This window comes from Bos indicus x Bos taurus, chromosome 19, assembly GCF_003369695.1.
Source record: "Bos indicus x Bos taurus breed Angus x Brahman F1 hybrid chromosome 19, Bos_hybrid_MaternalHap_v2.0, whole genome shotgun sequence".
In the NCBI taxonomy this organism is placed as follows: Eukaryota; Metazoa; Chordata; class Mammalia; order Artiodactyla; family Bovidae; genus Bos; species Bos indicus x Bos taurus.
This window is the reverse complement of record NC_040094.1, coordinates 27,641,919-27,921,081: the sequence shown is the minus strand read 5'-3', so window position 1 is coordinate 27,921,081 and position 279,163 is coordinate 27,641,919. Positions and strand designations below refer to the sequence as shown.

The 279,163-nt window shown below is 47.2% G+C and overlaps 15 protein-coding genes, 4 long non-coding RNA genes and 3 pseudogenes across 45 annotated transcripts; 9 read left to right on the top strand and 13 right to left on the bottom strand.

Annotated features, from left to right (window-relative positions):
* Positions 1-2,816: 2,816 nt before the first annotated feature.
* LOC113877496 lies at positions 2,817-5,150 on the bottom strand. The gene is made up of 2 exons (XR_003506751.1): positions 5,000-5,150; positions 2,817-3,927 (listed from the first exon to the last, which is right to left on the bottom strand). It is a non-coding gene; the product is annotated as an uncharacterized LOC113877496 (long non-coding RNA).
* Positions 5,151-15,150: 10,000 nt separating this feature from the next.
* ASGR2 (asialoglycoprotein receptor 2) lies at positions 15,151-25,156 on the top strand. 2 transcript variants are annotated; one of them, XM_027518375.1, is made up of 9 exons: positions 15,151-15,311; positions 15,640-15,789; positions 17,158-17,277; positions 17,468-17,563; positions 18,448-18,519; positions 18,645-18,731; positions 18,835-18,980; positions 24,419-24,525; positions 24,781-25,156. In XM_027518375.1, the coding sequence occupies exons 2-9, from the start codon at positions 15,669-15,671 to the stop codon at positions 24,935-24,937; spliced, it is 906 nt and encodes a 301-aa protein (XP_027374176.1). In that variant the 5' UTR covers positions 15,151-15,311; positions 15,640-15,668; the 3' UTR covers positions 24,938-25,156. The 2 variants fall into 2 exon arrangements, with proteins under 2 accessions (XP_027374176.1, XP_027374175.1); XM_027518374.1 differs by having other exon boundaries at positions 15,515-15,789.
* A 19,367-nt stretch (positions 25,157-44,523) lies between these two features.
* On the top strand, positions 44,524-48,465 carry LOC113878359 (C-type lectin domain family 10 member A-like). Its single transcript, XM_027519372.1, has 10 exons — positions 44,524-44,712; positions 45,561-45,750; positions 46,355-46,468; positions 46,772-46,867; positions 46,957-47,028; positions 47,135-47,206; positions 47,383-47,469; positions 47,561-47,715; positions 47,950-48,056; positions 48,213-48,465. The coding sequence occupies exons 2-10, from the start codon at positions 45,684-45,686 to the stop codon at positions 48,367-48,369; spliced, it is 927 nt and encodes a 308-aa protein (XP_027375173.1). The 5' UTR covers positions 44,524-44,712; positions 45,561-45,683; the 3' UTR covers positions 48,370-48,465.
* Positions 48,466-53,837: 5,372 nt separating this feature from the next.
* SLC16A11 (solute carrier family 16 member 11) lies at positions 53,838-56,223 on the top strand. The gene is given in 6 exon segments (XM_027517517.1): positions 53,838-54,013; positions 54,253-54,460; positions 54,780-54,923; positions 55,089-55,684; positions 55,686-55,857; positions 55,952-56,223. Coding segments are annotated over 5 exon segments (1,344 nt in total). The 5' UTR covers positions 53,838-54,013; positions 54,253-54,258; the 3' UTR covers positions 56,182-56,223.
* A 309-nt stretch (positions 56,224-56,532) lies between these two features.
* SLC16A13 (solute carrier family 16 member 13) lies at positions 56,533-61,552 on the bottom strand. Its single transcript, XM_027517518.1, has 4 exons — positions 59,737-61,552; positions 59,444-59,587; positions 58,067-58,804; positions 56,533-57,388 (listed from the first exon to the last, which is right to left on the bottom strand). The coding sequence occupies exons 1-4, from the start codon at positions 59,933-59,935 to the stop codon at positions 57,189-57,191; spliced, it is 1,281 nt and encodes a 426-aa protein (XP_027373319.1). The 5' UTR covers positions 59,936-61,552; the 3' UTR covers positions 56,533-57,188.
* Positions 61,553-62,577: 1,025 nt separating this feature from the next.
* On the bottom strand, positions 62,578-68,569 carry BCL6B (BCL6B, transcription repressor). 2 transcript variants are annotated; one of them, XM_027518111.1, is made up of 9 exons: positions 68,463-68,569; positions 67,726-67,916; positions 67,268-67,489; positions 66,813-67,157; positions 66,428-66,552; positions 65,507-65,671; positions 65,296-65,426; positions 65,044-65,181; positions 62,578-64,641 (listed from the first exon to the last, which is right to left on the bottom strand). In XM_027518111.1, exons 2-9 carry the CDS (start codon positions 67,902-67,904, stop codon positions 64,525-64,527), a joined length of 1,422 nt encoding a protein of 473 aa, XP_027373912.1. In that variant the 5' UTR covers positions 67,905-67,916; positions 68,463-68,569; the 3' UTR covers positions 62,578-64,524. The 2 variants fall into 2 exon arrangements, with proteins under 2 accessions (XP_027373912.1, XP_027373913.1); XM_027518112.1 differs by lacking the exon at positions 65,507-65,671.
* A 3,609-nt stretch (positions 68,570-72,178) lies between these two features.
* Positions 72,179-76,214, top strand: LOC113878534. Its single transcript, XR_003507017.1, has 2 exons — positions 72,179-72,635; positions 76,030-76,214. It is a non-coding gene; the product is annotated as an uncharacterized LOC113878534 (long non-coding RNA).
* On the bottom strand, positions 74,482-77,382 carry C19H17orf49 (chromosome 19 C17orf49 homolog). 4 transcript variants are annotated; one of them, XM_027519710.1, is made up of 6 exons: positions 77,183-77,382; positions 76,903-76,997; positions 76,157-76,258; positions 75,291-75,481; positions 74,962-75,066; positions 74,482-74,750 (listed from the first exon to the last, which is right to left on the bottom strand). In XM_027519710.1, exons 1-6 carry the CDS (start codon positions 77,201-77,203, stop codon positions 74,746-74,748), a joined length of 519 nt encoding a protein of 172 aa, XP_027375511.1. In that variant the 5' UTR covers positions 77,204-77,382; the 3' UTR covers positions 74,482-74,745. The 4 variants fall into 4 exon arrangements, with proteins under 4 accessions (XP_027375511.1, XP_027375510.1, XP_027375512.1 ...); XM_027519709.1 differs by having other exon boundaries at positions 74,482-74,754; positions 77,183-77,312; XM_027519711.1 differs by lacking the exon at positions 76,157-76,258 and having other exon boundaries at positions 74,482-74,754; positions 77,183-77,314.
* A 145-nt stretch (positions 77,383-77,527) lies between these two features.
* RNASEK (ribonuclease K) lies at positions 77,528-79,319 on the bottom strand. Its single transcript, XM_027519714.1, has 3 exons — positions 79,065-79,319; positions 78,297-78,373; positions 77,528-77,915 (listed from the first exon to the last, which is right to left on the bottom strand). The coding sequence occupies exons 1-3, from the start codon at positions 79,302-79,304 to the stop codon at positions 77,774-77,776; spliced, it is 459 nt and encodes a 152-aa protein (XP_027375515.1). The 5' UTR covers positions 79,305-79,319; the 3' UTR covers positions 77,528-77,773.
* Positions 79,320-79,412: 93 nt separating this feature from the next.
* LOC113878532 lies at positions 79,413-188,994 on the top strand. Of its 6 annotated transcripts, none has more exons than XR_003507014.1 (4): positions 79,413-79,994; positions 82,153-82,233; positions 92,219-92,318; positions 93,710-94,110. It is a non-coding gene; the product is annotated as an uncharacterized LOC113878532 (long non-coding RNA). The 6 variants fall into 6 exon arrangements; XR_003507011.1 differs by lacking the exon at positions 93,710-94,110 and adding an exon at positions 92,411-92,501; XR_003507013.1 differs by lacking the exons at positions 92,219-92,318; positions 93,710-94,110 and adding an exon at positions 188,807-188,994.
* ALOX12 (arachidonate 12-lipoxygenase, 12S type) lies at positions 81,040-95,401 on the bottom strand. 2 transcript variants are annotated; one of them, XM_027519703.1, is made up of 14 exons: positions 94,506-95,399; positions 93,745-93,946; positions 92,385-92,466; positions 92,158-92,280; positions 91,937-92,040; positions 91,519-91,679; positions 90,527-90,670; positions 89,520-89,729; positions 85,612-85,698; positions 85,237-85,406; positions 84,608-84,729; positions 82,458-82,558; positions 82,166-82,336; positions 81,040-82,045 (listed from the first exon to the last, which is right to left on the bottom strand). In XM_027519703.1, exons 1-14 carry the CDS (start codon positions 94,638-94,640, stop codon positions 81,866-81,868), a joined length of 1,992 nt encoding a protein of 663 aa, XP_027375504.1. In that variant the 5' UTR covers positions 94,641-95,399; the 3' UTR covers positions 81,040-81,865. The 2 variants fall into 2 exon arrangements, with proteins under 2 accessions (XP_027375504.1, XP_027375505.1); XM_027519704.1 differs by lacking the exon at positions 82,166-82,336 and having other exon boundaries at positions 81,730-82,045; positions 94,506-95,401.
* LOC113878531 lies at positions 126,245-128,825 on the bottom strand (annotated as a pseudogene).
* LOC113878528 lies at positions 126,702-127,760 on the bottom strand (annotated as a pseudogene). Its single transcript, XR_003507009.1, has one exon. The product of XR_003507009.1 is annotated as a CUE domain-containing protein 2 pseudogene (transcript).
* LOC113878530 lies at positions 126,702-127,780 on the bottom strand (annotated as a pseudogene). The gene has a single exon (XR_003507010.1). The product of XR_003507010.1 is annotated as a CUE domain-containing protein 2 pseudogene (transcript).
* On the bottom strand, positions 145,419-155,427 carry LOC113878524 (arachidonate 12-lipoxygenase, epidermal-type-like). 2 transcript variants are annotated; one of them, XM_027519705.1, is made up of 14 exons: positions 154,216-155,427; positions 153,634-153,835; positions 153,363-153,444; positions 153,156-153,278; positions 152,539-152,642; positions 152,236-152,396; positions 151,267-151,410; positions 150,962-151,171; positions 147,973-148,059; positions 147,344-147,513; positions 147,100-147,222; positions 146,406-146,505; positions 146,131-146,298; positions 145,419-146,038 (listed from the first exon to the last, which is right to left on the bottom strand). In XM_027519705.1, exons 1-14 carry the CDS (start codon positions 154,348-154,350, stop codon positions 145,859-145,861), a joined length of 1,989 nt encoding a protein of 662 aa, XP_027375506.1. In that variant the 5' UTR covers positions 154,351-155,427; the 3' UTR covers positions 145,419-145,858. The 2 variants fall into 2 exon arrangements, with proteins under 2 accessions (XP_027375506.1, XP_027375507.1); XM_027519706.1 differs by lacking the exon at positions 147,973-148,059.
* LOC113878525 (arachidonate 15-lipoxygenase-like) lies at positions 176,044-186,069 on the bottom strand. Its single transcript, XM_027519708.1, is given in 15 exon segments — positions 176,044-177,226; positions 177,334-177,501; positions 177,624-177,724; positions 178,292-178,413; positions 178,589-178,758; positions 178,842-178,928; positions 180,476-180,685; positions 180,845-180,988; positions 181,851-182,011; positions 182,194-182,297; positions 182,455-182,577; positions 182,663-182,744; positions 183,005-183,080; positions 183,083-183,208; positions 184,597-186,069. Coding segments are annotated over 15 exon segments (1,989 nt in total). The 5' UTR covers positions 184,732-186,069; the 3' UTR covers positions 176,044-177,046.
* Positions 188,995-189,031: 37 nt separating the features above from the next.
* Positions 189,032-215,035, top strand: LOC113877706. Of its 3 annotated transcripts, none has more exons than XR_003506788.1 (3): positions 189,032-189,071; positions 210,837-210,975; positions 214,743-215,035. It is a non-coding gene; the product is annotated as an uncharacterized LOC113877706 (long non-coding RNA). The 3 variants fall into 3 exon arrangements; XR_003506787.1 differs by lacking the exon at positions 189,032-189,071 and adding an exon at positions 192,259-193,521 and having other exon boundaries at positions 214,743-215,008; XR_003506789.1 differs by lacking the exon at positions 189,032-189,071 and adding an exon at positions 197,164-197,801 and having other exon boundaries at positions 214,743-215,012.
* On the bottom strand, positions 212,257-260,510 carry PELP1 (proline, glutamate and leucine rich protein 1). Of its 9 annotated transcripts, none has more exons than XM_027518085.1 (18): positions 260,391-260,510; positions 248,891-249,036; positions 225,735-225,799; positions 225,247-225,352; positions 222,161-222,310; positions 221,857-221,928; positions 217,184-217,243; positions 216,716-216,866; positions 216,392-216,521; positions 216,223-216,310; positions 215,716-215,804; positions 215,522-215,638; positions 215,259-215,406; positions 214,995-215,154; positions 214,336-214,391; positions 214,005-214,211; positions 212,501-213,910; positions 212,257-212,403 (listed from the first exon to the last, which is right to left on the bottom strand). In XM_027518085.1, the coding sequence occupies exons 2-18, from the start codon at positions 248,951-248,953 to the stop codon at positions 212,311-212,313; spliced, it is 3,165 nt and encodes a 1,054-aa protein (XP_027373886.1). In that variant the 5' UTR covers positions 248,954-249,036; positions 260,391-260,510; the 3' UTR covers positions 212,257-212,310. The 9 variants fall into 9 exon arrangements, with proteins under 9 accessions (XP_027373886.1, XP_027373884.1, XP_027373885.1 ...); XM_027518083.1 differs by lacking the exon at positions 260,391-260,510 and adding an exon at positions 260,165-260,384 and having other exon boundaries at positions 248,891-249,087; XM_027518084.1 differs by lacking the exon at positions 260,391-260,510 and adding an exon at positions 260,165-260,384.
* On the top strand, positions 238,776-247,527 carry ARRB2 (arrestin beta 2). Of its 2 annotated transcripts, none has more exons than XM_027518092.1 (15): positions 238,776-239,089; positions 242,197-242,227; positions 242,814-242,874; positions 242,989-243,033; positions 243,257-243,453; positions 243,737-243,796; positions 244,160-244,227; positions 244,338-244,473; positions 244,691-244,775; positions 245,061-245,133; positions 245,407-245,544; positions 246,251-246,334; positions 246,436-246,515; positions 246,627-246,681; positions 246,970-247,527. In XM_027518092.1, exons 1-15 carry the CDS (start codon positions 239,067-239,069, stop codon positions 247,061-247,063), a joined length of 1,230 nt encoding a protein of 409 aa, XP_027373893.1. In that variant the 5' UTR covers positions 238,776-239,066; the 3' UTR covers positions 247,064-247,527. The 2 variants fall into 2 exon arrangements, with proteins under 2 accessions (XP_027373893.1, XP_027373892.1); XM_027518091.1 differs by having other exon boundaries at positions 246,594-246,681.
* A 14-nt stretch (positions 260,511-260,524) lies between the features above and the next one.
* Positions 260,525-262,387, top strand: MED11 (mediator complex subunit 11). Of its 2 annotated transcripts, none has more exons than XM_027518094.1 (3): positions 260,525-260,713; positions 260,889-261,019; positions 261,870-262,387. In XM_027518094.1, the coding sequence occupies exons 1-3, from the start codon at positions 260,605-260,607 to the stop codon at positions 262,005-262,007; spliced, it is 378 nt and encodes a 125-aa protein (XP_027373895.1). In that variant the 5' UTR covers positions 260,525-260,604; the 3' UTR covers positions 262,008-262,387. The 2 variants fall into 2 exon arrangements, with proteins under 2 accessions (XP_027373895.1, XP_027373897.1); XM_027518096.1 differs by having other exon boundaries at positions 260,531-260,689.
* A 351-nt stretch (positions 262,388-262,738) lies between these two features.
* CXCL16 (C-X-C motif chemokine ligand 16) lies at positions 262,739-271,162 on the bottom strand. Its single transcript, XM_027518093.1, has 6 exons — positions 271,071-271,162; positions 266,153-266,453; positions 265,672-265,810; positions 265,221-265,303; positions 263,478-263,885; positions 262,739-263,020 (listed from the first exon to the last, which is right to left on the bottom strand). The coding sequence occupies exons 2-6, from the start codon at positions 266,217-266,219 to the stop codon at positions 262,959-262,961; spliced, it is 759 nt and encodes a 252-aa protein (XP_027373894.1). The 5' UTR covers positions 266,220-266,453; positions 271,071-271,162; the 3' UTR covers positions 262,739-262,958.
* Positions 266,326-272,476, top strand: ZMYND15 (zinc finger MYND-type containing 15). The gene is given in 14 exon segments (XM_027518090.1): positions 266,326-267,831; positions 267,834-267,962; positions 268,341-268,575; positions 268,666-268,821; positions 269,077-269,237; positions 269,753-269,905; positions 270,226-270,306; positions 270,443-270,559; positions 270,679-270,767; positions 270,855-270,953; positions 271,131-271,284; positions 271,367-271,425; positions 271,655-271,815; positions 272,176-272,476. Coding segments are annotated over 14 exon segments (2,220 nt in total). The 5' UTR covers positions 266,326-267,377; the 3' UTR covers positions 272,348-272,476.
* Positions 272,477-279,163: the final 6,687 nt, after the last annotated feature.

Sequence of the window (279,163 nt, the reverse complement as noted above, 5' to 3'; positions counted from 1 at the left end):
ACCATTATGACCAAATAGACTTTATTTAGGAAATCCAGCGACGGTTCAGTATTATCGCCCTTCTGCTCATGTTTAATTTCCATACAATAATAACAGTATTACACTTCTACCCAACATGGGACAACTATTTTTCATCCCAGTAAAGATGCCCAAAGAAGAGGAGACAGAAAGTCTTAGCAATCCCCTTTATCTATCATTGGGTGCTAATTTCTGTCCTAGCTCTGTCACAAACACATTGGGATATTATGTGATCTGGAAAATAATATTTAAAGTTAACCACCACCACCACTCTTTATATGAAATGGGAGGAGGGGGTGGGGAGGGGGAAAAGGAAATACTTGGTTAATGTATTGAAATTTGTAACAAGTAAGGAAGAAGAAATACATATCTGCTACAGTCCTTATTTCTGTTGTGGGTACAGAGCTGTAATTCATTTTTATTTATTTTATTTTTATTAAAAAATTTTTTTGGCCACATCAGGCAGCATGCGGGATCCAAGTTCCCCGAATAGGGATTGAGCCCATGCCCCTGGCACTGAAAGCATGGCATCTCAACCACTGGATCACCAGGGAAGTCTCCCATAGTTCATTTTTATAATGTCATTCTTCCACTTACCCATCCCCTATTCCCTTTGCCCTCTGCAAGCGCTGTAGCAGGCAGACAGGGCTCCTTTCTCTGTGGGAAACACAAACCTTCATTCCTGAAGAGTCTGAGTCTCTGGTTTTTCTGCCTTTATTAGATTGTTGTAGTCTTCTAGTAAGTTTTACTACAAGGTATGGATGGACCAAGGGCTGCCCACAAATCCCTTAAATTCTAGATATACTCTTCCCTGCACCCATTGTGTAGCAGCAATCCCATTCTACCTTGAAACCACGATCCATCATTCTGTAAGGCTTTCTGAAAGTCTGGGCATGGATGGTGGTGCTGGCAGAACCACTGTAGGCAGTGAAGGCAAATCTATATGCCGAATAACGACCTGATATATATGTTGCCCCCTCCACGATGTCTAACACCATTAACCTGCTAAAGGGCTACTAGGTGGGTGACTGGCTGGTTTCCAACCAGGGGAAACAGCCCCAGCATGAGGTCCAGCTTTTGTATTCTTTCCTCTGCATGATACCAGGGACACTTGCTGAAGCTGAAGATCCAATACTTTGGCCACCTGATGTGAAGAGTCGATTCATTGGAAAAGACCCTGATGCTGGGAAAGAAGACTGAAGGCAACAGGAGAAGGGGTGACAGACGATTGAGATGGTTAGATAGCATCACCAACTCAATGAACGTGAATTTGAGCAAACTCCAGGAGACAGTGGAGGACAGAGGAGCCTGACTTGCTGCAGTCCATGGGGTTGTAAACAGTCAGACAGGACTTAGTGACTGAACAACAAACAACAAGCTCCACCAGATTTCAATCAACCAAATTGTTAGAGCGGCTCTCAGCTCCTTTGACTAACTCAGTGAAGCCAGAATCTCTCAAAAGTACATTTGTAACAATAAAATACCTGGGATAACTGGTGTTACACAGACCTGTCTCTTTAATCCTATGGCTGGAAATGGGCAATGGTGAAAGTCTCCTCTATGTCACCGACGGCAGCCTGGCCATGTCGTGACCATGGAAGCTTGTGCTTAATCAGATCAGGAACAGCTTCTAGTCAAATCTTCATTGGCTGTGGGTCACCCCAGGGTGCCTCAAGGTGGTCACAGGCAGACCTCCACAGCGGGAGGAGAGCCCTGGACAGGTGGGAAGGGCAGGCAGGCATCTCTCAGGGGGAGTCAGGAGGACTCCTCTGGACTGCAGAGTCCTTCTGTCTCACTCTTGACATTTACGAACAAAGACTTTAGGACTGGCCTCCCTGAGCCCAAGAAACCAAAGGTCAATATTACAACAGTCAGTGAAAGTCAGTTTCTTTTCTTTTTTTTTGGTGGGGGGTAAAGCCACTGCAAGGAGATCCAACCAGTCCATCCTGAAGGAGATCAGCCCTGGGATTTCTTTGGGAGGAATGATGCTAAAGCTGAGACTCCAGTACTTTGGCCACCTCATGCGAAGAGTTGACTCATTGGAAAAGACTCTGATGCTGGGAGGGATTGGGGGCAGGAGGAGAAGGGGATGACAGAGGATGAGATGGCTGGATGGCATCACTGACTCGATGGACGTGAGTCTCAGTGAACTCTGGGAGTTGGTGATGGACAGGGAGGCCTGGTGCTGCGATTCATGGGGTCGCAAAGAGTCAGACACGACTGAGCGACTGAACTGAACTGAAAGCCACAGAAAGAGCTATATTCAGAGGCCATTCCTTACCTGTGTACAAATACAGAAGCAGTCCTCAAATGCAGCCTTTGCTTGTCCAGAAAGCAAATCTTCAAGTTAGCCATCAGAGACTAGGTGCATAAACTTTGTATTATACTCTTACTATGTATGAGCTGTGTCGTGTCCCCCTCATATGCATACAGAAGTCCTAACCTCCAGTACCTCAGAATGTGAATGTATTGAGAGACAGGAACTTTAAATAGATAATTAAGTTAAAGAGAGGTAATTAGGGTGGGTGCTAATCCACATGACATCCTTGTTGTTCAGTCGCTCAGTTCTTTGCCACCCCATGGACTACAACACGGCAGGCTTCCCTGTCCTTCACCATCTCCCGGAATTTGCTCAAATGCACGTCTGTTGAGTGGGTGATGCCATCCATACAACTGAGAAGGGGAGATTTAGACACAGACACACACAGTGAAGATGACATGAAGACAGAGGAGGAGACGGCGGTCTACAAGCCAGGGAAAGAAGCGCTTAGAAGGAATCAACCCTGTCCACACCTTGGTCTCCAACTTTCTTTTTTAAAAATTTATTTATTTGGTTGTGCAGATCTTAGCTGCAGCACGTGGGATCTTCTCTTTTGTGGCGTGAGGGATCTTTAACTGCGGCAAGTGAATCTTAGCAGCATGTGGGGTCGGCTTCTCTGACCAGGGGTCAAACCCCGGGTCCCCTGTCTCTCGGTTGGGAGCAGAGTCTTAGTCACTGGATCACCAGGGAAGTTCCCAGAAAATGACTTTTTGTTGTTTAAAGCCTCCAGTCTGCGGTACTTTGTCACAGCCGCGCTAGCAAACAAAGGCAACTTCCTTCCTGGATGGATGCTTGTAAAATTCAGGCACCTCTGAAAACCTGTGCTGCTACCAAAGAACCAAATCCACCAATAAAAAATCTCTCTCCAAAGCATTTAGGATTATTAAGGAATAAAACCCTACAAGGGAGGAAGGCACTCAGCAAGAGTTGTACTAATGTATTCCTGTTTTGGAATCCCAATTGACTGATGGCATCTCTCCTTTGCATGAAGTCAGTGTGGGCAGAGAAGGCCGACGTGAAAGAATAGCACTGTCTTTTTTTCTTTTTTTTAGGCCATGCTGTAACATATGGGATCTTAGTTCCCTAACCAGGATTGAACCTGCTCCACCTGCTTTGGGAGCATGGAGTCTTGACCACTGGACCACCAGGCAAGTCCCAGGATAGCACTGCTTTGAACACAGATGTACACTGGGAGCTCTATCAAGAGGTTAGCTCCCTGTGGCCTTTTAGGCACATGCCCCCACCTTATCCCCTCTGAGGTTTCTAGGCCATGCAGCAGAGGAAAAGCCTTCTTTCCTCCAATCTAAACCCTCATCGGCATAGCGACTGGCATTCCATCATCCATAAAGCAGAGTAGGGGCTTTGCTATCAAACAAGCCGGCCTTGTATTTTCAGCAGTTTGTTTTGCTGTGGAGAAATTTCTGGAGTGAAAGGAGCAAAAGTTCAACAGGCAGCTTTGAACTTCGGTTTGCATTTTGTCATCCTTCTCAGCCAGCTCCTTCTCTCTCTCCTGCGGTTGGCAGCTTTATTGCGTGGGGAAACCATTCTGCCCTCCCAACCACTCCCGAAGCAGGACTGTGTTTTCTGCTCTTAGGGAGAAAAAGAGAACAACTCACAAACTGAAATACAAAATTAGTTATTTGCAATTCAATTCAACGTATAAATAACACTTTTTGATCTAACAACTCCAGTTCGACAACAACAGTCCAACTGGTATTCTTTGTCTTGGATACTGTTCAGAAACATAATAAAGATATTCTAACCTCCCTTAACAACAGGATGGTGCTCCAACCACAAGGTTTGTGGTTCAAGGGAGAGGCTCAGTCCTTAAACAAACATCGAACTGTATTTTTATTGCAAACAATCAAGGACCTCAAAAAGAAAAAGAGGGTCATGTTCCCATGAGGGAAATAATAACTTAGGTTTGTTTTAGAAACAAGTAAACTCTTTTGTCATCAGCCCTTTCTGGGTTTGGGCTTCCCAGATGGCACTAGCAGTAAAGAACCCGACTGCCAATGCAGGAGACTTAAGAGACACGAGTTTGACCCCTGGGTTGGGGAGATCCCCCGGAGGAGGTCATGGCAACCCACTCCAGTATGCTTGCTTGAATCCCATGGACAGAGGAGCCTGGAGGGCTATGGTCCCCGGGATTGCACAGGGTCGGACCTGACTGAAGTGACTTACATGCAGGGATGCTCTAGGGAGGGCCTAACTGGGTTTTGTTTTTTTTTTAAGTCATTTCCTCAAGTAAAGAAGACTTTTGATCCTGTCATTTTTGACAACAGCAAGGACATCATGCTGAATGAAATAAGACAAAGATAAATATCGCATGATCTCACTCACATGTGGAATTGAAAGGAAAAAAACCTCCCCAAACAGAAATTGAAATCACAGATCCAGAGAACAGACTGGTGTTTGCCAGAGGTAGAGTATACGCAGGGGTGAGTGGAATGTCCCCGCGTCCTCTCAGCAGCCTCTCTGCACCAAGGCCTCTGGACAGGAGTGGTCTTGGCCAAACCTGGGGACAGATCCTGCGTTCCCTCCTCTGGCAGGGTGCTGGGCTCCCGACTTAAACAGTTGAGGAGGGGCTGCAGGTCTTCTAGCAGAGCACCATCCCTTGCAAGGTAATTTGCTGACAGAGGATTTGTTAGCAAGTTTTACCTGTTAGCTTGGGCAAACAGAACAAGCTTCTGTTCCTCTAATCAGACATCGTGTTTCATCATAAACAGTTAATTAAAGGGACTTCCTTGGAGGTTCAGTGGCTAAGTCTTCGCCTTTCAATGCAGGGGGTGTTTGTTCCATCCCTGGTTGGGAAGCTAAGATTCTTCATGGCTCATGGCCAAAAAACCAAAACATAAAAAAGAAATCATATTGTGACAAATTCAATAAAGACTTTAAAAGTGGTCCACATTAAAACAAAACAAAAAGTTAATTAGAAGAAAAGCTATTGCCTAGAAGGGTCACAGGCAGCCAGGTGGCCCTGAACGGGGGCTGGAGGCAGGGGGCTGGACTGGGAGCGTCAGTGGACAGACCCCAGAGGCCTGTGTGGTGTGAAGGCATGGGGAGCAACCTGGGAGATGAATCCAAGCTGGAACCAGGAAGTGTAGAACTCACCTACCGCCACCTGCCGACCAGTTGAAGACCCGGATGGCGGTTTACATTCAGAACCAGCCCAGGAGGAGGCCCAAGACGAGTCTGAGTTGAGCCTGGGCCTGGAGAGGACGGAGGGTACTCTCCGGATGGGGGTGGGGGAACTGAGGGTCCCTAGTGGAGGTAGAGGGTGGTAGAGCAGGGAGTGGGCCACAGATCCCCACCTCCACCCACCCCTCACCCTCACCCCGAGGCCTGGCAGATGCCCTTCATCACGCTTTCTGGACGGAGCTGGTGACAAGGGCACCCCCACCTCCACCTCCAGCACAGACTTTGGGAAACGGCGGGGGGTGGGGGGGGGTAGATTCCAATGTGGGCGAAGGCCGCTGGGTCCCGCTGGCCTCCCAGCACACTGGCCTCCTCAGCCTCTGCTCAGGTGCTCTCAGGCAGATTTGCATATTGCAAAACCACATGGAATTTCCCTGTCAGAAACTTGCCAAGGGGGATGCTAAAAGGATGATGGGTAAAGATATGCTTATGGACATGAGCTTGGGCAAACTGCAGGAGATGGTGAGGGACAGGGAAGCCTGGCGGGTGCAGTCCATGGGGTCTCGAGTTCCGAGACGACTTGGCGACTGAAAAACAGCAACAAAGATATGCTTACGTCTTACCCCAAAGGGAATAGCTCGAGGGTTCCCTGAGGCCGGTTGTCAAGCTGCCAGGCTGCTGAGTCATCTGCAGGGTGATGCTGGCAGAGGTGCCTTGGCCTTGGAGGTGTTTGTTGATCCTGCTTGGCAGGAGTGGCCCATCTTTCTCCCACAAAAGCCAAGAGGCTCTCCTTCCTGGAGAAGGAAGACAGGAGGAGAGTGGAGTTGCTCTGTGTAGGTCCCTCCACTTTCCTAATTTGACTAAGAGACAGAAGGGAAGCAAAGATCTGATAGAAGCTGCCCAGTAATTAAGTCCTTTTGTGGAAAGTGTGGACTGAAAAGATGCACAAGGTGAGAGTTGCAAATTGAGTTTTATTTGGGAGCAAATTGAGGACTGCAGCCCAGGAGACGGCATCTCAGATAGCTCTGAGAAAGAGGTAGTGGGGCAAGGTCAATATATATGATTTGGGTGAAAGGGAGAGTTCAATGCAATCAAGCACTTACTTTACAAAAGATTTTCTGCTAGTCACGAGGAGCTGATGTCACCATGAAGGGATTTCGTGCTTTTCTAGATATGAGGAGATGCAAGGATTGGGATCATGAAATCAGTTCCTGAAAATACCTAACTACCTAAATACCTGTTCCACCCGTTTCCCTGGAGCACAGAGAGCCTCACTCTCCACCCTGGACTTGCTTCAGGGGATGTTGAAGGTCAATAGCTGCAGCAGCACAGGGTTCAGTCTCTACAGAGGCAGATGCCAAATGCCCTTGGCAAGCACGTTTGTAGTTGACAAAAGTAGAACTCAAGAACCCCTCCCCACTCCAGTTCTTGTAAACCTGTGTGTGTGTGATTGTGTGTGTGTGTGTGTGTGGGCGCACATGCTCAGTCGTTAAGTCGTGTCCAACTCTGCAACCCCATGGACTGTAGCCCACCAGGCTCCTCTGTCCATGGGATTCTCCAGGCAATAATACTGCAGTGGATTGCCATTTCCTCATTCAGGGGATCTTCCCTACCCAGAGATTGAAGCTTCATCTTCTATGTCTCCGGCATTGGCAGGCAGATTCTTTGCCACTGAGCCACCTGGGAAGGCCTTTCTTATAAACCTGGGGCTTATAAACTCAGTCATCCTGGTTTCTGAACTTGAGTTCATTGGATCTGGTCATTACACAGAAACTATCATCTTCTCATGCCCCTGCGACACCTTCAGGGTCTTTGCAAACCTTTACTGACTCTAACTCAGAGTAACCAGAAAGTGTATAGGACTGGAACTAAGTGAATGAAAGTTAATAAAAGACAAACTGATCAGAGGAAGAAGTTGCCACATTGCCCCCAGGAATTGATTTGTGGGAAATTTTTAGCTAGCAGAATGATCCCTTTTGCTGTTTCATGTTAGCTTCAGCTATTTGGAGAGAGGTAAGAAGTTAAAATAAACCGTGGAAAATTCTGAAAGAGATGGGAATACCAGACCACCTGACCTGCCTCTTGAGAAACCTATATGCAGGTAAGGAAGAAATAGTTAGAACTGGACATGGAACAAAAGACTGGTTCCAAATAGGAAAAGGAGTACGTCAAGGCTGTATATTGTCACCCTGCTTATTTAACTTATATGCAGAGTACATCATGAGAAACACTGGGCTGGAAGAAGCACAAGCTGGAATCAAGATTGCCGGGAGAAATCTCAATAACCTCAGATATGCAGATGACACCACCCTTATGGCAGAAAGTGAAGAGGAACTCAAAAGCCTCTTGATGAAAGTGAAAGAGGAGAGTGAAAAAGTTGGCTTAAGGCTCAACATTCAGAAAACTAAGATCATGGCATCTGGTCCCATCACTTCATGGGAAATAGATGGGGAAACAGTGGAAACGGTGTCAGACTTTATTTTGGGGGGCTCCAAAATCACTGCAGATGGTGATTGCAGCCATGAAATCAAAAGACACTTACTCCTTGGAAGGAAAGTTATGACCAACCTAGACAGCATATTCAAAAGCAGAGGCATTACTTTGCCAACAAAGGTCCGTCTAGTCAAGGCTTTGGTTTTTCCAGTGGTCATGTATGGATGTGAAAATTGGACTGTGAAGCAAGCTGAGCACCTAAGAATTGATGCTTTTGAACTGTGGTGTTGGAGAAGACTCTTGCGAGTCCCTTGGACTGCAAGGAGATCCAACCAGTCCATTCTAAAGGATATCAGTCCTGGGTGTTCTTTGCAAAGACTGATGCTGAAGCTGAAACTCCAGTACTTTGGCCACCTCATGCAAAGAGTTGACTCATTGGAAAAGACTCTGATGCTGGGAATTTTTCACAGTTTATTGTGATCCACACAGTCAAAGGCTTTGGCATAGTCAATAAAGCAGAAATAGATGTTTTTCTGGAACTCTCTTGCTTTTTCCATGATCCAGCGGATGTTGGCAATTTGATCTCTGGTTGCTCTGCCTTTTCTAAAACCATCTTGAACATCAGGAAGTTCACGGTTCACATATTGCTGAAGCCTGGCTTGGAGACTTTTGAGCATTACTTTACTAGCGTGTGAGATGAGTGCAATTGTGCGGTAGTTTGAGCATTCTTTGGCATTGCCTTTCTTTGGGATTGGAATGAAAACTGACCTTTTCCAGTCCTGTGGCCACTGCTGAGTATTCCAAATTTGCTGGCATATTGAGTGCAGCACTTTCACAGCATCATCTTCCAGGATTTGAAATAGCTCAACTGGAATTCCATCACCTCCACTAGCTTTGTTCGTAGTGATGCTTTCTAAGGCCCACTGGACTTCACATTCCAGGATGTCTGGTTCTAGGTCAGTGATCACACCATTGTGATTATCTGGGTTGTGAAGATCTTTTTTGTACAGTTCTTCTGTGTATTCTTGCCACCTCTTCTTAATATCTTCTGCTTCTGTTAGGTCCATACCATTTCTGTCCTTTATCAAGCCCATCTTTGCATGAAATGTTCCCTTGGTATCTCTAATTTTCTTGAAGAGATCTCTAGTCTTTCCCATTCTGTTGTTTTCCTCTATTTCTTTGCATTGATCACTGAGGAAGGCTTTCATAAACTGTGGAAAATTCTGAAAGAGTTGGGAATACCAGACCACCTGATCTGCCTCTTGAGAAATATGTATGCAGGTCAGGAAGCAACAGTTGGAACTGGACATGGAACAAAAGACTGGTTCCAAATAGGAAAAGGAGTATGTCAAGGCTGTATATTGTCACCCTGCTTATTTATCATCTATGCAGAGTACATCATGAGAAACGCTGGGCTGGAAGAAGCACAAGCTGGAATCAAGATTGCTGGGAGAAATCTCAATAACCTCAGATATGTAGATGACACCACCCTTATGGCAGAAAGTGAAGAGGAACTCAAAAGCCTCTTGATGAAAGTGAAAGTGGAGAGTGAAAAAGTTGGCTTAAAGCTCAACATTCAGAAAACTAAGATCATGGCATCTGGTCCCATCACTTCATGGGAAATAGATGGGGAAACAGTGGAAATAGTGTCAGACTTTATTTTTTTGGGCTCCAAAATCACTGCAGATGGTGATTGCAGCCATGAAATTAAAAGACGTTTACTCCTTGGAAGGAAAGTTATGACCAACCTAGATAGCATGTTCAAAAGCAGAGGCATTACTTTGCCAACAAAGGTCCGTCTACTCAAGGCTATGGTTTTTCCTGTGGTCATGTATGGATGTGAGAGTTGGACTGTGAAGAAGGCTGAGCACCGACGAGTTGATGTTTTTGAACTGTGGTGTTGGAGAAGACTCTTGCGAGTCCCTTGGACTGCAAGGAGACCCAACCAGTCCATTCTGAAGGAGATCAGCCCTGGGATTTCTTTGGAGGGAATGATGCTGAAGCTGAAACTCCAGTACTTTGGCCACCTCATGCGAAGAGTTGACTCATTGGAAAAGACTCTGATGCTGGGAGGGATTGAGGGCAGGAGGAGAAGGGGACGACGCCAGAGGATGAGATGGCTGGATGGCATCACTGACTCGATGGACGTGAGTCTGAGTGAACTCCGGGAGTTGGTGATGGACAGGGAGGCCTGGCGTGCTGCGATTCATGGGGTCGGAAAGAGTCGGACACGACTGAGCGACTGAACTGAACTGAAGAAGTTAAAAGAATATTAAGGCGCAGGTCGCTGGCAGTCTCCCTCCTCGAAGACCCGTGCATCATGCAGGTATGACCACAAGGTGGCGCTACTATCCTGGATGTTAGGAATATAATAGCAAAAAGAAAAACCTAGCTGCTTAAGAAAGAGTAAACCAAAACACGAAGTGACTTTGAAAGCCTGTTATAGTATTTTTTTTTTTTTAAATAAGACTGACCACATTTATTTATTTATTTTGGGCTGTGCTGGGTCTTCGTTGCTGTGTGAGTTTTTCTCTAGTTGCGGCTTGTGGGGGTTACCCTCTAGTTGCGATGCTCCGGCTTCTCATTGGGATGGCTTCCGTCTTTACAGGCCGGGCGCTAGGATGCAAGGGCTTCAGTAGTTGAGGTTCCCCAGCTCTAGAGCACAGGCTCAATAGTGTAGTGCACAGGGCTTAGTTGCATGTAGTATCCTCTCTGACCAGGGATTGAACCCGTGTTTCCTGCATTAGCAGGTGGATTCTTTACCACTAAGCCACCCGGGAAGCCCTCCATCTCTTCCTTAGATCTCTTAAATTTATTATTATGACTTGCATTTTTAAGGCCAGGCTCTCAAATTTCACTAGTTAGCATTCTAAGACAAAAAGTCAACTTGTAGACAGAAATACAGAAAGAGTTTAATAAAATTTTATTTAATAATAACAGAAAGTCCCATACTGAGATATTCTTTTATGTATCTTGTTTCTGGATTATTTCTTCACTTTCTAGGGTACTTGTAAACATAGTAGAAGTATGATATAAATATTCTGAGCCTTGGAATGTCTGAAAGTTCTTTAAGTTTTTAAAAATTGTATTTATTTATTTGGCTGTGCTGGGTCTTAGTTACTACATTCAGGATCTAGTTCCCTGACCAGGGATTCAACCCAGGCCCCCGGCATTGAGAGCATGGAGTCTTAACCACCAGGGAAGTCCTTGAAAACTCTCTTTTTTTCCCCCTATTTTTTCATGTCAATGATCATTTGCACTGACAAATCTAGGTTGAAAAAAATTTCCCTTGCAAATTTGAAGGCATTGTCCTATCTCCTGATGTTGAGTGTAACAACTGGAAAGCAGAATCTGTTCCAGTTCTTGTTTCTTTATAAGAGATTTTTTCCCCCTGCCTCCAGTAGCTTTTAGAATCTTTATTGCTGGTATTCTGAAATTTCACAGTTATGTCCTCTGGTCATTCTTTAATGAAAAGATGGGCAGTTAGTAGGTTATTTAAATTTGGAGCCTCATGCTTTTAATTCTAAGTAACAATCTTGTATTATTTCCTTTTACTTCCTTCTGTATCTTCTAGAACTATTACTTGAATGTTTGGGATCAATTTATCTTTTATATTATTCTTGGAGATTTAACAAGGCTGGTGAAAAAAGAGCGGGGTGCTTTCTTTTCCTCTCAAGTTTGAAACCAATTGAGAACCAAGACACAGTAGACAGATAAATGATGTCTAGTTGCTAGCTTTCTTGCTGATATACAGTTAAGGTGGACTTGGCGTCAAACCTTAAATCAAGTGAAAGTGAAAGTCGCTCAGTCATGTCCGACTCTTTGCGAGACCATGGACTGTAAATTCTCCAGGCCAGAATACTGGAGTGGGTAGCCTTTCCCTTCTCCAGTGGATCTTCCCAACCCAGGAATCGAACTGGGGTCTACTGCGTTGCAGGCAGATTCTTTATCAGCTGAGCTACAGGGAAGCCCCTTAAATCAAAAGGACTTGTTAATATTTCATCCAAGAATTAGACAGACATATTTACCTAGTCACAGGCAGAGCTGGGCAAAGCAGGTTTTCTCTGCAGGGGCGGGCTCAGTGTCACCTGGCAGAACACAGATCACTGGCTGAGCAGAGAGAACCAAAGAGAGCCCACAGGCAAGCTTCCTCTCCTGGGGAGGTGTGGTGGGCATGTTTGAGAAAGGCCTGGAGAGTTCCCTAGCAGGAAGTATACATGGAAACATGAGGCCAGGGGGTAAAAAAATGCCCTCAGTTTAGCTGTTTCCTCATTTAAAAAAACAAAAAACAGCTTTGTCCCTTTTTTGGAACGATTTCCTGATTTTTATCTTCCAGCACTTCTATTAACTGTTTTGGCTTTAAGAACAAAAAAATTGTTTTTAATTTTCAAAAGACCTTTCTTGTTTTCTAAACATGTATCTAGAATATACAAGATATGCCTCCAGTCAGCAAAGTGAATCCAGGAAACCCAATAGAAAAATGGATATAGGATGTGGAAAAGCTGCCCATAGCAGAGGAAATCTGAGCGAATAGAAAATAGATGGAGAAATGTTCAAACCCTCTATTAACCAGAAATGTAGCATAGAAGAGCAGTGAGATGTCATCAGGGTGGTGGGAAGCTGAATAGTATTGAGAAGTGTTGAGGAGGATGACGCAAAAGAGGGAGCCCTCATATGCTGGTGATGGGAGTGTCAACAGGCATGGCCGTTCTGGAAGAGGTATAGCCTGGCTGGACTCGGGTGAAATTAAGCTTGAGAATCCTTTGTGACATGACACTTTCACTCCCGGATATGGTTCACAGGGAAATTCTCACCAAGCTCCACGTGGGAACTTGATGAAGCATTAATAGCAGAGATAAAACAGAAGGCCATTAATATCACAGGAGGGGCAAGGATGGAGGATGCAGTGAGTGGATGAGGAGCATGAGGCAAGTGAGAAATGAAAGGGAATAAAAACTGTACTGCAAAAGAGTATTGTGAATATGATCTCACTGATGGGGAAAAAAATGGTGTGTGTGTATGCATTAAATTAAGTGTGAGAATATTCTGTGACTTGGCAATTTCAGTCTTGGATATAGTCCTGAGAGATAGTTTCACCTAGGTCCTCATGGGGACATGCTGTGTCCATTGCAGTAGTTGGGTGTTCCTCATTTGGGGACTGGGTAAATATTCAATGACGAATACGCACCATTGAATATTGTGCAGAGGTTCATAGCAACAAACCAGATGTAAAAATAGCAACACAGATAGATCTTAAACATTTATTCTTGTGTGAAAAAGTCGGGAACAAATGAGATGTATGAAAGCTTCACTTATCTATCTAAAAAACAGGCACGCAAACTATGCCACATATTTGATAAGGATGCATACTTAAGGGTATATTTTATTTCAGTTACCTATTGATACATAACAGTCTAACCCAAAGCTCCAGTGGCCTAAAATAAACAACTACAGTTGACCCTTGAACACAACGGGTTTGAACTGCACAGTTTCACTTTATAAGCAGATTTTTTTCCACAAAAAATGTGTTACATCATCTGCAGACGTGGATCAGGGGATACAAAGGGTACTGTAAAGTCATACTCAAGTTTTCAACTGCAGGGAGAGGGTCAGTGCCCCTAATCCCTGCACCATTCAAGGGTCAACTGTATTTATTTCTCAAGATTCTCTGGGTCAGGAACCCGTGCAGGGCTAGGCCAGGTAGACCATATGGTCTTGGCTAGGGTCATACACTTGGATGCATTCAGCTGTAGGCTAGACTGGAAGCTCCCAGAAGGCTTTGTTCATGTGTGGGGGGCCTCGGTTCTTCTCTGTGCTCTCTCTGTCTCCATACGGTGTCAGGGAACTGGATCCCACATGCTGCAACTGAAGAGCCCTCATGCCATAATGAAGACCCAGTGCAGCCAAATAACTGATGTGTATATATGTATATAAAATCAGGAATGAAAATTGGGTTTTCTCTCCCAAGCTGTTGTTAGCCCAAGTGTAGATGGTGAAAGTGAAAGTCGCTCAGTCATATCCGACTCTTTGCAACCCCATACAGTCCATGGTATTCTCCAGGTCAGAATACTGGATTGGCTAGATTTTCCCTTCTCCAGGGGATCTTCCCAACCCAGGGATCAAACCCAGGTCTCCCGCACTGCAGGCGGATTCTTTACCAACTGAGCTCTGATTTTTCGGTTCGTGAAGCCCTGTCTTCCTCACAGGACTGTGAAGACCCCCCAGTCTGATGGGATGGCATTTTCCCTCCATCTGTTTTGCCTCCCACTGTCCACCCCCTGCCCCGCCCCGTCCCCTGCTACACAGTAAAGTCACTTAATCTCCTCCAGGTTGTTCCCTCCTCTGTGAAGTGGGATCAGCAGAAGTGAAGTGGGATCAGCAGAAGTGAAGTGATCTGTTGCAACATGTTGTGAGAGTTACCAGAGAGCATGTCTGTGGGTCATTTAGCACCGTGCCTGGATGTGAGGCCCAAGGCTTCTGGAGTAGGGCCACGAGAGGGCCTCTCAGTCGCTCAGTCGTGTCCGACTCTTTGTGACTCCACGGACTGTGGCCCACCAGGCTCCTCTGTCCATGGGATTTCTCAGGCAAGAATACTGGGGTGGATTGCCCTTTCCTCCTCCAAGGGATCTTCCTGACCCGGGGATCATACTTGTGTCTCCTGCATCGCAGGCAGATTGTTTGCCACTGAGCCACCAGGGAAGCCCAACCAGGGCCACAGAAGGGGCTTATTTACAAGGTTGAACCTCTCCTATCCACCGCTTTCTGGATGCTCTTCCCTCTTCTCTGCCCTCCCTGAATTTCCAGTCTCTGAGGGGCTTTACTCCCATGGAGAGTGAAGCCAGTTGGCCCAAAGCTGGGAAGCCTGATGGCTGGGCCTACAGGACGTGGGGCCTTGGCTCAGATGCCAGATTGGGCAAGAGCACAGAAGTGGCCCCTCCAATCCTCATCAGGGTTGTCTGACTAACAATTCCAGGAATCTGAGGCAGGAAGTGAAATGGGAGTGGGATAGAGAGGAAATAGCCAATTGCACCCTGGTTCCTCCTGGCTGGCCCCCCTCCCAAATGTTCCGTGAAGAGTGAGGTGACTAGCTTCCGAGGGTAGAAGGGTCAGGCCAGGAGACCCCTTCTCTGTGAAGGACAGAGACACAGTCCTGCCCTCTGCCCCCACCACATATTGACTGAGTTTCCAACTCAGTTTCCACTCTGTTTACTGTCCAAAGTCCCAGGGGCAGGAGATGCCAAGTTAGAAGCGCTTGGACACTCAGGCACACGGGTTCAGGGCCCTCACCTGAAATGGTGCTCACCCCTTCCCTCCTCTCCTCCAGCACCACCTGGTCCCCAGTTCTCCTGGTTCAAGCCCTCCTGCGTCCTGGGGCCTGGGCGGCCTTCTAGACCTTGAACAGGTAAACTGAGGTCACTGGGGAGGCAGGTGGGCCTGGGGATGTCTGGGATTAGACAGACCCTGGTTCAGAGACAGTGGGGGGGAGTCGATGGGAAGTTGTGGGGTGATTGGCATGTGTGGAGGGGAGGCTCGAGGCCCAAGCGGTCTCCTGAGAGGGGATGGGACCCAGCAGCATTTCAGCTTCCATCTCCCCTCCAACCTCAGATCCAACCCAAGCCATCGCCTAGACCCACTCTGAGCCTACATCCATCAGCCTCCACCTCAATTAGCATCTTAGCACGAGCATCAACCCCAACTCAGTCCCAGCCCTAAAGCAGCCCTGAACCCAGGCAGGGTCCAGCCACACCCAGGACCCAGCATGGCCAGGGACTTCCAGGACATCCAGCAGCTGGACTCCGAGGAGAATGACCACCAGCTCGGCAGAGGCGAGGGCCCAGGCACTTGTGGGCACAGCCCCAGGAGAGAACCATTCTGGAAAGGCAAGTGTCTGGTATCTGGGGCTCTGCTCCACCCTAGTCTAGCTCCCAGTCACTCTCTGTCCCTCTGAGGCCTTTGTCACATTCACCCTATGACCAGGGACTATCCTCTGACCTCACCCCCTTCTCCACCCCCAGGATCCCAGGAAAGGGGTCTCCCCTCTTCCTTCCAACCTGACCAGTATGTGCTGTGTGTGATGGGGGGTAGGGGAAGGGTGTGTTGGAGGGAAAGGACACAGAGAAATTTCCCCTCCAAGCCCCCTGCCTGGATCTTTCTCTAGCAAATCTTGACCAAAGTCCCCAAGTGTCTAGGAGAAAGTTTTCAGGCGAGAAAGAGCTGAGCCATTTCCAAGGTGAAGGGCGGGAGCCGGGATGTGGGAGGGGATGTCAGGTGTGGGTGGTGGTGATGGAGTGAAGCTCTGTGGAGACCAGGAGGGGTTGGGGGTTGAAGCTCAAGGAGGGGGACTGGTTAGCCTGGGCTGGGAAGAGGGACCCCTTCCTGCCTGAGGCTGGAAGAACTGCCCCTGTTGCAGCTGAGGGTGGGAGCTGGGCAGGGGAGAAGGCTGCTGTCCCACCAGGCTTCTCCTTTTCTTGGCAGCAGGTTCACAAGCCTTTTCAACAGGCTGCGTGGGGCAGAGGCCACACCCACCTACACCCCTCTGCCCCTTCAGGTCCCACAAGCTGCCTGGTAGGTAGTGAACACACAAAAGTAACTTTGGATATTGTTGGATCTTCTGAGAATGAGAGGATTCGTGTTTCAGCAGGAGGCTTGGAGAGAGTCCAGCGGTTTTGGATTTCACGGGACAGGGGGCTCGCCTGAAAGAGGCAGGATGGACAGCCTGGCAGAGCGTGCCTGAGGGGTGCAACCATCAGCCAGCCTCTAGCAGCCTCTGCTGCCTGAAAGTGGGTTGACAGCTGGCACCTGCTCACCTGGGAGCAGCTTCCACTCTTCCCAGGCTTTTATAGGCCTAGAGTTTTCAGAAGATTTGGAGATACACTGGCTATTGTTTCCTCAAAAAAAATTTCTTTCTGCCTCTCCAGCTCCCCTTTCCATCAATTATGCATATATTAATGATCCCACAGCTCATTGGTGCTCTTTCTATTTTATGGGGGAGTGTGGGATTCTTTTCTTTCCTGGCGTTTCTTTTTATACAGTTGTTGTTGCTATGCCTCCAAGTTCATTGAGACATATGCCTGTCTCATCTATTAATTTTATCCAGAGTGTTTTTCATTTCGGAATCTACTTTCTCCGCCTGCCCTCACCCAGCAAGGCTGTATTTCTTCAGGCTCTGCTCCTCTGACGCTCCATGAGGTTGGCTCTCTGGCCCCCTGCCTCTGATGCCCCTTGTCCTGACACCCCTTCTCTTGCAGGGATGCCTCCTCCCCAGCCTCTTGTGCTGCAGCGTCTCTGCTCCAAGTTCCGCCTCAGTCTGCTTGTCCTGGTCTTCAACGTCCTGCTGCTGGTGGCTATCTGTGTGACAGGGTCCCAAAGTGAGGGTCGCAGGGGTGGGGCAGCGATGGGGGCGCGGATTCGGGCAGTGCTGGGGCCAGTGAGAGCCACGATAGGGAAGAGATGGAGGCAGTGCTGGGGCGGGGAAGGAGACCATCCCACAGACAGTGATGAGGGCTGTCAGGTGGGACAGAGTGCGATCCACTTTGTCCTGTTTTGTCTCCTGACAAGGAGCACAGCTGCAAGGGGAGCTGCAGACCCTACAGGAAGCTTTCAGCAACTTCTCGTCGGGCACCCTGATGGACATCCTGAATCTCAGCTCCCACGGTGAGTGGGCGAGCCCCAAGGGGAGAGACTGGGATGTGCTGGGTGGTTGAGGGGTTAGTTTAGCAGCGAGGGTTGGCTGGGCCCCTTGCTGGCTTCCCTGGTGGCTCAGACAGTAAAGAGTCTACTTGCAATACATGACAGCTGGGTTCGATCCCTGGTTCAGAAAGATTCCCTGGAGAAGGGGATGGCTACCCACTGTACAGTACCCTTGCCTGGAGAATCCCAAGGATGGAGGAGCCTGGAAGGCTACAGTCCATGGGGTTGCAAAAAGTTGGACATGACTGAGTGACTTAACACACACGCATGCATGCTGGGTCCGATAGGGGAGTGTTTAGGGGTACTGGGAAGGAAGCACAGACTAGGGCGGATAACCCAACCTGAGAAGCCAGGCAAGGGTTCCAAGGATGCTGCTTCCTGAGCCGAGGGTCCATGAAGGATGAGTAAGGGTTAGAGTAGAGGATGGAGGTGGGAACCAGGTAGAGAGCAGAGTCTGATGACCAGGACGTGAGGAAGACCACTGCAGGTCCTAGACTCTCAACATTTCCAGTGTGGCTGGAGGGGTGGGCCAAGGGTGGGCTAGAGAGGTGGGTCAGGGCCAGGCCATGCAGGCAAGCTGTGCTAACTCGTGGGGCTTTACTTTGAGAACATAGGGAGCTACGGGAAGGATTTAACAGGGGAGTGGCCTGAGCAGGTTGTGCTTCAGAACACCACCGTGCAGCCAAGAGAAGAGTGGGTGGGGTTGGGAGCATGCAACAGAGAGCAGAGCATGCAACATCCTAGGTCAAGGTGATGGTGGCCCGGACTGACGTGTCAGTGGCATGAGGATGGAGAAATGTTGGGGAGGCAGAGTGGAAAGGAGACAGGTTAACTTTCCTCTGTTGCAGGAGGCTTCGCCGGTGACAAGGTGAGACTTCTGGAAGCCAAGCTGGGAAAACAGCAGCAAGACCTGAAAGCAGGTCAGAGACTCTGTCCTGAGTGTGCGTGTGTGTGCTAGCGTGTATCTCCCCAGCCAGACGCTGGAGTCCTGGTCAGTGGGCCATGCACATGGCCTACCACACCCTTGCCACACTCTGACCCTTAGATCATGCCACTTTGCGGCTCCATCTGAAGCACTTCCCCATGGATCTGCGCACACTGACTTGTCAGATGGCACACTTCCAGAGCAATGGTAGGGATGTGGTGGGGCGGGGTTGGGGGGTGAGCGTCTCCAGTCCCTCTGCGTGTCCCCTCCAGCTGGATCTTATCTCCTTCTGTCCCTCCAACCCCCTCAGGCACAGAATGCTGCCCAGTGAACTGGGTGGACCATGATGGCAGCTGCTACTGGTTCTCTCGCTCAGGGAAGCCCTGGCTCGAGGCTGAGAAGTACTGCCAGCTGGAGAATGCCCACCTCGTGGTCATCAACTCCAGAGAGGAACAGGTGAAACCACGACCTTCCCAAAGGCAGGAGGAAACCTTGGGAATGCAAACTCTGGGAGGCTGGGTCAGGCTTGTTTTGTTATTTTTTTCTAACCCAAGGAAGAAACTAGAAGCAGAAATCTGTCCACACTCTGGGAGGTTCATGATGGAGCAGCCATTGATTCTAAGAGGTGGGAGATTACATCCAGGAGCCAGGGCAAAGGATAGGAGCCAGGAGACCAGGTGATGAGGATCAGGGCAGGAGACAGAATGAGTGGCAGGATGAACTAAAGGGCCAGGACTTCTGTGGAGAACACTGTGGAGGCGCTGACAGTCCCTGCTTGCTCTGTGCTGGCCTGGGGAACGTGATGGGTCTTTGCGTGAAAGGGACAGAGTGGGTGGGATTCACAGGAACACACCTGGCATGAGTTACTGGGTCCCTCCAAAGCACCCCGAGTCTCCCTGCCCACTGCTGCCACCAGATCACAACTCCAAAGTCCAGAGGGAAGACTCAACCCATTCGAACAAGTGGACATGTTCGGGCAAAGGAGGGTATTAAAGATAACATTTACTGAGCCCTCACTATGTGTCAGGCACTTTCATATATCCATTGCTTTAACCCTCACAACCCTATGGAGCAGGCACTCTTGTTATCCCCACTTTGAGGTGAGGGTAGAGATATATATATGGATATGGATTACGGACATATTTTACTTTACTGATCAGGTTGAAATTGCCAATATTCTATCAGTATTGGCCTATAAAGTTTCATGTGAATCAACCTAAGACTCAGTCTGTGATTTGGCTCACAAGTTCATGCTACCTACAACTTTATGGAGGATGGGATGGTACCTTTATTATTGTGAAATGAACATCAGTGTCCTGATTAATGCTTTTTGCCTTGAATTCATCTTCATGTGATATGAAGGGACTGGTCCTTGATTTCTTTTCACTTACATTTGCTTCGTGTATCTCTGCCCATCCCTCTTATTTCCAACCGTTTTGAGTCTCTGTTTTAGATGAATGATTCTCAGCCATCGCAGTGTATTGTAACCTCTTGAGGAGTTTAAAACATATTGACACTTGATCTTGCACTCAAAGGTTCTGATTTAATTAATCTTGGATTCATCCTGAGTATTGATAATTTTTTAGGCACCCCCACCCCCCATAAATGATACTACTCTATTGTTTAGCCACCCTTAATGGCACCCCACTCCAGTACTCTTGCCTGGAAACTCCCATGGATGGAGGAGCCTGGTGGGCTGCAGTCCATGGGGTCCCTAAGAGTTGGACACGACTGAGCGACTTCACTTTCATGCATTGGAGAAGGAAATGGCAACCCACTCCAGTGTTCTTGCCTGGAGAATCCCAGGGATGGGGAAGCCTGGTGGGCTGCCATCTGTGGGGTCATACAGAGTCGGACACGACTGAAGTGACTTAGCAGCAGCAGCAGCAGCAGTAATTGCAATGTTGAGCATCTTTTCATGTACCTGCTGGCCATCTGTATGTCTTCTTTGGAGAAATGTTTGTTTAGGTCTTCTGCCAATTTTTTTGTTGAGTTGTTTTTTTGATGTTGAGTTGTATGAGTTGTTTTTATATTTTGAATATTAACCCCTTGTTAATTGCATCATTTGCAAATATTTTCTTCCATTCCATAAGTGGTCTTTTTGTTCTGTTGATAGTTTTCTTTGCTGTGCAAAAGCTTTTAAGTTTGATTAGGTCCCATTTGTTTATTTTTGCTTTTATTTCTTTTGCCTTGAGAGACTGGTCTAAGAAATACTGCTGTGATTTATGTCCCAGAATATTTTGCCTATGTTCTCTTCTAGGAGTTTTAGGGTGTCGTGTCTTATATTTAGGTTTTTAAACCATTTTGAGTTTATTTTTGTATATGGTGTGGGGGAGTGTTCTAATTTCATTGATGTACATGTAGCTGTCCAGTTTTCCCAACACCACCGTGTTGAAGAGACTGTCTTTTCTCCATTGTATATTTTTGCCGCCTTTGTCGTAGATTAATTGACCGTAGGTGTGTGGGTTTATTTCTGGGCTCTCGCACTTGCATTTATTTTAAAATACATATCTTTAATCAGTCTAATTCTTTTCTGTTTTATATGCTTCTTTTATTTTCTCCCATTTGCTATGTGAGATGTATTCTTTTTGGTTTCTCCACTGTGTTATTTTGGACTAAATGTGGCTTGTTTTTAGCTACACTAGTAATTACTGTCATAACTTTAAATAATGGGCTGAAACTTCTTGGCTTTAAAAAATAAAAGAATTTATATAACTTTCATGAGAAAGATGAGGAAACCAGTACACTTCTTCTCACACCTCAATCTTTTCTCGGTTTTAAAATTGAGATATCATTGACATGTAACCCTGTAAGTTTGAGGTGCACAACACCCTGGTTTGATATATTTACATATTGCAATATGATGAATAAAGTAGTATTAGCTCTTACCTTTACCATGTCACACAATTATCATTTCTTTTTCACTGAGAACAATTCAGATCTAGTTTCTTAGCAACTTTGAAGTTTATAACGCCTCGTTCATATCTCTCTCACATTCCTTACATGTATGTGCAAATAGTTTTTCTTTGAATTTCATTAATCTCAGATATATTCCAGTGTTGTACATTCTCTGTATTTTTGCTCTGAGGCTAGGAGAGTTCTTTTAACACATAAAGTTAGATTTTCATATGTTTTGGAAATTTTTCTTAAGCCATTTATTTGAATAGTTTTTCTTGCCCATTTGTTCTCTTTTCCTCTGGAGCACACCATTCAAAATGATCTCCATTGTCTACCCTCCATAGCCTTCATCTCGTTACTGTTTAAAAGCATCTGCCTACAATGCGGGAGACCAGGGTTCAATCCGTGGGTTGGGAAGATCTCCTGGAGAAGGGAGCAGCCCACTCCAGTATTCTTGCCTCCCCTGCCCCAAAAAAGGGGCTCAAAGAAATATTGGGCTTCCCTGGTGGCTCAGATGGTAAAGCGTCTGCCTGCAGTGTAGGAGACCTGGGTTCGATCCCTGGGTTAGGAAGATCCCCTGGAGAAGGAAATGGCAACCCACTCCAGTACTCTTGCCTGGAAAATTCCATGGACTGAGGAGCCTGGTAGGCTACAGCCCATGGGATCGCAAAAGAGTTGAACACGACTGAGTGACTTCACTTCACCTTCTTTCTCTCTTTTCCTTAGTTTTCTGGGCTCTTTTTTCATGACTGTCTTTTGTATCTCAGACTTGATTTTTTGTTGAGGTTTCTTTTTTTTAATGTAGCTCAAAATTTTCAGTTTCTTCTCTTTATTTATCATTGTTATCTTTCTTCTTTGATTCTTCTTATTGTAGTTTTATGTCGTTCATCTCCTCTTTAATGTTTCTGAGGATATAAGCTATTCTCCAATAGCTTCTTAGGTTTAGAAACATGCTTTCTTTACAAAGTATATTTTTCACTTCTCTTCTTGATATCACAGTGCTTCTTTCTTCCTCCTCTTCCTTTCCATCCTCTTTATTTTTTCTCAGTTTCCATGATAAAACTCCCCCAGGCTCCTTCTTTGAATGGGCTGAATTCTTTCTTGCCTGTTATTTACTCATGAATAGGGCAGAAGTGTTCTCATGGACTGTCTTTTCTGATCATCTGACACTATTTCATCCCTCCCCTCAGTCTTCACCTGGGTTTCCCAGGTGGCGCAGTGGTAAAGAATCTGCCTGACGATGCAGGAGATGCGGGTTCAGTCCCTGGGTTGGGAAGATCTTCTGGAGTAGGAAATGGCAACCTACTCCAGTACTCTTGCCTGGAAAAGTCCATGGACAGAGGAGCCTAGTGGGCTACAGACCATGAGGTCACCAAGAGTCGGACATGACTGAGCACACACGTGCACACACACTCAGTCTTCAACACAGGGGGCTGGATATTGATGCTTTGTATTGTTCATTCAGTTATTCAACTTCTTGTGGTGATGGGAAGAGGGGACTGGGGCAGTGGGCAGCAGCAAAGAGAATATCTTGCCTCCAGGCATTTTCCCTCCAGCTTCGTTGACCCTCCTGAATTTGGGGAACAGCCCTAGGAGCCCTTGAGAGCTGTCCCTTCACGTACAGGATATTGACTATTTGCAGGAGTCTAGAATTCAAGAATGCTACTGTATCTGCCTTCAGATGAGGTGACTAACTGCAGTTTTAATTAGGTGTCTAGGAAGGGAAAGTGGAATTAGGAAATTTTCCTCCAGATGCAGTTGGAGACCCTTCATATGCTATCAAAGGAAACTGCTACATATGCATGTTGGTGAACCGACCCCCTCTGCTTCCTTCATAAAACAAGGTGACCACACTCTATGCTGCTGCCGTCCCAAGCCAGGGGGCTTAAGGCCTCAGTTCAGTTCAGTTGCTCAGTCGTGTCTGACTCTTTGTGACCCTGTGAATTGCAGCACGCCACACCTCCCTCTTAAGGCCTCAGAAAGAGCCATATCTCTTAAGAGAAAGCCACTTCCTCTTAAGAGGTATGCATGGATCTTGGGAAGCTATCTCAAAAACCACTTTTGTCCCACGCCCACCAGCTGGACAGCTTGGCTGTCCCTCACATATAGGGCATCTTCTTATTTTCAGCCAGACTGCCAGAGCCCCTGTAGCCAAGTCATAACAGAGCTCTGAGCAGTGGGTCCGAGCTTGGAAGCTGTAGGGCCTGGAGAACAACAGACGTGGCAGCTGTATGTAGAAGTGAAGTGAAAGTGAAAGTTGCTCGGTTGCGTCTGACTCTTTGCAACCCTGTGGACTGTAGCCTGTCATACTCCTCTGTCCATGGGATTCTCCAGGCAAGAATACTGAAGTGGGTAGCTGTTGCCTTCTCCAGGGGATGTTTCCAAGACAGGGATTGAACCCAGGTCTCCTGCATTGCAGGCGGATTCTTTACCATCTGAGCCACCAGGTAAACCTGTATGTAGAAGTAGGAGCAGATAAATGTACGTGAGAGGCAAGTGAAACCCAGATCTTTACTGGGTCATTGGGTCACCCTGAGGGTGGCAGGGGTCAGGATCCCAGAGTTTGAGGTTGTGGGCAGAAGACAGGGAAAAGATTAGAATAGGGGTCTAGCAGCCGTGAGTTAGGAATGAAGTGGGAGGCCAGGTCAGGGGACAAGGGTCACCAACTCAGACCCTGGGTTGTTACCCTGGGCTCCACAGATACCCTCAGTTCCTTAATCTCACGTGTAAAGTGTAAACCATTAGGGTGTCCAATTTACAGAGCGTTATGGGGATGAAATAAGATAATCCTTGTAAAGCAATTAGTACAATGTTTAGCCCAGTAAATGTTCACTAAATAATAGATATGGTTGCAGAAGAAAAAGCCAGGAACTTGTATTGGGAGCTGTTGCTTCAAGGTGGGGACAGATCAGACTGGGGGTGGGGTGAGGGCGCCACAGCTAAGGCCTGAATGGAGGCACAAGGGACTAGAAACTTCCCTCCCACCTGTTTTCCAGAAGTTCATTGTACAACACACAAACCCCTTTAGAGTCTGGATAGGTCTCACTGACAGCGATGGCTCCTGGAAATGGGTGGACGGCACAGACTACAAGCACAGCTACAAGTAAGTGGCTTCTCCTTGTCTCTCCCCATTAATTTGTCCTGGGGATGGCCATCTGGTCTCTGCCCCCGGTACACTCCCACTCGTCCCTCAGGGACCAAATTCTCCCACCATCTCCCGCCTCACCCAGATTCTCAGCTCCCAAGACTGCAGTCATGGCTCCCTGAACCCCAAAAAGCCATGCATTTCTGAGGTGGGGGGTGAGGGTTGTTGGGATGAGGGGGCCATCTGGAGCGGAACTTTGTCCTGCCTTCCTAGGAACTGGGATCCCGCTCAGCCCGATGACTGGCGGGGGCACGAGCTGGGGGCCAGCGAGGACTGTGCAGAGATCAGATGGGATGGGCGCTGGAATGACGATTTCTGCCAGCAAGTGAAACGCTGGGTGTGTGAGACAAAGCGGAACATCACCATGTAGCCGCCCACCTCCCCCAGCCTCCAGCAGACCTCTGACCCGCAAACCCTCCTGCCTGGGCATTTTGAAGAAAGGAAGGAGAGGAGAGTCTTTAGAAGCATGGGGAGAGCTTGAAGAGGGATAGACGCGGGGGGCTGAAGAAGCTCTGACCCTGGGGAGACAGCTCCTGCCTTCTTCTGAAATTCACTGTAATTATTACTATTATAATTTTCAGCTTCCTCAGTGGTGTAGTGTGTAACTTGTGCTTAGTCACTTAGTCATGTGCGACTCTTTACGACCCATTGGACAGTAGCCTGGCAGGCTCTTCTGTCCATCGGATTTCTCAGGCAAGAATACTAGAGTGGGTTGCCATTTCCTTCTCCAGGGGGTTCTCCCCAACCCAAGGATCGATCCCACGTTTCCTGTGTCTCCTGCATGGAAGGCAGATTCTTTACCTGCTGAGCCATCAGGGAGTAGGAAAAGGACAAATACTTGAAACTTTGTGTGGACTGGTTATTTGGAACTGGGAAGTGTAGGATTCAAAGAAGAGGGAGGGAGAGGGTCTCAAAGAGAGAGCTCAAGCGTTGGACAGCTGTCCCTGACACTTAATCTTTTTTTTTACGCTCCCCTACCTATGAAGTTTTATATTTTTATTTGCTTATTTGCTTGGTAATTTGCTGTTTTTTTTAATATTTAATTTTTTTATTTTTTGAATTATGGAAGTATGATAACACATTTATAAGAGACTTGGAAAATACAGAACAAAGTTATATATAGTTTTACTATATATTACAAATTATTTTTTTAAGTATTTAAAGATTTTTAATTGGAGTTTCAATATCAAACTCTCAAAAATTAATAAACTGAATAGACAGAAAAGTAAAAGGCTCTAGCAGACCTGAAAAGCACTATGAACCAATTTAACATAATTAATATTTATACAGTTTTCACGCAACAGTAGTATGCAAATTCCATTCAAGTTCCCATAGGCTGTAAACCAGGAGACACTGGAATGTATCCAGGGATATAAAATAAGGCTTGATACCTAGTCTTTTTTTTTTTTTTACCACCATAGCTTTATTTAACACCTCCTTCATGTTAAACAGTTACCATTTATTGCAGTGTGGACATTTAACATTTACTGTCTTAGCAACCTTCAACTACATATATAGTATTATTAACTATAATAATCGTGCTCTACATTAGATTCCCAGAACTTATTCCTCTTAAAACTGGAAGCATGTACCCTTTGATCATCGTTTCCCCCTCCCCTGCCAACCCCTGGTAACCAACGCTCTATGTTTAACACCTAATCTTAAAGCACACAGGCCAGAGATGGGCACAGAGGGGCCCCTGGATAGCACTGGTGGGGCTGGCGTGGGGTGGGGGTGGAGCCAGCATGGCTGGGGCCACAGAGTCTGCCCTGAGGGCTTCACTGCAAAAGAGGTTTCAAAGAACACCCCTGCTCCACTGAACATCCCTGTTCCAAAGAACACCCTGTCAGTCTGGGAACTGTGAACTGGGCTGGCAAAGGCCAGTGAAAAAGTTTGCTAAGAGAAGCAGGATTGAAAAGACCCCAGACTGACCTAGACAGCTCTCCAGTAAAGGGTGTCTCCAACAGCCTCCACAGTGGGTAAACTGCACCTTCCAAGATCACTACGACCAACCTTAAACGAGTCTTGAAGCAATTAGGTTTTTTGGTTTTATTTTTATTTACAAAAGTAGTATAAACTAATAGTAAAAAATGTTTTGCACACACGCACACACACACTGCGTGTCCTCCCCTCACCACTCCTACTTCTACCCAGAGTTAACCATTTCATGGATATTGCATTAGTCAAGGGTCTCCACAGAAACAGAACCAATGGGATCTGTGTGTACCAATAGGAGATATATTGGCTCATGGGAGTACGGATAAGTTCTGCAGATGAGTCGGTGATCTGGAAACCCCCAAAATCCATCAGAGTAAGATGCAGTCTGAGTCTAAAGGCTCCAGACCCAGGAAGAGTCAATGTCTCCACCTGAGTCTGCAGGTAGGAAAACAACCGTTGTCCCAGTTTGGAGAGGGCCAGGCAGGAAGAACTCTCTCTTACCTTAAGAGGACCGGCCTTCTGGATCTATTCAGGGCTTCAATGGTGTGGAGGAGGCCAGCCCATGTTAGGGAGAGCAATCTGCTTTCCCAATTCAAATGTTCATCTCATCCCCAAACACCCTCACAGACACACCCAGAATAATGTTGGACTCACCATCTGTGTCCCAGTCAAGCTGACACATAAAAATGAACCATTTCAGGGTTTCTGTAGGAAGTTTCCTGCGTAGGTGCCCATATGCAATACCGCGTATCATGATGTAGTTAGCTTTTTTCACTTTCCCATGTCCTATGGACATTGATCCAGTCTATGCTGTTCCCTGAGAGGTTTTAATTCATTGAATTTAGCCGGGGTAGAGAATTCCAAAATATAGACGTTCTGCTGCTGCTGCTGCTGCTGCTAAGTCGCTTCAGTCGTGTCTGACCCTGTGCAACCCCATAGACGGCAACCCACCAGGCTCCCCCGTCCCTGGGATTCTCCAGGCAAGAACACTGGAGTGGGTTGCCATTTCCTTCTCCAATGCATGAAAGTGAAAAGTGAAAGTGAAGTCGCTCAGTCGCGTCCGACTCTTAGTGACCCCATGGACTGCAGCCCACCAGGCTCCTGCATCCATGGGATTTTTCAGGCAAGAGTACTGGAGTAGGGTGCCATTGCCTTCTCCGATAGATGTGCCAGATGTTATTAAATCATCCTCTGTGGTGGGCAAGTAGTTGCTGTTTTTGTTTTCACATCTAATACTTCAAGCAATTTTTGCATCTAAGCTTGTTCTGGGTCAAGACTTCCCAATTTTCAGTTGCAAATTTTTCTAGGACTTCTCCTTCAAAATGTATATAATTGGCATTGAATTTAAACACTTATGACACAAATAATACATACAATTTAAAGTCTTATAGGGCTAGAAGCAGTTACCAGACCCTGTTTTTTTCCTTCAGCCATCCCTGCTGTTCTGAGACACCACTTTCAGTATTTTAGCTATTTCCCTTAGACATTTGTACTTTCAAAACACACACACAAATTGATACCTCTTTATTTATCAATTGTAGACATTATTCAGTCACTTTTTATCTTGTAGATGGGTATAATTTTCCAATTTAGTCTGTAACAGTTTTTACTTGAATCCTAATTCAGAATCTGTGTTGGTTAGGGCTGTGGCAATATTGTTAATTGCTGAGCCAAGTAGTATAATATGCTTACATTTCCTTTTTTGAACAACTTTTGTTTCTTCTGAAGTGAATACTTGAAAATTTTGCATCAGATTCTGTGAATCAATTACTAAGTCTTCCTTAACCGTAAAAAGCCTGACAATGTAATATTCTGCACATGTGATCTGGTCACGTCACCAGTACTTCAGTTGTACTCTTTTCCAAGAGCCATCAGGGTGAATCCAAGTTTTACAGGGCATGAAATGTACACGATTTGGGGCGCCCTCCTTAGGAAAAGATGCAAAATTGTGGATACAAAATTAAACATAAAGAAAAGAAGGCCCAAAAGCTGAAAGCTACTACAAACATCACAAAATCCAGACAACTGATATAACATTTTTAATAACCTTCCAATACACCTGTGAAATCCATTCTCCCCGCCTCCTCCGCTTTTTGGCTGCATACTTATTATTTCCTTCTGCCTGTGACAAAGGTATTGTAAGACTTTCAGAAGAGAAAGATCATTGTGGGTATCCTCCAGCATATTTCTTCTTTACTACTGATGCCAGTGCTTGAGGGAGGCTCATGGCCCACCTTCATTCACCCCTAAGGGAGTCTACACGATGGGTGCCAACAGTACCCCCAAAAGCCATGACTGGGTAGGTGGGCCAACCCTAAGGATAAATTGACTGTAAAGCAAATAACAGGGTCCCTCTCCATTCAAGCCAAACCTGTTTTTCCAACCCAATTTCTTGGTTGGATTAAAAAAAATGCCACCTGACACAGAGGAAGATGTGAAGGAGGGGAAACTGAAGTGGAAAGTGATGGTGGTCATCCTAACTGATTATATTATAATAATAATATACATTATTATATATATTATATTGTCCTTTGGACAGCAAGGAGATCAAACCAGTCAATCCTAAAGGAAATCAACCCTGAATCTTCATTGGAAGGATGGATGCTGAAGCTGAAGCTCTAATCCTTTGGCCACCTGATGCGAAGAGCTGACTCACTGGAAAAGACCCTGATGTTGGGAAAGATTGAGGGCAAGAGGTAAAGGGGGCAACAGAGGATGAGATGGTTGGATAGCATCACTGACTCAATGGACATGAGTTTGAGCAAACTCTGGGAGATAATGAAGGACAGGGAAGCCTGGTGTGCTGTAGTCCATGGGGTTGCAAAGAACTGACTATTATATATGTTGTTGTGGTTGTTCAGTGGCTAAGTCAATAGTCAGTTAGTTGTTTTCATAATTATATAAAAAAAAAATTGTGATCATGACCTCAGGGACGTTGTAAGGGGCCTATAGCTGGCCCCTTGAATTCAAGCTCCCATAGACTTCCTGTTGATCCACTTCTGTAACTTTGGCTCCCCCTTCCATTCTCCTCCCCCTACCAGCAGTTTTCTTGGGACTTCCCACTCCTGAGAAATCCCTGGACCACCTCTTTCTTCTGGGCTGGATCCTCTCTTCCCTGGATCCATGTGTTCTTTCTTGGTTTATTCCTTCGTTCTGTTGAAGCATCCCCTCCAGTAGCTTCCTGGGAAAGGAATGGACTCTTTTGGGATAGAAGGATTGATCGTTTGTGGAAATATGGAATTCTAGGTTGAAAATGATCTGTCACCATTTCCCACGTTTTCCATTTGCAATGTGCTGCAGCGAGAGCTGACCCTATTCTAGGCCTGATCTCTTGGACAGGAAATTCCTCCCCAACTTTGTGATGTTCCCTTTATCCCACGGGTCTGAAAATCACCACTGAAGCCTCAGTTGGGGGGCTCACAGTCATTACACTTAGCTCTCTCCAGGCTTCTTTCATCTGGGAGGGAGGAAAGATATGGTGTAAGGGATGCGTGGCTGCCAGCCAGGTGCTTGGTGGTCCTTGGGGCCATCATGAAGGTACTGATGCTATTTGCTCGAGTTCTGCTCTTGTGTCCCATGCTGTGTTCTGCCTTGCCCATTGCCCTTGGGGTTCCTATGGAAATCTCCAGAGAGGTTTGTCCACATCCCCACCTGCATTTGGTTGCTATCACTATTTTTTAATCCCAGCGGTGCCTCCAAAGGTATTAATTGCTTTGAGCTTTCCAGGTGGTGCTAGTGGTAAGGAACCTGTCTGCCAATGCAGGAGATTTAAAAGATGTGGATTCGATCCTGGGGTCTGGAAGATCCCCTGAAGAAGGAAATGGCAACCCAATCCAATATTCTTGCCTGGAGAATCCCATAGACAGAGGAGCCTTATGAGCTACAGTCCATGGGGTCACACAGTCAGACACAACTGAAGTAACTTAGCATGCACACACTATTTTTAAAAAGAATTTTAACCATTCTGATAGGTGTGAGGTAATATATTACTGTGGTTTTAATGTGCAATTCTCTGATGGCTAATTTCATTATAGGGGACTAGAATGCAAAAATAGGAAGTCAAGGAACACCTGGGGTAACAGGCAAATTTGGCCTTGGAATACAGAATGAAGCAGGGCAAAGGCTAATAGAGTTTTGCCAAGAGAATGCACTTGTCATAGCAAACACCCACTTCCAACAACACAAGAGAAGACTCTACACGTGGACATCATGAAATGGTCAACACCGAAATCAGATTGATTATATTCTTTGTAGCCAAAGATGGAGAAGCTCTATTCAGTCAGCAAAAACAAGACCGGGAGCTGACTGTGGCTCAGATCATGAACTCCTTATTGCCAAATTCAGACTTAAATTGAAGAAAGTAGGGAAAACCACTTTCGGTATGACCATTCAGGTATGACCTAAATCAAATTCCTTATGATTATACAGTGGAAGTGAGAAATAGATTTAAGGGCCTAGGTCTGATAGATAGAGTGCCTGATGAACTATGGACTAAGGTTCATGACATTGTACAGGAGACAGGGATCAAGACCATCCCCATGGAAAAGAAATACAAAAAGCAAAATGGCTGTCTGGGGAGGCCTTACAAATAGCTGTGAAAAGAAGAGAAGCGAAAAGCAAAGGAGAAAAGGAAAGATATAAACATCTGAATGCAGAGTTTCAAAGAATAGCAAGAAGAGATAAGAAAGCCTTCTTCAGTGATGAATGCAAAGAAATAGAGGAAAACAACAGAATAGGAAAGACTAGAGATCTTGTCAAGAAAATTAGAGATACCAAGGGAATGTTTCATGCAAAGATGGGCTCGATAAAGGACAGAAATGGTATGGACCTAACAGAAGCAGAAGATATTAAGAAGAGGTGGCAAGAATACACAGAAGAACTGTACAAAAAAATCTTCATGACCCAGATAATCATGCTGGTGTGATCACTCTCCTAGAGCCAGACATCCTGGAATGTGAAGTCAAGTGGGCCTTAGAAAGCATCACTATGAACAAAGCTAGTGGAGGTGATGGAATTCCAGTTGAGCTATTTCAAATCCTGGAAGATGATGCTGTGAAAGTGCTGTACTCAATATGCCAGCAAATTTGGAAAACTCAGCAGTGGCCACAGGACTGGAAAAGGTCAGTTTTCATTCCAATCCCAAAGAAAGACAATGCCAAAGAATGCTCAAACTACCGCACAATTGCACTCATCTCACACGCTAGTAAAGTAATGCTCAAAATTCTCCAAGCCAGGCTTCAGCAATATGTGAACTGTGAACTTCCAAATGTTCAAGCCGGTTTTAGAAAAGGCAGAGGAACCAGGGATCAGATTGCTAACATCCGCTGGATCATGGAAAAAGGAAGTGAGTTCCAGAAAAGCATCTATTTCTGCTTTATTGACTATGCCAAAGCCTGTGACTGTGTGGATTACAATAAACTGTGGAAAACTCTGAAAGAGATGGGAATACCAGACCACCTGACCTGCCTCTTGAAAAACCTATATGCAGGTCAGGAAGCAACAGTTAGAACTGGACATGGAACAAAAGACTGGTTCCAAATAGAAAAAGGAGTATGTCAAGGCTGTATATTGTCACCCTGCTTATTTAACTTATATGCAGAGTACATCATGAGAAACTCTGGGCTGGAAGAAGCACAAGCTGGAATCAAGATTGCCGGGAGAAATCTCAATAACCTCAGATATGCAGATGACACCACCCTTATGGCAGAAAGTGAAGAGGAACTCAAAAGCCTCTTGATGAAAGTGAAAGAGGAGAGTGAAAAAGTTGGCTTAAAGCTCAACATTCAGAAAACTAAGATCATGGCATCTGGTCCCATCACTTCATGGGAAATAGATGGGGAAACAGTGGAAACGGTGTCAGACTTTATTTTTCTGGGCTCCAAAATCACTGCAGATGGTGATTGCAGCCATGAAATCAAAAGACACTTACTCCTTGGAAGGAAAGTTATGACCAACCTAGACAGCATATTCAAAAGCAGAGACATTTCTTTGCCAACTAAGGTCTGTCTAGTCAAGGCTTTGGTTTTTCCAGTGGTTATGTATAGATGTGAAATTTGGACTGTGAAGAGAGCTGAGCGCCGAAGAATTGATGCTTTTGAACTGTGGTGTTGGAGAAGACTCTTGCGAGTCCCTTGGACTGCAAGGAGATCCAACCAGTCCATTCTAAAGGATATCAGTCCTGGGTGTTCTTTGGAAGGACTGATGCTAAAGCTGAAACTCCAATACTTTGGCCACTTCATGCGAAGAGTTGACTCATTGGAAAAGACTCTGATGCTGGGAGGGATTGAGGGAAGGAGGAGAAGGGAACGACAGAGGATGAGATGCCTGGATGGCATCACCGACTAGATGGACAAAGTTTGGGTAAACTCTGGGAGCTGGTGATGGACAGGGAGGCCTGGCATGCTGCAGTTCATGGGGTCGCAAAAAGTCGGACATGACTGAGCGACTGAACTGAACTGAACTGAACTGATGGCTAATATTGTACATCTTTTTATGTGCTTATTGTCCATCTGTATATCCTCTTTGACACAATGTCTCTTCATGTCTTTTGCCCATTTTCCAGTTGGATTTTCTTTCTTTTACTGTTGAGTCTTTAGAATTCTTTATTTATTCTAGATATCAGTCTTTAGTTGAAGATGTGGATTGCAAGAAGTTTCTCCAAATCTGTGGCTTGTTTATCCTTTTAACAAAATCTCACATCTTTTTTTTGGCTGCATAGGGTCTTAGTTGTGGCACGTGGGATCTAGTTCCCTGACCAGAGATCGAACCCAGGCCCCCTGTATTAGGAGTGCAGAGTCTTAGCCACTGGACCACCAGGTAGTTCCCAAAATCTCACTTCTGAAAAGACTAATGGGATAAATAAAAATTTGCCAAGCCCAATTAAGGAAATGAGAGACATGGCAAGGCCATTTGAAATAGGAAGTTAAGTAATGCTTTTCCTGTTTTGATAGAACTTTGGTTGAATTCTGCAAAGTGAGAATGATTGTTGACAAATGCTTCAATTAATACATTTAAAGCCGAGAAGAACTGAGGAATGGGGGAAATGGGGAGATATAGGTCAAAGGGCACAAACTTCCATGATAAGATTCACAAGTTTGGGGAATCTAATGTACAGCATGGCAATCATATCTAATGATATTATATTCATATACCTGAATGTTGCTAATAGAGGAGTTCTTAAATATTCTCACCACCAAAAAAAAAAGAAATGGTAAATATGAAATGAGCTGGAAGTGGTAGGTAATACTGTGGAGACAGTCATTTTACAACTTATAAATATATCAAATCAACACATTGTATGCCTTAAACTTACACAATGTTACATGTCAATTATATCTCCATAAACCTGGAGAAGAAACTCAGAGAGGAGCAGGAGACATGGAGTCAGGACTTACTGCTGCTGCTGCTAAGTTGCTTCAGTCGTGTCCGACTCTGTGCGACCCCATAGACGGCAGCCCAACAGGCTCCCCCGTCCCTGGGATTCTCCAGGCAAGAATACTGGAGTGGGTTGCCATTTCCTTCTCCAATGCATGAAAGTGAAAAGTGAAAGTGAAGTCGCTCTGTTGTGTCCAACTCTTAGCGACCCCATGGACTGCAGCCTACCAGGCTCCTCCATCCATGGGATTTTCCAGGCAAGAGTACTGGAGTGGGGTGCCATTGCCTTCTCCACAGGACATACTAAGAGGTGATAAAAAAGAAACCATTCTCCTTCCCAGACTCTGTAAGTGAAAAGTAGGGAGTCGAGATGATTTCGAGGGAATTCGTGCAAGTAGCCAGACAGTCATAAAGGGGAGAGGACCGCTTCTTCACCTCCTCTTAGCCCAATGTGCTCAGTTGCTTCAGTCATGTCCAACTCTTTGCAACCCCATGGATGGTAGCCTGTCAGGCTCCTTTGTCCATGGGATATTCCTGGCAAGAATACTGGAATGGATTGCCATTTCCTTCTCCAGGGGATCTTCCTAACCCAGAGTCTGAACCCAAGTCTCCTGCGTCTCCTGCACTGCAAACAGGTTCTTTACCACTGAGCCACCTGGGAAGCCCGTAGTTAAGCTGCAAACTTTGCTGGGATCCTGGAGTGCTATTTGAGGGAGGCAAGAAAATTGCAGGGAAGCTGTGGATGTGCTCTTATGAATTTCAAATTTCGGAGTAACAGCTCTGAGAAGTCCCGAGTAACAGCAATCTGGAATCCTAATTGGGAAAAGGTCCCGGGCAGTGCATCCACTCCATGGGTTGAGACTTCAGATTGCAGTTTCAGGGGCTCCCGCTTGTAATCCCAGGCCGCAAACTGATATCATCAGCAGTTTGCGCGCAAAAATGTAGTACTGGTTTCACTTTAACCTTGTTGCAATGCGGTGTGTTTTATCTTGTGAGTCTTAGGATTTCATTAAACCCTGAGCGGCTGGCCAGACTCCAGGAGCCCTAGAATTCCAAGACCCACTCCTTTTCTTATCTCAAGTGCCGTGCTTGAGGGCAGGCATGGAATCCAGGCAGTATTTGGACAGTGTCCAGGCAGATCAGAAGCAAGGTCAAGGGCCTGCTCTCTTGTTTCTGAAGCCTGGACAAGACTTCCTCCCTCTTAATTTGCCTAACATCGCAATATGTAGGGTCTTTAGTTGTGGCTGTCGAACTCTTAATTGTGCCACGTGGGATCTAGTTCCCTGATCAGGAATCATATTCATCCCCCCTGCATTGTGAGCAGAGTCTTAGCCACTGGACTACCAAGGAAGTCCCTATACTTAATCTTTTCTTACTCTAAAAAAATTAACTCCCACCTCAGATCAAAGAAAGAACATTATCTAGATAACTGAAAGTGTAACAAGAGGGAAAGGGGCAGGGCACAACTTTTGAAAGAATGACATAGACCAAGGACACAACATAAACTGATTAGAATCAAATGAGACCAAGATGGCAGATAAGACTAGACCTTGATCCTCAATCAGCAAGTGAAATGACACACTCAGAGGTCCCCTGACAGCTCCAAGCCACTGTTAAAAGACCAAGGAGTGGTCAGTGGCCCAAATCCTGGAAATCTCCACCCCTTCCCCAAAATAGTTGGAATAATCCTCCCACTCATTCAGTTCAATCACTCAGTCGTGTCCGACTCTCTGAGACCCCATGGACTGCAGCACGCCAAGCATCCCTGTCCATCACCAACTACTGGAGTTTACTCAAACTCACGTCCATCAAGTCGGTGATGCCATCCAACCATCTCATCCTCTGTGGTCCCCTTCTCCTCCCACCTTCAATCTTTCCCAGCATCAGGGTCTTTTCCAATGAGTCAGTTCTACGAATCAGGTGGCCAAAGTATTGGGATTTCAGCTTTAGCATCAGTCCTCCCAATGAATAGTCAGGACTGATTTCCTTATTGATTGACGCGGGCGCAGGAGGACCTAGAGGAGCTATCCCACGTAGAAGGTCAGGAAGGGTGCCGGTGAGGAGATACCCCTCGTCCAAGGTAAGGAGCAATGGCTGCGCTTTGCTGGAGCAGCCCTGAAGAGATACCCCACGCCCAAGGTAAGAGAAACCCAAGTAAGACGGTAGGTGTTGCAAGAGGGCATCAGAGGGCAAACACACTGAAACCATACTCACAGAAAACTAGTCAATCTAATCACACTAGGACCACAGCCTTGTCCAACTCAATGAAACTAAGCCATGCCCGTGGGGCAACCCAAGATGGGCGGGTCATGGTGGAGAGATCTGACAGAATGTGGTCCACTGGAGAAGGGAATGGCAAACCACTTCAGTATTCTTGCCTTGAGAACCCCATGAAGAGTATGAAAATCCAAAATGATAGGATACTGAAAGAAACTCCCAAGGTCAGTAGGTGCCCAATATGTTACTGGAGATGAGTGGAGAAATAACTCCAGAAAGAATGAAGGGATGGAGCAAAGCAAAAGAAAGCAAAAAGAATACCCAGCTGTGGATGTGACTGGTGATAGAAGCAAGGTCCGATGCTGTAAAGAGCAATATTGCATAGGAACCTGGAATGTCAGGTCCATGAATCAAGGCAAATTGGAAGTGGTCAAACAAGAGATGGCAAGAGTGAGTGTCGACATTCTAGGAATCAGCGAACTGAAATGGACTGGAATGGGTGAATTTAACTCAGATGACCATTATATCTACTACTGCGGGCAGGAATCCCTCAGAAGAAACGGAGTAGCCATCATGGTCAACAAAAGAGTCCGAAATGCAGAACTTGGATGCAATCTCAAAAATGACAGAATGATCTCTGTTCGTTTCCAAGGCAAACCATTCAGTATCACAGTAATCCAAGTCTATGCCCCAACCAGTAACACTGAAGAAGCTGAAGTTGAATGGTTCTATGAAGACCTACAAGACCTTTTAGAACTAACACCCAAAAAAGATGTCCTTTTCATTATAGGGGACTGGAATGCAAAAGTAGGAAGTCAACAAACACCTGAAGTAACAGGCAAATTTGGCCTTGGAATACGGAATGAAGCAGGGCAGAGACTAATAGAGTTTTGCCAAGAAAATGCACTGGTCATAACAAACACCCTCTTCCAACAACACAAGAGAAGACTCTACACATGGACATCACCAGATGGTCAATACTGAAATCAGATTGATTATTTTCTTTGCAGCCAAAGATGGAGAAGCTCTATATACAGTCAGCAAAAACAAGACCAGGAGCTGACTGTGGCTCAGACCATGAACTCCTTATTGCCAAATTCAGACTTAAATTGAAGAAAGTAGGGAAAACCACTAGACCATTCAGGTATGACCTAAATCAAATCCCTTATGATTCTACAGTGGAAGTGAGAAATAGATTTAAGGGCCTAGGTCTGATAGATAGAGTGCCTGATGAACTATGGACTAAGGTTCGTGACATTGTACAGGAGACAGGGATCAAGACCATCCCCATGGAAAAGAAATGCAAAAAGCAAAATGGCTGTCTGGGGAGGCCTTACAAATAGCTGTGAAAAGAAGAGAAGCGAAAAGCAAAGGAGAAAAGGAAAGATATAAACATCTGAATGCAGAGTTCCAAAGAATAGCAAGAAGAGATAAGAAAGCCTTCCTCAGCGATCAATGCAAAGAAATAGAGGAAAACAACAGAATGGGAAAGACTAGGGATCTCTTCAAGAAAATCAGAGATACCAAAGGCACATTTCATGCAAAGATGGGCTCGATAAAGGACAGAAATGGTATGGACCTAACAGAAGCAGAAGATACTAAGAAGAGGTGGCAAGAATACACAGAAGAACTGTACAAAAAAATCTTCATGACCCAGATAATCATGCTGGTGTGATCACTCTCCTAGAGCCAGACATCCTGGAATGTGAAGTCAAGTGGGCCTTAGAAAGCATCACTACAAACAAAGCTAGTGGAGGTGATGGAATTCCATTTGAGCTATTTCAAATCCTGGAAGATGATGCTGTGAAAGTGCTGCACTCAATATGCCAGCAAATTTGGAATACTCAGCAGTGGCCACAGGACTGGAAAAGGTCAGTTTTCATTCCAATCCCAAAGAAAGGCAATGCCAAAGAATGCTCAAACTACCACACAATTGCACTCATCTCACACGCTAGTAAAGTAATGCTCAAAATTCTCCAAGCCAGGCTTCAGCAATATGTGAACCGTGAACTTCCTGATGTTCAAGCTGGTTTTAGAGAAAGCAGAGGAACCAGAGATCAAATTGCCAACATCCGCTGGATCACGGAAAAAGCAAGAGAGTTCCAGAAAAGCATCTATTTCTGCTTTATTGACTATGCCAAAGCCTTTGACTGTGTGGATCACAATCAACTGTGGAAAATTCTGAAAGAGATGGGAATACCAGACCACCTGATCTGCCTCTTGAGAAATTTGTATGCAGGTCAGGAAGCAACAGTTAGAACTGGACATGGAACAACAGACTGGTTCCAAATAGGAAAAGGAGTACATCAAGGCTGTATATTGTCACCCTGTTTATTTAACTTATATGCAGAGTACATCATGAGAAACGCTGGACTGGAAGAAATACAAGCTGGAATCAAGATTGCCTGGAGAAATCTCAATAACCTCAGACATGCAGATGACACCACCCTTATGGCAGAAAGTGAAGAGGAACTAAAAAGCCTGGAAGTGGAGAGTGAAAAAGTTGGCTTAAAGCTCAACATTCAGAAAACGAAGATCATGGCATCTGGTCCCATCACTTCATGGGAAATAGATGGGGAAACAGTGGAAACAGTGTCAGACTTTATTTTTCTGGGCTCCAAAATCACTGCAGATGGTGATTGCAGCCATGAAATTAAAAGATGCTTACTCCTTGGAAGGAAAGTTATGACCAACCTAGATAGCATATTCAAAAGCAGAGACATTACTTTGCCAACAAAGGTCCATCTAGTCAAGGCTATGGTTTTTCCTGTGGTCATGTATGGATGTGAGAGTTGGACTGTGAAGAAGGCTGAGCACTGACGAGTTGATGTTTTTGAACTGTGGTGTTGGAGAAGACTCTTGCAAGTCCCTTGGACTGCAAGGAGACCCAACCAGTCCATTCTGAAGGAGATCATCCCTGGGATTTCTTTGGAAGGAATGATGCTAAAGCTGAGACTCCAGTACTTTGGCCACCTCATTCGAAGCGCTGACTCATTGGAAAAGACTCTGATGCTGGGAGGGATTGAGGGCAAGAGGAGAAGGGAACGACAGAGGATGAGATGGCTGGATGGCATCACTGACTTGATGGACGTGAGTCTGAGTGAACTCCGGGAGTTGGTGATGGACACGGAGGCCTGGCGTGCTGGGATTCATGGGGTCGCAAAGAGTCGGACACGACTGAGCGACTGATCTGATCTGATCTGATCTAGGATTGGCTCATTAGCATATCAAATTACCCAGCCTATAAAAACTAACCATACTGCATTTCCTCACCGGACTCGCCCTCTGCGATGGCCCGCACTCTGTGGAGTGTGCTTCTCTCTGTATCTGAATAAATCCACTTATTACCTATCACTTTGTCTCTCACTGAATTCTTTCTATGGTGAGACATCAAGAACCCAAGCTTCATTAGGTCCTGAAACCAGGTACCGTGGATTTTGGCTATGTTTGAGTCCAGCCATGTGAGTTCAAGTCTCAAGTAGGGTTTTGGCTGGGCGTGAATCCCAGCCACGTGGGTTTGAGTCCCAGACTGGGTTTTGGCTGGGTTCGAGTCCCTGTCTGAGGTAAACGGTTTCAACAGCATATTTGACTAAGTTCTCATTTGTTGGTTCTTTTGTGTGTGGGTTCCCGGGAGGACAGAGACAAGTGTCTGTTTCAGACCTGTGTCATGATTGATATGTAAACAATACAAGCCTCTGTGTAACAGTTTTTGAGAAAAATTAAATAGCAATGTGGATAATAAATATATTTACAAGGAATGATTTACTTACTCAAGGAATGAGCAGTAAATTAAACTGCTGTGCTGAAACTAAAAAAAAAAAAAAAAATTGTAAGGGAATCAGACTATGGTAGGACAATTTTATCAAGTAAATCACACCACATATCCAAAGAAAAATTCTGCATAATTACCAGATTTAACAAATTTTTATCAGTCTGCTCCTGATGGCAAAACAGAACTTCTCTCAATGATTATCCTATTCACAAAATGTCATGACAGATCTTAAGACATCAGCATCGCATAGCCAGGGGGAAAATTGTTTTTCCTAGAGAGTTAGCAACTTATGGAAAATGTTCAAAGTTTCATTTATTTAGAGGCATAGAAGGAGAACAGTTTCATGTGTGTGTGAGATCCACATACAATTTATCAGCAAAAAATCCCATCAATTCTACCTTCACAATGTGTTCAGAATCAAAATGTTTTTCACCAGCACCATGCACAAACCACCATCATCTCTCACCCAGATATTACAATAGTTTTTTCTTAATTTTATTGCAGTCTAGTTGATTTATGTTGTGTTAGTTTCAGGTGTACAGAGAAGTGATTCAGTTATACATATACTGTATATATATTCATTCTTTTTCAGATTTGTTACCCATATAGGTTATTACAGAATGTTGAGTAGTTTCCTGTGTGATACTGGAAGTTCTTTTTAGTTATCTATTTTATATGTGAAAATGAAAGTCGCTCAGTTGTGTCCAACTCTTTGTGACCCCCATGGTCTATACAGTCCATGGAATTCTCCAGGTCAGAATATCGGAGTGGGTATCCTTTTCCTTCTCCAGGGGATCCTCCCAACCCAGGAATCGAACCCAGGTCTCCCACATTGCAGGCAGATTCTTTACCAGCTGAGCCACTCTGTAGCAGTGTGTATATATGCTTGTCCCAAGCTCCTAATTTCTCTCTCATCCCTCCCCTCCCCACCCGACTCTGGTCCCTTTTCACAAAATTCGCAAGAGTCACATTGTCACAGTTAAAATGTAAATCAGCTCACTCACTCCTCTGCTCTCACCCCCACAAAGCCTGCCCCTCTAAGTCAAATCTGTGACAATACCCTACAGGCCCTGAAGAGTTGGAGCTCCAGGATTCCTAGCCGAGTCTCATCTACTTCTCCCTCACCTCCTTTGGGCTTTTGCTCGGATATCAACTTCTCACTAAGATTATTCTTTTGAAAGAAAAAAATAAATTATGTTTTATTGCATCGGGATGGTTTGTTGCTGCTGGCTTAGCTGCCCCCCAAGGCATGTGGGATCTTAGTTCCCCGACCAGGGATTGAACCCATGTTCCCTGCCTTGGAAGGTGGATTCTTAACCATTGGACCACCAGGGAAGTCCCTCAGTAAGGTTATTCTTGACATCCTAGTCTTGACAGCCTGTTAAAAATTGACCTTATTGTACCCACCTCCTTGCTATATTGTCTTCCTTAGCATTTATCACTGTGTGACATTATATGTGTTTTACTCACTTATTCTGTTTATCTGCTACCCACTAGAATATAAGCTCTGTGACCAGGTCCTTTCTTATCTGTTTGTTTACTTCTGCAGGATGTCTCTTCTGAAGGAGGGGGCCTGGCATATTGTAGACACTGTTGATGAAAATAATCAATAAGCCATAATAAGAATAGAAAAGAATTCTGTTTGAGTCCATCTGAGGACTATAGCCCTGAAGCCAACTTCTCAGATTTCTCTGAGAAATTATCTGGTCCGGAGTTTCAGCACAGTTTTCTATTGTGTTAGAACATTAAATAATTCAGAAATACGTTTCTTCCAGATTTTAAAAACAACCAGACCAAAACATACACAGTAAGAAGCATGGCCTTGGCACCTGGGAAGGGATTCTTATGGTCAAAGGAGGAGCAGCATTGGCATCCCAGGAAGAGGAGAATTTCATCTTTATTTTTGACATGGACATTCTTTACTTTTGGTCAGTGTGTTCTTCCCTGTAAACAATTAAAGTGAATGCACAATGTATTTGATAGTTCACAAACACACTCATAATTTGGCATAAAATTCAAGTTAGCTCATGAAAAAGCCAGAATTACTTTCCCATACCTCCATATGTGACACTTTCTTTTATTAACACCCAATAAATATTTTTAAATGGGTGGGTAAATGCTTGTGAAACCAATTGGTGTCAGGCAGGCTCCAAAGAGCTCCAGTATCGTAGTCCTTTATGTCTTGGTGCAGAGAAGAATTCAGCAACAGCAAAGTGGTAGATAAGCTATTTATTAGACTAGGATACTTAGGGGCCTAGAAGTGGGTGGGCGAGAAATGCTGCACCCTGAAAACTTAGTGGGCTGCAGTTTTTTAATCGAAGGGGAAGTAGTGGAAGGGGAAACCCTTCTTTGTCTTTCTTGAGTAGATGTCATGCTTCCATCATCAGCTCCTCCTCCTGGTTGAGCAGGGGAGTTGCCCTGTCCCTGTGTGGTCAAGCTAGGCCTACAAATTATTGTTTTTTGTACATTCAGAGAACATGTACTAGAGATCATTAACTCACTGAGTTCACTGGGCAATCACTAAGTAGGTCTTATGCAACCATTGTTTTATTGTTTTGGGGCATGTCCCGTGCTTCTGTTGCGTGGTTCTGTTGTTAAGCAAATCTGCTTTCTCGAGTAATCATTAACTTATGGAGGTCTCCCATATTTTTCTATTTACAAACCCCTAGTGGGATTAACTGTTTAATCACCTATTTTGTCACTTCATTCTGTCCCTACCATTTGGATAAATGAATGGAGAAACATACAATGTTCTTTGTAGGAAAGATTCAATAAAGCAAAAATTTGATTATCCCCCAATTAATGTGTGAACGCAAAGCAGTACTGTGGTAGACACAAAGATAAGACAGCCAGACCTCACTTCCACAAAGGACTTGGTGCCCAGTCATGGGGTGTGTGACCTGTACATACAGCCACCTCCCCTGAGGTTCCACCCCTGCTGTGGTAGTCGTATCCGGTAACTGAGCGAGATCAGGTAATAAAGGCCCCATTTCCATGCAGCAATGGGCAGCTCTGATAGCCAATGCAGTTTGAACCCCTAGAAACCCCTGTCAGATGTACTAAAGCTTTGTAGGGTCTTTGTAACTCTTTAACTTCTCCCTCTACCACCACCTTCTTTTCCCTTCCTTTCACAGGTGCTGATTCCTAATAATTAAACTGTACCCCAAATTCAGTCTCCACATTGATTCCAAAAACCCAGCCTGTAACATACTAATCCAAACACCGAATAAATGCAAAGCAAGAAAGCAAAAGAAAACTGGAAACAACCTAAATGTTTATCATAAGAGAAAAAGCTTAGTCAATAAATTATGGCACAGCTTATGAAATGAGATGAAGTTAAAAAGAGATAAAGGACATTTTATGAACTGATGTGGCCAAATATTCTTGATACAATGTTAAATGAGTTTTAAAATGCAATTATCAGAGCACAATCCCATTTAACTAGAAAACAGAATCTGAAATGTATTTGCTTTCCTTCTTCCCCTTTTAAGACACTAAGAATCTTTCCTATGAAAAGGTTGTATGTGTGAATTCAGGGAAAACGCCTTAGAGGGATTTAGAGAGCTGACAGTATTAAACTGAACCCCTTTCATGAAGATAGTATATTCAGACAGCCCAGGCTAGGGTTTGGGGCAGCCCTAGGCTGGAATTCTGGCTCTTATGCTTACCAGGCGAGTGATCTTGGGCAAGTCACAGGATGGTTCTGAGCCTAAGTTCTTCATCCGAAATTCCTCCCAACAATCTTGTGGGAATTGAATGGTTAATGCAAATGTCGGGCACAATCCTCATCACAGATTTGATGCTCAGTAAATTATATTCTTTCTTCTGGATCCTCCCTTCCCATTCCAGCCAGGAGATCCTATTCTCCGCCACCTCTTCCCTCCATTCAAATGAAATGAGGATGTGGCAGAGAAAAGCCAATTCTCACTCCATGTTGGAACTGTTTCTCTGAGTTGGATTTTGTTATTATAATCATACATAAAGACCTGCCTCAGAGCATCTGCCCCTCTGCCTGACTATTAAAGTGTTCAGGACCCTGTCCACCTGTGGATGGAAGGAAGGAAGAAATCAACACATCCCCACCTGAGGTTTGCCATTCTAGGAGATATTTGCAAGACTAATGGCCTTTTTACTTTGTTTCCTCACCCCTTTTCCGACCCCATCTCTGTTCTATAAAAGAAGATGGTTATTTTGAGACATTATTCTGCCATCTTCTGGCAGTCCAGTGCCTGCTTTCTGAATAAAGTCTTTTTCTTTGCCTCAACACCTTGTCTCTGTCATTTAGTGACCAGAGCAAACTTGGACTTGATAACAAGGAGAGCTGGCCAGAACTCAGGGAGCTTGCTGGCTGAGGCCCCAGAGGAAGATGCCAGGGACCCTGGGTCAGGATTGAGCAAGAGCAGAGCAAAGGGCTCCTCTGGACCTGGGTTTGCAATGATGGAGACGTCAATAGTTCCGAGATGTTCACATCAAGGAACTGAAAGGAGCTGTGGTGACAGAGGAAAAGCAACACTCTGGTTCCTTCTGATCCAGTTCCACTGATAAATAGTAAAATTAAGGAAGTCACAGGAAGTCAAAAAGTCCAGCTGCCCCACACACGCCACCTCTGCCTGAGTTTTGATTTCAATTCCTTCTTATTAGTTACTGCCCCAAATTGAGGAAATGGGAGTTTCCGAGTATATAGACTCTTGGTCGTTCAGACACAAAGACCAGTAGGTCTCCACTCAGTTAGGTGACTCTTCCATCAGCCACCTCCATCCCAACTGTCTGGGATTTAGTTTTTTCCAACTCTGGTCATTGCAGCACAAAGAACTCAAGAATCACAGCCTCTTGACTTCTCACAGGTAAGGGGGCTGGGGATGCATGTGAGGCTAAAAGGGCAGGGAGGATGTCAGAGAAAGCAGGGAGGAGGGACCGTGGGTCTTTGGTGGAACTGAATGGTAAGATATATAAGGGGGCAGGTTGGGGATTTAATGACTCAGTGGAGATTTTCGACTCTATTCCCTTCATTGGATTTGGATTAAATTAGGGCAGCTACAACCTTGGTCACAAACTGATGCTCACAGTCAACCCCTTCCCTAGCCCGGTTCTAGCCCTGTCTTCAGCCCCTACTCCAGCCACATCTCAAACCCCATACCAACCCCAGTGGCAGCTTCACCCCCAGAGTTCTTACATCATTTAAAAAAAAACTTGGGGGCAGCCTGGGAGGGCACACAGGATCCCAGGAACTAGGGATGAAACTCCTGCCCTGTGAAGTGGAAGCATGGAGCCTTAACCACTGGACTGCCAGAGAATTCCCAAGTTAACTTGACTCTTAACACCAGCCTGCCCCGCTCCCCCACCCCCCGAAAGCTTGAACCTCAACTCTGTCCTATTTTCAACTTCAGCACCAAGTCTAGGTCCATCGCCATTCATAGCTTCAACATGAGTACTGATCCCAGTATTGACCCCAGGCATGAGTACTGATCCTAGTAGGAGATGCAACCTCGGTTCCAGCCCCAACATCAGACCCAGTCCTAGCAATGCATTTAGCTCCAACTTCACCTCCACCGTCACTCCAAACTCAACCTGACCCTAGCTCAAACCTCATCCCTGACCCCACCTCTCACCTCAGCTGCAAACCCAAGCCCATCCCCATTCCTAGCCTTCACCATGGGTTCCTTTTCAAACATCACTCTTCTCTCATCTCCAGCCCTGCCTGCATCTCCTCCCTGGTCCCCGCGTTCCCCCTTTAATCCAGCTCCTGTCCCAGCCTGCCTACTGGCTCGGCCTCCACTTCTGCTCCAACAGTCTCAGAGACTGTGTTGGTCCAAACATGTCAGTGAAGTACGAAGACCTTCAGTACTTGGAGAGTGAGAAAAAAAGCCAGAGGTTTACAGAAGGTAAGGGAAAGGGGAGACAGTCTTTGCTAAACCTCTTCTTAATATGTTTAGAAGGCTTTCTGCTGTCAAGTATGTCATGTCTGCACCTCTACCATGTGTCCTGGTGGGGTCCCCGACTCTGAAGGGGGTCAGGGCCCAGCCTCCGGGGGAGCCAGTATGAAGAGAATTCAAGATCCATAGTGGGCCTGACTGCCTATGCGCTGAGGAAGAGCAAGAGCGTAAACTGTCTTTCTAACGTGTTTTCACCCTTGAGTGTGAGCTTGCCTTGTGGGCTTGGAGTGTGGGCTGCCCCTCGTTCTCTCTGGGTCCTCCTTCTAGCTCCCCAACTCTGATGAGAGGACCTTACACATCGTGATGGTCCTCTGTCTGTGTGTCTTTGTGTACACGTGTCCCCAGGCCTGTGAGGGGCCCCTGTATCTGAGCACTTGGGCTGATCCATGAGGAGTCAGAGACCTGGACCCCCCTGGCCCCACAGTTCTCATCCGGCCTCCCACCAGCATGACCTGCACCGGCCTCCTCCCTGAGAGGTCCCTGTGGCCCCATCCTCGGCCCCGTCTGTCCCACCACCTGAACCCCCTCCTCCTGACACCCTCTCCTCCTGCAGCGCTGTTTTCTTCCCAGACCTTTCTGAAGCGGCTCCTCTCCAGCCCTTGCCTCCTCCTGCTCTCCCTGGCCCTCAGCCTCCTGCTGGCCAGCATCTGTGTGATGGGATACCAAAGTGAGTGGCACATGGTGGGCAAGGAAGAGAGAAATAATGAGGTGTGGTGGGGATGCTGAATGCAAGAGTGATCGGATGAGGATGACTGCAGATTCTGTCACTTGTTGGCTGGGGAATGTTGTCAAATTATGTCCTCTCTCTGAGCCTTAATTGCCTCACTTACAGTATCAGGTAAAAATAGGGCCTGTCCTTTTGGGTGGGGTCACTGAAGGGACCCACGAGATGATGCATGTTAGGGGCCCAATGTTGGCACAGAGAGGGCCTGATAACCCTGAGCACTGATTGTCCCATCCTCCTGATCAGATTTCAAGTTTCAGAGTGACCTGCAGACCCTGAGAACAAGTTTCAGTAACTTCACTTCAAACAGTATGGCCGAGGTCCAGGCACTGAACTCCCAGGGTGAGCCTGGCATGAAAGGGGCTCTGGACTGAGGTGGGGTGGGGTGGAGCAGGGGTGGAGGCTGACTCCCGAGTCCCTGAGTCCTCCAGGTCGCAACTTTCAAGAAATGATAACATCACTGAAAGCTGAGGTGGAAAGTCACAAGCAAGAACTGCAAGCTGGTAAGAGACCCTCAGGGAGAGGGTGTGGAGAGGTGGGGGCTGGGCTCTCAGACTGGAGGGTGGGGGATGGGAGCAGTCACAGGGTGCTGAGTGCCCTCTCCTCCAGCCCGTAGCTTGAATGACAAGGTGCTTTCTCTGGAGAACAGGCTGGAGAAGCAACTGGAAGAACTCAAAGCAGGTCAGCCCCCTACTGCCTTCTACCTAGGCATGAGGTGTGTGGGAGGGCAAGGGGGTTCCTAGGCTGGGTCCTGGGCATGGACCCCCAGTCTCCAGGGACTCATGGAGCAGAAGCCACACCCAGGGCACTGTACCCACTGCCCATCTGTGTGCATCCTGAAATGCTTCATCCTGAAGGTGATTCTGAAATGCTCCTTCGAGTCCAGCAGCTGGTCAAGAACCTGAACTCCCTGACCTGCAAGATGGATGCTCTCAAGAGCAATGGTAAAAGCTGTGTGGGGCATGCCTGGAGCCAGTTCCTGCCCACATTCCCCTGGGCAGCATCTCAGCCACTCCCCCAACCCCGGCCCTTTAGGCTCTCAAAACACAGCCTGCTGTCCCGCCAACTGGCTGGAGCATGAAGGCCACTGCTACTGGTTCTCCTCCTTGCGGAAGCCCTGGCCAGAAGCTGAGAAAGACTGCCAACTGAAGAATGCCCAACTGGTAGTCATCAACTCCAGAGACGAACAGGTGAGCCCCTCAAGCTCAGGTCCCAAGACTGGTCTCGTTGGCATCATCTGGGGAGTTTTAACAACACTGCAATCTGAGCCAGATCCTCAGAGGTTCCACTGGTTCCAGCATTGGGATCAACACTCTGAATTTCCTCCATGGCTTTAATGAACCCATGAAGTTCAGAACTGCTAGTCCAAGGAGCTGGCCTGGGGGCGGCGGGGGGAAGTCAACACTGCCCTTCTGTTGTCCCAGGATTTTATCCAGGCCAACCTACATCCTTACTTCACCTGGATGGGCCTCAGTGATCCGGATGGAGTCTGGAAATGGGTGGATGGGTCGGACTATGAGACCAACATCAAGTGAGTGCCTTGGCTTTCTGTACCTTCTTCCTCCTTCAGCTCTGCTCCTCCAGTGTCTGGCCCACAGCCCCTTCTCCCCAACCTGGATTCTGTTTCATCTGTTCTTCCTAGCTGGCTGTTTTCCTCTCACACCAACCTCCCCTCCCCCCCAACCAGGAATTGGAAGCCAGGCCAGCCGGATGACTTTCATGGGCATGGGCTGGGTGGGGGTGAGGACTGTGCCCATTTCTACCCTGATGGCGAGTGGAATGACGATGCCTGCCAAAGACTCTACTACTGGATCTGCGAGGCTGGACTGAGCCAAGGCAACTAAGAGAGTGGCCCCCTGCCTAGGAAATGGCAGGGTGGGGAAGGGGGACACTTCTCCTTGTAGGAGAGCAATAAACCCTGGGAGATTAGAGCACTGCCATTGATTTGAGGTTCTTTTTTCCCCCTTAACTTTGAAAAGACTATCTAGAGTTCCTAAAGTATTTTTTAAAAACTTCTACTTTATTGAGGTATAATTGACATATGAAATTGTAAGATATTTAAATGTCAGGATTTGATACATGTATACTTTGTGAGAGAATTCTCACATCTAGTTAATGAACATATCCATAACCTCACGTTTATTATTTTTCCTAGGTGAGAACACTTAAGTTCTACTCTCTTAGCAAATTTCAATTATAAAATAGTGCTATCAACTATGGTCACCATGTTTTATGTTAGATTCTCAGCTATAAGACTTTTATCTTATAGCTGCAAGCTTGTTCCCTTTTACCAAACTCTTCCTATTCCCCTCAACCTCCAGCCACTGGCAACGACTTTTGCACTTTCTATTTTTTTTCCTGACTTTTTTTTTTAATGATTCTGCAGATAAGTGATATCATGCAGTACTGTCTTTCTCTGTCTGGCTTATATTACTTGATATAAATACCCTCTAGTTCAATGCATATTGTTGCAAATGGCAGGATTTCCTTTGTCAAGGCTGAATAATATTCTGTCATTATATATATATAATATTATATATGTATATATGATAGAATATTATATTATTCTTTATCCCTTCATCCAGTGATAGACACTTAGGTTATTTCCATATCTTGATTATGGTGAACGATGCTTCAGTAAACACAGGAGTGCAGATATCTCTTTGATATCCTGTTTTAATTTCCTTTGGATATAAACCCAGAAATGGAATTACTGGATCATATGGTAGTTCTATTTTTCATTTTTTGAGAAACTTCCATATGCTTTCCATACTGGCTGTACCAATTTACATTCCCACCAAGAGTGCATAGGTGTTTCTTTTTCTCTACATCCTCACCAACCTAAGGTTTTTTTTTTTTAACCTGAAAAATCAATTTTACTGAAGTGTAATCCTTACACAATAAAATGCACCACTTAAAGAGTAGAGATGACTTTTGGTGTGACCCAAAAGTATATTGTATATTGGTGTTGATATACAATACAGTGTTATCAACTATCAGATCAGATCAGATCAGTCGCTCAGTCGTGTCCGACTCTTTGCGACCCCATGAATCGCAGCACGCCAGGCCTCCCTGTCCATCACCAACTCCCGGAGTTCACTCAGAATCACGTCCATCAAGTCAGTGATGCCATCCAGCCATCTCATCCTCTGTTGTCCCCTTCTCCTCCTGCCCCCAATCCCTCCCAGCATCAGAGTCTTTTCCAATGAGTCAACTCTTCGCATGAGGTGGCCCAAGTACTGGAGTCTCAGCTTTAGCATCATTCCTTCCAAAGAAATCCCAGGGCTGATCTCCTTCAGAATGGACTGGTTGGATCTCCTTGTTATCAACTATGGTTACCATGTTTTTTAAATGTTAGATTCTCAGACCTTATTCATCTTATAACTGAAAGTTTGTTCCCTTTTACCAACCTCTTCCTATTCCCTTCCAACCCCCAGCCCCTGGCAACCACTTTTCCACTTTCTGTCTTTTTTTAATGATTCTGCAGATAAGTGATAAACCATAGTGTATTGTCTTTCTCTATCTGGCTTATATTACTTGTTATAAATGCTCTTGATTTCCATTCATGTTGTTGCAAATAGCAGGGTTTCCTTCTTTCACAAGGCTGAATAATATGCTGTCATTTTATACATACATTTACGTATATGTTGGATATGGGCTTCCTAGGTGACACTAGTGGTAAAGAACCCACTTGCCAATGCACAAGACGTAAGAGATGCAGGTTCCATCCCTGGGTTGGGAAGATCCCTTGAAGAAGGGCATGGCAATCTACTCCAGTATTCTTGCCTGGAGATTCCCATGGACAGAGGAGCCTGTTGGGCTACAGTCCACAGGGTCTCAAAGAGTCAGACATGACTGAAGCTACTCAGCATGCACAATATATATTGGCTATATGGTAGAATATTATATATAGGTATATATGATGTATAGATCATATATACTATTTTCCAGTAGTCATGTACAAATGTCAGAGTAGGACCATTAAGAAGGCTGAGCACCAAAGAACTGATACTTTCAAACTGTGGTGTTGGAGAAGACTCTTGAAAGTCCCTTGGACCACAAGGAGATCAAACCAGTCAATCCTAAAGAAAATCAATCCTGAATATTTATTGGAAGGACTGATACTGAAGCTGAAGCTCTAATACTTTGGCCACCTGATGTGATGGGTTGAGTTGTTGGAAAAGACCCTGAAACTGGGAAAGATTGAGGGCAGGAGGAGAAGGGGGTGAAAGAAGATGAGATGGTTGGATAGCATCACCAACTCAATGGACAAAATTTTGAGCAAACTCTGGGAGACAGTGAAGGACATGGAAGCCTGACATGCTTCAGTCCATGGGGTCACAAAGAGTTGAACAAGACTTAGCCACTGGACAACAAACTAATGGAGTATTATTCTTTATCCATTCATTAATTGATAGACACTTAGGTTCTTTCCATATCTTGACTATTGTGAATGACGCTCCAATGAACACATAAGTGCAGATATCTCTTTGATAGCCTGTACAGAATCTGCCTGCAATGAAGGAGACCTGGGTTCGATCCCTGGATTGGGAAGATCCCCTGGAGGAGGGCATGGTAACCCACTCTAGTACTCTTGCCTGGAGAATGCCCATGGACAAAACAACCTTCTGGGCTACAGTTCATGTGGTTGCAGAGTCAGACATGATTGAGAGACTAAGCACAGCACAGCATGGCAGTTCTATTTTTAATTTTTTGAGGCACTTCTATATACAGGCTATACCAGTTTACATTTCCATCAACAGTGTTTGCTAAGTGTTTCTTTTTCTCTACATCCTCACCAATCTAAGATTTTTTTTAACCTTAAAAATCAGCTTTATTGAGATGTAATTTTTACACAGTAAAACGTGTGTGCGCGCTCAGTCATTCATTGCGTCTGACTCTTTTCAACGCCATGGACTGTAGCCTGCCAGGTTCCTCTGTCTGTGGGATTCTCCAGGCATGAATAGTGGTGTGGGTTCACAAGTATCTTGTAAAGGTGCTCAGCATCACTTTGTACAACTCCCAGGCCCTAAGGACCCAGTCTCCTCTTTCACCCCCCTGCATTTCTACTTCACCATGGGGAGGGAGTGCTTTGTTTCACTTGGCCTCATTCAGCTTCGAGCAGGGTCCTCACTGGCCATTGCTGGAAGTGGGGTCCCTGCCCTCCCTGGTGCCTGAGGATAGGCTGGTTCTGCCTTCCAGGTGCCTTTCACAATAGCACCCCAGACTAGGGAAACTGATGAGACCACTTTCCTAGGGTGGTACATGGCAAGGCTCCTGTATCCACTCCAGGACATTTCAAGCACAAAGCATGACATATTAAAAAATTTAGGAGTGAGAAAAAGCCTCTTGATGAAAGTGAAAGTGGAGAGTGAAAAAGTTGGCTTAAAGCTCAACATTCAGAAAACGAAGATCATGGCATCCGGTCCCATCACTTCATGGGAAATAATAGTTGGGGAAACAGTGGAAACAGTGTCAGACTTTCTTTTTTTGGGCTCCAAAATCACTGCAGATGGTGACTGCAGCCATGAAATTAAAAGACGCTTACTCCTTGGAAGGAAGGTTATGACCAACCTAGATAGCATATTCAAAAGCAGAGACATTACTTTGCCAACAAAGGTCCATCTAGTCAAGGCTATGGTTTTTCCTGTGGTCATGTATGGATGTGAGAGTTGGACTGTGAAGAAGGCTGAGCGCCGAAGAATTGATGCTTTTGAACTGTGGTGTTGGAGAAGACTCTTGAGAGTCCCTTGGACTGCAAGGAGATCCAACCAGTCCATTCTGAAGGAGATCAGCCCTGGGATTTCTTTGGAAGGAACGATGCTAAAGCTGAAACTCCAATACTTCGGCCACCTCGTGCGAAGAGTTGACTCATTGGAAAAGACTCTGATGCCGGGAGGGATTGGGGGCATGAGGAGAAGGGGACGACAGAGGATGAGATGGCTGGATGGCATCACTGACTCGATGGATGTGAGTCTGAGTGAACTCCGGGAGTTGGTGATGGACAGGGTGGCCTGGCGTGCTGCGATTCATGGAGTCGCAAAGAGTTCGACACGACTGAGCGACTAAACAGAAAGGCTAGAAATGCCTATAGAGCAGATGAGCTGCTGATAGCTGATGGAAGAGTGTAGAAAAGAGGGGAAGGGGGCAGGGATGGAAAGATAGTCTGGGTCTACCTCTGATTGGGAAAGGCTTTTATCCAAAGTAAAGAATTTTGTTTTGTTTCCTCTTATAGGCAATAGAGAGCCCTCGAAGACCATATTGTGTTGTCAGGTTTACAGTTTCACTGATTGTTTTTCTTTATTTGCCGAGAGTTTCTCAACAATTAGGAAACACTGCCACCATGTGGCTGTCGGGTAATGTGGCTGTTGGCCAAACTAATGCAAACTGCCAGCTTTTCTCTGATGTTGTTTAATAATTAAACGAGAGACCACATCCCTTGATTCAAAGTAAATCAATCTTAATGTAAAAAGGAAAGTTTTTCCAAGAAATCAATACCTGGTTTCAATTTTCGGATTTCTTACTTTGTTTTTAAAATTCCCATCTAAATCCTCAGGGATTCTGATCTCAAGAATCCTTTCTAGTCCCAGAAACCCTTAGCACAGAATCAATCTACCATTTCCAGGTCAGTTTGGCATCAGATTGTCTCCAGGCCGTTTCCCTCCGTGGTGGCAGAGTCTATTTCAGTAGTAGGTCTGTTCTTGGATGGTTCCACAGTTGGACAGATCCAAACTCAAATATTTTTCTTTTCTTTTCTTTTTTTAAGGTTGGCGATTTGGGCAAATCACATAACCTCTCTAAGTCTCAGTGACTTCATCTGTAAAATGGGGGGAACACCTTTTCACAGGGTGATTGTGAAGATGCAACATGATGTGTATATGTCCCTGGCCCATCACAACAAGTCCTTTTCCTTTCGCTCTGTCCTGGAGGGCGTATTGTCCTTGAGCACGCAACATGCACTGCATGGAGGTCTGTGATTTAACACCCGAGGTTTACCAGGTTCTCCAGCAACATTGCCTGAGAACGTTGGAGCTACTCATCCCCTCAGGCTTTGGGAGGACCACCCCTATTTCCGTGCGTTGCCTACCAACGTTGGGGAGGCTGGCGATTGCAATCCATGCATCTCCCGGGTGCGCAGCCAGCTGCAGGTGCGTGGGCATGGGCGGGGAGGTGTTCATTCCTCGCCCCTCCCTTCCTTGGGATTGGGGGTGTAAATGGATAATTCAATCCCCGTGGGACTCGGCTCGGTGGATTGGCTGTCTCAGCTCGCCCGGGCCCTGGACACTACCCACCCCCGCCCCACCCCTCGCGCCCCAGGTGGCCCAGGCGCCCTGTGGCGCGCTCTGTTTACCTTGAGAGCCGGTCCAAGTGGGACTCCATCTCTGCATTTCCTCCCCTCTAAGGCCCCGCCCTCCGGGGAAGCGGGGAGAAAACCGGGCCAAGCCTTTCTTCGCCCTTCCCCTCCCCCGGACCGCCCGGAGAGGTCGGGTAAGGGGAACCTGGTGTCTGTGGGAGGGGGAGTCTCAGAACTGGGGGATCGGGCTGTTATCCTGCTCTTGTACGGCGCGGACCTGGAGTTCTAGCCCTAGGCCCGCACACCGCCCCCACCCCCCCTCCGCCTCCCGCCTCCGTCCTGTCGTGCTCAGGGCTGGATCTCAGGTATGCTAAGGTCCCTAAAGGAGACACAGATGTGGCGACTTCTCTGATAGATGTTCCCCCTTCCCCAGGAGACGATGACCCCCAAGCCAACCGGACCCCCGGACGGGGGCTGGGGCTGGGTGGTGGCGGCCGCAGGGTTCGCGGTGAATGGACTCTCCTACGGGGTGTTACGCTCCCTGGGCCTCGCCTTCCCTGACTTCGCGGAGTATTTTGACCGAAACGCTCAGGAGACGGCGTGGGTCAGCGCCCTGGCCCTGGCAGTGCAGCAGGCAGCCAGTGAGGAGGGGCCCCGAGGTGGGAGGCAGGAACTGGGGTGGGAGGAAGTGCCGTGAGAGCAGTGGTAGAGGACACACTTAGTTACCAAACAACCTAAGAAAAGTCGACCCTTAGAGTTCGACCTTCAGACCTAGGTCGAATTTAGAGTTCTAAATTCTAGAATTGAGTGGGTCTTGAGATGAAGCGGGGCGGGGTGGTGGTGGTGGTGTTGCTATAAGGCGGGGGAGAAGTTTAGGCCAGGAAAATAGCCAATGAGAAGGGTTGGAGCGAGTTTGGGGGTCCAGGGGGCGTGCCTTCCCTTGACTCCGCCCCCTTCCAGGCCCAGTGGGCAGTGCCCTGAGCACCCGCTGGGGGGCGCGCCCTGTCGTGATGGTTGGGGGCGTCCTCACCTCGCTCGGCTTCGTCTTCTCGGCTTTCGCCCACAGTCTGCTGCACCTCTACCTTGGCCTGGGCGTCCTTGCTGGTGAGGGAAGAGGGATACCCGGGTTCTTAAGGGGGTGATGATGGAGATAGGAGCTTGTCGGGTACGGAAGCCAAGAGGGCGGGGGCCTCCTGCGAGAAACAGAGCTAGGATGGCAGGGCCTGGTAACCCTGGTTTCTGTCTTTACCCAGTCCTATCCATTCGCAGGCTCCGGCTGGGCCCTGGTGTTCGCCCCTGCCCTGGGGACCGTCTCCCGTTACTTCTCCCGCCGTCGAGTCTTGGCCGTGGGGCTGGCACTCATGGGCAACGGGGCCTCCTCGCTGCTCTTGGCGCCCGCTTTACAGCTCCTCCTTGATAATTTTGGCTGGCGGGGCGCCCTGCTCCTCCTCGGAGCCGTCACCCTTCACCTCACCCCCTGTGGCGCCCTGCTACGACCCCTGGCGCTTCCTGGCGACCCCCTGGCCCTACCCCGAAGCCCTCTAGCTGCCCTTGGCCTCGGTCTCTTCAGACGCCCGGCCTTCCTAGTTTTGACACTAGGCACGGCCTTAGTGGGGGTCGGTTACTTCATCCCCTACGTGCACTTGGCTCCTCACGCTTTAGATCGGGGCCTGGGCGGGTATGGGGCGGCGCTGGTGGTGGCGGCGGCTGCGGTGGGGGATATCGGCGTTCGGCTCCCCTGCGGGTGGCTGGCAGACCAGGGTTGGGTGCCCCTCCCGCGGTTGCTGACGATATTCGGGGCTCTGACAGGCCTGGGGCTGCTGGCGGTGGGATTGGTCCCTGTGGTGGGGAACGAGGACAGCTGGGGGGGGCCCCCTGCTGGCCGCGGCTGGGGTCTACGGCCTGAGCGCCGGAAGTTTCGCCCCGTTGACTTTCTGTGTGCTCCCGGAGCTAGTGGGCATCGGAAATGTGGTACAGGCCACCGGTCTGGTGATGCTGCTGCTGAGCCTCGGGGGGCTTCTAGGCCCTCCCCTGTCAGGTAAGGGCCAGAGCCAGCAGATCCGCTCGCCACCCTCACCCCCAACCTGCATCTGGGGACCCAGGCCTGTAAGTTCCTTTCCCTCTCCTCTCAGGCTTCCTAAAGGATGAGACCGGAGACTTCACCGCCTCCTTCCTCATGTGCGGCTCTTTCGTCCTCTCTGGCAGCTTCATCTATTTGGGGCTGCCCAAGGCGCTGCCCTCTTGCCGTCAGGCCTCACGTCCAGGCACTCCACCCCCTGAGATGGGGGAGCTGCTCCCGGTCCCTCAGGTTGCCCTGCTCTCCCCGGGAGACCCTCACTCCACTCTGGACACCACTTGTTGAGCCCCTCCCCTAATAAAGACTTTTTATCTGCTGTTCCTGCAAGCTCCAATTGTTAGGCAATCTATGCTGCAAACATTCTGCTTAAGATATCCAGAAAAGCTGGTTGATGGGAACAGGATGCCCCTAAGCCATGGCAGGCGGGAAGGATGTTTGTCCTGTCAGTCCATTTCTCTTTGCCCAAGTGCTTGCCATTATAACAGGAAACCTTCCAGGAACTGCCTGTTTGTCTGCTTCAGGTTTGTTGGGGGCACGGGGGTGCTCTTGAGTGCTAGCTGCCCCATCCTCATTTCCCAGATAAAGTCTTTCTGCATTTCAGTCCCCCTTTACTGGCCTGAGGAAAATACAAGCATCTCAGACTTCTGCTCTCTTAGCTTTATCTCTCTCTTCCAAACTAGCACCCCTCTCCCACATCTCACACCATTTTCTTAATTTCTAAGTTATAGGGGAAAGTAGGAAAGAGGGAAGTCCATGGGCAAGTGGGAGGAACTGTGGTCCAGAGAGCAGAGTCCAGGGTTAAATGCTCTGGGTCACCAGAGGTCCTGGATACCTCCCCTCCACTCCCCAATGTGACTCCATTCAGCTCACTCAGGCTTATGGGCCCAAGCACTTTCTGAGGTTCTGAACTTTGTCCAGTTTTCTTATTCAGTTTTACCCCAAAGACAGATTTTTTTCCAAGGAGGGCAACACTGGAGATCACATGTAAAAAAAATTTGATAAGTATCTTGGCCTTTGATTTTCCACAGTTGATTCACAGCTCAGTGGAGCAGGCTGAACTCCTGGATCCTTCAGAAAAGGTTGTGGGAGCAAACAGACAAGAATCCTCGAGAAAATACAAAGGGTTGGCACACACATTGCAGGAGCCCCACGCCTGCTCTGAGGGGCGGGCAAGGGGAGCAGATCAAGATGCTTAAGGCATTGTGGTTCTGTGGGTGCCAAGATGGGGCGCAGGAGAAGACCTGGAGCCACCAACCTCTTGTTTTATGGGTCTGTCTGCCCCTTCTTGGAGTTCAATCCTCTCCCAGCCCCTCCTCAGGCAGGGGGACTTTGGTATCCAGTGCCTCTGTTACAAGATCCTGGGGCTTGGAGGTAGGAGCTGAGAAGCAGAAGAAGTGGGGCAAAGTGATGAGAACTCCACTTCCTGCCAGAAGGAAGGCCCCAGCTACCACAAAAGAAGCTGTGTAGTTGCCTGTCACATCCCGGAGGTAGCCTAGGTTCAAGAGAGAAAAAGAATACACATGGGTGATCTGTTTCCTGGGACTGATGGCTCTGACACATTTTGGGGTGGAGGGATGAAAATGATCCTTAACCCATCATCTTGGAAGAGTTCAGACTGGGTGAGTGTGAGAACTCTGGTTTCCCAAGGGGCCTCAAAATGTCACTTCAACTACCTTCCTGCCTTCATAAAGGACCGCCAAACTAGCCAGTTTAGGGCATCCCCAGATTTGGGGATACAGATCGAATCAGCCACACCTGTGCCTTTCTTTCCCTTCCATGCCTTCAGTTAATAGTTAGAGGAAAACATTAAGGGTCTGGAGGTTCTGGCTTCTGAAGCGTGGGGAACTTTGACCAGATGGCTCAGGCCCCTGGCCTGGGGCCCAGTGGGCCAAGGGAAAAGCCAGGCACTAGCATGCTATGTCTGGCGGAATCCTCTGAAAACCCCAGCTGTAGGTACACTGCCAAGGGTGCCTCAGAGGTCCTCTTAATCTTTCCACAGCCCCAGTTTCTTTCCCTCAGACCTGTTTCAAGGCTGCTGTGACTGACCATATGGGCTGTGTATCTACCATGGCAGAGGGCAGTATTAACATATACTATATCAATTCCCCTCTGCACCCCCCATGGTAAAACACAGCAGCCATGGCCCACCTGGAAATCTTATTCCCCTTACCTGACAGAGGAGCCCCCAGCAGCCCCCCGATGCTTTCTACCATCTGTACCAGTCCCAGGCCACAGTATATCTTTCCAGTCCCCACCAGTTCAGGCAGCACGGAGAAGGCCACTGGGGTCAGGGCCCCTGATGTGAAGCCGTAGGCCATAGTCAGGGCCACCAAGCCAGTGGGCGCGTCAGCCACAGGGTACAGGGCCAGTATCACCCCAGTCAGGGTGGTCCAGAGCATCAGGAGTCTTGCCACAGGCCCTGGGACAGCATCGCCTAGCCACCCAGAAGCCACACGCCCCACAAGGTCAGAAATAGCCGCCACCGAGAGGAGGAAGGCAGCTGGCAGTGGGTCCCAACCCAGGTCCCGAAGATGGGCCACCAGGTGCACGTAGGGAATGAAGTAGCCAGTGTTGATCAGGGTGAGGGCAACGGTGTAACGGAGGAAGGGGCCGTGACGCAGGAGGGAGGTGATCTGGGCCCCAGGGCCACCCACAACAGGGTCCTCAGCCAGGGAAAGTGGACGGAGAAGAGCACCGCAGGCCACCAAGTGAAGGGAGAGGGCCGACACCAGCAGTAGGGCCCCCCGCCAGGCATAGTGGTTGAGCAGCCATTGGAAGAGTGGGGCAAAAGCAAAGGAGGAGAGGCCCACGCCCGTCAGTGCCAGCCCCATGGCCAGGGATCGCCGGCGAGAGAAGTAACGGGACAGGCAGGCCAGGGTTGGAGTGAAGGTCAAGGCCCAGCCAGATCCTGTCAAAAAGGAAGAAATGGGGGTTGAGTTGAGGACCCCTTAAGGAACTCAGAACACCCAGTCATCCCAACACTGCCCAGCAACAAAATGGAACACAGGCCTAAATTACAACCCTGGTTCCATACTTTCTAGCTCTATGACCTTATGTACCTTAACCTCCTCACCTCAATCTCATCTGCAAAATGGAGGTAATGTAACTTAGCGGACTCTGGAAGCTTAGAGACAATGTTTGTAAAGTCAATACCACAGAACTTTGGAGTTAGACCTGGGCTCTACCATTGCTGGCTGTGTGAACTTCATTTGCCAAACTGCATAAGCTTTAAAGACTTTCCGCATCTGTAAATAGGATAATGATGTTTATTTCACAGCCACAGTATCTTACACAACTTTACAGTAATTCTTCCTTTTACATTCCAATTCCACTAGTTCTTGCCTTGCATCTTTGAATTTCCTGATTTCCCCTAACCTGTTTATCACTTTAGTTACCTCTGTTAAGAATACCCTTCCAGGCAGAGGTGCTAGCTAAAATTTTCTCTGAGAGTTTCCCCTAAGTCCTTCGGAAGGAGCAGGAAGAAGGTAAAAGTCCTGAGGCCAAAAAGACTCAGGTTTTGACTCACCGGCCCTGCTCAGGGTCTCACCTGAGAGCAACCCAATACTCAGGTACAGGTGGGTTAAGGAGGTAGCAAAGGAGGCAAGCAGCATCCCCAGTGCAGTCAGGATACCCCCGGTCATCACCGCAGGCCTGGGACCGAACTTCGTGCTCAGCGCACTGCCCACTGGACCTGGAGAAGAGCAAGAGTTCTGCGAGAAGATCTCAGGCGTCCTTCTCCAGCACCGCTCCCCCTACCCATGTCCTTTACTGTCCCCGCATCCCCCACTCCCTTCCGAGGGTCGAGGGACACAGGACTCCGGACCCGGGCGCAGCACTCACTCCCAAACTGCTGCACCGCGATTCCTATGGAGGCGATCCAGGAGACTCGCGCGGCCGGCTCTTCAAACGCCGCCACAAATTCCACAAAGAAGACGCCGAAGGAACGGAGCACCCCGAACACCAGCGCCGACTGGAAGAACGCTGAGAGTACCACCATCCATCCCCAGCCCCCGTCGGGGGGCTCGGCCCTATAAGCCATCTGGGTGGTAACAGTGCTGCCTCTAAGCCCCTTCCGGAGCGGAGCTCTGGTCGTTCCACCTCTGCCCACCCACCCGGCCGGACAGCTCGGGGCCGCGCCGGAGAAGCGAGGGTGGCAGAGAGGAAAGTACCAACGAGGGCTTGAAAGGTGCAGAGAGGCTGCGTGAGACGCCTGCGCTTCTCCCCTATTGGGGGCGATTATAATGGGGAGATCAGGCCCGCGCTGGCCCCGACGTTCAGCGCCGGGGGGCGTGGCTCCGGTGGCTTCAAATCTGGAGTCAAGGCCTGGGCTGGACAGACGCGGGAGGGGCCTGAACTGGGCCCCACCCCTGAGGTGCGCGGGTCTCCAGGTGGCTTATCTATCTTATCATTGAAAGAGTTAGCACCTGGCCAGCAAGGGTCTGCATCCCTGTCCGAAGCTCACCAATAAGGACGCGGGACTCCTCAGCAGGGGGAGGAGCCAGAGGGGCGGGGCGGAGTTTAGAACCTGTCTTGTACTGGGCAATGAATGGGGCGCATGCGTGCAGAGGGGACTTTCGGAGGCCAAATAGTTGGGCCCCACGTGACCCAGGGGTGTGCTCTGCTGCAGCTTCTGTCTCCTGTCCACCTAGCGGGCTAATTTGACCGGATTTCTGCAGAGATGCGCACGTAAGGAGTCCGTGGGGGTTAGTAGTGGGTAAGCTGGTTCAGGAGAGGAAAACATATTTAATAAGGGGTCCATGAGTTGAAACGCGGAGCGGGGGTGGGGGGCGTAGAGGGATTATAAGATAAGATTAAATCTAGATGCCTGGATCCCGGAGAAGGTTCAGAGGCCAAGGAAAGAGAATGGGCTGTTGGATTCCTGGCGTATATTTCTGTAATGGGAACTTGTTCCTGTCCCTTCTGTTCCCACTAACAGGAAACCTACAGATCATAGAGACCAAAAATAACTGGGCAGAGGAAGTGCATCTGTGAACTCACTCAGAGCCCCACCAGCACCCGTCTCCAGTGGGGCTGGAAGCTTTCCCTCTGCCCTCTGGTAACAACCACTTCCTAACCACATTTTTCGATCCCATAGTGGGATAGACTAAAGAGACAAGCCATGACCACTGGTACAATCAGCCCTTCCTTCCCAACCAGTACCCAGTTCCTCCAACCTTATGTAGCACTAATGATTTGACTTCAAGCTCCTTAAAACACTGACCTTGACATCTGAGCTCAAGGGGTCAGACAAGTGGGGCTGGGGTGGGGAGGGCGGCTGTATAATTTTAAAAAGCATATTGAGCCTTATACTTTTTTATATGTGGGAAATAAAAATGGTCATACCCAAAAAGTTTTTTTCTTTCTCTCTCTCTTTTTTTGTAAGTGGAGCAGAACTTTGACCGGTAAGGACTATATCAAAGATGCAGAAGTTGGTATGGCTATATAACATAATAGTTAAGAGCACAGTCTGTAGAATCAAATTGTGGTTCCAGTCCTGGCTTCATCGCTTATTAACCTGGCCAAAATACTGAATCTCTCAGTTGGTTTCCCTACTTGTAAACTGAGGCTAATAATAATTCCTACTTTTAGGTTGTCAGGGGGATGAATTGAAAATCTATACACTAAAATGCCTTGGGCTTCCCAGGTGGTGTTAGTGGTAAAGAACTTGCCTGCCAGTGCAGGAGATGTAAGAGATGTGGGTTAGATCTCTGGGTCAGGAAGATCCCCTGGAGGAGGGCATGGCAGTCTACTCCAGTATTCTTTCCTGGAGAATCCCAATCTCTCTTGTGGATAGAGGAGTCTGGTGGGTTATAGTCCATAGGGTCACAAAGAGTCAGACATGATTGAAGTGACTTAGCATGCACATGAAGCAGGAGATATGTAATATTAGTGGGTCTTATTTTAAACAGGGGATAAGCCATAGAGGGAGGGGAAGGGAGGTTTTCCTTTAGTTTGTTTTGTGCTTAAAAAACATCTAACCCATGTCATGGGTTTTAAAAGACTGAGACACACAACCACAAACTATAAATGCTGGGAGGAAATTATTCCTTCCATGTTAATGGACTTATTTCACAGATGAGGAATTTTAAGTCCAAGAGGGAGGTAATTTATCAGAATTAGTGACCCTTCATCCTCTGGGCAGAACAAGCTGTGCATCCAAGACACACAGGACAAGAGAAAGGGTAGAAGAGAACTGAGTACTAGGCACTAGATGGATTCCAAGAAATCACTGCTGGGGGACGGGTAGCACTGGCACACTGGCTCTAACCACATGGTCTTCTCACCACCACCTCTAGCATCTGTTGTCCTTAGGGGACCCAAGTCCTATCCATTTTCCGTGGTGGTAGGGGGTGTCCCAAGCATCAAGTTCCCCTGCACAGATGCATCCCCCAGCATCTTGGTATTATTTGTGGCTTCCTGGTTTCTCCCTGCTACCTCCACATCTCAAGGCAGGAAGTGACTTAAGAGCAGCAGGATGCAGGTGGCTCCGGAGAGACTTCATGAAGTCACTGGTTCCTACACAATGAGCCGGAAGGCAAGGGCAGGGAAGGGGAGAACAAGGGCTGCTTAAAATGGATGGGACAGTGGGATGGGCACAAAATCCAAGATGGTATCCATGAAGAAGAACCCTCTTTCCCCAGTCCCCAGATCGCCACAGGCAAGAACCCAGGACACAACAAGCAGCACAGAGAGGCTTCTTTATTCCATGATTCTGGTCTTGCAAGATCTAACATCTCCACCCCCTGGCACTCTCCACCTGCCCATCCAATATGCTTAAAAATATATATATATATATAGTTTCTTCTCAACTCTTTCCTCTGCTTTCCCTCCCTCCTTCAATTCTGCACTGAGGTTAAGAGGGAAAGAGGGAAAAGAGTAGCTTTCTAATCAATCCCCAAGTGACAGCCACTAGGACTGACCTGTCTTGAGGAAGCTCCATCCCACAAATTCAAAGTGCTTCTTACCCTCTACCCCATGTCCCTAAACGAACAGGCCCCAGAGCAACAGGGGCAGGACTGGTAATACTTCAGAGTATCACCTAACATTCTAGATGCTCCACACAGTTAAGAGACAACCCATTTCTAACTTTCTACCTACTTGGCCTAAACCAGAGACTGTGTCCCTCAAACAACCTCTTAATCCTACGGGAGACTTGGTCAACTAGATGGTCCATCAGTCAGTCTTTTAAAGCTTTAATCCCAACACTAATCTCGATCATAATCCCAACTATAGCAAATCCATAATGGAACTCAGCCCCTTTTCTGTCCCTGTGGAAGGTTCTAGTGCTTTCACTGGTTCCAGACAGGAATGTAGTGACGGGAAGACCAGGTCACACACTCAGCTTTTCTAAGGTAAGAAAGTTACCAAGCACCTGTGACTTCTAGAGGCAAAGAAATCTCTGAAATCTGGACACTTGCCAGAAGATGTCCAAATACCTACTAAAGGAAGAAAAGGTCATCTCATGTAGAACCCCCAGGGAACATTCTAACCCAGATGGCTCTGCAGTAAAGGAAAGGTCATAGTCTTTACTCAAGATAATTCTCCCCTAGATCATAGCATTCTTAAGAGACTGGGAAGACTCCGAAAAGATTGCATCATTTCTGATATGGAATTGCAGATCTCTCCTGCATAGAGGGATCAACTTCGTGCTAAGAACAGGCCCCTACAGGGAGGATTGTGGGCTCAGCTCAAGCTCCTGGGTGAGTTCTATCAGATAGCCAAAACTACCATGGAGCTAAACCTAGGTGGCCAGACTAATAGGACAGTCAGGGGCCTAAGAGAAAGCCTCTCAAATCATCCCCCAATTTCCAGGACTGACAAAGGCCCCACACCCACTGCCTCCAGGAGGTATGTATTACCTCCATTTCATCATAGGTTCTTGGAAGAACAGAAAAAGTCTATATCCAGTGCTAGCCTGCTAGAAAACCTACAATATTCAGAATATTTGAGAGGGTTCCTGACCCAATTCCACAAACCCACATGTTCCCAGAGCTGCCCTAGAACAAATAAAGGTTCCAGACCTAGAATTGAAGGGGAAGGGCACAGGGAACTCTTTTCTCCATTTTAAACAAACCAACGAGCAAGTGGGAAAATAACAATTCTAAAGATAAAAGTTGGACAATAATAATATAAAACACTCAAGCCAAAGGAGGCAGCCAAGTGCTAATCTCTGCCAGCAGAGCTGTGACCTCACATTCCGAGTTTCAGGTCACTTTTGATCACACTTGTAGAAGAGGGACATGGGAAATGCAAGAGTATGAAGGCCCTGGTGCCACCCAGAAGCCTCAATAAATTATATTTACAGATAAATCAAATGAGACGGGGGCTGCAGGTGGAGGCCTGATTCCTTAAGGAAATCAGGCTTCCAGTCTCTCCGCTCCAGCTCCTAGCTTGTTCTCTGCTCAGAAACAATATCGATTGCGGGGAAGAGGTTTTGACCAGCAAAACAGAGGCAGATCAGGCCAGGATCTCCCACCCCTGCTCCCCGCAGTGAGAAATTAAAGGTGGTGGCCGTCGCTGATATCCAGGGGCCTCGCACACCCCCACGCCCAAGCCTGGCAGCGAACCCAGGCGTGAGCCGCAGCTTTCCGTCTTCCGGGAAGGGAGTGGGGCCGGGGCGGCACTCGGCTAGGGCCCCCCTAGAATGTGGTAGTGCACTTTGGTGTTGGTAGCAGCTCCGTGTTTCTGGCGCAGATGTAGCCGAAGTTGACTCTTGTGCCGGAAATGCAGACCACAGGGGTCGCACTGTAAGATGACAGCCGGGTCAGGTCTCTTCCCCACCCACGACCACCTTTTAGATGTTAAGCGAGGGAGAACCGCCCAGCACTCCACCTGAGAGAAGCTCTTGGGGATATAGGGAAGCCTCTTGAGTCCCCACATCCTCCCAAATGCTCAGGGGAAGGCCTAGGAGGCCCCCTTCAGCAAAGCGTTTTTACACCTGTCACCTCCTCTCCAGGACTGCGCCCCGTCCAGGAACCTAACTTCTACACCTGCCACCCCTACCTTCGGCCCCACCCCTTCCTCACAAGGACACCGCCCACCTAGCCTCGATCTAAAGGCCTCCAGGCCCGCTCCTTTCAGAGCCCCGCCCGTCGGTAAACAGGAGGTAATTCCAAGGCTTTGGGCTAGGCCAGGTCCGGTACTCACGTGGTAAGGCTTCTCTCCGGTATGGATGCGAACGTGACTCTTGAGGGTCTGTAGGTGGCGGAAGCGAGTCCCGCAGGTGGGGCAAGGATAGGGCTTCTCCCCGGTGTGGATCAGCACGTGCGCGCGCAGATGCGCTACCTGGGAAAGGAGGGAATCTCAGACCGCGCCCCTGGGAGGTACGGAACCCTCCCCATTCGGCCCATCTCGTCCTCTCGCAAATTTGTCTGCGATCAGGCTCTGAAACTGTCGTACCTGTACAAAGCGCGAGCCGCATGTCTCGCACTTATAGGGCTTCTCTCCCGAATGGATGCGGCTATGCGTTTTCAGGTTAGCCGGCCGGTTAAAGCGGGCTCCGCAGATGGAGCAGTGGTAGGGCTTTTCCCCTGGAGGCGGGGAGGAAGGGAGGTCAAGGAGAATAGCAGTGGGCACCAAGACCAGGGTCCTCTCCCTGCTCCTCCCCTACCTGTGTGCACCGTGCGGTGACTGGCCAGGTTGCCCTTATAGCGGAAGGCAGACCGGCAGAGCTGACACTTGTAGGGCTTGTCCTCATCCCCAGAAGCCACGGGGTCCAACCCCGATGAGCACCCAGCCACAGCCTCACAGTTCTGGCAGCTGAAAAATTCACCTCCTGGGGAGGGGGTGAGTCATGACAACAATACCAGTGAATTCTCAGACCACAGGGTAGCAGGTTTTGTTTTGTTTTGCCCCCAATTTACTGTTAAGGCTGCTGAGGCTCATTTGACCTGCTCTGGGCCATACGGTTATTTGAGAGGACAAGCCAGGATCTGTCTCTATGTCTGTATAATTTGAGAGTATTCTGCTAATCACTCCAATAGTGGTGGTAGGAGGTGGAGGCCCTTACTTATGGGTGGAAGTTTCTCTTTCTCTCTTTCTCTCACTCTCTTTTTTTTTTTAAATTTTAAAATATTTATTTCTTTGGCTGCATCAGTCTTAGTGGAGGCATGTGGGATCATGCCTCCCTTTGACCAGGGACTGAACCCAGGCCCTCTGCATTGGGAGCATGAAGTTTTAGCCACTGGACCACCAGGGAGTCCCCCCTCTCTTCTCTCTTGCACCACCCTGGATGACAGCTTGCCAGAGAGGCTTTGCCAGCCCTGGGCTGACCACTCAGCCCTGGATGGGAACACGCCAGAAGTTCCCAAACACTGCTGCTCATTGGAAGCTTTAAAAAAATACTGATGCCTGGCTTCTACTTGCAGACATTCCGATCTATGGGGTGTGACCTGCACAATGGGATTTAAAAACACTCTCTAGGTGATTCTAATTTGAAAATGGACTAGGCCTTCCCTGAGGTCTTTTGGCCCCAACTGGCCTTGAGTAGCCACAGGAGAAAAGCCAAGGGGGTAGAAGGAGAGGCTCTTACCTGGTGGTGGATGAGCCCTCCCAGAAGGTGACCCAGTGGTCTCTGGAGCCTGGGGTGTGAGCTGATGGCGGGTATTGACTGGAGCCTCACATTTGAACTGTACAGCGGCAGCAGTTGGAGAAAGCCTAGGCAGATGTCAAGGCCCAGAAAAATGATTAGGAGACATCATATGGTGGGGTATTGACCAATGTACCCTATCCAGTTGTATTGCCAAGGGCGTACCTCACCAAGTAAGCCTGGCCTCTGGCCAGCTCCCTAAGGTGAAGCCCACTCCCTCACTTCCTGTTACTGATCACTCAGGCCCAATGGTTGTGCCTCTTGAGCTGAGGCTACTGCTACAAATTCTGGGGTTGGGGTGGGATGGGGTGGTTTCCAGTTTCTGTACCTGCTCTGGGGACTGGAAATGGGTCCTTCTTCACTGCTGCTGCTGCTGGAAGCCTCATCTCCACTGGGGAGCCGGGCCTGGGAGCAAAGTTGACCAGAACTCTCCCTCGCCAGGCTCCCTGCTTGGGAGGCCTGAGAGTTCAGTATGATGAACTTGTATTTTTTCCAGTTGCAGGCCTTGGGGTCTGGGCTGTGTGGACTTGGGGGCCCTTGACTGCAGCTGCGAGACTCAGTAGGTGGGTCAGGGTGCCCTTCCGAGCGCCTGGGACTGCCTGGCGGAGGGGCCGTTGGCGGCGTGGGGGGTTCTGCCTCCAGGGGCCGCAGAGATATGCCCAAAGGCTCATAGCTGAGAAAAAGTGCGATGGACATTAGTGCTATTCCCTAATCTTGGCCTCTGCCCTTGACACCTGGGATGCCATTTCACCCACGAGGAACACCAAGTTGGGGCTCCCTCACCTGGCCTGGATGAAGCGGTGGCATGCCTGGACCACATGCTCCATCTGCAAGTAGGTGGCGGCCGCGAGGACTGCTGGTGCGGTGGCCGGAGAGAGACGTAGGCGCGAAGTGTACATGAAGTCCAGAAGGGGAGCGAAGCCCCCGGCTTCGGGGCCCCCGGGCAGGGAGAGCATGTCTACCCCTACTCCTGCACGGCCTCGGAAAATTGAATAGAAGAAGCCACTGGAGAGAGGGAAGATATGTCGGGTTAGGGGCTGGGGAACCAAGGGGAACTCTACCCTGTCGAAAGCCCCGCTCCTATAAGAAGCCCCGCCTCCCTAACTCTCACCCCTCCCTCAATTCCCTGTCGCTCCGCCTCCTGTTTGTGGACGGCTTGGCTTCCGTGGCCTCCCAAAGACCTTATAGCCCCGCCCCTTTCCCATTTGGTCCCACCCCACTCCATGAGCCACCCCTCGAACCTGCAGGCAATAAGAACTGCCTTGTGAGCTCGAAGGGGTTGCCCGCCAACCAGCAGCGTGACGTCAGTGAGGATCCCGCGCAGGCGCAGCTCATTTAGGTTGCCGAGCACGTCGGAGGAGTGGCGAGTAAACTCGCGGACGTAGCCCAGCGCTCCCTCCGGGGTAGCGGTGGAACCCATAGCGACGGAGGCCTGCGGGTGCCAAGGAAAGGGCTCAGGGATCCTTGTCGTCCCAAGACGCCTTCCCTTCCGCAGTTTGCCTCTTCCTCCTGAGGTGCAGGGGAAAGCCCCCGGCCCCGGCTCACGCAGTTTTACTTAATTCATCTCGTTCTGTCAGCCCTCAACCTCAGTATCGACCGATTTCCTCCTCTAAGATTCCACAGCGCTTGGAGCGAGTTGAAGTGTCCCACACCGCTGCGTCGATGGCAAGCGTTGGGAATCCAGTCTGCAGCGCCCTTACTTAGACTCCCAATGCCCTTCCAGTATCCCCATTTCCCCTCTGCCTCACCGCGAGCCTGGTCTCAGGTGTACGATCCTGCCTGGAGACCCCAGACGACCTGTGGTCCTCATCCCTCCATATCCCAATCGAAGCTCCCTTCCCCGAACCACGAAATTCCACTCTCTAGTCCTGGATCCCTAGTTTAGCCCAATTTCTGGGCCTCGGTCTTCCTACCATCAACAAGCCCCAACCCTCTTAAGGGACCCAGGAGTCTGCCTCCCTCAGTCTCTGGTTCTTACCCCCGTCCTGCAGGGGCTTCAGCTTCTCTTCTCAAGGGGGGCGGGGTCTCTCTCCCCTCTTGGCCTCGGCTCCTTTATCTGGCCGGGATGTCGGGGGCGGGGGTGGAGGTGGGGTGAACGCCTGGGTCTGTATCCTTCCTTCCTCGCTTTCCAGATGGCGAACCCGGGGCGGGGTCTCCGGCTCCAGGGCGGGACCTCGGAAACGCTTGGGTGGTCGTAAAGTAAGGGGTCTTGGGCCACTGAAAGTGGAACCGAGGGTGGGACATTGATATTGGGGAGGAGGTTGGGGATGTTGAGATGGGAAACATGGGTGACTAAGTCGTTGGGTGACTTAGGTCGTCGGGGGACCCAGGACAGCGAAAATTTACGTGTTGGCTTTAGAAAGGAGCCTCTTACAGGAGAGTGAATACAGCAAACCCCTGCCCCTGCAATGTACGGTATTAAGGAAGATTGAGGGGAGCCCAAAGAAACACCGGGTTTGAGGAGGAGACGGTGGGCTCCCGTGGGGTCTCAGACAGGGAGGGTGTGGTCATTCAACAGACTTCTCTAGCGGGGCCTGCAAAAGAGGGGCTCTGACCGGGCGCGATAGGGAGGGGGCGGATATGATTTCTAGTTCGTTTCCTTTCATTGTCCTGCGACCGGACGGCTCCGCCAGCTGCTTCCCCTCGAGGAGGTGGGGAAAGCCCCGGGTGGCGGCCGAGAGACGCTCGAGAGACCTAGGGTCCGAACTTTTCGCTCCCGACGCTCTTCTGAATCCTTTTAGGGATCCAGAGAGGCAGATTCCCGCCCAAAGCCTGCTCGCCCTCCCCCAGTCCCAGCTCTTTAGGGCCTTGAGCACCCGCCCGTCGGCGACGCTTAGAGGCTGGCGGGACGCCGCGGTCCAGCGCGGCAAGCAGGCGAAGCTCGGCAATGTTCGGCTCCTTCCACGAGGGGGCGGAAGAGCACTAGCCTCGCCGCGCCCTTCGTCTCCACTCGGCTGGGGGTCCATTCATCCGGGGGCGCAGGATCATTTAGGTCTGGGCGGTCATTCTCCCCTTCTTTGCTCGCATTTACTTTGTCCAGGGGACTAGGGTTGGGCGGAGGGAGGGAGAGTTAGGCGACAGAGGGGACTTCCCTCTGAACCTGGGGTTCCTGCCTGGGGTGAGAAATCCGCGGACTTTGGGAACCAGAGAAATGAGTGGGACAAAGAGCCAGGGTTCTGAGTCCTGGGAGCCCAGGATTCTTATTAACCTAGAGGCTATTATCTGTATTTAGAGGTGATTTTTTTTTTTTTTTTTTTTTTTTTTTAGTGAACGTTAATGTAATGGCTGGATGTCGTCACCGACTCGATGGACCTGAGTTTGAGTGAACTCCGGGAGTTGGTGATGGACAGGGAGGCCTGGCGTGCTGCGATTCATGGGGTCGCAAAGAGTCGGACACGACTGAGCGACTGAACTGAACTGAATGTAAAAGTTAGATACACTGAACCAACAGAAGAGGAAAGGGAGGGTCTCAGGGTAACAAGGGAGAGAGGGCAGAAGGGGCTGATAACCCCAATTTAAGTCCCTGATCTGGGAGATAGGCACGGGTCACACCCTCGTATTTTGTTTGGGGAGATGAGATTCATTTGGAGAACGGAGATGAGGTTCATTTGGATAACGGGGGCCAGAGCTGAGTCTAGCTGCCTTGCATTTGGGCTCAGGAACGTCTACAATTGCCCAGTAATGACTGGCCATAATCTGTGGAGCTGCTTATAGAGACCTGAGGCCCTCCTCTTCAGAACTGAGGATGTCTTTATTTGGGTGCAGGAAAGAACTGCTGAGACATTGGGAATGGGGAACTAGGGATTCGAGATGGTGTGCTGGCTTCTGCAAATGAGGGTTACTTTGGTCTCTGCCCAGTTGGAGGTGGGAGTTAGACCTGCGGCTCCTTTGGGATCAGGGTGGAGTTACTTTTATGTTATCTGGTCTATCTGTCAGATGTGGGGTGTTGAGTTACTGTGATCATTCTGGGCCCTGAGGGCTGCATTCAGGGTTGAGGGTCAGTAGTAAGTCTGAGGTATGGAGCTGACCTTGGGCTTCCCGGTGGTTCAGTCAGTAAAGAATCTGCCTGCAATGTAGGAGACCTGGGTTTACTCCCTGGGTCGGGAAGATCCCATGGAGAAGGAAATAGCAACCCACTCCAGTATCCTTGGCTGGAAAATCCCAAGGACAGAGGAGCCTGGTGGGCTTTAGTCCATGGGATTGCAAAGAGCTGGGCACGACTGAGTGACTAACACTTTCATGGAGCTAATTTTGAAGCTATATTAGTTCTGGGATTCTTACACCCACAGTCAGCTAGGTGTTCTTCGGAGATGGATGAAAATTTGGTTTAGGGTATTCATAGTCATTGGTGTATGTGGACAATCTGATTTCAAGTACAGTAATCATGGTGGGTTTGGGGTACAGTCTGATGGGGGTACCAGATAAATTTTGAGGTTCAGATTATATTTGGGGGGTATGAAATTCAATTTGGGGCTTTTATTAGCTTGAGGTGGAACATAATAGGAACCTGGAAGCAAGTTTGAAGGCCTTCTGTGATTGTGGGTCTTTGCCAGGGAGCCAGGCTTTATATTTGAATGTTGTGCAAGTTTGAAGGCCTTCTGTGATTGTGGGTCCTTGCTGGGGAGCAAGGCTTTATATTTGAATGTTGTGCAAGCTTACTTTGAGGAGGGGGATATTTCTATGTATGCATGAGAGCCAGGAGGCTTTTTCCAGGGGGAAAAACAAGGTGAGGGCTGAGGGTAGGAGACTACAGTTTTGGGGTGTCCTTATTTTGGGGTGTTTTGCCACTCCTTGTTGCATTTGTTGAAGCTGAGTGGTAGATCATGATGTGAGATTGATTTTAGGGTTCACTTAATTTGGACTATGATAATGGTTTGGGATATCCTTTGCTTTTAGCTCCCTCTCACCCTAGACTCTAGAAGTCTCTTTAGTGAACCTCCAAATATGCCCAAGATTTGATGGAAGAAATTTGGAAAGGGAGTCTATCTCCTTTTATTTTTATGTGGCCTGGATAGATCTGAGGGAGAAAAGGCGGTTTCAGATTCTGAACCCCAATTTATTAAGGGCACACACCTCGACTTAGGGGAAGGCGGGGGGAAGTGGAATATCGTGGTCAAGTGGACACTCCTGACTAGGGCAGTGCCATTGAAATTGTGGCAAGGAGAGGTGGTGATGAGGTACAAGGAGGTGAATCTTGTACCCTGATTTTCTAGGATAAGAGCCCCAAACAGAAAGCAGACAGAGGACTGGGAGTGTGGGTGAGATGAGGGGGGGTTCCCCACGGCAGCAGGGGCTGGGGGGTAAACCAGGCCAGTTCTGCACACCCCGGTCCCTGCTCTCTTCGGCTCTCCTCCCCTCTCTCCCTCCCACCGCCCACCCCCCCAACCCAAGGAAAAAAAAACTGCCTGTGCAACAGCAATGGCAGATTCCAATCCTCCAGGCTTTCCTAAACCACCACGGAGACCAGCCAGGGGGGAGGGGAAGGGAGGATCGGGCTTTCCTGCTTCCCTAAGACTGGGGCTATGAGCTTGACCTCCTGGCCCCTAGCCCTTCGAGGAGTGCCCCCCTCCCCCGGCCTGGAAGCCAGGTGTCCTGGACCCTAGCCCCCGAGCGGGGGGGCCTGGAGAGACGGGAGGAGGAAGGAGGGAGTGACTTCCAAAATTGGCATCGGGACAGAGCAGGGCTGGCGGGAGGCAGGTGAAAGACGGAATTTTCCTGAAAAAACGGGGGGATCTGAGGACCCCAAATTTGGGGAGCTAGTCCAGGACCGTCCTGCCAACATCCTAGATTTTTTTGGGATTTTTTGGGGCCCCCGGGACCCCTCTAGATGGGGTGAGGAATGTAGTGTTGGGGGAATCTGACTGGGGCACTGCAGCTGCCTCTCCCGCCGAGTTGGAGACGGATGGGCTGGGACGGGTTTGGGGGGGGTGTCCCCAATTCTGACTGGAAGTGGAGGAACCCCCTCCTGTGCTCTCTTGTGGGGGTCCCCCCTCCCTAGGGCACTCCCCACTCCCTGAGCCAGCCGAGAGGAAGGAGGCCAGCGATGCGACTGGGGCGGCTCCTTTCTCCTGCACCCCAAATGTGAGGGATGCACCCCAAATTTTGTTCCCTTCAAAATAGGGGACCAGGATCTCAGGGGAGAGTAGCTGAGGTAAGTGGGGAGGAAAGTGTCCCCTGTTTTCAGGAGAGACGTGGCGGTTGGGGGGGAGGTTTGGAGGTGCGTGCTGGGGTGGGGTTGGGCTTTGTCAGTCTTGAAATTGGGGGGATGATTGAAGAGGCTTTCTCTTACACCCCGAAACTGTAGTCCCCCAGATGGAAACCAAAGACTGAGACCAGAGGGCCCCCCAACATCCCCAGCCGTTAGTATAGTGTTTGATTTCTGTTTCATCCATCCCCACAAAGGCTCTGCCGAGGATGGGAGCTGGGGGCAGCTGTTCAGTTTTGGGGTTATGGAGGGGGGTGTGAAGAGCAGGAAGCCTTGGCCGAATTTGATGTGGGACAGATAGGGGTCTCGTCTGAGGGGGTCTGGCATCCCCCGGGGCCTAAAAAGACTGCTTACACCACCATCTTAGATCTTTTTGATTGCTAAGAGTTTTGGGGGGTGTGTCGGAAGGGGGGGTGGTAAAGGGAGGATAACTTTTGGGTTTTAGAGGATATTATTTTGATTTGCGGAAGGGATTTTGGCCCTTGGATTTTGCTTTCTGGGGGGTGTTTTTTAAAAATCAAGTCCTGGACAGGAGAAAAAGGCTGAGGGAAGGCCTAGGGTGGGGGTGGGGAGAGGCATGTTTGTCAGCTTAAACGTGGCTTTCTGGGGTGGGCCCGCCTTCCTGGGCCTGGTGAATAGGCTGGTAGGGGTTGTCGCGGGGGGTGGGACTTGGGTCCTGGGGGGCCATGAGGAGTGGGGACAGTCCCGGGGGTTGAATACCTGGCCCCCAGGTCCAGAAGGCCCTCTTCCTGGGCCCTGCTGCTCCCCTTTCCCCCTGGCCTCCATTTCCTGCCTTTGGCCTCCATCTTGTGGCAGGCCCAGGGCCCAGGGCGACTTCCGGCCCCCCTCTCCCAACCATCTTCCGGCCCCACCACCTCTGGACTGCCAACTCCCAACACTGCTGTCCTTGGCCTTCTGTCTTTCCTTGCTTTCTCTTGGGTTCTGACCCAGGCAGGGGAGGAACGGACACAGGAAGCCTTGGGTCCCTGCCCTTGCTGAGTCGAGAGGCAGTCTGTTGGTCCTCCACAGTCATTCCCTATTTCCTCAGATCCCACCCCCCCCACACACTAGGGATCCCTTGAGCAGAGTTCCTACAGGGAAGATGGTTCCAGTCTTACTACACTGTAAGCTCACCCCATAGGCCCCTCTCCCTTCAGTTGTCTGCTCAGCTCCTAGCTCTAGTTTCTTGTTTTCCCCAACCCTTCTTGGGGCCATGTTTGCCTTTCAGCCTTCTCTCCCCACCCTTGGTGGTGGGGGGTCTTCACAGCACTGTCTTGTGCTCCCTTTCTCTCAACCCACCCCAGTCCTGCTCCCGCCCCAGCAGCACACTGTGGTTTGTACGGCACTGTGGCCACGTCCAAACCACACTGTGGTGTTAGAGCGAGGGTGGGGGAGGCACCGCTGAGGCTTGGCCCGGGAGGCCACCCTGGAGAAGCGACACAGAAAACATCTGGGGCCTTCTGGTGAGGTGGGAGGTGGGGTGGGGTGGGGCGGGGAATGGGAGGTGTGAAAGCCCTGGAAGCTGCCCCTCTGAAGTCCCCAGAGCAGTCTCAGGAGTACTGGCTGCCAGAGACCCCGGAGTACGTCCTGCCTCCAGAGAGCAAAGTGGAGTCTTTGTTGCCCACGCCCAGCTCCCCTGGCTCTAGCAGCACAGAAATATTGGCACTGGGAAGAAAGCCTGCCAATATTGGCTGTGCTGCTCCAGGCAGGGTGGTGAGAGCTGCCGAGGAGGGGCTAAGCCGAGACAGAAGTGTCCCCCGTACTCCAGTAATGTCAGGCGGAAAGCACCAGGCTGAGAGGCAGATCTTTATTGTTTTCTGTATAAAAACATCCATCAGTTGCGGGGGGACCCAGGGGTTGGGGTGCAGATGCTCATACAGGAACAGCAAGGTGGGTTGCCCCTGGCAGCCTTTCCACCCTGTCACATGCAGGCCTTGCTCAGAGTCCCAGGCGATCCACAGGTCCAGGGTGAACAGTGAGAGGGGTCAGAGGTGGAAGGCTCAGCATGAGAGCAGAGGAGGATCAGCGGAGGTCAAGAGAAGGCCAGAATCCAGGGTCAGGCTGTCTGGAACAGGAAGTAAAATGGGCCGAGATGGAGCGAGTCCCAAGTAGGACTCCCGCCTCCCCAGAGCACCTGGCTCCTTACAGACCTGACTCTTGCATGCATAGCAAGGAACTTTCTCTTTCCCAGGTCACGGTAGGGGGCTCCTGCTGAGACCCTCCCCACCATCCCCCATCCCTTCAGCTGTTTTGGGAGGAAGAGGACTCCTACCCTGGTCGAAGTTGAGTTTCTTGGTTGGAGGAGTTTCTCCTAGCCCCTCAATATCCACCAGGTCACTGTTGGCGTCCGAGTCATTCAGAGCACTGAGTGTCACATCTGGGAGGGGGCACAAGCTAGGTACTAGGTTCCCTGATGGTTCTCCCCCCACCCCACCCACTTCCCTAAGTTCAACCTCTCCTTCCCTCCCTTCCCCACCCCATCCAGTTTCTGGAACCTTCACTAGGAGAGGAAAAGAGATCTGTCCTCTGACCAAAGCCCAACTCTCTCACTGAACCACGGATGGACATCTAATCCCCAGGCAACAACTCCACAGCCCTCACCAGCCTTCTGTTTCTTTATGGGGGGACCCCCGGCCTCGGGGACACTGGAGCTGCTTGGTGGAGGAGCAGTTGGAGGAGGCGACAATACACCAGATGCCACCTTCTTGGGCCCTTTCTTGGGTGAATCGGCTGGAAGGGGGATACCAGAGTCTTCATATACCTTTCGTTTCACGGTGGCCTTTATCTGAGCCCTAAAGAGATGAGACAGCAAGTTAGGAAGGGAGTCATAAAAAAGGCTTAGGGAATAAGGGGGTGGGGGCAGGGGAGATGGGCCACTCTGAAGGAACACTAGGGAGCCCCTTCATAGGAATCCAGGTGAAGGCTTCAATGACCTTTGCTAGGGTTCTTGTTTTCCTGGAAGCTTTGCAGCCAATGAGGGCAAATGGAGTATGAAGAGTGGAGTCTCTCAACTGAGGAGTGGGAAAGGCCCACCCCCTAATTCTCTTGTGGGAAAGATGTATGGATGTGGAAGGCTACCAGGTAAGCCTGGGTGACCTACAGGTTGATTGAAACTTATTAACAGATCCTGATCGACTAGTTCAGGATCATAATATCCCTGGAAACACCACAGGAGTGTTCAAAAGATCTGTATAAATAACCAGGGAATTCCTATTAGCAAATTCAGTTACTGGGTATCTTAAACTACTGGGTAACCTAAAACTAAATTCATGTAAGGTCCTGATGATCACAGCATTTTAGTAACTTCTGACCAATTGTGACAATTCTTTTATTCTTTCAGTTCTCGAGGGACTCACAGAGTAGGAAAGATGTTGAGCTGGAAGGGAGTTTGAGGAAGATGGAACAAATGGGTATGGAGGAAGAAAGCTGCCCACCCGCCCTTTCTCTGCCAGCCAGCCCTCCCTCACACTGTCCGTTCCTTGATGACACAGCTGATGTGATTAAGATCGTCCCCAAATCGCTTCACAGCAGCCCTCAGCATCTCTATCTCCGTCTCCGTCCACTTGGCACTGTCAGAAGGGGAGAGGGGAATAGCGAAAGTGGGAGGAGGAGGGATGTGGAGCCAGCCCACAGGCTACGCATTCCACAGCAACCAGCCTCCTCCCTGCAATGTCCGGGGCCCCTTCCATAAAGAGGTCCTCTTTAAAAAACAAACAAAAAAATTCTTAAGGCCCTGTGGGAACCCTGAGGACTCCCATCCAAACTATAATGCAACAACCTTAGAATAAAACGGCTCCCCCATCAACGTGAAACAGCTGCTGTAAACAGCCCACTGAAACTAATTCAACAAGTGGCGGGGGCGGGGGGTGGGGGGGGGAGGCGGGTGTCTTACAAACAGAACACCTAAACACAATCTGTTGCAATCTGACGGAATTCCACATGATTTGGGGTGAATGGGTAGTGGTGATGGTCTATGGTCTGCCAATGCGCAGCAGGACAGAATTGTGAAATGAGTCCGGATTACGAGCCTCAGTCTGTGGTTTATCTGTCATTCATTCATTCATTCAATAATCATTTATTAAGACCTACTCTGCGCTGTGCCAGGCACGAAGGGAAACTAACATCTGTCCCTGCCCTAGAAGAATGTCGGTGTCTGTGATCGAGTCCCAGCGTCTGCTCTCAGCGTCCAGGTCCCCAGCCCGGGCTCACGTACCCCGCGGGGGAAGAGTCGGCCACAGGATGCAGCTGCATCGTCAGCTCTCCGAGCTTCGTGAAGGCGGCGCCCGCCGCGGAGAAGATCTCTCCGACCTGGGGGCGGGGCAGCGTTACGGGGGGCCGGCGCACAGCCCCGCGCCGTCCCGCCCGGAGCCCCTAGCCCCACCCCAGGTTGGACTCCCGCTCGCCCCCCGCCCGGGACGGAAGAGCCGCGAGCCAACTGGGGGGCCCGCCCTCCCGTGGCCGCCAGGGAGCGCTGTCCGCGAGGGAGGTCGAACCTTTGTGGACGCTGACGTCATGGCCCCGAGCGCCTCCTCACGGAGACGCCGCCGCTGCCGCTACCTCGGAGCCGGGACCACGAAGAGCCAGGCGGTGCAACAGCTCCGGCCCCCGCGCAGGAAGTCCCGCCCCTCCCCGCAGCTGATTGGCTCCAGTTTGGGCGCTCACCGCCTCACGAGCCGCGGTTACTTAGGCCACCTCGGCGCGCGGGAAGGAGAGTGGAAGACACCGCCTCACTTCCGGCCCGGTTTCACTCCACTTCCGTCGATGGGTCGGGATTCCCTATTTGGAGGCCGACCTCTAACCCGGGTACCCGCCTCCTAACCCAGACACACACACGAGTCTTAAGAGAGCAGTTTCTCTTTATTGTGGAACGGGACGAGGCGAGGGGGCCGGAGGGACAGGGAACGGCCAACCCCAACCTCCCTCCACAGGAGCCGGGCGCCAGAGTTTGGAGAACAAGGGATTGAGTCTCTCGCCAAGAAAACCTAGTCCGCAGAGGGCGCCAGAATGGGGGGCTGGGGGCTGTGACCTGGTGAGGAGAATCTTTAAATAGAGGAGGGGGCTGGAGAGGGGAGTGCGACCGTACTCTAGCGCACCATGTATTCCTTGCGCTTATTGAGCCGAACTTGACAGAAAGAGAAGCCTCCGAGGAGGAGGTAAAGGCTCGCCGCGATGAAACAGTTGTAGCTGACTTGCTCGTAAAGGTTGTATATGTTCTGGGGGCCATTCCTAGGGGTGGGGATTAGGCAGAGAAATATCAAACATTAACAGCATACAGCATTTAGGGAGCACTTACTGTGTGCCCTGTACCGTTCTAAACGCTTTAACGTGTATTATTCAATCTTCATAACCCTTTGGGGTGAGTTTTGTTATTAGCATCCACTTTGCAGGGGTGGACGGAGGCACAGAGAAGTCCAGTAAAATTAACAGCCACATCTAAAACGGTGGGTTTAGGATGGTCTCTGAGGTCTGACTCCCAAGACTGTTCCTGGGTGCTAGAGAGAGCACCCAGTTTCCCAGGCACCGGGCCCCAAGTGTCTAGCCTCCTGCCATTCTCCGCCCCCTCCCCCCGCCCCCAATTCTGACCACATCCCCTGCCTCTCCACTTACTCAAAATCTTTCTCCGTGAAGGGGACGTCCTCAATTAGCACAGCAGAATGGACATTGAAAAAGATTCCGAGCATTATCTAAAAAAAGAGAAAGGGTAGGTTGTTTTAACTCAGGCATCTGGCCTGGTCGCTGCCTGAACTCCCACTTCGAATGTTGCCACAACATCTGGGTCTGGGAATTACCAGAATGAGCTGGGATTAGGGATGGTTGTTCCCGGATCTGGACTCCGGTCACCTGGAATAGAGCTTGAATGGTGACACAGAGAAGACGTGGTTGGGGCAAGGGCAGGAATAGTGAACAACCCAGGAACCCTGATTATCCTCCTCTCTGGAGGCGTCATTATCACGGGACAGGGCGAAGGGGCGGGGGTAGAGGGAATCGGCACTTCTCCATATTATTTCTCCCTTTAGTGGAGCGGGTAGAGTCCTGAGGAAATAAGGCCTAGCTATCCATTTCGGGAACAAGCGGTCCCTCTCCCCACTGCCCTCCATTCAGCTCAAGGATCTTTCAAGAACCTAGGTCTCCTTTTACCTTGAGGGTACTCCAGATTTACCAGCCCCGGCTCCCATTCCAAGCTCCAGCTTCCCCTCGCCCCTCCAAACCCCCATTTCTCAATCCAGTTCTGTCTCATTCTCCAGAGGCTAATCAACTACCCCCTCCAGCCTGTTTGCTGCTTTTCAAGGCCTGGAGTCTCCTAGCCTTCCAGCCCTCCGACACTGAGCCCCTCAGGCCCTCTCCTCTCCGGTTGTCGCCCGGCAGTCCCCTCACCAACATGATCACTCCCCAGGCGCTGAGGACGATGCCACAGGCGGCCAGCTTGGGCCCACAGCACAGAAGCGACGCCATGAAGAAAGGAGTCGGGGATGGCCTAGATATGGGCCAGGTAGGAAATCGGTGAGAGGAAGGCCGTAGGAGCTGGAAAAAGAGCTGGACTTGGGGGCTCGAGCTGCGGAGGACGTAGAGCTGGGAGTGAGACCGAGGGGCGTGGCCTCCGGGGGGCTCAACCATCGGGCCTGGGGGGGGGTGGCGCCAGGCGGAGAACGCTGAGGCCTCCGGGTCCTCTCGGGACTTCCGAGGGGAAGGGCGGTATTTCTGAAATTAGAGTCCACTATTGACCAGTATGGATCAATAACTGGGGCGCGAGTTTTGTAGGAGCAAAGGCCTCCGATTTCTTGGCTACCCCCCTCTCCAGTTTGGAATGGGAGGAACCAGGGTGTCACGTGACCAAGTTTGTCAAGTCAGCTGACGAGGAAGACTGGGTAGCCCGGTTTTGGAACAGCGTTTATCTCTGGCGGAGCTCCAGGTAAACTTGGCGATGGGCTGTCAGCAGCCGAGGATTGAGATTATGTCATTTTGGTCTCAGATACCTTAGTTTTGAGTGGTGTCCTGCGGTGGGAAAATGGTAATTGAGACAGATTTACACCGAGAGAACGCTTCTGTCTCCTCTCTACTCATCCGTACCGTTTGAAATAGACCCTCTGACACGGTAAAAGGAGATGGCAACCCATTCCCAAGCCCAGGCGTGCTGTCGTGGCTAGAACGCTTTAAAATTGCTGAGAGTTCTTGGCATTGGAGATCCTTAAGTAACGTTTTGTTACCAAACATGGAATACTGAAGAGTTTTGGATACCAAATCCAGGAAAAATATGGGCGTTAGGAAAAGTCCAGGGGAAGCGGACTCAACGAACAAACTGTTAAGGTGAGTGGGCCTGCCATGTGTGCTGGAGAAGGCAATAAGTGCACAGAAATGTCACTTTTCTTCCTTACTGTAAACTGAGAAAACGGAAACTTTGAACACGATAGAGTCCAAGATTTTAAAGATATGAATAGGTTATGTACCTTCCAAAGAAAAATTTTGTATACCTCACTGGTGAAACGGAGAAGGCAATGGCACCCCACTCCAGTACTCTTGCCTGGAGAATCCCAGGGACGGAGGGATTGAGAGTTGGACACGACTGAAGCGACTTAGCAGCAGCAGCACTGGTGAGAAACAGGTCTATAGACATTATTCAGGGGAATAGTGGTGTTTGAAGAACATAATTTTTCCCTGAGTTTTTTGTACCTTTTCTAGTGAGGACAGTGGTCATAGTATAATTGAGAGGGGTCATTTTGATCCCAAGACCCCAGAACCAGATAGACACTGCCAGTGGTTAGCATAACTTTGTGATATTTCCCCCTTTTTTTTGTACGTATTGTTCTTTAAAGGATCCTGAAAGAGAACTTGGAACCTGGGAAACACTTAGAGATCCCAGGGCACTGAAGCTCCTGAGGAAGTGACCTTCAGACATGTATTTTGTGTCTCTTTTGTTTGAGACTGTTTGGAAGGAAACCATTTTGGAGTGAAAGTTTTTCTTTTGCCTTAGAAGCACCATTCTCATTCGGGGACTTTGGGGGTAGGTGTATGAATAGGAGAAACAGGGGTGGAGGGAAAGCTGCCAAGGTAGAGTCAGGAATTTTTAAGTTGGCCACTAAGCGTGAAGTCAAGCTTCTGGGAAAGGAGGATGAATTGAGGTGGTCGATTTCTCCAAGAAATCTTCCCCACCCTCCCTCCCTTACCACCTCCCCCAACCCCCCAACATTCTCTGGATGTTTCTCAGATAAGGTCAGTGCCTCAGGCTGCTTCAGGGGCACCCTGGTGCAGGTACTGCCCCTGAGGGCGAAAATCCACAGGGTTTTGTTGTTGTGTTTTTTGCATTTTAAAATGGTTACTAAACTGAACAGAGAATATTCTGTGACACAAGAAGTTCATATTTCACTGTCCATAAATAAAGTTTTATTGGAACATAGTCACATTCATTTACACATTGCCTGTGGCTGCTTTTGTGCTACAACAGGAGTGTTGAATAGCTGTGACAAGAGTCAGTGTGGCCTCCAAAGCCTAACATATTATCAGACCCTTTCCTTAGGGGCTTCCCAGGTGGTGCAATGGTAAAGAATCCAACTGCCCATGCAGGAGACACAGGTTTGATCCCTGTATTGAAAAGATCCCCTGGAATAGGAAATGGTGACCCACTCCAGTATTCTTGCCTGGTGGGCTACAGTCCATGGGGGTCACATAAGAGCTGAACATGACTGAGTGACTCAGCGTGCACGCCTGCAAAGGCCCTTGGGCTCATAGGATACAGATGTAGGTGGTTTAATTGGGAAAGGAAATAACCTCAGCAGCAGGATGAATTTGAGCATACTCTGGGAGATAATGGAGGACAGAGAAGCGTGGTGTGCTACAGTCCTGGGGGTTGCAAAGTGTCAGATGCGACTTAGCAACTGAATAGCAACACAGAGTTGACTCATTGGAAAAGACTCTGATGCTGGGAGGGATTGCGGACAGGAGGAGAAGGGGATGACAGAGGATGAGATGGCTGGATGGCATCACCGACTTGATGGACTTGAGTTTGAGTGAACTCCGGGAGTTGGTGATGGACAGGGAGGCCTGGCGTGCCGCAATTCACGGGTCGCCAAGAGTCGGACACGACTGAGGGACTGAACTGAACTGAACTGAACTGAAACTCAAGATGGAATTGTCATTCCCAGAGCTGATCTGCTGTCTGCCTATGGGGGGCGCCCTAGAGCTCAAATAGTGACGCTGTTCTCTATGTGGCTGGGCTTTAGGTATTCATAGGGCAGGTCAAGTTGCTCATTGCGGGCTGTAATTTCCCTTTCCAAGTTTTCCAGATCTGTTTGGAATTGGTTTAGTACAGATTTGGCCTTGGGGTCTGAGAAATACTTTTCTTTGTGATGCCCCAGAGGCACCTAAGAAAGAACAAAGGATCTAGTCAGTTTTGAGTTCAAAGGCAGAGACACCTAGAGCCTTGCCCTACTCTGCTGTTCCCTTCCAACTGTCATTTCCATTTCCCCAGAGTCCTCTCTTACCATGTCTGGCTGACGGCGACCCAGATGCCATGTGATGGCCATTTGAAGACAGGCTTGTCGGACATCAGGTAGTGAGCCCATCACTGTGGCCATTGTCACATCTTCCTTAGTGGTGGGTGGGGGCATCCGCATTGTGCAAGGGGCATTAGGGACCCAGGCATACCAGTCCAGCTGGGGGAAGAAACTGCAACCCTAGGATCCTAGTACTTAGGGTTTGAACCCCCATCTCTCCCATGGGCATCCCAAGTCCAAACACTTGCCTTCAGGGGTCTGGGCTTTCAGCACTCCATACCTGGCCCTGGTTGATGGCCCCATGCTGAGCAGTGCACGTGAAGACACACATGGTAAGGAAATGGCAGAGTTGATTCTGGGACTGGAAGGAGACAGGGAAGCCTGGGCAGAAAAGGAGCAGGATTTAGAGGCTGCAGTCTGAGAGGAGAGAAATAAAGGCCGATGTCTTCAGATGTCTAGATTTTAGAATTGATGGATGTTTGTTTAGTTCATTTATTCAAATATATTTGCATCAGACATGGGCTTCAACTCAGACTCAAGTAGTACAGTTGGGTTACTTAACCTCTCTGAACCTCAATTTCTTGACCTGTAAAATGTGAGTGATACCTATTTTATAAATGAGTTAATCACCTGGTATGGAACAAGTCTTCCAATAAGCAATTATTATTATTTTGGAAGGGTGGCGGGGGAGCTGAAAAGGTTTGAGTGATCAGAAACCCTTTGCCTCAAAAAGTGGTTGAGAATTTAGGGATGTTTCCTTCTGTTTGCAGACGGAATTGCAGGTGTCTAATTTATAATATGAAAGATAAGCAAAGTTATAGATTTACAATGTCACAGGCAAGAGAGGCTTTCTGCAAAGATTATGTTCAAGCCACTCAATTTATGGTGGAGGTGGGGCTCAGAGACCCAGTAATCCTGTCAGTTAAGGTGAACAAATGTAATCACTCCCTTTTTATAGATTAAAAAAAAATCAAAGACAAAAGAGATTAAACTGCTTGTAGAGCTTTCCTGGTGGCTCAGTGATAAAGAATCCACCTGCTGATGCAGGTGTGGGTTCATGGGTTCAGTTCACTGGGTGGGGAAGATCCCATGGTGAAGGAAATGTCAACCCACTCCAGTATCCTTGCCTGGGAAATCCCATGGACAGAGGAGCCTGGTGAGCTACAGTCTGGGCCATCTCATAAGAGTTGGACACGACTGAGCGGCTAAACAAACAACAGGACTGTGGTAATTGGGAAAAGGCAGAGGCTGACCTTGAACTTGGGTTCCTAACTGCTAATCTCAGGTTTGTTTTTATTTTAGCACATTTTTTTCTAAAAAGTCTTCTGAGAAAATGAGGCAAAGGTGAGCTGTGAGAATTGAGGGAGAGTGGATGAAAAGAGAATGAGAAGCACTTATTGGAGGCTAAAGTTGACATGTGGATGTTTATTTTCATTTTCCAAATGTAGATGCTGGGTGGGGAAAAGATGGCCAAGGAGAGGAGGAGGGGGTCTCCCGGGAGCCTGTGGAGCCCAGGGGACAGACTCAGATGTACTAGAGAAAGTTTGGTCCTGGAAGGGACCCACCACCCCTGGAAGGGGGGTGGTGCAGCCACTGATGCTCCAGAGGGACACTCCCTCTTGAGGGCGAGTGTCAGGCTAGTGCTCACAGCACCCCCAGAGGCTGGCCATAGCAGCTTCCCAGTAAATATCTGTAGTTACCTCACAGAGGCAGAGATGTTAGTGTGAAATGTGAGGGACAGGGACGGAAGGAGGATTTGGAGCAGGCCATGCTGGCCTGTGTGTGTTAGAGGAGGAGGAAGCCAGGAAGAGCCAAGAAAGGCTGCTTCTTCCCCAGAGGATAGAATGCCAGTAGGGGTGCTAAAGGCAGTGACTTGATTGTGGGGGAGGCTGGATCAGCCAAAGCGACATGAGCCTCAAGGGGGCACTGACTTCAGGGTTGATACAAAGCCTGTAGAGCGTTGTGTTTACATCTAGAAATGACCTTGCACTGTGGTCATTGTGCAGTTGGCCTGGACTTTCTCTGTGTGTGCTGGACAGTGGGAGGCAGGAGAAGAAGAGGGAAAACAGAAGGGGTCATCATGGACTTTGGTGGACAACTGTTCCCATTTATGTCCTCAGGAAGGAATAGACAGCCACGAGGAGAGAACGTGAGCCCCAGCAGGGCTTGGGAAGATCCCCCACTGTTCCTGGGGGGTGCCATGCTGTGGCAAGTTAGGGGAGGGGGTGAAAGTGAAGGATGATGGCCAGGGTCTCTGAGGAGGCCGATCCTTGGGCATTGGGAATTGTCCTGAGTCTTAGGAGGTGGAAATGGTATTCAGGTGTTTGAAGTGTGGAGGGCAGGGGGTGTGATGAGCGGGCGGGGTTCTGAACTCAGACTCTGCTCTGGGCAGAGTGTCTGAGGAGCTCCCATCTCTGGGAGGGATCTCACCTCGCTCCTGGGCCTGGCGCAGCCCCACCTCAGTGATCTCCCGACACCAGGCCTGCAGCTCAGGGTCCCCTTTTACAACGTCGTCTCCATGGTAGAAGAGGTGGACAATCCCCTCCACATACCTGCCCCGGGGAGAAGGGAGGTGAGCTCCTTAAGAGGAGAAGGCTCTGGCTTCTGACCTCTACACTTTTCCATGGTCTCTGGCCAGCTTACTGTTGCTGTGTCTGGGTATAGAGTCTTCTAGGCCTGCCTTTTGGGTCACTCCTAGCTGTTTCTACAAACTAGCCTAGAGAGGAAGGACACATGGGTCCTTAGTTCTAGGCATTCCCAGACATTGTTGAAAGCCTTTCTTTCTAACAAAACTGCTGATTTGTCCAGATCCCTCAGTCTTTGCATCCACAGCTTTCCCAATCTATGCTCTCTGTCCCCAGTCTGCTCCTCAGACCCCACCCACTGACTCCTCACGCTTCCTCATCTCTCCCCAGGATCCCTTCCTCTGCTTTTCCTGCCTGGACCTTCTTGTTTTCATGTTCCTTCTGCCCCATGCTGACCTTGGGACCAGAGCCCCACTCGCCTTCTCCCCACCTCACCCCCGCACCGACTCATTTCTTGGCTTCTCCCTCACCCACCGGGCAGTGATTTCCCAGAGCCGTAAAGCATCACAGGCGTAGAGAGCACCCGGGGTTCCCAGCAGGCGGCGATCAGCCAGATCATCAAGAGGACAGAGGGAGCGGTAGGTCAGCTGAGCCAGGGCCCGGCGGAGCAAGTGCACATGGCCCCCTCCACCGGTGCTCACTGCCTGGGACAAGAGAGATGCAAGGCCTTGAGGAAGAAGCCAGTGCACAGTATATAAAGGGTTTTCAGATGTGGCATTTTCACATTTTAGAGACATGGATATAAAGGGCTCATAGGTTTAAGGGTCAGGACATTCATCCAGGTTGGTCTGGGATCTTGAAAGTGGCAAGAGATGGTAGAAAGTCAGACAGTGATGCAGCCCCACTCACTTTATCAAATATGCCTCCGTCTGAGATGAGCTGAGTCCGTGCCCTGGTGTTGATTTCCATCGTGTAGCGGATGTGTGGCATCAGGAGCTGGGAAGGGGGAGAATAGAGGGGGTCGATTATGGGGGACATGCTCAGGTCCTTCCTTGTAGGCAGCATGATGGCCTTCTCTTCTATTGACGCTTTCCTCCCTTGACAGGCTGGTCTCTTCCTGTTTCCATGATCACACCATCTTATGATCTTGTCACCTCTGTGAGTCGTCATTCTCTCCAGCCACACTGACCTGGGTTTCACTTCAGCAGTCATTTTATATTTGTCCAAGGTACAGGAGCCTCTAAGTGTTGACCTTTCTCACCTCCTATCCTCATGTGATAACAGCAGCTGATTATAGGGTCTTTTGCCTTTTGTCTCAGGAGGCTACAGTGATGCTTACATGAGTGATGCCCTTGAATAGCAGCTGTTATTTATCTTGATGATTTCCACCTGGAGTGTAGGTGGCCTTTGAGAATCAGCCCCTTTTGATTTGCTTTTACTTTTTTTCTTCCCCTCTTTGGCTGTGTGGCATGTGGGATCTTAGTTCCCTGACCAGGGATCAAACCTGCAGCCCCTGCATTGTAAGCATGGAGTCTTAACCACTGGACCACCAGGGTCCCTAATTTGCTTTTTTTTTTTAATACTACACATTTATTAAAAAGGTCAAAAGTTTAAAGAGACTAAACATATTGGTAAGGATATGGAAGCATTGGAAGTCCCAGACTCTTCTGGTAGGAATACAAAAGAAAACAACCATTTTAAATCATAGTATGTGCTGATGTGCTCAGTCACTTAGTCATGTCTAACTCTTTTCGACCCCATGGACCATAGCCCACCTGGCTCCTCTGTCCATGGGATTTTCCAGGCAAGAATACTGGAGTGGGTTGCCATTTCCTACTCCACGGCTGATTTGCTTTTATACTCTGTCATCCTCACAGCTTAAATTAGTCTCTCTACTTATTTCCAAAGTCACACCTCCATCCCCTGGGTGCTTCATTGTCAGGTTTTGAGGGGTAGAGTTGGGTACCTTCAGTGAGGAGGAGCCATACTGTGCCACCTGTGTAAGCAGCAGAGGTGAAATGAAAGTCACTCAGTCATTTCTGACTCTTTGCAACCTCACGGTCTATACAGTCCATGGAATTCTCCAGGCCTGAATACTGGAGTGGGTCGCTGTTCCCTTCTCCACGGGATCTTCCCAACCCAGGGATCGAACCCAGGTCTCCTGCATTGCAGGCGGATTCTTTCCCAGCTGAGCCACCAGGGCAGAGAGGCTGTCATCAAATCTCCTCCCACCCCAAATTAGGCAGTTAGACTCCCTCTATTTTGCAAGCTTTTCAAGAAATAGCTTTTCCTTAGCTATTAAAAAAGGCCATCTGATCTTCCATGCATTTCTTTTTATCTCAGACCTTTTTGTTTTCATTTCCACCCAGTTTATGTACAGATTTCACAAAGGGTTGATATTTATCTAAGTAGTTGTTGCTGGAGACTTCAGAATGAGCCAGAGAGAACTATGGGGTCAGAAGGCCAAAGCAGCTCACACTGGACTGAAACTTCAGAAAGTTCATGAAAGTTGCTGAGTGTCATAGAAAGCCCAACATCCACTTGAGAGGAGAAGCCTGAGGACAAACAATTCTTAATAATAATCGGGACCTCCTCGATGGTCCTGTGGCTAACAATCCGCCTGCCGATTCAGGGGACACTGGTTTGATCCCTGGTCCAAGAACTAAGATCCTACATGCCAGGGGGACAACTAAGCCATATGCCAACTACTGAGCCTGAGCTCTAGAGCCCATAAGCTGCAGCTGCTGAAGCCCACTTGCCCTAGAGCCCGTCCTCCACAACAAGAGAAGCCACTGCAGTGAGAAGCCCACGCACCGTAACTAGAAAGTAGCCCCCACTCACCACAACTAGAGGGAGCCTGTGCACAGCAATGAAGACCCAGCACAGCCCCTCCAAAAAAGGTAATAATAATAAAAATTGCAAGAACTAATTTTTTTCTAGCTTTTAGCCTGTGTCATGCTATTAGGTCATTTTATCCTTTAGCAGCCCCACCATGGTGTTCCTTTTGTCTCCTTTTAGACATGAGGACACTGAGCTCACACCTGTACAAAGGTTAGGACTCAGGATTCAGGCCTTGGCAGTCTGAATCCAGAGCCTGCACAGATCACCTCTGGGACATTGGCCAGCTTGGCTCTCCTCTGTGTGCTGATAACAGTGCAGCTCTTTGACATGATGTTGCTCTGGGAGTGGAGACAGGTGGGCACAGGGCTCAACTCGTAAAGGGGGGATATTTTCAGTGTGAAAAGAGGCTTAGCCTATCCAAGGTGAGCAGAAGATAGTGGTGTAGGAGCACCATGAGATGAGTAAAATCCAAGATTCTGCTCATCACACTGGACTCCGTCTTGTCGGTGCCACCCCAGCCTCCCGAGAGGCCACAGCTACTGCTGGCCAGGCTTTAAAGGACCTGGCAGGCCCCCGGCTGAAGTACAGTTCAGTCCTTCTCCCTGCAAGGTCCTCACCTGTGTGTCCTGCCAACACTTCTGATTCCATGAACCTCAAACAATCTCATCTTCGCTTCCCAGCTGGCTTCTTTCCTGGCTTTCCTGTTTCTGACAATTGCTCTGGTTCATATACTTGTTTCATATGCATATGTTCATATGCAGTTTTGTCCCTTTTGCCTTGTTCTCTATATCTAAAATGTCATCAAGATTTTGAGGACATTTTTAAGCAAGCATGAGCCTTATGTTGCTGCTGTCAGCTGAGCAGTAGATGCTGAGCTCACTCTTTTATAAAATTACAGGATTTCTAGATCAGTCTCCCACAACCACCCTTAGGCTCCTGAGTGTTGTAGAAGCTTAGACCTCTGACTTTTCTGTCTGTGCTCTGATACCCAGGCTTGCTGCAGCTACTGTTGCTTCCCTTCCCCAAGTCTGATGATTATTATTTTTTTAGCTGAGCCATGTGGCATGTGGGATCTTAATTCCCAGACCAGGGATCGAACTTGTACCCCCTGCATTGGAAGTGTGGTGTCTTAACCAGTGGATGGCCAGGGAAGTCCTTGATTTTTTTTTTTTTTTTTAATTCTGTCACCACCTTGCCAACACATGTCTTTCTCCATTTTTCTCCTGGGCTGGGATAAGCACCCTGTTAGGCCACTCTCCTCGCCTCTTGCTCTGTTCCTACTTAGCACTCTCAATTGGGGTGGAACGTTCTCTATCAGTATTCTAGTGTTTACCAGCTGTCTCGTGACTTCAAATTCTAGGTCCAGGTATTGTTCTCTGGGTAGTTCTTATGGGCACCACCGTGGTGCCCATAAGAACTTTCTGGCTAAATCATAAGTCTACTAAGGCAAGAACAAGGCTTTTGTTTTACTGGCAATATTCTGGCTATACTCTGGGCCCATTGCTAGATTGTCAGATCTGAGAATCTCAGAGGGTTCCTTTGTAATATGTCCTGAAGAAATGTTAAGTGACTCAATTAAAACACAAGTCTCAAAATATTGATACAGTCTTTCTTTCTTCTGTTCTCCCATCTTTTACAAAGTGATAAAATTTTTTTGCTGCTATAATATATGATGAGGCTTCCCAGGTGGTGCTAGTGATAAAGAACCTGCCTGCCAGTGCAGGAGGTGTAAAAGTCCTGGTTCGATCCCTGGTTCAGGAAAATCCCCCAGAGGAGGGCATGGCAACCCACTCCAGTATTCTTGCCTGGAGAATCCCATGGACAGAGGAGCCTGGCGGGCTACATTCTATAGGGCTGCAAAGAGTCAGAAATGACTGAAGCAACTTAGCATGCACACATGCAGTATCATATGATATTGGCCTCTTTCCTTTCTTTGGGGTCTGAATGAAGTAGGACGTGGAGGGTAGAGGTGGTACCTTGAAGACAGGGTGCAGCCCTGGGAGGCACCTCATGGTGGCCACAGCGATGACCTCAGCCAGCAGATGGGTGTTGAGCAGATGGTATTGGAGCTGATGCAGTTGGAAATCTGAATTTCGGACCCAGGTCTTTGCCAGGAGCCAGGCAAGTGGAGGATCCGAGGGCAGGAACAATGGGGGGGTCGGGGAGATGGGGCTGGGAGGCTGGATCTGGGAAAAAGAAATTAAGCCTTCATTTAATTCCCACTTTATGTGTGACCTTATGGTCAGCCATCTTGGGGAAACAGATGAGTAAGTACGATTTTTGCCATCCAGGAGGTTGTAATCTAGAGGATTAGGAGGAGGAAGAATGAGGCCCCTTCCACCCTGCCTCTCACTGCTGTGGCACCATGCACTCATCATGGTCTTCAGGGTGAATGCAGGGGGTCTGAAGCAGGGAGTCCAGTGAGGAGGTCCTGATGGTGGTTTGGGAGAAATGTGATGGGGGTCTGAGTTATGGTGGGGGATGGAAGGGGAAGCTGGGTGTATGAGATAATTGACAGGGTTTGTTAAACTGACTATTGAGAACAGTGGGAGAAAAGAGAGTGGACTGAGGGATTAATTAGTGACTCTTAAAATGTGTTCCCAGTCTTGAAGCATCCACGTCACTTTGGAATTTAGAAAAGCAAATTCTCGGTCCCCATCCCAGATGGACTGTATCAGAAAGTCTCAGGCTGGGACCCAGCAAACTGTGTTTTAACAAGTCCTCTAGGTCATTCTGAGGCACACTGCAGTTCAAGAACCACTGGGTATAGGATGAGAACTCCAAAAGGCCATTATGACTCTTGAACAAGTCCTTCCAGTTGGGTGAGTCAGGAAAAACCGGGCTGTAAGCAGAGTGACATGAGGACAGGTCTCACTGTGTGAGGATGGAGCTTGGGAGCCAAGAACCAGGGGGCTGGGTCATCAGGTGCAGAGGTGGAGGTGAACAGCAGCAGAGTTGGGAGGGGGTGCCTGGGGCACCTCACCTGGATGACCATGGGTAGCAGCTTCCCACTGGGGTCCATCTTGAGCATGACGAGGGGGGCAGCCAGGTACTGCTTCTCTCCTCGGATCACATTGGCTGGAATTCCGTCCAGGAGGATGAAATCAGCCTCAAACAGGGAACCGTTCTGGGGAAAGGAGGAATGTATCCATCCTTTGAGTTTAAAGTCTAACCCAAGAGGGCAGGGGCAAAGGGGGAAGACATTTCAAGACATTTATCTTGATTCTTGCCATCATCCTGTGTCAGTTACGGAGTCTTATTGGCAGAACCAGAGCATCTGGCCTGATTCCTCTCATTTTAAGTGACAAACAGCCTAATGAAGGTAGATGTCTTGTGCAGGTCCGGTTTCAGAACGGGTCTGCCCAGTCCAGTGTGCACACTGGCCTCTTGTCCAGATGGCCAGGCCCCTACCCCACCATCCTGCAGTGATCTGCTCCCTGTGTTCAGCTGTCACCAGCTCAGCAAACGCTCTTTCACTCCTCCAAAACTCACCTCCTGTGTCAAGGAATCCGCAGAGGCTGCCCTGCCAGCACTGCTGCCCAGTCCAGTGCACACATGCCCATGACATGCTCACATCTGGCCTTGCTCATCATCCTCATATTGCAGCTCACCTCCTCCAAACCCAAGTAACCTCCACAGTTCCCCACAGTTCTACCCCCCTGATGGCACATTTTCCATCTTTCTTCCTCCCTTTGGACACTGGTGTCCAGGGCACTGATGTCAACCAGGAGACGACATTGTCCCTTGTAACACCACTGGCCCTGTCTGTGCCCTGGGGCTCCATTCTGTTTCTCCTCCATGCTGGGAGCTCCTCAGAGTTTTCCCTACATACTGTATCACCTCTAGTTTTTTCCAGCACTGGAGTCTGGACCAAGTGTTACCACAGCCTCCCTTCCTCAACTCATCTTTGGTCCTTCCCCTTCACCACTTCTGGCTGCACTGCCAAGGTGAGAAAGCACAGGGTGGGAGGGATACCTGGAGTTCTCTCTCCAGCTGGGCCCGTAGCTCCTCCATCCCCGAGGGCAGCACCAGCCGGGAGGGCAGAGAGGTGCAGCGTCTCAACAGCATGGGGTTGGCGCCATTGAGAAACTGGTAGCCAAACAACTCATCGTCCCGCCAGCACTGGTGAACCTTCTCTGTGAGGTCAGGATGGAGTGGAGTGGAGGAGGAGGTTTACACGGTCGGGATGTCCCTCCTCCAGGCCCTACCCCAGCAATGTAGGCATGTGACCACCCCATATCCAGTCCCTATCTTTTAATCTTGAGGCCTCTGAGAAATGACCCAGCACAATATAGTCTCATCTGTGAAACACTTATGAGGGACTGTGGAGTGTGAAGGTCGGGACATCAAGAGAGGCCATCAACAGGTTATAGAGACATGGGGAACCACTGACCAGCCAGGGGGCTCTTCTGGCCCCAGAAGATGAGATCAAAATCCTCCAGACTGGTCCAGGAGCTCAGGAGGGTGTAAACACGTTTGAGGACCATCTCCAGAGCCCTAGAACAGGAATCAGGGCATGAACCCACTTGCCCATCCCTGAGCCCCTCACCATCTACCACCATTTTTTAGACCTCCCGGCCCTTTCGCCACTCTGAATTCCAAGCCTGTTCTCACCCCGCCTTCAGTGTCCACTCAAAGTCCAGCCTCTTCTCCTCGTGGAATCTCATATTTGCAGGTAGATCGTCTTCAGAGCCTGCAGCTATTGTCAGAGGTAACCCTTCCTTCCAGGTGGCCCAGCTAGGAAATGGGGACAAGGCTTCAGGAAGGGTGCCCAGGTCAGTAGTGGGGGTGGGGTCAGGGAAGGGGGATACCACTGAGAGGCCCTGTGGGTGGGTGGTCACCGGTATATCTTATGTCTTTCTTTCAGCTCCTTCTCTCGATGTCTCTGGAACACGTCCAATGCATTGTTTCCTGCCAGGCGGGCTGTGGAGATGTTAAGACAATTGGCCACAGTCTTTGTGGTCCTGGGCTCTCCCCCGCTTGTCTTCATCTTCCTTTCAGCAGTCATGGGCCCTGCTCTGTTGCTTTTATCTCTGGCCTTGCATCACTCCATTGATTTCTGAGACACATTTACTTTGTCATTGCCAACTGTGTACTCTGGGTTTTGTTAATCTCAACCCTCATCTCTTGCCTTGAGACAGCCTCACGTTTGACATCTTTTCTTGTCCATTAACTCGCCTTTCCCCACTTGATCCTATTTCATCAGTATCTATTGTTGGAAAAATCACTGTAATTAAGGTGATAAAGTCTTGTGAATCCCTTGCAGTCCAGTGGTTAAGACTCTGCAAGTCCATTGCAGGGGGCACAGGTTCAATCCCTGGTTGAGGAACTAAAATCCCACATGCTGAGCAGTGTAGCCAAAAAAAAAAAAGGCGGGGGGTTAAGTCTTAGTCACCCATATGCCCTTACCTGTTTTCTTCTGTATATTGCCTTGGTTAATTTCATATGTGCTGAACCTCACCTACCACACCTCAGCCGTCTTTGGAAAGCTACGAGGAACAGCTCTTTGCTTTCTTTCTCTGATTTCACTCTGTTGAGACCCTCAGAGTCTATTATCACCTTGTTCCTGCTCTTAGCTGCATATTTACTCACCGGTGTCAAAGTGATGTCTTTCTATCCTTACTTGCCCTGGCCTGCATTTTCCTCTGTGATCATCTCTCTTACTATTTCCCATGGTAATAGATTCTGTATTGGCTGTCCTCATTCACCCCCACCCGCTGTCAGTGTGCACCCTGTCCCTCATGGTTTGCTTCCATGTTTTTCCAACCAAACCAGCTCTCCAAGTCACATTGTTTATTATTTCCCATAGCTGTCTCCTCTCAGGGTCGCCTCCATCCACTATTCCACATGCTACATGTACTTGCCCTGCCCCAACTTGTTCTTCATCCCATACAGATCTCCTTTCTGCTTTTACTTCGGCACTTCTGTTTTCCATCATTGCTGCGACTCCCATCCCCTGCCCTCATCTTCTTGGAGGGTGGGATCTACACCTGAACTTATGTCCCTGTCCAGCTCCACTTGCAGCCTTTTTTTTCCTGTGTATAAATTTGGCATTTTATAACTTTGCAGTGTCCTGCCTTCTCCACACTTGCTGAACGCTCACTTTCCTCAAGGCCCTCTGACCTTCCTCAGCTCCCCATCCCACCCTTTCCCATCTGTTCTCCAGGACCGTGCACCCCTCCTTCCGACACTGCCCCTCACCGGTGGCCTCTGGCAGGCACAGCACGCCGTCACCCTGCACCCAGCGGTAGCACGGGAACGCGGCCTCCTCGCAGGCTCCAGGGCCCCGCACCGTGATGCGGTCGCAGAACCACGCGTCCTCCACCAGGGAGTGGTGTTTGCGCAACTTCACGAACTGCAACGGCCCCAGGTCCTCCGGAACTTCGTGTTCAAACTCCTCCTTCTGTGGGACCAGAACCCAGAGACAGTAGCAGGGTTCCAGGAAAGGCCGTTTTGCCGGGGTGGGTGGGGGGTAAGTAATGCGGTGGAGATAAGAGAGGAGGGGACCTTTGTGTAGCCTCGGTTGGCCAGGCCTCTAAATACAGCATTCCTCGTTCTGCCTCCGGACGCTTGCGCGGTGGGTCTCACCCCTATCGCACCGGCAGAATGAGGGAGCCCGGCGCGTGGCCCGCAGTGTCTTGAATTGATGTCCTAGCATCAGCACCTCAATCGGTCATTTAACTGAGCTCCCCCCGCGCCCTCCTTACTAGGAGCATCCCGCTTGACTTCAGATCCTATACTGACACTGGCACGGGTCACTTGAAGGAGTTGGAAACTGTGAGGACCAGGGCCGTCGGGGAGGGAGAAGGGTGTGCACCCTGCCTGGACCCTGGCTCCCGATCCTCTCCGCCCAGGCACCGGCGGCCCAACACCTGAAAGCCCCAGAGGACATGGTCCTGCCGTCGTTTCGCCCCCTATCCCGCCCCCTCGCCGGCCTCCCGCGTCCCAGCTCGCCCGCTGACCTGGCCCCGCGCCGGCCGCAGCTGCAGCTCCAGCTCCGTTTCCCCGCGCGCCCCGACCAGCCACAGCTGCACGCGGTTGTGCGAGCCGGCGAAGAGCGAGGCCCCGGTGGCCACGAGGATGCGGTAGCGGCCCATGGCCACCCCGGCTGCTGAAGCGAGGGGAGCCGGGTCCGTGCGCGCTTCTCGAGGCCGCCCGGGGCCGCCGGCAGGTGTCGAGGAGCCTCAGGGCCGGTCCCGGGCCTTTAAAGATGGGCCCATGTCCCCGCCCTCCTCACCACATTCAGGCGTTCCCAGTCTCCGCCCCAGACTAGCCCGAACCTGCGAGCCGCCGAAGAGCCGGCTGTGGGGAAGAGCCGCGCCTCCCGGCCCGAGCGCAGCTGCGAGGGAGATAAAGGGGCCCCGGCCTGGGGAAGCCGAGAGGACGGATGTGCCCGAGTTTCTCCTCCCGAGGAGGTCAGGGGCCTCGGGGTTGAAGGGAGCAGGACGAGGACACTCCCCGAGGTCGCCGGGACTTTTGGGGAGCTTGAAGGAAGAGGGAGTGTGTCAGTCTTCCAAACGGAGGAGAAAGTCCCTGCATTTGTGGGCTGGGACCTGGGGAAGACCTTGGGCCGAGCCCTGGAAGGTCGACCTGGGTGGCTGCGCTGGGACATTCCTGGAGAGTGGGCTTCTCTGGACCCAGTGCAGCCCAGTCAGTCTTCAGTTTCTGATTGCTACCTGATTTGAGCGCAGTCCTTCAATAAATGACCAGAGTTTCCCCAGGTTGCCTAAAACTTGGAAAAGTAACAGCTGAGAGACTTGCTCCTCACCCCACCCCCAACCTCGTGTCAAACATGGCTGGGTTAGGACACCCCCCCACAAACACATACACATCAGATACTGCATGCTATGCATGTTAAGTCGCTTCAGTCGTGTCCCACCAGGCTCCTCTGTCCCAGGGATTCTCCAGGCAAGAATACTGAAGCGGGTTGCCATTTTCTTCTCCAGGGGGGCTTCCGGACCCAGGGATCCAACCCGCATCACTTTATGTTTCCTGCATTGGCAGATGGGTTTTTTACCGCTAGCGCCACGTGCCAACCCCTTCAGATACTGAGGGAGGCCTAACTGAGGCAGGGCGGTGAGAGCTTCCTTTTGTCCTGTCTTCATAGTGGGTGCAGAGAATGTTAGGGACCCAGGTGTGAAGGTGCGATGTGGAGCCACTTAGGGACCCAGCATCCTTGGCCGATTCCCATGGACTTTGTCCCTCCAGAATGAATACAGCCTCTTTCTCTTCTATATGTTCCAGGTACATTTTTATTCTGGCCTCACTGACCCTGGCGGAGAAGGCAATGGCACCCCACTCCAGTACTCTTGCCTGGAAAATCCCATGGACAGAGGAGCCTGGAAGGCTGCAGTCCGTGGGGTCGCTGAGGGTCGAACAGGACTGAGCGACGTCACTTTCACTTTTCACTTTCATGCATTGGAGAAGGAAATGGCAACCCACTCCAGCATTCTTGCCTGGAGAATCCCAGGGACGGGGGAGCCTGGTGGGCTGCCATCTATGGGGTCGCACAGAGTCGGACACGACTAAAGTGACTTAGCAGCAGCAGCACTGACCCTGGTGCTTGCTTTCCCCACAAGAATCCAATTTTCTCCTAAAAAACTCAGGTGTAAAGTTCTTATTAGTCATGACTTTCTACTTTTTTCATTTTCCCCCTTGTCTTTATCCCACTTTGAGCACACACCCCCACCCCCACTATCTCCTGGTCGTTTGTGGCACTCAGGGCCAGAAACTGGGGAACCAGGGAGCAGGAGGATGATTCAGGGCTCAGGCTTTAGCACCCACCCAGGAAGCCTCTTGCTGGTCCCTACCCAAGTCTTCTTGGCCCTAGTCTTTATAAGCATTTGGCTCACAGTGGACGTGCTTGACAGCCTGGGCTAGGCCAGGGCAAGGTAAACCTGCTTTCTTGAGCCAGACCCTCAAAAATGACTCAACATGTTGGTCTTTGGTGGGCATGAGAGGGATTCCAGTCCTGCCTTCCAGCCTCCAGACCTTACAGAAGTGTCTGATCCTTACTGGGTGCCCTTCCCCTTCTTATCTTCTGGGCCCACTCCCGCCTACTGCATCCTCAGTGCTCGGGGCTGGTGTCTGCTGGCTCCCAGTTTCCTCCAGTTTGGGGTATCCTGTAATATCCAAATAGTGTGGCTCACGTTCCCCATCTTTTGTAGTAGCTGAACCTGGCCTTTCCACACGTGACCTTCAAGTGTCACTTTTACCTAAAAAGAAAGTTTGCGTGATGCTTCCAAGACTAGTCCATACTCCAGCCTGCTTCTCTGCTGTTCTGTGACACCTTTTCTGCCTGCTGGAGCATACTCAGAGGCAGGGTGGGGGTGGGGATGGATAATCCAAGCTACTACATATGCTAATAAGTTAATGTTTAAAACAGAACAATACCTGGCAGTAGTCTCCATATGTATTCATTGCTATTCTATTACTTACATTCTGGAAACAGTTTTCAATTGAATGTCAGCATCAGTGTTTCTAGAACTTTCTCTGCCTCTCCTCACCCCATATTATTTTCCCACATCCTTTCCATTTAGAGGTCTTACTCCTCAAAACCTTCTCACTTATTCTTTTTTTCTTTTTCAGCTCATGCATTATATTGGGAAATATAATGAAAAACAAGATTTCCCAACCCAGGAAAAGCTCTCCACAAAGGCAGTGGAGAAAAGAAAATAGTTTTATACTTGAATAAGCATTACCAGAATGTGATGTGCGTCACAGGCCATCTGCTAAGAGATTGTAAAGATAAAGTAATCCCATCCTGTTATAGTGCCAAACAGATGCAGCCTTTACACATGTTCTCAAGATAAACAGTAACTAGTTCTCAAGTAAGAGGCTTGAGAACACCATTTGTCACACACCGTTCATCCTAACTTTACCTGGTGATTGGTGATCCTTGGTGTTATTAGTAGGGTTAATCACAGGAAAACCAACATCCTCATATCTTTATGACAGGAAGTAGTTTTGCATCTCGGAGCAAGGTGCTCACCTCAGTTAGGGTCCTATCCTCTCACAGAAACTGGGAGGTGGGGGTGCTCTCTGTCCTGATTTTTCCATTTCAAAGAGATTACTGCCAGGGCCTTGAGAGAGAGACATTCCTGGGTCATAAAGCTGCAAGAAGCTGGTTTAGCTTCTAAAAAGATTCCCATACATTTCAAAGAGACAGAGAAAGAACTTCTCTGTCTTTTCTAATATTAATGCTCTAAGGAAGGGATTGGAGATACTTCCCTGGAGAGTCCAGTGGCTACGACTCCACACTCCCAATGCAGGGAGTCCGGGTTCCATCCCTGGTCAAGGAACTAGACCCCACATGCCACAGCTAAGAGGTCTCATGCTGCAGCTGAACAGCCCACATGCAGCAACGAAGGTTGAAAATTTGCCTGTGCCTCAACTAAGACCCGACGCAGCCAAATAAATAAATAGTAAAAGAAAAGAAAGGGTTGGAAGAAGTCTCTTATTTTCAACAGAGAGAATTAAGCTTCTTATTTTAAAACATTTACTGGTCCTTACAGTTACCATTTGTTCTTCTGTTTACCACAGGAAGGACCAGGGGCTGGCTTTTGCAGTAGGGAAGCCCGTATGTGCACCCCAAAGCTGGACTCTCCTCTTCTTCCAGATCCCCAGGGCCCTGTTTTCTGTCTCACTTTTCTACCACCTCTCTTTGCAGGATAATTTAGCTTCTTGATCAAAGCTTCTCTCACTAGATACTTCCCCAGGGACTGTGGGCGAGGGAGGTGGACCTTGCATTTCATAGCCAAAAAGTCTTGTTTAAGTGTTTTGAACACAAGAGCAATTTCATCCCCTTCTTTTCTCCTGTACCAGTGTGGCTTAGACTTCAGTTGGCTAGAGGGTCACCCCACTGTCCCCACTCCATGAGTGTTTGGAGCCCATATTTGGCACAGGACTACAGAAGTTTGTGTTTATTCCTTGAGGACAAATTGGACATACAAACACAGCATTATAAACTATTTAAGTTTAAACTAAACATAGGCTCTGATTTGAGGGTAGACTTTATATCACATATTTTTCCAGTTAGTAATTTGAGTACCCCTCCCCAGTGTGCAGGAAGCCCAGCACCCGCCCCCCCTCTCTGAGTATGTTACTCACTTCTGTTCTTGTTCACTGGTGGCACTAGGGAAACGTTGTTCCTGCACCATCTGATGGGTCATTTCTAGTGCTGCATGGGCCTGCTACACAGGCCATAAGAGTGACCCACACTTGGGCTTCCCAGCTCTTAGCTCACACAGGGTCTCCCAGAGTGACTGTGGTGCCAGGGGCAGGGTCAGGGCCATGTCCAGCCTCAGCCCCTTAAACCTTGAGTCTTGATGCTGAGCCTGGTCATTTGACCAGATGACTTTGCTCACAGGGGCTTCCCTTTGGAGAACTTTAGGGTTCTTTCCTGCCGGTGGATCTCTGTTGGAACCATCTCAACTTTCAGAGAGAACTTCATTCATATCAAACAATGTGAAAAAGAATTCAGTCTCAATCTCTTTTCTTCCAGGTAGAGTCTTGGTACTTGAGGCATATTTGCCCCCTCGTCCCCATCCACCAGCTCTGCCTACAAAGGGAGTATTGGGATGGGGCTAAGAGAGAAGAGCCTTTGTGGGACCTCAAACGGGTGCTGGTGAGGGGATACTCAAGGCTCAGAGGAGAGTCAAAGAAGGTTTTCTCCCAGGGAGCTATGTCCATTCAGAGAGAAGAAAGCTGGCAGATTCTTGGCCCCTTGCCACCTGTCCCCACCACCTCTGCTGCCTTGATCCCAGCAAGTATCCCCAAATCAAGCCCAAAGAGAGTCTGCTCAGGTTTCTGTGGGTTGCATAGAATCATCTTCAATCATGAGTACACTTCTAGGAGTGGCTGGGGTTTTTGTTGTTTGACAAATCTGTGCCATACTGTATACTTCTTCCTCATTTAAGAGCTCTGTCTCATGGACATCTCTGTGGTTCAGTACTTATACCTTGGACTCATTCTTTTTTGGCCAGGCCATTGGCACGTGGGATCTGAATTCCCTGACCAGGGATTGAACGCATACCCCGCTGCAGTGGAAGTATGTAATCCTAACCACTGGACAACCAGGGAACTCCTTGGGCTTTTTCTTTAATAGCTGCATGGTGCTCCACGTTGGTTTTAACCATTCCTCTGTCAGTGATCATTCAGTTTACACTTTTTAGACATATGATGAATGTTACAGAGAGCATGTTTGTATTTATATCCTTATATACTTGGTGGCTTTATTTCTATGGGTTAAAGTTCGAGAAAAGTTACAAAGGGTGAAAGACCACCAAATAAAAAAACAAGAACAAAATAAAATGAATAGATTAAAACAGTCAACAAAATTAAGTGTCTTTTTTTGTCAGGCAGAAGAACCCACTAGAGAAGACATTAACTGAATTATTCAGGGAGGAGCCTAAGTCAGGGATTTCTGACTGCTTGAAAGGGGCTGTTCTTAATGTTTATGATGATTAAAAGTTGCAAGTTGTACCCTGGAGAGGCTTGAGAGAGTCCACAGGTTTGTACACAGCGGAGACAAGTCCTATTGTTCCAAGGGAGTCTTAAATTAGGACCACTAGGGATTGGGCAGACCAATGTTACTCAATATTCACAACCATTTAAAATCCGGCTGGTTAGAAAGAGTTGTGGTGAAACATTGTGTCCAGTTTTGCTATCTTCTAGGCACATGCTGGTAAGGTTTCTTTGACATGGAGATTGCTGGGTAGAAGAGTATATGTTGGTCCGGGGGCTTGGAGTTCATTTGTGATATTATGGAGAACAGGTTCAGTAGACAGAAGGAATGCAGATCAGAATGCAGATCAGAGTGTAGCATGCCCTTCAAGAAATAAGGCTGGGGGCTTCCCTGGTGGTCCATTGGTTAAGACTCCATGCTTCCATTTCATGGGGCATGGGTTCCATCCCTGGTCAGGGCACTAAATCCCTCATGCCACATAGCCAAAAACTAAAATAAAAATAAAACTTATTTACAATGTATTACCCTTAAATTTTTTTTTAAGTAGATCATCTAAAATTCTAAACCTAACAGTGTACTGCAAGCCTGTCATTTATACCCCATTTCAATTAAACCAGAATTTCTTGAAAGAAAGAAAGAGGGCCAGTCAGGGAACAGAGAGGGGGCGGTGGCTGGTGGTGGGTGGAAAGGTTGAGATGTGGAGGAACAAGAGTGTAAGTGATGAGGGGAAGACCCTGAGGGGGATATAAAATCCAGAAAGTGTGGGGAGAAACTGGCTACAGGCCATGCATTCTCATGGGTGGAGCCACAACATCATCAATTCTATAATGGCTTATGGCCCTTCAAAGGGCCACATACATAAGCAGATACAGGACGGTAAAGGCTTTGTAAGGGGGCAATCACAGAAAAAAGGTAGAGAAACATGGCTTGGGGTGTGATTTCCCTAGCAGTACTCACTGCTTGGTTGCTGATGCAAAAAAAAATCAAAGAATCCAGAACATTATCGTGAGACTCTGTCTGGCAGAGGCTGATGTGAGCCCCTCCCTCATCCTTATCTCCCCAGCATCACTGGTAGAACAGGGAGGGACCCACACTTTTATGTTACCAATTAGCATTTTATGTAAACCTTGTATCAATAAAGGCCTCTCAGAATCCCTTTCCACTAGATTGACATCTTGAAACTACTTGGATTTACTTGTTCTGACACTGGTTCTTCTCAGCATTTCTGTAAAGATGTTGTAAGGTTAATCCTGGGCCTTTCTCCAGCCCCCACTGCTTATCTCTGTTCCTCAGGGATCCAGTCTCAAACCCTTGGACTCTCTTCTCAGGACTGAACTGCAAGCCCAGACCTGTGGCATCTCAGGCTTGTCACTCCATCTTGGAGAGACAAAGATTAAGGGACAAATGAGTTGTGGGGTTCATCAGAGGGTATAGAGAACACAGAAATTCCACCCCTTCTCTGGGATCCCTGCCAATACCCGAAACCAGCCTAAACTCTTTGTTCTAATTCTACGTATTCAAATTTCTTTTTTAAAAAAATAATCTTATTTATTTATTTTTGGCTGTGCTGGGTCTTCATTGCTGCACGGGCTTTTCTCTAGTTGCAGCACACCAGTTTCTCTTTGCAGTAGCTTCTCTTGTTGCAAAACATGGGCTGTAGAATATGTGGGCTTCAGTGTTTGCAGCACCTGGGCTCAGTAGTTGCAGCTCCCGGGCTCTCGAGCACGAGCTTGCTCAGTAGTTGTGGCACGCAGGACTTGTTGCTCCTCAGCATGTGGGATCTTCCCAGACTGAGGACTGAACCTATGTCTCCTGCATTGGCAGGTGGATTCTTTACCACTGAGCTACCAGGAAAGGCCCAGATTTCTTAATCACACGGATGATTTTCATGTCTTGTCTACTGCTGATGAATCTCTGCTCCACCCTGTGTTGGACCATGTTTACAAGTGATCACTAACCCAAAGCTGTTCCTTGTAACAGATTTGTACTAAAGGTTTGAAAAGGCAGTAACCTAGGTGAGGACTAGAGAGAGGCAAGTGAGGCACTTAGCTTGGGTGTCTCAAAACCCGGTAATCAAGGTAAATAGTATTTTAATGCAATATTTGAAAAAAATCAAAATTAGTGCAAAAAATTAACAGCCAACAAAATATCAAAATTTTAAATAAAGACAGGATCAGTTGAAAGACTTAATATTATCTATCTCCATGTATTCTGAAATTTTTTTGCGATCATTTGTGGCACCAGAAATTTCTCTCTGATGAACTTGAGCCCCAGCTCATTAACCCAGGGATTAATGGAGGCTGTTTGTTTGCTTTTCATACAGATTTTCAGTCAATCTTACTGTGTTCAGTCTTAACATGCACCCCTGTCTTCAGGGATCATTGGAACTCTAATTTCTGAGCCTTTCTGGGGACCTGAGCTGATTGCTCCACACATACCCTGGAGCCATTTGACTTTTTAAAAAAATCATCCATTATTTTATTTATTCTTTTATTTTTTTAATTGAACTTTAGTTGATGTACAATGTTGTGTTAGTTTCAGGTGTACAGCAGCGTGATCTAGGTGTGTGTGTGTACGTTTTTTTTTTTTCAGATTCATTTCCATTATGGGTAGAGTTTGCTGTAGGAGGGTGGACTCCAGCATCTATCAGTCTACCATCTTGTAATCAGTATTGAGTATTTATTCACTCCCAAATCCCCTTGTAGAGATGACTGAAAAGGTATTTTAAAACAATCTTGTGGCAAACTCTGGATCAAAGAAGCAAAAAGTAGTTTAACCAATATATCCTGCTTTACCAGTTTGTTACAAAATTAGGTCACACTCCTTTCAGTTTTTTCTTTTGGCCACACCATTCCGTGGCATGCAGGATCTTAGTTCTCCAACCAGGGATCAAACCCATGCTCCCTACAATGAAAGTGTGAAGTCTCAACTGCTGGACCACCGGGAAGTCCCTCCTTTCAGTATTTAAACTGTTCTATACCTCCACCCTGCTTGTTATTATATTTTTCCTTCTCTAGGATCCTTCTTCCATGATGATAATTAACAGTTCTGTAGTATTTACATTGGGTCAGACATTCTTGTAAGTGCTTTTTACATATATTAGCTCATAATAATTCCAGACTCCTCAGGGAAGTTTTTTAAAGTATAATGCTTGTTATTATTATCTTGAGGAGAACAAACTCTGAAAGACTGCTCAGTCTGCCAGAGAGGCCTGGGTGTTGTGTGTGTGTTGACTGTCGTTGCCCTTACTCAGATGTGGGTTGTTGGTGAATCTCAGGTTGCCTAATGATTTTGATCCTTGTCTATTAATAAGTGACCCATTGAACACCAGTCAATGACAGTAACATATCCTCCTGGGCAGTGATTGCTTAAGAAGTGGACACATGACCCAGGCTGGGCTAATCAGAGCCAAAGATGCTTGCTTCTGGGACTTGGATGGAAATGGGAAAAATGAAGTCTCTGTGTTTCCATGGTGGCTCCCAAACTTGCAGACTATAGCCCTGTTGACGGCAGTGGCCTCCACTTAAAAAAAACCTGACAGAATACAGCCAACGTCAAGGAAAGCAAAGCTGAATCATGGAGGGAGAGACTGAGTCCTGATGGTATTGTTTGAACCCCATGATTCAGTCACATTTGAGGTCAGGTTGCTCCTGGCTTTTCAGATTACAGGAATCAATCAACGTCTTTTCCTTTTTTAAAAGCCACTTTGAATTGACTTTCTGATACATGGATACAAAGAATGCTAATAATGTGAAGTGTAGGGCAGTGACAGTCTGGAGGCTGGAGCACCTGGGCACCTGTGATCTGAGTTTAAGAGATAGTGACTTAAAACATGATGTTAGCCTGTGAGCGCCATTCTCTCCAGGCAGCCTAGAATATGTATAAGTGGGTTTGGATATGGATTTCTCACTCTCTTTCTAGGGTCCTTTTCCAAGTTGTACTCTTCCTTTTTAAATATTTATTTTTATTTATTTATTTGGCTGTGCCAGGTCTTTAGTTGTGGTGCACAGGATCTTTGATCTTCATTTTGGCATGCAAACTCACAGTTGTGCCAAGTGGGATCTAGTTCCCTGACCAGGGATCGAACCAGGCCCCCTGCAGTGGAAGCTTGGAGTCTTAGCCACTGGATCACCAGGGAAGTCCTGGTACTCTTTTCTTAATTGCTGGGAATTTCTCCTCTCAGGGGCGGGAACCTGGCATCTGGCTTTTTTCCTGTTTCTAAAAACTTTCTGGGTGAGTCAGTTAGTTTGAAAGGCCTTGCATTTGGGTATGGGAGGACTGCCCAGTGACTGGCCTTATATTTTCACTTTGAGTCACTATTTAATATTTCCTCTTTCCTCTTATATATAATTGGCAGTAGAAATTCTGGGTGTTTTTTTTTTTTTTTTTTTTCTTCTGAACAACTGTGGTAGGTATTTTTTTTTTTTGAGGGGTGGGTTTTGTCCCAGTGCCTACCTGCCTAGGTTCGGAGGGGTGGCAGGACAGTTCTGTCCACCAGCTGGCCGGATGAGCTACTTTAAAGTAAGTCTCCTTACGAATGAGAGTATCTATGAAACAGAAATAGACTCACAGACATAGAGAATAGGCTTGTGGCTGCCAAGAGTAGGGGTGGGAGAGGGAATGACTAGGAGTTTGGGGTTAGAAGCAAGCTAGTATTTATAGGATGGATAAACAACACTGCCCTACTGCATAGCACAGGGAACTATATTCAGTATCCTCTGATAAACCTTAATGGGAAAGAAAATGAAAATGAATACATTTTATGTATAAGTGAATCACTTTGCTGTGTAGCAGAAATTAACATAACATTGTAAATGAACCATACTTCAGTAAAGAAAAAAGTAGGTCTCCTTAATGTGGCTTCTCTCATTCAATTTGTATTTGTTCACAGTTATTATTCCAGATCTTTTCATCAGTAGGCAGAGAGCAGCTGTCCACTGGTCAACAAGTTTATGTGAGTTTTATAGTAGTATTGGTTATCTTTTCCATTGTTCCTGGCATCTAAAAGCATTTTTATGAGCAGCAGCAATAGTTGGGGGTATATTTTGGGTGTAGTTTTCTAAGTCTCTCTTCCACAAATCCACTCTAGAGCAAGCATCCATGAGCACTTTTTTTTTTTTAGGCAAATCAGTGTTACAGCTCTATTTTATTTAGAAGATAGCAGGAGAATCCAAGACTTGAAGAGAAGAGAGTGGAGGAGTGTGTGGGGAGGGAGGGAGAGAGAGTGAGAGAGGGAGAGAGAGTGAGAGAGAGAGAGAGAGATAGAGCGCATGCATGCGGGAGAGAGAGTCCCTGAGAAAGCGCTTTGGCTCCTCCTTTTATATGTTTTTTTCCTCCACCTGGGCCTGCCCTATGCAAATTGGGCTTAGCCAGGAGTGCTGTTGGTTCTGTTTGTTCTGCCTGAAGTCTTCACTCTGGTCCTCGGACCTTCCTTGTCTTTTTGCCACTGCCATTTTAGACTCCTTTTCCCTATTCTACCTACCTAACATTCCCCCCTCAAGAGATGGGAGGCCCAATTCTTTGGGAATAGGGGCGTCGAGGTCTTTCTGGCTACTTCCTGCTGAACTGGGGCGGCGAGGGGTATTGGGCCTCCCCCTCTTGCTAGTCTCAAGCCTCAGAGTCCTTATAGCGGTGTTCAAGGGTGTTTGATATTTTCCGTGGTCGGCTGTAGTTTTATATCTTTGTTGAACTGGCACTGCATGTTGTAGCTGGTTGACCTGGGCAGAGACAACACAGGTTAGACAATTGACAGTACATGAAATAATCATAAGCATCATCAATATAGCATAACAAGGACTAGTAAGGACATTGGTCAATTTTAAATTCACATTGCCAGGATAGCTCAAGTCCCTCCTTGTTCAGGAATCAGAAGATCTATCTCCTGTCTGTCTTGGAGTACAGTCTCTGTCAAGCTGTGTTGGCTCCTTCAAGTTATCCTGAGAAATCTTATCCCCAGAAACCAGGTTTTGCGGGTGTTCATTAGAATGACACTCATTGGTAGTTCTGAATAGGTATCTGAGATCTCCCAGGGGCTCACAGGTGTATTGAGTGTCCTCTTCTGTTTTCCCACAAGCACTTTTGTGGTCTCCACCTAACATCAAAAAGCAGCACCTAAAGCCGGTGACGTCATGAAGATTTTACCGATTCATGTTTCAAAAATGTCACAACTCCTGCTCAGGTTGCAGTGTCAACAGTATTTGTATATAAAGCTCAGTGGGTTATTTTATAAAGGAATAAGTTCTTTTTAAAAGGTAAACTTTAATTTTATAATAGTTTTAGATGTACAGGAAAACTGTGAAGTTAGTGTAGAGATTTTGTCATCAATAATTTGCTGTTTTTTAGAAAAGTTTTAAATTGAGGGTTCTCTCTGGGGTTATATGGTGGTGACTCTGTACTTCTGTGTACTAAGTTGACTGTTTCAGGCGGTGGCTAGATCTCACCCTCTCTCTCTTGTAATCAGACTGGATTATATCAAGAAATCCTTATACTGAAAAATCGCTTCCCCTCCATTATATTTGTGCAACTGTGGTCACTTTCTGGCTTCAGGTGGCCTACACCATACATAGCTAGTGAAGTAATTGATCAACACGTGTGCCTTGAAGGCTCAGCTCTCAGTCTTTGAGGATGATCTGAGGGTATACAATGTCCGAATATTACCTGGAAAATCTATGCAAAGTGTCAGTATTAGCAAGGCTTTTATGTAAATATTGGGTATTACAATTGGATGTGACTTTCTCATCCATCTTATACTCAAATGGCCAAAAAATGCCATATTTTATAATGAAAACAAAATTTAATCTTACTGTACATTAAAATATTTTCTTTTTTCTTTGATTTGATAATCTTTTTTCATTTTATTGTGATCTTAAACCAGATTTGAAAGTGAAAGTGAAGTCGCTCAGTTATGTCCGACTCTTTGTGACCCCATGGACTATAGCCTACCAGGTTCTACCATCCATGGGATTCTCCAGGCAAGAATACTGGAGTGGGTTGCCATTTCCTTCTCCAGGAGATCTTCCCGACCCAGGGATTGAACCCAGGTCTCCCACATTGTAGGCAGACGCTTTACCATCTGAGCTACTAGGGAATCAGCTTTAGTGAGGAATAGTTTCAGTTCAGTTCAGTTCAGTTCAGTCCAGTCACTCAGTTGTGTCCGATTCCTTGCGACCCCATGAATCCCAGCACTCCAGGACTCCCTGTCCATCACCAACTCCCGGAGTTCACTCAAACTCACATCCATCAAGTCAGTAATACCATCCAGCCAACTCATCCTCTGTTGTCCCCTTTTCCTCCTGCCCACAATCCCTCCCAGCATCAGGGTCTTTTCCAATAAGTCAACTCCTCACATGAGGTGGCCAAAGTACTGGAGTTTCAGCTTTAGCATCATTCCTTCCAAAGAAATCCCAGGGCTGATCTCCTTCAGAATGGACTGGTTGGATCTCCTTGCAGTCCAAGGGACTCTCAAGAGTCTTCTCCAACACCACAGTTCAAAAGCATCAATTCTTTGGCACTCAGCTTTCTTCACAGTCCAACTCTCACATCCATACATGACCACAGGAAAAACCATAGCCTTGACTAGACAGACCTTTGTTGGCAAAGTAATGTCTCTGCTTTTCAATATGCTATCTAGGTTGGTCATAACTTTTCTTCCAAGGAGTAAGCATCTTTTAATTTCATGGCTAGGTACAATAAAATGCATTCATTTTAAGTGTAAATTCCCATGAGTTTTGACCTTCTATCTGTAACCACATAAATATATAGAACATTTTTATTAACCTAAAATGTTCTTTTGTGCCCCACACCTGTCAACCTCCTTAGCCCCAGGCAACCACTGGTTTGCTTTCAGTCACTATAGATTAGATTTCTCTTTAGAATTCTAGAGTTATATAAATGGAATCATATTTTTAAAATGCACATATATATGGCTTTATCCACTCAACATTATTTCTTTGTGATTTCTACTTTATTATGGGTATCATTAGTTCATTCGTTTTTAAAAACCTTTTATTTTTAAATATTTATAGGTCCACAGGAAACTGCAAAGAGGTCCTTAATGTTAACTATAGTACAAGATCAAAACCCAGAAATTAACACTGGCACAATAGGTGTATATAGTTGTCTACTATTTCATCATATGTGTATATTTGTGTAACCACCACTGCAAGTGAGATACATAACTGTTCCCTTATCCCAGAGGTCTCCCAGTTTCAGGGCTTCCCAGGTGATGTAGTATAAACAATCCACCTGCCAATGCAGGAGATTGCTAAGATTTGATCACAAAGAGTCAGATATGACTGAGCACACATGCACGCATCCCTCCTGGTTTCACATTCTCCCTCCTCCCCTCAACATCCCTGATCCTTGGCAACCAACAAATCTGTTCTCCATCTCTGTAATTTTGTCATTTCTAGAATATTATACAAATGGAATGAATAGTATATGGCCTTTTGAGACTGGCTTATTTTTTTCTCACTCAGCATAGTGTTCTTGCATCTAGTTGAGTCATGTTTTTTAATCTACTCTATCAATGCCCTTGGCCTCCTCTGAGTCTGGTGGGTAGTGGGAGTGGCACCTTGTTATCACTGGGTGGGAATGGGAGTCTGTGATCACCTTGTGAAGGGAGGCTCCAAGTAGGGATGAAAGTCCTATATCTCTACCACATCTTCTCCCATACCACCCCAGCAGTACCTTAGAGGTACCTTGTTACACCCAGGCAAGAATGGAAGTCTAGGGACTTCCCTGGTGGTCCAGTGGCTAAGACTCCATGTTTCCAATGCAGGGGCCCTGGATTCGATCCCTAGTCAGGGAACTGGATCCTACATGCTGCACCTGAGAGTTCACACGCCACAGCTAAAATAAACATCCTGCATGCCACAACTACAGAACCCACATGCTGCAACAAAGATTGGAGATCCTGTGTGCTGCTACTAAGATTCAGGTACAGCTAAATAAATAAGTAATGAATGTTTAAAAAAAAAAGAAAAAGAGTGGAAGTCTGGGCTCCCCATTCAGCTGATATCAGTGGTGATGGGGCTATGGTTCTTCCCATGGTGTTTGGCTGGAATAGGAAGGAAGGAAGGAGGTTTTTGTCTTGCGGATTTGCCCCTTTTCTATTCTTTTGACCAGATAGATTTCTTGGGGATTATTTTGTTTGTGCCCATTGGTGTTCCAGGTTGGTAGCTTCTCCAGTGTCCAGACTGAGCTATGTGAGGCAAAAAGAAAACCCAGGAAACTCACTGCCATGTTGTTCCCAAGGTCCCTAGCTTGTCTGTCTTATTATCTCTATCTTTTAGAGTCTTAATTTTTTTTATGTATGATGCTCATAGTTTTTAGCTGTACTTAGTGGGAAGTAGAAGAGGAAGTGTATCTATTTCATCTTCCTTCCTTTTTTTTGACACTTTTTTTTTCCTGAGTAATAATCTATTCTATAGAAATACCACAGTTGGTTTATTCAGTTACTTGTCCATGTGTGTTTGGATTGTTTCCAATTTGGGGCTTTATGAATAATTCTGCTTTGAACATGATTTAATGCTTCTATGAATATATATCATCAAGGCTTTGTGTGGACACATGTTTTCATTTCTCTTGGATAAACACATGGGGTGAAATTGCTGAGTCATATGGTAATTATATGTTTAACTTTATAACTGTGAAATTGTTTTCCAAAGTAGTTGTACCATTTGACTTTCCCACCAGCAATGTTCTAGTTGCTCTGCATCCTCACCGACATTTGGTATTGACAGTCTTTTAAGGTTTAGTCATTCCAGTTTTAATTTGCATTTCCCTGGTGACTGGTGATCTTGAACATCCTTTCATCTGCTTGTGTGCCATTCATATGTCTTCTTTGGTTATGTGTCTGTTGAAATATTTGACCTATTTTGTTTTATTGTGTTGTTTGTCTTCTTATTATGGAATTGTAAAAGTTCTTTATATATTCTGGATGCAATTCTTTTATTACATACATGTTTTACAGATATTTTCTCCCAGTCTGTGGCATATCTCTTCCCTGTCTTTTGTGTGTGTGTGTGTGTGTGTGTGTGTGTGTGTGTGTGTGTGTGGTTTTCACATATTTATTTGGTGCCATCGAGGGGGGTGCCTCTCCCTGGGTAGTTGTAGGGTGTGGCCTGGTTGATGGTCAGTGAGTACTCGGTGTAGGGACTGAGTGCGGGCAGAATCATAGCGAGGCCCCCAAGGGTGAAGGATGCTGCTAGCACTGCTTCCTTGGCCCAGACATTCTTAAGGAAGGCTGCGATTCTTGTGGTCATCTTGGTCTCGGCGGTGGCATCTTCATTGTCTTAATAGTGTCTCAATCAGTTTTTTTCTTTCATAGTTGATACATTTTTTGTCTTACCTAAGAAAACTTTACCCAAATCAAAACTAAAAAATTCTCCTATGTTTTTGTCTAAACATATTATAGTTTCAGTTATTACTGAAGCTTATAATTTATTTTGAGTTATTTTTGTGTATGGTAAGAGGTAAGGGTTGAGATCCGTTCTTTTGCATTATGTGTGTGTGTGTGTGTCAGTTGCTTAGTTGTGTTCGACTCTTTGTGACCCCATGGACTGTAGCCTGCCAGGCTTCTCTATCCATGGAATTCTCCAGGCAAGAATACTGAAATGGGTTGCATAAGGATATCCAATTATTCTGGGCTTCCCAGGTGGCTCAGTGGCGAAGAATCTGCCTGCCAATGCAGGAGACTCAAGAGACACAGGTTTGATCCCTGGGTCAAGAATATCCTCTGGAGAAGGAAATGGCAACCTGCTCCAGTATTCTTGCCTGGAAAATTCCGTGGACAGAGGAGCCTGGCGGGTTATAGTCCATTGGGTTGCAAAGAGTCGGACATGACTGAGCATGCACACACATCCAATTATTCCAGGACCTTTTGTTGAGAAGACTAATCTTTTGTTGAAAAAACTGTCCTAAATTACCTCAGAATCTTTGTTCATGATCAATTGACTGTACATATATGGGTCTATATCTGTACTCTATTCCAGTGATTTATACATCTATCCTTATGCCAATATACTGCTAGCAACCAAACACACACACACTATATATGTTGCTATTCCATAAATTAACATATATTAATATGTAATAATAGAGTAGGTTATCAGCTTGATCCATCCACTGTGTTGACCATTTGCCTAATGATTTTACTAGTTGTTATGGCTATTACCTAGATCTGTTACTTCATCAAGGATTACAAAATGGTGATGTTCTGTCCTTGCTTTTGTACTTATGAATTGTAATTCTTCTATTCCAATCTATATTTAACAGAAGAAAGGGATTAATCAGGAAGAAAGTGTGCAGTCATTTTTTTGAAGAGTTGGTGGCTCAGTGTAGCCAAGTTAGGTGGTATGGAAAGAACCATTTGTAAAAACCCGGGGTACTTTTGGGACTTCCCTGGCGATCCAGTGGTTAAGACTCCATGCTTCCAAAGCAGGGGGTGCAGGTTGGATCCCTGGTCAGGGTACTAAGATCTCACATGTTGTATGGTGCAGCCAGCCAAAAAATAAAAGTAAGACTTGGGGTGCTTTCCAAGAGGATCCCCCCTCTCCTTCCTAGGTGGATGCTGGTTGAGCCACAAAAAGGAGGCTGCCTTGTGCTGCTTCCTGGATATGAGGAAAGTGTGGAAAGAATTCTTGGGATAATTTGAGTTACACCATCTGGAGATTGGGGAGGTACGCAGAAAGGTACCTGATCTTTGCTCTTTCACCTTTCATCCTTTTCCTCATCCTGATTCTGGAGAAGCCAGAGCAGTATAGGTAGGGGAGACGAAGGAAGGGAAAAACCAGAAAGAAAATATTTAAAGTTATAAACTGCTCCCTCCATTTTCCTTTTTGTAGGGTTTCTGAGTCTCAGACCTGACCTAGGAAAATGTGAATATGCTTTGAATTGGATGAGAAATGCAAATTTAGTAATAGATTAGACTAGGCCTTTTAATATCTGAAATTATCCTAATTCCAACAGCCAAAGTAACACAACAGGCTATAGGATCTCAGATGCTACTTATACAAGCCTATTCAGATTTGTAAAAATTCACTGGACTGTATATACATGATATGTATACTTTTCTATATGTATCTTATATTTTGATAACAATTTAAAAGAAAGCTACAGGTGGTAATATAATCCAGAGGTCCAGAAGGGAGATGCTACACAGCAGGTCTGAGAACAGTGGAAGGTTAAGAAGAAAGAGATTTGGGGATTCCCTGGTGGTTCAGTGGCTAAGACTTTGTCCTCCCAATGCAGGGGGCCCAGATTCAATCCCTGGTCAGGGAACTAGATCCCACATGCTGCAACCATTAATAAGAGTTCTCATGCTGCAACTAAGAACTGGCACAGCCAAATAAATAAAAATAATTTAAAAATAATAAAATTAAAAATAAAATGGGATTTATATATACATATTTGAAAATAATTTTTAAATTTATTTTTGATTGTACTGGGTCTTCATTGCTGCACAGGCTTTCTCTAATTATGGAGAGCAAGGGCTACTCTCTAGTCGTGGTGTGTGGGCTTCTCATTGCAGTGGCTTCTCTTGTTGCGGAGCACTGGCACTAGGGCACCATCGAGTGGGCTCAGTAGTTGGGCTTCCAGGTCCTAGACCACAGGCTCAGTAGTTGTGATGCATGGGCTCAGTTGCTCCACGGCATGTGTGATCTTCCTAGACCAGAGATTGAACCCGTGTCTCCTACATTGGCAGGCTGATTCTTTTCCACTGAGTCATGAGGGAAGCCCTGTATATACATATTAAAAAAAAAAAGAAATAAAGAGATTTTTGATTGTGTCCTATTGAATCCTGCCCTTTTATACTAGTGTCAGGTTGATTATTATCTGACCTTCTATTGTGTCCAGTCTGATGTAGTCAGGAAAATACCAGGAATCTGTGCCCTGCTGGGAAATTCTATCATGAAATTAATGGAAAGGATTCCACACTGGGGAGTGACATTCTGAGCCATTCACTGAAGTTTCTATGTCAGTAGATTGGAGGAGACCAGTGGATTAGGCAACACAGTCAAGAGGCTGTGATGGAAGTTGGGGGTGGACTAGAGCACTGCATGGCGACAAGGATTAAGATGACATTTAGTTTGAATTCCCACCAGCAGTGCAAGAAGGTTCCCTTTACTCCACACCCTGACCAGCAATTGATACAGTTACTATGGAGAATAGTATAGAGATTCCTTAAAAAACTAGGAATAAAACTACCATATGACCCAACAATCCCACTGCTGGGCATATGCCCTGAGGAAACCATAATTTAAAAAGACACATGCACCCCAGTGTTTATTGCAGCACTATTTAGAGTAGCTAGGACATGGGAGCAACCTAGATATCCATCAACGGATAAATGGATAAAGAAATTGTGGTATATATATGCAATGGAACATTACTCAGCCATAAAAAGGAATGTATTTGACTCAGTTCTAATAAGGTGGATGAACCTAGAGCCTATTATACAGAATGAAGTAAGTCATAAAAAGCAAGACAAATATGTATTAACACATACATGTGGAATCTAGAAAGATGGTATGGATGAATATATTTGCAGGGCAGCAGTGTAGATGCAGACATAGAGAACAGACTTGGGGAAGGGGAAGGGAGAGGGTGGGATGAATTGAGAGAGTAGCATTGAAACATACATATTACCATATGTAAAATTAGATAGGCAGTGGAAATTTACTGTATGACACAAGGAGCTCAAACCAGTGCTCTGTGATAACCTAGAGGGATGGGATGGGGTGGGAGGTGGGAGGGAGGTTCAAGAGGGAGAAGACATATGTATACCTACGGCTGATTCATATTGATATATGGCAGAAACTAACACAATATTGTAAAGCAATTATCCTCCAATTACAAATAATTTTAACAAGATTACATTTATACCTCCAGCCCACACCTCTCCACCGAGGTTCCCTGTACACAGTTGCCTGCTATGTATCATCTTTTCACTATTAAAAGACTCATCAGTCTCAACACATTCAACCTGAACTCATGATCTTCCTCCCAAAACCTGATCCTATTCTAATGTTCCCAACCTCTGAATCATTTTCATCAGATATTAGTTATGCATGTCAAAATCTAGAAGTTACTCGTCTCCTCCCCTTTTCCAAGCCTTGTTGATTTTATCTCTTAAATATCTCTTGAATTCTCTAGTATCCCTGCATCTCCATGATCCTTTCCCCTGTTGAAGTTGTCTGGGCTATTGCAGCAGGACCCTCATTTGTCCACCTTTGCCCACCCCCTCTGACCTGCATCTGGTTCATTTACCACACCAAAGCCAATTGATCTGAATTATTTAGGATTCTTATGGCTGGATCCATTCCCAGAAGGTTTTCATATGTGTTGGCTCCCAGTGCCTCTAGGCTTATGCCCTGCTATATGGATGACTCCGCTGTCAAAATATTGGGCACCAAAATCACCATGGACAGTGACTACAGCCATGAAGTTAAAAGACTCTTCTTGGAAGGAAAGCTATGACAAACGTAGATAGCATATTAAAAAACAGAGACATCACTTTGCCAACAAAGGTCTGTATAGTCAAAGCTATGGTTTTTCCAACAGGCATGTACGAATGTGCGAGTTGGACCATAAAGAAGGCTGAGAGCCGAAGAATTGATGCTTTCATCAGTTGAAAGAATCGTGGTGCTGGAGAAGACTCTTGAGAGTCCCTTGGACAGCAAGAAGATCAAATCAGTCAATCCTAAAGAAAATCAACCCTGAATATTCATTAGAAGGACTGATGCTGAAGCTGAAGCTCCAATACTTTGGCTACCTGATGCAAGGAGCCAACTCATTGGAAAAGACCCTGATGATGCTGGGAAAGATTGAGGGCAGGAGGAGAAGGGGACGACCGAAGATGAGTTGGTTGGATGGCAACACCAACTCAGTGGACATGAATTTGAGCAAACTCTGAGAGAGAGTGAAGGGAGCCTGGCGTGCTGTAGTCCATGGTTGCAAAATTTGGACATGACTTAGAAACTGAACAACAACAGTCAACATATAGATGGTGTTTCAAGGCATTGGAAATAGATGAGCTTTGCCAAGGATGGTTATGTGAAGAGAAGATGGCCATGGCCAGAATCCTGACCCAGGGGGCACTGCCTGCACCTGGTTGCTAAATAAGGAAGTAGCCTGGATGCCAGGACTCAATCTAGCCTCCTCCACCCAAAAGGGAGTGTCTAGAATATTTGATCAAATCAGGAAGTCTGCCCCTTCCCCATTTTTTTCCCTCCTCTAAGCTTTTTTTTTGGAAAAGACCCTGATGCTGGGAAAGATTGAAGGCAAAAGGAGTAGGGGGCTGCAGAAGATGAGATGGTTGGATGGCATTACCAACTTAATGGACGTGAGTTTGAGCAAACTCTGGGAGATTGTGAAGGACAGGGAAGCTTGGCATGCTGCAGTCCATGGGGTCACAGAGTCAGACACAACTTAGCGACTGAACTACAAGCTTTTTCTTCTGTGAGGTTTAGGGGCTCTGAGTCACCCGAAGGACTCGTTTATCTATTGCTCTGCTCCCAGTGCCAGGTTTCTGGGAATTTGACCTCCCCCAATCCTCAGGTTCATACCCTTTTCTTGGGTGAGGTTGATTGCTTTAGAGATAAGTACCTGACTGTGGCTGGCCAATCCTTCCCAGGAATTTGGAAGGCTGAGACTTCAGCTCAGACTGATGAGATAAACAGGACTTCCGGTGTCTCTAGAAGCATCTAGTCCCTGATTCCTGACTCTTTTGAGCCTGTTTTTGAGGACCAGCCAGATCTCTGCCCTTGAGTTCTGTGACTAACTCCAGGTCCTTAAAATACAATTTCCTTCACAAATGTAAGCTGGTTTAAGTGGATTTGTATGACCCATATTCAAAATACTTCTACTCTATGACTCTCAGGAAACACTGTTTAAATTCCTGTTTATAAGCATAAAAACTCTCTGACATTAGTCATAAAATTGTTTTTTTTTTTTTTCTTTCTGGAGAAAAAGATGGAGATGACAGACTACATATTAAACAAATAACCACAAAGTTCTACCCTCCTTGCAAAAGATAAATGTCCTAACAAAGGAAGAACTTTGTTGCAGAATTCCTACTTGAGCTCTTTGAATATAAATCCTGTTCAGCTTTGCTTACTTAAACTTTATTGTTGCTATTCAAGAATGAGAGGGAGTTTTCCTTGAACTTGCCCCGCCCCGCTACCCCCCACCCCCCGTCTTCAGTAACAGAACAGTTATGGATAGATGTTCACACGTGGAGTTAGGTGGCTATCACCGCTATCATTTCTGTCTGTTTGAAGAATTTACCTGCTTGTTCCTCCTGAGTCTGGGGGCAATCTTCAGGAAGGTGGAGCCTCAAAAATACTTGAAAGGGTTGGGGGAAAAAATGTATCTCAACAGTGAGGGTTAAAACTTGTGTGGAAATTGTTGAGTGTCTCTTAGTTCTGATTTGTTGTTATTGTTCAGTCACTAAGTTGTGTCTGACTCTCTGCGACCTCATGGATGGCAGCACGCCAGGCTTCCCTGTCCTCCACTATCTCTGGGAGTTTGCTCAAATTCATGTCCATTGAGTCAGTGATGCTATCTTACTATCTCATCCTCGGCAGCACCCTACTCCTTTGCCTTCAGTCTTTCCTAGCATCAGTCTTTCTCAATTAGTTGGGTCTTCATAACAGGTAGCCAAAGTATTGGAACTTCAGCTTCAGCATCAGTCCTTCCAATGAATATTCAGGGTTGATTTCCTTTTGGATTGACTAATTTGATCTCCTTGCCAGGGACTCTCAAGAGTCTTCTCCAGCACCACAGCTCAAAAGCATCAGTTCTTTGGCACTCAGCTTTCTTTACGGTCCAGCTCACATCCATACATAACTATTGGAAAAACTATATAGCTTTGACTATATGGACCTTTGTTGGCAAAGTGATGTCTTTGCTTTTTAAGATGCTCTCTAGGTTTGTCATAACTTTCCTTCCAAGGAGCAAACATTTTCAAAGAAAATAATGTTGGAGTATAATTTTAATGACATGAAAATATGGTAATGATATATTAAGTGAAATACATAAGTTCAAAATGATATGTTCTCATTGTGTTGCAATTTGTCTGTGCAAGTGATGAAAACTCAACTAAAAGTGACTTCAGAGAAAGAAATGTATTGATTCATAGTACTAGAAAGTCAGGGCACATAATACCCCAGGCAGATTGGATCTGGGCACTCACGTCATCATGAGTAATCTATTTCCATCTCTTAATTCTTATTTTGTGTTGGTTTTACTTTCACATAGACTCTCCTTGAGAGCTGTTAAAGAGGATGTATTAGTTAGTTTTCTCCAGATAAACAGAGCCAAGGGGACCCAGAAAGCTGATGGTGTAATTCAAAGGCTGACAGCCAGAGAGCTGACAGTGTAGATTCTAGGCTGAGTCTGAAGGCCCAAGAATCCGAACTGCTGAGAGCAAAAGATTGAAGTCCCGACTCAAAGGATCAGGTGGAATGTGAATGCAGCCTTCCTCCACCATTTTGTTCTACGGGGCTCTCAGTGGATTTGAGGAGCCCCACCCACACTGGGGAGGGCCGTCTTCTTTCCTCAGTCCATGAATTCAAAAGCTAATCTCCTCTTGGAACACCTTCAGGCACACCCAGAAATAATTTGTAGCCAGCTTTCTGGGCACCCCTGTGGCCCAATCCAGTTGACACATAAAATGAACCATCACAAGTCCACCCCCTGTTAAGCTGAGGCTCATATGTATCTTCTTAAACCATACTAATCTCCAAGTAAAGAATAACAAAGGTTTAATTCTGCCTGCCACAATACAACTGAAAATGCACTAGCCCCTTCCTCAGAAGAGGAGGTAAAGCCCCTGAGTGATGTTTACTCTCCTTATTATCCTATAACTTAAACAGTATGATGTAGAATTAACAATACTTAAATACTATGATCTCAAGTCAGTACATCTTATGTTGCATGATAAGGAAATAAGAGAGGAAAGGAAAGATAACTCACACACAATCATAACAAAATAAGAAGGAAACCTCTATGAGTTAACATTCCTCATTTCTCTGACTAGCCATGTGGCTGGTATTGATAACTACCTTCTACTCACTGAATTTTTGTTGGGTTTATTTCCCACCTTCTGGTGGGCAAGAGTCTTACCAAGTGTAGAGTAGTTGCTACTTCTTGCTCACTAGTGCTCTAGTCATTAGTCTGATTAGAATAATGTCAGTGTAGTGCACCAGAGTGATAGCTTGTGGAAAGGAAGTGTGTGAAGTGTTAGTCGCTCAGTTGTATCCGACTCTTTGCAAACCCATGGACTGTAGCTTGGCAGGCTCTTCTGTCCATGGGATACCAGGCAAGAATACTGGAGTGAGTTGCCATAAAGGGATAAAATCCCTTTCTCTAGGGGATTTTTCCAACCCCGGGATTGAACCTGGGTCTCCTACATTGCCGGCAGATTCTTTATGTCTGAGTCACTAGGGAAGCCCCAGGGAAAGGTGATCAAGATTCCTGTGAACTAAATTATGACATCAGGCTAGAGAGGTGAAATATCCCTGAGGTAGGACAATAAAGGTCTATTACTGGCAGTGCCACCTAAAGCAGACTGCTTGATGAGGTGAAGAAAAAGGCATTTGCCAGATGAGTAGCTGCAGGTGAGGTGCCAGGAGATGTGTTACTTTGCTCAAAGAAACCACCTCTGGTACGGTAGCTACTATCAGAGTTATCACCTGGTTAAGCTTATGATAATCCACTGTTACTCTCCAGGACCCATCTGTCTTCTGCACAGACCAGAAAGGCAGGTTGAATGGGGATGTGGTGGGAATCAACACCCCTTTATCCTTGACGTCCTTGATGGTGGCACTGATCTCTGTGATGCCTCCAGGAATGCAGTATTGCTTTTGGTTTACTACCTTCCTAAATAGAGGCAACTCTGGGGGCTTCCACGTGGCCTTTTCCACCATACTAGCTAGCATTTCACAGTTTCAGGGAACCAGTGAGGGGATTCTGCTAGCTTCTGAGCATACTTATTACAATTAAGCATTCTGGAACTGAGGAAATAACTGCAAGATGGGTTGAAGGGCCCCTGAACCTCTATGAGACAGACCTGAGTTAAAACTCCATTGATCTGTCTTACATTAGGCTCTCCTCTGACTGGTGGGTTCATAATGACATTTTGGGTCTCCTGGAATTAATTTCAGTTCAGAGCCAATGCCCCAAAGTCTTGAAAGGTCTGATTGTTTCCTTTCCACCAATGCACAGTTACTCTGGTAAAAGCTATAGGTCCCCTTAGGGGAAGGCTGGGAGAAAGATCAATAGTATAAATTTTGGGTAGCATACCAGGGTCTTTCCTCAAGGGGACTGGCCTCCCCTTCATTCAAGGGGTTCTGGGTCTGTAAACTGGCTCAAGTCTGGGAATTGACTGTTGAACCATTATTCAAGTTACATTTTGTTCACTTGACCTGGAATTCTTTTGCTTACACAGATCAAGTTTAATAGGCTTCCTATCTGTTTCACTTCTGGAACACCATCATCAACCATCCAACTAGGTCTGATGAATACTTCTGATTACTACTTTGACTGATTAGTCTGATTAATTAGTCTGATGAATACTTCTGATTACTACTTTGACTCTGCTATCCATTATGATAATCAAGCCCATCTTGCCTGTGGGCAGTTGCGTGCTACCACCTGGCCTTCACCATCCTGGAATCCAGTTACTTCTGTCGCCTTTTGTTGTTGTCGTTTAGTCACTAAGTCGTGTCTGACTCTTATGTAACCCCCTGGATTGTAACCCGCCAGGCTCCTCTGTCCATGGGATTTCCCAGGCAAAAATACTGGAGTGGGTTGCCATTTCCTTCTTGAGGGGATCTTCCTGACTCAGGGATTGATGCTGGGTCTCCTATTCCCATCGCCTTTAGGTTTTCCGGTTCATTGGCTGCAGTTCCCACTGGGAGGTCTGGCCTATAGGGAAGAGCAATCTCAGAGCTCCTCCAGGCTCTGAGGAGGCTCCCCTCACAAGTTTACTTCTCACAGTAGCAGTGGTGTTGTCTTCCAGGCCCTCCCAGGTGGGTAAGCCATAAATGACAGATGCCCTGTAATATTCCCATCTCCCTAATCCTTTGAATCCTTTCCTCCACATTTAACCAAGGTGGGTTCAGCATTTCCAGTTCACTCACTGCGCCATCCCCCCACCCCTTTTGGCCCATGTTTCAGCCAATCAACCTAACTGTCAGAGCCCTTTCTAACTTCCCAAGCTGTAGACTAAATGCAGAATCTCTGCTTAATGAGCCCATAGCAATAAATTTGGCCTGATCAATTTTATGTTCCTTCCATTATCATCTCACACTCTTATTATCCATTCCTACATGGTCCCCAGATTTTTATCTGTATAGATTAGGGAATCTTAAATTATATATTGTTGTAAATTATATGTGAATATGAATACTAGAAAGAGATTTATTATAAGGTGCTGGCCCATGTGATTATGGAGGCTGAGAAGTCCCATAATCTCCCATCTGTAAGCTGGAGACCAAAGAGAGCTGATGGTGCATCAAAGGCCATAGAGCTGGAGAGCTGATGGCATAGGTTCTAGTCTGAGTTTGAAGGCTTAGGGACTAGGAGTGCTTGAGGACAATTTAAATAGTCAGGCAAAGTGCAGCCTCTTCACACCTTTTTGTTTTAGTCAGCCCTCAGTGGGTTGGATAAGGCTACCCACATTGGGGAAGGCCTTCTGCTTTACTCAGCCCACTCATTCAAATGCTAGTCTCTTCTGGAAACATCTTCACAGACCACCCAGAAATAAGGTTCAACCAGCTACCTGGGCATCCAGTGCCTAGTCAATTTGATATAAAACATTAATCATCACAGAAGGCTAGTAGCAGCTCTGGGATGGTGTTTTATCAATTTAATAACCTAATAAGAAAAGAGTCTTTCCTTTCAAATCATTCCAGTAACAATCCCAGTGCTGAATCTCTTTGGCCAGGCTTGGATTGTGTGCTCCTCTCTTCTAAACTATTATTACATAATAGTACAATTTATGGAGTACTAATTATGTGTCAAATCATAAATCTAAGTCTGAGTTTTCTATGGTTAGATGTGTAACCTTGGACAATTTAGACTTCCCAAGCTTGAAAAGGCACTTAATCAGTGTCCTCTGTATTATTTTACTTAATCCTTGACAACCCCAATAAAATAGATTCTATCATCATCCTCATTTAAGTGATGAAGAAACTAAAGCCCAGGCAAGTTAAGTATATTATTCACGACAAAAGAATTAGCAAATGGTAAGTCCACTTGTATGGGTTGAAAATGTGATTGGAAGCAAGTTCCCTGCAAAAGAATCAGATGCTGCTTCTGACATTGAAGGTAAGAGTTAAAAACAAAATAAAAAACACACCAAAACAACCACACAGGTTACAGGGGTAAAAATACTTAAAAAATCTCTCACTAATATATTCCTAAAGATAAGAGAATATATCGAATTCATGTTGTAAGAACATGTATGCATGCTCACTCAGTCATGTCCAACTCTTTGTGACCCCAATGGACTATAGCCCACCAGGCTCCTCTGATGGAATTTTCCTGGCAAGAATACTGGAGTGGATTGCCATTTCCTTCTCCGGGGGATCTTCCTGATCCAGGGATCAAACTCGAGTCGCCTGTGTCTCCTGAATTGGCAGGCAGATTCTTTACCACTGAACCACCTGGGAGGCCTGTTGTAAGAACAGGATTATATAATTTATAAATATTAAGAGAATAAAAAAGAGCCTTAAAAATTAAGGCAGGATAGTAGACCTGAGAAAAGTAATAGAAGAGTTGGAAGATAAACTTGAAAAAATCCTGAAGAAGATGAAGAGATGGATAGGAGAGAAAAGATGAGAATATCAGAATATAAGCCTGGACGGTTCAATATCTGAATAATAGGAGCTCTAGACAGAACAGAGAACATTTAAAGGAGGTAGTCATCAACAAAAGTGAAAGTGAAAGTTGCTCAGTCGTGTCCAACTCTTTCCGACTGTGTAGTCCATGGAATTCTCCAGGCCAGAATACTGGAGTGGGTAGCCTTTCCCTTCTCCACGGGATCTTCCCAACCCGGGGATCACACTCAGGTCTCCCACATTGCAGGCAGATTCTTTACTGTCTGAGCCATCAATAGAACAGTACAGAAAAATTTACCAAGCTCGAGGACATGAGTTTCCAGACTGAAGGGTCCTTCGAATGCCCAGAAAAAAGGATGAAAAGAGTCCCACCCAGCCAGACACATCATCATGAAATTTCAGGATACAGGGCCAAAGAGATTTAAAAATCTTTGAGAGAGAAAAAGAGATGGAGATCAGGAATTAGGTTTGACTTTTCATACTTCGGTGAATAACACTGGAAGCAGCAGAGCAATGCCTTCAAAGTACTGAAGCAGGGACTACCCTGGTGGTCCAGGAGTTAAGAATCCACCTTCCAATACAGGGGACTTGGGTTCAATCCCTGGTTGGGGAACTAGGATCCCACATGCTGAAGGGCTACTGAGCCCACACACTGCAACTAGAGAAAACACATTCACCACAATGAAGACCCAGCTCAGCTAAAAAAATAAAGCAAATCTTTAAAAAATATTGAAGCAGAATGTTTTCCAATCTAGAATTCTCCACTTAACTAAATTATCAGTCAAATTTGAGGGTAAATAAAGACATTTTCAGATAGGCAAGATTTCAAGGATGCATTTCCCTCCCATGCATGCTTTCTGAAGAAGCTACTGGAAACTGTGCTTTTTGAACAAGAGAATAAACTAAGGAAGGCGTGCATACATGCTCAGTCACTCAGTCATGTTCAACTCTGTGTGACCCCATGGACTGTAGCCCGCCAGGCTCCTCTGTCCATGGGATTCTCCAGGCAAGTATACTAGAGTAGTTTGCCATTTCCTCCTCCAGCATGGAATACCGTAAATAGGAATCTGACACAGGAGAAAGGTGAAAGGAATCTGAGGATGACGGGCGATCTGAGGACAGCTGTGCGCTAGATTCGGAAGGAAACAGACTGAAGCAGTACAACCCCAGAGAGAGACAAAATGGTGGAGGGCCGCCGCCACCATTGCCCCCTATCCTACTCTCATACAGACTTTTAAATCAAGGACAAAATGCCCAGAGAGTCTGGCCCAAATTTTTCTCTGAACTTCATCAATCCGCTGATCACTCTTGCATGCCCTGCTGCCTGACCTGCTGTGGATAGTGTCTAGAAATGCTCTGCTTTGACCTCTTGGAAGAATTGGAGGGTAAGTCCTGGTGAACAGAAGATACAGAACAGCCTTTCCTTCTGACTGTGTCCTGGCTGAACACCTAAACACTGGCCCATGCTGTGGCACTGCCTCATGTCTCAACGATGCTGAGCCCCATGCCCAGTGTTACTCATCGTCTTACTCAATGATTTTCCTATAAAAGTCTCTTGTAAATGCTCAAGGAAGCTGAAGCCCAGACAATGACCCAGAGACAGTTGAGTTCATCTCCTTCAACATTTGCAGCATCACCCTTTCCTTACCCTCCTTCACTGGTGCTTGCTACTCAGATTTTCAAAACTAAGTCATGTTTAGGGAAAAATGTCTAGGTGGAAAAATGAAGAGAAAAAATGATCAATGCAGAAGTCATCACAGTGTTTCGTGCTGGGAGGTAGAGAAGAGGCTGTAATTGAGGAGTAAACAGAGAGTTTGGAAAGACAGGCTTTGTTTTATATCTCAAACTTAGTGGATGGTTGTTTACACTATAATTATATTTAGGTTGCATGAATGATTTTATCCCTCCTTTTATTTGATGATGCATTTCACAACAAACCGTTGAAAAAATCAGGTGCTGTTAATAAATAAGGAAATGAGTGGGGACAAGCACAACTAAGAGATATTCATCAAACTCTTTGAAAAATGAAAACATCTGCAAAGAGAAAAGATAGGAGGGGACATTTGTGTCTGGCTAGTTCTATTACAGGGAACAGAGACCTGCTTAATTCATTAAAAAAAAATTTACTGAAGTATAGTTGATTTACATTGTTGTGTTAATTTTTGCTATACAGCAAATTGATTCAGTTATATATATATATGTTTTTTTCATGTTCTTTTCCATTATGGTTTATCACATATAGTTCTCTGTGCTATACTTTAGGACCATTCTCTATATAATAGTTTGCATCTGCTAATCCCAAACACCCAATCCATCCCTCCCTGCTTAATTTAACTCAAGAAAGGAGTGGGGGTTGTTTTGAGTCTACCTGTGGAATGATCTAGAATGATAAAACTCAGGAATTTTTTCACTCTCCTTATAGGCATCTCTGTGTCCTTGATTGTCTACTCTGTTCCCTATTGGCTACATAGTAAACCTCCCCCAAATTCTTTAACTTAAAACAACAATAGCCATTTATTTATTGGCTCATGATACTATGATTTAGGAAGGGATTGGCAGGGACAGCTCATCCTTGCTCTGTCAGGTGTTGGCTGGGTCAGCTTGACTGGGGCTGGAGGATGATGCTGGCTTCACTGACAAGTGTGGCTTCTCAGCTAAGGTGTCTAGAGTAGCTGGGAGCTGGCTGGACCAGTCTCTCCAGCAGGGCTTCTTTACATGGTGACTCAAGGCTCCAAGAGGAATAAAGCAGTCAGGCGCCTTCAGCTCTAGGTCCAGAGCTGGCACTGTGTCACTTCTGCTGCATATCTTTGGCCAAAGCAAGTTCATATCAGAGAGGAGAAATAGACTTCACCTCCTGATGGGGGAAGTGGCATGTGCTTACAGAGATGGAAAGAATACTTGGCTGCTGTTTTTCTAACAGTGCTATGTAGCATTCTCCCACCACATAATTTTGATTTGCATATAATTTTAGTTTGTTGAGACTTTTTATTTTGTTTCTGTTTTTGCCCTTGCAGCATGCAGCATCTTAGTTCTCCAACCAGGGATCCAACCTGCTGCCCTGCTGTAGAAGTACGGAGTCTTAACCACTGGACTATCAGGGAATTCCCTAGTTTGTCGTTGTGCTGGATTTCCCAGGTGGCTCAGATGGCCCTGGGTCAGGAATATCCCCTGGAAAAGGGAATGGCAACCCATTCCAGTATTCTTGCCTAGACGATCCCATGGACAATCCCTGGTGGGCTACAGTCCATGGGGTCACAAAGAGTTGAACGTGACTGAGCAACTTTCATTTTCTTTCACTTAACTCCAGCCATGTTTTTCTGTCACCTACAACTTTATTGCTAACTAGCAGTTTCTTTCTTTTTTAAGTAATCTTTTTAATTTTTCATACTTTATTCCTTATATTAATAGGTTAAGAAAGTGAAATCTTCCTAAGTACTGATTCATAGATAATGTTTATAAGTGGCACACAAAACATTCAGTTTCACAAAGAGTAGTATCCAGTGATCCCTTTAAATGCAATTTTAATCCTTACTTTAAGCTAAGAACAGGAATAATACAGTGAGCTAAATACACACAAAATTTGTATATCCTGAACTACAAAAGTGGTTTCCATAGCCACACATGGTTTTAGTCAAATACACATTTTCACAATAAATAAATACTAACAAATACGTTAGTGAAACCCCAAATGCTTACCTGCAATCAACTTTTTCAGCAATACCATTCCTGCTACTGAAAGCACTTTCAGAAGTTATAATCTGACCTGGGAAATGAGTTCTTTTAAAATCTGACAAATAGTGTATTATAAACCCCAAAGATTTTTAATCCAGTAAGTCTTCCAACACAGAAACATTCATAGGAAATTTTTAGTTTCTCAAAAAATAAAAAATTAAAATTAAATCACTCTTGTTATCTAAAGAAGAGTATTAAAACACATTATCTTAAGGCAAATAAACATTCCTACAAGAGACTGTATTTTCTAATATCATTTTCTCCTTAAAAGAAACACAAACCAGTTCACTATCTTTTAATAACTTACACTACTATAGTCTAAAAGCTTTAGAAATACATGAAACACATCTTAGCTATCAAAGTCAAAGGTGCCATTTAGATTTCACATATTAAACAGCTACAGTACAACCTACAATGGCACAATATAATTAATGGCTGCTGCTGCTGCTAAGTCACTTCAGTCATGTCCGACTCTGTGCAACCCCATAGACGGCAGCCCACCAGGCTCTCCCATCCCTGGGATTCTCCAGGCAAGAATACTGGAGTGGGTTGCCATTTCCTTCTCCATGCATGAAAGTGAAAAGTGAAAGTGAAGTCACTCAGTCGTGTCCGACTCTTATCGACCCCGTGGACTGCAGCCCTACCAGGCTCCTCCGTCCATGGGATTTTCCAGGCAAGAGTACTGGAGTGGGGTGCCATTGCCTTATATAAATATTAATTCATCGACATGGTCAAGAGTCAGAAGAAACTGAATGATTTGCAAACCAAGATACTTTGACTTACATGTGGTCATTAAAATCCAAAAAGTAATTCAAGTATGGTAATACAATGGCAGGCAATTAAAGGCTCATATATCATTCTAAAATTGAATATGTGAAAATAAAACCTGAAAACTTTGTGGTTCTCTGTTTTTCATTCACATGGTTAGGTATCAGGACCTTACTGTGGAAAATATAGTTACTAAGTATGGTTTCCCCAGAAGATAAGGAAGCTTCAGAAAGTACAATAGGTGTCAAGATCCATAGTTTGCTTCATCAAATGCTTTTCTAGCACGTTTCAAATTGCCATTCATAGTAAGCAAGTCTTTAACCCTAGAAAACTTTCTTGGATCCTTTTTTTTTTTTTTTCACCTTCCTGGGGCTACCTTTACTGTGCCTTGTGGCAGCTCCAAGAGGAGGTTAACACTGTAGAGCAAGGAAGTTGGGAAGGAAGGGGGACAGGAGTTAGGGCCAGCCCTGTGTGGTGTGTAGGGCTCCTCTGGGATCTGTGCCTAGATGGCTCGGGCAGAGTCTGGCAAGTGCCTCAGTGGAAGCGGTACTTTGTGGCCGGCTTGAGATTGATGTATGTGGCCTTCATCTCCTCAGCCTCAGGGTTCTGCACATCTTTGAATCGCTCCCCTTTGGTGCTCACTATCTGGTTGTCGATGTATCGGATCAGCTTCTTGGGAGCCTCCTTAGGAGCCATAGGACGGTGAATCTTCTGATCCTCTGCACTATCCATCATCATGTACTTCTGCAGGATGAAGGACTTCAGCTCATCTTTTTGGGGGCCTCTGAGACGCCTAGGCAGGTCCTGGTTGGGGCCATACCAGGCTGGAGGCCCCTGCTTCCCCTCTACCAGCATCTGCACAGCTTCTTCCAAGTCCCCTCGAGCTTTGGCCAATACCCACTGGGCCTGCTCCACTGAACAGGTGGGGAAAACCTCCAGGAGTATGTCCACCCCTGGCAGCAGCTCTTCCTCAGGGCCGGCTGCCTCATCTTGGGTGTCCCCAGCAGAAGACATCATCTCTTCTTTGAGCTTTTCAGGCCGCTACAGGGGCTCTTTGTTCCTGGCGCCACTCAACTGCCCTGAGAGCTTCTGGATCATGTCCCCTATTGTACCCCTGGGGATGTGGGCGAAGCCAGGCACATAGGCCTCCATCATCTCAGTGAAGGCTTCCATGTCGAAATTCTCCTCTGATGGGCCTGAGGGGCCCAGGTCCCCAAGAACCCCAAGCACATAGGAAAAGATGACGTCATCCAAGCCACTGAGGTCAGCCTCTGGGAGGTGCGTCTGGACAAAGGCAAGAAGGGCTGCACGGACAATCCTCTCCAGCTCCATGCTCTCTCCTCTGCTGCTCCGTCGGGCGTCGCTGGCGACTTGTCCTGCGCTGTGCAGCTCGAATGCCCCCAGCCCCACCAAGGAGATCAAAGGCCTCTTGGATCCTTTTGAATAAAGAAGATGATATCTTCAACTTGTACCTGACCATGATTTCCTCTAATTGACTTTGCCTTATGAGTCATTTCAGTGATGAACTCTGACAAGGTCTTCAAGAATATCTACTGATTCAGTATAAGGATTCTGGTCATCTCCAAACCCATACATCATACACCTTAATTCTTTAGAAAAAAGTCTCTTTCTTTTACCCTGTCCATCTTCTGTACTTCCTCTAATTTCTTCACTTTCTTCCTCAAAGGCAGGATTCTCTTCTTCACCCACCATCCCACCAGCCAGCCACATCCGCAGCGTACCCACCTCCCTCGGAGCTAGCAGTTTCTTTTTATGCTTTTAGGTTCAAATTCCTAAGAACTGATTGGTTCAGTTCATCTTTTTCACCTTATGCCACTGGTCAAAGCCTATTTTTTTCCTAAAGTTTTTAGTTGAAAAATGTTCAGCTTTTGGAATAGTCACACATATAGTACATTGAAAGTCTATAGACCTTTTCTTAGAGTCAACTGATTTTATCATTCGCTACATTTGCTGGATCACATTTTCTTTCTCCATGTATATATGTATGCAGTTAGTTGAAGATATCAAATACTTTGGTATACATCTCCTGAGATTGAGGGCATTCTCCTGCATAACCACAGTCAAACAGTCACACTCAAGAAGTTTAGCAATTATATACAACTGTAATCTAATCTGCTACTCAGATTCATATTTCCACAATTGACATATGATTTTTTTGGATCCAGTATTCAAATAATGAGCACACACAGAAATTAGTTTTCATGTCTCCCTAATGTCCTTTAATTTCAGACAAGTTCTCTGGATATTTTTCATCTTTTGTGACATTGACTTTCTGGAGAGGCTAGGCCAGCTGTTTTGCACAGTTTCTTTCCATTTGATTTGCTTGATTATTTCCTCTTGATTAGATTCAGCTTAAACTTTTTTGGTAAGAATACTATATAGGTAGGATTTCTCTAGTGGTCCAGTGGCTAAGACTCCGTGCTCCCAATGCAGGGGGCCCGGGTTCAGTCCCTGGTATGGGAATTAAGAGTTCACACGCTGCAACTAAAGATCCCACATGCCACAAGGAAGATGGAAGATCCTGCAAGCTGCAACTAAGACTTGGTGCAGCCAAAATTAATTAATTAACTAAAAAAAAAAAATACTACCTAGGTGATGCGTGGCTAACCTGTTGATTGGCTGCTTTTAGACAATTCCTGGCCAGTTGCCTATTTGTACTCACTCGCATCCCCCTTCCCTTGTCCCCTTCCCCATCACTCCTCAGGCTCCTTAGCCCAGAGCCTTCTAGGTAAGTTTGGCCAAGAGAAGACAGATGGTTGGAGAACAGGAGGAGGGAAAAGGCTGGGATAGTTCCCCCTCTTTCTCTCTTCCTGTGAGGTCCTTGACTGTGGCTACTTCTCTCCCAAGAAGTCTCCTCTCCCCAACAAACAGACCCTGCCTCTGTGATTCCAGCTCCCTGGAAATCCCCCTCCTTGGTTCTGGCTCCTTCTGACTGGCCCCAAACTCTGTGCTCTGATAAAACCTCCTTTTCCTGCTGTCCCTTCTGCCTAGAGCAGCAGTTGTTTCTGGCCAGTTGCTAACCTTCAGTCTCCTCACCATCCTGTGTTTGGCTTCTCAGCTTTTCCATTTCCTGTGGAACCAATTTCCTTTATTTGGTTTGAAAAACCCAGGGTGGTGTCTGCTTTCCTGACTAAACCCTGACTAATACAGGGAGGGTGTCTAATCCTGGTGACCTGTGGGATGGAGTTATGTGGTATAAACTAAGCATTAGAGGCAGGGGCTATAAGAGGGGAAATTGTTTTAGAAGGAGGAGTATGCACTGTAGGTCTCCTCCCTGGTTACACGGAAAGGAAGTGTACAAAAATGTAACATCGCTGGGTGGTATAATTTTGGGTGATTTTCATATTATTTTTTCTTCTCTTTTGTTTATCCACATTACCTACATTTTCTGCAATGGATATGAATTGTTTGGGCATGAAGGAAAAAATCTAGCATGCCATATTTAGTAAGTAAATGAGAGAATGGTACACATGTACAATAAGCTATATCAGAGGATATGGAAGTGGCTAACCCCCATAAGAGTACTTTGGCTCCCAAATATTTCTTCCAGCTTTACTGAAATATAATTGATAAATAAAATTTTAATATTAATAGGTTTAAAGTGTACACTGTAATGATTTGATTATGCATGTATGTTGTGAAGTGATTCCCATGATTGAGTTAACACATCCATCATCTCACATATTTATCATTTATTTATTTATCTGGGAAAAGGAGAAGGGAACAGCAGAGGATGAGATGGTTAGATAGCATCACCAACTCAATGGACATGAATTTGAGCAAACTCTGTGGATAGTGGAGGACAGAGGAGCCTGGTGTGCTGCAGTCCATGGGGTCACAAAGAGTCAGACATGACTGAGCTGCTCAACAACAACAAATTTATTTTGGTGCAAACACTAAAGTTCTATTCTCTTAATAAATTTCAATCATACAATGCAGCATTATCAACTATAGTCACTGTGTTATACATTAGATATATATATCCCCCAGCCCCTAGCAAACACCATTCTTTTCTTTGTTTTTATGAGTTCAACTTTCTTTCTTTTTTTTTGGCCGTGTGGCATGTGGGATCTTAGTTCCTCCACCAGGGATCAAACCTGCATCCCCTGCATTGATTGGAAGGCAGATTCATAACCACTGGACCACCAAGGAAGTCCCTATTGAAGTCCTTCTGGAGAGTAAATTTCCAGGAGAAGAATTAACGGGGAAAAGGTCACGGATATTTTGATGTTTCTGGGCCCCTAAAGACAAATCATTTCCTATAAGATAGTACTAATACCTACTGTCTCCAAGAACTTATAATTGCTTTAGTTTCCCTTCAATTTTAAGAATAAATATAAAGGTAGAGAATGAAAACCTTCTTCCTGTTCCAGTTTTTATAGTTCCTACACACATCTTTCCTGGAGACCATGGTATTCATTTCTCATATGATTTAGAGTTTCTCATGAACAAGCCAGCAAAATGAATGCATGTAAAGAGAGCATACTAAACACACCATTCTTAATTTTGGCTTTTGAATTTGTATTTTGGAAATCTTTCTGGATCAGAACAGAGTACTTCCTCATTCTTTTAACAAGTGTAGAATATTCCATTGAATAAATTTACTATGATGTACTTAACCAGTCATCTAACGATGGACATTTAAATTTTCCCCCCAATCTTTTGCTAAAGCAAACAAGGAGATGATTAACCTTCCCCTCACATTATTTTGCCTGTGTGCAAGTAGATTTGAATAATAAATTCTCAGAAACATTACTGCTGGTTCAAAGGGTAGATGCACTAGTGATCTTGTTGAAGAAGTGAAGTTGCTCAGTCGTGTCCAACTCTTTGCAACCCTATGGACTGTAGCCCATCAGGCTCCTCCATCCATGGAATTTTTCCAGGCAAGAGTACTGGAGTGGGTTACCGTTTCCTTCTCCAGGGGATCTTCCTGACCCAGGGATTGAACCTGCGTCTCCTGCTTTGCAGACAGATGCTTTATTGTCTGAGCTACCCGGGAAGCCTGTGATCTTGTTAGATGTTACCAAATTGCCCTTCAGAATGATGATATCCATTTACATCCCCAGTAGCAATTTTTGATTGGAGAAGGAAATGGCAGCCCACTCCAGTGTTCTTGCCTGGAGAATCCCAGGGATGGGGGAGCCTGGTGGGCCGCCATCTATGGGGTCCCATGGAGTCCGACACGACTGAAGTGACTTAGCAGCAGCAGCAGCAGCAGCAATGTTTGAGACTGTGATCACTCTATTATCCTATTATGCATGCACAGAAGAGTGTGTTATTAAATCTGTGAGTCCATGTGTCTCATGAAATGTTTATTGTAGTTATATTTATCTTCTCTCAATCTACCATTTGATTATTTTGTATCTTTAATTCTCTCCTTATTATCTTATTGTAATACTTACAATAGTTGTTTTACAGCCCTTGTCTTCTGATTCCATCATCTCTGTCATATCTGGTCTGTTTCCATTGACTTTATTTTCTTCTGATTATTGGTAATATTTTCTTGCCTCTTTGCATTGCTAGTAATTTTTACATATTATTTATTGTTTATTTTCAGCTGCATTGGGTCTTCACTGCTACGTGCAGGCTTTCTCTAGTTGAAGGCAAACGGGGACTACTTTCTAGTTGTGATGAGCAGGCTCACTAGTTGCAGCACTTGGGTTTAGTTGCTCTGTGGCACATGAGAGCTTCCTGGACCAGGGATCAAACCCACGTCCTGAATTGGCAGGCAGATTCTTATCAACCACTGCATCACCAGGGAAGTTCCCCAGGACTGGTTGTTTGTTTCACAGAAAAAGAAGGGTAAAGATAGGAAAGTATTTGGTTTGTTTACTGGATTCATTCACAAAGTGTTTACTGAGTACCTATTATATGCTTGCGTGCTCAGTCGTGTTCATTCTTTGTGACCCTATGAACTGTAGCCCAGTAGGCTCCTCTGCCCATGGGATCCTCCAAGCAAGAATACTGGAGTGGGTTGACATTTCCTCTTCCACTCCTCCCCACCCAGGGGCAAAACTCACGTTTCCTGCATCTCCTTGCATTGGCAGGCAAATTCTTACTACTGAGCTACCTGGGAAGCCCTTATTATACACAAGCCATTAAGAATATGCAATTTGTGCCCTCAAGGAGTTCCTAACCTGGTGGGGGAAACAAAATGATAAAAAAAATAAAATGCAACTGTGTACTACTGTGAAGAATGAATTCTGTATAGGATGTGGAGCACAAGGCAGGGAGAGGTCAGTTTATGTTGGGAAGACAGACTGCTTGGGGAGCAAGTTGAACTGAGTCTTGAAATTTGAGTAGGCATCTGCCAGGTTGGCAGAGATGGAGGAGAGTTGGGGAGAAGGTAGGCATTCTGGGCAAATAGACAGCAAGAGTTCCAGGATTCTGGTGAAATTTCAGGGAAATCCATGAGGTTGGGGCCAGCAAGAAATAAGTGATATGGTTGCAAAGGAAACAGGAGACCCATGAGAAAAGTTCTTTGGAGTGCTGGTGAGAGATGATAAGGACCAGAAACAGGGCAGGGTTAGCAGGAATAGAGATGGGGGAGGGTGAAAGAGATGCTAAGGAAGTGGAATTGTCAAGACTGTTGTTCCATTGGTGATGGTAGGGAGAGAGAAAGGAGAGAGAGAGGGCAGAGAAGAGGGAGAGACGGCAAAAGAGATTGATCCAGTATGACTCCCTGGTTCTTGAATGGGGCAAGTAGGTGTATGATGGAGTCATTTACAGAGATGTGGGGACATGTAAGGAAGGACTGGGAAATGTAATCAAGTTGGTTTTTGATTAAGTCGAGTTTGAAGCACCAGGACTTCCCTGGTGCTCCAGTGGTTAAGAAGACACCTTCCAGTGCAGGGGATGCAGGTTCGATCCCTGGTCGGGGAATTAGAATCCCACACATTGCAGGGCAACTACGCATGAGTGCTTTAGATCCCGTGCGACACAGCTAGAGGAGCCCTTGCGCTGCAAGGAAGAGCCTGCATGCTGCAACTAAGACCTGACACAGCCAAATAAACACTAAAAGAGAAGATTAAAAAAAAAGTTTGAAGAACTTCTTGAAATTGTAGACGGGTACCTCATGGCCCACTTTACTGTCCGCTGCTTTGCATGTGTAAGGCTTTGATGTCTGAGAAAGGTCAAAAGTTACCTGCCAAAAGTTCTTCTTTGGTAGAGGAACTATAAGCAAGTGCAATTCAATTCAAAATAATTATTGAGCATTTACTATGTACCACATGGTGCAACACACACTAATCTCCAAGGGGAGAGAGATTCTGTCTGCCTTGTCCACATTTGCATCCCAATACCTGATACAGTGACTGATACACAGTGGACATTTAATTAGTGTTTGTTGAATGACTAACTGAATGTATGAATGAACATGTTTGGTAATGAAAATAGCAACGAGTATCTCCTGAATCCCAAAAGCTTGGGGAGACAAATGCATAGACAGGGTCAAACAGCATATTAAATGCTTGAATAGAATGGATGTAATGGGCAAGGAGGACTCATGGGGAAAAGGAGTGAGTTGTGCTGGGTTTTAAAGTTTTCTGGGCAGAGAAGAGGGAAAGACATTCCAGGAAGAAAGAATAGAACATATAAAGGCCTAGAAGGGTGAAAGTGCATGACATGGTTCTCAGACTGACAGTTTAGTGCAGCTGTACTCCACCTGGCAGCCATCACGCCTGCCATCCCCTTAGAAGGAAATAGTCCCCATCCATAGCCTGTGCCGAGGGGAAGCTCTGGGTGTTCTTACTTTACACAAAATGAAACTGCTGTTCAGCCACAGGCAAATAATAAGCTGTCTAGGACCCTAAGAGTTACACTTGAGTGGAACAACTGACCAAACCAGAAGGAACAGGGCTGGTCTCTCACTATGATGTAAGTGAGTGTGTATGGTTGTGGTGGTAGCAATGGTATGGAAACCACAGAGATCAGGCAGTAGCCATAGCATCAAAGATGGAGAGAAGCCAGAGAAGCCAAGATGACCATAGGAAACAAAAGTTACAAAAAACTAGAAGCCACATGGCAGAGAAAAGACATGCTGAGCAGAGGGAGAAGCAGTTGCTTTCAGAGAAGCAGATGGAATCAGAGGTCAGCCTGTTATATCACATCTACATAGATTAAAACCCATTATAGTGTTACAATGTGTGTGTGTGCGCTCAGTCACTTAGTGGTGTCCGACTCTGCAACCCCACAGACTGTAGCCCACCAGGTTCCTTTCTCCATGGGATTCTCCAAGCAGGAATACTGGAGTTGGTTGCCATTTCCTCCTCCAGAGGATCTTCCTGACCCAGGATCTAGCCCTTGTCTCCTGCATTGGTAGGTGGATTCTTTGCTACCCTGCCACCTGGGAAGCCCTAGTAACACTATAATACTTGCTATCAACCATCAAACATGTTGAACAGGTTTAATTCACTAGGAGAGGATATTTAAAATTTCTGTTGTTCTTTATTCCCAGTGACCCAAGTTTCCTGCTCATATCATTTCCCTTCTGTCTGAATAACTTCTTTTAGCAATTCTGTTGCTAAATAACTTCTGTTAGCAAATTTGGAGCAGCTCTGTTGGCAATGGATTCTCTTAGTTTGTCTTCATTTAAGAATGTCTTTATTTCATCATCATCCTCCAGGTTTTTTTTTTTTTTTTCTGGATATAGAATTCTGAGTTAACAGGTTTTTTTTTCCCCCTCTCAGCCCTTAAAGAAATATGATTCTACTTTATTTTGGCCTCCATTGTTTCTTTTCTTTTTTAAATATTGATCTTCATTTATTTATTTGGCTGTACCAGGTCTTAGTTGCAGCATGGGGTATTTTCAATATTCATTGTGGCATGCAGGGTCTTTTTTTAGTTGTGGTATACAAACATGTGGGATCTAGTTCCCTGACCAGGGATCAAACCCTGACCCTCTGCACTGGGAGCACAGAATCTTAGCCACTGGACCACTAGGGAAGACTCCAGAAGTTGTTTTTAAGTATATTTTTTAGAGTAAATTTCCTCATTATTATTATTTTTTAGTTTGAAAACACATTTGAGTTTTGGCGTGTTCACATTTCTTGGTTCACCTGTGCGTTCTTTCAATGTGATAAATACCCAATCCCATTGTTTTCTGGCTTCCGTTGTTGCTGCTGAGACTTCTGTTGTCATGCTAACTCTTGCCCTTGGTGATGATCTTTCATTCTTTACGGCTGTTTTCAGGACTTTTTCATCTGTGGTATTCTGAAATTTTACTCTAATGTTTCTGGTTATGAATTTGTGTTCATTTTTTTCTCTTTGGGATACACTGATCTGTGAGTTTTAATGCTTCATTTGTTCTAGAATACTGTTAACCAATATTGGTTAAAATATTTCTGTTGTCTCTTATGACCATACTTTCCTTTCAAAACTCCAGTTATTTCTATGGTATACCTTGTCATTTTATCCTCCATGTCTCTAAACCTTTCTTTTATATTTTTCATTTCCGTATCTGTTTTTCTCATATTCTGGATATATCCTTTTGACAAATCTTCTAATTCTCTAATCCTTTCTTCAGTTGTCCCAAATCTGCTTTTTAAGCCATCCTTTAAGACTTTAATTTCAACAATCTTGTTTTTTCTTATTTCTAGAATATATTTTTTCCTGATCTATCCATTCAGTCTTGATTGTCTTTTTATATGCTTTCATTTGTAAATCAACTGTTTTTACTCTAACGTTTCCTATGTGTATGTGTGTTCTATATTCTATATTTGTCACTTTAAATTTTTTATTTATTTATTTATTTGATGTGCTGGATCTTCATTGCTGCATGCAGGCTTTTCTCTAGTTGTGGTGAGTGGGGGCCACTCTCCAGCTGCGGTGCACAGGCTTCTTCTGTTGCGGAGCACAGGCTCTAGGGCATGCAGGCTTCAGCAGTTGTGGCTTGTGGGCTCAGCAGTTGCAGCTCCCAGGCTCTAGAGCACAGACTCAGAGTAGATCTGATGCACAGGTTCAGTTGCTCTGAGGCTTGTGGGATCTTTCCAAACCAGGGATGAAACCCATGTCTCCTGCTTTAGCAGGTGCACTCCTTACACCTGAGCTAGCAGGGAAGCCCTGTATTTGTTGCTTCTAATAGCTTTATCCCCTTGGAATCTATTTTTTTTCTTGCTACTTCTGATTTTTACTCATAGTGGCTGGCTTCCTTATATATTTGATAATCTTTGTGAATCCATTGATTTGATTGATTGCCTGCATGCTCAGTGGTATCTGACTCTTTGTGATTCCATGGACTAGCTGCCAGGCTCCTCCGTCCAAGGGATTTCCTAGGCATTGCTTGCTCTTAGTATGTGGAAGAAGCTTTCTTCCAGAGAGTGTTTGCTTTGGCTTCTGGAATAGTCAGGGAGTGCTCCAATGTAAGACCACTTTATCCTTTCTTTGAAGGTATTGGCTCAGATTAGGAGTTGCATGCTGGTGTTTCAAGGTTAAATGCCCCCTACAACATTATTCCCCTAGAAATCTGGACTCTGTGCATCCCTGCCTTTCCTGGCTGCCTGACCACACAGGCTGAAAACTTGCCTCTCTTTCTCTACAACACTCTAGCTCCCTGCTAACCAACACATGTAAAAGAATCATTTAGAATTCCTGGAAAGGAAATTTATACTCACTGAAAACCAAAACAGTATACATGAAAAGTTCTAGACTGAAAACATTCTATTTTACTAAACAGTTATCATTCAATTCAAATTGATTTGCATGATGTTGAGCAAAGTCAGTTATGGTATTTTGTTGTTGTTGCTAAGTCACTAAGCATGTTAAGTCATGACTCTGCGACCCCATGGACTGCAGCACACCAGACTCTTCTGTCCTCCACTGTTTCCTGGAATTTGCTTAGATTCGTGTCCATTGAGTCAGTGATGCTATCTAACTATCTCATCCTCTACTACCCCTTTCTCTTTTTGCCTTCAATCTTTCCCAGCATCAGGGTCTTTTCCAAGGAGTCAGCTATTCAAATCAGGTGGCCAAAGTACTGGAGCTCCCGCTTCAGCATCAGTCCTTGCAATGAATATTCAGGGTTGATTTCCTTTAGGATTGACTGGTTTGATCTCCTTGCAGTCCAAGGGACTCTCAAGAGTCAGCACCACAACTCGAAAGCATCAATTCTTCCTTTATTGTCCAACTCTCACATCCATATATGACTACTGGGAAAACCATAGCTTTGACTATATGGACCTTTATCTGCAAAATGATGTCATTGCTTTTTAATACATTGTCTAGTTTTTTCACAGCTTTCCTTCCAAGGAGCAAATGTTTTTTGATTTCTTGGCTGTAGTCACTGTCCACAGTGTTTTGGAGACTAGGAAAATAAAATCTGTCACTGCTTCCACTTTTTCCCCTTCTGTGTATTTTAAATATCTTCTATCTCTTTATTTCCTTCCATTATTTGTTCTTTTTTGTATTTGCACTTTCTCACTTCCTCAGTTTTGTTTGGGCTAATGAGTTATTTACTTTTTAAAAAAGTATTTTAGATTTATATGATAGTTCTGCTTTTCTTGTTTTCTAAAATTTATTATAATTTGTTTTTTCATTTATTCCTTTCTGCAGCAATCCTTTAGTTTATTTTGTTATTATTTTCTAACTTTTAAAGAGGAACTCTGATTTCTGCATTTTGTTTTCAAGTATGTATTTAAGGTGATTAAGGATTCCTCTGAGTACTACTTGAACTGCATTTCATAGATTCTGGTATATATTCTTTACGTTATTTTTATTATTATTTCCATTAATTCCTTAGTTTTGGGTATGTTTTCCTTTTGACCCAATAATTATATGAAAGAGAGTTTTATTTTTAAACTTCCAAATAGAGAGGACTCTTTGATTTTCTTATTAAATTCATTTGTTGCAATGTGATTATAGGATAGTTTGTGCATTATTTCTGTAGGTGGGGGGTTGCAATAGTCCTTAAGTCTTAAGTATGAATTTTCATAAATACTATTGGACACTTGAAAAAATGGAGTGTCCTCCACTTTCAGGATGCAATGTTTGATATATATTAGTAAGGTCTACTCGGAGAAGGCAATGGCATCGCACTCCAGTACTCTTGCCTGGAAAATCCCATGGATGCAGGAGCCTGGTGGGCTGCAGTCCATGGGGTTGCTAAGAATCGGACATGACTGAGCAACTTCACTTTCACTTTTCACTTTCATGCATTGGAGAAGGAAATGGTAACCCACTCCAGTGTTCTTGCCTGGAGAATCCCAGGGACGGGGTAGCCTGGTGGGCTTCCGTCTCTGGGGTCACACAGAGTCGGACACAACTGAAGCGACTTAGCAGCAGTAGCAGCAGTAGCAGTAAGGTCTACTATGTTAATTATATTGTTTAGGGCCACTCTGTTTTTAGCTTTTTAAAAAATTATAACTTGTTTTGAATTGGATGACACAAGTAAATGAAAGCCTCTTTAAAAAAAATGTATTTATTTATTTGACTGCTGGGTCTTAGTTGCGGCACACAGAATCTTTTAGTTGCAGCATATGTGACCTAGTTCTCTGACCAGGGATCCAATCCAGGCCCCCGCCTCCCCCCTCCCCCCCCGCTGCTGCACTGGGAACATGGCGTCTTAGCCACTGGACCACCAGGAAAGTCCCTAAAGCCTCATTTTTATTAGCATGTTTCTGTTTCCTTTTCCTTGCTTATCTTGTAATTTCTGCTCTATGAAGGTTACTTTTATGTTATTTTGTAAATCAATATTCATAATTGTTATATTTTCATTGCCAGTTGTACCCTTTAGCTTTCTAAAGTAACCTTGCTTCCTTGGCTCATATTCTACCTTGTCTATTATTAAGATCATGACTTCTGTTTTAAATAGTTTGTTGTATACCCTTGCCAATCTTTAAAATAAACTTTAAGATTAGTTTTAGAGTTACAGGAAAATTATGAAGATTGTACTGAGAGCTTTCATGTACCTACACACCTAGTTTTGTCTGTTATTAAAATCTTAGATTAGTAGAGGGTTTTAAACATGAAGAGAATAGGAGGAAGCAAATAACACAAATTCTAATGTAGGAAATGGAGAAACAAGAATACACATAAAACATTTAAAAATCAAACCAATAAAATAAGCAAACTCAAATGAGCTTAATTTTTTTTCACAAAGTGAGAGAATAAAAATAAGCCATATTAGGAAGGAATAAAAGAAACATTACTTATACAATATAGGTTTAAAACAAAAGCAAAAACAAAAACCAACCCACAGTAACTGTAGCAGAAATAGAAAAGAGGGAGTGCTCTAGGAATCCCTGATAGTTTACAGAGCCTGCTGCTGGAACTTCATCATTTTGCCATGCCTAGTGTTTATGCTATAACATTCTATCTAGTTAAGTGTCAGCGGTCCTCTTTTTAAGTAATGGGAATCGTTGCTTCGATTTCAGCCAGTCCACATAGTGAAAAATATAACCCACCTGGTCTGAAGATGAGACACTCTAGAACCACGCATTTTAATTCTTCAATTTATTGTTCACAGTTTAAATAGAGAGCCCTCTAGGGGGCAGCAGTGGAATAACAGGAGCTGCTGTTTGGCCTTTGTGGAGAGAGGAGACAAAATGGTGACCTCTAGTCTAGAGCTTGTAGCTCAAGGAGAACACTTAGCATTACAACCCTTGACCCTTTCTCTTACTGCTTACAGGTGGCCACCATGTCACATACGGTAGTGTAAACCATTCACGGAGAATCCAGTGTGAGTGCCCACTTGGATTTGGTGCAACAGTACTGCCCTGCATGAGTACAGATGGAGTAAAAGAGAAGAACCGATCAAAGTCACATCAAAGGGATGTGACCAGGATTCTTGAAGGTGTTTTGGGCCTGGTATAAAAGGAGGGGAGAAAGATCACTGATGGGAGAATTAGGGATGTGGAGTTCATACAGGAATCAACATTAACAAAGATGTAGAGCCTCTTATGTCCAATGATGCCTGGGCAGATTTTGTCAGTAAAATAAGAATGATTGTACCAGATTCTCCTGGAAGATTATGGTGGGCTTTTTTTTTTTTTGGAAGTATAGTTGATTTACAGTGTTGTGTTAATTTCTACTGTACAGCAAAGTGATTCAGTTATGTGTGTATGTATGTACATTCTTTTTTCAGCATATTATTTTTCATTATGGTTTATCATAGATACTGAATACAGTTTTCTGTGCTGTACTGAAGGACCTTGTTTATTATGGTGAAATGATTTGAAGACTGGAGTGAGTCCTTGGCCTACCCACATTCAGTCTTGATAGTTTAATTTGGGTCTCAGTAATCCTGGTCCAATTGTCTGCTTAATTTCTTCACATAAATGTCCATTGTTCATCTAACTCAATTTTTCTTCTCTCCAGCCCAGTCGTGCCCAGACTCATAAACCCAGACTCAGTCTTTTAACCTCCTTCATCCATTCCTCTTCTGAAACTCAGTCTTCAAGTTCTTTCAGTCTTTACCTCACAGAGTTTCTCCAGAAAAGCTTATGACCAGTGAAAAAATTCTGAGAGTTTATTTCTGAGACTGTCTTTTATAATCCTTCTGAGAAGGCAAGTTCTAAGCTCAAACTCCACCTCCTGCTGGGTGAGGTGGTGACGGAGTTGTTGAAAGGTTGGCAGCAGTGGGTGATTTTTAATGGGCCGTATGTGTCTGTTTCTACGTTATTCACTGTTTTATGTTGTTATTGTTGCTTTGTTGTGGCACACGGACTCTCTAGTTGTGGCGCACAGGCTCCATAGCACGTGAGCTCAGTAGCTGCAGTTCACGGGCTTAGTTGTTCCATGGCATGTAGGATCTTATTTCCCTGACCAGGAATCAAACCCAGGTCCTCTGCATTGGAAGGCAGATTCTTAACCACTGGACTGCCAGGGAAGCCCCATTCTTCTTCTTCTTCTTCTTTTTTTTTTTTATGGCTGAGTATATTTGGAAAAAATATATATATATGATATTTCTTAATCCAACTGTATGTTAATGGGCCCTTGGGTTGCTTCCTTGTCTTGGCTATTGTAAATGTGCTGTGCTGTGCCCAGTCGCTTGGTCGTATCTGACTCTTTTGTGACCCCATGAACTGCAGCCCACCAAACTCCTCTGTTCATGGAATTTTCCAGGCAAGAATACTGAAGTAGGTTGCCATTTCCTACTCCAGGGAATCTTCCCAACTTAGGGATTGAACCAGAGTCTCCTGCATCTCCTGTATTGGCAGGCAGATTCTTTTACCACTGAGCTGTTGTAATTAGTGTGTATCAAAGTTTTAAGTGAGAGTCCCAGAAATTCACGCTCTGTTAGCAAGCCCCCCCCTTCTTCCCCACCCCCCCAAACCCCTCATCACCTTTATCTCCGGATCAGAGACTGATATTCCATGTTCTTTATCTCTGTTTATGTCAATTATTATAAGAAGAACAGGTTTAGGGCTGTTAATATGATGCTTTTCGTTGCTAGAAGTATTTATTTATACTTTCATCCTTTTTTTGTTTGACCAGGCTTGACAGAAGTTTGTCAGTTTTGTTGGTCTTCTCAAGGAGTCAGTTTTTTACTTTATTGATCCTATAAACTATCTTTATTCCTAATGTATTATCTTAAAATTTTTAATTCATTGTTTCAGTTCCCTGATATTTTATGGATTTTTTTCTTCTCCTTTTTCTAACTATCATGGTAGTCTGAGGTCTTTGAAAAGGGAATAGATTGGGGCTAATATACTGATGCTGTTCTCTATGCAGCTGGGTTTTAGGTATTCATAGGGAAGGTCTACGCTCTCATTTCTGGTCTTGTGTCCTTTGCTGCTGAGGGTAATTGATAAATAAAACAATACTGTAAATACAAAATGATAATAAATTTGATGAAGTGTTGACAAATTCCCGAAGTAGAACTAAATCTTCCTCAAGAATAGAAAACCTAAATATATTTTAAACTATTAAAAGAATTTTATCATATAGTTAAAAATCTTCCTACCAAAACCTGTGTCCCCTGCATTGGCAGGCAGATCATTCACCCCTGGACCACCAGAGAAGTCCCCGTATTTTAAAAAAGTCAGTTTCAAGATGAATAAATGGAGAAGTCAGTGTTCATGCAAAGCCACAGAAATATAGATACTATATAATTCCACTTATATAAAATACTTAGAAGAATCAAAATCATGTAGACAGAAAGTATAATGGTGGTTTCCAGGGTCTGGGGGAAGGGTAGGATATAGAATTATTGTTTAATGGCTATAGAGTTTCAGTTTTATAAGATGAAGAGAGCAGTGGATGATGGTGATGTCTACACAGCAGTGTGAATATATTTAATGCCACTGAAATGCTATATTTTAAAATGGTTATGGTGGCAAATTTTATATTATGTGTATTTTAACACAATAAAAAAAGAGAGAGAGAAAGAAAAAAGAATTCACAGACAGGAAAAATCCTTGGCTCGCTTTTTCCTTGAATATTTTGAAGGGATGGACCCACTGCTGTTTGGCATTGAATACTGTGACTTGATCTTCTTGCCCTTCTGCCTGCTGCTGCGGCTGCTGCTAAGTCGATTCAGTCGTGTCCGACTCTGTGAGACCCCATAGACGGCAGTCCACTAGGCTCCTCTGTCCCTGGGATTCTCCAGGCAAGAATACTGGAGTGGGTTGCCATTTTCTTATCCAATGCATGAAAGTGAAAAGTAAAAGTGAAGTCGCTCAGTCGTGTCCGACTCTTAGCGACCCCATGGACTGCAGCATAGTAGGCTCCTCCGTCCATGGGATTTTCCAGGCAAGAGTACTGGAGTGAGTTGCCATTGGCCTTCTGCCTACAGGATTGTTTGCTCATATTTAAAATCCAGTAGCTTTAGGGATATACCTCTGAGTTGACAATTCTAGGTCAGTTTTCACTGGTACTTGATTTTTCCTTTCAATATGTAGATTTTTATTTCAAGAGAGATTTCTTCCATTATATACATTTTAACATATGTATTCTATTCCATTGTTCTATCTCGTTTCTTTTTTAGGAATTGCAATTAATCTGTCTGTTCTTCAATCTCAGTCATTCATACCCACTGTGTATTTTCCCTCTAAACCTTTCTTCTTTATTTTGGTTTGCAGTATGTTGTATTAGCTTTTAAATTTCTAACCTTTCTCCTGTGCTTTCTATGTCTAGTCCCTGTTTTGTTCTTCCTAATTTTATATTTCTTCCATGTTTTTTTCTTGAAATTTTCCCAGAATTTTTCTCAGAATTCTGCTAGTTTCCTTCTTTATATATATATATATGTATATATAGTTCTTAAATATTTTTATTTTCTTTTTTTGTGCTCCTGATCTTCCCCCTATCCTGTGCTCTCTTAATTAACTCTTTTTTTCATATTCCATTGATTTTCTTTATTGAAGTATAGTTGATTTACAATATTGTATTAATTTCTGCTGTATAGCAAAGTGATTCAGTTTTGTATATTATTTTTTAAAAATGATTATATGTCTATTTATTTTTGGCTGTGCTGGATCTTCACTGCTGCCCTCGGGCTCCTCTCTAGTTGTGGTGAATGGGGCTACTCTCTGGTTGTGATGCGAAAGCTTCTAATTGTGTGACTTCTCTTGCTGCAGAGCTCTGGTTCTAGGGCATGCCGGCTTCAGTAGTCGCAGCACATGGGCTCAGTAGTTGTGGTGCATGGGCTGAGTTGCTCCGCAATGTGTGGGTTCTTCCTGGACCAGAGATCCAACCTGTGTCTCTTGCATTGGCAAGTGGATTCTTTACCACTGAGCCACCATGGAAGTCCATATATCCCTTCTTTTTTAATATGCTTTTCTGTTATAGTTTATCATAGGATATTGAATATAGTTCCCCATGCTGTACAGTAGGACCCTGTTGTTTATCCATTTTATATATAATAGCTAACAGTTGCTAACCCCAACCTCCCACTACATCCCTTCCCCAAAACCCTCCCCTTTGGCAAGTACAAATCTGTTCTCTGTATCCATGAGTCTGTTTCTGTTTCATCAATGGGTTCATTCGTGTTTTATTTTAGATTCCAGGTATAAGTGATATCATATGATACTTGTCTTTCTCTTTCTGACTTACTTCACTTAGTATGATAATCTCTAGTTGCATCTATGTTGCTGAAAATGGCAGTATTTTACTCTTTTTATGGCTGAGTAGTATTCCATTGTATACATGTACCACATCTTTATCCATTCATCTGTTAATGGACTTTTAGGTTGTTTCCATGTCTTGGCTATTGTGAATAGTGCGCATGTACTTTTTTGAATTAGAGTTTTGCCTGGATATACGCTGAGGAGTGGGATTGCTGGATCATGTGATGATTCTGTTTTTAGTTTTCTGAGGAGTCTCCATACTGTTCTCTATAGTGGCTGCCCCAACTTACGTTCCACTAACAGTAGAGGAGAGTTCTCTTTTCTTCACACCCTCTCCAGCATTTGTTTTTTGTAGAGTTTTTAATGATGGCCATTCTGACCAGTGTGAGGTGGTACCTCATTGTAGTTTCGATTTCCATTTCTCTAATAATTCTGCTAGTTCCCTTCTTACCCCTTCTATTTGATATTCCTTCACATTTGTGATTAAATCATGAGGTTTTTTCCTAAACTCATATTGGAAGTATAATTTTGATCTGCTCCCTAGCAGTATGTTTCTGGTGAGAGTCCTCTTCATACAGAAGATTTTTTTTGTTCTTTTCCACATGTGTCTCTGTACAGATGCAGGTGGAAAAGAACAAGAAGAATCTTCCAGGGTGTGCAACTCCTGTTTTTAAGGACTGTTTTCTTAAAATGTGTTTTCCTACAACTAGAAGGAGAATTCAAGTGGGTTCTATTCTAAATCCTACATGCCCCTATTTATTTCACTGGCCCCTGTCAAAGGTACAGACCTAGTCATTCAGGGTAACCCCTTGACACTTCACATGTCTATTTTCCCTGGTGATTTCTCAGTTCTACCAATAGGCCCTCCTTGCCTTCTCCTTTCTTCCACGCTGCTCTCAACCCTGATTTATACAGTTTCCTATACAGCTTTGCTGGTATTAAATGCTTTGGGCAGTCAGTCAGAACTTCCCTAATTTAGGTTTAAAAGGTTTAAGAAAATCTTTGAGGGATGTATTAACTACAGGAAGAAATGTTTGTCCCAGGAAAGCATCTTTATTTTTCTTCCTTGGAATCTGAATGAGAGAACAGGAAACAAACTAAGATCTTTTTTCCTACCTCCTTCCTTCACCATGCATAACCAACTTTATTATTTAATTAGATCTTTTCATTTATTTTATATATTTTTTCATTTCATTTGTATACAAACTAGATTCTTTGAAAAAGAGGAGATGGGGACAAAGGACAAAGAAGTGTAGGGCTAGGTGGACATTAAGGTAGGGCAGCTGTGGGTAGGGATGGGTTCCAAAATTCAGTGGGAACCATTCATTATGTATTACCTAGAGTTGAGTGATGCAGCATCCCTGAGCACTGACCACACAGCTTAGGGGTCAATCTGTTCACCAGAGTCTGTGGCCAAGGAGGGTGGGGTACTCAAAGGGTACTTAGGGAGGGCGGAATTTGGGAATGATGTGAGCAAGGCATCAGATGGTCACACTGTTCTCTACCATGCTGGGTCGAAGATACTCATAGGGCAGGTCCAGGCCTGCATTTCGGACCTCAATCTCCTTGTCCAGGGCAGCCAACTCCTCCTGGAATTGCTTCAGCACAGCTTGAGGTCCAGGGTCAGAGAAATAGTTTTCTTTGTGCTGCCCCAAGGCCACCTGACAGGGGAGAACAAAAAGGCTCAGCGCATGGACCCCTCAGCCAAGAACACTGCTCCTTCTCCCCTAGGGTGTAGGCATCCATCTCTAACCATGACAGGCTGGCGTCGGCCAAGGAATTTTATGAAGGTCTTCTGTGTTCGGGCCTGGTGCAGATTAGGCAGTGAGTCTACTATATCCTTCTCTGTCACATCCTTGGAGATGGGCGGAGGCTTCTGCATGGTGCATGGACCATTCGGGATCCAGGAGTACCAGTCCAGCTGCAGGTAGGAGAGCCTCTCAGAAACCCAGGCTGATGACCCAGGCATTTGGTCCCCTATCTTCTACCTCCCAGGAGCCCCAGGGGGCGAGGATCACAACAGGTTACCTGGCCCTGGTGGGTGGAAGCATGCTGACCAGTGCACGTGAAGATGCACATGGTGATGAAGTGGCAGAGCTGAGCTCGGGACTCTAAGGAGATGGGGAACCTGTGTGAGGTAAGAATTTGAGGCTTTGAGACCAGGACAGGAGACAGTTGATCTCAGGCAGTGAAAGATATCTGGGGATACAGAAAAGAATTCCTGTGTGTGGTTGTGCCTCTAGTACATACATAGTGTGTATTCACATGTTTATGGGCTTGGATGAACCCGTTGGCATTAGGAGAGAGGGCAGGAAAAGGTGAGGGAAAGTAACTAAGGGAAATATATGTGGTTCTAGAGGAAGCTCTTAGCAAGTTGCATTAAGGATGGGGAATGCTGTATGAGAGGGTGAGAAAGAAAAGGGGCTGGGGAATTAGGAGTGGTTACAATTAGAATTTCTGGAGGAATCTCTGAGTCTTGAGGTAGGGTGTCTTAAATATTTTTTTGGCTTTAAACTTTTTTTTTTTTTTTTGCACTGAGGTATAGCCAGTTAACAAACTTGTGAGTTTCAGGTGAACAGCAAAGGGATTCAGCGGTACATACACATGTATCCATTTCCCCCCAAACTCCCCTAGGGTGACTTACAGTATTGTGAAAAGGTATGGATTGTTGACAGGTGGGTGTGAGTTGACACAGGGTCAGTGGGGAGGATCTGGGCCTTACCCCCGGTCCTGAGCCCCCTGCAGTCCAGTCTCAGTGATCTCTCTACACCAGGCCTGCAGTTCTGGATCATCCTTCACAGCTCCATCACTCTTGTAGAAAAGACTGACCATCTTCTCTACGTACCTGCTCCCCAGGGAAGAAGACACTGGGTCTCAGATGGCCAGCCTAGGACCTTCTGGATCTGCAGTCCCCCTTGTTCTCACCAGAGGGCCCACTGGGTCTTCCCTGTTGGTGTTGCTCTCACCGGCTGATGACTCCCCAGAGCCTGAGCGCATCTTGGCCATAGAGAGAAGACTTCACATCCAGGAGCCCACGGTCTGCCAGGTCATCAGGAGGGCAGAAGGAGCGATAGGTCAGACCAGCTGTGGCTCTCTGGAGAATGTCTACATGGCCGCCACTCCCAGTGCTCACCACCTGAGGGCAACCCACAGCAGATAAATTAGTGTTTTCCATGTCAGCTGAGGGCTTCCCTGGTGGCTCAGAGGGTATAGAATCCGCCTGCAATGTGGGAGACCTGGGTTCAATCTCTGGGTTGGGAAGATCCCCTGGAGAAGAGCATGGCAACCCTCTTCAGTATTCTTGCCTGGAGAATTCTATGGACAGAGGAGCCTGGAGGGCTACAGTCCATGGGGTTGCAAAGAGTAGGACATGACTGAGTGACTAAGCACACAGCACGTGTCAGCTGAGGGGGATGGCAGTCAGGAGATTCAAGCCCAGTGGCCCTACTCAGGTCCCTTTATGAAGAAAGCTACTCAGGTGTGAGGCAGATCGGGGGAGGCCTTTGGTAGAGGGCATAGAGCTTCAGGGAGGAATGGCAAAGTGAATTCCTTCATCCTTGTACCCTCCTCCCTCTTTACCCATCCCTGTCCATACCAGATCAAAAATTCCCCATTTAGAGACAAGATTACTCCGGGCCAGCACGTTGATCTCCATGGTGTAGCGAAAGTGTGGAATCAGGAGCTGATTATGGAAGAAAGAATTGGAACACAGTCAAATAAGAGGGGTCCCAGGACCCATGAGTGGAAAGGAGATTAGAAGACCTGAGAGAGGAAATAAACAGGGGAGAGGATGGGTCTTCATGAAAAGAAGAGAGTGCCTGTTGGATTGTATTGGGTCAGGTTAAGATTTGGGAGAAGGAAGATGAGGAACTGTCTTCTTGGGGTCACCCAAGGTCAAAGGTTTTAGGAGTTCACTTATTTGCACAGCTTCATGTAATATGTAAGAATTTTAGGAGTCCTTTGTCTCACATCACAAAAAACTAGAAAGTTTCCTACATGTGAAATTCTATCTTATACCTGTGTCTTACTCCTATCAGTAAAGTATCTCTACTGCCTTCCATTGCACTCTTCACCTCCTCTTTGCCTTCCCTAGGGATGTCACTCCTGCTCATTCTCTCTCTGTCCTCTCTCTCACTTAGTATTTGATACTCCAAAGAAAAAAAACCCTTGGCTTAAACTTAAACCACTCTCTAGCAGCATCCTCATTGCTTGCTTCCCCTTTCATAGCAAGTCTTCTTTTTAAAAAAACTTTTTATTTTATATTGGAGTATAGATGATTAATAAAGCATTAGTTTCAGGTGTACAGCAAAGTGATTCAGTTGTACATATACATGTATCTATTCTTTTTCAAATTCTTTTCCCATTTGGGTTGTTACATAATAATGAACAGAGTTCCCTGTGCTATAAAGTAGGTCCTTGTTGATTGTCCATCTTTTTTGTTGTTGTTTGTTTTGTTTTAAATTTATTTATTTTAATTGGAGGCTAATTACAGTGTTGTGGTGGTTTTTGCCATACATTAACATGAATCAGCCACAGGGTACATGTGTCCCCCCATCCTGAACCCCCTTCCCACCTCCCTCCTTACCCTATCCCTCTGAGTTGTCCCACAGCACCGGCTTTGAGTGCCCTGCTTCATGCATCGAACTTGCACTGGTCATCTGTTTTACATATGGTAATATACACATCTCAATGCTATTTTCTCAAATCGTCCCGCCCTCTCCTTTTCCCACATAGTCCAAAAGCCTGTTCTTTACATCTGTGTCTCTTTTGCTGTCTCACATATAGGGTCGTCATTACCGTCTTTCTAAATTCCATATATATGCATTAATAATATACTGTATTGTGTTTCTCTTTCTGACTTCCTTCACTCTGTATAATAGGCTCCGGTTTCATCCACCTCATTAGAACTGACTCAAATGTGTTCTTTTTTTTATAGCTGAGTAATATTCCATTGTGTATATGTACCACAACTTCCTTATCCATTCATCTGCCAATGGACACCTTTAATATAGCAGTGTGTACATGTCAATCCCAAACTCCCTAACTATTCCTTACACCCTCCCCCACCCTGGTAACCATAAGTTCGTTCTGTCAGTCTGTAAATCTGTTTCTCATTGCAAGTCTTAAAGGAGTCATCTATGGGATTGCACAGAGTTGGACACGACTGAAGCGACTTAGCAGCAGCAGAAGCAGTATTGTCTCTACTTCCTCACATGATATTTTTCTGCTCAGCCCACACTGATCAGGCTTCTACCACCTCCACTCCCCTGAGATAGGATTAACCAGTGGATTAACCAATGACTTCCATATCAACAAATCCAAATGTCACTTCTCTGTAACTGTGTTTGCTTCTCAACAGCATGTGATACAATCACACTTCTCTCTTGAAACATTTTTTCCTTTTGGTTGCCCTGCTATCACACTTTTTGTTTCCCTCCTTCCTCAGTAGATAGCTCTCCTCTTGCTCCTTTTCTTACTTCATTCCCTCCTTTCAATTTATAAGGGTTGTGACACCCTAGAATTATATCTGGGCCAAATTCTCTGCTGTAGCTACAAACCCTAGACAGCTTAATCTAGTCTTCATAATGACTTTAGATATGTCTGTTTTCTGATAACTTTAAAATCTATACCTTCAGCCACACTCGCCTTCTAAGATGGCCCACACACTGTGGAGGGTGTTTCTCTCAAAATAAATCTACTTCTTACCTAAAAAAAAAGAGAAAGGAATCTATATCTTTAATCCTGACCCATTCCAAGAACTCCAGGCTCATATATCTAACTGCCTTTCTGACATTTTCTTTTTCTTTTACTTCTTTTTTTTTTTTTTTTTTTTTGCCACACCACATGACTTGTGGGATTTCAGTTCCCCAACCAAGGAATGAACTCAGGCCTTGGCAGTATAAGCTCGAATCCTAACCACTAGGCCACCAGGGAACTCCCTTTCCTGACATTTCAAGCAGAGCTATTGATTCTTCTCCCCACCAAGTAACAGGGCTTTCCCCCTCATCTTCCCCCACCTCCCTTTCCTCCTACCCAGCACTTCGATCACTCACACCCTACTCTCCAGTCACACCTGATATCAGTCAGCATCCATGTACCTCCACAGATCTCTCTGACTGGAATGTCCCACCCCTTACTATCCAACCGACAACATCCTCAGCCCAAATTTCAATTTCTTTGTAAAACCCATTCTCACTCTTTCTTTAATCTTAGCCATTTCCATAGCACTGTGTATATGTGTGTCTATGTAAACTGAGATTGCTACTAACCTAACATGCCACAAGGTCATGTGTAAACATCTCCAGAGTCTAGGAGTGTGAAATCTGAAGGGCAGTCAGATGCAAAATTAAGAAATGCTGAAAGGTGGCGCTAGTGGTAAAGAACCTGCCTGCCAATGCAGGAGGCATAAGAGACGCTGGTTCTATCCCTGGGTCGGGAAGATCCCCTGGAGGTGGAAATGGCAACCCACTCCAGTATTCTTGCCTGGAGAATCCCCTTGACAGAGGAGCCTGGTGGGCTACAGTCCATAGGGTCTCACAGAGTTGGACAGGACTGAAGCGACTTAGCACACATGCACAAAATACCTTGTAGATAGGATGCAGGCTGGGCAGGCTCCTCATGGTGGCCACAGAAATAACCTCGGCTATCAGGTGGCCCCTCAGCAGGTGTGACTGTAGCTGGTGGAGCTGGAAGTCAGAGCTCCGGACCCAGGTCTTGGCAAGGAGCCAGGCCATGGGGGGATCCGAAGGCAGGAACAACACAGGTGGGGGGCATCCATTCCGAGGTGGCTGGAGCTAGAGCAGGAGAGAGAGTTGGGGGCTAAGGACCTGGGTGTCCAAGTCCCTAGGGAAGATCAATGACTGGGGGCAGGACACCTGGGTCCTCTCACCTGGATGACCATAGGTAAAAGTCTTCCATCGGGCTGGAGCTTCAGCATGACCAGAGGGGCTGCTACATACTGTTGCTTAAAAATGATGACATTAGGCTTGACCCCATCCAGCAGGGAGAAGTCAGCTTCAAAGAGAGATCCAGTCTAGCGGGTGGGGAACAGGGATAGATAAAGGGGTTGAGGTTAGTTCTTGACCTGCCCTGCCCTTCTCTCATTGGTCAGGCTGATTCCTTTCCCTATCCATCAAGTCTTTTACGTAAATGCCAATCACTTCTCCCATAACCAAAACCCCAAATGCAGAGTTTCCATGACCAGTATCGTTCATCAGAGTTGGAACTCTCTGATGTGAATTTTGTGGTTTTCCTTGTACCCTCTTCCCCCACAACAAAACTCTTCCCTTATCACCCTCCTTCACGCTTTAGCCAAATGTGGCACATTTCTTTGATCTGAATTCCCCTCCCCCCAAAAAACATAGCCCCAACTGTCTCCCAGGGCTTTGTTTAGTCTCTCTTGCTATTTCCCTCCAAAAGCTTGGGCTCTTTGCTAAGGCTGAGAAATAGCTAATGAAGAAAGAAGAGATGGAAATGGAGATGGAAGAGGAATAATAGCAGAAGGAGATAACAGAAGGAGTTGGTGTAGATCAGTGGTTCTCAACCCAAGATGTTACCCCCTAGAAGATATTTGGCAATGCCTGAAGACAACTGGGGGATGCTGCTGGCAGCTAGTGGGTTGTAGCCAGAGATGCCACTAAGCATTCTACAATGCACAGGACAGCCTCCCACAACAGAGTTATCTGACCCAAAAATATCAGTGCCAAAGTTGAGAAACCCTGAAGTATAGATGGAGGAGGGTGTAGATTAAACAGGTGCTGATGGAGGAAATGAGGGAAGGGGGAAGAGAAGAATGAGGCAAAGAGAAGGAGACCAGAATGATGGCTGGGGTGATGGGTGAACAGATGAAGCACAGCACCTGGAGTTCTTTCTCCAGCTGTGTCTTCAAGTCTTCCATTTCCGGAGGCAGCACCAACCGTGACGGGAGACTCGTGGAGCGTCTCAGGAGCATAGGGTTTGCCCCGTTGAGGAACTGGTACCCAAATAGGGCATCATCCTTCCAGCAATTGCGGACCCGCTCTAGGGACATCAGGTGGGAGGATGCTGTAAGCTCCGAGCTCCTGATGTCACTGCCCTATTACTCTCCGATCCTCTCCCCTCTCCTTTCAGATCCCTGAGTTAGAAATATGTGGGTAGGTCTGGGGATGTTAAGGTAACTGACCAGCCAGAGGAGTTTTTCCTTGCGGGAATACTTTATTGAAGTCTTCCAGTCTTCTTACAGAATTTGTGAGATCTAATGACCCCTTTAAGGCCAAGTCCTTCAACCTGTGCAGAGAGGGCAAGTACAAGAAGTTCAGGAAAGAATCCCACCTTGTATCCTGGGATGAAGATGTCAGCCTTAACCTGGCACTCAAGAGTTGGACCATAAAGAAGGCTGAGTGCCGAAGAACTGATGCTCTCGAATTCTGGTGCTGGGGAAGACTCAAGGGTTCCTTGGACATCAAGGAGATCAAACCAGTCAGTCTTAAGGGAAATCAACCCTGAATATTCATTGGGAGGACTGATGCTGAAGCTGAAGCTCCAGTACTTTAGCTACCTGATGCAAAGAACTGACTCATTGGAAAAGACCCTGATGCTGGGAAGGATTGGGGGCAGGAGAGGAAGAGGGTGACAGAGGATGAGATGGTTGGATGGCATCATCAACTCAATGGCCAAAAGTTTGAGCAAACTCGGGAAGTTAATCAAGGACAGGGACGCCTCATGTGCTACATACAGTCCATGGGGTCGCAAAGAGTTGGACATGACTTAGCAACTGAACAGCAACAACCTGGCACTCACACTTTTGCCAGAGAGAGACTGAAGTCTAAATCCTTATCTTCAAGAAATCTCTCGTTTCTGGGAAGATCCCATTGCGTATTCCCTGCTATAGGCAGGATTAATCCCTCTTTCCAGAAACCCCATCTGGAGGAAGAAGATGGAATTTGTGTAAGTAGGGTGGTGGGTTTCTTAGGATCTTTTAGGGATCAAAGGCTTCCTGGGTCTCACCGGTACACCTTCCTTCTTTCCTCAAGCTCTTTCTCCCGATGTTTCTTAAACTGGTTCTGGGGATCATCCCTCACGGTCCGGGCTGGGGAAGGGGTCGCAATAGAACAGGGTCTCCATTAACATAGCTTCATTCTGGGACCCCTTTCCAGCTGAGCTGCTCAGCCCCATCCTTTCCCTTCTGACTTTCCCTCCATCTCTCTCTCTCCTTTCCCTCTTACATTAGAACGTCCAGCCCGCCAGGTGCCGCCCTCTGTTTTCCCACTGTTCTCACCGGTGCCCTCGGGCAAGCAGATGATCTCGTTGCCCTGCACCCAGCGGTAGCAGGGGAAAAAGGCCTCGCCTTGGGTGCCGGGACCCTGGACCGCGATCCACTTGCAGAACCAGTCGAAACCCACCAGGCTTTTGTGCTTGCGCAGCTTCACCAGCAGGAGGCGCCCCAGGTATAGGGAGACTTCGACCTCGAGCTGCACCTCCTGCAGCACAGGACGCGCTCAGACATGGGGTGCAGGGTTCTCGGAGAGGGCGGGTCAGAGAACCCTCCGAGAAGCCGGGCTTCTCTTTCCCCTCCGACCGCTCCCCGGAAGAGACCTGAATCCGCGTTGGAGGCGAGGAAGAACAAGCCACTCCAAGGGGAACTCAGGCCGGCAGGCGTCTCCTTTTCTCTGCCCCTCCACCCGGGCAAGAAAGTGCAGCGCTTCTCTCCCAGACCTCTCGCCTTCTCTTTTGCTACCTGGCACCCCACCCGTGCCCGACCTCCTTCCCCAGATACCCAGGGGTCCCTCGGTGCCGAGGCCCCAGCGCCCCCCATGTGCGCCCCTCCGCGACCGCCGCAGTCACCACCACCTCCACTAACCCTGATCCGTATCGGCCGCAGTATCTTCCCCAGGTCCTTCTCCCCGTGCTCGCCCACCAGCCACAGCTGCACTAGGTTGCTGGAGCCAGCCAAGAGCGAGTCTCCGGTGGCGACGCGAATCCTGTATTTGCCCATCTTGCCCGGACTTGGACCTGGGGTGGGGGACCTGAAGGAAAATAAGCTATTTATGGGAATCTGAGGCCCAGCCCCCGTGGAAACCACACCCAGACCACTGTTTCTGTTGTGTCTGGTTTCAGGGTCCCCACCTAACACCCACTGGTTCGTCTCACCCTCAGATGCGCAGGTCCCTGTCTTGTCAGTTGCTCTGTGTCCGCAGGGTTTCTCACAAGCTCAGGCAGGTGAGCAAAAGAGAGCAAAACTCACCCACCCTTATGCATTTGGCAAGCACTTCGTGATGCTAATTCCACTCCCAGCTAGGAGTTGAACACACACACCTGCCTGCGGATGATGACAGCTAAACAGTATCATCATTGTTTGCCTGTCATGCCCACCCAATTTTGGTGAATAAATAAGACAGCAACAGGCAAGAGAGATAAGGGAGGTGGGATCATTTGAAGTGTGGGGGTGTTTTCAGTGAAGAGTGAGTTAACCATCTTGGCATTTTTTCGAGGATGAGGATGAGATAATGCCAGACAGGTGAAACAGAGGAGTTTGTTGTCCAGACTTCTCAGCCAAGAGGAGAGTTGGAATTCCCCTTCAAGTCCAGTCCTGAAGTTTCCATTGGACTTCCCCTGAAATGAGCTCCTTGGGGCCAGCACCATAGATGGAGCACCAGTAATGTACCCGGTCAACACACTCCCTTTGCATCCAGTTTTCCACCCCCCACCCCACACCTCCCAATCTTTGCTCTCCGAAGCCTCTTTAGGGACCACTGCTGTCCCAGGTACAAATCCTTTCCAGATTCCTTCTTTGGATGTTCATTTCTAACCACCCGTCTAAGGTACTTCATCTCTCCAGTCCACTTGCCTCTTCCCTGGACGTCCTGTTCCATTGTGAACAAAGAGGTTTTGAATCCACTTTTTGCTTAAACCCTGCTTCCATCTCCTCTGCTGCAATAGTTAATCAGAATAGTTGGATCAAGTGAGAATTAAAAAGTATACAGACATATGTAAACATTTTAAAATGAAATCATAAATGTATAGCTACTGATGAGCTTCCGTCATAGCTCAATTGGTAAGGAAACTACCCGCAATGCAGGAGACCCCGGTTTGATTCCTGGGTTGGGAAGATCCGCTGGAGAAGGGATGAGCTACCCACTCCAGTATTCTTGGGCTTCCCTTATGGCTCAGCTGGTAAAGAATCTGCCTACAATATGGGAGACCTGGGTTCATTCCCTGGGTTGGGAAGATACCCTGTAGAAGGGAAAGGCTACCCACTCCAGTATTCTGTCCTGGAGACTATACAGTCCTTGGGGTCACAAAGAGTCAGGCATGACTGAGCATCTTTCCCTTTGCAACTTTCCTTTTCATAACTAGCTACTGGTCAGTGTTTTTGTATAGGGCAGGGAGTTTTCGAGAGTAGGTCCAAAATAAGAGATTCTTTCAGTCTTTCTTACATATACCACACCCAAGTGAGTTGAAATTTATTTTTTATTTGATTTCTGTATGGAAGTAGTTGATTTATAGTGTCATGCTAGTTTTAGATATACAGCATAGTGATTCAGTTTATACATATATATATTCTTTTTCAGATTTTTTTCCCTTATAGGTCATTACAAAATACTGAAAATATTTCCCTGTGCTGTACAGTAGGTCCTGTTGTTTGTCTATTTTATATATAGTAGTGTGTATAGCAATATTTCATTCTTCTTATGGCCAAGGAATATTCCATTCTATATATATACCATGTTTTCTTTATTCATTCATTTGCACTTAGGTTGCTTCCATGTCTTGGCTATTACAAATAGGTCCACATATCTTTTTGAATTAAAGTTTTCATCTTTTCTGGACATAAGCCCAGGAGTGGGATTGCTGGATCACATGGTAGCTCTATTTTAAGGATTCTCCCTACTGTTTTCCATAGCGGCTGCACTAATTTACATTCCCACCAAGAGTGTGGTAGGGTTCCCTTTTCTCCACAGCTTCTCCAGCATTTATTATTTATGGACTTTTTGATTATGGCCATTCTGACCAATGTAAGATGATACCTCATTATGGTTTTGATTTGCATTTCTCTAATAATTAGTGATAGTAAATATCTTTTTGTGTGCTTCTTGGTCATCTGTATATCTTTTTTGAAGAAATATTTTATTTCAGTCTTATACCCATTTTTTATTGGATTGTTTGAGTTTTTTTGATGCTGAGTTGTATGAGCTGTTTGTATATTTTAGAAATTAGCCCCTTGTTGGTTGCAGCGTTTGCAAATATTTTCTCCCAGTCAGTAGGTTGTCTGTTTGTTTTGTTGATGGTTTCCTTTACTGTGCAGAAGCTTTTATGTTTGATTAGGTCTCATTTGTTTTATTTTTTATTGTAAAATCTTTGTGCAAATACACTATAACTAACATATCTCTTTCATCGTTAATTGGCATTTGGGTAGTTTCCAGTTTGGGGATATTGTGAATAGTACTGCTATGAACATTCTAGTGAATTTTAGCAAACATATATACATATAACTATTGGCTGTATAATTAGGAGTGGAATTGCTGGGTCATGGGGTATGTATATGTTCATTTTTAGTAAATACTGCCAAATAGTTTTCTAAAGTAGTTGTACCAATTCATACTCCCACAGTGCATGAGGGTTCTGTCTGCTCCACCATCTCACTCCATGGCACTTGGTATTTTCCATGCAGGTATGTTCCCTCCTAAAGAGGACAGTGGATATTGGAGAGCAATTAGCAGTCTCTGCCTCAAAAAGAGAAGGAAATGGCAACCCACTCTAGTATTCTTGCCTGGAGAATTCCATGGACAGAGGAGCTGGTGGGCTATAGTCCATGGAGTTGCAAAGAGTTGGACACGACTGAATCGACTTAGCACACATGCACACCTCAAATAGAAACACTTTAATACAGGAATTTACTCTGGGGAAACACCTTCACTTTTTCAAGTACTTTCCAGACAGTTTTCCACTTTGGATAGAGAAGTAGTTTTCTATTTTGTCCCATTTTGGGACAAAAACCGCTGGGGTTTTTGTCTAGGAACACCTGGGTGCTGGGTATTCTGTGAATGGGAGTAGAAGAAATCAACTGTTTTGAAAACAATATTTAAATTGGCATCTATTCTTAACCCTGCTTCTCAGTTCTCTTTCGTCATACTTTGTACCTGGAATGGATGACCCTATCTAAGGATCTGAAGAAAGGATCAGCTCATCCACAGTACAAGCTTCTCACCTTTTCAAGTCTGCAGCTTCCTTTACCCAACTTCATCATTCAACCCCGCATCTCCTTTCCATCTAAAAGTTGTTGGAATTCTCCATTCACTTTGGACCTTCTCCAGCCCTTTTCAGTATGGGTCCTTCCTTGTTCCTTTATGATCATTTTAATAGCATCTTGGGAAGAAAACTAAGATCATGGCATCTGGTCCCATCACTTCATGGGAAATAGATGGGGAAACAGTGGAAACAGACTTTATTTTCTTGGGCTCCAAAATCACTGCAGATGGTGATTGCAGCCATGAAATTAAAAGATGCTTACTCCTTAGAAGGAAAGTTATGACCAACCTAGATAGCATATTCAAAAGCAGAGACATTACTTTGCCAACAAAGGCTATGGTTTTTCCAGTGGTCAGGTATGGATGTGAGAGTTGGACTGTGAAGAAAGCTGAGTGCCGAAGAATTGATGCTTTTGAACTGTGGTGTTGGAGAAGACTCCTGAGAGTCCCTTGGACTGCAAGGAGATCCAACCAGTCCATTCTGAAGGAGATCAGCCCTGGGATTTCTTTGGAAGGACTGATGCTAAAGCTGAAACTCCAGTACTTTGGCCACCTCATGTGAAGAGTTGACTCATTGGAAAAGACTCTGATGCTGGGAGGGATTGGGGGCAGGAGGAGAAGGGGACGACAGAGGATGAGATGGCTGGATGGCATCACAGACTCGATGGACGTGAGTTTGAGTAAACTCCGGGAGTTGGTGATCGACACGGAGGCCTGGCCTGCTGTGATTCATGGGGTCGCAAAGAGTCAGACACAACTGAGCGACTGAACTGAACTGAACTGAACTGGGAAGAAAAGGAGAAAAAGAGCCCTCAGTTCTTAATATTCAATCAGAAAATCTTTTTTTTTTTTTTTTGATTGAGTAAATAGTTTGTTAGGGTATAATTCTTGCTGATGGAAACTAAACACTTTCTGATGGGCCATAAGTATCTATTGAAAGGGAAAGAAATAGAATGAGTACTTTTGTGCACAAAAAGAAGGAACTAAAGAAGATGGAATAGAAAATGTAGGAGGGGAGTTCCTCTCCTGACATGACACTATGAGGAGTTCAGTGGATCCAATCTCTAGTGAAACTAGTGCAAATTATTTTTAAATAACAACCATTTAAAATTTCTGGAGGGCTACCCTGGTGGCTCAGTGGTGAAGCATCCACCTGCTAATGTTGGAGACATGGTTTTCATCCCTGATCTGGGAAATCTCACATGCCGTGGAGCAACTAAGCCCTTGTGCCACAACTACTGAGCGTGCCCTCTAGATCCAGGGAGCCGCAACTACTGAGCTCACGCACCCCAGAGCCGGGCTTCAGAAGCCACCGCAGTGAGAAACCAGTGCATCTCAACTGAAGAGTAGCCCCCACTTGCTGCAACCAGAGAAAGGCCCGTGCAGCAACAAAGACCCAGCACAGCCAAAAATAAATAAATTAAAACTTAAAAAGAGATAAAAACTACTATGTATAAAATAAATAAGCTACAAGGATATATTGTACAGCACAGGGACTACAGCCAAAATAACTGTTCAGTTCAGTTCAGTTCACTCTCTCAGTTGTGTCCGACCCTTTGCTACCCCATGAACCGCAGCACGCCAGGCCTCCCTGTCCATCACCAACTCCTGGAGTTTACTCAAACTCATGTCCAGTTTAGTCAATGATGCCATCCAACCATCTCATCCTCTGTCATCCCCTTCTCCTCCCGCCTTCTATCTTTCCCAGCATCAGGGTCTTTTCCAATGAGTCAGTTCTTCACATCAGGTAGCCAAAGTATTCGAGTTTCAGCTTCAACATCAGTCCTGCTGTAAATGGAGTTATAATCTATAAACATTCTAAATCACTATCTTGCACACCTGAAAGTAATATAATATTGTAAACCAACTATACCTCATTTTAAGAAGATAAATATTACATACTGATGAGAAAAATAAAATCTATATAATAAACTGTGCAAAACAACTGTTATATTATTAACAAAAATTTACTCAATATTCTTATCTCAAAATACATTCTTCCTACCTCTCCAAAGTGTTTGGATGAGTAAAAGGGAAATTTTTACTCATATGAATTTACATCAAGCCAACTTTTAGTGATCCTAAAAAGCCTCAAACACTTTTTACTGAGACTTTTAATTAAGACATAGAAGAACTTACTTTTAATCAGTAGAAGAAAAAATAAGTGAATCATTTTAATCACTCTAAATTTTAAATCAAGGCAAACCCTCTGGTAGATTAAGTTGTTCTGTAAATTTTGGGTAGAAGGTGGCTCTACATAGTGTCCTGGAATTTTCCAAAATGTGAAATAAAAGTACAAAATGATATTTAAGTTTATGGAAGAATTGAGATATGTCTGTTTAAAAGGCTAAAAAATGTAACTTTCTAAATTCCCTATACTTGCTTTATAGGTCAGATAAGTTACATTACACTATTATTTAAGAATATATAAAAGTGTATGTGTGTGTGTTAAGTTGCAACTCTTTGCAACCAGATGGACTGTAGCCCACCAGGCTCCTCTGTCCATGGGATTCTCCTGGCAAGAATATTGCACTGGATTGCCACGCCCTCCTTTAGGGAATCTTCCCCATCCAGGGATTGAACTTGCATCTTTTACATCTCCTGCATTGGCAGGCAGGTTCTTTACCACTAACGCCACCTGGGAAGCCCATATGAAAGTATATATGTGTTCAGCCAAATTGGTATTATTTAAATTAAAAAATGCGGATGACTCCCAAATGTGTGTCTAGCATGGAACTTTTGCTGAGCTCCATACATTCATATACAACATCTCTATCTTGCATCAAACTCAAGTTTTCAAAAAATTACTCACTCCTCTCCCTCAACCCCCTCACTCTCACTGTCACCAGATCCTCATGCTCATCTCTACTGATGTCTGGGGCAATGCCACTGCCCTCGACATTCATCCTGAGAATTTTCAATTGACTCTGACTCCTCTCTAACTCTCCTCAGTCACCAAGCCACTTGATTTAGCCTCCTTTGTATTTCTCATGTCTATTTCTTGTCATTCCCCCTCACCTCTCCCTTATTATAATCCCCTATTAGGAATAGGGAAATACTGTCATAACTGGTCTTCCCATTCCAGTATCTTTCTCTAATCACTAAACCTCTGCCAAGTTGATCTTTCAAATGAGCTGATCTGATAATGACACTCCCATTCTCAGCAATCAACACTGGCTCCCTGCCATCACTGCAACCTCAGAAAATCCCACTACAAGCTAATTACCAATGAATCTTCCTATACCTCAGTTTTTTACTATAAAACGTAGTGCATAGAGATTCTGGAAGATGATATCAGCAGAGGCAGCAATAGATTTTGGATTTTCCTGAATGTTCACATAAAAACAGATAAATGACTACGTATCAAAACCAAAAACCCATTGATTTTTTTTTCTTTTTCTGGCTGTGCTGCGTGGTATGCAAGATCTTAGTTCCCTAGCCAGGGATTGAACCCGTGCCCTTTGCAGTGAAAATGCAGACTCCCAACCACTGGACTGACAGGGAAGTCCCCAAAATCCATTGATTTTTACATTTATATTTTTATATTTACTGAAATTTGGACAGCAAGTTGTCCCACAAGTCCTGTAATACAAGTGAATTGGGACAAACCACCGAGAGCCACAAGAACTATGAGTTTTCAGCATCTCATCTGGCGAGAGAACACGGAAGGAAGCAACAGGAAGCCTGACAGCAGGACAGATGGGAACAGGCCAATGTGGGAACAGCAATTGAAACTAGAGAGGGATTTTTTTTTTTCCCCTACTCTAATAGCAGGTCGGTGCTCGGGCCTGTGATTAGACCTAAAGGAACTAGAACAGTCCATGGACTCTTGAAACCGACCAACTAAGGCCAGGACAAAGCTTCACACTGAGGAGAAACTCCTTGGACAAGTTCAACAAAAATGAAGGAAAGAAAAGATCCCGATAAAAGTAGGGAAGGGGAACAGATCCAGGAAATCTCAACAATCAAGACACCATGGTTGTGAACATTACAAGACAAAAAAAAAAGGTGATCTAGAAAGTTAGAAATGCTAGCTGAGCAGCGCCTCTTCCAATAATACAGGAAAACTAAATTCACATAGAAACGGCAATACAAAGGGAGTGAGGTGAAATGCCATGCAAAATTACTATAAGGAAAAGAGAGAATAAAGAACAAAACTATAAAAATACACACACAGATGTTTATAGCATCTTTATTCGTAATTACCAAAACTTTGAAGCAACCAAGTTGCCCTTCAGTAGCTGAGTGGATAAATAAACTGTGGTACATTCAGACAGTGGAATATTATTCAGCACTAAAGACAAATAAGCCATCAAGCCATGAAAAGACATGGAGGAACCCCAAATACTTTCACTAAGTGAAAGAAGCCAATCTGAAAAGGCTACATACTGTGTGATTCCAGCTATATAACATTTCAAAAAAGGCAAACCTGTGGACACATGTTACGATATAAAAATATCATAGTTGCCAGGGATTAGGAAAGAGGAAGGAATGAATAGGTGGATCACAGAGGGTTTTTAGGACAGTGAGAAAACTCTGTATGATACTATAATGATGGATACGTGTCATTATACATCTGTTCAAACCCACAGAATATAATGCCAAGTGTGAGCCCTGATGTAAACTGTGGGCTTTGGGTGACTTCGATGTGTCAGTATAGGTTCCTCAGTTTTAACAAAAGTAACACTCCGGTGCGGGGTGCTGATAATGGGGCAAGCTGTGCTTGTGTAGGGGTAGGGGTCTATGGGAAATCTCTACTTTCCTCTCAATGTTGCTGTGAATCTAAAACTACTCTTAAAAAATTATCTTAAAAAAAAAGTACAAAATAACATCATTACAGAAAATGAAAGAATACCAGAAAAGACGATCAAAAACCAGAGCAAGGGGTCAGAACAAATATTAAAACTTATAATCAAGAAAATATTCCTGAAGTAAAAGACATGAACAAATATGATGCAACATATTATGAGTATAATATATACCTAAGAAAATCAACTTAGAATGACCAGCACTAAGACATGATCTGATAAAATCACTGACCTTTAAAGAAAAAGGAAAAAAGATATTTGATGCATCTAGACAAAAGGCATATGACTTATTAGGGAAGTATAATTAAATTGTCATCAGACCTTTTTAACAGCATAGTAATGTACTATGTCATTTTAGTTAAACTCAAATTTACCTCTGTGGTTCTGGATGAGGGTTGATCAAGAGAGAAATTTGCATAAGATTTGGAATGCTTAAGAGAAAGAGCAGCTATTTTGTTGTTGTTTTCACACTTGGAGGGTTGGAGGAGGGCCCCAGGCACTGTGGCAACTCACGCAAGTTGCTGCTTGTCTGCTGGCTCACCTTATCGACGTGGGATACCACCTGGGACCACAGCTTCTTCAAATTCCCACCAGATCTCTTCCTTCAGATCTTTAAGTCCTGGGCCAGCAGCATACAGAGCTCCACGATGAATGCACTAAATTCTCTTGGGGGGCTTCACACCATTGATGCTGACAGTAGAAAGAGATATATACAGTTTCCAGTTTGTCCTCACAAGTTCCAATTTGTCCTTTCTCTCTTCCACTTCACATCTAAGTTTCCATCTGCTAGCTGAGCTGGCTTTTAGAGACTTTAGTCTCTATGCTAGTCACAGAGGCAGCAGACACGCATAGTCTTCTCCAACAGCTCCTTCAATTGTGTAAGGTCTAATTCCTGTATTAATCCCTAATTTTGTATCACTCACAGGATTCTGCTTCTCTGATTGAATGCTGACTGATACAATTGATGCTTTGTACCAAAAGAAAATGAAGAGATATATTTAAGATGCTCATAGAAAGAAAATGTGAGTTAGGGATTTTAGATCTAACAAAACTGGTTTCAAATATAAAAAGTATAGACAGACTGTTGTCAAAATGCAAGAAGTTGGAGAATACTGTTCCTGTGAGTCCTTCCTAAACTATCCAGTACTAGAAAATGACCTTGAGACAAAACAAAAACAAAATTGCTGGAGAGTCAGAACTGGTGATAAGCATTGAACTGATTGTTACTTGTAGAACAAAGTAAGGATTAAAAGGAGGATGTTTTAGATTTTTAATTGAAGCAGAGTTGACTTACAATTATTCAAGTGTACAGCAAAGTGATCCAGTGATACACATCTCAATATACTTTTTCAGATTCTTTTAATTATTGCTGCAAGGTATTATTGGGCTTCCCTGGTGGCTCAGTTGTTAAAGAATCGGCCTGCAATGCAGGAGACCCAGGTCGATCCCTGGGTCGGGAAAATCCCCCTGGAGAAGGGAAAGGCAACCCACTCCAGTATTCTTGCCTGGTGAATCCCATGGTCAGAGGAGCTGGGTGGGCTACAGTCTGAGCAAAGGGTCAGACACGACTGAGCAACTTTCATGTTCACGTTCACAAGACATTGAAATAGGTCCCTGTGCTATACAGTTAATTCTTGTTGTTTATCTATTTTATATCTAGTAATGTGTATCTGTTAATCCCAAATTCCCAATTTATCCCACCACCCTTTTCCCCTTTGGTAACCATTTGTATCATTTTCTTATATTCCACATATAAGTGATATCATATGATATTTGATCTCTCTCTGGCTTACTTTTCAGTTAGTGTGATAATTTCTAGGTCCATCCATGCTGCTACATATGGTATTTATTATTTTATTCTTTTTATGGCTGAATAGTATAACATTGTATATATGTACCACATCTTCTTTATCCATTCATCTGTTGATGGACATTTAGGTTGCTTCCATGTCTTGGCTGTTGTATATAGTGCTGCTATGAATATGATGTGCATATATCTTTTTGCATTAGAGTTTTCATCTTTATCAGATACATGCCCAGGAATGATTGCAGGATCATAAGGTGGCTCTATTTTTAGTTTTTTTAAGGAATCTCCATACTGTTTTCCACAGTGGCTGCACCAACTTACATTCCCACCAACAGTGTAGGAGGGTTCCCTTTTCTCTACACCCTCTCCAGCATTTATTTTTTGTAGACGTTTAAATGATGGCTGTTCTGACTGGTGTATGGTGATACCTCATTATGGTTTTGATTTGCATTTCTCTAATAATTCGCAGTTAAGCATCTTTTCATGTAGGTTAGTGTCTTGAATTTGTACAGCCGTAGAGTTCTGGGTGGGCTTTAGGTACTGTTCCAGGGTGGGTGGAGAGGGAAGGGGAGAGACTCAAAGAGATTCACAATGCTAATCTTGGCATTAGCAAATCCAAAGATTATGCCTATGGGATGAAAGCTGATAAACCTGCAGGAGTTTCAAAGTAGCTGTACTTGTCATTGGTTCCTATTTCAGTATCTAAAGCTGCTGAGTTTATTTCGAGGGTAGCTGGTCACTGACCACAATCATTCCTACTGTATCATTACTATTAGCAGACCCTGCTCTTCTTCCTTGTTCCTAACCGTATCCATATATGTTAGCTTTGCTGGTCTGGATGGGATGAAATACATACACGGCCTTCCTAAGGTGCCCCCATAGTCTAGGGAACCTGCTTGTTTACTCCACTCTTTCTTTCCTGGCAAAAGGAATGATGACAACATTAATGTAGGCTTGCAAAAAGGATTAAATCTGGATCAGATCAAGTCTCTTGATCTAGCTGCTTGGTTGTGGAAAATACATGGGACAGAGGAGTTGAACTGCACCATCAATAGCCAATCAGCAAAATCCAGTAACTCCACTGGTCAAACAGCCTGGGTTCTCCAACATAAATTATAAGGGTAGGGAAAAGAGGGAAGGAGAAACTATGGAGTAAAGGAGAAACTATGGAGTAAAGGAGATGTAAAAGACGTATCATGTTTAATTAATGAGCATTACTACAGTGTTTACACATGCACACTTGAGTGATAAAACCAAGAAGAAGTGCAATGAAATGATGGCTATCAAAGTCAGTATGTTAGTTACTTTTGAGAGAAAGGTATGTGGGGAGGAAGGAGTTGTGATCAAGGTTGGTTTGTCCTGTTTTGGTCAAACATTAGGGTGACATCTACTCGATTATAAGCATCTCAGTGGTGGCAGAGACCACATGTCAACTCATCTTCACCTCCCAGAGTACAGGGACAGTAAGTAATAAACACTCAATACATATATATTAAGTGAGTGAACATGTTGCTGCTTCTGCTAAGTCACTTCAGTTGTATCCGACTCTGTGCGACCCCATAGATGGCAGCCCACTAGGCTCCTCTGTCCCTGGGACTCTCCAGGCAAGAATACTGGAGTGGGTTGCCATTTCCTTCTCCAATGCATGACAGTGAAAAGTGAAAGTGAAGTCACTCAGTGGTGTCCGACTCTTTGCAACCCCATGGACTGTGCAGCCTACCAGGCTCCTCCGTCCATGGGATTTTCCAGGCAAGAGTACTGGAGTGGGTTGCCATTGCCTTCTCCGGAGTGAACATGTTATTGGGTTTGTATTTCTTTTGTCTGTCAAGGAAGTATGCCTGGTTTGTTCACAGTTCCATTGGACAGACAGACACCTGTTGCTTTTTTTTTTTTTTAGCATGCTTGTCTAATCAGCCCAGCCAGTAGGCAAGGATGTCTAGGGACAAAGTATAATCTTGCTCAGGGCCACACAGCTGATAAGTGCTGTGTGGATCCAGGACTGGACAAAGAAGCCGGCTACAGTCCATGGGTTCACAAAGAGTTGGACACGACTGAGCACACACGTTCAATCTTCCTTCTTCCAGGACTAGAACCTAAGCAGTGCAAGTCCAGAGCCTATGTTCTTAACCACCACTCTTCTGAAATCCTGTGATGGAGAGACTGTCGGAAGTGGGAGCCTCTGAGCCCATCAGGGACTCCATTCCTCCTTCTGGGATTTCAAGTATCTATTCAGTCACTCAATTTTTGAAAAATGAAATCTTTTTTTAATGTAAAAATGTATATACAAAATAAATGCACAGTGCTGGTGTTGTCATTTTGCCCCAGGACTGTGATCACTATGTAAGAGTCCCCAGCCCACCATAAACCGCAGAAGGAAAATTCAGGCCCTTCTGGCCACTCTTGTTTTATTCCCAGGGAGGCAGGAAGTGTTCAAAGTTCTTAGGCCAGCTCTGAATTCCCCACAGCTGGCCTGTTTCTCTTGGCTTTGTGGGCACCCTGAGGTTCCTCCATCTAGTACTGCTTGGTAGTCAGCAGGTGGCGCACAAAGCTCAAAGTAGGCTAAAGAGCCTTCCTGGATTTGTCAGTTATCTTTTGAAGATGGGGGCTTCCCAGGTGGTGTTGTCAGTCGCTCAGTCCTGTGTGACTGTTTGTGACCACATGGACTGCAGCACACCAGGCTTCCCTGTCCTTCACCATTTCCCGGAGTTTGCTCAAAACTCACATCCATTGAGTCGATGATGCCATCCAACCATCTCGTCCTCTATCGTCCCCTTTTCCTCCTGCCTTCAATCTTTCCCAGCATCAGTGTCTTTTCTAATGAGTTGGTCCTTTGCATCAGGTGGCCGAAGTATTGGAGCTTCAGCTTCAACATCAGTCCTTCCAGTGAATATTCAGGGTTGATTTCCTTTAGGATTGACTGGTTTGATCTCCTTACTGTCCAAAGAATTCCTTAGAGTCTTCTCCAGCACAACAGTTTGAAAGCATCAGATCTTCAGCCCTCAGCCTTCTTTGTGGTCCAACTCTCATATCCACACATGACTACTAGAAAAACCATAACTTTGACAAGACAAATCTTTGTCAGCAAAGTGATGTCTTTGCTTTTTAATGTGCTGTCTGGGTTTGTCATAGCTTTTCTTCCAAGGAGCAAGCACCTTTTAATTTCATTTCTATAGTCACTGTCCACAGTGGTTTTGGAACCCAAGAAAATAAAGTGGGGACAGGGTGATATAGGACAGATAATTGAAGGATGGTTAAATGCCCTGGGACTCAAGCAGTCAGATTCACTTCTCATAGATGAAGCACATTGTCCATCACTGATGGAGGCATTGCTTCTTTTTTTCCCCTGAAGATGTACTTATTTATTTTGACTGTGCTCAGTCTTCGTTGCTGCGTGGGCTTTCTTTAGTTGCAGGGAGCAGGGGCTACTAGTTTCGGTGTGCAGGCTTCTTATTGCGGTGGCTTCTCTTGTTTTGGAGCATGGGCTCCAGAGCTCAGCTTTCAGTAGTTGCAGCTCACGGGCTCTGTGGGCTCTAGAGTGCTGGTTCAGTTCTTGTGGTGGACGGGCTTAGTTGCTTCACAGCATATGGGATCTTCCCAGACTAGGGATCAAACCCACATCCCCTGCGTTGGCAGGCAAATTCTCAACCAGTGGACCAGGAGGGAAACCCCAGGAACTGCTTCTTAACTGAGAAGAAAGAGGCTCAAAGTCCAAGTAATGGTGGAAATTCAGGCATCAGGAGTGTGTGCATCTATGGCCCAACGTAGGATATGAGCAGGATAGATGGGATGGAGAGCACTGGCCCCTTTTGTTGGCTTTACTGTTCCTCCCTAGTCACAAATGCCTCTCTTCAGCTTCCCTATAGCTCAGACGATAAAGAATCTGCCTGCAATGCAGGAGACCTGGGTTCAATCCCTGGGTCAGGAAGATCCCCTGGAGAAGGAAATGGCAATCCACTCCAGTATTCTTGCCTGGAGAATCCTATGGACAGAGGAGCCTGGTGGGCTACAGTCGGTGGTGTCACAAAGAGTCAGACACCACTAAGCAACTAACACACACACTGTTCCTCCCCAGTCACAAATGCCGCTCTTCAGCTCATAGTTAAGGATGGGTCTACCTTCGCAGAGACCAACATTGTGCCCTGGGATGCTGCGTCTCTGATCCACGATGCCCAGTGGCCCCCTCCCTCCCTCTAAGATCCTGGCCCTGGCTCAGCACCACGTTTCTCTGGCTCCTAGCCTCTGCTTCTGGACTTTGTTCTGAGCTTGGTCCCCAGATATCTGTGTTTCACACACTGTTACCAAGAGATCATGCCTATCAGAGCCAAGCTGGGTGCCCCGAGCCCCAACATCCATTCTGGGTCATGACTGGAATTGCACCACCATGGCCAATGGATTGAGTATCTTAGCTTGGTTCTTTGACATAGGTTCTAGCAGTTTAAGTCAGGAGGGCAGATCTTGGGTGGAAAACGGAATGTCTGAATGCTCTCCGCCAGCCCGGACTGCTTCTCACCCTCAGGGAAAGAGGGTGCTTCAACTTTCTAAGCACCCTGCTTCCCCAGTGAGAGCTGTGAATTTTGAATGACTGGTCTGCCTCCAATTGGCAAGAGGAAGTGGACTGAAAGTCCTTATTAACCTTTTCCTGAAGATGCTGCTCCTCCCTGGCTTAGACATGGTGTTACCACCTCACTAGAGGAAGAGCCAGATTTACAATAAGATAATAATTCTCCCTCAGACTCACTCCCCGTCTCACGATAGGTTAGAAATCTGGGAGCCTCACCAAATGTGGAGAGTCACTACTGTCCTTCCTCTGCTCTTTTAGAGTTAACTGCCACCTAATGTTGCATTTAAAAAGCTGCTAGTGGACTTCCCTGGTGGCCCAGTGAATAAGAACCCACCTGCCAATGCAGGGGACCCTGGAGCTGCAGCTACTGAAGCCCATGAGCCCTAGAGCCTGGGCTTCGCCACAAGAGAAGCCACCATGTTAAGAAGCCTGTGTTCCACAACAAAGAGTAGTCCTCACTCGCTACAACTAGAGAAAGCACACAGCAGTGAAGACCCAGCACGACCAAAAAGAAATAAATAATTTTTATGAAGATAAGAAGCTGCTAGCTACAGTATACTAACGCATATATATGGAATTTAGAAAGATGGTAACAATAACCCGGTGTACGAGACAGCAAAAGAGACACTGATGTATAGAACAGTCTTATGGACTCTGTGGGAGAGGGAGAGGGTGGGAAGATTTGGGAGAATGGCATTGAAACATGTAAAATATCATGTAAGAAATGAGTTGCCAGTCCAGGTTCGACGCACGATACTGGATGCTTGGGGCTAGTGCACTGGGACGACCCAGAGGGATGGTATGGGGAGGGAGGAGGGAGGAGGATTCAGGATCGGGAACACATGTATACCTGTGGCGGATTCATTTTGATATTTGGCAAAACTAATACAATTATGTAAAGTTTAAAAATAAAATAAAATTAAAAAAATAAAATTAAATTAAAAGAAATAAAAGCTATAGTGGAGACAAAAAAAAAAAAAGAAGCTGCTAGCTGAGCTCCAAATGCTTTGCTTCAAACACTCTTATGTAATAGAATGTTTATTCATACCCAAAACAGTTATGTTATCATTCCATGTTATCTTGTATTACTTAGTCAGTTCAGTTATTGCCTGGAAAGAAAGTTCATAGGAACTTTATCTTCTACTCTCCTGGCTAGGTGAAATTCCATAGTTAAGTGCATATCCAAGAAAGGGAGTCAGGCTCCTGGCATTTGTCCTATTAGAGATGAACCTCCCCTCCCCTCCTCTTCACTGGCTTAGACACGATGGAGCCACCTCACTAGAGAAGATCCCATGCAAGAAAACCAACCAACAACTCCCCTCAGTACCCACTCCTCAACAAGACCCAGTCCTCAGAAAGGGACGTGACATGTAAATGTAAACCACACGTAAGTGTGCTACCAGATTCTGGAAGAGAAAGTTTGCATATTGAGAAGATCAGAGATATTTTATTTATTACTGTCAACACAATTCCAAGGACTTTTCTGGGAAGCAGATTTTGAGGGCAGCCAGCCAAGGGAAAGAGGAGCATTATTTAACATCAAGCTGAAATTGTTGATATAGGTGGGCTTAACAGAAATTCTGAGTTCAGTATGTTTTGTCACATGTGGGTGTGATTCTAACAGCTTGATAGATTGAGCAGTAAATTGCCAGGTACAGTTCTGGGTGATATAAAGGAAGTTTCAGTTCAGTTCAGTTCAGTTCAGTCGCTCAGTCATGTCCGACTCTTTGCGACCCCATGAACCGCAACACGCCAGGCCTCCCTGTCCATCACCAACTCCCAGAGTTCACTCAGACTCACGTCCATCCAGTCAGTGATGCCATCAAGCCATCTCATCCTCTGTCATCCCCTTCTCCTCCTGCCCCCAATCCCTCCCAGCATTAGAGTCTTTTCCAATGAGTCAACTCTTCGCATGAGATGGCCAAAGTACTGGAGTTTCAGCTTTAGCATCAGTCCTTCCAAAGAAATCCCAGGGCTGATCTCCTTCAGAATGGACTGGTTGGATCTCCTTGCAGTCCAAGGAATTCTCAAGAGTCTTCTCCAACACCGAAGTTCAAAAGCATCAATTCTTCAGCGCTCAGCTTTCTTCATAGTCCAACTCTCACATCTATACATGACCACAGGAAAAACCATAGCCTTGACTAGACAGACCTTTGTTGGCAAAGTAATGTCTCTGCTTTTGAATATGCTATCTAGGTTGGTCATAACTTTCCTTCCAAGGAGTAAGCGTCTTTTAATTTCATGGCTGCAGTCACCATCTGCAGTGATTTTGGAGCCCAAGAAAATAAAGTCTGACACCGTTTCCACTGTTTCCCCATCTATTTCCCATGAAGTGATGGGACCGGATGCCATGATCTTCGTTTTCTGAATGTTGAGCTTTAAGCCAGCTTTTTCACTCATCCATCTCTTCACTTTCATCAAGAGGCTTTTTAGTTCCTCTTCACTTTCTGCCATAAGGGTGGTGTCATCTGTATATCTGAGGTTATTGATATTTCTCCCAGCAATCTTGATTCCAGCTTGTGCTTCTTCCAGCCCAGCATTTCTCATGATGTACTCTGCATATAAGTTAAATAAGCAGGGTGACAATATACAGCCTTGACGTACTCCTTTTCCTATTTGGAACCAGTCTGTTGTTCCATGTCCAGTTCTAACTGTTGCTTCCTGACCTGCATACAGATTTCTCAAGAGGCAGGTCAGGTGGTCTGGTATTCTCATCTCTTTCAGGATTTTCGACAGTTTATTGTGATCCACACAGTCGCAGGCTTTGGCATAGTCAATAAAGCAGAAATAGATGTTTTTCTGGAACTCTCTTGCTTTTTCCATGATCCAGCGGATGTTGGCAATTTGATCTCTGGTTCCTCTGCAAGGTCCGATGCTGTAAAGAGCAATATTGCATAGGAACCTGGAATGTCAGGTCCATGAATCAAGGCAAATTGGAAGTGGTCAAACAAGAGATGGCAAGAGTGAATGTTGACATTCTAGGAATCAGCGAACTAAAATGGACTGGAATGGGTGAATTTAACTCAGATGACCATTATATCTACTACTGCGGGCAAGAATCCCTCAGAAGAAACGGAGTAGCCATCATGGTCAACAAAAGAGTCCGAAATGCAGAACTTGGATGCAATCTCAAAAACGACAGAATGATCTCTGTTCGTTTCCAAGGCAAACGATTCAATATCACAGTAATCCAAGTCTATGCCCCCACCAGTAATGCTGAAGAAGCTGAAGTTGAATGGTTATATGAAGACCTACAAGACCTTTTAGAACTAACACCCAAAAAAGATGTCCTTTTCATTATAGGGGACTGGAATGCAAAAGTAGGAAGTCAACAAACACCTGGAGTAACGGGCAAATTTGGCCTTGGAATACAGAATGAAGCAGGGCAAAGGCTAATAGAGTTTTGCCAAGAAAATGCACTGGTCATAACAAACACCCTCTTCCAACAACACAAGAGAAGACTCTACACAAGGACATCACCAGATGGTCAACACTGAAATCAGATTGATTATATTCTTTGCAGCCAAAGATGGAGAAGCTCTATACAGTCAACAAAAACAAGACCAGGAGCTGACTGTGATTCAGATCATGAACTCCTTATTGCCAAATTCAGACTTAAATTGAAGAAAGTAGGGAAAACCACTAGACCATTCAGGTATGACCTAAATCAAATCCCTTATGATTATACAGTGGAAGTGAGAAATAGATTTAAGGGCCTAGGTCTGATAGATAGAGCGCCTGATGAACTATGGACTAAGGTTCGTGACATTGTACAGGAGACAGGGATCAAGACCATCCCCATGGAAAAGAAATGCAAAAAAAAAAAAAAAAAAAAGCAAAATGGCTGTCTGGAGAGGCCTTACAAATAGCTGTGAAAAGGAAGTTTAGATGCCATAAAACCTGGGCATTTTGCACAGGAAGAAACTAAGACCCAGAGACATAAGAATGCTGGGTTAGTTCCAATATATGTCCCACCCATTCACACACTATGTTCCTTTATAGGATCCAGAATTTTCTCCCCTCACTAAGACTAAGAAATCCATCAGTATGAGAAGCGTTGTGTGTGTGTGTGCGTGCGCACTCCGTCGTATCAGACTCTGTGACCCCATGGACTATAGCACACAGGCTCCTTGGTCCATGGGATTTTCCAGGCAAGAATACTGGAGTGGGTTGCCATTTCCTCCTCCAGAAGATCTCCCTGACCCAGAGATTGAACCCCAGTCTCCCAAGTCTCCTGCACTGGCAGGCGGATTCTTTAACTGCACACATGGGAAGTGCATGGGAAGCACTGGTTCTTTTAAATAAGTTTTACTGGTTCTCCTAAAAAAAAAAATATGTTACTCAAAAAGGTAGCTGGAAGCTGTACAATGACCATGCTTTATTTCCTCTGCTCTGTAATTTTTATTTTCACTAGTAGCCTCCATATAAAATAAAACTACCCACTCAGTTACCTCAACTTTGATTTAGATTAAGGTCTCATAAGCAATTAAGAATTTTAGAAAGTACTAGGACTTCCCTAGTGGCCCAGTGGCTAAGACTCCGTGCTCCCAATGCAGGGGGCCCAGGTTCTATCCCTGGTCAGGGAACTAGATCCCACATGCCACAACTAAGAATTCACAGGCCACAAGTAAAGATGTCAAATGCCACAACTAAAACTTGGCAAGGCAAATAAATAAATAAAATTAAAAAAAAAAGAATTTTAGAAAGTATATAATAATACCATAAAACTAATACCATAAAACATAATCATTATTGACAATAAGCACTCATCAGAAAAATTGTTGGCCTTCAGTTGCTAAGTTGTGTCCGACTCTTTGTAACCCCATGGACTGTAGCACACCAGCCTCCTCTGTCCTCCACCATCTCCCAGAGTTTGCTCAAATTCAAGTTGATGGAGTTGGTGGTGCTGTCTAACGATCTCCTCCTCTGCTGGCTCCTTCTTCTTTTGCCTTCAGCCTTTCCCAGCAGCAGGGTCAGAAATATATGCCATCTTAAAACTTTCTACCCAGATAGTATAAATGGAATAACTCATAGCTACACGTTTTTCAATTTTACCTAATACTTGTAAGAGCTAGTTTATAAAGATTTATAAAATTTAAATTGTACCAATTTAGTTGAACACATGTATGGTTTAGTCACTAAGTTGTGTCTGACTTTTGCAACCCCATGGACTGTAGCCCTCCAGGCTCCTCTGTCCATGGGATTCTCCAGGCAAGAATACTGGAGTGGGTTGCCATTTCCTTCTCACTTTTATGTATTTTTAAATAATAGTGTGGTGTAACTTTTCTGACCTATAAAGCAAATACAGGGAATTTAGAAAGTGACGTTTGTTTTAGCCTTTTAAAAAGATATATCTAGGGGATTTCCCTGGTGGTCCAATGGTTAAGAATCTGCCTTGCACTGCAGGGGATGTGGGTTCTATCCCTGCTTGAGGAACTATATATCACACACACTGCACAGCATGGCCAAAATTTTTTAAAAAACTTAACAAATAGAACACTGTCAATTTGGTATTATCTCTATCTAGCCCCAGCCTAGCTAGTCTTTGCACTTTTCCTTTTTTTTTTTTTAATATTCATTCATTTGGCTATGCTGGGTCTTAGTTTTGGCACAAGGGTCTTCCATCTTCGTTACAGCATGCAGGATTTTTTTTTTTTCCCTTGAGGCATGTGAATTCTTGCCCCGTGGGCATGAGGGATCTAGTTCCCTGACAAGGGACTGAACCAGGCCCCCTAGGTTGAGAGCTTGGGGTAGCCACTGGACCACCAGGAAGTCCTGCCACTTCATCATCTTAGGTTTTTACAAGTGCTCACTGATTTCATATAATTAAACAAAATAGACACTCTGTTTAACTTGGAAGATTTCATGACCTTTATAATACCTCAAATTCAAAGATACTCCTTTCTGAAGGAAACTATTTTTCTTTGTTATCCTTGAAGTATGGATAGTGCCAATCCTTGGGGGACTGATAACTTTGGCAAGCATACTATTTTTTTTTAATTAAAGTTCTTTGGAAGGAGTGATGCTAAAGCTGAAACTCCAGTACTTTGGCCACCTCATGCCAAAGTTAACTCATTGGAAAAGACTCTGATGCTGGGAGGGATTCGGGGCAGGAGGAGAAGGGGAAGACAGAGGATGAGATGGCTGGATGGCATCGCTGACTCGATGGACGTGAGTCTGAGTGAACTCTGGGAGTTGGTGATGGACAGGGAGGCCTGGTGTGCTGTGATTCATGGGGTCACAAAGAGTCGGACACGACTGAGCGACTGATCTGATCTGATCTGATGATAGTTGATTTACAATATTGTGTTAGTTTCAGGTGTACAGCAGAGTGATTCCAGGTTTTTTGCTTTTTTTTTTGTAGGTTACATTACATTACTGGTAATTGCAAGATATTTGGTGTAATACCCAGTGCTATATAGCAAATCCTTGTTGCGTATCTATTTTATGGATAGTAGTTTCTATATTTTAATCCTATACTCCTAATTTGTCTCCTCCACATCCCTCTGGCCTCTATGGAGAAGGGGGTGTGGCCTCCAAGGAGAAGGGATGCCTCTGTGGGTGTGACTTCCAGGACCCTGTCATACCCTTACTTACAGTTCTTCCGTGGCTGTTCCCTAAGGGTCAAGCCTAATTTCCTGATGTGAACCACATTGTTCTGGAGACTGCCCCTCTTTCCAGGCAAGAATACTGGAATGGGCAGCCATTCCCTTCTCCAGGGGATCTTCCTGACCCAGGGATCAAACCTAGGTCTCCTGCACTGCAGGCAGATTCTTTACCATGAGCCACCAGGGAAGCCCCTTTGGGTTCTCCTAGATAGACCCCTTGGAAAAGACCCTGATGCTGGGAAAGATTGAAGGCAGGAGGAGAAGGGGATGACAGAGGATGAGATGGTTGGATGGCATCACCTACTTGATGGACATAGTTTGAGCAAGCTCCAGGAGTTGGTGATGGACAGGGAAGCCTGGCATGCTGCAGTCCATGGGGTTACAAAGAGTCAGACACAAGTGAACAACTGAATTGAACTGAGATAGACCCCATCATTAAACTCTACTCCCACCTCTCCTGTTTATTTCCTAAGAAATTTCAAGAATCAGAAGAAGAAGAAAAGAAGTTTCAAGGATCAGACCCAGCTTCACCCATATGTCTTCTGCCAAACTAAACAGAATCAGAAGCAAGAAGCAACTTTGATCGTACTGTAAAGGAAACACTTCTGGCTTGTGTTTACTGTTAGTTTCTATTTTAAAATATCCAGACAATCATATTAAGAAATCAAACTTCCTAGTTTATTTTTCCAAAATTTTAATCAGATACAGAAGTTGGATTTTACTGACTCCTTTGTTGTCGCTTGTTAAAATAATGAGATTTTTAGTACTTTTCCAGCTAATCATTTTTATTTGGTGCTTCTCAACTGATGAAGTGCAAATGGGTTACAGATAAGGATCCTTTGGGAAAAACACTGAGGCCAGATACCTCCAACTGAGAGCAGTTTCTGTCGTTTAACCAGTTTCCTTCCATTGATCATTTTCTAACTGAGTGAGTCATGAAATGAAAATTGTGAGAACTGCTGTGTTAATGTTAATTGCTTCGTGTTGTGTCTGGTTTCAGGACACGTGGTGAATCCCACCCAGTTAGAAAGTTATGCTGTATATTCTTCTGCCAGTATTTGACTTAGGATGTGTGTGTGCATGTTTAGTCACTACAGTTGCGTCCAACTCTTTGTGACCCAATGGACCATAGCCCTCCAGGCTCTGTCCATGGGATTCTCCAGGCAAGACTACTGGAGTAGGTTACCATGCCCTCCTCCAGGGGATCTTCCTCACCCAGGGATCAAACCTGCATCTCCTGCATTGCCGGTGGATTCTTTACCACTGAGCCACCGGGGAAGCCCTTGATTTAGGAGTTTGGACTAAATTCTTTTCTTTCCTTAGTCTAAAATGCCATTTTTCTTGTCATTAAACTCAATTTAGGTTCAAAGTCATACTTGATTCTAAAGGTATAGAGTAATATGTATTATACCCTATTCTATTCTTGAAACTGTTTGTATAAATGTGGCTATTACCTGCTCAATGGGAGATCTGAATGATCAAGGAGGAAGGACGGGGGCGGAGAGGAAGAAATGGAATGACTTCCCTAGGTGGTGTATCTAAAGTCAGATTTGTTTACAGTGGGTGTGGACAGTGGAAAGGTGATTTGGGAGAAGATGGAAGTTGGGAAGAGGATGGGGTTGGAGGAAGAGGGCTGAAACAACCCACGGCTGGGGGTGCTCATATGGCCACACTGTTTTCCACCAGGCTGGGCCGCAGGTATTCGTAGGGCCAGTCCAGCTGGGCATTCCGGATCTCTATGTCTTTTTCCAGGGCAGCCAGCTCCTCCCTGAACTTCTTTAGCACAGCCTTGGGCTCAGGGCCTGAGAAGTACTCTTCCTCATGCTGACCCAGAGCCACCTGGGACAGAGAGAAAAGGCAGTTGAGAGCTTTACTGCCCCTCAGTTTGGAGTGTCACACCTCCCTGTACCTGCCCCCTTCCTCAGGACCCGGCGCCTAGCTCTCACCATGATGGGCTGGCGTCTGCCCAGTTGCCAAGTGATGGACATCTGGAGAGAAGCCTGATGGAAGTTCGGCAGTGTTGCCATCACTTTCTCCAGTGTCACATCCTTGGTGGTCGGTGGGGGCAGCCGCATTGTGCAGGGTGCGTTAGGGACCCAAGAGTACCAGTCCAGCTATAGAGGGCAAATATCTAAACTCACTGTCTGCTAAGCATGAGAATCCCTTAGGCCACCTGCACATGGCCGCCTTCCCCACTCCAGGCACAAATGCCCAGCTGGCCCTCTGTGATAAGTACCTGGCCCAGGTGAGTGGAGGAGTGCTGACCAGTGCAGGTGAAGATACACATGGTCACAAAGTGGCAAAGCTGGTCCTTGGACTGTAGGGTGACGGGAAACCCTGCAGTGGATACGGAGAGTTAGAAACTGGGAGGCCAAGGCTAGAGGCAGAGCTCATAGGAACTGAGGAGGAGAACGAGAGGTGAGAAGGAGACCAAGGGCTCTCAGCAACCATGGTGGGGAGTGACTTGAGTGTGGGTTGGGGTGGTGGAAGCAGGGAGATTTTGGGGAGGGTCCCACTCAGTGGGGTGCTAGTGCAGCTCACACTGGCTCACAGGGACCAAGGATGTCAAATGTTCAAGTATTAAGCAAGCCAAATGACATCACCCTGGTAGCCACGATGGGACTATTTACACCATGGGGATGGGCAAATGCTACAAATCAGGGCTCTTTGTTTTGTTGTTTTTTCTCGGAGAGCAACCACTGGTCCCACTGCATCTGGGACCTAGAGGGGCTCCCCCTGCACAGGATGGAGACCTGCCTCTAGCTGAGAGGAAAAGGAGTCTGGGAAAGCTTTGGGTGTGTTCAAAGGAGTTGGAAATGCTTCTGGAGGTTCCATAGAAGTAGAGAAGATTCTGGGGAAGTTCTAGGGAAGAGTCACATGTTGGAGTCTTGGGGCTCATCCTACCTCGGTCCTGGGCACCCAGCAGCCCAATCTCAGTGATATCTCGACACCAGGCCTGCAGCTCAATGTCGTCTCTCACAGACTCGTCCGTCTTATAGTGGAGACTCACAATCCCCTCCACGTAGCTGCCAGTGGAGGGGTCAGGGCGGGAGAGTGGAGGCTGATGACATGGAGCCCACAGGCCCTTTACGGTCCTTACCTATGTGGACAGGCCAGGGCCCACAGCCCCCTTGCTGGGGCACAGACCTCCTCTTCTCCCAGCCTCCCCCCACCACCAGCCCTGCCTTCCTCCCACCTCACCGAGAGAGAATTTCCCAGAGCCTCAGGGCATCTTGGGCATAGAAAGAAGACTTGACTCCCAGGAGCCCCCGGTCAGCCAGGTCATCAGGGGGACAGAAGGAGCTATAGGTTAGAAAGGCTCCTGCTCGCTGGAGCAGCTCCACATGGCCGCCCCCACCTGTGCTCACCACCTGAGAAGCAAAGACAGCGTGGTCAGGCAAATCCACCTGCCCTCAGGCCAGAGGGAGCGTGAATCCCACTTCTCTCCTTGTACCTGGTCGAAGACTCCCGAGTCAGAGACCAGCCCAGTCCTGGCCCGGATGTTAATTTCCATGGTGTATCGCAGGTGCGGAATGAGAAGCTGGAGGGAGAGGAACAGGGAAGGACAGGGTCAGAAGACAGCTGTGGCTGGTCCCTGAAGGAAATATGGACTGAAAAGCAGGAAAGGTGCCAAGTCTTCAGGAAAAGCAGACTGAAGTCCAGTAGCCTCTAGACAATAAGGTTCTTTGATGATTGAAGGAAGCCATTCTCCTTTTCTCTTCATGTAAGACCATTCAAGGTCTAGCTGAATGTTTCTAGCTGTTTTTTCATTATCATTTTTCTAAGGAGGCTTCTGAGATTTTTTTTTTTGTACTCTCACCTGCCCCATGACATTTAGTGCTACAGATATGCCATCTGTAATGTACTTTATGTATGTATGTCCTTTATACAAAAAATAAGATTTTTTGCCTCCCCCAGAACATGATCTAATCTACTACCTCCAGAACTTCACCCAGTTCCCTCCCCTTTGTCCATTACACTCACTTTCTTTCTGTCCTTCAAACACACCAAGCTTGTTCCTGCCTCGGGAACTGTTTGTTCCTCTGCCTAGAGCAATATGCCCCTTCCTCATCCTATGACTGGCTCCCTTTTTATTATTTATTGATTTTTGGCTGCACTGGGTCTTCCTGGCTGCACTCAGGCTTTCATTAGTTGAAGCAAAGGGGAGCTACTCTCTTTTGGGGAGCAGGACTGCTCACTGTGATGGCTTCTCTTGTTGTGGGGCATGAGCTCTGGGCATGTGGTCTCAGTAGTCGTGGCCCACGGGCTTACTCCTCAGCATCTTCCTGAACCAATAATTGAACCCATGTTCCCTGCACTGGCAGAGGGATTCTTAATCACTGGACCACCAGGGAAGTCCATCCATATAATTTCATTCTTTCTTCCACTTCCTTAAAGGAGCATTTCCCAACCACCCAGTCTAAACTCACTATCGCATCACCCTGCTCTGATTCTCCGCAGTGGACTCATCACAGCTGATCTATTACGATACTGTCTGTTAGCCCTTAATGGAAATGACAACCCCCAAAGACTAGGACCTTGCCTGTCTTGCTTAGCACTGGCATCTAGAATGCCTTTTTTTTTTTTTTTTGCCACGTCAGAGGCTCTCAAGAAAAGTTAATGGATGAACACCCTGTTCTAACTGTAATAAGCCAGGCTGCTCTTGTTGACCTGAGCCCCTGTAACTGGCCTCTGTGTTACTACTATTTGAGAACCCTTCAAAACTGACTGGAAAAAGTCTTCTATATTATTTGCACGGTCCCCTCTTTTTGAGGGAATCCTCAGTCATTTGTGTATTCTGTTTATATACTGTATATGTAACTGTGCTTTATACATAAGAAGTGTAAGATTTCTCACTCCCCACCCTTCACCCTCCCACCACTCCCCACCCCATTAGGGAGTCACTTTTATCTCCTCACAAGTGATATCGTTAAAAATGCAGAGCAAGCCACGCTCTCACGTCTTGTTCACTTGTCTTTTATTGGTTTTCTCCCCAAACGCTGAGACCATGGAAAAGGTGCCTCCAGAGATGGAACCTCACTGTGGGGTAGAGAGTTTGGGGCAGGGGGAGGCGGTTTAAAGTGTTACCTTGAACATAGGATGTATAGACGGAAGGCACCTCATGGTGGCCACAGCGATGACCTCAGCCACCAAGTGTCCCCTCAGGAGATGAGAGTGCAGCTCGTGAAGCTGGAAGTCAGAGCTCCGGACCCAGCATTTGGCCAGGAGCCAGGTCATCGGGGGATCCGTGGGCAGGAAAAGCGGTGGTGGTGGGGACCCCTTGTGTGGCAGTTGGAGCTGGAGCAGGGACAAGAGTGGGGGGAAGGGAGGGGTGAGGGCCAGTGCACAGCAGACTCCCATGCCCCTTGCATGTTTAAACGCTTCCCTCTCTCTCCAAAGTCACTTAGCATTCTCTATCTGACCGCTACCACTCCCCTACAGCCTGGGTTCTCTCACCTGGATGGCCATGGGTAAGAGTTTCCCATCGGGCTGCAGTTTCAGCATAACCAGAGGGGCAGCCACATACTGCTGGGTACACAGGATGACGTTGGCCTTGATCCCATCCAGCAAGGAGAAGTCAGCTTCAAATAGCGTGCCTTGCTGGATGGGGGCAGAGGGCAAGGGCTACATCAACATAAGGCATCTCTTCCTGCCTTGATTCCCCGAAGGAAGAAAGAACTAACTTGTTTCCATCACCTATTTAATACTGGGTAATGGTTCCTGTACTTACGGCCTCATATAATTCTTAGGTGCACTTGAATTAGCCCCAGGTTTATGAAAGAGGAAACCAATGATCAGAGAGGATAGATATGCTGCCTGAAGTCACACAGCTTATAAAACAGCAGAGCCAAGATTCAAGCTCAAGTCTGTCTCACCCAAAATCTCATGAGTTTTCTCTTTTTTTCAAATACACTGTTATTTGGGGGGAGCTGTGCTGGGTAACTCTAAGGCTCTTAATACTCATTAACACTAAGGCTCTTCCTTGCAGCACCTGGGCTTTCTCTAGTTGCAGCATGCAGGCTTAGTTGCATCACAGCAAGTGATTTCTTAGTTCCCTGACCAAGGTTTGAACACACGTCCCCTGCATTGGAAGAAGGGTTCTTTACCACTGAACCACTAGTAAAGTCGCCTGAGTTTTCTCTCTGAATTGTTCCGTGCTGACCCCATCAAAAACCCCAGCCCTGATCCTGATTCTCTTATTCCACACTCTCCCTAAATCCCCAGTTATAGGTCTTCATTTTGACTTTGTCACCCATCACATTCTCTCCCTCCACAGCATGCTATTCTCATTAGGAGAGGAGAGTCATGGAGGGTCACCCCAGGATCAGTCAAGATTTCTACTGTGGAATTCCGTCTTGCCATCTGGCAGCATGCTGGGTCCACAGTGGACCCTGCGGCAGCACAAACGCTGACCCCACCCCCATTCCTCTGTGCCGTCTCCTGAGGGCTCTTCTGTGCTCACCTGGAGCTCCTTCTCCAGCTCGGCCTGCAGCTCCCCCATCCCTGGAGGAAACTCCAGGCGGGCAGGAAGGCGAACGGAGCGTCTCAGCAACATGGGGTTGGTGCCGTTGAGAAACTGGTACCCAAATAAGGCATCCTCCTTCCAGGAATCCCGCACCCGCTCTGGGGATGGCATTTGAGGAGCTTGCTGTGGGATCTGAGCTCCTGGTCCTTCCAACCCCCACCGAACCATTCCCACTTGACCCTAGCCTACCAGGCCTCTGGTCTCCCATCCCTGGTTCCCTAGAATGGGTAGTATCTGGGAGTAAGGGTCTTGGGATAAATACTGGGGTAGGGGTACTAACCAGCCAGCTTGCTCTGGCCACACCAGAAAATCCTGTTGAAGTCATCCAGACTTTTCCAGCAAGTCAGAATGTTTAAAGAGTCTTTGATGGCTAGGTCTGCCAGCCTTTGAGGAAGGATGGTGAAGAGTTTGTTATTCTCAGAATCCAACTTTACAACCCCATACAGCCCTCTTGGGCTGGTCCAGCCCTGTGAAGTCCACAAGCCTGGACTGACCACTGGACCAGGAAACATCCCTGTCACTCGGCCTGCCTTGTTCTTACCCCTTGGTCAGTGAGGCCTCAAAGTCAATTCTTTTGTCCTCTAGAAATCTCTCATCTACAGGAAGGTCATTTATTGTGGCCCCAGCTATATTCAGAATTAACCCGTCCTTCCAGTTACCCCACCTGCAGTGGAAAAGAAACCAGGCATTGGTACTGGGGAAGGGTCGGCAGCTCCCGGGTGGGGCCAGGAGGCAGGGGTGGGGCTGACCGGTACAGCTTCCTTCTCTCTGCCAGCTCCTCTTCCCTGTGTTTCTTGAACAGACCTTGAGGGTCATCGACCACAGTGCGACCTGAAAGTGGGGAGAAGGGCACTGGCTATAAGGCTCCTCCTGAGAGCCTCTCCCCTGTCCCTGCCAGGGGACCCTCAGCCCACCCTTGTGGCTGGCCCCTGACCCTTCAGCATCTCTGCCCTCTCCCAGCCTCCACTGCCCTGTGCCAGCTACTGCATCCTGCCTCTTCTGTGACCCCAAAGGCCAGCTCCCTTCTCTCCTCCCCCTTAACTTCTCTCCAGCCCCAGGCGTCTTACACTCCCAAGCCCCCCGCGGCTCACCGGTGCCCTCGGGCAGGCTCAGGATGCCATCGCCCTCCACCCAGCGATAGCACGGGAACCTGAACTCGTTCCCACTGGCCCCGGGCCCTGCACGGAGATCCAGTTGCAGAACCACGCATCATCCGAGAGGAGGTGCCGTTTGCGCAATTTCACGAACAGCAGCCGCCCCAGGTACTCGGACACGTCCACCTGGAATTCCACCTCCTGCCGGAGACAAAAGAGGATCAGCAAGCGGGGCTTTCTGGAAGGGATCCTCGGATGAGCCCTGGATGCCCTTCCCTCTGGGCCTCTGGCAAAGCGGCGCAAAATGAGCCAGAGAGGAAGCGGGCGCGAGCACCAAGCAGTTGGCTCCACGACCCCATTCTCGGTTATAGAATTCCTCAGCCCCGGGTGAGGTGGGGGACAAAAGATGGAGAGGGGCATGACTCCCCGAAGTCCCTGATTGTGTGGAGCACTGGGCTGCGCCCTGGGCGAGCTCACTGGTGACCAGACAGTTACCGCGTCCCCCTACCCTGTCACCAGGGCCGTGGGCTCAGCACTTGTGGCTCTCCGGCTCTGGAGCACAGACTCCATAGATGTGGCACAGGGCCTTAGTTGCTCGGAGGCATGTGGGATCTTCCCAGACCAAGGATGGAAGCCAAAGCTCCTGCATTAGCAGGTGGATTCTTTACCACTGGTCCCCCAGGGAAGCCCTGGGGGCATGTTTTAAGGGTGGGAATGTATTGGGAAGAAATCGCTGACTGCAGAAGGGCTTGGAGCTGGAGCAATGAGGCGGGCGAAGAGGAAGAAGGTGATGTAGTAGGCTCGAGGGGACATTGGCCGTCAGAGTGGGATGGACATCAGGGCACGGATTCGAGAAATGTCTAAGAGATGAACTGGACTACGCTGGATTTTTGGTTAGACGCAGGCGAAAAGAGGCGGAGGCGCGAGTGCACCTGGGAGAAAAGAGGACCGGTTTGGGAGGTGGGAGGAGGGGAGGACCTCACGTGAGCACGGTTCTCTGAAGCGTCCATGGGATAAACGTCGGGTCTGGGGGTCTTGGGGAGAGCCGGGTGGGAGACGGAAATCTGGGAATCGGCGGAGGCAAAACGTAACAGGGGAGAATACCAGGTACATGTGATGGGAAAGAGGGTGGGCCGGGAAATAAGAGTGCTCTCAGGCGGCTTCTTCCGTTCTCCCCCGCTTCCCGCGTCCCCATTCTCGCTCCATCCCGGAGATAAAACCTGCAAGGTCGGAGATCTAGCAACCTTACAGAAGATCTGAAATAGCACCTTCTAAGAAGAGGAAACAGGAGACCGATGTCCGCTCCAAGGACCCCGGAGTTTCCGGAAAAGACCGAGTTCTGAAGAACCACGGGACTATCCCAATTCCAAGCAGGCCGGGCAGAAGAACACTTATTGAGCACTTGCTGTGTGCCGCGTCCCGCACTAAAGTGCTTTACCCAGCGGCCTCCGAGCTCTCTCCGGGCTGGGGGCGTGCGCCAGGAGCCGCCGGGGAAAGCTGGAGGCCATCTGGGGCGCGTCTCTTCTCGGGGACTCGCGGGCCTGGGGGCCAGGGGCGCAGCGCACCCCGCCCGGCTCTGGCCAGCTCACCTTGCCCCTCGCCGGCCGCAGGCGCCACCCGAGCGCCGCCTCCCCGTGCTCGCCGACCAGCCACAGGTGCACCTGGTTATTGGAGCCCGCGCAGAACGAGGACCCGGTGGACACGCGGACGCGGTAGAGACCCATCTTGCCCAAAGACGTTTCCCCCCTACTGAGGGGGAAGAAGAGAGAACGCCAAATAACGGGGCGCGAGACCCCGCCCTTCCAAAGCCTTGCGCAGTTCAGGGTGTGGGTGGCAGATCTCCAACCAGCCCGGTCTGGCCACGCTCTGGGGCCCCCAGCTCCGCGCCTCCCAGAGCTAAGCCCTGATCTCGAGAAGGCGGGGCCCTGGCAGGGGGCGGGGGGAGTGTAGGGCGCGCAAACCAGTATCTTGGTGGGAGGAACATGGTAGGCTCAAGCAGATGAGAATTTGGGCAGAAAACCTGCAAGAAGAAGGAATCGATGTATGGCCCAGCAGACAGATGATGTGGCTGGAAGCCCCCTCCATCTAAACACACACACACACAAACTCACGAACATGCGTGCCTCCCAAGTTGGCTCACCTCTGCTAGGGGTCGTGGTTAAGGTTGCAAGGGAAGATGGAAAGGGCAAGGAGATGTGGTCATCACAGCATTTGTGTGCCAAGTAGTCCCAGGAAAAGAATAAGAACTGTTCCAAGAACAGGAAAGACAGAGCAGCCCATCTGGCTGCCCAGGATAACCAGGCAGAAAGGAGGTCCAACCAGTTAACCAACACTGGCACTCACACTCTGTGACCAAGGAGAAAGAGGGTCCTGAGATGCTGAGTTAGCCACATGCCCTAAAGAGAAGCAAACACATCCCTCCTCTTCCAGGATATGAATGCACTAGACGCCCTCTTAACCAGAACAAGATATTAGTGGTGCATACATAAGTCAATTTATCATAATGACAAAATCAGGAGTTCCAGACTGGCCAAGTGAAACTAAAGGAATCCATCATTTCAGAGGAGAAAGAGATTGCGGAAATTAAAAAGTTATACAGAAAATGAAATTTTGAGGTAACAGGAGAAGTTTTACTGGAGCAAAGATAGCTCCTTGAGAGAAACAAGCTTCAGAGGCCCAAGCGTGAATCAACCTGCTGAGAAGCCTGAGATTCTGTAGTCTCAGTGCATTTGAGGATCTGAGACAATATTCTTCAGAAGGAATGAGGGAATCTGGCAAAATTTCATTAACACCAAGAAAATATCTGAAGTATTTTAACAACCTTAAGAAAGTATCTTATTCCTAGAAAAAAACAAGAACAAAGAAAACCAATGAAGTAATTAAATCCATGATATTGGTGTTCGAAAATAGATATAATGACAATCTTTTAATCATTGCCTTTGTGATTCTTTTCTGTACTATTTAAAGTGTGTTCAAAAGAATCATCATATTAAATTTGTAATTGCAGTTTAGATTTTTTTTAAGGAAATTTAATCAACTCTGCAATCAATGTTTAAATATTAAAATGTGAATGGGATGGGGTGGCAGATGGGAGGGAGGTTCAAAAGGGAGTGGATATATGTATACCTATGACTGATTCATGTTGAGGTTTAACAGAAAACAACAAAATTCTGTAAAGCAATTATCCTTCAATAAAAAAATAAATTAAAAAATTAAATGTATTTTTCAAAGTTCTGTTTATAGATATATGTTTAGTAAGTCAGGCATTAAGCAAAATACGGATATTTGTGGGGTGTCCTCTTCAAGGACAAACATTTTCCTCAAACTTTAAAAACTCTGTCAACGATGAGCATAATATGTGTCCACAATAAGCATAGAAAAATAGCTGAAAGGGTGGACATGAAAATATTAGCAAGGATTATTTCTATGGAGTGGGAAAAGGTGGAGAAGAGACTTTCATTTTTTACATACCTTAGAATTTTTCAAATGTTTAGAGAAGCATTAGTTATTTTCATAATCTCAAAAATTTAATCTTGAACAAGATTCAAGGCTATAAGAGAAATGCTATCATAAAAGCAGTAACTATAATCAAGTGTGGCTATAAGGGAAGCCCCAAAACTGAAGTTCAAGTTTTCTTTTCTAAAGGAAATTCAGAAAAATTGAAATATAGTGGATAAAAGTCATTACCTGTAGCAATAGCACGAACATAATACTTTTCTTGCAGATTAAAAGTGTGATTGAGGGACTTCCCTGGCGGTCCAGTGGTTTGGACTCCGAACTTCAACTGCAGAGATGGTGAGAACTAAGATCCCACATGCAGCACAGCGCAGCTAAAAAGAATAAAGCAAACCCAGGACATTTTCCCTACTTTTGGTTTTTTGTTTTGTTTTTCTTTTTAGAATTTTAAAAATGAACTTAGTTGCTGCATGTGGAATCTAATTGCCTGATCAAGGATATCTTAACCACTGGACCACCAGAGAGATCCTTCCCTCCCCCTTTGAATAGGAATGACTAGGTTCAGTTCAGTTCAGTTCAGTTCAGTCGCTCAGTCGTGTCCAACTCTTTGCGACCCCATGAATTGCAGCACGGCAGGCCTCCCTGTCCATCACCAACTCCCGGAGTTCACCCAAACTCATGTCCATCGAGTCAGTGATGCCATCCAGCCATCTCATCCTCTGTTGTCCCCTTCTCCTCCTGCCCACAATCCCTCCCAGCATCAGAGTCTTTTCCAGTGAGTCAACTCTTCACATGAGGTGACCAAAGTATTGGAGTTTCAGCTTTAGCATTAGTTCTTCCAAAGAACACCCAGGACTCATCTCCTTTAGAATGGACTGGTTGGATCTCCTTGCAGTCCAAGGGATTCTCAAGAGTCTTCTCCAACACCACAGTTCAAAAGCATCAATTCTTTGGCACTCAGCTTTCTTCACAGTCCAACTCTCACATCCATACATGACCACAGGAAAAACCATAGCCTTGACTAGACAGACCTTTGTTGGCAAAGTAATGTCTCTGCTTTTCAATATGCTATCTAGGTTGTTCATAACTTTCCTTCAAAGGAGTAAGCGTCTTTTAATTTCATGGCTGCAGTCACCATCTTCAGTGATTTTGGAGTCCAAAAAAATAAAGTCTGACATTGTTTCCACTGTTTCCCCATCTATTTGCCACGAAGTGATGGGCCAGATGCCATGATCTTCATTTTCTGAATGTTGAGCTTTAAGCCAACTTTTTCACTCTCCTCTTTCACTTTCATCAAGAGGCTTTTTAGTTCCTCTTCACTTTCTGCCATAAGGGTGGTGTCATCTGCATATCTGAGGTTATTGATATTTCTCTGGGCAATCTTGATTCCAGCTTGTGCTTCTTCCAGCCCAGTGTTTCTCATGATGTACTCTGCATATGACTAGGTTACCCTATGCCTTTTCCACCCTCGTATAGGGGATGGGGAGGTGGGGAGGCAGTTGACTTCCTCTTTAGTTCACAGATCTTCAGAAGGAGAGGAATTTCACTGGAGAAACAATGCTTAAGGATATATACTTGAGAACCCTCATCCATGCCTGAACCTGATTTAGATGATGGAATTCTGGAATTCAGGGCTTCCCTGATAGCTCAGTTGGTAAAGAATCTGTGTGCAATGCAGTAAGACGCCGGTTCGATTCCTGGGGTGGGAAGATACCCTGGAGAAGGGATAGGCTACCCACTCCAGGATTCCTGAGCTTCCCTTGTGGCTCAGCTGGTAAACGATCCGCCCACAATGTGGGAGACCTGGGTTCAATCCCTGGATTAGGAAAATCCCCTGGAGAAAGGAAACGGTACCTGCTCCAGTATTCTGGCCTGGAGAATTCCATGGACTGTATAGTCCATGGGGTTGCAGAGAGTTGGACACAACTGAGTGACTTTCACATCACTGGACTTCTGGCTGATACAATAATGAGATTAGATTTTGGGGTGCCTTGAGAGGGGATGGGTGTATTTGGCATGTGGGAAGAATATGAATTATTGGGGGCCAGAGGGCATACAGTGGTAGCCGGGTTCCAGAGCAGCCCCCAGGGACCCATACCTCATGGTATTCGTGCCTTTGCATAGTCTCCTCCCAAATTGTATCAGAGTTGGTCTTTGTAACCAATAGAGTATGGTGGAAGTGATGGCATATGACTTCTGAAGCTAGGTCCTAAAAGATGTCTTCTGCATGTCCTGCATTGCAGACGGATTCTTTACCAGTTGAGCTACCCGGGAAGCCCCTTACTCAGCTATTTCTCCCTTATTAGTACCAGTTACCAACCTTGTTTATCCCTTTGGTTGCAGAATGAAACTCCAAGTGTTGAAAAAGAGAAGACTGAACCAAGTCCATGGAAGTGCTATTAGAAAACTGATCAATCAGCGAAGCGTTAACAAATAACATGGATGTAGTAAGAAGGATGGGCTTCTCTGGTGGCTCAGATGGTAAAGAGTCTGCCTGCAATGATGGAGACCTGGGTTCAGTCCCTGTGTTGGGAAGATCCCCTGGAGAAGGAAACAGCAACCTGATCTAGTATTCTTGCCTGGAGAATTCCATGAACAGAGGAGCCTGGTGAGCTATTGTCCATGGGGTCTCAGATTTGGACACAACTGAACAACTAACACACATACACAGGAAGAAGGGTCACCCACCTGAGATAATGCAGACAGGGGCTAAGCAGGGTTTTAGGGCAAACAGTCAACAGGTGACACATTGGCCACAATCAAAGGGACAGCACAGCTTGTCTTTTCCCGCAGCCATTATCTATGCATGGGAGTCTTTTCCAATCCCAGGCTTTGTGGCTCAGAAATCCAAAACTAAGGCTCAAGTAGAGTAGGGCCAGCTGAAATTGTGGAAGAAAGTATCAGGACCTTAACCTATGTTTCCATTGTATTTTACAAGTATTACATCGAAGTGGGACCCAGCTATGTAACTTAACTGATTATAAATATTGCTCCTAACAGTCATGGGAGAAAGGTAGGAGGGGACAGAAGGCCAAAGAGATTGCTGAGTATTCTGTGCTGCGTGATGTGGTTCCTCTAGTAAACCTTCTGGACCTTCTATAAATGTTCTGAAATACTTGATGTGATGTGATCTGATGTAAACTGAATTTTGCATCTAAGTTTGTTCAGGAGCCATCCCCATGCTGGGAGTTGGGGTCAGAGGCCAGAGTTATACTGAGACGAAACTGAGTCTTCTGTGGAAGATGTCCACAGAAATTTAGGGAACCTTTTGGATTTCTCTAGGCCTTGAAAATTTGAGGTATGAGGAGATTTCCTCTAGAATGTAAGGAATAGGGGTGTTCCTAAATGATCATCATGCTACATTTTGAGGACCTATCCAGGATAGTTTGAACTAAGGTGGTGTAAACACACACACACAACAAAATGAACTAAGGTGCTGTATGTGACCAGCTACACGTTGATCCTGAGCAAAGAGTACACCCTCCCCACTACTGCCAACTCTTAGATGGTTGATGCCAGGATACTGATGCTAATTCCACAGAACCCTCTATGGTCCCAGGGAATCCACTTCAAAGATAAAGGGAAGTTGTGTTAATTACTTTAAAATCACCCATATAGTTTTCAGAGAATGAATGTACAATCTCGAATTGGATGTTTCAACAGGAAGCTTTATGTGAACTTAGAGCCACTGGGGCCAAAGAAATGCGCCAGAAATAATTAGTGGCAGAAGACCTCAACATCTGGCATTCACCAGCCTCTGTAGACATCCCATTCCTTAGCAGAGTGGGTTTTTTTTTTCCAGGAAACTTATGATGTGCTTGAAATTATCATCCTCTACTCTGTTTCTTTGCTGAAACAGGGTTCCATTATCCACTTGAAGAACATTGGGTTGTTTATATTATGGGTGATTTTAAATAAGACTACTATAAAGGTTTGCACATGGGAACTCATTTCCTCATGGATAAATACCTAGGAGTGAGATTGCTGGATCATATGGTAAGTGTGTGTTTAACTTTATAAGAAACCCCCCAACAGTTACAAATAGTGGTTATCACTTTGCATTGCCACCAATGAGGAAATAAACAAAGATTGCCCAAATGAGAACAAACAGGCTGTTTACTCAGAGCTTACTATATAGCAGGGGAACCAGCTGTTATCACTCGCGTTTGGCAAGCAGGGTAGTTCAAAAGCTTTACGGTAGGAAAAAAGGGAAGATTTCAGGTATTTCCTGATTGGAAGCTGTTAGCATGGAAAGAATGTAGGCGAGTTGAATAGAAGCGGGGCATCCTATGTGATTGGTTAGGGGAGCAAGTATGTCTTTCTCTGGTTCATCTGAAATTGGAAACAGGGGCAAAATAGGGAAGCTGGCAGTTACTGACCAAGTCTTGACCGTTTGGGTCCAATTGCTACAGAGGTTGTGGTTTGACTTCTCTGGCTGGTTGCTTCAGAGGTTGTAGGTCATGGCTCTGTTTCTTTATACAATTCTGGTCATTGCGTTTATGTTGATTCAGTCTCTCACTAGAAGAAGGTAGTGGCACCCCACTCCAGTACTGTTGCCTGAAAAAATCCCATGGATGGAGGAGCCTGGTGGGCCACAGTTGATGGGGTCGCAAAGAGTCGGACACGACTTCACTTTCACTTTTCACTTTCGTGCATTGGAGAAAGAAATGGGAACCCACTCAGTGTTCTTGCCTGGAGAATCCCAGGGATGGGGGAGCCTAGTGGGCTGGTGGGCTGCCGTCTATGGGGTTGCAGAGAGTTGGACATGACTGAAGTGACTCAGCAGGAGCAGCAGCAGCAGTCTCTCACAAGCAGTTCCAGTTTCTGATTTTTTTTTTTTTTTTTTTTTTTTTTGAGGAGGGTTCCAGTTGCGTTACATCCTCGCCAGTACAGCTGGCAGAGATGGGTGACTGGTGGCGGGGAGTGTTGGCCATCCCAGTAGGTATATAGAAGTATTCCATCATGGTTTTAGTTTACACTTTGCTGATTTAACTTCTATGCAGAGTACATCATGAGAAACGCTGGGATGGAAGAAGCACAAGCTGGAATCAAGATTGCCCAGAGAAATATCAATAACCTCAGATATGCAGATGACCCCACCCTTATGGCAGAAAGTGAAGAGGAACTAAAAAGCCTCTTGATGAAAGTGAAAGAGGAGAGTGAAAAAGTTGGCTTAAAGCTCAACATTCAGAAAACTAAGATCACGGCATCTGGTCCCATCACTTCATGGCAAATAGATGGGGAAACAGTAGAAACAGTGTCAGACTTTATTTTTGGGGGCTCCAAAATCACTGAAGATGGTGACTGCAGCCATGAAATTAAAAGACGCTTACTCCTTGGAAGAAAAGTTATGAACAACCTAGATAGCATATTCAAAAGCAGAAACATTACTTTGCCAACAAAGGTCTGTCTAGTCAAGGCTATGGTTTTTCCTGTGGTCATGTATGGATGTGAGAGTTGGACTGTGAAGAAGGCTGAGTGCCAAAGAATTGATGCTTTTGAACTGTGGTGTTGGAGAAGACTCTTGAGAGTCCCTTGGACTGCAAGGAGATCCAACCAGTCCATTCTGAAGGAGATCAGCCCTGGGATTTCTTTGGAAGGAATGATGTTAAGGCTGAAACTCCAGTACTTTGGCCACCTCATGCAAAGAGTTGACTCATTGGAAAAGACTCTGATGCTGGGAGGGATTGGGGGCAGGAGGAGAAGGGGACGACAGAGGATGAGATGGCTGGATGGCATCATCAACTCTATGGACATGAGTTGGGTGAACTCCAGGAGTTGGTGATGGACAGGGAGGCCTGGCATGCTGCGATTCATGGGGTCGCAAAGAGTCAGACATGACTGAGCGACTGAACTGAACTGAATGACTATGAGCATCTGTTCATGTCCTTCTTTGAGCCTTGTTTATCTTTCTTGGGGAAGTATCTTCTGCCCACTTTTTTATTGTGTTGCTTCTCATTGTTTTGAAAGTGTTTTATATATTCTATATATAAGACCTTTCTAAGATATGTGATTGGCAAATACTTTCTCTCAACAGGCAAGGTCTCAGGAAGTGAGGATATCTTTTCATCTCTTATCGGTGTTTTCAGCAGAGCAGAAGTTTTCGATTATAATGAGATACACTTCTCTTTTATGAATTGTGTTTTCCTATGCTTTCGTGCATTGGAGAAGGAAATGGCAACCCACTCGTGTTCTTGCCTGGAGAATCCCATGGATGGGGGAGCCTGGTGGGCTGCCGTCTATGGGGTCGCACAGAGTCGGACACGACTGAAGTGACTTAGCAGCAGCAGCAGCATGCATAACAAAAGGTCATAAAGATTCTCTACTGTGCTTTCTTCTCGAAGTTTTACTTTTTCCCTTTTTTTGTTTTTGGCTGCACAGCTTGCAGAATCTTATTTCCTTGACCAGGGATCATGGTGGTGAAAGCGCTGAGTCCTAACCACTGGACCACCAGGGAATCCCCATTTTTTCACATTTTGCATTTAGGTCCGTGACCCATTCCATGTTAATTTTTGTATGAAGTGTGAGGAATGGGCCAAGGGTGATTTTTTTTTTTGCATGTGATTGCATATGGAAATGGTGTTCTGGCACATCTTCTTTCTATTACTCATTGTTATTGGAGTATGGTTGTTTTACAATGTTGTGTTAGTTTCTGCTGTACAGCAAGGTGAAGCAGCTATACATATACATATATCCCCTCTTTTATGGATTTCCTTTCCATTTAGGTCACCAAAGAGCTTTGACTAGAGTTCCCTGAGCTATACAGTAGGCTTGCTTTGGTTCTGCAAAAACTTGCGTGTCCTCCAAGCATCACGTAGCCTAAACAATAAAGTGTTTGCCCAAGTTGTTTTTCAGAAACTTGGAGTCAGCTGTTTCCAGTTCAAGCTAGAGCTGGTAACGACTGGTAGGAAGTACCTACAGACCAACTGGGCACATGCGCATATCCAGCAACCTTTTGAGGTCAGAAGGCCCGGAGCTTCAGCCTCAGAACATGCTATGCTGCCACTCTCTGGAGCTGCTGCCACTCTTGGGACATGCATCCCATGAAGAAGCCTGAGGTTAGCTGTGCAGAATGGTGCTTGTTGAATATTTGCTTATCTCCATCCCCTTTCTCCATGCTCCTTATGCTCCCCATGCTCCCCACTCCCAGCTGCATCTTATAAATACCCCAAGCCTCTCGCGTTGAGGAAGGTAGAGCTGAGATTTGTTCTCTTCATTTGATTGCTCTGTGAATAAATCCTACCTCTACCACAAACCTCGGCATCTCGGCGTTTGGCTGGCTGTGCATCAGATAAACGAACCTGGTTCAGCACTTTACCTTTAGTGATTCAGTAACACTGGCTCCATCGAATGAACTGGGGAGTCTTCTCTCTTGTGGTTCCCAGAAGATTTTGTGTAGAACTGGTATTATTTCACCCCCAAATGTCTGGTAGCAAAGCTCTCTGGACCTGGAGTTTTTATTGCTGGAAGGTTTTTAACAATAAATTCAATTTATTTAATAGATATATTAATGTGATTTTAATAAATATGTATTTGGTCTTCATCCCCATTTCTGGCACAGAGCTCCTAGAATGCTTGGAATTTCCTAAATGATAAGAGCAATAAGGTGTTTTTACTGTCAATAAAGTGACTTTTGGGAAAGGACCTAAGGATGGGAGCTGGGCGCTAGAGAAGGTGACTAAGTAATTAGATGGTTGGAATTTCCATCCAATCGACCTGACCTTTGGGGAGAGGAGAGGGGCTGGAGGTTGGATCAATCACCAAAAGCTAATGATTTAATCAACTGTGACTGTTACCAAACCAAACTTGGGTCTGCTCACCTGGGTGCAATAAAGTCACTCTACTGACACAGGGTTGTAGTGAAGGAAAGTGCAGCGTTTGCTCTAAAGCCAAGCAAGTTCTCTAGGCAGCTAGTACTCAAAAGAACGGTTTTTGAAGATGCAGTGGGGAGGGTTGTGGAGTGCATGGTCAGCTTGTGGACATTCTTCTGACTGGTTGGTGGTGAGGGAATTGGGGGTCAGCATCATCAAATTTCTGGTTCCAACCTATCTGGGGTCTACGTGCTTGTGGTCAGCATCCAGTCAACTACTTTCACCTGGTGGGATTTCAGCATTTGCAAAACAGCTCAAGGGATATGACTCAGAATACTTCCTGCAGCCCTTGAGGAATATTTCCTGTAGCCCTTGAGGAGGTACTAAAGGTCTTTGACTTTGTTTAATGGGTAAGCTAGTGTTATTTCGTTTGCTTAACTGTTTTCCTTTGTTTCTGCATTTTTCTCTCTTCCCATTAAATTTGTTCTTTCGAGCTCTGGGAAGGCCTCCAAGGCTAAAGGCTTTCTACAAACAAGGCAGGTGGTGGGCAGGAGAGTGGGGATCTGTCCTGGGAAGCCCTCATAGGGTCCTGCTCAGTCACAATCCCCCCTTTTCTCTGATCCTGCTCAATCTTGAGGGGGATCGTGTATGGGTCAAGAAAATGAGTAAAGCTTTGCATAGAAAGGTTAATCAGAAATTCGGGTGAGGAACTTGGTTTTTTGAGGAACTCTGCTTCGTAATGATGTGTATGTGTGTCAGTCGCTCAGTTGTGTCTGACTCTTTGTGACCCCATGGACCACAGCCCACCAGGCTCCTCCATCCATGGGATTCTCCAGGCAAGAATACTGAAGTGGGTTGCCATTTCTTCCTCCAGGGGATCTTCCAGACCCAGGGGTCGAACCTGCGTCTCTTATATCTCCTGCATTGTCAGGCGGTCTCTTTACTGCTAGTGCCACCTTGGAAGCCCCATGACAATGTATGTAAGCCTCCATAAAAACCCATAATGATTGAGTGTCTGTGTTAGTGAGCACATGAAGATTTAGGGGGAGTGTTACCCTCAGAGTGAGCCTGGGAGCTCTGAGCCCTTCCTCATACCTTCCCCTATGCATCTCTTCTATCTAGCTATTCCCGAGTTACGTCTTTTTACAACAGACCAGTGGTCTAGTAAGGAAGATGTTGCTCTGAGTTCTATGAGGCTCTCTAGCAAGTTAATTGAACCCAACTTGCGGGGGGGCGGGGGCGGGCAGCAGCGGTTTGCTGGAACCTCCCATCTTTAGCCAGTTGGTTAGAAGCACAGTTGATAATTTGGACTCACAGTTGGCATCTGACATGTGTGCACGTGTGCTCATGTGTGCATGCGTGGGGGCCAAGGAAGGGAGAGGCAGTCATGTAAGACTGAACTTTGTGGACTTCCCTGGTGGTCCAGTGGTTAGGACTCTGTGCTTTCACCGCTATGGGGCATCTGGGTTCAATCCTTGGTCAGGAAACTAAGATCCCACAAGCCGTGCAGTGTGGCCAAAAAAGAAAAAAACTGAACCTTTCTTTTTCAATATTTATTTTTCATTGCAGTGAGCAGAAATTACTCTTTGTTGTGATGCTCAGGCTTCTCACTGTGGTGGTTTCTCTTGTTGAGGAGCACAGGCTCAGTAGTCGCAGCTTGTGGACCTTAGGGTTCATCGGCTTCGGTAGCTGTGGCATGCATGCTCAGAATCTGTGCTCCATGGGCTTAGTTGCTCTGAGGCATGTAGGATATTCCTGGACCAGGGATTGAACCCTGCATTAGCAGGCAGATTCTTACCCACTGCACCACCCAGAAAGTCCAAGACTGAACTCTTAACATGTGAGATCTGGTGCTATCTCCAGGTAGATAAGAGTGAGAATTGTGTTGAATTATAGGGCTTCCCTGGAGAAGGCAATGGCAACCCACTCCAGTACTCTTGCCTGGAAAATCCCGTGGACGGAGGAGCCTGGTGGGCTGCTGTCTATGGGGTCCAACAGAGTCGGACACGACTGAGCGACTTCACTTTCACTTTTCACTTTCATGCATTGGAGAAGGAAATGGCAACCCACTCCAGTGTTCTTGCCTGGAGAATCCCCGTGGACAGAGGAGCCTGGCAGGCCACATCCATGGAGTTGCAAAGAGTCAGACATGACTAAACCAACTTAACACACACACATCTTTCAAGTAGTTAGTCCATTTCATCTGAGCTGTCAGATATGTGGTGGTACTGTTCGTAATATTCCCTTATTAGTCTTTTAATGAGTAGAGTCTATAGTTAACCTGTGCAAACAGCAAAGATGATTTTTTTTCAACTTAAATCTCTGAAGTACACTTGCATTTTTTAAAACTGCAGACACAAGAGGATCAGTGCTAGGACTTCCCTGGTGGTCCAGCGGCTAAGACTCCCCACTCCTAGGGCAGGAGTAGGGGCAAGGTGTGATCCCTGATGAGGGAACTAGATCAACGTCACAACTAAAGATCCCTCATGCTGCCTACAACTGAGATCCAGTGCAGCCAAATCAATTTTTTAAAGAGAATTGGCCGAGATGGTGCCCTCAGCTGTATGCAGTTTTTCTATCCTGACTTACCTTTTTTCTGCTGTGAAGGTAATGTAATTAATCAGGTGCAAAAGTAGTTGCAATCAACTGGAATTAACCTTAAGCAACTCATAGTGAAGCACCAAGCTCTAAAGTGTTGAGGACAGGCCACAGAAATTGTGGAGAAGGTCAATAACTATCCAACAGCAAAATGTTAAGAAAATAGGTATTTACATAGAAAAAAATCAAATGGCAAAGAAGAGATGAATTTTTTAAAAAAGTAGGAATCCATAACTTTTCTACTATTTATATAATTTTATATATAGTTTACATTATATTAAATAATAAAATTTATATTTATAATTTATATAATTGTATTTTTATAATTTTTAAATTCACTTAAAACTTTTACTCACATGATACAGACTTAAGTTCAATAAAAGAAATGCTTCACTATCTTCCATTTTCTAGCCATGATTATTATAATTATTTTCACATCATGACTACTAAAACATAATTTTTAATATGCTTATCTGTTTTGGGTGTCAAATAAGCTAGGTATACAGCTGCCCCCTGGTTTCTATTGTAGCAAGAATGGCACTTGTGATTAAAACTTAACCTGGGACATTAAGACGGATTGTATTTTCCAAACATGACTGCCTTACTGCTTTCTTCCCATTGAGAGATGCTCTCTATGTTCAGTCACCTTGCTTTTGAGTGGACCCTGGTGACAGCCTCGACCAAGAGAGTACAATAGAAATGATGTTCTCTGACTCCCAAGGCTAGGTCATAAAAATTTCATGCATCCCCTCCACCTTATTCTCTTGGAGCCCAGCTACCATGTTGTGAGGAAGCCCAAGCTACACGGCGAGACCACATGTAGGTGTTCCAACTAATAACAAGCATCAGAGACGAATGTCTGCCTAAGGAAGCCTTCAAGACAACTCCAGTTCCAGTCACAGCCTGACTGTAGTCACATGAGATTCCAGGTGAGACCTACCTAGCTCTGGTGACCCTCAGAACCATTAGAGATGATAAAATTGTCTGTCTTGTAAGTCTCCAAGTTTTGGGGTGATTTGTTCCTAGCAAGAGGCACCCAGAACAGATTTTGGGACTGTGAGTGGGGTGCTGCTGAAACAAAAACCTGAAAGGTGTGGCACTGGCTTTACAGTCAGATGTTGAGTGGAAGTCTAAAGTACTTTAAGGAGGATATTGGTAGGGACATCAAGAAAATAAAAATGTTACTGGAAACTAGAAGAAAAGAATGATGTATGCAAGGGAAACTTTGTTATATGTGTAGTATCTTTATGAAGTAGTGCATTGTTGTCCCCTGTATTAGATGAAAAGTGGGAAATGTAGCTAAGTAGCTCAATTGGCTGAGGAAATTTCTAGGCAAAATGTTGGAAGTACCACTTGACTTCTTGCTACCTGAGATTAAAAATACGAGAGTGAAGTTAAAAGATCAAATATTATATGTGAATGATTCAGGATTTGCTGAGTTCAGAAATAAAGCCATTTCTTAGCCACTCTAGATGATTAGCAATGCGAAAATTAAGAAGTGGCTCATAGGCAGAGGTCAAATCCAGGGTGTTTCTCAGGAAAACATTTTCTAAAGATTAAGCCAAAAATGTAATAGAAGATTTTTGTTAAAGCCTCATGAAAATTTAAGGTGGTGTTTCAAATAAAAGCCTTTTACAGATAATAAGGGTATGGCTGGAAAAACTTCTCCAATAGGACAATAGGTTTCTAAGAATTGTAAGGGCAAATACTAGAGCCGGAATTATCAGGAAGAGATTTGTGTATGGCTTTTGTCTGACAAATTGGATTATAATTGCATGTAATACCCACAAGTTTTGTGTTTCTTTTTTTAAATTTTATGCACTAGAACGGAAAGGAACAATACAAACAGAAAAAAGAATTTGGACCCAGAAATGCTATAGGCTAGGATTAGGCTAAGAAAACTACTCACCTGCAAACAGAGGCTACTGTACAGAAAAGGAAAGAGGACTTAGAAGAGGAAACAAAGATCCTAGGGACAATGCCAAGAGCCACAATGGACTTGCAGGAAATAGAACTGAGCCCTAATTAAGTAGCTATACCTGAGAAACCACACCCAAACCCTTCCTCCACACCTGGATGAGACCCTGGGCTATAAGCCGAGGCCACTGTTGTTCAGTTGCTCAGTCATGTCCGACTCTGCAACCCCATGGACTGCAGCACGCCAGGGTTCCCTGTCTTTCACTAACTCTCAGAGTTTGCTCAAACTCATCTCATCTTCTGTCATCCCCTTCTTCTCCTGCCTTCGATCTTCAATCTTTCCCACCATCAGGGTCTTTTCCAATGAGTTGGCTCTTCACATCAGGTGGCCAAAATATTGGAGCTTCAGCATCAGTGCTTCCAATGAATATGCAGGGTTGATTTCCTTTACGACTGACTGGTTTGATCTCCTTGCCATCCAAGGGACTCTCAAGAGTCTTCTCCAGCACCACAATTTGAAAGCATCAGTTCTTCAGCTCTCAACCTTCCTTATGGTCCAACTCTCTCATCCATACATGACTAATGGAAAAACCATAGCTTAGACACCATAAATGAGATGCAGCTTGAGGGAGGTACTGCGTGTACCTGTGAATCAGGAGGGAAGGGGTCAGGGCACAGCCCTTAAAAGAACGACAAAGCCCAAGGACACAACAGAAACTGATAGAACCAAATAGGTCCAAGATGGCGGATGAGTTGATTTCCAGTAGACTGTGAGCCTCAGTATGGCTCACTGTAACACATCAGCAAGCTAAATGACACACCCACAGGTGCCATGACAGTTCCAAGTGAGTGAAGTGGAAGTTGCTCAGTCATGTCTGGCTCTTTTTGACCCCATGGACTGTAGTCTTCCAGGCTCCTTTGTCCATGGAATTCTCCAGGCAAGAATACTGGAGTGGGTTGTCATTCCCTTCTCCAGGGGATCTTCCCAACCCAGGGATCAAACCCGGGTCTCCTGCACTGCAGGCAGATTCTTCACCATCTGGAGCCACCAGAGAAGCCCAGGAAAAAAAATGGGTCTGGCCTAATTCCTGGAAATCCCCACCCCTTCCCCAAAATAGCTAGAATACTACAACTCATTAGTCTATGAAATAACCCACTCCTATAAAAACTGACAACCCAATACCATGGGGCTGCTGCTCTTGCCTTGTGAGATGACTCACACTGTCTGTGGAGTGTTTTTCTTTAAATAAATCCACTTCTTACCTATCACTTTGTCTCTCACTGAATTCTTTCTTCAATGAGACATTAAGAACCTCAGCTGCATTAAGTCCTGAGAGCAGGTGTGGTCTTAGTTAAAAGACTGTAGGTTCAAATCCCACTCTGGGTTTCGGCTGAGTTCAAGTCCCAGCTCATGGGTTGAAACCCCAATCTGAGTTACATGGTTTCACCAGCACATGGAAGGGATGTGACTCGTGGTCAGAGGGTGGACTGTGACCAACTGTGTTTTGCAAATATCCTCCTCTAGGGGATCTTCCCAACCCAGGGATCCAACCTGAGTTTCTTATGTCTCCTGTGTTGGCAGGCAGGTTCTTTACTAGTGCCACCTAGTTCAGGTCAGTTTAGTCACTCAGTCGTGTCCGACTCTTTGCAACCCCATGAACTGCAGCACACCAGGCCTCCCTGTCCATCACCAACTCCCGGAGTTCACCCAAACCCATGTCCATCAAGTCGGTGATGCCCAATCCAACTATCTCATCCTCCCTTCGCCTCCTGCCCTCAATCTTTCCCAGCATCAGGGTCTTTTCAAATGAGTCAGCTCTTCCCATCAGGTGGCCAAAGTATTGGAGTTTAAGCTTCAACATCAGTCCTTCCAATGAACACCCAGGGCTGATCTCCTTTAGGATGGACTGGTTGGATCTCCTTGCAGTCCAAGGGACTCTCAAGAGTCTTCTCCAACACTACAGTTCAAAAGCATCAATTCTTCAGTGCTCAGCTTTCTTTATAGTCCAACTCTCACATCCATACATGACCACAGGAAAAACCATAGCCTTGACTAGATTGACCTTTGTTGGCAAAGTAATGTCTCTGCTTTTTAATATGCTGTCTAGGTTGGTCATAACTTTCCTTCCAAGGAGTAAGCGTCTTTTAATTTCATGGCTGCAGTCACCATCTGCAGTGATTGTGGAGCCCAAAAAAATAAAGTCAGCCACTGTTTCCACTGTTTCCCCATCTATTTCCCACGAAGTGATGGGACCAGATGCCATGATCTTCGTTTTCTGAATGTTGAGCTTTAAGCCAACTTTTTCACTCTCCTCTTTCACTTTCATCAAGAGGCTCTTTAGTTCCTCTTCACTTTCTGCCATAAGGGTGGTGTCATCTGCATATCTGAGGTTATTGATATTTTTCCCGGCAATCTTGATTCCAGCTTGTGCTTCCTCCAGCCCAGCGTTCCTCATGATGCACTCTGCATATAAGTTAAATAAGCAGAGTGACAATATACAGCCTTGACGTACTCCTTTTCCTATTTGGAACCAGTCTGTTGTTCCATGTCCAGTTCTAACTGTTGCTTCCTGACCTGCATACAGATTTCTCAAGAGGCAGATCAGGTGGTCTGGTATTCCCATCTCTTTCAGAATTTTCCACAGTTGATTGTGATCCACACAGTCAAAGGCTTTGGCATAGTCAGTAAAGCAGAAATAGATGTTTTTCTGGAACTCTCTTGCTTTTTCCATGATCCAGCAGATGTTGGCAATTTGATCTCTGGTTCCTCTGCCTTTTCTAAAACCAGCTTGAACAACTGGAAGTTCATAATTCACGTATTGCTGAAGCCTGGCTTGGAGAATTTTAAGCATTACTTTACTAGCGTGTGAGATGAGTGCAGTTGTGCGGTAGTTTGAGCATTCTTTGGCATTGCCTTTCTTTGGGGTTGGAATGAAAACTGACCTTTTCCAGTCCTGTGGCCACTGCTGAGTTTTCCAAATTTGCTGGCATATTGAGTACAGCACTTTCACAGCATGATTTTTCAGGATTTGAAATAGCTCAACTGGAATGCCATCACCTCCACTAGCTTTGTTCATAGTGATGCTCCCTAAGGCCCACTTGACTTCACATTCCAGGATGTCTGGCTCTAGGTGAGTGATCACACCATCGTGATTATCTGGATCGTGAAGATCTTTTTTGTACAGTTCTTCTGTGTATTCTTGCCACCTCTTCTTAATGTCTTCTGCTTATTTCTGTCCTAGTGCCCATCTTTGCATGAAATATTCCCTTGGTATCTCTAATTTTCTTGAATAGATCTCTAGTCTTTCCCATTCTATTGTTTTCCTCTATTTCTTTCCATTCATCGCTGAGGAAGGCTTTCTTATCTGACCTTGCTATTCTTTGGAACTCTGCATTCAAATGGGTATATCTTTCCTTTTCTCCTTTGCTTTTCATTTCCCTTCTTTTCACAGCTATTTGTAAGGCCTCTTCAGACAGCCATTTTGCTTTTTTGCATTTCTTTTTCTTGGGGATGGTCTTGATTCCTGTCTCCTGTACAATGTCGCTAACCTCCATCCATAGTTCATCAGGCACTCTGTCTCTCAGATCTAGTCCCTTTAATCTATTTCTCACTTCCACTGTATAGACATAAGGGATTTGATTTAGGTCATACCTGAATAGTCTACTGGTTTTCTCCACTTTCTTCAATTTCAGTCTGAATTTGGAAATAAGGAGTCAGCTCCCTAGGAAGCCCCACAATTATAAAAACATCTGAAGTGTTTTTTGTAATAGATATTCCTCTCATTGATTGAATGGTGGGGTCTAGTTGCCCTCCATGTGTATGTGGACCCAGCTGATGGTGTGGCTGAGGAAAACGACATTTTAAATTTCAGAACGCCCACCTGGGATTTTTAAATCCCAAGTGTTTATATGGGAGTAAAGTCTAAGAGGTGATTATAAAAGAAAAATGCTTTGTAGAAAACTCTTAAATGATTTTAAATTAAAAGCACCAATAGGTGGATTGGCTAAATCAATAAGCAGTAGTACTTCACATTACGGAAATAGATTGAATAGAACATTAAATACCACAGAGAAGGAGAGCAGCAAGTGAGACAGATTCATTTTATTTTGGTTTTCCTAATTTTGTCTTAAAATGGAATAGCTAAATATAGAGAATTCAATAAGTTAGATTTCTATCTGCTGCTGCTAAGTTGCTTCAGTCATGTCCAACTCTCAGCGATCCCATGGACTGCAGCCCACCAGGCTCTGTCCATGGGATTTTTCCAGGCAAAAGTACTGGAGTGGGGTGCCATTGCCTTCTCCAAGATTTCTATCTGGCTCTATCTAATGGATAAAATCTGTGTGTGTGTATGATCAGTTATATTCTGGGTATAATCCAAACCACTGGAAGCAAGAATTATTTGTAAAATTGGCTCAAACTATGGTTGTTCTCAGAATGAGGTTATTGGTGTTTTTATTATTTGGAAGTGATAATATAATTAACTTGGCTACAGTGTATTAAAAAACAAAGGACGTTTCTGAGAGACTTAGGTCAGGGAATTGGAAAAGGAGATGTCATTTTTTGCAAACTCCAGAACCCAGAAGAAGAAATGGCAGCTGGAAATTTTTCTAATGAAATTCCAAGTGATATGGTGTCAGTGGAAACATGATACTTTTTCCAGTGAAATCTTGCAAACAATTTTAAAAGAAATTAGATGTTGGTTGTTGTTTAGTTGGTTTACTTTGGAAGTAATTTAGTGTGTGGATTTAAAAGTGAAGGATTAAGAAGCTTGGACCACCCAACCCCATCTATGACATCATGAATATATGACTGTGAAATTTCAGAAACATCTCAGATTCAATATAGGTAACTTGAGCCGTAAGACTCTAAGAGACAACATTAAGAAAAGCGAAACAGGAACTTCCCTGGTGGTCCAGTGGTTAAGAATCCAGCTGCGAATGCAGGGGACACGGCTTTGATCCCTGATCCAGATATGAAGAGCCCACATGCCATGGGGCAGCTGAGCCTGTGCACCATGACTATTGGGCCCACAATTCATATATAACATCTGTAACAAAGCAGAGACAGTTGTAAATACAAAGAACAAACAGGTGGTTACCAGAGGGGAGAGGGATGAGGGAAGGAAAGAAATAGGTGAGGAAGATTTAGAGGTACAAATTCCAGGTGCAAAGTAAAATGAGTAACAGGTATGGAATGTACAGCGTGGGAAACACAGTCAACATCTATATAACTTTGTATGGTGACATATTAGAACTAGTCTTATCATGGCGATCTGTTTGAAATGTATACAAATATCAAATAACTGTGTTGTGTAACAGGAACTATCATAGTATTGTAGAGCAACTGTACTTCAAAAATAATTTACAGGAAAAAAGATCAAACTTGTGGTTACTGAGGCAGGTGGGAACTGGATGAAGGCAGTCAAAGAGTACAAACTTCATTATAAGATTAAATAGTAGGGATGTGACATACATGATAAGTAATACTGCTGTATATTATATATGAAAGTTAAGAGTAAATCCCCCTGGTAGCTCAGCTGGTAAAGAATCCGCCTGCAACGTGGGAGACGTGGGTTTGATACCTGGGTTGGGAAGATCCCCTGGAGAAGGGAAAGGCTACCCACTCCAGTATTCTGGCCTGGAGAATTCCACACTGTATAGTCCATGGGGTCGCAAAGAGTCTGACACGACTGGGTGACTTTCACTTTCAAGAGTAAATCCTAAGTGTTCTCATCACAAGGAAAGCTAGTTTCCATTTCTTTAATTTTGTAACTACATGAGATGACCGGTGTTCACTAAACTTGCTGTGATAATCATTTCATGATATATGAAAGTCAGATCACTATGCTCTCCACCTGAAATTTATCCACTGCTGTATGTAAGTTATATCTCAACAAAACTGGAAGGGAAATAAAATAATGGAATGGCTCACACCAATCCCAGACTTCCTTTTCCACCCGCCTGCTGTCCAATTCCTGGCTCCCCCATCCCTTCCGTTTTATGTTTCATTCATCCCACCAAAATATGAATGCCTCCTGTGTTATCACAAGAGCAGCTGTATCACCTAATCAGCCTCACAGCGAAGTTCAGAGGGGTTTTTGAGCACCAACCTCCGTGTTCTGGGAAAGCTGAAGAAGTGATGCAAGTGGTGAGTCTAGGTTGGATGTGTGTGTGCGTCTCATTCCAGCAGTCAGGAGCCTCACCTTTCATGACTGTGTGAGCAGATGAAAGAGAGATGGTTGGCGGGAGCTTGATGGTCTATCAGTCCTGCCCACAACCTGGACCTTGCCTTTGTCTGACACGTATGGCATTTTTGTTTGACAGACTTTTTAGTAGAAAGTTATGAATCTCTTGTTAGTTGGGATTATTTAGGCTTTTGATCAGAGAGAAAGGGAGAAGTAAATCCTATTGTAGACTCAAATGCTTTAACAACAAAGCAGGGGTTAGCAGAGGTGGCCCATGCTACAGAGATTCAACTAAGGGCTGTGAATGATGACCACATATAGGTGACCTATATGTGTATGGATATAGGTCAGGGAAGGGAGGAGACTCAGGAACAGGACAAGGGAGAGAGTTCAGTTCACAGATGGGGCAAGGGTGCCATGACTTAGTGACATAAAAAGCTGAAATTCACAAACAGCTATATTGGAAACTAGTGGGACAACTGAATTTCGAATATGGGCAGCATATTATTAGGTAAAGGACCAGTGTGCCAACGCAGGAGACATAAGAGACAAGGGTTTGATCCCTGGGTTGGGACAATTCCCTGGAGGAGGGCATGGCAACCCACTCCAGTATTCTTGCCTAGAGAATCCCATGGACAGAGGAGCCTGGCTGGGTACAGTCTATGGGGTCGCCAAGAGTCAGACATGACTGAAGTGACTTGGCACGCACTCACTCACTCACACATTAGGTAATAGTACTCTCTCAATTGTTAAATGTAATTGTCAATGGTTGGATGGCTTCACTGACTCGAAGGACGTGAGTTTGAGCAAGCTCTGGGAGTTGAAGTTGGACAGGTAAGCCTGGTGTGCTACAGTTCAAGGGGTGGCAAAGAGTTGCACATGATTGAGTGACTGAACTGAATTATTAAATATCTTGACATAATCATATCATGATTGTGTCAGAGAACGTCCTTAATCTTACAAAATACTGTATCAATATTTAGAGGTGTGGGAGTACTGACAGTATCATGATATTACAACTTACTCTCAAAGGGTTCAAGATACAGAAAAAGTAAATGTGGCAAAATGTTAATATTTGGTTAATCTAAGTGAAAGGTGTATGGGGTCTGCTGTACTGCTATTGTTTACTTTTCTACAGTTATGAAATTTTTTAAAATTTTACTGTGAAATATCCTTCCTCCTGGTTCTAGTCACTTAGGATTGGTGGAGTTCCCCAACCTTCTATCCCGAATGTCCCCAGACAAGGGGCACTGCTCTCCAAAGCCCTGGTACTCATAGTTCTCCCCACCCTCCCTGCCCCTTCATGGACCCAGCATCTCTCCTCCAGGGCTCCCACTGTGCTCTGTCATCACACGCAGATCCTCTTCCTTTACTCCTCTGTTTAGCTTCCTCTTCCCCAGGAGTCTGAGCTGTCCTTGGAGGCAGTGCCTGGCTAGTTTTCATGTGTGTTCCCGCAGCATGTGGCATCATGTGTGGCCTCCAGGAGGTACGTTACAGGTGTACTACTGCTGTGGAAGCAGTGAGGGAGTGAACGACTTGTGGGATGGAGAGAGAAAGGTGGGTGGAGAGTGACACATGAAAGCAAGTAACCTCCAGGCAGGTTGACAGCGACTAAATGATCAACATGTAAATGGGTGTAGATTCTTGGTGTCTTGAGGCTCAAAAATGTGGCTTAACAGACATCCCTGGTGGTCCAGTGGTTAAGACTCCAAGTTTCCACTGCAGGGAGCATGGGTTCAATCCCTGATCTGGGAATTAAGATACCATGCCCTGGTGGCTCAGATGGTAAACAATCCGCCTGCAATGCAGGAACCCCCAGTTCGATCCCTGGGTGGGGAACATCCCCTGGAGGAGGGCATGGCAACTCACTCCAGTATTCTTGCCTGGGAAATCCCATAGGCAGAGGAGCCTGGCGGGCTACAGTCCATGGGGTGGCCACCAGCAGAGCAGATGACTCACACACACACCAGGGCAGGTGCAACATCCAGCATCAGTAAGCAGCTCCACATGGGCCTGGGCAGCTAGAGCCCGAAACGGGGAGACTGCACCAGGCCCATGGGCAGGAGATCAGTGTAACCCCGGGAAGACAGAGGCCAGGGAGGTGCCACTGTGGGCTCTGCAGGACCAGTGCTCTGAGAGCCGCCTCTGGAAAGGTCCCCTTGGCTGGCAGGGGCAGAGTAGTCCCAGGGGCCCTATAGCCCAGCTCAAGCTTCATTCAACACTGCCTTCAGCCTTTTAAGAGGGACAGTCGCTGTGTAAGCTGAATGCTGGGTGACCTCTTCAGACGAGCAAGGGAAGAACAGCTTGGCAACCTCAGCTTGACAGGATAAACTCTGCTGAACTCTCTGTCTACAAACACACCCATCAGTGGGGAGGGAGCCTCATGGGCCCCTGCAGAGCGTATCAAGTTGTGGGTGAAGCTGGCTCGGACCCCACTTTCAGCTCCAACAGGACTGAGAGGACCTCAGTTACCCATGTCATGATACTCCCAGGGCCCCGCAGAGATTCTGCCTCAGTGACTCATTCACTTGTCTTCACTTGTTCAATGGTTGCCAAACCCCCACCTCAGACCAGGAATCTGAGACACAGTTACTTCAGTGGACAGACTGAAACAAAATGGTCTCTGCTCTGATGGTGCTTACATTCTATTGGGAGCAGACAAGGCCATATAAATTCATATAGATCATATATGTCACATGGTGATAAGTGCTAGAGTGGAGAGTAGGGAAGTAGGGAGGGCTGGATGATGGGAGATGGGGACAGGTGGGATGGGTTTTTTGGTTGCACCACATGGTATGTGGGATCTTAGTGCCCTTATCAGGGATTGAACCCTCACTCCCTACAGTGGAAGTGCAGCATTGATCACTGGACTGCCAAGGGAGTCCCTGGAGCTGTGACTTTACAAGGGATGTCCAAAGCCCCTCAGAACATGTCAGCTTTCCACCTCAGTTAGGGGTGGCCAGAGCCTGAGACTTGCATGGGGAGCTGTGCCTTCTCCCTGGAGGTTGTGGCAGGAACCACGGGCTGGGTTGCGGAGTGCCGTCCTGAGAGATGGAATGGTGCAGAGGACAGGAGTGGGGCGGGACAGGCAGTGGGCTTCACAGTGGACAGTCCCTGGGTGGACGGAGGTGGCATGAGTCTGCCCGCCCCAGGGCCCCCACTGCCCTATTTTCTCTCATCTCCTTCCCAGCAGAATCTCACTGTCCCCTTTTTTCACCTCCCAACTATCCCTGAGATCCACCCCCACCATGCTTCTGAGACTGCTTTGCCCAAACCTGCTGATGACTAACAAGTCCCATCGACTCTCATGTTTTCCCCCTCCTGTTTGAAGCTCTTCTCTCATTTTCCAGGACATCACCTTCTCCAAGTTCCCTTCAAGGCTCCTCTTGCCCCTAAAATGTTGGTGTTCTGAGTTCCATATGCAGCCCACTTTTTTTCTCCAGTTGTGTCCCCAGGGTGACTTGCCCCCCCCCCCAAATCTCTCAGTAGCCCCCACCCCCCTCCTCAGCTCCAAACCCCACATATCCAGCTGCTGGCTATCCTAGAGGAACCCTTATTCAGAGTGTTCTATTGCCAGATTGTGAATCCCTTTAGAGAAATATCTTGAATAATGTACTACTGATTTCTCCAATGCCTGCTACCCTGCTTAGCTCAGTTCAGTCACTCAGTTGTGTCCGACTCTTTGCAACTCTATGGACTGCAGCACGCCAGGCTTCCCTGTCCATCACCAACTCCTGGAGCTTGCTCAAACTCATGTCCATCAAGTAGGTGATGCCATCCAACCATCTCATCCTGTTGTCCCCTTCTCCTGTCTTTAATCTTTCCCAGCATTAGGGTCTTTTCTAGTAAGTCAGCTCTTCACATCAGGTGGCCAAAGTACTGGAGATTCAGTATCAGTCCTTCCAAAGAATATTCAGGACTGATTTCTTTTAGGATTGACTGGTTTGATCTCCTTGCTGTCCAGGGGACTCTCAAGAGTCTTCTCCAACACCACAGTTCAAAAACATCAATTCTTCGGGGCTCAGACTTCTTTATAGTCCAACTTTCACATCCATACATGACTACTGGAAAAACCATAGCTTTGACTAAGTGGACCTTTGTCGGCAAAGTAATGTCTCTGCTTTTCAATATGCTGTCTAGGTTGGTCATAGCTTTTCTTCCAAAGAGCAAGTGTCTTTTAATTTCATGGCTGCAGTCACCGTCTGCAGTGATTTTGGAGTCCAAGAAAGTAAAGTCTGTTTGCATTATTTCCCCGTCTATTCCCCGTGACGTGATGGGACTGGATGCCTCGATCTTCGTTTTTTGAATGTTGAGTTTTAATCCAGCTTTTTCACTCTCTTCTTTCATCAAGAGGCTCTTTAGTTCTTCTTGGCTTTCTACCACAAGGGTGGTGTCATCTGCATATCTGAGGTTATGGATATTTCTCCTGGCAATCTTGATTCCAGCTTGTGCTTCACCAGCCTGGCATTTTGCATGATGTACTCTGCATGTAAGTTAAATAAGCATAACATAAGGGTGACAATATACAGCCTTGACGTACTCCTTTCCCAATTTGGAACCGGTTTGTGTCCAGTTCTAACTGTTGCTTCTTGACCTGCACACAGATTTCTCAGGAGGCAGGTGTTAGGTAGTCTGGTATTCCCATCTCTTTAAGAATTTTCCAGTTTGTGGTGATCCACATGGTCAAAGGCTTTGGCGTAGTCAATAAAGCAGAAGTAGATGTTTTTCTGGAATTATTTTCCTTTTTTGATGATCCAACGGATGTTGGCAATTTGACCTCTGGTTCCTCTGCCTTTTCTAAATCCAGCTTCTAATTCCAACATCTGGAAGTTCTTGGTTCATGTACTGTTGAAGCCTAGATTGGAGAATTTTGAGCATTACTTTGCTAACATGTGAGATGGGTGCAGTTGTGCAGCAGTTTGACATTCTCTGGCATTGCTACCCTGCTTAACACCAATTTAATAACCTACTCTTTCTACCGGATATTGGAACATGTCATAAAGCCGCAATAAATAAGCATGCACAGGGCGATCAATGGAATAGAACACAAGGTCAAGAAATAGACCCAAATAGGCACATACAGGAATTCAGAATGTAACAAATGTGGCAAGACATTACTTTCACGTACCTCTTGGCCATCTGTATGTCTTCCTGGGAGAAATGTCTGTTTAGATCCTCTGCCTATTTTTTGATTGGGTTGGTTTGGGGTTTTTTGTTTTTGATATTGAGCTACATGAGTTGTTTGAATATTGTGGAGATTAATCCTTTGTCGGTCGTTTCGTTTGCAAATATTTTCTCCCATTGCAAGGGTTTTCTGTTTATAATTTCCTTTGCTGTGCCAAAGCTTTTAAGTTTCATTGGGTCCCATTGGTTTCTTTTTATTTCCATTACTCTAGGAGGTAGATCCAAAAAGATCTTGCTGTGCTTTATGTCAAAGAGTGTTCTGCCTCTCCGTTTCTCTTAAGTTTCACAGCAGCAGCCCCCAACCTTTTTGGACCAGGGACCAGTTTTGTGGAAGAGTTTTCCCACGGCCTGGGGGTGGGCAGTGGTTTCAGGATGATTCAAGCATCTTATGTTTATTGTGCACTTTATTTCTGCTATTATTACATCAGCTCCACCTCAGATCATCAGGCAGTAGATCCTGGAGGTTGCGGACCCGTTTTACAGTATCTGATGTTACATTTAGGTCTTTAATCCATTTACTTTTGTGTGTGACATTAATGTTCTAGTTTCATTCTTTGACATCTAGCTGTCCAGTCTTCCCAGCACCACTTTTTGAAGAGAACTGTCTTTTCTCCATTGTATATTCTTGCTTCCATTGTCATAGATTAACTGACTATAGGTGTGTGGGTTTATTTCCAGGCTTTCTATCCTGTTCCATTGATCCTGAGAGAGCTCCCATCAATGAACATTCCCTAGGGCCTCCGCTACCCGTGTCCTTGTTCCCACAGTGAGCCACAGCCGACCCCCATCTCCCCAGGAGATCCTCCAAGACCCACAGGTAGGTCTCGCCCAGGCTCCTATGGAGTTACAGCCTGTGCCCTGGGTCGCAGTGCCCATGAGAACTTGTGTGCTCCCTCCAGTCCTGTGCAGCTCCTGCACTCATGCCCCACTGGCCTTCAAAGCCAAATGCTCTGGAGGCTCCTCACAATACCAGACCCCCAGGCTGGGGAGCTGACATGGGGCTCAGAACTCTCCTGTGGGTTTGAGATGTATAATTATCTTCCAGTTTGTGGGTCATCCACCAGGCATACATGAGCACCCCGCCCACCATCTTGTTTTCTTCTTTGCATATACGGCATTGTTTTTAAGTTCGTTTTGTCAATGGTTGTTCAGCAGCGAGCAGTGATTTTGTTGTTTTCATGAGAGGAAGTGAGCTCCAGTCCTTCTACTCCATCTTATCTCCTCCCTTCTGGCGGGTTAGGGAAGGGAGGGCAGGAATATTTTTTAAACATCTACTTAATCTTCCACAAATTAGCTCAGATGTCACTTCTCAAAGAGGCTGTTCAGGATACGTGCAGCTAGGAAGTCACTCCCTTTTCTGCACTTCCAAGGCACTTACGTTCACAGGCTGAAAAAACCCACAAGGCACCTACCTCAAGCCCATAAGCCTCGATACTGTCTCACATACACACTGCTGTATTGATGCTCACATAGGCACCCCAAGTCCTAGGATCTGTAGTCTCCCAATGCTCAGAGGGATCAGATCCTGGCTGGGAAACGTCCAAACCTCAAGAGCAGGTAGGAAGGCCGACAGTGAGCTTGTCAGATTCCTGTCGGGGGTACTGTCACTGCAAGGACCAGCCCTAGAATGCATCGTCCATACCCATGGTGGATGCCCCTTGTTAATTTAGGACGCCCCAGGTTCCAATTCACAGGAGTCCCTGACTAAACTCTGTACCGTATCATAACTTTCTAAACTTCTATCAGTCACTCAGCCTACTCTTTTAGACCAAGGCAGTGTGTGTGTGTGTTATAACAGGTTCACTCACTGGGATACTCAGTCTCATACATCCCATCTTAGCCCTGCCGCCCGGACTAGCAGAAGCAGGGCTGCTCACTTCTCCAGGCAACCGAGCACACACTTAGTGTAGCAGGAGCAGTGGGCCAACGTGCTGAACTTCTGACACTGGCTTGTAGAGCAGCCCCTGTAGGTCAATGGCTCCTCTATGGACAGCGGGGCTCACAGGACGCCTGGGAAACACTGTGGGTACAGGCCAAGCCCAGCAGACACCTGGCCTCTGCCTGGGGACAGCATGGTGGCAAAAGGCAGAAGCAGCCATTGCTATTGAAGGATGTGAATTTATTGGAAAAGAAGAGGGCGAGGTGGGGCGGGCTAGGAGTCAGGCTCTGAGGCAGGGGGCGGCTTCTCATCGTCCGGGGGGCAGTCAATGAAGTCGGCCAGCATGGCAGCAGTGTCACCCTGCTCCTTCCAGGGGCAAACAAAAAGTTCAGAACAGTTGCAGGCACAGACCAGGTCAGGATGCGTGTCGCTCCTACCCCTCCTCCCCGCCAGGCCCCCTCACCTTTTCCGGGGGGAGAGCTGCCGCCTCCACCTCTGTCTCTTCCACTGCAGACGCCTCTGGGGGGGGTGATACCTTGTCACCCCCACCCTCAGCCCCCTCTTCCAGCAGGGCTGGTGGCCCAGAGGGCTCCTCCTCCACAAGCTCCTGAGGTGGTGGCCCTGCAGGGGGGCTCCCCCCTTCCCTCTCCACCTCCCCCTGGGAGGGGAGCACCTCGGGGGCCAGCATGGGGGCCGTCTCGGGCCCAGGTGCCTCCTCGGTCCCTGGCTCCTCCACTTCCAACAGCAGCCCGGGTTCCAGTCCTGGCTCCGGAGGCCCCTTGGGAGACTCGGCAGGGGGCAGCGCCGGAGGCAGGCTCGGGGGCGCAGGCCCTCCTCCTTCCACCTCCCCGCCTGCCGGGCCAAACTCTACCTCTTCCAGCTCTTCCAGCTCCTCGTCTTCCTCCTCGTCCTCCTCGTCCTCCAGCTCACCTTCCTCCTCCTCAAACTCCTCCTCAAACTCTTCTTCCTCCTCTTCCTCCTCCTCAAAATACTCCTCTTCCTCCTCCTCATCCTCCTCAAAATCCTCCTCCTCGTCCTCCTCTTCGTCTTCCTCCTCCTCCTCCTCTTCTTCCTCCTCCTCCTCATCACTGCTGTTGATGTTAATGACCGTCATGTCTTCTTCCAGGGCTGGGGGGCCTCCCCCACCAGGTGTCCCTTCCGGCACCAGCTGGGGTGGTGGCAGCGTCACCGGGCCGGGAACAGGAGGCGGGGGAGGGGGCGGGAGCGGCCCTGGGGCTGCAGGCAGCTCTTCTGGCTCATCCTTGGCGGGCACAGGAGGGGAAGCTGCAGGTGGCCCAGCGGGGGCTACTGGAGGGGGCGTGGTGCCCGAGGAAGGCGGGGGCGGGGGTGGCAGCCCTTCAGGCACGATCACCACGCTGTCATCAGAGTCGCTCTCCAAGGAGATTTCCACATCGGACGGCTCCTCCTTGTCATAGTGGACAAAGGCTGGTCTGGGCACTCGCCCCCCAAAAGTCTCATCTGGGGGGATGGTAGGTGGGGGACTGCCACTTGGGGCCAGGACAGGGTCCTCACTGGAGCCTGCCCGGTGGTTCTCAGGGCCAGGAAGGAGCCGGGGGGGTACAGACACCAGGCCTGGCACAGACAGGCCCAAGTGGTTGGCTGTGGCTGGAGGTCCAGGGCGTGTGGGGGGCAGGGGGCCCACCGGGGGCATAGGGCCTGCAGAAGGCATGGGGCCTGCTGAGGGCAGGGGGCTTGGGGCGTGGAAGGCTGGAGCCCTGAAGGGAGCTGGAGCCTCCGGAGGTGGGACTGGGGCCGGGGCAGGGCAGGTGGGGCCCACAGACTGCAGGGGAGGAACTCGGGGGTGGGTCAGAGCCGCACAGGTCACCAGGGCTTCTGAGCAGAAAGAGGAGACCTGGGAGAAGAAGGGGCGAGAAAGGATCAGGACGCGGGCTGTCACGGTACTGGGCAGGGGACACCGCGGTGGACGCGGCCCACACAGTGGTTACCTCCAGGCTGTCCTCTCGCTGGCCCAGGGAGAAGGCCCGCAGCGCGCAGGCGAGGGGTGGTGGGCAGCGAGGAGACGGCGCCAGCAGCAGGGCCAGCAGCAAGTGGTAGAGCTCCCGGCGGCAGTGGGAGCTGGTGTACGGGGAGCTGCCGAGAGCCTCGCCCTGCTGGACACCCATGACCAGGGGGAGCACCAGCTCGTGCAGTCGCTGGAAGGACAGAGTGCACACCTGCAGACGCCGCCAGACGACCCGCCCGTTCTTCAGGGCCTGCACCCAGGTCCGAATGAACCCCCACCAGTACCCCTTCCAGTGGGGACCAGGCTCCCCTCACCCTGTGAGTCTCCTCCTTGATAAGAGGCCCGCACATCAGGATGGTCCGGCTGAGGCCTGGGGAAGGAGACAAGTGTGAGAGGCTGACACGATGGGCAGCCAGGGGAGTGTCCGCTCTGCCCAGCCCACCTGGGGCAAGTCACGTGACTCCTATTTTCTCAACTATAAAATGGGGCTGATGAGTGGACCTCTACTACACAAAGCTGTGAACGTTATGTAATTCACATGGAGATACATTATAAACGTGCATTTACACATGGGGAGCGCTGACGCTGCCCCACACAGGAGGCTGGAGGGCAGTGCACACGTGGGCCCCAACAGAAAGTCACTTCTGCTTCCAGCAGCAGGCCTGGGGCGTGCAAGCTCCGCAGGGCAGGGGTCTCATCCTCTTTCTCCCCCGCCCTCCAGGACACACGAGCACGCGCTGTGGACAGAGGATGTGCAAAGACGACGCCTGAGACCTGGAGGGGCGGGTCAACACCAGCACCCCGTCCAACAGCAGGACCCAAGGCCCCACCTGCAGCCCTGGGGGAGTGCAGCCCCTCGGCAGGCTCTTAGCCGGCTCTGCGTGTTTCCTACTCCCTCCACCAGGACACCCGGCCCCTCCAAGTGTCTCCAGACCCTCCCAGCCCCAAGGTGCAGGGCACAGGCCTCACCCACCTCTCAGCGCAGCTGCACACACATCGCTGTTGGCATTGCTGTCCCCTTTCCGGTGGCTGGGCGGAGCGATGGCCTCCCCCACATCCAGCTTTAGCTTCTTGGGGGCACTGGGCTTCCCGGTCTGCAAACCTGCATCAGGGCTCCCCCGGGGGCTGCGCAGCTGGCGGGGGAGGGAACACGGATCATACACCAGCCAGCAGGAAGGCAGGGTGGTCGGGAGGCTGGATCGGGTGAGGACCAGGGGTGCTGGGAGGCCCCTCTCACCCTGAGGGCATCCGCCGGCGGGGAGATGTCGCTGAGCAGGTGGGAGAGCAGGGCCTCCCCCGAGGCGCCCCCCTGCAGCACCCCCGCCGAGGCCCCGCACACTTGCACCCAGAGCTCCAGGACGGCGTACACCTTGGTCCGCACGGTGCTGCAGGGAGCGCAGAGGGTGCCTGTGAGAGGGAGGCCACGTCCCCACTCCCAGCCTGGCAGCACCGAGTCACCACCACCACCCCCTCCTTTTTACTCCCTTCCTGGACGGTCACCTGTAGGGCCTCTCCTGGCCCGGTCCGAGGTTCTCCCTCCCAATGCTCCAGGCATTGAGGACCTGGGGAAGCAGGCGGCTGATCAGGGCCCCGAAGCGCAAGAGCCGTGCTCCACACCTGGGGGCGAAGACAGAATGGTGACCCCTGCTCCCAGCACATCCCAAACCCTGCACCACTTCCTGTCACCCACTCACGCGAGGATGAGCGCCGAGAGCAGGTCCAGGGCTTCGAGGTGGAGAGAGGGCAGCAGCAGCAACCGCAGGGGACCGTCTCCCAGCAGACTCTGGGAAAAAACAGCAAATAAGGAGTGGAGGAAGAGAGTGAGACTGGGAGTTTGGAAACGGAGACAGGGTGGAGGCGAAAGACTGCATACACGCAAGTAAGGAAGCCACCCCCGGCCCCAACTCCCCCGAAAGGACGAAACCACCGTCCTCAACAGACTGGGGAAGGAGGACGGGGCAGGGAGGCCGAACCCTTCGGCGCTGACTCAGTGGATGCCCAGCTCACTGTCGGCTGGGGAAGCACCTGCTCCAAGCGTTCCCGCAGCACGGGAGCCCATCCACGCTGGCGGGCGCGGGTCAGGAGCGCAGGCGTAAGAGCAGCTGGACGAGTCAGGACCACACGCTGTGGGAGCCCCTGCCTGCCTGCCCAGCCACCCAGGGTCCCAGGGAGGGGCCACCAGCGGGGCCGGCTCCACTCACGACATTCTTGGCGCTGACGCTGAGGGTCCGGCAGATGAGATCCAAGATGTCCTGCACGGGGACGGACACGGGCGCCCCGAACTCAGAACTGGAGAGGATCAAGCAGGGAGACCCTCAGCGTGGGGTCCCCAGTGCGGTTCTCCACCTCCCTCCTCACTCCTTCACGCACCTGAGCATGAGCCCCAGGCAGCGGGCCAGCCCCGAAAACCTCTGCCGAAGCCGGAGAAGAGTGTGGGCGTCCGCGTCTTCTGAGGAGGACAGCAACGTTTCTGCCCCAGGGCTCTCATACTGCATGGGTGCTGGACACACACACAGCCACTTTTACTCGCCAGCCCTGCCTCCATTCAGGTGGAGGACCCACCCATATTCTACCTACTGCCTTTTGCCTAGAAATCAGCAGCCCCACTTCTCTGGACCAGTCTCCCCTGGTCCCCTCACCGCCCCCCAGGACCCCTCATCCCCCGTCACAGAGTGTCAGCCGGGCGGGCCCTACCCGCCTCCGCGCCCTCGTACAGGCCCCCGAGCAGGCTATGCAGAGAGGCCAGCAGGCTGCGCAGCTCCTGCTCCCAGCTGTCCGTGTGCTTCAGGCCCTGGGAGAAGCCGGCCCCCAGAGACGGCAGCCGGGAGTAACACTCGCAGGCCAACTGCCAGAGAGAGGGGGTCCCGATCAGGTGGGAATCAGCCCAGCCGTGGATCCCAACCCCACCAGCGCCCAGGAAGATGGAGGTCAGAGCACTAGGAGGGGAGATGGAATGGAAGAGGCAGAAAGACACAGATAGAGACCGGGAGGCAGAAGCCCCTACTGGTGTGTACTGCGCGTTGACAGGGAGGGGAATGAAAATGCAGAGAAAAGCGGCAATAGAAAACAAGAATAGAAAAATAGAAAAACAAGAAACCAAGAGGTGGGGGGAAGCACCAGCTCAGACCCCAGGCTCCCCACTGTCTCCCTCCTTCCCCTTACCTGCTGGAGTTGAGGGCTCAAGGCATCCACCCGCGAGAGGAAAAACGAGGCCAGCTTGCCCTGGATCATGGGGAGAGAGAGGAGGAGGCTGGGGAGTCAGCTTCTAGGGCCAGAGACAGAGCCCCGGCCATCCCGGCAGCAGGGTCCAGGCCCAGGATCTCAGGCCCTTCTCTTTCCTGCAGACGAGGAAGCAGCACACCCTCAGGGGTGCTGTGCCCAGGGGCAGACGCACACTTGTAGAAAATGAACGTCAGCCCCTGTCCTCAGCCTCCCTGCTCTGGGGCTGTGCCCCACAGACCACGGGGCCCCTCCTCCAATGTTTGCAGAGTGACAGCACCCTCAAGCCAAGAGGACACAGCACTGAACAGCAGGTGCCTCCATACCCCAACTCCCTGCCAGCTCACACCAGGAGCACCGGGCCGGGGCTGGGAGCAGTGAGAGTAGCATGTAGTAGACAGAGAAGGGAAGGTAGACCAGTAAGATGGGGGCAGTGAGCTGAGAGCAGTGATTGGTCAGTCAGTCAACAAGACCTGCCTGCTGCTTGGCAGCACCCACGAGGCAACATGTAACTGGGGCCCCACTTATCTGGGGGCAGAATCAAAGAGACTTGTGAACATGGACGGGAAGTTTTTTTAAAAAATCATTTTCACTTGCCTATAAATAAAATGTAAATTTTTCTTTCAATTATAAATGGAGACTAAGTCTCCATTTATAGTAGTATTAGCAGTCCCTTTGTTACCAGCAGAATCATTCACTTTCACTTCACATTACAGCTGTCAACAGGCATCTCATTCACAGGCATCACTATCATGAAACTTCAGGACTCATCAGACCTGCTGCTGGATTCTGTTACTTGACATGTTAACAAAGATGTGCATTCTATCACACTTTCCCTGCAATTCCACGTATTTTACTAATTGAAAAACATCCAGAGAAGAGATCCGTGGCACAAAAAGAAGAACACTGAAGCAGAAGATTTCCACCTTCAGCGGGTGTAAAAGGAAGGCAAATGTATGAAATATCATGACCTGGAACCAAAGAGGGTGGCTCTGGAGGGACTGAGCTGGGCTTGGGAGAAACTGGAGGAGCCAGGTAAGGAGATGGAGGGGCCAATACAGTGAGGAGAGCAATAGTCTCCCACGGGGCCCATGGAGAAGCAGGCTGGGCCTTAAATCCCAGGCGAGTGTGTATGGACCCCACCGGGGTCAAAAGTCAACTTCCAGAAAACAAGGCAGACAGCAGGGGGAAGCCGGCGCAGAGCCCAGCAGAGTGAATCAGGAGCCACCCTCCAGGGCTCCCTGCTGCCGCCCTGGGGCGGGAACCACATCTGGTTTCCCAGGGGAGACAGACAGCACTGTGACGGCTGACCCCAGGGTATGAGGCCTCCAACGACGCGGGCAGCACTCTCACATCTGGTGGGGCAGGGATCTGAACACTTCAAACCAAAAGCAGCAACCAACCCCTGGGCTCCTGGCCGGCTTCTCCAGGGATGCTATTTCTTAGAGTTGCCAAAGCCTCATCCACAATGGCGCTCAGCCCTTTGGACCAACTTCCTGCTCATGCTCTCCCTGAGACCCAGGAAGCCAGGTCGCTGAAGCCAACAGAGGTCTGCTTATGTGACCACGGTCAAGCAGAGTGCAGGGACACGGCCCTGATCACACAGTTCCACCTGTAATGACCTGAAATGCAAACCAAAGTAATGGCTCACTTGGGACATTTCACCAGGAACGAAAGCATGTTGCGTACATGGTATGTCCTGGTGTCCCTCAAGAGGGCGGTGAGTTTTCCCACTCATTCCAGAACAAATAATCAATGTGTTGAGGAGGAGGAGAGGTGAAGCCTGGACAGACTGACTTCATGGACCCAGAATGCTGAGATGCCTCATTTGGGAGGAGTCTTGAACTTGGAGACAGCAGCTGCCCTGGGAGCTTCTAGGGGGTGGAACAGAAAGCAGACACACACCCTAGCTATCCACTTCCCAAGCACTGGTCTGCAAGATGTTCCAGTACAAATTGCCCCTGGGGCGTCTGTGCACGACAGATTCGTGTCTGCCACACTGGCAACAGACAAAGCCAAACTCCTAACAGGGGCATTCTCCAGACGACGCTGTGTCCTCAAAGAAATAAAGGCATACACATGCTGTAACAGCATAAGTTCTGTTGCTTGCTTTGGAGAGGGTACTCAAAAGGCCATGCCTTCAAAAATGCCATCTAACAAGAGATTGTGAGTTATAGATCAATTCTCCTGACCATTCACAACGAAAATTAAAGGCCCTAGCTTCCACGGTGGCTCAGTGGTAAAGAATCCATCTGCCAAGGCAGGAAACTTGGGTTCGATCCCTGGGTCGGGAAGATCCCTTGGTGAATGAAATGGAAACTCACTCCAGTATTCTTGCCTGGAAAACCTATGGACAGAGGAACCTTGTGGGTTACAGTCCACAGGTCGCAAGAGTCAGACACGACTGAGCGACTAAACAACAAGCAGAGGACTCACAGTCTAGTGTGACTACCCAAATCCTGACCCCACAGATAACACTCAGTTCTCCTTCCACTTTCTGGGGGGGGCGGTGCAGAGACACACTGCTGCTGCTGCTGCTGCTAAGTCACTTCAGCCATGTCCGACTGTGCAACCTCATAGACAGCAGCCCACCAGGCTCCTCTGTCCCTGGAATTCTCCAGGCAAGAACACTGGAGTGGGTCGCCATTTCCTTCTCCAGCAGGGAAACACAGATAACCCCAAACCAAGCTCAACAGAAACAGGCTTATGCAGTAAAATCTCACAAACTGTCACCATTAAGAGTCAAAGACACAGACCTAGCCTGTGTAATTTGAGAAGTTAATTTACAGTTTTAGAAGAAAGGTAGTTTTCACTAAACTTAGTAAACTCTATAAACAAAACAAAACAATTCAGTAAAATCCCTGAGTTACTCCAAATGCCTTCTTGATAAAGTCCTGCCCTGCTAACCAAAGATTCTATCACCTGCCAGGAGTGGCATTCCTATGAAAACAAAACGTCAACAAGGACATGACCCCACGTTCCCTGAGAAATACCATGTGCTCTGGGGCTTTGCAAATACTGCAAGTAACCTGTTAGTAAAGCCTCAGTAAGGACACTCCCGGACCACAGCACAGGTGCCCACGACACGCTCACAATCCTTCCCATGCCACCAACAATGGAGCAGAGCTGTCATCAGTGTAGAAGCCTAGCTGCCAACCCTGTCCACATTCTTAAAACCACCTGTGGAGCTCAGTTTGGTGAAAAAAACACAAGCTTGAAAGGCAAGCAATTCCTGCTCACACCCTGGTTTGACAACTACAGATACATAGGCTTGGGTTAGTCAAACCATTCTGGGCCTGTCTCCTGTTTCATTTGGTGACAGCAACTCCGCAGAATTACTGTAAAACGAGATGACACACGGCAGACACAGCAGAGAGCCTGGCACGTAGTGGGTACCAGTCCCCTTTCTGTTTTTTACTTTTTTGACTTGGTCATAGAACTATGTGATTTGACTTTCAAGAAAGCCTGAATGGCAAACCCCCCCTTAACTAGCAATACCGAGTATAGTAATACAAATTATTGTGATTAATCACATGAGTTATACAAAAAAAATTATTAATTTGCCACTAATTCCAGTTCCCCACAGACCTGCGCTTCCATCTGAGAAAACCCAGTGGTTTGGCGAGCAATGTCGAGTACACCAAACCAAGAGAGAGAGTTTAATCAGGAGAGGAGCACCTATTTGTTCTTAGGTACAAGTTGGCATCAGAATTATTCTGCAGACAACAAATGTACCAATTCCAGAGGCCCTTTAACTGTTACTGCTTTGGCTGAATCAGATGACCATTTGTATTTGTTTTTGTTATCTCCTTAAAAATAAAACTCTAATTCTTTTACTGGCCTCCTTCCTCCCACCCTGACCCACGTCCACCCTGCCTATTTGACCGAGCACGGCCCTGCTGCTCAGCGCCCCTCACACGGCCATCACAGCCCAGGGGACCGGGTGGGGAAGGGACAGAGGGAGACTGGTCAGGAACAGGAGAGCAAAGTGCTGGGGAGGCTGATGTCGGGAAAGTATGTCAGGAAGGCTTCCTGGAGGCAGTTACAGAGTGTTGGGAACAGAGTAACCAGGACGGTAGGAAAATGGGCAGGGTGCCCGAGAGGCACAGAGAGGGCTGGGCAGAGAGAGGAGGCCAGGCAGAGTCTGGGCCTGGCCTCAGACCTCAGGCAAGTTATCTAATTTCGGTTTCTTCATCTGTGAGAGTTAAATGAGAATGCGTTTAAAACTATGAGGTGAGGGCTTCCCTGGTGGCTCAGTGGTGAAGAATCTGCCTGCCAATGCAAGAGACACAGGTTTGATCCCTATACTGGGAAGACCCCACATGCCACGGAACGGCTAGGCCTGTCTGTTCTCAGAACCTGGGAGCCCAAACTACTGAGCCCACATGCCACAACTACTGAAGACCAAACACCACACAGCCCGCGCTCCACAGCAAGAGAAGCCACTGCAATGAGAAGCCTGTGCACGCAACGAAGACCCAGCACAGCCTAAAATAGACAAATCATTAGAAAATTAATTAGAGCTGTGCAGACAGATGCTTATAAATCTCAATGGTGGAACCTGAAGTAAAACAGCGATCATGTTGGTAGGAAGAAGAGTTTCTATGAACACTTACTTTGAGAGACCCGCACGCTCGAGGAAAATGGGTCATACAGGCCTTCATTCCTTCCAGCGCGGAGAGCTCGCACTATGGGAAGAACAGATGGTCAGGAAGAGCCCAGCGTCCCCAGAAGCCATCCATCTCCACCCCACCACCCCTCAGGGTCTCTTCTCCTTACACTTTTTTTCAGCCCCTCCCTCTTCTCACTTCTTCAATCCCATTCCCCAATCACTTCCCATCAAAGTCTCTAATCCAGTGGGTGTGAATGAGAGCAAGCACTGGAGGGGCCTAGGGTTGAGGGAGCTGAGAGGCGGCTCACCTCCGGTCTGAGGCCCAGCAGGGAGGTGAGGAGGCCGGGGAGGTGGTTCATGGAGATGTCCCGGAAGACTGCAGGAAGCTGGGCCGCATAGCGGAGTAGGTCCTTCAGCACGGTCACAGCCAGCTCCATGGTGGGGGGCGGGTCCTGGGACTAAACAGCACAACAACTCATGCTCCCACCTGGCCTTCAAAGCCACATGACAACATGGAGCTTCCGACAAACTCCACAGTGACCGCCCCCATTCCTGGCAAATCCCCTGGGGACAGAGTGTATCAGCGACACGGAGCAACTGAGTAACACAATCATCCAGAGAAAGGATGTGTGTGCACACTTTAGTACTGTGGTGTTGGGGTCCTAGGAATGTTCAGGGGTTGGAGGGGGAAGTAACGAAGCCACGCCTTAAAGATCTCACTGAACAATCTCAAGAGTTTCCTGCTGCTCCCACACTGCAATCCCCTGCTAGGACGGAGAGGAGCACTTCCCGGCCCGAAGTCTCAGCCACAACAGAGCCACCCATCTCGCCAAGCTTGCATGGGGCTGGCTCAAACCTACCCTGAACTCATGGAAGAAAAATGGTTTGAAGTCTGAGGACTTTTCCTAACAAATTAACATATACCTAAGGAAAAAGCATTCAGCACATTACCTCCTGCTAGACCAGTGGCCACATGTCAATGAAACAAACAAGAACCCTTGTGAGAAGTCAGGCTCGGTGGGTCTACCAGCCACAAACGGGCCCCAACACCGTCTGGCACGCCTACTGCGTCTCTCACTGGTTAGCTCCCTCCGCTGCTCAGCTCTTCTCCGGCACCGTCGCTTTTGTGTAACCTGACCTACGATTTCAGAGAAGCCTGAAGCCCAGAGATGGGAACTCTCTCAGCTTCCCACCACCAAACTGAAAACTGCATCTTGGCTTCCCATCTGAGGACAACCCCCCCTCCCCGACCCCTTCCTCTCAGGACCACCTCACACTGTTAACTAGCCCCCCGTCTCCAGCCCCCTCAGAAGGATTCCTCCTGCTGGCATCTGTGCCTGTTCCCATCCTAAGCATCTCTCCCACCCTGAAAATCCTCGCCTGAGCCCGGGCTCCATGTGCCCGATTTCAGGTGTTGCCGAGCTTCTCTGCCCTACCAGTGGAGCCAGATGTCTTGACAGGATTGTCTTATCTTCCCCAATCCCATGCCTTCTCCCACTCACTGCTCACCCCAGGGCAATCTGGCTTCAGTGTCCACTGCTCTGCTTTCTGCCGCCATTCTGGCTCCGTTCTAATCCTGTCTCCACACAGTGGCCAGAGTGGCGTTTCCAAATGAAAATTTGCTCACATCACCACCACCACCAACACTACCTCCTTCCCCCTGCTTAAAACCTTCCATGAATTCCCGCTGTTCCAAGAATAAACACCGAATTTCTTAATATGCCTACACCACCACACACGGCCTAGTCCCCGTCTACCTACTTCCCGAGATGCATCTCGTCAACCCCTGCCACACCCGCCTGCTTAAAATTCTTCAAATGAGTCAAACGCCTTTTCTCTCAGGGCTTTTGCACACTTAGAACACTTCGAAAACTTTCTCAGCCCAATGTACTCCTACTAATCAGAGCAGAAAAGCCCTCCCTGAACCACTGACCCTGATCGCTACACCCACACCACTCTGGTCTGGCTCAGAGTCTCTCGTTAACATGCTTTCAGAGAACTATATTTTTTCTTTACCTCCAGAGCACCTACCACAGTTTAGTTCTTCACATTCATTGTATAATTATTCTCTTCCACTAGAACACAGGTCAGCAAACTCTGGCCTGTGGGTGCCCACAGGCTAAGAATGGTTATTACATTTTTGAAAGGGTTGGAAAACAAACCAACAAAGGAACACTCAGCAACAGAAACCATGGGAATTTCTGGCTGTCCAGTGGAAGGACTCCTCGCTTCCGCTGTAGGGGGCTCAGGTTTGACCCCTGGTAGGGGAACTAAGCGGAGAAGGCAATGGCACCCACTCCAGTACTTTTGCCTAGAAAATCCCATGGAAGGAGGAGCCTGGTAGGCTGCAGTCCATGGGGTCCCTAGAGTCGGACACAACTGAGCGACTTCACTTTCACTTTTCACTTTCATGCATTGGAGAAGGAAATGGCAACCCACTCCAGTGTTCTTGCCTGGAGAATCCCAGGGACGGGGGAGCCTAGTGGGGTGCCATCTATGGGATCGCAGAGTCAGACACAACTGCAGCAGCAGGGGAACTAAGATCTCACAGCCTATGCAGCACAGCCAAAAAAAAAAAAAAACCAACCAGAAACCATATATGGTTTGTAAAACCTATAACACTGTACTATCTGGAAACACCTACAAAGTTTCCCAACCCCTGCAAGAGACTCTAAATACCATGAAAGCAGGGTCCAGCTGCATCTCCTACCATCTCTCCACAACTCAGCACACAGCCTGCCATAGGTGCCCAGAACACGCTTGTGGAAGAACTAAGTGGGGATGTCATCAAAGGATGTAAACATAGAAACAAATTTAAATGTTAAAAGAGGAAGAGATCCATGGCTGATTCATGTTGACATATGGCAAAAACCACAATACTGTAAAGTAATTAGCCTCCAATTAAAATTAATTAAAAAAAAGAGGAAGAGAGAAGTAGGAAAAAAAAAATTGGGGAATTCTCTGGCAGTCCAGTGTTTAGGACTCTGAGCTTTCATGGCCGAGTGTGTGGGTTTAGTCCCTGGCTGGAGAACTAAGATTCCCATGAGCCACATGGTGCACAGCCAAAACAATAAAAATACTTTAAATAAATAAATTCTAAAAATCTAACACCTGGAGAAAGGAGCTTCAGAGACGTCACTCATTAGAAGAGCTCACAAGGAAGTGAAACAGTCAGAGGTCACAGTGAGTGTGTGTAAGGTCAGGTGAATTAAAATAACCCAGTGGATAAAAATAACAAAATCTTTAAAAGCATGTATCTATTTGCAGCTTATCCTGCTAGAAAGAACCTGCCCTCGGAACTGAAAGTCTCCCCCACAAAGATGTCACGCTGCGTCTGAATGGAGACCAGGGCGTGGCTGGGGCAGAGGCGGGGAGTGCCAGGCGGTGGACTTACCTGCAAGATCTGCTGGATGCTGCGCAGCCAGGAGACGCAGTGCTGCTGGAACATCTCCGTGGGGCTCTCCCCCACCAGCAGCGACAGCAGACACAGGCCCTCAAACCTGGTAAGACAGAGCTGAGTGACGACACAGGAGAGGCGGCTAGACTGCAGAGAAAGCCATTCAACGCCCTCTTACTCTCACTGGCCAGAGTGAGACCTGACTCCAGATCCACAGCAGCTTCTCATTCCCGAGATACTCGAGGACTTGGGAGTGAGGCATGGGCGGCAAGGGAAGAAGGGGACAGAAGGTGGGGCGAGGGACTCTTGGAAGCCGCCATAGGTGGGGTTCAATGCAAGTGAGCTCGCGAAAAGAATCAAACTCTCCACCTTGGCAATGGAGAAACCTCCTGGCTCCACAGGGTGGTGACGATGGATGGACAGATGGATGGCCCTCTTCCTAAAGAAACATCCCCCCTGAAGAAAAAACAGGGCTAGAGACTTACCGAGTTTTGATAGAACCGAGACGAGCATTACTGAGACCCACCAACGCCCCAACAGCTGAAAGGTTCTGGAGGAAAGAAAACAGTCAGGAACAGGATGCTAAAGACATAGGATTTCTCCAAGCCCACCCCTGCCCCAGCCCTTCCAGAGCCTGTTCTAAGTCACACCTCCAGTATGGCCTGGAGACCATTCCCCTCAACGCCTTCAGCCTCTGCCCTATTTTCAGTAGGGGGCACACAGCAGCCTGTCCCATGGGCTTTCCTCAAGTCACATCTCACCTGGCCGCCCCCACTGCCCACCCAGCAAATCAGGGCTACGCAGAGGGCTAGTCAGTTTGACTCAGCCTGTCGGCCAGACTTCAAAGACAGGCTCCTGCCCCTGTGTCTCCCAGGACAGCGCTGAGCACAGAGGGGCACCCCTAAATGCACATTGACTGGACATGGAACTCACGACCCCTGACTCCTTCACCCCAAATCCTCCTCCTGGTCTGGCTTCCTTTGAGCCGCTAACGCCCACAGACAAGTCAGCCAGAACCTCCTTCCCACACATCCTGGGAGCCCTGAAAGAGGTCCCCTCTTCAGGGCCCCCACAAGTAACCTCTCCACCCTCTGAAGGGCCAGCCTCCTCTGACAGGCCTGTTATCTTCCTAACCGTTATCTTCACTCATTCTCTCAACAAACACATCTTATACACTGAGTCAGATGAAGGAATCCAGAGCTGAGTAAAAGAAATAATGTCCCTGGTTCTCATGAAGGGAAGTGTTGATTAACAATATTTATTTACCTATTTCCTTAACAATATTTATTTACCTATTTCATGTGAGACATTGTTTGAGGTGCTAGAGAGCTTATATTCTAGTTAGAGGATGCAGAAAATCAACAAGTGACCAAATAAGAAAAAGCATGTTGGATGGTGCCTGGTGCTAAGAGGAAAATAAAGTCAACTGAGGAAGGCAAGGAGAGCCTGGAGTAGGGCAGGCAGACAGCACTTCATGTGGCGCGGGCCCGGGGCCTTCCGTCAGGCCACCTGAGTGGAGGAAAGTTGAGAACAAGATGTCCTGATACACTCACAAGCACTGACGGGAATAGAAAATGGTGTAGCCACTTCAGAAAACAGTCAAGCAGCTCCTCAAAGGTTAAACATCTTTTACGTATGACCCAACAATTCCACTCTGAAGTATATGCCCAAGAGAAATGAAAACATATATTCTCATCAGAACTCATACACGGGGCTTCCCTGGTGGCTCAATGGTAAAGAAACCGCCTGCCAGTGCAGGGCACACAGGTTCAGTCCCTGATCCGGGAAGATCCCACATGCCTCGGAGCAACTAAGCCCATGTGCCACAAGTATTGAGCCTCCGTTCCAAAGCCCAGAAACAGCAACTACCGAAGCCCACCCACTAGAGCCTGTGCTCCGCAACAAAAGAAGCCCCTGCAATGAGAAGCCTGCGCACTGTAACTCAAGAGTAGCCCCTGCTTTCTGCAACTAAAAAGAAAGCCCACACAGCAAAGACCTAGCACAGCCAAAAATAAATAAATAATTAAAAAAAAAAAAAAAGAACTCGCACACGAACATTCATAGCAGCATTACTCGTAACAGCCAGAAAGTGGAAAGAACCCAAATGTCTATCAGCCATGATTGGATAAACAAAATGAAGTATATCCACACAATGGAATATTACTTGGTCATAAAAAGGAATGAAGTTCTGAGACAAGAATGAACCTTAAAAACATTACGCTAAGGGAAAGAAGTCAGACCCCAAAAGCCACATGTTCTATGATTCACTTCCATGAAATGGTCAGAGTAGGCAAACCTATAGAAAAAAAAAAAAAACTGCAGTTGCCTAGGGCTGAAGGGCGGGAGAAGGCAATGGCACCCCACTCCAGTACTCTTGCCTGGAAAATCCCATGGATGAGAGCCCACCAGCCCACCAGAAGGAGCCTGGTGGGCTGCAGTCCATGGGGTCACTAAGAGTCGGACACAACTGAGCGACTTCACTTTCCCTTTTCACTTTCATGCACTGGAGAAGGAAATGGAAACCCACTCTGGTGTTCTTGCCTGGAGAATCCCAGGGACGGTGCAGCCTGGTGGGCTGCCGTCTATGGGGTCACACAGAGTCAGACACGACTGAAGTGACTTAGCAGCAGCAGCAGGGCTGAAGGGCAGAGAGGTGTTTGGTGGGGAAACAGGGAGCAACTACCTTTAATGGACAAGTGGGTAAAAGGGTAACGACACAAAAATACACAATCTCCCCACAGGAATAAATCATAACTTCATAATGAAGATACGTGGCAACTATTACCTTAGCCCATGATCAAAGTTACCACCACCAGTAATGGGACAAAGGGACATTATGTGCTCCTATAAAATCTAACAGGAATGTCACATATTGTTTCTGCAGTACCTGCCAAAAATCATCAGAAAACAGCAGACAAACCAAACCGAGGGACAGACAACCAACCTGTCCTTAAAGTTCTAAATGTTAAGATCGTAAGAAATGTTTCTCTTACTATAAAAGACACTTTTAGCACAACTGAAAAAACTGGAATAAGATTGTATCAACACAGATTTTTCTGAGTTTCATGATGGAATGTGGTCAGGTAAGGGAATGTTGTTTTTAAGGAAATAGAAGGGCATCCAATCTCCAACTTCCTCCTTTATGGTCCTAGAAAAATATGCACAGAGAATGATAAAACAAATATGCATTTAAAATGCTGACATTCAAGGAATCTGGGTGAAGTGTATATTCCTTCAAATTCTCTATAAATCACACGTCATTTTCAAAGCAAATTTTTTTTTTTAAAGAAGAATGGGAGAAAGTACAAGTGCAAACAACTCTTCTGAGGAGTTTTGCCATAAAGAGAAGTAGAGAAATGGGGCAGGAGCTGGAGGGGGACTTTTTTAAAAGCAGTTTTGAGCTATACACTGATGAAAACAACCTAACAGGGAAAAGCTGATGATGAAGCAGTGAACTTGCCTAAGTGGAGAGAGGAGCCTGGCCTTAGGACTGGCGTGGACCAGCTCACCCCTAATAATGACAGGGGCAGCAGAGCACAGGGCACAGACATGGGTAAGCTGGCGGACGTCGTGGCGGCAGCACCGATGCAAATTCCCATCCCGCTGTTCTTTTCTCAGTGAAACAGGAAGTGACGCCATCAGCTAAGAGTGAGGATGGAGAGAAGTCATCAGAGGCTGCAGAGGAAAGAAATCTAACACGACTGCTAGGCAGCAGCAAGAGTTCACTTGAGATGCTGATGGCCTTGAATTTAAAATGAGACCAGCCAATCAGGACACGTGCTCTTTTTCAGCTACATTGAGCTGCGCAGGTGCAGGCACCAAATAAACAAGAGCTGGATTTAACACAGTCGGGGTGCTGTCAGCCAAGTACAATGAAGGGAGAAGGGCAAGGAAGGAAGTATAACGGAATTTAAACAGGGTGAGAAGAGAGAACATGGCAGAGAATAAATTTTTTAAAATAGTGATAAACACTACAAAATAATCAAAACAGAACAATGTGACAGAAAATGATGGAAATAAGAAGGACCACCGTATGCTCGGTGCTCAGGAATGACTCCTCTGAACTGGTGGCAGGGAACTGGGACCTAAACACACAGCTCACTTTCCCAGGAGATTCTCAGCAGGGTGAAGGATGTGAGGAGCCGTGGCCTCAGCTGCTGCAGAAAAAAGGTCAGCCTGGGTGGCTGGAGTCCAGTGAAGACAGGCCAGGAGTCGTGTCAAAGGAGGTCAAGAGGTGACACTATGTAAGGCTTGGTGCAATAAGTAACTGCATGGTTTTAAGCAGGAGAATGCTGTAATCTTGGTGATATTTTTTAAAAGATCATTGACTACTGGCTAGAGAATGGGACAATACAAAGCCTAGGGATACAAGGTGGAACAAGACACTCTATCCTTTGAAGTATGTGCAATTATAAGGGAAATGAGATGTGGGATGTGCTTTAAAATGCTCCGAGGGCAGGGGAGGTTGGAGCCAGAGCTGGGAAAGTGGGAATGAAACAAGATGAGCAAAATGTTCGCTGTTAGATCTGGGTGACAGAGACAGCCAAGATAGGGGTGGTTCAAGACACAATTTTCTTGAACTTCTACGGTGGTCCAGTGGTTAAGAATCTGCCTGCCAATGCAGGGGACACGGGTTCGATCCCTGATCCGGCAAGATTTCACAGGCCCCGATGTGCCACAGGACAACTAAGCCCGTTTGCCACAACTACTAAAGCCCATGAGCTCTAGAGCCCGTGCTCCACAATAAAAGAAGCCAGCACAATGAGAAGCCTGCTCATCACAACTAGAGCAGTCCCTGCTTGCCACAACTAGAGAAAGCCCGAACGCAGCAACAAAGGCCCAGAGAAGACCCAGTGAAGCCAAAAATAATTAAGTTTTTAAAATACTGTTTTCTCTATTTTTGTGTCATCTGAAATTTTCCATAAATTGTTTTTTAAATTAATTTTTTAATTGAAGGACAACTGCTTTACAGAATTTTGTTTTCTGTCAAATCTCAACATGAATCAGCCGTAGGTATTACATATATCCTGTCCCTTTTGAACTTCATAAGAAGAGCCGACAAGGAAGTGAAACAGTCAAGAGGTAACAGTGAGTGACACTCCCTCCCATCTCACTCCCCACCCCACCCCACCCCTCTAGGTAGATACAGAGCCCCAGGTTGCGTTTCCTGAGCCATACAGCAAATTCCCTTGGCTATCTATTTTACATATGGTAATATAAGTTTCCACACATCTCTCCCTCCCTTCCCCTCGCCCCATGTCCATAAGTCTATTCTCTATGTTTGCTTCTCCATTGCTGCCTTGTAAATAAATTCTTCAGTACCATTTTTCTAGATTCCATATATATGCATTAGAATGTGATATTTTTCTCTTTCTGACTTACTTCACCCGGTATAATAGGTTTTAGGTTCATCTATCTCATTAGAATTGACTCAAATGCATTCCTTTTTATGGCCGAATAATACTCCATTCAAAGCCCAGTTGTGTGGGTACTAAGTGTGTATGAAAAATGAATATATAATTTCAATATGGTGTAATAAAGAGTAGCCAATCATAGGTCGTTTGGAAAGGTTTCCGAAAGGCAGTGACAAACATTAAGTTGAAAAGATGTGGGGGATTGGGGCTGGGGTGGGGAATGGAGAAGCAGCTCAGGGAGGGTTTCCAAGCAGAGGACAGTAAGTGCAAAGGTGGAGTCAGGAAAGTCCAGGTGCTTAAAGATTTTAAGAGGCAAGAAACAGGATCAGCTCTGGGAAATGGATTAAAAGAGCAAGACTGAGAGCAAGATCAGTTAGGAGACCAGTCGCTAGGACGCAAGCCAGAAATTGTGAGCTAAGGTTAGTTCCATTCTGGAACTACTGAGTTTACAGTACGTGTGGGAAAGCAAAGTTGGTGATTTAAGCAGACGGATGCGTCAATCAATGGATCGCTTTGTCTCTCAAGCTCCAGGCCTATTTACTTACCCTCAATTCTCATCTCAACTAGAAATTCTCCAAGGAAAACAATAGTATCTTACTTATCTACCTGGATAAGTAGCTGCTGCTGCTACTGCTAAGTCGCTTTAGTCATGTCCGACTCTGTGCGACCCCATAGACGGCAGCCCACCAGGCTCCCCCGTCCCTGGGATTCTCCAGGCAAGAACACTGGAGTGGGTTGCCATTTCCTTCTCCAATGCATGAAAGTGAAAAGTTAAAGTGAAATCGCTCAGTCGTGTCCGACTCTTAGTGACCCCATGGACTGCAGCCTACCAGGGTCCTCCATCAATGGGATTTTCCAGGCAAGAGTACTGGAGTGGGGTGCCATTGCCTTCTTTGGATAAGTAGCTACGTAACAGTAAATGTCCGTTGAATGAAAATCTACAGGGAAGTGAAGGAAACCCACCACATGGTTCCCCATACTGAGAATGCAATGTAACACAACACAAGTAGAAAAAAATTCAAGGCAAGATATACCCCAAAATATAATACAGGCAATAATAAAGGGGTGTTCAACAACACCCTTAGCTTCTTCACTCAAAATACTTCTAAGGGAACGGAGGGTAGGGAAGGGATGGGCCGGGAGTTTGGGACTAGTAGATGCAAACTATTACATATAGGCTGGATAGACAAGGTCCTACTGTGTAGCACAGGAAACCATATTCAACATTCTGGGATATAAAAAAGAATGTGTATGTAACTGAGTCACTCTGCTGTACAGCATAAATTGATACATTGTAAATCAACTATACTTCAATTAAAAATCAATGTTTCTAGACTTCAGACACTTAAAAAGAATATAAGCAAGACATTAAGTTCATGTAGTTCACCCTGAGGGAGAAGGGGAAGACTTGAAAGAGATGATGAAGGAAATCACACATTTACAGGCAGAAGAGGTGATAATATTTCAGGAACACTTAGGAACCACATGAACCACTGGGCTGAGCTACCAGAGGCACAGTCCTGTCACCCTCAAAGAGGACTAATGTTAATATAAATAAATGAGGTCATCGCTGATAAATTTGGGGCTAGATTATTATTATTATTTCAAAGATCATTGAAACACCCAGCAGGTTGTGACAAGCCTCTTCCTGGAAGGAAGCACACAGCTGGGAAGGTCCGAGTAACAAAGGTGGGACAAGGAAGACCTCATGTACCTGAGTCTTAAAGGATGGTAGAATTTGGGGGAGGGTAAGGGGGAGAAAGATGAAGCACAGCAGATAATATTAAAAGTGAACCTATCATAGGTTAGACAGTTACGTCTTATTTGTATCTCAGTCAGATAATGGGGGTTCAAGCCAGTATGGGGGCAATGGGAAAGATATGGAAAGGATATGGAAAGCTACATAAAGGATAAAATCAAAAGGACTTAACAGACTGCATAAAGAGGTGTTTGAGCAAGACGAAAGTGTCTAGAATGACATCTGGGTTTCAAGCTTACATCACTGAATGGATGTTAGGTTCTACTCTGTACAATCCAAAGAACCTTCTAAGCTAGTCTACAAAGTGCTGCGTGACCTGTCCACAGACTACCCACCTCATCGCACCCACTCTCTTCCTCTCCATCTCTAACCCCAAGCACCACGCCCTTCTTTTCAGTTCCTACCAAAGGACCTTCCCACGGAAGCTTTACGCTGACCGAACTGCCTCTTCCGCTTTCTTCCCCTACCAAACCCCCTACTCATCCTTGAGGATCTCAGCTTAAACTCTGGTACCTCAGAAAAATCTCTCAGTGTTCCAGATTAGATAAGAGGGCTATACAATTCTATACAATTGTATGGAATTATTGTATACCACTGTACAATTCTCACAGTGTTTCATAACATTTTGTTCATTGCCATCGCATCTGTAACTGGAGCGCTCAGGATATGGCCCTCAGTAAGAGCTCAGTAAGTATTTGCTGAATACATCTATTCACTCAGTCGAAACAATCCCCAAAACAGATACTGCCGAAGGAAAAAGAAGCTAAAGATCATACATCTAGTACGTGAGCGGGCCTGGGATCGAACCCATTCATAAGCGTCTACCGATAACCTAGCAACAGAGAAAACGAGGTCCCTCCTCTTCCTTGAGTTTCTTCTACTCAAGGCTGATAAAGAAGGGAGTGAATCGCGTCCAGATACCTGGATCCGCCTTCTGACCCCAGCTCTCCTTCCCTCTACCCGCCACTGCATGCAGCTACAGTGCAATAAGACCCCGGCGCAAAATAAGCTGAGCCAACCAACAGGGCCGCGGTCCTGCGGTCTACGGACTCACCTGGGCCCCGCCCACCGTCCCATGTAGCCGCAATAAGCACATGAGCCCCGGCAAATGTGGGGCCGAGCGGGCTGGGGGATGCACGGGAGCAACAGCGGACCCCGTTCGCGGCTGCAGCAACCCCGACACGCTCTCCAGCAGCATCAGGCGGAGACGTGGACCCGAGCCCACCGCCGAGAGACCCCCGGGCCCGCCGGGAACCGCAGCCGCGGAACCCGCAGAAGGCCCACTGAGAACGGCTGCCGCCATCTTCAACTGGGCTCTAGTGGTGGCGTGGCGCGATGACGCAAACACACCGCGACGGATGCCTCGAGGGGAGGGGTCGTGAGGAGGGGGCCCTGGTCCTGTGCATTGGATTCCGCGCGCCTGCTGAGAGTGAGCATGTGCGGCGTGGAAGAGCCAGGACTCAAGGCCGGGCAGATGGGCCGGGTAGAGGACCGGCTCGGGGCGGGCCGTGGGGCTTAAAGAACACGTGGTCAAGACTAAAGGCGCCAGAATCCAAAAGCTAACCTTTAATGCAACGGAGCTTCTGGACACTTTCCATCCAGACATCACTGCTACCTAAGGAACTTGTCTCCTTGACTGAAATCATAGACATTGTTAACTACATTTACAACGAGAGAAATGATACAATACACTCGCCTTGCAAAACAAATTCAAACAAAGAGGGCATAAAGTTAAAAAAAAAAAAAGGAACTCACCCTCCACGTTTTCATACTGTTCATGGGGTTCTCAAGGCAAGAATACTGAAGTGGTGTGCTATTCCCTTCTCCAGTGGACCACTTTGGCCACCTGATGCAAAGAGCTGACTCATTTGAAAAGACCCTGATGCTGGGAAAGATTGAGGGCAGGAGGAGAAGGGGACGACAGAAGATGAGATGATTGGATGGCATCACCGACTCGATGGACATGGGTTTGGGTGGACTGTGGGAGTTGGTGATGGACAGGGGAGCCTGGTGTGCTGTGGTTCATGGGGTCGCAAGGAGTCAGACACGACTGAGCGACTGAACTGAACTGAACTGAACCCTCCACCTAAGTCTTTACCCCAGTAATGGGCATACTTTCCTAATATTAGCCTATGCACAAACACATAAATACAGAGTTTATTTTATAATAGTTTCATTCCGTGCATTTAGGCCTTAAGCTGCTTCGAATTTACTTTAAGGTATGCGAAGTATATAACTTTTTTCCCTAAATGGATAGCCAACTGTCCCAACTCTATCTAGTGAATCTGCCATTAGTTCTCCACGGGCTTGAAGTAACACCACGTTAGACTGTGTGTGCACGCTCAGTTGCTTCAGTCCTTCCAGTCATGCACTCTTTGTGACCCCAGGGACCACAGCCAGCCAGGCTCCTCTGTCCATGGGATTTTCCCAGCAAGAAAACTGGAGTAGGTTGCCACGCTCTCCTCCAGGGGATCTTCCCCACCCAAGGATCCAACATGAGTCCCTGCACTGCAGGTGGATTCTTTACCACTGAGCAATGGAGGAAGCCCCCCACATGGGTCTGTATCTGGACACTATTCTGTTTCACTGATATATTTATTATGATTGCACCCATAACACTATTTTAATTATCATAATAAACTTGTAAGACAAATGCCCACTCTACTCCAGTTTTTCAGAATTTTCCTGACTACACTTGAAAGTTGATTCTTTTTATTATGTTTAAAATTCGGTTCCCTTCCAAAAAAGTCTCATTGTTGTTTTGATATGGCATTATACTTACAGACAATATGAGGGAAAATGATGTCCCTATAAAATGATGGTTTTTCCCACCACCATTATATGGTATAACTCTTTCATTTTTTCTGGCCTTCTTTAATATCTTCCTAAAGGGAACGTGTCATGCAAAGATGGGCTCAATAAAAGACAGAAATGGTATGGACCTAACAGAAGCAGACAATATTAAGAAGAGGTGGCAAGAATGAACAGAAGAACTGTACAAAAAAGATCTTCATGACCCAGGTAATCACGAAGGTGTGATCACTCACCTAGAGCCACACATCCTGGAATGTGAAGTCAAATGGGCCTTAGAAGTATCACTACAAACAAAGCTAGTGGAGGTGATGGAATTCCAGTTGAGTTATTTCAAATTCTGAAAGATGATGCTGTGAAAGTGCTGCACTCAATGTGCCAGCAAGTTTGGAAAACTCAGCAGTGGCCACAGGACTGAAAAACGTCAGTTTTCATTCCAATCCCTAAGAAAGGCAATGCTAAAGAATGCTCAAACTACCACACAATTGCACTCATCTCACAGGCTAGTAGAGTAATGCTCAAAATTCTCCAAGCCAGGCTTCAACAGTATGTGAACCATGAACTTCCAGATGTTCAAGCTGGATTTAGAAAAGGCAGAGGAATCAGAGATCCAATTGCCAAAATCCGTTGGATCATGGAAAAAGCAAGAGAGTTCCAGAAAAACATCTATTTCTGCTTTATTGTCTATGCCAAAGCCAAAGTTTATTGTGGATCACAATAAACTGTGGAAAATTCTGAACGAGATAGGAATACCAGACCACCTGACCTGCCTCTTGAGAAATCTGTATGCAGATCAGGAAGCAACAGTTAGAACTGGACATGGAACAACAGACTGGTTCCAAATAGGAAAAGGAGTACGTCAAGGCTGTATATTGTCACCCTGCTTATTTAACTTATATGCAGAGTACATCATGAGAAACGTTGGGCTGGAAGAAGCACAAGCTGGAATCAAGATTGCTGGGAGAAATATCAATAACCTCAGATATGCAGATGACACTACCCTTATGGCAGAAAGTGAAGAAGAACTAAAGAGCCTCTTGATGAAAGTGAAAGAGAAGAGTGAAAAAGCTGGCTTAAAGCTCAATATTCAGAAAACAAAGATCATGGCATCTGGTCCCATCACTTCATGGCAAAGAGATGGAGAAACAGTGGAAACAGTGGCAGACTTTATTTTGGGGGGTTCCAAAATCACTGCAGATGGTGACTGCAGCCATGAAATTAAAAGATGCTTACTCCTTGGGAGAAAAGTTATGACCAACCTAGACAGAATATTAAAAAGCAGAGACATTACTTTGCCAACAAAGGTCCATCTAGTCAAGGCTATGGTTTTTCCAGTAGTCATGTATGGATGTGAGAGTTGGACTATAATGAAAGCTGAGTGCTGAAGAATTGATGCTTTTGAACTGTGGTGTTGGAGAAGACTCTTCAGAGTCCCTTGAACTGCAAGGAAATCCAACCAGTCCATCCTAAAGGAAATCAGTCCTGAATATTCACTGGAAGGACTGATGTTGAAGCTGAAACTCCAATACTTTGGCCACCTGATGGGAAGAGCTGACTCATTTGAAAAGACCCTGATGCTGGGAAAGATTGAAGGCAGGAGGAGAAGGGGACGACAGAGGATGAGATAGTTGGGTGGCATCATTGACTCAATGGACATGAGTTTGAGTGAACTCTGGGAGGTGGTGATGGACAGGGAGCCCTGGCGAGCTGCAGTCCACCGGGTGGCAGAGTCGGACACGACTGAACGACAACTGAACTGAAAGTTGTCTTTACGTTAGTATTTTTTTTAATACGGTAGCTGTAATGCCATGCAAATCACAGCCTTTCAGTTCCAAAATCACTTTAGATATGTAGCAGTATAGATCTCATTACCTTCTGGTCATGACCCTTTGCCATAAATGATTCACGAGTCGAAAAGAAATGTACCAGCTAAAGTTTGAAGAGGGTGAAAGGTGAGCTTAGAAGGGTAGGAGAACTGGAGGTGGGAGGGGGCAGCTGGTAAGGCCTGCATTTGACCTTAAAGATTATCTCAGAAACTTGTGTACATTACTTTTTGTTGCACAGAAAAGTGGAGAAGAATGAAGTCAGTTCATTTGGTGAAGATGAGGGAATATGGGAAAACAGATGGAAGAAGGAGAATACCTTAGCTTCTTAAGTCCAAAATGTCCATCATTCATCATCCTTCCCCAGTCTATTCAATTTTGCCCTAGAAATGAATCTTCAGCCTGGTCCCCCTTCTCCCTTCCATTCTATTGTTCATCTTCTCTCCTTGATTAGTTTCAGTCTATGACAGTGTGCCTCACTCCCTTCACCCTCCACACTGCCCAGAATTATCTTCCGAAAGGAGAAGTCTCATCATGCCACTCCACTTCTTGCCTTAAAGAGCGGATCCACTACTGGATCCACGTGTCCTCCTGCAGGGGAGGCTCCTGGCTCTTTTCTTTAGCTGCTGAGGTGCTCCTGCTCAGTCATGTCTGACTCTTTTTCGACCTCATGGACTGTAGCCTGCCAGGCTTCTCTGTCCATGGGATTTTCCAGGCAAGAATACTGGAGTGGGTTGTCATTTCCTACTCCAGGGGATCTTCCCGACCCAGGGATCGAACCCACATCTCCTGCATTGGTAAGCGGATTCTTTACCACTCCATCACCTAGGAAGCCTCATTCCTTTACCTGCTATACAAAATCCTTCACACTCTGTTCCAGTCATCCTCTTCAGCCTTCTGTCTCCTGCCCTCTACCCCCACAGACACCTCATTATAGGATGTGCCTTGCTCTTCTCTCTCTTTGAAATACCATTTCTCAACTTCTGCCCACCCTTCAGAAAGATTATCCTCAAATGTCCCCTCCTCTGGACAGCCTGCACTGCCTCCATCCCTCCCCCAGCCAAGCTCTTGGAGTCACTTTGTCTTCTGAGTCATACCTCTATTATAGCATTCCTGGAATCATAATACCTCTTCATATGTCTCCTCAACCATACGAGGAAGGCAGGGGCGATGTTAATTCATGTCTGAGTTCCCATTGCCTAGTATAGTGATTAGCACAAAATAGACATGGATAGATGTATGGACGGATGTATGCATGAATGGATGTTAACTTGGATGAATGGATGGAGAATAGTAGAGAATTTAGAAGTAACCCTGCGAAGATCAAAGAGAGACACCAGAGGGAGCTGACACACCACAATAAAGAAGTGGGAGGGAGGGCCAAAGACAGCTACAAGCTCTGGGGTGAGCGGCGCGCAATAGGCGAGCATCACGCAACTGGAACCGCCCACCCACCTGTGCATCCCCTTATCCTCCTTCCTAGACTGTGTCAGAGCTCACCCACCGCCCCCACCACCCCCGTAGCCTCCAACGCCACCGAGAAAGCAAACAAAGGGGAGGGAACCCCTGCAGGGTGCTTGATGCAGGGAGCCAATCAGAATGCTTTAATCTCCTGGAAGGCGGGCGCCTTCTTTTGAGGGTGCCCAGTCAGTTCCTAAACTGGTGCGGAGGGGCGGAGAGATGGGCGGGAGGAGCAGGGTGTAGAGACCGCGCGCGGGGAGGGATCCCTCGGCAGGGGTGGGGATGGAGGGCGGAGGGGGGCGGGCGGAGCCAATCAGCGCGCGTGCCTGTGAGGAGAGGGAGGGCAGTGCCGTGGCGCGCGCGATCCGGGCTGACGCATCTGGACTCCATTCCCCAGATCCAAGTTGGGAGGGGGGAAGGAGAGGCGGGGGTAGTGGAGAGCGCGCGGGGGCGCGCGTGCGCAGTGGCGCGGGGAGGAGCAGGGACCTGGCAGCGGGCTAGGAGGCTGTGAGCTATCCGCGAACCGGGCGGGCGGCGGGCGCGCGCACCATGGGGGAGAAACCCGGGACCAGGTAAGAGAGGTGGGGCCATTCGGCGGGACGTGGGCGGCGGCACCGGGCTGGTGCCGGGACGGTCCCCAGGCAGGAACACCGGGGAGAGAATCCGGGGGCCGGACGCCTGGGTCCCTAGGGGACAGCCATCCGGGGCCGCACGCCTAGGTCCTCGAGGATAATGAGGGGAAGGCATGCCACAGCCCCTGCAGAAAGCGAGGGCTGAATATCAAGAAACCTGCATCGGGGTTTTCGCAGAGATGTGGGGGGCCGGACGACTGGGTTCTCCGGTGCAGCCTGCGTTGCAGGGGCGGAGGAATGAGCAGGTGGCCGGCCCGGAGGGGACGGGTGTGGGCAGACTAGATGCTGGGGCGGGATCCCCCCAAGACTCGTGCCCAGCCACTTGAAAGCCTCCTATCCAGTACCCCACAGGCAGTCGGGCTGCCCCCACCGGTCCCAAGGGTCGGGTGGCTCTGCTTCCAAACTTCTGCTTTCCCCCGGGTTGCTAGGAGCAACAGCTTCATTTTGGGGGAGCAAAGAGTGCTTGGCGACCCTCCCCAATTCTGGGCCTATCCCTCTTCCCGTGAGTGAGGGGAGGCTGTATCTGCCCAGGGCACGCCATCCACTCCCCGGATGTTTTCTGTGCAATCGAGGCTCCTTCCTTCCACTGACACCCCGAGTTCTCTTTTTTGGTCTCTAGCAAAATCCACTTCCTGTTGTGACCCAACACCTCCGGGGGTGAATGCCTGAGTCTCTGGGGAGCAGGAGCAAAAGAGGAAAAAGATTGGGGCTATTTGCTTCTCTCCAGAGAGGATCAGAAAGGGGGGCCTGGTTCTGAGCTGTCACTTGTTCTGCAAAACATTTTACCAGCCCCACAGCTCCCCAACCATAGAGTAGGAAATCACAGGTTCCCGAGCACCCAGTCGACTGATACTGGCGAGGTGATCAGAGGGAGCACTGGTGTCCTGGATTAGGGGTTAAACACAGCAAAAGGGGAAGTCGCTGACTTGAGGGAGGCCCCAGATTTCCGTTATGTGGTTCAGGGAGGGGGACAGATGGACCACACGGGGACTGCTGACTTGGCACAATTCCTCCTACCTCCATCAAATTCTGGGCCACAGGAAATGGAGAGAATAGCAGGAAGTGTGATGGGGCATCTGCTTCTGCTGCACCCCCCTCCCCCCGACCCACTGGGCACCTCTCAGGTCACCCCGACACTCCGCCTTCTTGGCCAGCCTCAGTGTACACATGCTTACTCCTCCCTAGCCGGCAGGAGGTTGGCTGGGTTAGGATCCAAAGGGCAGGTGCCCTGCAGCTGCTTCAGGGCAATTATTCCAGAACCACACTCCAGTTGTCCAACGGACTGTGGCTGTCCCAACCCTCTGCCAAGGACTCCTAATAGGAAGAAACACTGGGACAGAGAGGAAAACCAGAAGCAAAGGGGAGGGAGGGCTGAAGGCTGCCACAGCAGTCAGCCCCCAGGTGGGGACAAGAGATAGGGTGCTTATCCTAGTTCCCACCATACCAGTGTCTACCCTCCTTTCCTGGATGGGGGTACCTGGGGGCCTCTGTACCCTATGCCTTATGGTCTTTGGATAGCTTGGCCTTCTGGGAAGAAGGGGCATGTGACGTTACAGTGGATGGGCCAGGTGGCAGGATTTTAGTTTCTACTACCTGGGGACCCTTCCCAGGTGTCACTGCTGAGGCAGACTGGATTGGTAGGAGTAAGGTGGGGCAGCAAAGAACAGGCCCACAAGTGGCCAGGGCACAGGGGTTGCCAGACATCTCCCTATCCTCCCAGCAGTGGGTGGAGTCCAGGCTTAGACCTTTTCAGCAACCAGAAAGCGAAATCTCCTTCACTCCAACAAACATAATGCCAAGAACAGAGGCAGGATAGTACAATCATTTAGTGATGAAGAGCCAGAGTACCTCTGTCTGTACCCGAATTCCACCATTTACACTTTCCGTGACCTCAGGCAAAATACTTGACCTCTCCTGGGCTTCAGTTTCCTCACCTGTAAAATAGGAATATTAGGACCTCCATCACTGGGTTGCTAAGAGTATTAAATGCGATAACACATCCGAAACACTTGCAACGCTACAGGGCATGAACCATTCACCCAATAAATGTTAGGAAGCATCATGGTGTCTGGCTTATGGCTGGAACTATGCTGGGGATGCCTAAATCGGTAAGGCCTCTGCTGCTCACAGTCTCGTGAAACAGATACACAGCTAACTGCATGTTATCACACTACATGTGTGCTAAGTCACTCAGTCGTGTCCAGTTCTTTGTGACCCCACGGCCTGCAGCCCACCTGGCTCCTCTGTCCATGGGATTCTCCAGGCAAGAATACTGGAGTGGGTTGCCATGCCCTCCTCCAGGGGATCTTCCTGACCCAGGGATCGAACCCTTGTCTCTTACCTCTCCTGCATTGGCAGGCGGGTTCTTGACCACTAGCACCACCTGGGAAGCCCTATCACACTACAGGTGAAGCATAAACAAGGTGTGACAGAAACCCCAAAAAAGGGAGTGACTAGAGTGGGGCTGGATCTACTTTCTAAAGGAGGTGACATCTGAGCTGGGCCTTGAAAGACAAATAACCTTTTAAGCTGCTGAGATCAGAGACAGGGACAGTTGGAGGTTAATGGAGAGTAGGGTCACACTTAGGAACTGCCCATAATAGAAATCAATTTAGAGCCATTGCTCTTTCCAGTACTCCAGCTCTTGTGGGAGGTGGAGACCAGAGATGGAAAGAGGGAGAGGTCTTATACAACCTGCAACCTGCCCATTCAGGTCCCCCTGGAGGAGATCCTCTGGGAAGAGCCTGAGCAGTTCCTCTGGCAACCGGAGGCCATTGCCAGGGGAGGAGGGGAACTAGTGAGGGTGGAGCAAGGGTGTTGCCATGGCAACCAGCTTGGAGGGGCTGCCATGCTGGGAATATTAAGGACTTGTGGTTACCTGTCCTTCTGGGGAGAAGTGGGACGGGGTAGGGCTGGGTAAAGCCCCAAAGCCGCCAGGGAATCTCGGGTGAGCTCTGCCTTCTCAGGCCAGGGAGGGACAAGGTCCTGGCACTGGGGTCCCTGCTGAGTCTGAGGCAGGCAGTGGGTTTCCCTTTCTGTTTTGTTAGGGTCTTCAAGAAATCGAGTCCTAACTGCAAGGTGAGTCTCCCACAGCGCTTCTCCTCCCAACCCTCCCTGGGCCCTCACAAGGCCTGGCCTGCCCCTAGACGATCCCCAACCCCAAGCTCCCCACTTCCTGTGACAGCTAAGAGCCGACTTCCTTCCCTCCTGAAGCCCCTGGCCGCAAAGGCCTAAGCCAGCCACAGGGCTGGGTGGGGACAGGCTGGGGTCCTAAGTGAGACTCAGGGGGAGGGGCCAGAAGCCCAGGCCTGGAGCCCTCACAGGGGCCAAGCCAGGATGCCTCCCCCAGACTATGGCCTGTTTATCCGAGGTCCTTGAGGGTATCTGGTGAGGCTCTCTAACCACCTGCCTAGGGCCAGGTTCTCCTGGACACACAGACACACCCAACCCACCTGGAACCGGTATTAGGGAGCAGTTAAAAAGCCTCAAGTTCAGCTAGTTGGGGGAAAGCCCACCACTCTCCTCTTGCAACCCTACAAAAACCCAGAGAAACTCTTTCCGAGACCCCCAGCCTGGGAGGCCCAGGGGCAGGGCAGCCACTTTTGAGGGCTCTGAAGCCCTGCCAGCCCCCTACCATTTTCCTGTGACCCTTCTGCGTCCTCAGCTCACCGTGTACCTGGGCAAGCGGGACTTTGTGGACCACCTGGACAAAGTGGATCCTGTAGGTAAGTAAGAGTGCCCAGACGGGAGCATCATGTCCCCTAAGACAGGAGGCAGTTCCTGGGCCCAGGAATGGAGAGGCCCTGACAGGAACTGCACTCCTGTGTCCCCTTCCCCAGATGGTGTGGTGCTAGTGGACCCGGACTACTTGAAGGACCGCAAAGGTACCGGCCCCGAGGCCAGGGGCTTGAGGGAAGGGAGTCAGGAAGGTGGGGCTGGCGCTGAGACGGGCCCCAAGGAGACAGCTGGGGAGCCGAGTCGAAAGCCAGGAGCGGGGTGAGATTCAGGCCGGTGCTATGCTGCCGAGGAAGGAGCAGCTGCTGCTACGAACTGGGGGGACTTTAGGAGGGGGGCTCCTGACCACCCCGCCTTGCCCTCCCTTGCTAGTGTTTGTGACCCTCACCTGCGCCTTTCGCTATGGCCGCGAAGACCTGGACGTGCTGGGCTTGTCCTTCCGCAAAGACCTGTTCATCGCCAACTACCAGGCCTTCCCCCCAACACCCAACCCACCCCGGCCCCCCACCCGCCTGCAGGAGCGGCTGCTGAGGAAGCTGGGCCAGCATGCCCACCCCTTTTTTTTCACAGTGAGGATGCCCCCACCCTCTGTAGAGCAAGGGGTCCCGGACTGTGTTGGGGGGCAGGGGTGAGGCACCTGTTACAAGAAGGTCTGGGAATAACACTGTGGGACCCTAGACCCCCAGATCCCTTCAGGGCCACCCTGCACTCTTAGCCTCTCTGCCTCTTCCCTGGGCCCCCCCCTGTTTTCCTTTCTCATCCCCAGGAGTCCTTCTCCAGCCTCTTAAGTTGAGATTGGGAGGAAGATTTGGGGACTTTCTGGAAGAACTGAACTCTTTTCCTCTGCCACAGATACCCCAGAACCTGCCCTGCTCCGTCACCCTGCAGCCAGGCCCAGAGGATACGGGGAAGGTACGGGAGGAAAAGTGTCCAGCAGGAGCCAGGGGCACACCTGAGGCAGGCTGGGGTGCTGAGGAGACATTAGGGTGGGACTCAGGGCAGGGAAATATGCCCCATGGCGGTGGCCCTGTGGAATGGGCGCGGCCCCTGTCCCCGTGCGATACTGCCTCCTGCTCTTGACCTATGAGGGGAGAAGGGCTCACCTTGCACAGCCCAGACCAAGCCCAGGCCGGAGCTAGGCCTCGGGGAGGCAGAGGGAGACCCAGGCCCTAGGCTCCTCAGACCAAGAGTCCTTGCCCAAGGCGAGGGAAGCAGAAAGAAGGGAGTGGTGGCAGGGACCTTGTGTAAGATGTGACCTTTTCTACCCCCCTTGAGGCCTGCGGGGTAGACTTTGAGATTCGAGCCTTCTGCGCCAAATCACTAGAAGAGAAAAGCCACAAACGGTGAGGGAAGCAACCTCCCCTCGGGCCTGACCCGGACCCCTGTGGAAGGTGGGAACCAGTGTCTGACCCTCCGAAGACTGACCCTCTCACCGCTCACCCCCTGCCCCCAGGAACTCTGTGCGTCTGGTGATCCGAAAGGTGCAGTTTGCCCCAGAGAAACCCGGCCCCCAGCCTTCAGCTGAAACCACACGCCACTTCCTCATGTCTGACCGGTCCCTGCACCTTGAGGCTTCACTGGACAAGGAGGTGGGGTGGCGACACGTGCTGCAGTGCAGGCCCTGGGGGGAGGGCTGGAACCACAGGGCGGGATGATGTTTTCAAAGGAGGTCACCTTTGAGGGTGGGCTTGGGTACCGGCTGGGAGGAGGCCCAGCCCTGTGTGTGTGGCTGGGGTGAGGAGGGGGGCATGCTAATAACAGGACCAGTGAAAACACCCAATTAACCTGACCCCTTCCCCTCAAAAGCTGTACTACCATGGGGAGCCCCTCAATGTCAATGTCCACGTCACCAATAACTCCACCAAGACTGTCAAGAAGATCAAAGTCTCTGGTAGGAGGTGGGGGTTGGAAGGGGGCCTTACGGTGGTCGGGGGTGGTGGGCAGTTTCTGCCAGTGTGGCCTCAAGCATCAGCTCAGCCCCAGGACAGAGCCCACTTTGGGAGACCCACAGGGCTCAAAAACCTCAGGCTGTCTGTCCTGGGATGAGATGGAGGGGCAGTGCGGGTCCTCAGAGGGGCCGGGGCAGTGACGGCCTGGGGCCTGGGTCTGGAGCTAGGTAGGGGGTTGTCTGTACCCCATGCCCAGCGGCTTGGCACCCAGTCCCTTCCCCCCACAGTGAGACAGTACGCCGACATCTGCCTCTTCAGCACCGCCCAGTACAAGTGCCCCGTGGCTCAGGTCGAACAAGAGTGAGTAGCGGAACAGCCCTGGGAAGGGTGGGCCCTGGGAACGTGGGGGCGTGGGTGGTTCTCAAACTGCCTCAGCTTACTAGGGCATTCCCTCCAGTCTGAGGGTGGCTCTGAGCTGCCCGTTTTCTTGAGCAGGTTGAGCCAAAACCTACCCCTTGTGACCCGTGCCCGCAGAGAGGAGGGGCTGGTGATGGGGAGAAGCTGCTGCGGGTGGGAGCTGCCCCCTTACCCCGCCGGCCCCCTCAGAGCCTCCCTCTCGTCCCCACCCTGCAGTGACCAGGTGTCGCCCAGTTCCACGTTCTGTAAGGTGTACACCATAACCCCGCTGCTCAGCAACAACCGGGAGAAGCGCGGCCTCGCTCTGGATGGGAAGCTCAAGCACGAGGACACCAACCTGGCGTCCAGCACCATGTGAGGGGCAGTCGGCGGGGAGGGGCAGTGGCTGCAGGGCAGGAAACTAGACACCCGTTCTGTGCGGCTGTCCCCGGGGCCAGGGCTCTGTCACTGAACAGATCCCAAACACCTCTCCCGTTCTCAGAGGGAGGCCAGACAAATCAGATACAGGACAGAACATGTAGCATGTTTAGTGACAGGTGTTAAGGAGAAAATGCAAGGCCGACACGGGAGATATAAAAGGGGAGGGTGGTAGGAGGGATGGGGAGGCCTGATCCAGGTGGATTCTGGGTGAAGATACCAAGGGAGTAGGTAATGTGGATGTGCAGGGCAGGAGCGCTCCAGGCAGAGGGTACCACAGGCACAAAGACCCTGAGGTGGACCACCCGGGTGTCTGAGGCAGGCCCTCTAAGGGAAACAGCTTCATAAAGTAGGGGCTGGATTTCACCCCTCCCCACCCCTCCACACAACCACACACAGCAAGCCTTGGAGGCCAGCCTGGAAGCCGGAAGTGGGGTCAGAGGGCTGATGGAGAGCAAGACAGTGCAGGGTGGCTGGGTTGCAAGGACTTGAGCTTTTACTGAGAGAGGGATGAGAAGGACCACAGCAGGGTACTTTACGTGACATGACCATGCTCGTGTCTGCAGTCCTGCCTCATGGGGGCCCTGGGGTGGGCAGTGGGCAGAGCAGTGGGCTCTGGTCCAACCCCTTCCCCCAATTGCAGTGTGAAGGAGGGTGCCAACAAGGAGGTGCTGGGGATCCTGGTGTCCTACAGGGTCAAGGTGAAGCTGGTGGTGTCTCGAGGCGGGTGAGTGCTGGGCTGGGGGAGCCTGGGGGTGGGGTGTGGCGCAGGGGTCTCCTCTGGCTCTGCACTATCATCTCTTCTTGCCACCTCTCCCCCAACCCCAGGGACGTCTCAGTGGAGCTGCCATTTGTTCTCATGCACCCCAAGCCCCATGATCACATCGCCCTTCCCAGGCCCCAGTCAGGTGAGCCTGCCACCCACCCAAGCCCACAAAGGGAGGGTCTGGAGCAAGGCCAGCAGAGAGGAAAGCTGGTCCTTTTAGCACCCACCCACCCCCCCACTCTCCTCCCCTCAGCTGTTCCTGAAACAGATGCCCCCGTGGACACCAACCTCATTGAATTCGAAACCAAGTAAGAGACTCAGGCCCCACCCCTTCAAGCTTTGACTCTCTGGACAGATTCCTGTAACATTCAGATCTACCCTGTTTTTTTCCCTTTGGGAGGCGGGATGGTTGAAGCATCCAATTGAGAGGACTTAGGCTAATGAGCTGCCAACTACCACCCCTTCTCTGTCCCTTCTGCAAACATCTCCAGTCCCAAGGCTGCTCCGGTGCCTGTCTCTGGGAGGGGAGGGGACTGGGAGGTGGAGGAGGCCGCGGTCTGGGGCCCCCACCTCACCCCCTCCTCTCTACCACCAAGCTATGCCACAGACGACGACATCGTGTTTGAGGACTTTGCCCGGCTGCGGCTCAAGGGGCTGAAGGACGAGGACTATGACGACCAGTTCTGCTAGGAAGGGAGGCTGGAAGAAGGGAGTGGATGGCGGGGCGGGGGACAGGTGGAGGCAGGACCAAGACCCCCACTGTCACTGAGGGGGATCCCAGTCCCTCTTCCCTTCCCCTCCACCCACCAGCTTCCTCGACCAACCCCTCCCCCCCTCCCTGCCCTACCCCCCCACCAGATACGCACTGGACCCAGCTCTTGTGGAACATGGGCATTAATTTTTTGACTTTAGCTGTGCTTCCCCAATCCCCCAGTGGGTGGCAAGCTGTGTTCACACCTCAATTTTTTGGAGGGGGAGCCGAAGAGGAGTGATAGTAGGAAAAGAGGGGGAAAGCACTCCCACATTCAACCTCACACCGACACCCTCTCCTGTCACTCTCTCTGCCTCGCATTCCTTCAGGATGAGACCCTTTGGGGGGCAAGACCACTTCGTTATTTCTGAGCATAAAGAAGAAAATAAACCTTTTAATAGGCCGGAGTGTGTGTGTTTTCTGAGCGGCGTTCAAGGAGCGCACAGTGTGCTCACCCGTGATTGTCAGCTGTGGGTGAGGACTCAGTCCCTTCTCTGCACCCACGTGGCACCTGGCCCACAGGCTGTCAATAAACATTTACAGAATGGCTGAACTGTACCTGTGCCCCAAGGTGAACACAGAAACTTGATTTGGTCAGTCCCGACTCAAAGGCAGTTTGATAAAGCCACAGAGCAAACTCTCTCATTTACAGATGGAATACCAACTCACTTTCCCACAGACTAGATGCTTGTGGGAGGTGGGCAGGGCAGGCCCGTGCCTGTTGGGGCTGACATACACAACCACGGGGTGACCTGTTGTGACTGAGCTGTTTCCACTGCTCTGTGTGGCTGCTCCCACTGTCTGTTCCTGGGGCTTGGCAGGGCCACAGCTGCAGGCAGGAGCTTCATGACTGACATCTCTGTGGAGCCTGGTACTTAAACTGTCACACAGAAGCCAAGGCTTCAGCCAAAGGCAGTCGTGCTGCTGTGGACAAGTCCAAGAAGCTACAGCCCACCGCTGCTCCTCTGACGCTCGTCGGGGACTCCCAGAGGCTCAGCCCAAGCCCCTGGCTGGGCTGGAGGGAGGGAGTGATACTCCCGACATCCCTCACCCCCACCACCCACCCCCACTCCTGCAGTCCAACCTTCCTTTTTCTCTTAAGCCTCATTCATTCGTCCCATGAACCATCTTGATTTAAATGCCCATCATATGCTAAGGATAGTACAGGGATGGCAGTGATCAAAACAACCTTGAAATCATTACAATTGCTCCGAAGGAGAAATGCAGCAGCTAGGGAGCTCTGACTGAGGCAAGGGCTGGAGACTGATCTCCCTGGAGGTGGTGGTGACCTTGGAACAGAGCCCTGGAAGATGAGGAGGAAGCCAGTATCCCAGGCAACAGTAACACCATGTGTGAGGGCAGCGGGAACAGAGCACATTTCAGAGGCTGAAAGAGGCCAGAGGGACTGGGACAGAGACATCCGGGGGCAAAGCAGTTCCAGATGAGGCCGGTGAGGCAATGGGGCCCCTCCTACCGGCCTTTAGAGGCTCAGTGGTAAAGAATCCGCCTGCCAATGTGGGAGATGCGGGTTCGATTCCTGGGTTGGGACGATCCCCCTGGAGGAGGAAATGGCAACCCATTCCAGTACTCTTGCCTGGAAAATTCTGTGGACAGAGAAGCCTGGCTGCAGCTCATGGGGTCACAGTCAGTCACAGAGTCAGACAACAACAAAGCATACATGCACGCACATGGCTCATGAAACCTAATTAAATCATGATTTACCCACAGGCTTTAAGTGCCCCCAGAATGCCAGTGACCTTGCTTACCTCTCCACAGTAGCAGTCTATTTGCACACCCTGGTCGTCTTCACACGGAGGAACTGCCATCATCCCTCTGACTCCGGAAACCTGCTCCTTAACCTCGGAGTTCTTGGCCTGTGGACCTCACAGCTTTTCAGGTGAATCCGAATCCTCTGGGGTGCACGATAAAGACACAGAGTCCTAGGCTTCCACCTTCCCCAATTCTGATTCAGTTGGTCCCAGGAGGAATCCATGAATCAGGATTTTGAATTAGAACACAGTTTGAGAAACAAGGTCTTTTTTCTTTTAGCTTAAAAACATTTTTAATGCTTTTAAGAAAGTGAAACATGCACATAGTTAAAAAAAAAAATCCGCAGGGAAGATAAGCCTCCTTCCTGCCCTTGACCCCTAGCCTCCCATTCCTCATTCCCAGAGGCAGCCAGTATCACCAGTTCCTTGATTATTCTTCCAAAGACATTCTTCAGACACAGTTATACCCATATAACCTATATTTCTCCCTTATTTTAAATATAGATAACAGTAAACAGAACTGGACATGGAACAACAGACTGGTTCCAAATAGGAAAAGGAGTACGTCAAGGCTGTATATTGTCACCCTGCTTATTTAACTTATATGCAGAGTACATCATGAGAAACGCTGGGCTGGAGGAAGCACAAGCTGGAATCAAGATTGCCGGGAGAAATATCAATAACCTCAGATATGCAGATGACACCACCCTTATGGCAGAAAGTGAAGAAGAACTAAAGAGCCTCTTGATGAAAGTGAAAGAGGAGAGTGAAAAAGTTGGCTTAAAGCTCAACATTCAGAAAACTAAGATCATGGCATCCGGTCCCATCATTTGAGGCAAACAGATGGGGAAACGGTGGAAACAGCGGCTGACTTTATTTTTTCAGGCTCCAAAATCACTGTAGATGGTGATTGCAGCCATGAAATTAAAAGATGCTTACTGCTTGGAAGGAAAGTTATGACCAACCTAGACAGCATATTAAAAAGCAGAGACATTACTTTGCCAACAAAGGTCCGTCTAGTCAAGGCTATGGTTTTTCCAGTGGTCATGTATGGATGTGAGAGTTGGACTGTGAAGAAGGCTGAGCGCCGAAGAATTGATGCTTTTGAACTGTGGTGTTGGAGAAGACTCTTCAGAGTCCCTTGAACTGCAAGGAGATCCAACTAGTCCATCCTAAAGGAGATCAGTCCTGGGTGTTCATTGGAAGGACTGATGTTGAAGCTGAGACTCCAGTATTTTGGCCACCTGATATGAAGAGCTGACTCATTTGAAAAGACCCTGATGCTGGGAAAGTTTGAGGGCAGGAGGAGAAAGGGATGACAGAGGATGAGATGGTTGGATGGCATCACCGACTCAATGGACGTGAGTTTGGGTGAACTCCGGGAGTTGGTGATGGACAGGGAGGCCTGGCGTGCTGCGGTTCATGGGGTCTCAAAGAGTCGGACATGACTGAGAGACTGAACTGAACTGAACAGCATACTATGCACTCTTCTACACCTGGCTTTTTCCCTTAGTCATGCAACTAGAAGAACATTCCTTTAGCAATCCATATATATCTATCTCATTCTTCATTTATTTATACATTTGGTTGCATCAAGCCTTAGTTGTGGCACATGGGCTCTTGGTTGCAATACACGGGGTTTAGTTGCCCTGTAGTATGTGCAATCTTAGGTCTCTGACCAGCGATCAAACTTGCGCCCCCTGCACTGGAAAACAGATTCTTAACCATTGGGCCACCGTGGAAGTCCTAGATCTCCCTCATTGCTTTAAAGAGTCACCTGGCTTCCACTGCCTAGATGTCATTTACTTTTCAGTTGTCTATCAGTGAATACGAAGGATGTCCACTCTTGCTAATTCAAACACTATTACAATAATTATCCTTGAAGATATGTCTTTTTTCACATGCAAAGTGCATATGTAGAACAAACTGTTAAAAGTAGAATTGGTGGGGGAATTCCCTGGGTGTCCAGTGGTTAAGACTCCTCGCGCTTTCACTGCCGAGGGTCCACTTTCAATCCCTGGTAGGGGAACTAAGATCCCACAAGCCGCAAAACACGACCAAAAAGAAAAAGTAAAATTGGTGGGTCAAAGAGGGTGAGCATCAATACTATATATAAAACAGATAACCAACAAGGACCTAATGTACAGCACAAGGAACACACTCAGTACCTTGTAATAACCTAATATAAAGGAAAAGAATCTGAAAAAGTATATATAGGTGACACAGTGGTAAAGAAACCACCTGACAATGCAGGAGACATAGGTTCAATCCCTGGGTTGGGAAGATCCCCTGGAGAAGGAAACAGCAACCTGCTCCAGCACTCTTGCCTGGAAAATCCCACGGACAGAGGAGCCTGGTGCGTTAATGTCCGTGGGGTTGCAAAAAAAGTCAGACATGACTTAGCAACTAAACAACAAGGATATAAGAACTTCTCTTGTGGTGCAAGACGTAGCCCCAAAAAAGTATACATACAAAAAAGTGTATGTGTATTTAAAGTGTATATATATATATATATATATATATATATATATATATATATATAATTGAATCACTTTTCTGTACACCTGAAACTAACACAACATTATAAATCAACCACACCCCTATCAAAATTTTTTTTTTAATGAGAGAAAAAAGGGTGAGCATCTTTTTGATCCCTGGGTCAAGAAGCTCCCCTGGAGAAGGAAATGGCAACCAACTCCAGTATTCGTGCCTGGAGAACCCCATGGACAGAGGAGCCTGGTGGGCTACAGTCCCTGGGGTCACAAGGAGTCAGACACAACTTTACCAACTAAAGAACAACAACAAAATTGTTGACTACATATTACGATTTAAAAACCCATGAATTTTAAATTGTAATATGTAGTCAGGTACAATCACTTTTTTTTTTTTTTAATAGCTTCTTGGTTTTTTGTCACAAAATTCTTGCCCCTTCGGTTTTCTCACAATTTAATACTTCCTTTTCTTTCCAGACGAAACTTCAAGATCATCATATCAACCACCATCTCAGCAGCTTCAAATGTTCCTCCTTTCACAAAACATACTCTCAAACCCTACCCTTGGCTCTGCCTAACCAACACCTCACCCTTCTCCGCTCCAACACGGGGTTGCTGAGGCACTGCCAGAGAAAAACTGCACAACCACAGTTACTTGTTCATTCATCACATTTTTTTGCCCATGCTGTGCGGCATGTGGGATCTTAGTTCTTCTCACCAGAGCCCCCTGAGCTGGAAGCCCAGAGACTTAACCACTGGACCGTGGACTTAACCACAAGTCCCTCAAGAAATATTTTTAACACATCCTAGGTGCCAACACCATGTTAAGCGATGGGTACAGATCTGGGCCACTACAAACTTATAGCTTCTAACCTCAGCTGGGCTCTCAATACCTGATAACTCCCAGTCCCCCTCCCCTTCATGTCCCTGATCACCTCCTTTCTCCTTCTCCCACCCTACTCACTTATTTTTCAAACCTTTCTCACGTTCAGAGTGATTTCTCCCCCACTCTTCACAGAGATTAGGCTCTAAGGGATAAATGAATCCCATCTCCTACCGACAAGCACTGACACTGTTTCTCCTACACCACTTGCCTCCTCCCGGGCCAGGCTAATCCCTCCATCTGTGCTCAGATCACTCCCCTCCCAACTCCTCTGAGACCCTGATTCAGCAAAATGGCCCCAGCTCGTCAACCTCTGCCTCTCTCTCTACTGATTCTTCCTCCGTGGTAAATAAACCCGCACAGGTCTCTTTCATTAAAGGAAGAAAGGGAGAGAAGAAGGAAGGAAGGAAAGAAGGGAGAGAGAAAGAAAGAAAATCGAAGAAAAAAGCATTCCTCCACACTGGGGGCTCTTTCACAGTAAAGTATTTCTCGAGTTTTTCCTCTCTCACTTTTCATGTTCATTTAATTTTTATTTTCAAAGCTGTATACACACACAGTGGAAGGAGTCAGATACAACTACGAGGCCTATCACAATAAAAGGTAAGCCCCTTCCCTCTCTCCAATTTCTTTCTCCTCACAGGCAACCACTCTCACCTCATCTAGATGTTTCTTTTGGTATTTACTCCGTATCTCCAAACAACAAGTTCATTTTGCTACTTCTTCATGCTTCCTGCCATGTAAGGTGAAGTCTGAGCCCCTTTCACCATCCCCGCTGCTCCAGCATGGGATACTCTCTCAAGAGCATTCTGTCAACATTCAGGATTTATTGCAAATGTTCTCTGGAGCTGCACTATGTGGTATGTTCTGATTACCCTTCTCTACTTGCACAACTGTTTCCCCTGAACAACTGTCATCTTTAAAAGTTGTTTATTCTCTGAATTTATCATTAATTCTGCACTATATTCTCCTCCAAAAGAAATCTATGTATCCTCTCAATTCATTCAAAACAAAACAGATGTGATCTCTGTCTCCTTGAAAAAAAAAGCCGTCTAACTTGGGTCTAACTCTAGTCACCTTCTGAGAAGCATACTTGGGAGACAAACTTGAGACCCTGTACATATCAAAATGTCCTTATTCTGTCTTTGTTATTTATAGTTGAGCTGTTGTGACAGTCTAGATATCCCCCAAAATCTAATCTATTCTCCCATGGTGTTAGAAAAATATTGATAGTCAACCACTTAAGTAAGGACTGGATTTCTCCAAACCCTGGAGCTGATGTGAGACCACATGACTGAGTTTTCTTCAAAGGAATGTGAGTAAAAATTACATGGGCCACTCCCTAGCCAGATGTCTGAGACAGGTGTGCCTCCTCCATGCTTTCTCTTCTGCCTTCCTGCCAGCTGCAATCCACGGACGGCAGCAATCCAGTTATGACACTGCCGACAGCAACGCCCCAGAGCAGTGTTTCCCAATGTTTACTGTGCACACAGAGCATCTGGGGATCTTCAAACACAGATACTGATGCAGTGGGTCTTGGCGGGGCCTGAGAGTCTGCTTTTCTAACAAGCATCTAGGTGGTGACGCCAATCCTATGGCCTGAAAAAACAGATTTTTTAATTAATATATTTATTTGACTATCCTGTGTCTTGGTTGCAGCATGTGGGCTCTTTAGTTGTGGCATGTGAACTCTTAGTTGAGGCATGTGGGATCTAGTTCCCTGACCAGGGATTGAACCTTGGCCCCCTAAATTGGGAGTAAGGACTACTTAGCCACTAGACCACCAGGGAAGTTCCATGAAGACCATACTTTTGAGCATAAGAGCCTAAAGGATGGCAGAGCTGCACTGCTAGCCTTGGTCTCTGTCTGATTTGTGGAAAATACTGAACTACCCACAATGAACTGTTTTCTGAGAAGAACTTAAGTTCTGTTTGGTTGAGCCACTGCATTTTTAGCCTCCCCAAAGCACAGCTTCAGTAGAGAACTGCAGGCTGGAAACCACTTTCCCCCAAAATGTTGCAGGCACTGCTCCACTGGTACAGACTTACTATTCAGAGGCTCAGCGCCATTCTGATTGCTGATCTGTTTTTTCTCTGGAAGCTTTTGCAAGACCTCCTTTTCTGAGACTAGTGATCTGACATTTTATGATGTGCCTTGATGCTAGTCACTTAATGAGCCCTTTTCATCTGGAAACACACGTCTGTTCCTCCCCTTTACCTTGTTCTCTTACAGAATTTAAACCCCTGGACTGATTCTCTAATTTTCTCACTTGCTCTTCAACTCTTTTGCTCAATGTATTCCTTCCCTCATGGTTTTATTTTAAACTGTGTTTTCTTCCATTCAATCCTCTATTATGTGTGCATGCTAAGTTGCTTCATTTGTGTCCGATTCTTTGTGACCCTAGGGACTGTAGCCTGCCAGGCTCGTCTGTCCATGGGATTCTCCAGGACAAGAATACTGGTTACCATGCCCCACTCCAGGAGATGGAACCTGAGTTTCTTAAATCTCCCGAATTGGCAGGCAGATTCCTTACCACTAGCGCCACGTGGGAAGCCCCAATCTCTTACCTAATAGCATTAATGTTTTTTTCCTTAAGTTTTACTCTTTGTTATCTAAGGTGTTCTTCTTTTTTTTTCCCCCAGTATATTTTGGTCTCTGCCTTTCAGGTTAGAAAGTTTCAGCAAACATCTGGAAATCCTTTGTTTTAGATCTTTCATCTTTCTTTTAAAAAATGCATATTCTTGTTTTAATATTTATCTGGCTGCGTCGGGCCTTACTGAGTTGGGCATACGGGATATTTCATCATGGTGCGTGGGCATTCATTGCAGCACAGAGCTCCAGAGTTCATGGGCTCAGGAGTTGCAGCACACAGGCTTAGTTGCCCCATGACATGTGGGCTCTTAGTTCCAGATCAGGGATTGAACCCACGTCCTCAGCACCAGAAGGGTGATTCTTCATCACTGGACCACCAGGGAAGTCCCTGTCTGCTCATCTTTCAGGGGGACATACTAAGAAGATGACTAGAAGATCTGAGGATACAGTTGGGACTTACCAACTGTGGGTTTCACTGTCGGGTGATCTGGCTAACTGCTCTGTTGAAGAACCCCTGACGTTAATACCCGTAGGTCTTTTCTCTGAATAGTCAAATAAGAGTCTTCCAGTCTCTGACCTGGAAGGTATAAGCCTAGTTGCCAGAGTTCTAGAAACCACCACCCAGTAAATAACTTTCACTCAATCTCTGTCTTCAATACAATCATACCCAGGTGCCCTCCATGAGAAAGACTCTGTTTTCCATCACTAACAAAGAAACCTCCAGCAATCTGATGAGTTGGAGGTGAGTAGTTGCTGACACACATGAAGTAAAGGAGGAGATGGGGGGCAGGGTCAGTTCAGTTCAGTTTAGTCGCTCACTCGTGTCCGACTCTGCGATCCCATGAATTGTAGCACGCCAGGCCTCCCTGTCCATCACCAACTCCTGGAGTTCACTCAAACTCACGTCCATCGAGTCGGTGATGCCATCCAGCCATCTCATCCTCTGTTGTCCCCTTCTCCTCCTGCTCCCAATCCCTCCCAGCATCAGAGTCTTTTCCAAAGAGTCAACTCTTCGCATGAGGTGGCCAAAGTACTGGAGTTTCAGCTTTAGCATCAGTCCTTCCAAAGAACACCCAGGACTGATCTCCTTCAGAATGCACTGGTTGGATCTCCTTGCAGTCCAAGGGACTCTCAAGAGTCTTCTCCAACACCACAGTTCAAAAGCATCAATTCTTTGATGCTCAGCTTTCGTTATAGTCCAACTCTCACATACATACATGACCACTGGAAAAGCCATAGCCTTGACTAGATAGACCTTTGTTGGCAAAGTAATGTCTCTGCTTTTGAATATGCTATCTAGGTTGGTCATAACTTTCCTTTCAAGGAATAAGTGTCTTTTAATTTCATGGCTGCAATCACCATGTGCAGTGATTTTGGAGCCCCAAAAAATAAAGTATGACACTGTTTCCACTGTTTCCCCATCTATTTCCCATGAAGTGATGGGACCAGATGCCATGATCTTAGTTTTCTGAATGTTGAGTTTTAAGCCAACTTTTTCACTCTCCTCTTTCATTTTCATCAAGAGGCTTTTTAGTTCCTCTTCACTTTCTGCCATAAGGGTGGTGTCATCTGCATATCTGAGGTTATTGATATTTCTCTGGGCAATCTTGATTCCAGCTTGTGCTTCTTCCAGCCCAGTGTTTCTCATGATGTACTCTGCATATAAGTTAAATAAGCAGGATGACAATATACAGCCTTGTTACTTCAAATAATCCTCCTAATTTTAGTACTACCTACATTCCAGCTAAAATGGACTGGAATGGGTGAATTTAACTCAGATGACCATTATATCTACTACTGTAGGCAAGAATCCCTTAGAAGAAATAGAGTAGCCATCATAGTCAACAAGAGAGTCCAAAATGCAGTACCTGGATGCAATCTCAAAAACAACAGAATGATCTCTGTTCGTTTCCAAAGCAAACCATTCAATATCACAGTAATCCAAGTCTATGCCCCGACCAATAATGCTGAAGAAGCTGAAGTTGAACAGTTCTATGAAGAACTACAAGACCTTCTAGAACTAACACCCCTAAAAGATGTCTTTTCATTATAGGGGACTGGAATGCAAAAGTAGGAAGTCAAGAGAGACCTGGAGTAAAGGGCAAATTTGGCCTTGGAGTACAGAATGAAGCAGGGCAAAGGCTAACAGACTTTTGCCAAGAGAACGCACTGGTCATAGCAAACACCCTCTTCCAACATCACAAGAGAAGACTCTACACATGGACATCACCAGATGGTCAATACCAAAATCAGATTGATTATATTCGTTGCAGCCAAAGATGAAGAAGCTCTATATAGTCAGCAAAAACAAGACTGGGAGCTGACTGTGGCTCAGATCATGAACGCCTTATTGACAAATTCAGACTTAAATTGAAGAAAGTATGGAAAACCAGTAGACCATTCAGGTATGACCTAAATCAAATCCCTTACGACAATATAGTGGAAGTGACAAATAGATTCAAGGGATTAGATCTGATATACAGACTGCCCGAAGAACTATGGATGGAGGTTTGTGACATTGTGCAAGAAGCAAGACCATCCCCAAGAAAAAGAAGTGCAAAAAGGCAAAATGGTTGTCTAACGAGGCCTTACAAACAGCTATGACAAGAAGAGAGGAGAAAGGCAAAGGAGAAAAGATATACCCATTTGAATGCAGAGTTCCAAAGAACAGCAAGGAGAGATAAGAAAGCCTTCCTCAGTGATCAAGGCAAAAATATAGAGGAATACAATAGAATGGGAAAAACTAGAGATCTCTTCAAGAAAATTAGAGATCCCAAGGGGACATTTCATGCAAAGATGGGCACAATAAAGGACAGAAACAGTATGGACCTAACAGAAGCAGACCGTATTAAGAAGAGGTGGCAAGAATGCACAGAAGAACTGTACAAAAAAGATCTTCATGACCCAGATAACCATAATGGTGTCATCACTCACCTAGAGCCAGACATCCTAGAATGTGAAGTCAAGTGGGCCTTAGGAAGCATCACTACGAACAAAGCTAGTGGAGGTGATGGAATTCCAGTTGAGCTATTTCAAATCCTGAAAGATGAGGCTGCAAAAGTGCTGCACTCAATATGCCAGCAAATTTGGAAACTCAGCAGTGGTCACAGGACTGGAAAAGGTCAGTTTTCATTCCAATCCCCAAGAAAGGCAATGCCAACGAATGCTCAAACTACCGCACAATTGCACTCATCTCACAGGGTGGCAAAGTAATGTTCAAAATTCTCCAAGCTAGGCTTCAACAATACATGAACCGTGAACTTCCAGATGTTCAAGCTTGATTTAGAAAAGGCAGAGGAACCAGAGATCAAATTGCCAACATCTGGTGGATCATCGAAAAAGCAAGAGAGTTCCAGAAAAGCATCTATTTCTGCTTTACTGATTATGCCAAAGCCAAAGTTTATTGTGGGTCACAACGAACTGTGGAAAATTCTTAAAGAGATGGGAATATCAGACCACCTTATCTGCCTCCTGAAAAATCTGTATGCAGGTCAAGAAACAAGAGTTCAAACTGGTCATGGAACAACAGACTGGTTCCAAATAGGAAAAGGAGTACGTCAAGGCTGTATATTGTCACCCTGCTTATTTAACTTATATGCACAGTACATCATGAGAAATGCTGGACTGGAAGAAGCACAAGCTGGAATCAAGATTGCTGGGAGAAATATCAATAACCCCAGATATGCAGATGACACCACACTTATGGCAGAAAGCGAAGAAGAACTAAAGAGCCTCTTGATGAAAGTGAAAGTGGAGAGTGAAAAAGTTGGCTTAAAACTCAACATTCAGAAAACTAAGATCATGGCATCTGGTCCCATCACTCCACGGCAAATAAATGGGGAAACAATGGATATAGTCGCAGACTTTATTTTGGGGGGCTCCAAAATCACTGAAGATGGTGACTGAAGCCATGAAATTAAAAGACACTTGCTCCTTGGAAGAAAAGGTATTACCAACCTAAACAGCTTATTAAAAGCAGAGACATTACTTTGCCAACAAAGGTCTGTCTAGTCAAAGCTATGGTTTTTCCAGTAGTCATGTATGGATGTGAGAGTTGGACTATAAAGAAAGCTGAGTGCAGAACTGATGCTTTTGAACTGTGGTGTCAGAAAAGACTCTTGAGAGTCTCTTGGATAGCAAGGAGATCCAACCAGTCCATCCTAAAGGAAATCAGTACTGAATATTCATTGGAAGCACTGATGCTGAAGCTGAAACTCCAATACTTTGGCTACCTGATGTGAAGAACTGATTCATTGGAAAAGACCCTGACACTGGGAAAGACTGAAGGCAGAAGAAGGGGACAACAGAAGATGAGATGGTTGGATGGCATCACTGACTAAATAGACATGAGTTTGAGTAAACCCCGGGAGTTGGTGATGGACAGAGAGGCCTGGCACGCTGCAGTCGATGGGGTGGAAGAGTTTGACAGGACTGAGCGACTGAACTGACTGACAGCCCAGCTGTACTGTAATGCCATTGATTTAGGGGTACATCAAGTTGCTTCTAAGCTTTCTTCACTGCTGGTTTAGTTAACCATATGACCTTCTGCTTTCCAGTTTCTATTGAAAGTTTTGCTATTATTAATAACTCCTCTCTTTCCTTGACCCCTTTCTTAAATCCCCTTATTGTTATCTTCTTAGGATTTAGAAAAAGAGTGAAGTTAAATGCTAGATACCTCAAATTTAACTAAAACCCTCCACTCGCTTGCTAACCCTGGCCAAACTGGCTTCATCCTCAACCTTCCATAAACTGTCAAGATTGATATTTCCTGAAAGATAAAGCTGGTCAGAATTCACTTCTTGAAAACCTTTCAACCGCTCCCAAATGCCTTCAAAATAAAGTTCAAATTCCTTAGCTTGCAAGCCGTTTTCTGGTCTGGCTCCCCACTGCGGTCTCTCCAGTCACACCTAGCCACAAACCACACTGCGTTCATTCCAGTCAAACTTATTGGACCTACAATGTGTCGGCCCCTCACAGCACTACGCACTTACTGTGGCTTTCCCTTTTCCACTCCAACCTCTCAGCCACCTGGTCAACCCCCCAGATTCAGTTCAAGCAACATTTCCTCCTAGAATCCTTTCTCTGTTCCTAGAGATACACCCTGGGCGTATCCCTAATAAAGCACCTATCCACTCTCACGTGAGAGGCCACCTCACTCACCTTTGTATCCCCAGAGCCAACCACATAATAAGCAATCAGAGAGGGAAACGGCTGACAGGAGCAAGCACCTCATAATATATTGACAGTCCGTTTTTAGCGGAGCTCCCGGTCAGAGGGAAGCACTACGGCGAATAATGTCACACTCACCAAGTCGTTTTCCCCGGGCCCCGATAGGTGGCGGAGTGGGATAGGCAGACAGAGGGTCCATGGCTGTCCAGTCTGTAATACCCAGAGGTCCTACCATCATCACCCAGCACCCCGCAGACGCTCAAGAAATTCTTGTAGAAGAAATTAAACAGACCACAACAGTGTAGTGAAGGTGGACAGGTCTGAATGGCCTTAGACTGGGGAAATTTTCGATACTCCGTCTTACCACAGGTGGTCACGCGGTGGGGTCGCGCAGCGAGCATGCGCAGGAGACCCTGGGAGTTGTAGTTCACCAGGTGAAACGAGAGGGGGAAAGGCCACGCTGAGCATCCTGGGAACTGTAGTGTTGGCTAAGGTGCGCCCTCTGCGCAGGCGCAAACCGACGGTCACTTCCGGGCGTTTTTCGGTAGTATTTCGCAAAAGAAAACCCCAGAGTAACGATGGCTACCTACAGCCTGGCGAACGAGCGACTACGCGCCCTGGAAGACATCGAAAGAGAAATTGGAGCCATTCTTCAGAATGCAGGTTCGGGATACGACGACGAGAAGGGTAACGGGCGCGAGAGCAAGCGCGACCGCGAGAGCAAGCGCGACCGCTTGCACATGCGCGGACCAAGTGGGGTTGGAAGGGATCCTAACTGGGTGTAGGGGTGGGTGGAGCTGGCCCTGGGGCGGGGCTATACTGGCGGTCTCCGGATAGCCCCGCCCGCTCTCCACTCTGGCAGGTACCGTGATCTTGGAACTGTCCAAGGAAAAAACCAACGAGAGGCTCTTAGACCGACAGGCAGCGGCCTTCACCGCGTCGGTGCAGCACGTGGAGGCGGAGCTGTCGGCTCAGATCCGCTATCTCACTCAGGTGTGTGTCGTGGGACCTGCTACGCTCGCACCCCAGCTCTCTGCCTTAGCCTTATTCTTCAAGAGTCCAGGGAACAGCTTTGGTCCCCGGAGCCAACCAAGATCAGCCCTACCCAGCAAGCCCGTCGATCCTGGCAGCATCCCTCCCTTTCAGGACAGGTTTCCCGTTTCACTGAGTTGCATCACATGAGCCAGTGGATGGGAAAGTCCTGGGAGAGGGCATCTAAACAATAGGAAAGTTATAGGATTTGCCCTTAGACATTTGACCTGACCTCAAGTGTATAGTGCCCCAGATGGCTACCTCACGAGAAAAGGAACAGGACTGAAAGGGCTCTGAGGTTATTACAACAGGAAGCACCATTTACTAAACTTTTACAGTGTGCTAGACATTCTGCATTATCTAATTCTATAACAACTCTGAAAAGTGAAACTGTTAGTCTCTCAGTCGTGTCCGACTCTTTGTGACCCTGTGGACTATAGCCCGCCAGGCTCCTTTGTCCATGGAATTTCCCAGGCAAGAATACTGGAGTGGGTAGCCATTCCATTCTCCAGGGGATTTTCCCGACCCAGGGATTGAACCCGGGTCTCCTGCATTGCAGGCAGATTCTTTACCATGTGAGCCATGAGGGAAGCCCATAACAACTCTAGGAAGTAGTTACAGTCATCCCCACTTTACAAAGGAGGTTAATAGAAGTTAATAGAAGTTCATTGATGTGCCCTAGGTAGTCCAGCTAACCATCTGGCATAGCAAATTCAAACTCAGGGAAGAAATGAGGCAAAAGACCTGATGACTTGTTGGGGAGATGGGTGAAGGAAGGGGTGCTTCACTGATAAATCTGAATCTCCTGTAGGTGGCCACAGGGCAGCCCCACGAGGGCTCCAGCTACTCTTCGAGGAAGGACTGTCAAATGGCCCTGAAGCGAGTGGACTATGCTCGCCTCAAGCTCAGTGAGGTGGCCCGAACCTGTGAGCAGATGCTGGAGAACTAGGCCAAGCAGGTGAACAGCTTGGAGGGAGAGCTCCACATATACCCCAGAACAGAATCTGGAGAGTGTGGGCTGCCCTGTACCTGCCGTACTGGTCAGAGGCCATGAGGACAAGGGTGCAGAAGGTGGGAAGGAAGAGACTTAAGAGACTAAGCCCATGCACAGCTGTGCCCTGGCTCCTCCAGCAGGTTGCTCCTGCCATGCACTTCACTGAGTACGGACAAGCTCAGACAGGAGATGGAGACTTAGACACCCAACCCACTTCCTCATGTCTCTGCCCCAGGCTTCCCGCAGACTTGGACCAAGGAAGACACATTTTTGGTTCACTGAAAAAGACAAAATGAGAACTAAGGGTTTTCCTAATAAAAATAATAACACCAAAACAAGGAGTTCAGACTCTCATTGGGGCATATATGGTGATGTAAGGGGTTGAGGAAGTAAAACTAGGCTGCATGGCAGCTGCTGAGGAGGGAGGGTAGAAAAGCCCAGGCCTTTACTGTGGGGTCGGGGCACAAAGCAAGAGAGGGTGGAAGCTAGGGAGGAACACTGGTGTGGTGTGAAGTGACAAGAGCAAGATATATGGGTCATGGGATATGGAGGCTGGTAGGGGTTGGGAGGACATGTTGAGGGGGAAGATGCCAGGTGGCCATCAGCAGAGAAGCTGAAGCCAAGAATCAGGCATGATTAGGGGGCAAGGGCATAAGACCCATGTCTGCAGAAAGAAGAGCCAAAAATTATAAAAATAAGTTTTAGTAGTTAAAAAATATGGAATTTATACAAGACATAAACAGCAATTTTATATCATGGTATAGAAAAAATCCAAAAGAACAGAAAAAAAGTCTAAGGGAGGTCAATAGCTGGTTAGTTGTGAATTAAACACTGACCAATAAGTACAGTGTCTACCAAAAATTGTTCTAGTATATTAATTCATGCTGAATAAATCACAATCTGCCCTCACAAGGTTCCATTCTCTGCCCTGGTTCGTCTGCTGCAGGTATATAATGAAGCTGCAAGATCTGGAAAAGATACAGAAATTAACAGATGAGCTCTGAGATCAAGGGAAGCTGGGCAGGGTATCAGGGGGGGCAAGAGGTGACAGCTTAAACTGGGGAATCAGAGTCTAGAACATTAGCTATAGACCAGGTACACAGCAGGTGCTCAACAGTAAAGATCTGTGAATTGAATGAATGGCTCCCACCTTCCTCCACAGCTTCATCTCCCACTAGTCTGCTCTAGCTGCCATCTTGATGTTGCTCCAAGCACTGCCTGACTTCGAGGGCTGGTCCCCAGGCCTATGATGGCGTCCCTCCCTCCCCACTCTGTAGTCGGGCTAACTCTTCACTCATCGCCTGTGGTCAGTGGTGCAGGTATCATCTGTATTTGTCTCTGGGTCTGCCTGGGAGCTGCTGCTGGCAGAATCCCTGCCAGGGAGGCTCTGGGTCCCTGGAGGAGGGGTTCAGAAGCCCAGTTTACCTGGGGGATGCTGTAGGAGCTGATTCTTCCTCCGCTTGCACACCACGTAGAGTAGGACTCCAGCGAGGATGAAAACGATGGCCAAGAGGGACAGCACAGGGACCGTGGCTGATGTCCCAGCCTGAGGACCCCTGTTTTCTTTCAGCTGCTTCTGGTTCTCCTTAGCCTCAGGCTCTGCCCCCAGACTGTGGCCTGAAGTGTAAGTGGTAGTTTCATGGGTGGGGATGAGCTTGCTGTCCAAGGACAGTGCTCCTTCCAGAGGGGTGGGTTGCTGGGTACGCTGCAAGGTGGATGGCAGATACGTCTGGGAAGTGGTGGCTGTGTCTGACGGTGCCGCTTCTGTGGGCTCGGGAAGCTGGGTTCTGTGAAGAGGTGCATCCACCACCCTAGGTTGAGCATGTCCACATTCTGAAGAAGCAAGAAGTGAGGGATCAGGGCTACGAGGTGACAAGGTGAAGAACTAGACAGAGGGCAGGGTAGCGGGTCAAGGAGAACACCAAGGGAACAGCTGAAGCCCAGAAAAGGAGGGTAGAGGGAGAATATGGGGAGATGGAAGTGAGCAACTACAACATGGAACCCCTGAGGCAATCATGTCCTGAGAAGTCAGGACACCCGGGTTGGAACCCAGACTCTGCTACAAAATAGCTGTGACCTTGCCCCTTGTCACCTAACCTCTCTGGGGTTCATTTCTTTTAGCTGTAACTTAGGGATAATTTTAGTAACAAAGACCAGAGTAGCGAGGAAGAGTAAAAGAAATCAGTTAAGTGCTGGTACCTGGAAGAACACTTGGTGTCTTAATGGTTGTGTATTTATTTTAGGAGTAAAATACAACCAGCATATCAAATTTGTGACTTCACAGGTGTTCCTGCTTAGGACAAGTTGCCATTAAGTTTTTCAAAAGTGGCTGTATACACTTATTTACTCATTTCATTGTTTTAAAATTTTACCTCAAAGGAACAATAAAATACAGAACTCTCCTTAATAATATACATGGTGAAATGTCTGGGAATAAAGTATAGTCGAGCCTGCAACTTACTTGGAAGTATACCAAAAAGATATTAGGCAGATCAATGAGGGATAGAGGGATGCATAGACAGATGGGTGGGCAATAAAGCAAATATAGTTAAAATGCCTTAAACTCGATATTGTAAAATATAAAATATATTTGCTTTATTATGGACATATGTAAAATACATCAAATATAGAAATCAAACATTATAGAATTAGGTGGTAGTTATATGGATGTTCACTGGACAAATCTTTCAACTTTTGTACATGTCTTCAAATTTCCATAATAAAATCGTTCTTGTTGTTGTTTAGTCATCAAGTAATGTCTGACTCTTTTGCAGCTCCATGGACTTTAGCCCCTAAGGCTCCTCTGTCCATGGGATTTCCCAGTCAAGAGTGCCCTCTCCTTCTGCAGGGGGTCTTTCCAACCCAAGGATAGAACCCACTATCTCCTCCGCTGGCAGGTAGATTCTCTACCCCTGAGCCACCGGGGAAGCCTCCACCACAAAATACCGGAACATAAAAATAGTGCCTTGATTTCAAGAACAACATTAAGTAAATGCACAGTGATAGGATGTATCGGCAAAAAGCATGAAGTGATGGTGAAGGGTTTATGGTAAAGAGGAACTTAAGTCAAAGTATACTGAAGAAGAAAGAGCTGAGGCAAAGAAGGGTGTAAGGTGGACGCACAGGTGCCCTGGGGACAGGGCCTGGAGAGGAGGGGGAAGCTCTCACCTCCACTGTCAAAGCAGTGCATCAGCTCCTGAACCCAGCCGTCAGTGCTGCCTCCACATACATTTTTGTGGGGTAGCTGGAACCTGAGGAACGACCTGGTCTCAGATGTGTCCCCACTCTCTGCCCCACCCCTGCCATTCTCAGCTCTTTCCTGGTTCCAAAGAAGTGAGGTCACTCCCGAGCTTCAGCAGTTTCTGCTGGGACTGGGAAATTCCAGGTAGGTGGGACAGGGGAAAAGGGAAACTGAAGGTGCAACGAATTAGGGCGAATGTGACCGAGAGGAGTGGGGCAGGGGCGAGACGTCCTCCCAGAAGGAGATCGAGTTTGACCAGAGGATCCTGAAGGGCGGGGGAGAGGGGGGGCCCCCGCGGATCCTGAAGGGCGGGGGGGCGGGGAGGGCGGGCCCCCCCACCTCCCCGCGCAGCCCTCCCGGGGTGGGTGGTGACATTACCTGACGTAGGAAAAACAGCGCTGATATGCTTTCAGGTATTTTCGGAGATGTCTCATGAAATTCTCGTTTGGGGGGGAATGGGAAGAGACTGTACGATCGCAGGGACAACTCCCAACCTTGCTGCCTTCGTTGGCATTGCCTGAGCGGGATGGAAGTGGTTCGCACAGGCCCCGGTTCAAGGGGCTCATGCAGCTGCTACTAAGACTTCAACCCACAGCCTCACTACAGTGTCTCCCCTAGACCCCAGGATCTGAGCCCCGATCCCGGCTCGACCCACGCTTCACTCTCCCCAAATATGTCCATAATCACACCTGGACCCAGGTGTTCCCCAGCCCATCCCCAAGCCCAGGCAGCTGGCCCTCCCCCTGCCCCCGGCTGCCTTGGGGACCCTGGCTCCCCACTTACTCAACTCAACCCAGCGGCGCTAGTGCCTCCCGCCCATTTCCTTCCCCGGATTCGGGGCTCCGGGCCTCCGACAAACCTGAAGTAGTGGCATAAGCTATAAACAGTAGGACCAAGAGTAACCGGGATGTCCGGCCCAGCATCATCTCAGCCCGCCGTGTTCTGTCTGACTCCCCGACGTTCTCCGGAGCCTGATGACCAGCCGGTTTCTCAATGGCTTTCGCTTCCTTCTCCCGCTTCGCCTATGATTCCGAGGGACACGGCGGTCGTCGGCGCCGGGGCCCCGCCGGCCAAGGCAGGTCGCGAGGGGGCGGCGCGTCCCTCCAGGCGTCCTCACCGTCTCAAATCGACAGTCCCATCGCAACCGCGTGATCGCAGGCCTGGGGGAGGCGGGGAAACTCCGGGAGGTGGAGTTCCTCCGCCAGCACCCCCGCACCCAGCCCAGAGCCCCGTCTAGTCGGTAGCCAGGAATGATTGAAGAAGGAGAGAGAAAGCGAAAGGAAGCCCAAGGTGCACGGCTAGGCGCGGCTGGATGGCAGCACTGCCCCCTGGGCCGATTCGTCTGGCCCAGAGATGCCAGCACCGTCCGCCTGCCCTCCGCAGCTCAGTCCGTGACCTGCGTTTTAGAGAGGCATTCACGTTTTGACCCGGCTCCAGTCACGTGGGCGGAGTGACTGTCAGCACCAGTCCAAGCGCTTCGCGGCGCAGACACTGACCCGGGTGCCTCCGCGCGGCGCAAGACTTTGGGGCGTGGCCACCCGAGCAGCCGGCCGTGGGCTCGGGCAGCCTGACGTCACACCGCACCCCGAGGTATTTACCTTCGAAAAGTGGTGGCGGCTGCAGGTACTGGAGTAGTGGAGCGGCCGGGGCGGGGGCTAGGTGTACTGGGGTTCACCGCCAACCCTAACCCGGTCCAAGGCGAAGGAATGCCCTGCCTCTGATGCCCTCTTCCCACACCCCACAAACGAGTCCAAAACTCTTTCCCATAGGATTAACCCTCTCCCACTTCGATCCTCGATTTAATTCAATCCCTACCTTTGAGGGTTTGAGCCTCAGATTTGGAGCCCCAAATACTATCTCCCGCCTGACTACTCACTTTTAACCCTAATTACCCACTTTCAAGTCTGGCCCCCATTCTCATCCTGAACTCGCATCCTCAGCCCTGAAAACTCCTTTCTGGCTCCCAACATCCATCCATAGATTCCACCCTAAGGGACCCCTCCAACCCACACCATCCCCGGTGCCTCTCCCTCACCATACATCCCTTCTGCTCAGTCTGGCCCAGGCCCTGTGCCCCTGAAGACATGGAGTTTGTGTCTGGATACCGGGATGAATTCCTTGATTTTGCTGCCCTCCTCTTTGGCTGGTTCCGCAAGTTCGTGGCAGAGCGCGGGGCTGTAGGGACCAGCCTTGAGGGTCGCTGGCGGCAGCTGGAGGCTCAGATCAGAAGGTTGCCCCAGGACCCAGCCCTTTGGGTGCTCCACGTCTTGCCCAACCGTAGTGTGGGCATCAGCCTGGGGCAAGGGGCAGAGCCAGGCCCTGGACCAGGCCTGGGGGCTGCCCGGCTGCTGGGAGATGAGCCCCCACTCCACCTGAGAGACCTAAGTCCCTACGTCAGCTTTGTCAGCCTGGAGGAAGGGGAAGAAGGAGAGGAGGAGGAGGAGGAGGAGGAAGAAGAAGAGAATGGAGAGGAGGAGGGTGCCGGCACCAAAAAGGTAGAAACGGAGGAGGATGGGGAGCCGGCCCCTGGCAGCAGGGAGCCCCCCGGGAAGCCACCCCTCCAGGGGAGCCAGAGGAGGCCAAGCAGGAGGCTGGAGGTGGCGAGGATGGCAAAGAAGACAGGGCAGAAGATGGGCCGGGGCCCGAGAGGAGGACGGGGCGGAGAGGTGGTAAGAACCCAGTACGCCGCTGGCCCCCTCAGAGCTCAGTTAGGAGTCACACATGGGTGGGCCTCAGGCCAAGCTGGCCTGAAAAGGTGTTTTCATTGATCCACATTTTTTTTTAAGTTTCACCAACATTTAAACAGTAAAGGAAAAAACAATTCCAGAAGTCTAGAGTTAACACCTCAAGAAAAATGTGAAGTTCCCACAGCACACCCCCACATTTATGCCTGGCGGCAAATGCTCGTTCTGTGGAGCCACTGTCCCCTTCCAAAGAGGCCTGCCCTCTCTACCTAGTTCCCTCTCCTAGCCCCAGGAGTATCTGATTTGGTACCCTGCCCCTGACAATCTTCCCCCTCCACCCCCGACTTTTCCTGTCTTCCGCAGATGCTGCTCCCTTGCACCTTTCCTGCCTCTTACTGGTGACGGATGAACATGGCATCATCCTGGGCATTGACCTGCTGATGGAAGGAGCACAGGGGAGCACCGGCAGGGGCTCAGGGGCTGAGAACCTGGCTCCTCGAGCCTATGCTCTCCTCTGCCACAGCATGGTCTGTCCCATGGGCTCCGGAGACCCCCGAAAGCCCCGACAGCTTACTGTGGGAGATGCCCAGCTGCATTGGTACAGAAAGCTGGTAGAGGGTGGGGAAGCCTGGGGGCCTGGGCTTCTGAGCCCCACCCCCAACCTGATGCTGTCTCCACCCTCATTCAGGGAGCTGGAGAATCTGGTCCCAAGGCTGGGAGTGAAGTTAGCCAAGACCCCGATGCGGACGTGGGGTCCCCGGCCAGGCTTCACCTTTGCCTCCCTTCGGGCTCGAACCTGCCATGTTTGTCATAGGCACAGCTTTGAAGTGAAACTGACACCCTGGTGAGCAACCTGCAAAGACAGAGTGAGGGGGAGGAAAAGTCGGGCAAACAGAGAGGAAGCAGGCTAGTGGGGGACACTGAGGACAGACAGAATGAGGAACAGAGAAACAAGAAGATGGAAAAATACCATGCCGTTATAGGCAAAGAGAGTACAAATAGACTGAGTGACATATGGGCAGCTGCAGGACAGATGGACAGCAGACAGGGGACCTACGTACACTAATTCTGGCTACCCCACCACCTCCTATAACCCCAGCCCCCAGTGCAGTGCTGTCTTGTACTGTGGAGAGGCTTGTCTCCGTGCAGACTGGAAGCGATGCCCAGATGACGTAAGCCACCGATTTTGGTGCCCAAGGCTTGCAGCCTTCATGGAGCGGGCTGGAGAACTGGCAACCCTGCCTTTTACCTACACCGCAGGTACCATAAGGAGGTCAGGATGGATGGGGGAAGTGGAACCAGGTCTTTGGAACAGGGTCCTGGGCTTGAAGGTTAAGTGCCTGTTATTTCAGAGTCTTGATCCCTGGAGTAACAGCTGAGCGCTGGGTATTTGGGGCTGGGAGCTAGACCCCTGGGGCTGAAGATAGCCTCTTTGGAGCTGAGGACTGAGTGCCCAGGTCCCTGAGAGAACTTAGAGGATTCAGGAGTAGAGATACAAATACTTGCTTCCCAGTTTCACAAGCTGGCAACCTGAAACAAATCACTTTACTTTTTAGAGTTTTTCCTCACCGGTTAAACAGGCAGATTAGCAAATGTTAAAACCCATGGAATTGTCATATGGCTTCTGTGGACTATGCTGTAGCCACTCAGGAATGTTAGTTCTCTGCCTGACTAGAAGCAGACTCAGACCCAGGGTCCCGGGGAGAGGCTGAGGTGAGCCCAAGTCCGGAATCCTGGCCACTGAGCCCTCAACCCCTCCCCTCATCCTTCTCCAGAGGTGACCAGTGAAACTTTTAACAAGGAGGCCTTCCTGGCCTCCCGCGGCCTCACTCGTGGCTACTGGACCCAGTTCAGCATGCTGATTCCAGGCCCTGGCGCCCCCAGGCACCCAAGAGGCAGCACACCCTCCCTCAGCCTTCTTCTCCATGGTGCGTGGGGCCTCTCTCCAGGCATGAGTCCCTCAGACTAGAGAGCAGCAGGGGAGATCAAAAAGTTGTCCAGATCCTAGATAACCCCTCCACATACACAGCAGACACCCCCACCCCCAGCACCAGGGCACTGCCTGCCACTCCCCAACCCTCGGAAAAGTCACCCCTGCCCACCCTCTCCAGAAGCCCCATCCCTAGGCAGTTTCCCAGCCCCCTGCTGCAGCTCCAGGTCCTCTCAGGGAACACAGCTCCTTTGGAAGAAGGAAGCAGCCAGGTGGTGATCTCCCTGACACCAGGCTCGTCGTCTTTTATCCTCACAGGAGATCCTTACCAGCCTCTCCAGGGGGATGGGCCAGCTCTGATGCCTCCAGTGCCCCCAGATTCACCCAGGGGCCTCTTTGGTGAGCCAGAGGGGCCCTGAGGGAGCTAGGGGTGGGGATGTGATCTGCAGGGCCAGAGGTCTTGGGGGACTGAGAAAGGAGGCTGTTAGACTGGAGGGGGCCTGAGGTCAGGTCCCCAGTAGCCCACTCTCCCCAGGCTCGTGGCAGGATTACTACACGTGGCGGGGCCTCAGCTTGGACTCCCCCATGGCCGTGCTCCTCACCTACCCACTGACTGTGTACTACGTCATCACCCACCTGGTGCCCCAGTCCTGTAAGGAGGGCTGAGGCAGGGGGGAGGACTGCATGGAGCAGAGGGGCCAGGGGGCTGGTAGGGGACAGGAGGGAGGGGAGGAGGAGACCATATTCTTAAGTGGCTAGCTTATCACCCAGTCCCTGAGCTCAACATCCAGAACAAACAGTCACTGAAAATCCACGTGGTGGAGGCCGGGAAGGAGTTTGACCTTGTCATGGTGTTTTGGGTAAGTCCCTCCAGGCCTGAAGGGTGGGCGTCTGGGTGTGGAGGTGAACACAGGGTGGGACCCAGATTCGTCCTCTCTGCCCTTCAGGAACTCTTGGTCTTGCTCCCCCATGTGGCCCTGGAGCTGCAGTTTGTGGGTGACGGCCTGCCCCCCGAAAGTGACCAACAGCACTTTACCCTGCAGAGGGTGAGGGTTGAATACCCCCTCCCCCTGTCCCCCACCCCAGTCTCCAGACCTGGTCCCTCTGTTATCATCCTGGTTGGGCAGTGCCCTTTGATCCCTGCCTCCCCTCCCCTGTCTTACCTGACACGTCTTCCAGCACCATCACTTTGACTGGCCTCTCTCCCACTTCTGACTCCCCAGGATGGCCCTGAAGTATCTGTCCGCCCTGGTTCTGGTGTATCAGCACGGCTCAGCTCTGGGACTAAGGAGAAGGGGGGCCGCAGAGACCTGCAGATCAAGGTGTCTGCAAGGCCCTACCACCTGCTCCAGGGGCCCAAGCCTGACTTGGTCATCGGTAAGAGCCGGGGGTGGGAGGGTGGAGAAGGTGGGAGGAGGCCATGGAAGCTAGCTTCTCCCTGCTGTCCTTCCCTCCGCAGGATTTAACTCTGGCTTTGGACTAAAGGACACTTGGCTGAGCTCGCTGCCCCGGTTACAGGTGGGGGATGGGGCAAAAGAGACCTTCTCTCACCTGCCGCCCGGTCCCTCATTTTCTAAAAGTGTTTTCTTCCCCATCGTCTACTCCACAGACATAGGGTGCACCCATGGGTCCTCCTGGCCCCTGTGTCTGCCTCGTGCCTCTCCCCATCCCAGTCCTCTGGGTCCCCAGGAGGTATATGGGGGTGGGAGCTTTTCTGTGAGTGTCTGAGACCCCGCTCCCACCCCAGTCCCTCCGAGTGCCGGCCTTCTTCACCGAGAGCAGCGAGTATGGCTGTGTGATGGACGACCAGACCATGGCGGTGGCCACAGGAGGGGGGACCAGCCCTCCACAGCCCAACCCTTTCCGCTCCCCCTTTCGCCTCAGAGCGGCAGACAATTGCATGCCCTGGTAAGGCCTTCGTACTCTCTGGCTGCTCATCCTGAAAAGCCCACCTCAACCCTCGTCTCTATGGTCCTGGGACCCTCCTGGCCCAGCCCTACCCTCTGCTTCCTCCGCCCGCACTCCTCACGACCCCCACTGGAGGGTCTCGACAACGCCCACACACCCCTCTATAGAACCAGCTCACAAAATCTCTCCAATCCCTGGTCCTCTACCCACCAAAACATAGCCCTGATTACACCCTGGCTGGCCCACGGAGCCCTAAGCCTAGCCCCACCCCACCCCCCGGGAACGTAGAATTTATAACCCCCGCCCCTTGGAATAGCCCAGCCTCTTGGCCCCGCCCCTGATGGAGCCACGCCCCCTCAGGTACTGCAACGCTTTCATCTTCCACTTGGTCTACAAGCCCTCGCAGGGAAGCGGGGCCCGCCCGGCGCCCGGGCCGGTGACTCCGACCCCAACTCCTACAGCCCCTCCCGCTCCCGCCCGTAGGCGCCGAGGAGAAAAGAAACCTGGGCGGGGGTCCCGCCGGCGCAGGTGAGGGCCGAGAGAGAGCAGTCCACCCTCTCCCCCTACACGCTTCAGAAAGGAACACGAAACAGGGGAGGCCGAGGGTGAGGCCGGTTGGCGGAACACGAAAAGCTAAATAAAATAACTTGTTTGAAACCACCGAGTCAAACGTTCATCGTTGGGTCCTTAAATGGAGAGAGAAGAAAAAGGATTTAAGGACGACATTTTCCTCCAGCTTTCTTCAGTTCCTCGACCGCTATCCTCTCTCTCTTTGCTTGGGATTCTAACCTTCCTGGGTAATCCCGTGCGTGCGTGCTAAATCGCTTCAGTCGTGTCCGACTCTTGGCGACCCTAGATTGTAGCCCTCTAGGCTCCTCTGTCCATGGGATTCTCCAGGCAAAGATACTGGAGTGGGTTGCCATTTCCTCCTGCAGGGGATCTTCCCGACCCCAAACTTCTTCTAATAATAAGTGTTGATAAAACACTTTCCGGCCCCAGGAACATTCGGGGACCGGATCCAAGTCAAGATAAGACCAAGAAACAGAAAGTGACTTCTCTGGGGGAGGAGGGGTGGGGGGAGGGAGTGGGTGCGGGGGCAGGGGAGGCATACAGCATCCTGGGGGCTGCACAGCCTTGGTTTAGAGTCAGTGAAAGCCCCAGGCCACCCACCTGTCCCGCTTAGAAACCTCATGGCCATCCTTGACTCCACCTTCTCTCATCTTTCGTGTCCCGTAAGAACCAACTCCAGCTGAATGAGACTGCTGGTCACTCAGCCTCCAGCTGTTTATGTCCAGTCCCACTGCAAACGCCCCCCTGTATCTCCTATTCCTTCCAAAACAGACATTCAAAACATTATTCTCTGCTTAAATCCCTTCAGTGACTTTCTTCTGATTTTAAAATCCCCATAAGCATAAGCTGGGCCTAAAGATGCTTGTCACAAAGTATAAAAAAGGAAAAAATAGTGGAGAAACCCGGCAGACACCACCTGAATCAACTGACTAATATTTATGAGAAATAAGAAGTCATGCTGACATCATGCTCCCTGACCTGATGCAATGACAAGGCCACACTCCCATCCCCTCTGTAGTATTTTCCCCCAAATCCATAATTTTAGACTAATCACAAGAACACATCAGAAAAAAATCCTGGGACAGTCTACAAAACACGTGACCACTATCTTCAAAAGTATAAGCCACAAAAAGCAAAGAAAGACTGACAGATTGGAAGAGACTAAGGAGACATGACAATTAAATAGGATATAGTATACTGGATAGGATCTTGAATGGAAAAAAAGAAGAAGGGGAAAATGAGAAATTTGAATAGCCTGCTATTAGCTAGTGGAATTGTATCAATGTTAACTTCTTAGTTTTGGTAAATATATCATGGTCATAGAAGAAGTCACATTAAAGGAAGATGGATGAGGAGTATTTGGGAACACTCTAGTGTCTTTGCCAAAAGCACTGCAGATGGTGACTGCAGCCATGAAATTAAAAGATGCTTGTTCCTTGGAAGAAAACCTATGACCAGCCTAGACAGAATATTAAAAAGTAGAGACACTACTTTACCAACAAAGGTCCATCTAGTCAAAGCTATGGTTTTTCCTGTGGTCATGTATGAATATGATAGTTGGACTATAAAGAAAGCTGAGCACTGAAGAATTGATGCTTTTGAACTGCAGTGTTGGAGAAGACTCTTGAGAGTCCCTTAGACTGCAAGGAAATCCAACCAGTCAATCCTAAAGGAAATCAGTCCTGAATATTCATTGGAAGGACTGATGGTGAAGCTGAAACTCCAATAGTTTGACCACCTGATGCAAAAAACCTACTCATTGGAAAAGACCCTAACACTGGGAAAGATTGAAGGCAAGAGGAGAAGGGGATGACAGAGGATGAGATGATTGGATGGCATCACTAACACAATGGACGTGAGTTTGAGTAGGCTCAAAGTAGGGAGTTGGTGATGGACAGGGAAGCCTGGCGTGCTGCAGTCCATGGGGTCGCCAAGAGTCGGATACGACTGAGCGACTGAACTACTGTCTTTGCAATCTATCTATAAATCTAAAAGTATTTAAAAATAAAATGTTTAGAAGATCAGACTCTTTAGTATGGCTTATAAAGTACCTCTCTTTCCATTATCCTCTTTTTTTTCTAAATATTTTATTATCTAAGTTTCCAAATCCACAAAAACCCTGGAAGACTCGGCAGAATGAATCTCTATGTACCCATCACCCAGCTTGGACAATCATCAGCATTTTTCAGTTTTATTATTATTCCTTGTGATGACGTGATAATATAAGAAATATATATTTGGTCTGCATCCTCCATTCTTGGCAGGAGAGCTTCTATGACCTGAGTGATAGAGCTGAGAGGAGCCTCTTTTGTTATTCGCAATAAGCCCCTTACAACCATACCTGAGTTTATTCTAATAAGGTGACTCTGGATGAGTATTTAGCTTCAGGATGGAGGTTAGATACCAGAGCAACCAACTATGTGAGTTGTATCCTTTATAGTAAATCAGTAATAATTAGTAATATTACTAATTCTGAGTTCTGTGAGCAAAAGTTACGAATGGAAATAGAATTTAGAGTTGGGAGTCAACCCCAGGAAGTTGTTTCACTAGAGGCATGTGTGTGTGTTAGTCACATAGTCTGTCCAACTCTTTGCGACCCCATGAACTGGGGTTGCCAGGCTCTTCTGTCCATGGAATTCTCCAGGCAAGAACATTATAGTGGGTTGCCATTTCCTTCTCCAGGGGATCTTCCTGATCCAGGGATCGAAGCCGGGTCTCCTGCATTGCAGGTGGATTCTTTACCATTTGAGCCACCATGGAAGAGCATAAGGAAGTACAAACCAATAAGAAAAAAAAATGTGAAGAATGCATCCCTTGGTGATTATTTGTAATAGCTATAATGAAACTTAAAAAAGAGTTCTGGTTTGGACTTTGATGCTAAACTAAGTTCAGATTTGGGTCAGCCTGAATTTTGGCCGCTAGCCTCAAAGCTATCCACTAAGTAAAAAATTAGGCTGGGACAACAGAAAGTACCTCTAAGTCTCCTGGTCACCAAGAAGGTAGTTAGCATGCATGCTCATGCATGCTGACTCTTTGCAACCCCATGGACTGTAGCCTGCCAGGTTCCTCTGGCCATGGGGTTTTCCAGGCAAGAATATTGGAGTGGGTTGCCACTTCCTCCTTCAGGGGATCTTCCCAACTCAGGGATCAAACCCACATCTCCTGCATTGGCAAGCAGATTCTTTGCCACTGAGCCACCTAGGAAGTTAGCATGGGTGGGGAGGGCAAAAACCAAGAAACTCCTGAAATCAGGAATATATTTGTGAAGGAGTTAGCTGCTTCATTTTTCAGACTGGTATCATCAGCTTCCTCAAGGACCTTTACTAAAATGGATTGTGAGAGTGACTAATTTAGGGGCAACATCATTGGTAGTAAATGCAGCAGTGCAGAAGAGTATGTTTGGGTCGATACAGGACCTACAAGTCCCTGTTAAACAATCACAGATGGCTCTACGCCATCCAGACACACAGGAATTATTATTATTATTATTATTATTATTATTCCTGAGAAATAATCCTGAAGCTATCCAGGGAACCATTGAGTCACCTCATTAGCATAAACTTGGGTATAGTTGAAAGGGGCCTGTAATGAATAACAGAAGACATTCCTCTCTATCACTCAGGAAAATTTCAAGGGTTTCATACAATTTTGAGCCAGAAATGTGGGACAAAGGCCAAAAAGTATTTCTTTCGTTTTGGCTGTGATGGGTCTTTGTTGAGAAATTCAGGCTCAGTAGTTAACCCAAGCGGGTTGAGTTGCCCAGAGGCTTGTGGGATCATAGTTCCTCCACCAGGGATAGAATTTGGGTCCCCTGCATTGAAAGGTGGATCCTTAACCACTGGACCACCAAGGAAATCCCCCAAATATATATTGTTTATATCAAAATATCACATACCCCCAGCTTTTTCCCAGAGTGCTGTAAAACACACCCACAGATATGTTGTCTCACATGCATCTACAACAAATAAGACTTTTTAAAAAAAGTGTAACCACCATGCCATTATCATACCCAATAAAATTAACAATTATTCTTTAGTGTCTTATCATAGTACCCAGTTCATATTCACATTTCTTCAATTGTCTCCAACATGCCTTTTACAGTTGGTTTGTTACAATCAAGAAATAAATAAGGGTGGCTCAGCAGTAAAGAATCTGCCTGCCAATGCAGGAGGCATGGATTCGATCTCTGGTCCAGGAAGACCCCACATACCATGGAGCAACAGATTTGTTGCTCCTCACACCACAACTATTGAGCCTGTGCTCTAGAACCCGGGAACCTCAACTATGTAGCCCATATACTGCAACTACTGAAGCCCATGCTCTAGTGTCCTCTAGCCACAGCAAGAGAAGCCACCACAATGAGAAGCCCGAGCTCTGCAATGAAGACCCACCACATCCATAAATAAATAAATAAAAATTTTAAAACAAAGAAATAAAGAAGATCCACAGGTGGCTTTTGGTTGTTATGTCTCGTAAGTTTGGGTGTTTTGTTTTGTTTCCTATAACAAGCCTCCTTCCCTTTTTTTATGTTCATGCTGAGTCAATGAGTAACTAAAGCATTTGTCATATAGAATGTTCCTCATTCTGGATCAGGCTGATTACTTCTTCTGGGAGGTTTTATTTTATTTTCTTTAATCTGTGCATCTGTATTCTTTAGTTCCCAAAAACTGGCAGTTAGATCTAGAGAAAAATATTCTTTTAATGTGGTCTCTGCCAACTTTCAAAGGCAATTTCATCCCACTTCCTGTCTCCATCTCTACCCTGGAGCCAGAAGCTCTAAATGAAGTCATTTCTCAGTGTGGAACTTTCCCATTTTCTTGCACAACAAATTCCTTTACAGCTTAAAGGTCACTGCCTTAGAAGGGTAGCCTTCCTTGACCCCAGAGGAGGGTAGAACCCCCTCCATAGGACCTTGTGTGTCTCCTAATGCCATAAAAGGGCAGCCTAGGTCCCTGATGGATTGAGGGGAAATAGAACTTTTCGTCACTCCCTTGGCCAGAAAAATAATCTCTCGCTAAGTTCCTGTGCTTTCCTACATAGAAATACCAAAGCATATTGTTATCTCCAAGCGGTAGCATTACTAAGGGTTTGTTTATTCTTTTGTTTTGCTGTCCTGCTCATTTTTCTTGCATAAACACACAGTACTTTTGTAATAAAAATGTTTAGATTACAAACTGTCTACTTTGATAATTACTAAATACTGATTGAATGCACACACGGTTTTGTGTTAGAGATGCAAAGGGGAAAAAACACAAAAGATTGGTCCTTGCTTCCATGAAATGTACAAGGATCTCTTACCCCCATCACTCTACTCTTGTATTTTCTTTGAGCATGTGTCACAGTTATTTTATCATGTCATTCATTTATGTTTATTACCCCTCCTCCTCCAATACACACTAAAAACTAAATGCCATGAAAAGGGAAACCTTGCCAGTCTGATTGTAACTATGCCCTTGCACAGTGCCTGAGACGTAATAGCCACTTAGCATTTACTAAAGGTATTTTTTTCCTTGGCTGGGCTGGGGCACAGATCTTTTCAGTTGCAGGATGTGGAATCTAGTTCCCTAACCAGGGATAGAACCTGGGCTCCCTGCCTTGGAAGTATGGAGTCTTAGCCACTGGACCACTGGAAAGTTCTTCCAGAGGAATTTTTGAAAGCTATTCCTGCTATACTGGAGGGAAAATTGACTATGAAAGAATAAGACTTGAGACAGATGAGCTAGGAGTTTTTGGTAATAATATAGGCAAGAGCTGGCGGCGCCTTGATGGTGGAGACAGACAGGTAAATCCTGGGGCTAATGAGGAGGTAGAAATAACAGGTGGTGAGCAATCATACTGGAACAAGGTGGGGGGCAGAGAAAGAGCTGTAGGGTCCCAGTCAGGGCAACTAGATGGAAGGAGGTGCCATGTGCAGGCCGCAGGGACACAGGAAGAGGAAGGGTGGAGCTAGAGAGGTTGGAAGGAGAGGGAGACAAAGGTAATGAATTCATGTTAAGTTTGAAATGCTTGTGGAACCTCACGGTAGAAATTCTGGTAGGCAGTTAACATGTGAGATAAGGAACTCACACAAAGAGGAGAGAGGATGAGGGCCTGAGAGAGAAGAAGTGGCCTTAAAAACAGAACCTTGGGGACTTTTCAGGTGGTCCAGGAGTTAAGACTCCATGTTCCCAAGGCAGGCGGGCCCGGGTTCAATCCCTGGTCAGGCAATAAATTCCCACATGCCACAACTAAGACCTGATGCAGCTAAATAAATTAAATATTAAGTAAGTAATACATAAGGGTTTTCCCAGGTTGCACAGTGATAAAGAATCCACCTGCCAGTGCAGAAGACACAAGAGATGCAAGAGATGTAGGTTCGATCCCTGGATCAGGAAGATTCCCTGAAGAAGGGAATGAAAATCCACTTCAGCATTCTTGCCTAGAGAATCCCATGGACAGAGGAACCTGGCGGGCTACAGTCCATGGGGTCGCCAAGAGTAGGACACGACTTAGCACACACATACATACATATATATATAGGTGGGTGGTAAGTGTTTTATATATATATATAACATATATTAACATATATATGTTATATATTTATTTATGGGCTTCCCTGGTAGCTCAGCTGGTAAAGAATCTGCCTGCAATTCAGGAGACCCTGGTTCGATTCCTGGGTCTGGAGGTTTCCCTGGAAAAAGGATAGGCTACCCACTCCAGTATTCTTGGGCTTCCCTGGTGTCTCAGATGGTAAAGAATCTGTTTGCAATGCAGGAGACCTGGGTTTGATCCCTGGGTT

What these genes read in the sequence shown, in the direction of transcription:
- ASGR2 (XM_027518375.1), top strand. Translation starts at nt 15,669, where the DNA reads ATGGCCAGGGACTTCCAGGACATCCAGCAGCTGGACTCCGAGGAGAAT. An exon ending in CCTGAATCTCAGCTCCCACG is followed by an intron (nt 17,564 to 18,447) that starts GTGAGTGGGCGA and finishes CCTCTGTTGCAG; the next exon opens with GAGGCTTCGCCGGTGACAAG. An exon ending in TCAACTCCAGAGAGGAACAG is followed by an intron (nt 18,981 to 24,418) that starts GTGAAACCACGA and finishes CCTGTTTTCCAG; the next exon opens with AAGTTCATTGTACAACACAC.
- LOC113878359 (XM_027519372.1), top strand. Translation starts at nt 45,684, where the DNA reads ATGTCAGTGAAGTACGAAGACCTTCAGTACTTGGAGAGTGAGAAAAAA. An exon ending in CCAGGCACTGAACTCCCAGG is followed by an intron (nt 46,868 to 46,956) that starts GTGAGCCTGGCA and finishes TGAGTCCTCCAG; the next exon opens with GTCGCAACTTTCAAGAAATG. An exon ending in ACTGGAAGAACTCAAAGCAG is followed by an intron (nt 47,207 to 47,382) that starts GTCAGCCCCCTA and finishes TTCATCCTGAAG; the next exon opens with GTGATTCTGAAATGCTCCTT.
- SLC16A13 (XM_027517518.1), bottom strand. Translation starts at nt 59,935, where the DNA reads ATGGCTTATAGGGCCGAGCCCCCCGACGGGGGCTGGGGATGGATGGTG. An exon ending in GAGTATTGGGTTGCTCTCAG is followed by an intron (nt 58,805 to 59,443) that starts GTGAGACCCTGA and finishes CCTTTTTGACAG; the next exon opens with GATCTGGCTGGGCCTTGACC. An exon ending in GCTGGGGGCTCCTCTGTCAG is followed by an intron (nt 57,389 to 58,066) that starts GTAAGGGGAATA and finishes TCTTGAACCTAG; the next exon opens with GCTACCTCCGGGATGTGACA.
- BCL6B (XM_027518111.1), bottom strand. Translation starts at nt 67,904, where the DNA reads ATGGGTTCCACCGCTACCCCGGAGGGAGCGCTGGGCTACGTCCGCGAG. An exon ending in GCAGTTCTTATTGCCTGCAG is followed by an intron (nt 67,490 to 67,725) that starts GTTCGAGGGGTG and finishes CCCTCTCTCCAG; the next exon opens with TGGCTTCTTCTATTCAATTT. An exon ending in GAGGGCTCATCCACCACCAG is followed by an intron (nt 65,672 to 66,427) that starts GTAAGAGCCTCT and finishes CCCCCTCCCCAG; the next exon opens with GAGGTGAATTTTTCAGCTGC.
- C19H17orf49 (XM_027519709.1), bottom strand. Translation starts at nt 77,203, where the DNA reads ATGACGTCAGCGTCCACAAAG. An exon ending in GCCGACTCTTCCCCCGCGGG is followed by an intron (nt 76,259 to 76,902) that starts GTACGTGAGCCC and finishes CCCTTCTGACAG; the next exon opens with TGCCAAGTGGACGGAGACGG. An exon ending in GAAACTCAACTTCGACCAGG is followed by an intron (nt 74,755 to 74,961) that starts GTAGGAGTCCTC and finishes TTCCTGTTCCAG; the next exon opens with ACAGCCTGACCCTGGATTCT.
- RNASEK (XM_027519714.1), bottom strand. Translation starts at nt 79,304, where the DNA reads ATGGTTGAGCCCCCCGGAGGCCACGCCCCTCGGTCTCACTCCCAGCTC. An exon ending in CCTGGGGAGTGATCATGTTG is followed by an intron (nt 78,374 to 79,064) that starts GTGAGGGGACTG and finishes CTCTTTTTTTAG; the next exon opens with ATAATGCTCGGAATCTTTTT. An exon ending in TTCACGGAGAAAGATTTTGA is followed by an intron (nt 77,916 to 78,296) that starts GTAAGTGGAGAG and finishes CCCCACCCCTAG; the next exon opens with GAATGGCCCCCAGAACATAT.
- ALOX12 (XM_027519703.1), bottom strand. Translation starts at nt 94,640, where the DNA reads ATGGGCCGCTACCGCATCCTCGTGGCCACCGGGGCCTCGCTCTTCGCC. An exon ending in GTGCCTGCCAGAGGCCACCG is followed by an intron (nt 92,467 to 93,744) that starts GTGAGGGGCAGT and finishes ACATCTCCACAG; the next exon opens with CCCGCCTGGCAGGAAACAAT. An exon ending in GTCGCCGTCAGCCAGACATG is followed by an intron (nt 82,046 to 82,165) that starts GTAAGAGAGGAC and finishes GTTCTTTCTTAG; the next exon opens with GTGCCTCTGGGGCATCACAA.
- LOC113878524 (XM_027519705.1), bottom strand. Translation starts at nt 154,350, where the DNA reads ATGGGCAAATACAGGATTCGCGTCGCCACCGGAGACTCGCTCTTGGCT. An exon ending in GAAAGAAGGAAGGTGTACCG is followed by an intron (nt 153,279 to 153,362) that starts GTGAGACCCAGG and finishes TTCTTCCTCCAG; the next exon opens with ATGGGGTTTCTGGAAAGAGG. An exon ending in CTTCCACCCACCAGGGCCAG is followed by an intron (nt 146,299 to 146,405) that starts GTAACCTGTTGT and finishes TCCTACCTGCAG; the next exon opens with CTGGACTGGTACTCCTGGAT.
- PELP1 (XM_027518080.1), bottom strand. Translation starts at nt 233,725, where the DNA reads ATGGCGGCAGCCGTTCTCAGTGGGCCTTCTGCGGGTTCCGCGGCTGCG. An exon ending in CTCGGTTCTATCAAAACTCG is followed by an intron (nt 225,353 to 225,734) that starts GTAAGTCTCTAG and finishes CTGTCTTACCAG; the next exon opens with GTTTGAGGGCCTGTGTCTGC. An exon ending in AGCGAGAGGACAGCCTGGAG is followed by an intron (nt 213,911 to 214,004) that starts GTAACCACTGTG and finishes TTCTTCTCCCAG; the next exon opens with GTCTCCTCTTTCTGCTCAGA.
- ARRB2 (XM_027518091.1), top strand. Translation starts at nt 239,067, where the DNA reads ATGGGGGAGAAACCCGGGACCAG. An exon ending in CTGGTGGTGTCTCGAGGCGG is followed by an intron (nt 246,335 to 246,435) that starts GTGAGTGCTGGG and finishes CCCCAACCCCAG; the next exon opens with GGACGTCTCAGTGGAGCTGC. An exon ending in CTCATTGAATTCGAAACCAA is followed by an intron (nt 246,682 to 246,969) that starts GTAAGAGACTCA and finishes TCTACCACCAAG; the next exon opens with CTATGCCACAGACGACGACA.
- MED11 (XM_027518094.1), top strand. Translation starts at nt 260,605, where the DNA reads ATGGCTACCTACAGCCTGGCGAACGAGCGACTACGCGCCCTGGAAGAC. An exon ending in GGGATACGACGACGAGAAGG is followed by an intron (nt 260,714 to 260,888) that starts GTAACGGGCGCG and finishes CCACTCTGGCAG; the next exon opens with GTACCGTGATCTTGGAACTG. An exon ending in AGATCCGCTATCTCACTCAG is followed by an intron (nt 261,020 to 261,869) that starts GTGTGTGTCGTG and finishes AATCTCCTGTAG; the next exon opens with GTGGCCACAGGGCAGCCCCA.
- CXCL16 (XM_027518093.1), bottom strand. Translation starts at nt 266,219, where the DNA reads ATGATGCTGGGCCGGACATCCCGGTTACTCTTGGTCCTACTGTTTATA. An exon ending in AGCTTATGCCACTACTTCAG is followed by an intron (nt 265,811 to 266,152) that starts GTTTGTCGGAGG and finishes CATCCCGCTCAG; the next exon opens with GCAATGCCAACGAAGGCAGC. An exon ending in GCACTGCTTTGACAGTGGAG is followed by an intron (nt 263,886 to 265,220) that starts GTGAGAGCTTCC and finishes TTGCTTCTTCAG; the next exon opens with AATGTGGACATGCTCAACCT.